Raw genomic sequence first — 288358 nt, forward strand, 5'->3', positions numbered from 1 at the left:
CCTCCCAGTTTAGTATCATCCACAAATTTGCTGAGAGTGCAATCCACACCATCCTCCAGATCATTTATGAAGATATTGAACAAAACCGGCCCCAGGACCGACCCCTGGGGCACTCCACTTGACACTGACTGCCAACTAGACAATAGACTAGATCAATTCCCCAGGCCCTGCATTTTGCAGTCCCAGGGAAACCCCTCAGGCCATGTGGCTCAGCTTCTTCAGCCTTGCCTTACTGGTCCATACCTTGGGCAATGGCTACTATGGTTTCAGCTATTACTAAGCCAAGGGGCATTTAATTGCTCGCTCATTTAGCCTGAATGAAAGGTGGCTAAGATGCCCATCAGCTTCAGCAAGGTCTGTGATTGCCCATAGATCAGACATGCTTGCCAGCAGACACCAAAACCCTCCCGCACCACGCTCTAATAATGATCACGTGGTTTGCAGACCCACTGCAGCCCTACCCCCTAATATGCAGCATATGACCCATTCTGACCCCGTTTCCTCTCCTCAGAATCAGGCCTCCTACCACATCCCAAGCCTTTTTCATAAGCCCTAGTATGGTTTTTTGAAGAGCCATTTACAAACAGCAGTTGGCCAGCCTCACTTTCTCCAGAGCTAGCTGCTGCTTCCCGCAAAGGAACATTGGGATCTATTCCAGGAAATTTGCACCACTTTCTTCTGTTGTAGGCTCGTATTTCCAGTATGAAGAATAGGGAGAAAGAACCAGCAGCAAGAAAAAACTACTCTAACTGAGGGCCAGGAAGGAGGAAGTGCTTCTTGGCAGTGGAGAGATATGCTAGGGTGGCATTCATGACAGAAAGGAGATTTACTCAGGCATTCCTCTCCATTCCTACATACCTTTCCTCCTACAAAGCACAGCACATCCTCGTAGTCTCACCAAACCTTCATAGCAGTGGATTGTGGTATAAAACTCCATTAAAGTTACAAGCTATCACTTTAAGAATTAGGGGTTTCCTGGTCCTGCTTGCAGACTAGAGGGCTTTATAGGGAAGTGTGTGATCTGGTCTGACCTAGTAGCAAGCACTCTGCAAAGAGCCAGCCTGGAGCAAGGTGGACTGAGCTGTGCCTCTCTGCCTAAGGGAACAGCTTGCTTTGTGTCTCTGTTTTTGGTTCTTGTGTTAAAATTCTTAATTTTAAGAAATAAAATAGTGTTATGTTGCAACTGTGCAGAAAGAGAAAAACACAGAATACTCTACCTTCTCTGTTTGTATACTGTGAACATAACATGAGAGAGACCAGGTAGGTAAGGTAATATGTTTTACTGGACCAGCTTCTGTTGGAGGAAGGTAGCAGGTTTCAGAGCTCTTCTTCAGGTCTGGGGAAGAACATCCTTGATTGGGACAGATCCTTGAGCATAATGGATAGCACATGTTGTCGGAGGTCCCTTGAAATGAAGTGGGCAACTTAAGGTTAGACTGTTATACAAAGGAATTTAAAGTGGGCAGTTAAGGGTAGCAGGCGATGTGGTGTGTTACAAATTCTTGTAATGAACCATAAAACCAGTATCCCTGTTAAGTCCATGGACATAATATGGTTAGCAGAGGGCTAGGAAGGGGGTGGAAGGATTATTTTGAAGACAGGAAGTGTAAAGGAGGGGAACATCTGAGAAGCATGATTGGGAACACTGCTAAATTGGTTTTCAAGCAATGTTTTCACTAAACACTTCTACTTGGTAGGGTGCTTTGGGCCTTTGGCTTCAGATTCAGCCAATGCACACTTTGTGGTAATGGAAGCAGTCTGAAATCTGTGACTGGCCCTAATTTTGCTTGACATTTTCCAGGGACTGCTGCTGGCATTAACAACACCACATGGCTTCCCTGCATTACTGACAGTCAATCTGGTATTGCCCAAAGTGTAGCAAAATACACCGGTCATGGGAAAACTCCAGCTCCAGGGTTTTAAGATTATATAAATGACTACTTCGTTCCATTTTGCACTTATACAGTTTAAAGGCAAGAATGTCAGACTTCTGACTTCCTTTAGAGAAATCCACCCGAGAAGTTGTGACAGGTGCCAGTTGGGAAACAATTTCCTCATCCTGAAAAAAGTTATGGGATTTAAAAAAAATTCCCATTCCATATTGGGATGAAACGGAGAGCTTCTGAAAATTTTCACAAGTGCGTGCAAGAGAATATTCTACCTCAGTGTAGGCAATAGCCTGCTGGCTCTCACCTGGGATATGGGAGACACAGGTGTGATGGGTTCTCCCTGGGGTGCCACCTGGAACTGGGGTACCACTGAGCCCCCTGACCCATCTGCCTGGGCTCCCTCTTGCACTGTACTGCTGTGATGAGCTACAAAGCCCTTCAGCCTGCACTTTCACCAGCATACATACAGGTAGGGCACACCCAGCTACAGTTACAGGCAGGCTCTCTGACCAGCCACTGCATGGGAAGGCTAATCCCAGCTCCTCAGGTGCACACCATCTCTGGAGTATAAACCCCAAATTGTACCATCTTGTGCTGCACAGGGAACTGTACTGTGTGAGCTCAGAAAATCGCTCCCTCCCTCAATGTGGAGAGGAATATGCAACAGCCTTTTGCCCCTGAATTATGATTTTCACACACTTCACTCCAGCTCACTAGTTTAGATAAAGCAAAAGCAAGTTTATTAACTACAAAAGATAAATTGTAATCGATTATAAGTGACAGCAAACAGATCAAAGGAGATTACCTAGCAAATAAACAAAAGATGCAAACTAAACAATTTACTAAATAGATTGGATATCGATAGCAGATTCTCACCCTAACAGATGATACAAGCAGGCTTCAGATTCTTAAGGGGCAAGCTGCACTTGCTTTACAGCTTGGAATCCCCAGGTGTTTCATTCACAGGCTAAAATCCCATTAGCCTGTATCCAGCTCTTCTCCCAGTTCAATCTTTGTTCCTCAGGTGTTTCCAGGAGTCTTTTTGTGTGGGGAGTGAAGAACACCAGTTGATGTCACTCCCTGCCTTATATAGCTTTTACATATGGCGGGAACCCTTTGTTACCAAAGCTTTCTGGTCTGTGGAAAAATACTGATTTTGGATAGATGGAGTCTAGAGACATGTGGTCTCATCACATGTCCTTGTAGAGACATAGCAGCTATCATTCATAGGCTGCTGTCTGTTGTGTTCTCAGGAAGGCTCCCAAGGTGGGAGATAAGCTTCTCCTAAGGCCTATTGTTTTTTCCTAATGGCCCATTGCCCCAAATAGGCTCTTCCCCACCCACTGTCTAGACCAGTGGTCTCCAACCTTTTTAAGCACAAGATCACTTTTTGAATTTAAGTGCAACCTAGGATCTACCTCAAAGAAAATATAGAAATAACAGGAATCACACAAACCCAAACACCCTGACCTGCCCACTACTCGGCCCCTTCCCTGAGGCCATGCCCCCTGCCACACCCCTTCTCTGAGGCTCTGCCCTGCTCACTCCATCACTCCTCGATCACCTTCAGTCACTTTCACCAGTCTGGGACAGGGGGTTGGGGTGCGGGAAAGGGTGCGAGCTTTGGGCTGTGGCCAAGGGGTTCAGAGTGTGGGAGGGGCTCTGGGCTGAGCCTGGGGCAGGTGGTTGGGATGCAGAAGGGGGTTCAGGGTGCAAGCTCTGGGAGGGAGTTTGGGTGCAGGAAGGGGCTCAGAGCTCGGGCAGCGGGTTTGGGTGCAGGATCTTGGAGGGGTCTGGAGCAGGGGGTTGGGGTGCAGTAGTGGGTGTGGGGTGCAGGCTGTGGGAGGGGGTTGAGGTGTGAGAGGGGATGCGGTGTGCGGGAGGGGGCTCAGAGCTGGGGCCGGGCATTGGGGAGCAGGAAGAGATGCAGGGTGCGGACTCTGGGAGGGAATTTGAGTGCAGTGGAGCTCAGGGCTGGGGCAGGGGGTTGGGGTGCAGGAGGGGGTTCAGGGCTGGAGCAGAGGTTGGGGTGTGGGAGGGGTTTGGGGTGCAGGCTCCGGCGGCACAGCGGGGCTCAGGCAGGCTGTGGGAGTGTAACTGCTCTGGCAGCAGCTCCTGGGAGGAGGGGCAGCTGGCTCCGTTCGCTGCCCCAGTTCACCAGCACCACCCCCGCAGCTCCCATTGGCTGCGGTTCTCCATTCCTGGCTAATGGGAGCTGTGGGGGCAGTCTTTGCAGGTGAGGGCAGTGCATGGAGACCCCCTGTTCCCCCTGATTAGGGGTTGCAGGAATGTGCCGGCTGCTTCTGGGAGTCTGTCTTAGCCCTGCTGTGCCACCAGACTGTTAGTGGCCAATCTCCCAGTTTGGCTGCAGGAGGGTTGGCAACCCTAGATTGAGACTGAGATCGACTGTCAGAGGCTCCAGGATCAACCAGTTGATCGTAATCTACCGATCGGTGACCACTGATCTAGACTGAAAGTATTTTGTCTAGTGTACCTTACCCAGGTGTAACTACACTTGAAATACAGAGACATAGTCAATATTCCTAACTTCAGATACAAAAATGATACATGCATAGAAATATGATAATCATATTCAGCAAATCATAACTTTTCCAATGACATCTCACATGACCCATCTTGCATAAAATGCATCATTATTATGCCATAATCATATCATAATAATATCACTGTGAAGAATATGGAGTGCAGTGTCATAACAGGTTCAAGTCCCTGCTCTCAGGCAGAGCAGAGATTTGAACCTGGATCTCCCGTATCCTAAGTCTGTACCCTGACCTGACTGCTTGGCTATGTTGAGGCAGGCATCGCTTATGCACACACGGCAAAATTTGGTGTTTTTGTCAACTGAGCATTTTCCAATGAAAAGCTTTTGTCAAAATAATTCAAACCCATCGCTAATAGTGACCCGCCATGCTTCATAGTGTATAGGAGTTGTTTGCTATTTTAAAGTAGTTATATCTGATACAGTGTTGTCCAAAATGTTCCCAGCAAAAACCGCTAAAGCACGGTTTGCTAAAGACTGATTGATAGATTTGATAGCATCATTGTCATCATCCCTGGGGAGGTTGCTCCTTCTGAGACCCTCTTCCCGCCCGAGTGCACCCCTTTCAAGTGACAGGCATGTGCCTGCACTGCTCTTTGGGGTAAGACCCCATAATCCAAACTACTCCCTGAGTGGGTCTCTGGGTTACACCCCCTGTGATCCCTAGCAGGCCCCATGGGCTTGGCTTCTGGAAGCGTTTCCCTTCGGGAACCTGTGGACTGTACAGAATGCAGTGACACAGAAGTAGCTTCTTCAAAGCAAAACAAGATTTATTTGCCAAAAGCTGCACAGCATCCCGTGAAATTGACCTAATATAAAAGAGACTTATAGACATACTGTCTTACCTGCACTTGGCATTTCCCTTTCTCTGGCCCCTAGATAGATGTGACTTAGCTTTGTCTGCCCTGCCCCTGTCTTGGGGACCAAGTTGTTGAAATCCTTCTGCAGACCCTGACTCTCAAGGCTTCTCTATATGGCAAGTTACTGCACAGCAAGCCAGGGTGTGAATTTACAGTGCACCAGCTTGCCATGCAATAACTGCTGTGTGGACACTGTCAGATGCCACTGCACAGCTACCTGGTGTGCTGTAGATTCACACCCTGGTTTGCCCCACAGTAACCTGCTGTGCAGACAAGCCCTCTATCAGCCTGCAGCAGCTGGCAGCCCTTTCTGCCTCTCCCTTTCTGCTTCTCCCTTTCTGGAGGGCAGATCTTTTAAAAGATCGTTGACTTTTGATGTCCAAATCATCTGCCTTAGCAAAACAATTATGTAACTAGGGTTGGGGTTGAGGAATCCTGCTTCATGGCTATAAACCTGGCTATTCTGAATACCTGGATTCTCCTAATCTAGGCCATTGTTTTACCTGTTCTGCTTGTTTTCTCTAACAGCCCCTTTGATCCACCATGTAGCCCATCACAGACAAACACACAAGGGCATGTGCAATATCACACACAATAATATAGATATTTCCCACTTCTCCACAATCATCTCTCAACTTTTCATTCAGCAGTTTCTTGCATTTGGATTGTATCCAGCTGTACTGCATTCTGGAGAGCTCTTTCGGCACAGTCACACTAAAATCATGGCTGCTGTGAGCCCTCCACAGTTAAATGCTAATCTTTTATGCTAAAGCCACAGGATATGTTCTGCATCACAACAAAAAAGAACAGCTGGTTTACAAAGATTAGGGGAGAAACGGGAGAGGCACTTCAAAAGGAAGAAGACCCAAATTGATGGAGTAAAACTTTCAAAAGTACCAAAGTGATTTACCAACCTAAATTCTGTTTTCACAAATCACTTGGGCATTAGGAGCCTAAGACTTGGTCCTCACATAGCTTTTGTACTGGTAAAATCATTTTGGTTAGGGGTGTGACTTTTTTTACTGATACAGTTATTTCAGTACAACCCTTGGTGTGGACACAGTTAAAGCAGCATAAAGATGTCTTATTGTGGTATGACTTATTCCTTTTTCTGTACAGGAATAAGTTGTCTTGGTATCATTGCATCCACACTGAAGGGATTGTACAGCTTTAACTACACCACTGTAGTGGTACAACTTTTGTGTGTACACAAGGCTTCAGTTACTTTCAGACTTAGGCACTTTTCAAAAGTCTACCCTCTGTCTAAAGTTTTTATAAGCAAATAAGAACGGCCATACTGGGTCAGATCAAAAGTCCATCTAGCCCAGTATCCTGTCTTCTGACAGTGGCCAATGCCAGGTGCCCCAGAGGGAATGTATAGAACAGGTAATCACCAAGTGATCCATCCCCTGTCACTCATTCCCAGCTTCTGGCATACAGAGGCTAGGGACACCATCCCTGCCCATCCTGGCTAATAACCATGGATAGACCTACCTTCATGAATCTATTTAGTTCTTTTTTTAACTCTGTTATAGTCTTGGTCTTCACAAAATCCTCTGGCAAAGAGGTCTGCAGACTGACTGTGTTGGATGAAAAAACACTTCCTTTTGTTTGTTTTAAACCTGCTGCCTATTAATTTCATTTGGTTACCCCTAGTTCTTGTGTTATGAGAAGGAGTAAATAACACTTCCTTATCTACTTTCTCCACACCAGTCATGATTTTACAGATCTCTATCGTATCCTCCTTGGTCGTCTCTTTTCCAAACTGAAAAGTCCAAGTCTTATTAATCTCTCCTCATACAGATGAAGCTGTTCCATACTCCTAATAATTTTTTGTTCCCCTTTTCTGAACATTTTCCAATTTCAATATATACCTCTACCCCGATATAACATGACCCGATATAACATGAATTTGGATATAATGCAGGAAAGCAGTGCTCCGAGGGGGTGGGGCTGCACGCTCCAGTGGATCAAAGCAAGTTCAATATAACGCGGTTTCACACATAATGCGGTAAGATTGCCCTCTACTCCGAGGACAGTGTTATATTGGGGTAAAGGTGTATCTTTTTTGAGATGGGGTGACCACATCACCATGCAGTATTCAAAATGTGGGTGTACCATGGATTTATATAGAGGCAATATGATATTTTCTGTCTCGTTATCTATCCCTTTCCTAATGATTCCCAACATTCTGTTTGCTTTTTTGACTGCCGCTACACACTGAGCAGATGTTTTCAGAGAACTATCCACAATGACTCCAAGATCTCTTTCTTGAGTGCTAACAGCTAATTTAGACCCCATCATTTTATATGGATAGTTGGGATTATGTTTTCCAATGTTCATTACTTTGCATTTATCAACATTCAATTTCATCTGCCATTTTGTTGCTCAGTCACCCAGTTTTGAGAGATCCTTTTGTAGTTCTTTGCAGTCTGCCTGGGACTTAACTATCTTGAGTAATTTTGTATCGTCTACAAATTTTGCCACCTCACTGTTTACCCCTTGTCAAGGTTCCTTCCCCACTCTGAATTCTAGGGTACAGATGTGGGGAGCTGCATGAAAAACCCCCTTAGCTTATTTTTACCAGCTTAGGTTAAAACTTCCCCAAGGTACAAACTATTTTACCTTTTGCCCCTGGACTTTATTGCTGCCACCACCAAACGTCTAACAAATATATAACAGGGAAAGAGCCCACTTGGAAACGTCTTTCCCCTCAAAATCCTCCCAAACCCTACACCCTCTTTCCTGGGGAAGGCCTGATAAAAATCCTCACCAATTTGCACCGGTGAACACAGACCCAAACTCTTGGATCTTAAGGACAATGAAAAAGCAATCAGGTTCTTAAAATAAGAATTTTAATTGAAGTAAAAGAATCACCTCTGTAAAATCAGGATGGTAAATCCCTTACAGGGTAATCAGATTCAAAACATAGAGAATCCCTCTAGGCAAAACCTTAAGTTACAAAAAGACACAAAAACAGGATTATACATTCCATTCAGCACAACTTATTTTATCAGCCATTTAAACAAAACAGAATCTAACGCATATCTAACTAGACTGCTTATTAGCCCTTTACAGGAGTTCTGACCTGCATTCCTGCTCTGGTCCCGGCAAAGGCAATACACAGACTGAGAGAAACTTTGTTTCTCCCCCCCTCCAGCTTTGAAAGTGTCTTGTCTCCTCATTGGTCATTTTGGTCAAGTGCCAGCGAGGTTATCCTAGCTTCTTAACCCTTTACAGCGAGGTTATCCTAGCTTCTTAACCCTCTGGCCAGGAGGGATTTAAAGGGGTTTACCCTTTCGTTTATATTTATGACACCCCTTTTTCCAGATCATTTATGAATATGTTTGTCATAAATATAAAGGGAAGGGTAAACCCCTTTAAAATCCCTCCTGGCCAGAGGAAAAATCCTCTCATCTGTAAAGAGTTAAGAAGCTAAAGGTAACCTCGCTGGCACCTGACCAAAATGACCAATGAGGAGACAAGATACTTTCAAAAGCTGGGAGGAGGGAGAAAAACAAAGGGTCTGTGTCTGTCTGTGTGATGCTTTTGCCGGGGACAGAACAAGAATGGAGTCTTAGAATTTAGTAAGTAATCTAGCTAGGTATGTGTTAGATTATGATTTCTTTAAATGGCTGAGAAAATAGCTGTGCTGAATAGAATGACTATTCCTGTCTGTGTGTCTTTTTTGAAACTTAAGGTTTTGCCTAGAGGGATTCTCTATGTTTTGAATCTAATTACCCTGTAATGTATCTACCATCCTGATTTTACAGAGGTGATTCCTTTTTACTTCTATTAAAAGTCTGCTTGTAAGAAAACTGAACACTTTTTCATTGTTCTAAGATCCAAGGGTTTGGGTCTGTGGTCACCTATGCAAATTGGTGAAGATTTTTACCAAACCTTCCCCAGGAAGTGGGGTGCAAGGGTTGGGAGGATTTTGGGGGGAAAGATGTGTCCAAACTACGTTTTTTCAGGAACCCAGATAAAGTTTGGTGGTGGCAGTGGAAGTCCAGGGGCAAAAGGTAAAATAGTTTGTACCTTGGGGAAGTTTTAACCTAAGCTGGTAAAAGTAAGCTTAGGAGCTTTTCATGCAGGTCCCCACATCTGTACCCTAGAGTTAAGAGTGGAGAAGGAACCTGGGCAATGTCCTAGTCCCAGTACAGACTCCTGGGGGACACCACTATTTACCTCTCTCCATTCTGAAAACTGACCATTTATTCCTAACCTTTGTTTCCTATCTTTTAACCAGTTACCAGTCCATGAGAGAACCTTCCCTCTTATCCCATGACAGTTTACTTGCCTTAAGAGCCTTTGGTGAGGGATCTTGTTAAAGACTTTCTGAAAATCTAAGAACACTATATCCACTGGATCCCCCTTGTCCGCATGCCTGTTGTCTGCGTCAAAGAACTCTTGTACATTGGTGAGGCATGATTTCCCTTTACAAATCCATGTTGACTTTTCCCCCCAAAATTATGTTCATCTATGATCTGACAATTTTGTTCTTTACTATAGTTTCAACCAGTTTGCCCAGTACTGAAGTCAGGTTTACCGGCCTGTAATTACCAGGATCACCTCTGGAACCCTTTTTAAAAATTGGCGTCACCTTAGGTATCCTCCAGTCATCTGGTACAGAAGCTGATTTAAGTGATAGGTTACAGACTATAGTTCAGAGTTCTGCAATTTCATGTTTGAGTTCCTTCAGAACTCTTGGATGAATATCATCTGCTTCTGGTGACTTATTACTGTTTAGTTTATCAATTTGTTCCAAACCCTCCTCTAATGATACCTCAATCTGGGACAGTGCCTTAGATTTGTCACCTAAAAAGAATGGCTCAGGTTTGGGAATCTCCCTCACATCCTCAGCTGTGAAGACTGATGCAAAAAATTCATTTAGTTTCTCCGCAATGGCTTTATCGTCCTTGAGTGCTCCTTTAGCATCTCGATCATCCAGTGGCCCCACTGGTTGTTTAGCAGGCTTCCTACTTCTGATGTACTCAAAAAAAATTGTTTTTACTTTTTGAGTCTTTGGCTACCTGTTCTTCAAATTCTTTTTTGACCTTCCTAATTATATTTTTACACTTCATTTGCCAGAGTTTATGCTCCTTTCTATTTTTCTCACTAGGATTTAACTTCCACTTTTTAAAGGATGCCTTTTTGCCTCTCGCTGCTTCTTTTACTTTGTTGTTTAGCCACAGTGGCTCTTTTTTGGTTCACTTACTGGTTTTTTTTTATTTGGGGTATACATTTAAGTTGAGCCTCTATTATGGTGTCTTTAAAAAGTTTCCAGGCAGCTTTCAGGGATTTCACTTTCGGTGCTGTACCTTTTAATTTCTGTTTCACTAACCTCCTCATTTTTGTGTATCCCCTTTCTGAAATCAAATGCTACAGTGTTAGGCTGCTGTGGTGTTTTCCCTGCCACAGAGATGTTAAATTTAATTGTGTTACGGTCGCTATTACCAAGGGGTCTAGCTCAGGGGTGGCAGGTTTGTAGAAATGTTGGTGGTGCCCAGAACCCTCCCGCTCCCAAACTCCGCCCCCCACCTGCCCAAGGCTCTGGGAGGGAGTTTGGGTGGGGGAGGAGGTCTGGGGTGCAGGCCCTAGGCTGGGGCAGAGGGTTGGGGTGCAGGGTCCAGGCTCTGGGAGTTTGTGGGTGGGAGGGGCTGCGGAGGGAGGGGGTGCAGGGGTGAGGCCTGTGGGGTGTGGCTGCAGATGAGGGGTTTAGGGTATGGGAGGGGCTCAGGGCAAGAGTAGGGGTGTAGGGGTGAGGGCTCTGTCTGGTGCTGGGAATGAAGGGTTTGGGGTGTGGGAGGGGCTCAGAGTGAGAGTAGGAGTTTGGGGGGTGCAGGCTCTGTCTGTGGCTGGGGAGTTTGGGGGGTTAGAGAGGCTCAGGGCTGGGGCAGAGAGTTGGAGTGCAGGGGGATGAGGGCTGGGGCTGGGGATGAGGGGTTTGTGGTGTTAGAGAGGCTCAGGGCTTGGGCAGAAGGTTAGGATGTGGGGGGATGAGGGCTCTGGCTTGGACTGGGGATAAGTTGTTTGGGGTGTTGGAGGGGCTCAGGGCTAGGGCAGAGGGTTGAGGGTGCAGTGGGGGATGAAAGCTCTGGCGGGGGGTGTGGGCTGTGGGGTGTGGCAGGGCTGGGGATGAGTTTGGGGTGCAGGCAAGCTGCTCCGGGACAGGGGCCAGACTCCCCCAGCCCTTTCCCTGCCGGCAGCAGTGAGCTCTGGGGGAGGAGCCCCCCTTTCCCGCCCCCCCCCAGAAACACACTCACCCCCACCATTGTCACTTCATGTGCTTCTAGGGCCCCACTCAGGTCCAGGAATCGCCCCTCACCTCCCCCGTGGTGGCTGCCGGGGGGTGCTGCGTGCACCTCCTCCCCTGCTGTTGCCCCTGACTGTAGCCTCACTGGGGGTGAGGGATGGGGCTGCCTCCTTGCCCAGCATGGGGCAGGAGCAGTGACTGTGGGCGGGGGAGCTCCCTGTGCTGGTGGAGGGTCCCACCGGAAAAGGGCAGGGTCTGAGGTGGAAGGGCGGGCTCAGAGCCAGTCTGCCCTGGCAGTCCAAATGGGGGGTGCTAGGACCCTGCGCCAGCAGTTGCTGCAGGGAGGCAGCATGGAGCTGCATGGAAGAGGCAGAGGCAGAGACGCTCTGCTCCGGGGCCCGGGGAGGCGCTCGGGGGCCCGGGGGACACTCAGGGGAAGTGTGGGGGTGGCAGGTGGGGCCGGAGAGGACACCCGGCACCAAATATTGGTGGAGCCGGGCCCCTGGGCTCTGAATATTGCTGGTGCTAAGGCACCACACGGAGATATAACTCGCCATGCCTGGTCCAGCTATATTCACCTCTTGGACCAGACCCTGTGCTCCACTTAGGACTAAACCAAGCATTGCCTCTCCTCTCTCTTGTGGGTTCCAGGACTAGCTGCTCCAAGAAGCAGTCATTTACGGTGTCAAGAAACTTCATCTCTGCACCCTGTGCCCAGTCAATGTGGGGATAGTTGAAATCCCCCATTATTATTGAGTTTTTAATTTTAATAGACTCTCTGATCTCCCTGAGCGTTTCGCAGTCACTATCGCAAGCCTGGTCAGGTGGTCGGTAATAGATCCCTACTGCTATATGCTTATTATTAGAGCATGGAATTACTAGCCATCGAGATTCTATGGTAGAGTTGGGTTCATTTAAGATTTTTACTTCATTTGATTCTATGCTTTCTTTCACATATAGCGCCGCTCCCGCACCAGCACGACCTGTTCTGTCCTTCTGACATATTTTGTACCCTGGTATTACTGTGTCCAGAGCTGTCCCTTGGGTACGGTGAATTGGGGCGACTGCTCAGGGCTCTGTGCTTTGGGGGGCCCTGTGGGCTGGTGTGAGTGGCTGGTGCCCGAGACCCCGGGGGTGCTGGAAGTCGGGACCCTGGGTGTGCAGGGCCGGCAGTCAGGACCCCAGGGCGGGGTCTGGCAGCTGGGAGCCCAGAGGTGCTGCAGCACCTCCCACACCCCTAGTTCCCACGCCTATGGCCCCGGGCCCCGCACTTCCCTAGGAACAGCCCATTCATTGTGTCCCATTCATTATCCTCATTCCACCAAGGGTCTGCTATGCCTATTATATCAATATCCTCATATAATATAGTGCACCAGTCACAGGAGGCAGATTTCCTACTGATGGAATTTTGCTCGTCCCAGTGACCTATGTGTGTCAGACATGAGCTGATGTGACACATTGCAGAAATCGATTCTCCAGCACCTGGAGACTTACACTAAGCATTGCGTAATCTCATAAGACCAAGGCTATGCAAAAACTATGACCTGGGGTGTGATTCCCAGCCCAGGTACACATACAGCTGCCGCTGTTTGTGCTGTCTCAGCTATACTATTTATGCTTGCACCAGCTCTCACCAAGATAGCGTGCTTATTTGTACATGAACTGGGAATCCACCCTCTAGTTTGGACTTCAGATGTAGCCATGGAGATGAGTCAGGACACAAATGTGATGTCAGAGGGAGGGAGTCCTTCCATATTAACGTGTGTGCACGCACAGACAAACACACACACCCTTAAGAACGCGGGGACAGTATAATATTGAAGTGAAATTTTCCGCAACCATAGAGCCATAGGTACAAAATATGAAGGAAGCCAGGCCCTCTCATGCCACATGGAAAAAATAGAAGGTCATCCACTAAATTTGTCGTGGTGTTTTTAATTTTTGAATATGATTTATTTGAAAATCTGCCCCTCCAAAGCTCTGGGAACTGGATAACAACAATAAATAATAAAAAACAATTAAGACCAATGTCTAAACTATAAGATTCTTTGAACACATCCTCTGACATAACCCACTCAGCCTCTTTTCATGTGACTCCATTCTCCACAGCTGACCTTTGACAAGTATGTAGTCCATACAAGATCTTCCTTTGACAAAAGGCAGCAGTAGCTATGATTGGTTGCATTTCTACAACTAATTGTCACATTAATTAGGAGGTCATCTAGTCCAACTCCCTGCTCAAAACAGGACCAACTCCCAACTAAATCATCCCAGCCAGGGCTTTGTCAAGCCTGACCTTAAAAACTTCTAGGGAAGGAGATTCCACCGTCTCCCTAGGTAACCCATTGCAGTGCTTCATCACCCTCCTAGTGAAAAAGCTTTTCTTAATATCCAACCTAAACCTCCCCCACTGCAACTTGAGACCATTACTCCTTGTTCTGTCATCTGCTACCACTAAGAACAGTCTAGAGCCATCCTCTTTGGAACCCCCTTTTAGGTAGCTGAAAACAGCTATCAAATCCTCCCTCATTTTTTCTCTTCTGCAGACTAAATAATCCCAGTTACCTCAACCTCTCCTCTTAAATCATGTGCTCCAGCCCCCTAATCATTTTCATTGCCCCAAAACTGGATACATTGCACTACTTTCCAGCTGTCATCTTCCTCTTATTTGAAAAAATTAACAATCACCTTAAACAAAAATATGTGTTTTCTAATTAAGAGATTATAATGAACTGGATCATGCATTTGGGTACCCCTGCCCTCTATTGGGTGGACTTAGATGTGCTGAACTATGTACACTAGGCCTTAGACAGCTAACAACTGCAAGTTAGCAGTACTGATAGGTGGACATCCCTTATGGTCAGTTGTGATCAGCCTACAAGGCTATGCTAAACTTAATTTTGTTTTCTAAAGACTTACATCAAGTATATGGTGGTGAGACTTTGTGAAGAGCTGCTTAATAAGGAAGCCATCTGCAGTGTGTAACAACTTTATTGATCCTACCATCATGCATTGGTGCCTACTTCTCCTCTTTCCCCTGGATGCTTGACCCTCCTCTGCCCCTGGCTCCACCCCCACTCCACCCCTTCCATGGGGCCCCATCCCTGCTCCACCTCTTCCAACCCCTTCCCAGCCGCCATTCCAACCCCTTCCCCAAAGTCCCCACCCCAACTCCATCCCCTCCCTGCCAATATTCCAACTCCTTCCCCAAATCCCCGTCCCGGCCCCGCCACTTCCCCGCCTCCTCCTCTGAGCGTGCCACGTTCCCGCTTCTCCCTCCGCAACTTCCGGAGTGTGCTAACACTGCCAAACAGCTGGGAGGTAGCGGCCTGGGGGGAAGCGCTGGGAGGTAGGTGGAGGAGCGGAGAAGTGGCATACTCTGGGGAGGAGGAAAAGGTGGGGTGGGGGGTGAGGAGAGTTTGGCTGCCAGTGGATGCAGAGCACCCACTAATTTTTCCCCGTGCGTGCTCCAGCTCCGGAGCACCCACAGAGTCGGCGCCTATGCCGTCATGTGACCAAGACTATATATTCTTGGTCAGTAGATGGTGCTCTATAAACTAGCTGCATGTATAAATATATACAGGTCTATCTTGTTTATATAGCACTCCTGTAACAAACATACCCCAACAGCCACATCATGAGAAACAATAAATGAAGCCACTTTTTATGGAAGCTTAAAATAAAGTATTCTTTAAGCAGCAAAGTAGCACCTACATGGAACATCAGTAACACACATATTTCGCTGGGCCTGCCAAGTCCTTGACAACCTTTCTCCAAGTGAAACTAATTACAGCTGGTTCAAATACACCCACAAATTCCAACGAGTATCCACTCACATTCCACAATCAGGCTCATAACCTGTTTGTATTTGTTTTACTCCACAAATAGTCCAGCCATCATGTTTGACTCACACAAATGCTCATAAACGGTGAAATTCACTCCTGTGCTGAGGGCTTAAGTAGCGTGTAAGTCTTGGTCTGACTTTCTGCACATGGGTGAGTTTCACCTAGAAAGAAATTTCTAAGCTCACGTGCTTGAGTATCTGACCTGGTAGTGAAACAGGACACGTCTGTGGGGCAGGGTTATCTGATACCATTCTCTTCAGTGGCTGCTGTCCAGCACAGTATAATCTTTCTTGGAATGGAAATATACTGGAAAGTGCATTAAATGTGTCTATCTATCAAACTATCTCTCTTGAGTTTTTATACTGCCTCCCAGCACCATGGTATCTGAGAACCTTCCATGTAAAATTAATAGCAACAGCAAAGTTCGTGGTGGACTTTTTGAAGACAGTTAACAAATACAAACTAGCACTTCATTTTCAGGGTGAAAACTCTGCTCAGTTTAGGGCATTTGTTTTGACTGGTAGTGGGTTAGGGGGATAGAAAAGGGTGTCAGTGTTGTGAGGATCATTCTTATGAAGGAAAGGTGTTTTCAATGAGGAAATAATATGCTTCCTTTTATTTTTTCCAAGGGGGAGGAACAGTTAAGCTTAAGCTTCTGCAAAATAGTAATAATATTCTAACTGAGTTCCTAGAGCCAAGTGTTCTGTATGTCAAATAAAACCTGATTTTATGACTGCTAATAACATTAATAGTTCTGAAAGCTAATATAAAAAGCATGAACATATGTTATGCTTCAGGGCATAACATAATAGCCTGTGGATGTCCGAAAAAAACCCATCATCAAAAACCCTATTCCCATGTATAAAACATTGCACAACTGGCCCCAAAAATTTCCAACATTTGGTATCACCTTTCCTTTTAATATAATTTGAAAATTATATTAACACACTCCTATTCCACTTTTCTTAGCATCTCAGAGCACTTAACATCAGAGCACTTTTCATCACCTCAGTGGAGGCACAGAGTAGTTAAGAAATGTGTCCAAGGTCACCCAGGAAATCAGTAGCAGAGTCAGACATGGAAGGCAGAAGTAATGGTGGCCAATCCCCTACACTAAACCCCTAGACCATCATCCCTTATGTTGTTCCAAAAGAGGGGACTGGAGGGAAGAAACTGTCCAGCAATCCCTCCCCCCAAAGAAAAATAAAATGTTTTCTGGAGGAGAAGTAAAGGGTATATAGCAGGATTTTTTATTATTATTTGCAGAGTAGATCTCTTGGAATAGAGGAATATACTGGATGGAAGAGGAACACTGCCATGTTGTTCCCAAGCCAGGAAGCCCTTATTTTCCAGCATTAGATCATTCTCCATCAAGAATAAAGCAAACATCAAGGAAAATGAGTCAGGAGGCCAACGCTAACCAGCAAGGGAAGCACATGTGAGTAGTCTGACAAGATGACCAATGCCAGACCCCATGGCAAACACAGTTCAAAAACAAAGAGCTAAATTTCTCAGGAAGAACCTAAGAGTGAGGGGTGAGTGGTGGTTAAAACAGCAAATGTGCCTCAAAATACTAACAAACAGGAGTAACGCTTCACCCCCTTAACTAAATGCAAGTGGGACTGAGAGGACAGGGTGTATAAACAGCACTGTGAGCACACCGCAGCCCAAATAAACCTTTTACCAATGCCTTTCAAACAAACAGTGAAGTCGTACTATCCAACCTCGAAAAAATCATCCACGCCATGCATGAGTCGAGTGATTCCTATCCACACCTCTCCATTTGAGTTGCTGCCTTTGCCACCCATGGGTCCAAAAAGTTATCAAACTGCTACAGGTTTTGACCATCGTTAGGCCAGGTTTTGCACAGGGAAATAGACAGAAGACACTTGCTATTGTAATGGCCACCAGGGTGACTGACACACTGGGGATTGAACCAGGGACTTCAGCGATAAAAGCCGAAATCGCTACAGAGCGAGCTAAAGAGGCAGCCTCAGGGGCTGCATGGACTGTGATAGACTCGCATCTGCTGTGGAGATGGCACAGCGTGGGATGCATGCCACACACACTGACGGGTTTGGTTACACTATTATTTGTCATGAAAATTGGCTGTTTGAGGGAAATTTTGACTACTAGATTATGGATCATACTTTCACATGGATTATATTTCAGGAAACATATAACCAATGTATTCCATGTTCTAGGAGTTAGCAAAGGCTACTTGAAGTCAAGATTGCTGGTTTCCATTCCTAGTTCTACTACTGACTCGCTGTATGATCTTAGGCGAGTCAGCCGATCTCTCTATGTTTCCATTTACTCATCTATAAAATGGATGTGATACCAATTTCAGAGAGTGCTGGGCAAGGGTTAATTTTGGCTCTGCTGGCTAGCCTGCCACTTCTTTACAGAAGCAGCCCAACAAAAGTGTTCTCTCAGGGCCCCATTGCAAGTCTACAGGTACCTTTAAATAAGCCACAATATCCAGCAACTGGAGCCCTGAAATGGACTGTTCTTAAGCCAAACCACTCTCTGGATGGCAGCTATGCATGGAAGGTTGTGCAAAATTATTTCATTAACACAGTGACAAAAAATGAGATAAGAAAGGGCAGAAGAGGGATAGGTGGCATTGGCTCAAATACAAGTGGAAGGGAGGAAAGAACACAAGAATCAACAGACTAAGGTCTCCTCACACATGCACTGTACAGCCCCAGTGAACTGAGGGGACAGTTTGGCTCTAAATGCGTAAGCGTCTCACAGAAAATATTTGCACCTTTCTAGCCATATTGATGCTTCAGGAAAATGTAGAAGTAGCTGATTATTGCTGGGCTAGTAAAGCGTATCATTGTGTGGTTTGTCTACTCTATCTTTCATGGTGAACGATGCCCATGGTCCTCTTTATTGTTATTACACCAATAGGTGATCCCTTGTAGTGTACAGTATGAACAGGACTGCAGAATAAGACAATTTGGAGTTTCCTAGCCCAAGCCTTTAATTTAGATAAGGCTTTTGATTACAAACAATGAAAAAGATCACATTAGACGACATTTCCAAAGCAGGTAATTCCATCCCATTTTTGAAAGTCCCACAACTTTAAAATACCTTCTCTAGGCAACCTCAAAAGTTCCCAAAGCAGTCTGCACTGGCTAAAGAGCATGCATGGCAAATTTAGGCAGAAAGGGGGGTTGCATGTTTCAGGAAGTTATGGCAGGGCAGGGAAGTTATGTTTTGGAACATAGAGTAACTTGCCACCTTAGCTGGGGGTTCTTTTAATAAAACGCACCATCAAATTGATGATTGTTTATCATTGTTTCGAGATCACTATGCTTGAGTGTCATTAAAGGGGCTTGATTAATTTATTTCATCTGCTGTATTTTTGCATCCCTTTCTTCTTCATCCCCAAGCAGCATCTATGTACTATGAGAACAGACTTAGGTGATAAATCATTGAGATTTTTTTTAAATCTAATGTATGGGTTCCCAGTGATTTTATTTTGCTGTTTGATCCTTTGTGTGTGTCCTCCTTTGCAGGAAAAGAAAACTTTCTGTGCCACTTGACAAATGTTTGAGAGAGAGAGACACAAATTTCCCGGAGTAGAATATAAAGGAAGGAAAGGAATGAAGGAAGGTGGCTGAAAACCATGGTGTGTGGGAGCGAGGATGTACTGTACAGACTTTGTTCCTGACTTCACAATTGTAAGCATCCCAGGAGGGGAACATTTTTCACTCTATCTGTTTTCTGAGAGGAGCACAGGTCTTCCTAAGCAATACTCAGTGAAATAAGGTTTGGAGTGAAAATCATCTGTCGCAGGCCCACTGACTATACACAGACTTTAGTTCTGCCAGAGGACGTATTAAATCAGGTATAAAACCTGTGGTTAAGGAACATTAATGAACAGGCCCATGTGAACTCTCAGGTAGTTCACTTTCTGTTTCGTTCATTCATACACGTCCCATTTCAATGGATGTGTGAAAGCTGAGGGATTTCACCTCACCCTGTTCGCCCATCCTTAGCTCTGGTCTACACTAGGATTTGAGGTTGAATTTAGCAGCGTTAAATTGATTTAACCCCGCACCCGTCCACACGACGAAGCCCTTTTTTCGACTTAAAGGCCTCTTAATATCTATTTCCTTACTCCACCCCCGACAATGGGATTAGTGCTGAAATCGGCCTTGTCAGGTCGAATTTGGGGTACTGTGGATACAATTAGATGGTATTGGCCTCCGGGAGCTATCCCAGAGTGCTCCATTGTGACCGTTCTGGACAGCACTCTCAACTCAGATGCACTGGCCAGGTAGACAGGAAAAGAACCGCGAACTTTTGAATTTCAATTTCCTGTTTGGCCAGCGTGGCGAGCTGCAGGTGACCATGCAGAGCTCATCAGCAGAGGTGACCATAATGGAGTCCCAGAATCACAAAAGAGCTCCAGCATGGACCAAACGGGATGTACGGGATCTGATCGCTATATGGGGAGAGGAATCCGTGCTATCAGAACTACGTTCCAGTTTTCGAAATGCCAAAACATTTGTCAAAATCTCCCAGGGCATGAAGGACAGAGGCCATAACAGGGACCCGAAGCAGTGCTGCATGAAACTTAAGGAGCTGAGGCAAGCCTACCAGAAAACCAGAGAGGCGAACGGCCGCTCCGGGTCAGAGCCCAAAACATGCCGCTTCTATGATGAGCTGCATGCTATTTTAGGGGTTCAGCCACCACTACCCCAGCCATGTTGTTTGACTTCTTCAATGGAGATGGAGGCAACACGGAAGCAGGTTTTGGGGACGAGGAAGATAGCTCACAGCAAGCAAGCAGAGAAACCGGTTTTCCCGACAGCCAGGAACTGTTTCTCACCCTGGACCTGGAGCCAGTACCCCCCGAACCCACTGAAGGCTGCCGCCCCGACCCGCCAGGCGGAGAAGGGACCTCTGGTGAGTGTACCTTTTAAAATACTATACATGGTTTAAAAGCAAACATGTTTAATTTGCCCTAGCATTTGTGGCTCTCCTGGATATACTCCCAAAGCCTTTGCAGAAGGTTTCTGGGGAGGGCAGCCTTATTCCATCCACCATGGTAGGACACTTTACCACTCCAGGCCAGTAGCACATACTCGGGAATCATTGTAGAACAAAGCATTGTGTGTCATAGAATAACAGGGTTGGAAGGGATCTCAGGAGGTCATCTAGTCCAACCCCCTGCTCAAAGCAGGACTAATCCCCAATTTTTGCCCCAGATCCCTAAATGGCCCCCTCAAGGACTGAACTCACAACCCTGGGTTTAGCAGGCTAATGCACAAACCACTGAGCTATTCCCCCCCCCCCCCATACATTGCAGTGTATGTTGGCTGGCATTCAAACAACATCCATTCTTTATCTCTCTGTGTTATCCTCAGGAGAGTGATATCATTCTTGGTCACCTGGTTGAAATAGGGGGCTTTTCTTAAGGGGACATTCAGAGGTGCCCGTTCCTGCTGGGCTGTTTGCCTGTGGCTGAACAGAAATGTTCCCCACTGTTAGCCATGGGGAGGGGGGAGGGGCTAGCCACGCACTGCGGGGAGGCAAAATGCGACCTTGGAATGAAAGCACATGTGCTATGTATGTAATGTTAACAGCAAGGTTTACCCTGAAAGAGTGTACCCATTGTTCTATAAAATGTGTCTTTTTAAATACCACTGTCCCTTTTTTTTTTTCTCCACCAGGTGCATGTGTTTCAAGGAACACAGGATCTTCTCCTTCCCAGAGGCTAGCGAAGATTAGAAGATGAAAAAAACGCACTCGCAATGAAATGTTCTCTGAGCTCACGCTGTCCTCCCACACTGACAGAGCACAGACGAACGCGTGGAGGCAGACAATGTCAGAGTGCAGGAAAGCACAAAATGACCTGGGGGAGAGGTGGCAGGCTGAAGAGAGGGCTGAAGCTGAAAGGTGGCAGCAGCGTGATGAGAGGAGGCAGGATTCAATGCTGAGGTTGCTGGAGGATCAAACTAATATGCTCCAGAGTATGGTTGAGCTGCAGGAAAGGCAGCAGGAGCACAGACCGCTGCTACAGCCCCTGTGTAACCAACCACCCTCCTCCCCAAGTTCCATACCCTCCACACCCAGATGCCCAACAACGAGGTGGGGGGCCTCCGGCCACCCAATCACCCCACCCCAGAGGATTGCCCAAGCAACAGAAAGCTGGCATTCAATAAGTTTTAAAGTTTTAAACTTTTAAAGTGCTGTGTGGCCCTGTCCTTCCCTCCTCCACCACCCCTCCCGGTGCTTCTCTCCTCCACCACTCCTCCTGGGCTACCTTGGTAGTTATCCCCCTATTTGTGTGATGAATTAATAAGGAATGCATGAATGTGAAGCAACAATGACTTTATTGCCTCTGCAAGTGGTGATCGAAGGGAGGAGGGGAGGGTGGTTAGCTTACAGGGAAGTAGAGTGAACCAAGGGGTGGTGGGTTTCATCATGGAGAAACAAACAGAACTTTCACACTGTAGCCTGGCCAGTCATGAAACTGGTTTTCAAAGCTCTCTGATGCACACCGTGCCCTTCTAACCGCCCTGGTGTCTGGCTGTGTGAAACCAGAAGCCAGGCGATTTGCCTCAACCTCCCACCCTGCCATAAATGTCTCCCCCTTACTCTCACAGATATTGTGGAGCACACAGCAAGCAGTAATAACAGTGGGAATATTGGTTTCGCTGAGGTCTAAGCGAGTCAGTAAACTGTGCCAGCGCGCCTTTAAACGTCCAAATGCACATTCTACCACCATTCTGCACTTGCTCAGCTATAGTTGAACAGCTCCTGACTACTGTCCAGGCTGCCTGTGTATGGCGTCATGAGCCATGGCATTAAGGGCTGGGTCCCCAAGGATAACTATAGGCATTTCAACATCCCCAACGGTTATTTTCTGATCTTGGAAGAAAGTCCCTTCCTGCAGCTTTTGAAACAGACCAGAGTTCCTGAAGATGCAAGCGTCATGTACCTTTTCCTGCCATCCCACGTTGATGTTGGTGAAATGTCCCTTGTGATCCACCAGTGTTTGCAGCACTATTGAAAATTACCCCTTGCGGTTTATGTACTCGCCGGCTTGGTGCTCTGATGCAAAGATAGGGATATGGGTTCCATCTATGGCCCCACCACAGTTAGGGAATCCCATTGCAGCAAAGCCATCCACTATGACCTGCACATTTCCCATGATCACTACCCTTGATATCAGCAGATCTTTGATTGCGTTGGCTACTTGCATCACAGCAGACCCCACAGTAGATTTGCCCACTCCAAATTGATTCCCGACTGACCGGTAACTGTCTGGCGTTGCAAGCTTCCACAGGGCTATTGCCACTCCTTCTCAACTGTGAGGGCTGCTCTCATCTTGATATTCATGCACTTCAGGGCAGGGGAAAGCAAGTCACAAAGTTCCATGAAAGTGCCCTTACGCATGCGAAAGTTTTGCAGCCACTGGGAATCGTCCCAGACCCGCAACACTATGCGGTCCTACCAGTCTGTGCTTGTTTCCCGGGCCCAGAATTGGCGTTCCACCGCATGAGCCTGCCCTATTAGCACCATGATGCCCACATTGCCAGGGCCTTTGCTTTGAGAGAAGTCTGTGTCCATGTCCTTATCACTCTCGTCACCGTGCTGACGTCGCCTACTCGCCCGGTATCACTTTGCCAGGTTCTGGTGCTGCATATACCGCTGGATAATGCATGTGGTGTTTAATGTGCTCCTAATTGCCAAAATGATGTGAGCGGGCTCCATGCTTGCCGTGGTATGGCATGTGCACAGAAAAAAGGCGCGGAACGATTGTCTGCCATTTCCCTGACGGAGGGAGGGGCGACTGATGACACGGCTCACAGGGTTGGCTTACAGGGAATTAAAATCAACAAAGGGGGTGGCTTTGCGAGAAACTGAATGGCCCCCTCAAGGATAGAACTCAAAACCTCAAGGATAGAACTCAAAACTGGGTTTAGTAGGCCATTGATTTCACAGAGGGAGGAGAAAATGAATACAAAATAAATCTGGTCTATTTCTTGTTTTGAGCCACTTCATCTATCTTTATACATCTTGTTGGCAGCAGACTGTGAAGTATGACCGCTAGCCATCGTCATCTTCTGGGTGCTCGGCAGAAGACAGTGTAGTAAGACTGCTGGCTATTATCTTCTGCAGATTAAAAGACAGTGCACTGCTGGTAGGACTCAATCGCCATGAGACGAAACAAGGGAAATGACCTGGCTGAGTCACTCTCATGTTTGCCCAGGTGCCCGGTTAAAACAGCACCCAGGACTACGTCGACGACAGCTACCAGTCATACTGCACTGTCTGCTGCCAAAAGGCAATAAACTGCTGCTGTGTAGCAATGCAGTACCACGTCTGCCAGCACCCAGGAGACATAGGGTGACGGTGAGCTGAGCGGGCTCCATGCTTACCGTGGTATGGCGTCTGCACAGGTAACTCAAGAAAAAAGGCACAAAACGATTGTCTGCCCTTGCTTTCACGGAGGGAGGGAGGGAACGGGGGCCTGACAATATGTACCCAGAACTACCCACAACAATGTTTTAGCCCCATCAGGCACTGGGATTTCTACCCAGAATTCAGATGGGCAGCGGAGACTGCGGGAACTGTGGGATAGTCACCCACAGTGCAACGCTCCAGAAGTCGATGGTTGCCTCGGTACTGTGGACACACTCCGCCGACTACATGCACTTAGAGCATTTGTGTGGGGACACACCACAATCGACTGTATAAAAAAGCTTTCTACAAAACCGACTTCTATAAATTCGACCTAATTTCGTAGTGTAGACAGTAATATAGTAACCCATGTGAAGTGAAGTGAGGGAAGTCTCAGTCCCGCCATTCCCATGGACAGGTGTCCACAACATAAAGCTACCTCCACTGGTGGCAGTAATAGGTTCTGTGGCTGGCAGGCTTAGCCCACAGTCCAAGGACTAAGGTCTTGTGCAAAGTGCCTAGCAGCTGCTATGAGGTGCCTAGCACCCTCGACTCTCACTAAAGTAAATGGGAATTGAAGGTGCTCAATACCCTCCCAAATAGTGCATGGAGACTGAACTACTCTCTGCAATATCTAGGGTATGTCTTCATTGCAGAGTTACCTCAGATGATTTGTACCTGGGCCTAAGCACCCAGGTCATCCTGCAAAGGGCTGCAAAGCCCTACCTAAGTGGCCACATCCTCACTGGTGAGGCACTCCCCTGTATGTGTCGCTGGGACTTCTGGGGGCACATCCCTCAGTTCTTTGTGCTGCAGTAAGCTGAGCCACTCTGTTATTCTTTCCCAGTGAATTGTGAGAAAACTTGTCTGTCCTTCTGGGCATATGGGGGAATTGTGGGACGGCACTGGAAGACTATCAACACTCAAGTGGCATAGGTGGCATCCTCACTGGAAAGTGGGTGGCATGGGCAGCAAGTGAAGCTTCCCCTGCAGGAGGTTAGCTCCCTGTCCTGCCTCTTCCACCCATGGCTCTGCCCTGGCTCCCGCTCAGTCCCCTCCCCACTCGGCCCCACCACTCACCGCATTCCTTCTCTACCTACCCCCCCCAACCCACACGGCCCCCACTGCCTGTTGCTCCCACATCCCTCCTCTCCTCCACCCTCCTTCCCCCTAGAGGTCCCCACTGCCTGCAGGGATGAGGCAAGTGGGGGGCGGTCTCATGGCGGGGTGGGGGTGGAGGAGAGGAGGGACGTGGTGAGAAGCAGAGACCTCCAGAGATGGGGGGTGGAGTGGAGGAGAGAAGGGACTCACCAAGCCTCGGGGAATGGGTGGAGCAGGGACAGGAAGAGTCAGAGCACAGGCAGGGCCCAAGTGTCCGGCAGTGGCTTGGCAGCTATGGTGGGTGGGTTACCATCCCTAATGAAAGCAGCCTCTGGCTTTAGCCAGTACCCCTGGACGAGCCAGCTAGCTTGGGCTGAAAGCGCCACCACCCATCTGTGAGATGCTTCTATGTGTGAACAGGGGCCAAATTAGAAGCAACAGCCAAGAAAGAGCCTGAGCTAATTCTGCAGTGAAGACAAACCCATAGAGGTAGTCCCTTCAGCTCAGAGTTGATGCACATTATTGCCATGGTTCAGAGGAAGCTTGCATTGCTGTTTCCCTTGCTGTGTGTGTGGTCCACAGTTGAAACAAAGGACTTCAGTTTCCACTGCCGCCATCCTGGCACTACATTAATATTTAGAAGAGCCATACAACAGCTGTCACATATTCTCCCAGAGCCGCACACGCTCTTCCTCTGGATCTTGGGAATGTGTTCTGGATGGGTTTGCCTGTCCTGTACTACTAGAGTTACGTGAGTGCTCATAGGGCCACTTCAATGTGACGTGGGCTGTCAAGACTAAACATTCAAGCACAGCTGTGTCAATGGCCTGGAAAGGAAAATGTTATTTTGATCCAGGTCTTTAATAACATGCTTTAGAGCACAGATGTGCAGTAGCTTTTGAGCTCCATTAGAGATGGGTCACAAATGAAAGATTCTATCTAAGAGACGTCCCAATCATGAGTGGTTTGGATAAAATGGAACCACAAGCTGATGCATCCCTGATTTTGGGATTGGTCAGGCAAAGCCAAAACCTGATAGATGAAGTTTATCAAAACCAAAACTACAGACGACTTCCCTGGCCCATCTCTTGAATCCGTGCCCCTGTTCTGCCTCCATTGTGAAGGCCAAGACTATAACATGATCCAAAAAAGAACTAGATAAATTCATGGAAGATATGTCCATCAATAGCTATTAGCCAGAATGGGCAGGGATGGTGTCCCTAGCCTCTGTTTGCCAGAAGCTGGAAATGGGTGACAGGGGATGGATCACTTGATGATTACCTGTTCTGCTGATTCCTTCTGGGGCACCTGGCACTGGCCATTGTCGGAAGACGGGATACTGGGCTAGATGGATCTTTGGTCTGACCCAGTATGGCCGTTCTTATGTATTAAACAAATCACTAAACTACTCTTTCATCTGAACATCAGACTACACCAGCTTGTGCCACTGATCATGAGCTTAAGCTGTGCATGCTGCTACATTCTGTGCGAGCTGCGTTTAATCCTCAGCCTAACAAGGCATAATAGAAGGGATGTTCTATTTTCCTCAGCAATAATCCAATTTCCTCATTGGCAATAATCTATTCTGCCTTCAGACTGGAACTTCATAGAATATCAGGGTTGGAAGGGACCTCAGGAGGTCATCTAGTCCAACCCCCTGCTCAAAGCAGGACCAATTCCCAATTTTTGGCCCAGATCCCTAAATGGCCCCCTCAGGGATTGAACTCACAACCGTGGGTTTAGCAGGCCAATGCTCAAACCACTGAGCTATCCCTCCCCCCCTTCATTTCCTAGGGGACCAGATTATTGCCTCGTGTTGCTTTGGATTAGGCAATGCAGATGTATGTAAAGGAAACAATTTGTTATTAGTGCTGCTGTCACTTAGTACAGTGCTGTCTGGTGGCTTGGTGTGGCTCTTTTCCACAGGGAGCTATACTGGGGCCCTGTGTTACAATAAAAAATGTTTTGGGATTCATCTCCCATATAGCCACAAAGAAAAGGAGCATGTTTGTGACTCCTGAAAACCTGTTTGTGCCCCACAGTTTGAGAATTCCTGGCTTACAGCAAGGATGCCACCTAAGCTGTTGAAGACAATTGGCAGAACATTACTCACTAAGATGACCATCTTCTGAACAGACAGGAGGATAGGAGCTCTTGGGTGGGGTAGAAAGGGGCACTTGCGGCTGCTTTGATTTACTGCCTTAGTGAGTTAATTTCTTTTCTGCATTATGGATTCATCAAGGGAAAGTCATGCCTGACTAATCTAATTACCTTCTATGATGAGATAACTGGTTCTGTGGATGAAGGGAAAGCAGTGGACGTGTTATTCCTCGACTTTAGCAAAGCTTTTGACACGGTCTCCCACAGTATTCTTGTCCGCAAATTAAAGAAGTATGGGCTGGATGGATGCACTACAAGGTGGGTAGAAAGTTGGCTAGATTGTCAGGCTCAACGGGTAGTGATCAATGGCTCCATGTCTAGTTGGCAGCCGGTATCTAGCGGAGTGCCCCAAGGGTCGGTCCTGGGGCCGGTTTTGTTCAATATCTTCATAAATGATCTGGAGGATGGTGTGGATTGCACCCTCAGCAAGTTTGCGGATGACACTAAGCTGGGAAGAGTGGTAGATACGCTGGAGGGTACTAATAGGATACAGAGGGACCTACACAAATTGGAGGATTGGGCCAAAAGAAATCTGATGAGTTTCAACAAGGACAAGTGCAGAGTCCTGCGCTTAGGATGGAAGAATCCAATGCACCGCTACAGGCTAGGGACCGAATGGCTAGGCAGCAGTTCTGCAGAGAAGGACCTAGGGGTGACAGTGGATGAGAAGCTGGATATGAGTCAACAGTGTGCCCTTGTTGCCAAGAAGGCCAATGGCATTTTGGGGTGTATAAGTAGGGGCATTGCCAGCAGATCGAAGGACGTGATCGTTCTCCTCTATTCGACATTGGTGAGGCCTCATCTGGAGTACTGTGTCCAGTTTTGGGCCCCACACTACAAGAAGGATGTGGAGAAATTGGAGAGAGTCCAGCGAAGGGCAACAAAAATGATTAGGGGACTGGAACACATAAGTTATGAGGAGAGGCTGAGGGAACTGAGATTGTTTAGTCTACGGAAGAGAAGAATGAGGGGGGATTTGATAGCTGCTTTTAACTACCTAAAAGGTGGATCCAAAGAGGATGGATCTAGACTATTCTTAGTGATAGCAGATGACAGGACAAGGAGTAATGGTCTCAAGTTGCAGTGGGGGAGGTTTAGGTTGGATATTAGGAAAATCTTTTTCACTAGGAGGGTGGTGAAACACTGGAATGTGTTACCTAGGGAGGTGGTGGAATCCCCTTCCTTAGAAGTTTTTAAGGTCAGGCTTGACAAAGCCCTGGCTGGGATGATTTAGTTGGGATTGGTCCTGCTCTGGGCAGGGGGTTGGACTAGATGGCCTCCAGAGGTCCCTTCCAACTCTGTTACTCTATGATTCTATGATTATTTGTATGCTGCTGAATGGTTATCATATGTGGATGGTGATTTTAATGAATTATTAGGTGGCCACGAGCTGTTCTATTATTTTCACATTGTAAATCATTTGATTATCTGTAATGATACATACGTGGTTAAACTTATATCCCTTTGGTCCAGATCAGCAATTGATAGATAGTGAACCATATCCTTATCTTTAATGGAGCTACACCAATTTATAACAGCCAAGAATCTGACCTGTTCGCTTTTTTTTTAAGAAGGGTGTATGCCAGTGGTTAGAATGGGGGACCGAGGGTCAGGATCCCGACATTCTATTTCCAGCTCTGCAGCTAATTTGTCATGTGGCCTTGGAGTAGCTACTTAGGTCTTAATTTTCTGAAGTGTCCACTAAATTTGGTGTCTTGGTTTCTGAGGGCACATACATGTTTCAGGCTGGGCACCCAAACACTGAGACACCCAGAATTAGTAGAAACTCAAAAATGTAGGCCCTGATTCTGCAGCTGGATCGTCTGGGTAGATCCCCATCCCTATGTAGTACCTGAGATCAGTGGGACTTTGCAGGGACACATTGGTCTGCCCACTTGGATCCAATGGGAGGATCATGAGCTATGGGATATAACACTTCTATAAAGCCAGACCTTCACCTCTAGCAACCTATTTTTTGACTGTATTTAAATCACATATCTTCCCCTTACTGTAAAACAACATGAGCACAAGGAGTAGGACACTGAGTATGGCTAATACAAATACTAGCTAAAATCGTGGACAATGCATTGAAATAAAAACATTTCACATGGGTTTGATCCTACTCCTGTTAAAGTCCATGCCTAAAACTCCACTGACTTCACTGGGAGCAGCATATGGCCATATCTGTGTTACTCCAGAATAGTTATGCTAAGTGTCTTCAGGAGAAGGAGGACTGACAATCTCAAGTGGGCTTCTTTGACACTGAGTATGAAATCCAGTGCTGGGTTTAGTAGGAAGATGGACCAGATGGTCTAATACAGCTTTTATTTATAGGCTTTTCCACAGTGCTCATAACCTTAGTACCAGAGTTCCTCAGGAAGATGGACATGTTTAGCCTTGATGCCCCTGTAAAGTAAGGCAACATTTTCCCAATCGGAAAAGAAGGGTGAAGTGATTTGCCCAAGGTCACATGGGCAGTCTGTGGCAGGGCTAGGAATAGAACCCAGCCTCCTGCAGCTCAGCATGTACCCCTGACCACAGTACCACCCAGGGCCCTATGTGCTTCCTCAGGAAGTTAGCTCCCTCCTGCTGCCTGTGTAGCTGCAGCTACACCTCTACAGTTAGAGCCAAAGCTGGCATATGTACATCTACCCAAATTGGAAAGTACACCTCCAGCTCGAGCATAGACATACCCTCAGTCTAGTGCTTTAACCACAAGGCCATCCTTCCCCTCTCTTGCTGATCCCTTTGACTCTGGGATACAACATGCTGAAGTGCCTTATAAAAAAACCCATGCTTTACGGCTGGTCTGCACTAGAAAAATTCTACAGGGATAAATCTGTCAGTTGGGGGGGTGACATATTACAAATGTATTTATATTGGTTCACCCTCTCATGTGGACATGGTTATATCAGTATAAAGGTGCCTTCTACCTGTATAGTTTTCTGCTTCTCATATTAGAATAAGCTATCCTGGTATAAGCAGTTTCATACCTGTTTAACTGTGTCCACACTAGGGTTTGGGGGTTTTTGCCACTGTAATTTTCTACTTTAGAGAATCCATCCGACTGGAGGCTCTTTGGGGCAGAGACTGTGTATTCTGACAGCACCTAGCATGGGGTCCCAGTCCATGATGGGAGCTCCTTACATGCTACCACAATACAAATTACATAGCAAGCAAGAAATGGGGAGCTGTCACCATAGAAGACATCTCAGCAAAGTGGAAGTTCCTCTAGAACTTTATCATAGCTCCACAAGCAGCTGTCTGCATTATTGTAATTCTTTTCCTAGACTTCATTCCTATAGTGGCTGGGCCAAATTCTGGCTTGATTTACACCCATGTAACTGCCATTGACTTAAAGAGGAAAGCACGGACAACATTTGGCCCTTAAAATATAGAACATCTTGCAGATTAATTGTAAATGGTAGTTTCCAGCAGACGCAAGTCTCTCTGCTGTAACTCAGAGAACTTGGCTGTTGTTATGTTAGCATTCAAAGAGCAAAATGTAACAGGCAGAAATTCCATTTAGCAACAGGTTCAGAATGCTCTGTCCTGGGGTGCAGTGCTGAGACCCTCTGGTGATTTGTGTATCTGAAGAGGGATATATTCTCTACAGCGATCAAGGAGGTGATTTGTTCTCGTCGATCCTGTAGTCGTCAGAAAAATCCTTCGGGAGACAGGGCAGCTGGAACAATTTTTATAGTGGGGGCGCTGAGAGCCGTTGAACCAAGCCAGGGGGTGCGGCAGCAGGACCTCCAGCAAACCTAGTTCCAGCATCTATGTCGGGAGGAGAAGAATAGCCTCCAGAGAGGGGAAACCTGCTGCTTTCTCTGCACCGGCGGTTTTGTTTGCCTTTCTGCATCAAGTTCGACTTTTCTTTCTGGCTGGAGTCATTCAAGTTCCTGGTTTCTGGATGGCCTACCTCAGCTTGCCTCATGGCAGAGATCCAGCAGCAGATTCAGGAGTCATTCTCTCTCTCTTCATTTTCCTAGCCCCTGGAAATAGTGCTCAAATTAAGGGGAAATTGGTGGCCTCCCAAAGTTTCAGCATGGCCCCAGAAGGGTGTTGCACTGGGTGGGAAGGGGGTCATGACCCAAGAAGCTATGGGAATGTGTTGACGCAGTTTAAGCTCACAGTAGCTCCTGTCAGCAGGCCTCCTACAGCACCCTGGCTGAGATGAACATTTCCATGCCTGGTTGAAACCTCAGGGGATGGCAGCAGTGAGAACAAAGCCTCCCATCTGCAGGGGTGGGCTGGGGTGGAAACGCCTTTAGATGCAGCCGCATGCCATGCAGTGTTATGGATTATTCTTTGATTGGCATGTACAAATGACTGTGGAGCATTCTAATTAACTTCCTTCTGCCAGATTGGCTGCCTCATGTTGGCTGGAAAGTTCTCGTCCTGCTATGAACTCTTGGGCCTTGTCTGAATTGAGAAAATGCATTGTGTTAAAATTCTAACAAAGACAACATTAAACACGACTTTTGCCTGCAGTATGGACAATGACAGTCATGTTTAGAAACACGTTAAACTAATCCACTGGTCAGCATCTGAGGTGTCCTCATCTGTGCCCATCCATGGAGCACATGAATCTGTTACATGCCTTGCAGCATGCCCTGACTCTTTAGCTTGTGCAAGAGAGACTCGTGTTTTTAGCTCTGGAGGTGAATGGATGAGAGTAGAAACCCCTTTAACATGAAGTGTTTTCTTATTTTACTTTTCTTGAAGGTGTCCCACAAACTTGATGGCAGCAGGTTGCAGCCTGAGATTTGTTTTAAGATGGGGTCACGCATTCAAAATTTGGATTCAGGTTCAGATTTGGAACCTTACCTGCCCCTGACTCATACACCCAGGGATGGACTTTGTTATTCTGTCCCTGTACTTAAGACAGGGATGACAGGAAGAAGGGGTGCAAAGCCACCTTTGTTGTCAGCCCAAAGGTGTTTCCCAATTCCCTTTGTTGTTTCCCAAATTTTGGGGCTGTGCTGAAGTGTGCCCAATCCCCAGTATAAGTCAGAGCGGTCTCAAGGCTGCTCTAAATTACACTCTGCCTCTTCCTCCCCAGGAAAGCAAAGAATAGTTGTAATGCAATCCACTCCAACCATGCTCCCAGCACCCAATTCACCCACTATGCCAAAGATTGGGAGCAGGTCTGTGTAGAACCCTTATATCACCTCTTCACTGGCTGGGAAGGCCCTTTGTCAAGCGGGTTTTCTCAGGTGTTATTATTCCCACTTTTAGGCCCCTTTCCACTGCCTGAGCAGTTTTGGTTTGGTCCAATATCTGATTTTAATATAAGGTGACAAGGCATGGCCTCCCATTTACATCATTTAATTCTATGTCATCTCTGGCTGTTGTTTATCAAATTCTTCTGTTTTTCAAATTTTTTCTTTTTAATCTAAAGTATTCAGGCAGCAGTGAAGAAAACCATCCTTAAGAGAATACATAGTTCATTCAGTTCAGACGAACGAGACATATTGGCACGAAATGCTATACAGCTGTTGCCAAAGTATTTAAAAGACAGATAGACAGACAGACCGACCACGGATGTATGACGGGGTACATCTGATCTGCCCATGTTACGACTACACGGTGTTAGGGGTCTGCATGTTCACTTCGTCATTGAATCTTGCTGGTTATTATAATTGGCTGTTGGCTTTGTCTTCCAACGATTCACTTATCTGGCTGAGTGTCAAGCTTGTGTTTATTCCTCCAGATTTGCTCCTTCCCAGAATCCAGGTCTCCTGATTTTCACTCTCCTGCTATGACCATTAGTTCACACTGCCTCATCATGGAATCAGAGAAACAAACTCCACCTCTGAATGCAGCACCAAAATGGGGGGGGGGATGCTACCTACAGAGCATGTTTCAATAGAAATCTGAGAGGGAGCTGTCATTCAGAATGCTTCTGTCTGAGTGGTTACTTCCGCAGAGCCAGATTCGAAGATCACCAAGGACAACGTGGTATGTTTACGCTGCAATAAAACATCAGTGGGTGGCCCAGGACAGCTGACTGAGGCTCATGGGCCTTGGGCTGCGGGGCTATAAAATTGCAGTGCAGACACTCGGGCTCGGGCGGGAGCCTGAGCTCTGAGATCCCACAAGAGGGGTTCCAACTCGAGCCCCACAAACTCGAGTCAGCTGACACAGGCCGTCTGCAGGTGTTTTATTGCAGTGTAGATGTACGCTGGGAATCTTCCCATTTAAATCAGTGGGTTGTGGATCAGGCTCATAATGTCAAAGTTGAAGAGATGTTTTGAAAGCCATCCAAAATATTAAGTTAGTGCTGAACAGTTGGACATAGTTGGACAGCACGGTACTCTGCCAGACTACTCTGCTGTCCAACTATGTGCTCATTTTGTTTTGGGAGCCTAGACCAAAGCACAATCAGTCAGACACAGGGCAGCACTGAAGCAGAAAAAGGGACCCTAGCAACAGCTTAACTGGGAGATTAAGTTTAATTGAACAACTTTTTTTTGCCTCTTAAAGATCACACTGATAGAAATTCTCATTTTAAAAAGCTAAAGGGCATGTGCCGCTTGGGTTGATGTAAGATTTGCTCACGCTACTGACTCCGAGAGTAAACCGTTGAAAAATGTAATAATGCGGGTCTAGAGGAAAAACATGCTTCTGAATATTTGGAAACACTTACGTATGACTCAGTGTGCGAACGTGCATGGAACCAAATCAACCAGGAATTCACATGGTGAGCGTAGTGTTTAAAGACATAGTCATGAAAAGTGTAAGTGCTTCACAATGGAGACTCTCTCTTTATTCCATGTGTGTAGAATGCCCAGCACAATGGGGTCCAGATTCATGGGGGAGAAGGGGGGAATTACTGTAATATAAATAAAAATAAATTAGAAAAACTACTAAGAGACCTAATCCATTGATTTCAAAGGATTTATCTGCATCAGGAGTTTTAGGACCAAAGCACATAGCAGAATGACTAACTCGGGGTTTCGTGAAGCATTGCTTTTCAGTGGGGTTTGCATATATCTATGTAATGAAGAAGGTAGTGATTTGAGTCAAATGAAGTAGACTGCCTGCAAAATCCTCAGGAGAAGGGAAATATTTCTCTTTCCCTGTAATATATTTCCCTCTACGCTATAGTAACAGAAAAGGGAAAACTATGGACGATATATTCATGACATGCTCACAAAGAGGAATTTCACCACACATTTAAAAAGTGGAATACAAAGAGGTGGTAACAGGAAATACAGCAGTGTGCACAGTGAGAAATAATGAATGTGGAATCCAATGTTTCCCAGCATACTTGCATATCTTTAAGCCTGTATAAGTGAAATTGTCACAAGGAGATATGTTTGGAAGGCAGGATGGATGTGACATTTTGGCCCAAGCTTTTTCCATAGGAGGAAATGCAACTTGCACAGTCTTGATGAACTCCCGTCAGAATGTTGCAGGCTCTTTCATTCCTTTTGTGTTTGTCAATTTGCAGCTCCACCGCTGGTGAACAGTCATCCAGATACTTGTCTCTAAAGGAGCTACACCAATTTACAACAGCCAAGAATCTGGCCCAGTAGGTTTTGTTTTAAGAAGAAGTTTGTCTAATTTAGTGGTTAGAGCAGGGGACTGAGAGACTGATATTCCAATGCCACCAGATTCCAAACCAGATTGGAAATACCCCAAGTGGAGGGTCTTTGCTTGTGGAGGTTGCTTTGGGGTCCATCTCTAGTTTAATGTTTGGTCTGTTGCTTTGCTTCAGTCTTTTTGCCTTGCAGGTGCAACTGAGACTGATAAAATAAATGAAATTTTTTTGCTTAATCTGCTAGGCAAGCTAAAATGTGCTCTACAAAGACAAGGCAAAACAAGACCTAGAACAGAGAGATATGACCCTTTCTTATCTTTACCATGGATTACTGTTGTTCAGTGGAGGGGAAATAACTCTTCACCTGCCATGCTCTAACTATGTGTGAGTTAAAACAATTAATTCCAAGCCACGCTGCTCAAAAAAATGCACCCCCCAAGGACAGGAATGGCATGGATCCCTGCCAACAGCTCACAGAGGGCCTGCTATAGTCCATATTCACTCCTCAGTTTGTGTGTTCTGCCCTTCACTTCAGTAGGACTAGACCCCAAGTAAAAACTGTAGAATTGGGCACTGGGGATCTAGAATCCTGGGTTCTGTGCAATTGGACTTGTCTTCACTACTAAAAAAGCTGTGTTTTTACCTCAAGAGAGCTTATTCCTTCACTCTCTCACTTACTTCCCTGGTCCTTCTCACATGAACAGAGAGCAACAATACCCGAAGTCCAAAGGTGCAAACAATCCAATGTTTATTGGGGTGAACGGAAATTCCAGCAAGCAATGATTCCAGTTTCCTTCCTTAGTGTCCCCCTTCCCAGCTCTGACACCACAGAACCTTGCCTGTGTCCCTGTTCCCATTCCTCCCCTTAGCAAAACATGATTCCAATTTCCTCCCCTTAGCAAAACATGATTCCAATTCCCCATTCCCCCCCTTTTTTTCCTGATTGACTGCAGACTATATAGTAAAACCAGAGTTCTGCTTAGCTATACCTTAACCAATCATTTTACTGAAATTTAACTAACCAATCCTAACATATTGTAACATGATTATTTAACCAATTATATCCCACCACCTTAATTAGTTTACACCCAGCAAAATTAATTATACAGCAGACAGAAACAATCACAGAACCAGACAGAGATTATATGACAAACAATAGGGAAATGGCGACTACAGTGATAGAACAACAAAGAAATGAGGATTTCACATCCCAGCTATTGATAAGTGAGTTCTTGCCAGACAGGATGCTATCAAACTACGTTTCCTTTTACATCTTCTAGGCATTTCCCTTTCTCTGGAGGTGATAGGCATTATCAGGACAGGATTATATTCCTAAAAGCCCAATAGCACCTTCTTTCAATGTGACTAGTTTGGAATGTAAGGATGTGATCATACACTTCCCAGCTTATGGCTGCCTCTGCTGCTTAGCCAGAGGCCTTAGCCTAAGAACAGGGCCTCAGACTGTCACAGTGAGAAAAGGCCTTATACAGTCAGACAGTGATTTTTTATTCTTTCTTTTATACCTCTATAACTAGCTAAATGATAAACATATACCTAAATTCTTAAAGTATAGGCCTTTGCAGACAGGCCTGAATCTCTATATCCTAACACCTCCGGATAAGTAACAAACCTGAGGTATCCCAAGGTAAAAACACACTGTAGACTAGGCACTTTTGTTTTATCGTCAGGTAAACACACCAAGGTTAGCCCCAGACAGTAGAATAGGGTTGATCTCGGTAATTTTACCTCACGTTAGAACTAAAGTGCCTGGTCTTCATTGTGTTTTTACGTTGGATTAGTTCATGTGCGTTAGTGCATGTCTACGTCGTGATTAAAAACCAGCTGACTCAGGCCAAGGAGCTTTGGCTAAAGGGATGTTTAACTGCAGTGTAGACGTTGGGGTTTAGCTGGGGCCAGGTTCCAGGACCTTGCGAGGTAGAAGGGTCCCAGAGCTCGGGCTACAGCCGAACCCCAACTAAACAGCCTCTTAGCCTTAGCCTCATGAGCCTGAGTAAGATAGCATGGCCCAGTGTCTAATTGCATTTTAGGCACACCCTCGATTACCCTGAGGGAAAACATAACCTTTTCAGCAGTGAAGACAAACCTATTGTCTCACTATATGGTTTGGGGCAATACAAAGTCATGGCTGAAAGGTGGTATAGAGAAGGGGAAAGAAAAGAAATGCAGAGGAGTGAGTGTATGTATGGTGTGGGAGGGCTGTTCAAGGACAAACTGGAGGGGGGAAGAAGTGAGAATAAAGAAAGAAAGGATGGGCCAGTGCTTAGGATATTAGCTTGGGAGACCAGGGTTCAATTCAAAGCCTTCATGTGTGACCTTGAGCACATCACTCAGCCCCTCTGTTCCTCAGTTCCCCATCTGTAAAATGGGGATAATAGCCGGGCCATACCTCACAGGCGTGTTGGGAGATAAATACATTAATGGCTGTGAGGTGCTTGGACACTATGGTGATGGCAGCCAGATAAGTACCCTTGAAGGAAGTAGCAGCGTGATGTCTGTGCTACAGCTGCTACCCAAAAACAGGGCCACCTTTCCTGTTGTGGGGACATCCTCTAATAATCAGGAGCTGGGCTGTGTAGCTCAGGGAGCTGCTGTGGACCCAGCCTTGTGAACGCCTCGCTACAAGTCAGCAATCTCTTTGGTGCGGGAGGTTATAATTTGTGGTTGTCACAAGCATCCCTTAGTTTTATTTATCATTTTTGTTGCATTAACACCTAGAGGCCTCGGTCTGGGATCAGGACCCCAGCACTAGGGGCTGTACACACCTAACAGAAACATGGTCCCTGCCCCAAAGAGCTTATAACTGAAGTGTTAGACAAGAGACAACAGGTGAATACAACAAACAGACAGGGGAGCACAAGGGAATCTTGGGCCCCCTCAGGAATCAAAGTGATGCAAAGAAACATGAAAACTGCATTAAGGATAAAGAATAAGAGGGTGGCAGGGGGAACTGTCCCTATTTTATCATCTGTGCACACTGTATTAGGGTTTTCCTACCAATGCTCGAGATAGGCTGACCAGATAGGAAGTGTCAAAAATCGGGACAGGAGGTGGGGGGTAATAGGTGTCTATGTGAGAAAAAGACCCAAACATCGGGACTGTCCCTATAAAATCAGAACATCTAGTCACCCTAGCTTGAGATGATCCAAACAGGAAGCAGGTCTCCTCTCAAGCTTCACATACAACTGCAGATATCTTTTAACTTGAGTGATCATCTCTTGTTCAAATGGGATGAGGCAGTGCAACTCCAAAAAGGTGCTTAAAGGGTTAAAGAGCAGTCCTCTGAGGGCTGTATTCTGTCTTGTAGAGTCAGAGGGGTGCTGAGAGGGAAGAGCTGGGTCAGGGTGACTAGAGCCATGCTGCCTGTGAGGTGCAAATGCAAGCACCTAGGGCATGACGCTGACCCTGCACTAGTATAAACCCCGCACTAGTGTAAACCAGCAGTTCTACTGAATTCACTGGAGTAAAACCAGTGTGAGAGGTGGACCAAGCCTATGGCTCAGCATGGGGAGGATGTTGAGCAGGAGGGCTTACTGCACTTTTAGAGCCTTTGTTAACACCTTGTAGGATAAGGACCTTACAAAGGTACAGCACACCAGCCTCTGGATCCAGCAAGAGTGCACTGGGGAGACATGCACCATGGGCTTGGAACTGAGGGGTCAAGGAAAAGGGGTGGTTGGAGGAGGGCAGAGCACAGGGACAGGACATTGGCCCTGCTTTCACGGCCATTCCCACCTCACATCCTTCTCACATACAGCACCACTGGCTGCGCTAAGCAGCTCTCCTTGTGCTCATAAAGTGCTAATATTCTGACTCCTTCCTCTTCCCCAGGGCATTAAAGCAGGGAAAGAGGTATCTCTTCTGGTGTCTTTTCCTTCCAGTGTGAAAGCACGGGGGAAGCTGCAACTGAGCCTCCTGATTAATGAATTCACCATCACAAACAAAAAGTCTGTGTATACACACTGGCAATTTAGGCAGCTTTTCTGCTTCTATTTACTCTGCTGCTCAGCAAGTAAAAAAGTGAAGTTAGCCCAGCATCTGCCAAAGCACACAGCAATTACCTTTCCCTCTGTGATTCAGCAGATACCCTCCATTCTGCACCCAGCCAGCCACCACGGGGTTTTCCAGGGGGACTTTTTTCTATAGAAAAAGAGAGCTGGATTTTAATAAGTACATTTTTCCCCCTGCTGTGAATCATCATTTTAAGTAATTTACTCTGACAGGAAAGTTGGCTTCTGTTGCATTTTCCACTGTACACACCAACAGCTTCTATAAACAGGAAAAGGTAAAGGGATGGAAGGGAAATCTGGATTTACAGAACAGCTGGGTAATGTATGTGAGTGAGAGAGAGATGGTGCTGGCTTTTGATATAACTATGCCTTGCTGTCATGAGACACTGGCAAAAGTCCAAATGTTGTCCAGGCTTCTGAGCTGTTTTTGGAGTGGGCTAATTCTTAGCTGGAAGAGAAAGAAGTGAACAGAGATCGGGTGCTGGCCACTGCCGGAGACAGGATATTGGGCTAGCTGGACCTCACATCTATCTCGTGCAGTGGTCCCCGAACTGTGGGGTGCACCCCTGTATGGGGGCATGGAGGAATGTTCAGGGGGGTGTGGTGGGCCCTGGGCCAGACCCCATGAGGGGCGAGGAGGGAGCGCTACCCAATCCTGATCTGCGCCCAGCTCCACTTCGCCCCCGCCCCCCACTCTACTCCAGCCCCAGCCACAGGTCCGGCCTCCGCTGTAGCACTGGCCCCACTCCTGACAGCAGCCCCCAGCCACAATCGCAGCCCCGCTTCTGGCCCTGCTCCCAACCATGGCTCCCAGGGGGGTGTGGACCAAGTAAGGGGGGACATGGGAAAAAATGTTTGGGGACCACTGATCTAGTGGGGGACAAATTATGTGTTTCTCAGATTCCCCGGAATAAGATTTTCAACTCTCCAAGTAACTTGTCCTCTCAACCTTTGCATATATTGTTGCAAATTTTAGAGGTCAAGGTCCAGTGTGGGGATGGGCCGTGTAAATTTGGAAAGACAAGAAGAAAAGATGAAGAATTATATGGTCTATACACTCCATACCCCGCACCTAGCCTCCTTGAAACACTACCAGGAACTTTGCCACAGCAAGGTTAGAAAACCACAGAAAAAGAGGACTGTCTAGGACAAGCTGCTCAGGCAGTAAGTAAAAAAAATAAGTGAAGGACAGTAGCAAAAATTCAATTTCCTCTGACTGTTACAAATTCCTTTTCTGATTTTTATCCAGTTTGCCTGAAAATCCCTTCTGTAGCATGTGAGGTTTCAGGAAGATCAGTTTTCTTTTGGGGAAATGGGAGGTTTAAAAAAAATGCAAGTCAGGCTTATAATAGGAAGCAAGTGTCAATCTTAACTATGGAGCAGCTATTGCTACTTGATAAAACTATTGCTCCTTTGCCAAGTGGTTCTGGATTTTGGGCCTGCCAGGTCAGTGTCTAGTTTGGAGCAGAAATCAGTGCTGTAGAGTAAGAGCGTTTTCTAGTGTGATTTGTTATTGTATGGACTGTACGTGAGTCCTGTTTCCTTGAACATGGGTGGTGTCAACCAGCACATGAGCAAAACTCTCTTGCACAAACCTCAGCTAAAATAACCCTGTCCCTGTAAAGCAGCTCTCTTATGCTTAGACAACACTGCAGAGTTTTTCCAGCACAGCTACACCAGCAAAACCCAGCATGTAGACTCAGCCAGAGAAGAAGACTGCTTCTGTTGGCTTAACTAATATCATCTGGGGAAGTGGTGTAGATATGCCAGCAGAACTCCTGTTCTGTCAGCTTACACTGCATCTCCAATGCATCTCCAGCAAAGCATTTCTTGTATAGACAAGCTCTTAGGCCTCTATTTTTCTTAGATTGTCACTCAGAAAACACACTGGTCCTTGTTCCTACCTCAGCTCATGTACTTTCCATCTGGGAAAGCCACTAGGACCACATAATCTACTGCTCACCTAGGACCACATAATCTGGCACTTAACCCTTCCTTTCTGCAGCTGCTCTGAAACACAAAAGGTTCTCTTGCTTTGCCCCCACCCAGTGCCCTTGACGACTGTCTGGGTAAGGGAGAGTTTCATGCTGGGAGGTTATGCATCAGTAACTCTTGTTGCCATAGCAATCCTCTACTCAAGCACCTTAGCCCAATTCTAGGAAGTGCTGAACATTCTCAGCTTGCACAGAAGTCAATGGGAGTGATGTTTGATCTCACACCGGTTTTACATAAGTGACTTCACTGAAGTTTGAGGAGTTATTCTCAATTTAATTATGTTGTGGTGTATTGTAAATTCTGTTACATTTCAGGGTTTTTTCCAGGTCCTGCTTGTAGGCAAGCGGTCTCTGTAGAGAACAGTGTAATTGGGACCTAGCTGCTGTCTGTCTGCAGATAGTCAAGAGTAAACCGAGTTGAGTTGCACCTCTGTTTTAGGGAGCAGCCTGCTTTGTCTTTCTCTGTTTTGGGGTTGTTGTGTGTTATCATTCTGAACGCTAAGAAATAAAGTAGATTTACATCGCAACCTTCCAGCAAGTTTATTTATGTTTTTATCTAACTTCTCTGTGTGTATGCCAGGAACACAACAGCTGTAAATACCATCAGAATCAAGCCCAGTAGGCATTGTCAGCTCAGTGTTATTAGATTAATAATAATGCAGCGCCATACTTTCAGGATCAGGCCCTAAATCATTAAACCAAACCCGTGGAAAGTCAGGACTGCCTGAAATACAGTTCATTTCAATTAGTGTATGACAATCCTATCCTTACCACTTTCCGTACCCTGTTTTATAGGGAAGGTTCTGTCAATACTAGCTGGTAACACTGTGACCTATCTTTGTGTAGGTGAGAAAGAATGTTACTCTGTGCCAACTCCTTATTCTCTCATTAAAATCTCTTCTGTCTTGCCAACGTGATCATTGCCCATAGTGCCTGCAGCTAATAAGAGATATTACACACTGAAAAGATGCAGCAGAATAAGACTCATGGCCAAAAACTCTTTTTATGCACTGAATAGGATAAGTGTTGTGCCAAGTAGTGAAAAATAAGGCTCAATCAATCCAGGTCCTAACTTTAGCTTGCTGCAACCTATAATAGAGCTATGATCTTTGAGAAATTAGCTGTTAAATGTCAACTGAGTTTAAAACAAAACAAAACACCTTCCTCCAACCTTATTATCACTGTGTTTTCCATTTAATTTGTTTTCATAAGAATGATTTGCTCCATTCATTCTGCATCAGCAACACTTGCAAGAAATATGGGAGGAAATAAATATGCGACAAAGGCATTAAATGTCACAGCACTGTAATTACAAACTGTTAACTTGGAAGCAACTTGAGGTCTTTTTGAATGCATAATGCCTGGATTTAAAAAAAAAATGTTTTGAGCTCAATCACAATTTGCCTTCCCATCTGAAAGAGCACATGCATCAGTCTTTGTGGCTTTTAAATACTTTTCAACTTGATTTCAGTGCTGAGTTAGCATTGCAAGTTACACATGCCCGATCTAGAGTTGTCCCACATATGGGCTTCTACTTTCCTTTCCTGGGTGTGGCTGCTGCCTCCATTTCCCTGCCCTGCTCCCACTGGGAGCCGCACCTGCTTATGCTGCTTTTTGACTTGTGCCTTTTGTATAATGTAATACAGAACTCTTATATAGGGCTTTTCATCCATAGATCTCTAAGCACGTTACAAAGGGGTTATATGCATATCATATGGATTTGGGATACAGCCTTTGACATGGGGGATGTTGGGCCTGGGAAGGAGTAGGTGCATATCCAGAAACTTGCACCTGCACCCTCTGCTTAGCACTTGTGCATATTACAATTACACAAAATAACAAAAGTTAATGGTGCCTTAGTACAATGCACAATAGTCTTACTGCTGTCATAGGTGGTGTCACAGGACATTGCCAGAGGAGGAGGCTTTGGGACTTTCTTATGCCCAGCATTTGTGGTTTCACCTACTATGATTAAAGATGACCCCAAGGCACAAAATTCAGACCTGAATCTGAACTTACCCAAAATGTAGGGGTGGTCAGCTCCAGATTTTATATCATCCCACTATACAGAGAGGAAGACAGCTATGATGTTCAGATCTGGCTAGAGTCTAAATAGTGATACCATGCTCATTCGCTTTGTCTCGGAGTTCAGAGCTGTTCAGTTCCAAGATTTGGATCTGGGCTCCTCTTTAGCTGCAATAACTTTCTAACCTTTCCAAACTGTAGGAAAATTTACAGACTAAGATAATAGATCCCAACTGGGCTACAATTCCAAAGTAGGAAGTTCCATCTGGGGGTGGAGAAACTGGTTTGAATTAAAGCAGCAGCTCCTGACTCTGAGCCCAAACCATTCAGATACCAGGATGATAGCCATGGCACAGGAAGGAATGGAATACAAACCATTTTGAAGTTCAAAAATAATTTCTTATAAATTTCCCTCAATTTTTTCCTTTCACTGAGCACCTTCAGGACTATTGAGCACAAACTGAAGTGCTGAAATATTATGAGAGCCAGTTCTGTAGTTTTAGCCTGATCACAAGCAAGAAATATACCAGAAGTCCCCTGGGAAGTCATGCGGCATCCCAAGAGCTCTGGGCAGCTTGCCTAACCATCTAGGGCCCATTTCTCAGCAGGTGTAAATCAGTGTAATTTCATTGACCTCTGTTCCCTCCTTTCATACGGCACTGACTGGTTTCACACAGGCTGGCTGTTCAACATATTGTCATCATTTTTTTTCATTAAAAATGGAGTTTTGTCAAAAAACATACAAAAAATTATTTTCACAAAACCCTGAAAAACCAAAAAATTGCTGAACACTGAAAGTTTGGTGGTTTCAGTTTTTCACTGAAAACCCAGCTTTTTGGTAGAATTTTTTTACAAAAACATTTTTGGTTTTGTCAATTTTGTCCACAGGAAACAATAGCCCTTTCCCAGCCAGCTGTGTTCGGAACACCCGCATTGTTACATCATTCCATTTGCTTTAGATGCATAATCATGCAAGGTCCCTGTCAATGAGTTATTGTAGCTGAGCAGGAGATCTGCATGAGCATCATTACTGCCCCCTGCAGGTTTACAGTAGATTTTAACATCCTAGTTTGGCTGGGACATCCTGCATCTGGGTAAACATAAGGTTACCGTCCCCTGGAGGCATCTGGGTCACAGTTGTGTCTACATCCTCCACATTATGCAGCACTCACTCTGACAATCTTTATTCCTCCTGATGATGACAGATGGCCAGCCAGTCCTTTCATGGGGATGCTTCCAATAATATCAGGGGCCCAACTGCTCTACGGCTTGCACAGATCTTTGGGAACAACAAGGCCCCTTTATCGTCTCCCTCTGTGCAATGACCAAGGACAATTGCAGTTCCTGAGTGAGAGGAACATAGGTACTTCTCCCTGTGTGCATTCCTACCAGCACATGTTGGCCCAAAGTGTGTGTATGGAGGGGACATGGCCCCGTCCCCATGGAGAGTTGGCCAAGAGCAGCAGATGGCGCAGTTGGCACTTTCCAAAAACACATGGAGCCCATGCACTCCCTATGTACATTCCGGAGCCTGGGGAAGAGGTATAATTCCACCTAGAACATTCCCTGGGACATATGGCTGCACACTGCCTCTCTCTGCCTTGCCTGACTGGCACAGTCTAACCTTCTATGAGAGATTTGCTAATCCATGACAACGCTCCTGTATCCTCTGTTGCCACCAAATGAAGATGGATGGATGTGCCTTTCTGAAGCTGGACTTTGGCACAGTCCTGGAGGCAACTGTCTTGTTGCTTAATTCTGCAGCCACTGAGAATGAAAAATGAATGCTGTCTGTTAGGTAGAGTAATAGCAGCCACTCAGGGGTGTGGATATTATACTCACAGGCGCTTGGAGATCAGAGATGGAAAAGCCTGGTAGGGTTAGTATCTCTGCCTTAGGAGCCATGCAGGATTGCTCCAAGCAGCACATTCAGAGAGGAAGGATTTTAGGCATTCCCGAGCTGTTGATTTCTGCCAGTTTTAAGTCAGTTTCTTCCTGAAACAGTCTTGGGGGCTATGTTGTCCAGTGAAAATATGTTATTAAGCAAGGCATATGCTGTCCAGGAACAAACCCAAATTAAAATACCATTATTACAGCGTACCCAAACACTTCTCTATCAAAATAACATTGAAAAGGACAGATCCTCAGTTGGTGTAAATTGGCATAGCTCCATTGACTTCAGTAAAGCTCCATCAATTCACACCAGTGGGGGATCAGGCCCAGCTGGTATATAATTGGTACAGTCTTTATGCTATTTTATATTTTTGCACTGTGGGCCCTATCCTGCTGCCATCAAAGTCAATGGCAAAACACCCATTAGATTCAGTCCTGGGCCCTGTTTGTGCCCTGCGTTAAGGGTCAGTTTCTGCTCGCAGACATGCTGGTGTAAATCCAGTAATAGCTTCACTCAAATAAGTGGAAATATGCCCGATTTACGGTGATTAAACTGAAAGCGGCATTTGACTCACTGCAAGGATCTATCTGTGGGCTTGATTCACCACTGTATTACTCAAGCTGTGCACCCGCATAACTTCAGTTAAATCAGTGAGCCCTCTCTCTCGCTATCTCACTTTTAATTATTTTTATTTTTACTCTCCAATAAAAGCAATGTTGGATCTACATGGAGGGGGTGGTTTGCGTGACTAGACAGAGGTGATGCATCTGGGGGGGGGTCACATACCCCCATACCTCCGATTTGCTGCTTGGCTTGTACTGAGCATGTTCACATGGACTGAGCATGCTCAGTAACACTGCTGAAGCCGGCTGCCCTCACTCTACCTCCAGCCGGCATGGGTCGTCTCTGCTGGACTGCCATTGCCTAACCCCAAAATATCCTGATAACTATACACGAGGATGAGCCAGATTGTGCCTAGCGGGTGACCAGATTGTGAAGAGGCCATCTTCCCCCCACCTTGCGCTCTCACCCAAGGCCAGCCACAATCCCCAGTCCTTGCACTTGCTGAATATGGAACCCAATAAGGTGCTGTGAAAGGGTAATGCTGCTCCCACTGCTGGGCTGCCTGATTCAACCTCTGCAGGAATCCTAGCTAAATACAGCAGAGTTTCCCCCGGGAGTCTATTGCTCTGCTCTTCCCCATGCAGAGTGTGGCTTCCAGCCACAACATAGCCCTAAATGCTTAGGGCTCCATTGTGCATTCTTTGCATGCCTTGACGTCCCACGCAGGATCAGCCCCTTCACGGTATTAAAGGTGTGGAAGAGGGAGCACTGCGCAGGCAGATCAGTGGGGGGCCGGAACTACTTCATACTGATTTGACTTGTCTCTAGCTCTGTGCTAAAGTGAAAAGTAAACCTAGTGCGATGATGAGCATGTAAAGAACTAGTAAGAAATAAAACAAGCGTGTTCTTTAGCAGCAAGTTGCTGATTATGAGATTCATGTATCAACGCCTGTGATTTGTGACCTGAATTTCTGCCTGTACAGCCAGTGGGATCACTTGAAAGCAGACAGCTTTAGATGGAAAGGAAATCAAGTTGTGGGGGTTTTTAAACTTGTAATTTTATGTGTAGGCAAATGGGATATAATTACAGCACACTTATGAAGTCCAGATTGGCTTCTAGGGAGAGGCTGGCTGCCACGGACTGCAGGTCAGGGGTGCTGCACAAATATGGCTTACATCTTTCCCTTGCACGCCCCAGATCCTGCTGCTAATCTGTACTCTCTGTGGCATGTCAGAGCAGCCCTTGGGTTGCTCTATTTTACAACAGATTAAAAACACAGCTAAGGATCCTGTGTGATCATGTACTAGCCTTTTCCACTAGCTGTGTTCCTTTCTTCCATATTGATGGCAAACCTCAGATTCCAAATTTCCATTTGAATGGGATAAGCCCCCAAAGATTTGAATTCTTACCTTATACAAAGTCTCCAAATTACTGGGTCCACAACTTTGCCAGTGAGAACAGGCTGCCTCATGAGATTTCTCCTCTGTCCTGTTTCTGATGATGCCAGGCATAGCATCCAAAAGCTGCCTCTCTACCCTAATTGACTTGGGTTCCCCTTCCTCCTAGTCCTTGGGAGCCTTTTAAGGCAGAGAGATGAAAACTGCTGTCTGCAAACTTTCAGGGTTTCCAGTACATCAGAGACGATTTGGCCGGAAATCAGTGAGAAACAGTGAGAAGCAACTTAACTGATGAATCCACTGATGAGTCAGCTCTGTAGCAAGTGAAGAAGCTGTAAAATGGCTATTAGTGTAAAACTATGTTTAATTAGGGTACAAAATCACATTGCATTGCCTTTGATTAACACTTCTTAAAATGTCATGTATGCCTGCCCAGATCTGAAAATTGCTTATCTTGTATGCATAAAGATTCAGCACCTATATGATGCAGTAAACAAGTGGGCTGTGAAAAAAAGTAGATCAAAAGAGAAGAAAGGATACTGGATTGGATTTTATCAATCAGCAAGTGGTACGTAATTCAGCCTAACAAGTCAAAATCTCTGGTCAGAATAAGGCACCGTGAAGCTGTTGCTTAAAAATGCACAATGGCAAGAATAGGTCTTGTTTCAACATGCTGGAAAAAAACCCCAAACCAGGACTGTTTCCAAAGTAAATAAAGAGAGAATTTTGCACTCCCTCTGCCCCATGGCTGCTATATACTGCTCTGGTGGAGCCAAAAAGCCAGACAAGACAATGTAATCAGCTATCTAGGGATTCCATTAATGTTATGGAATCCCCAGGCAGTATATAGCCAGGCCCACATCAACAACCTTCTAATCCCCAGTGCAGGGAGCATGACAAGGTATGGACAGGGAAAGGGGATGTCGCCAGAGTGCTGCTGTGCCTCAGTGATCCCCATTGCCACAACAGCCCTTTGGTGGTCATTGTGGCTGGCTGCAATGTAAAGCAGCTCTGAGGCTGCTCTAAGGTACACCTGCCCCAACCTAGCTAAAACAGAACTGGATAGACATAAAGCAGCATATGGCCACCAGACGCCTGCCTGCTATCTATACAACATAACAGAAGAAACCAGTGAACAATTTCAAAGCACCAAATAAGAGGGGGATTTATTTCAAGACACACATGAAAGCAGCCGATGGGATTGATCTCAAAGCTGAAGTCAGTTCAAATGAGCTCAGGAAAGTCACAGCAATGCATCATTGTTCTAAACACATGTTGTAAATGGTGGGACAATGCGAGTGTTTGGTTGGTTGGTGGGGGGTTTTTTAAGCTTTTGATTTGCAGCGATAAAACATCCTTTGATAAATCCCATCAGGCAGAGATTAAGAAATAGATGCAGCATAAAATAATAAAAACTTCCAGATACAAAATGAATACTTGCTTTTATGCATCTTAACTTATAAGTCAACATTTCTCATCTCGTAAGCACTATTAAATTTATAGGATCATAAAGAGGATTTGTTCTGGCTCACTCTCTCCTCTGAAGAACATAGTCATTAAAACTCAAAGATTTAGCTATATCTCTACTGTAACATTTTTGTCCCGGTGCTTCTGTAAATTGGAATGACGATCGGACTCTGACTTTAACAAGCATCAGAATTTCCCTTAAGATGTTGTCCTTCATAGAGATATCACAACAAGGGTTTTTTTTTCCCCTTTGTAGACGATGTTGTTGACTCTGATAATATTGTTACTGGTTTTCACAAGGGATTTTTTTTTCTTTTTTTGCTTTTTGGTAAACCAAACACATTTCCTTCTGTGGATTTTGGCACACTTCATCACACAACTTTGAAGTTTGCCATTGCTGGGCATTCACCTGTTTTTCTTTCCCTTTGGTGCTTGGTTTGATTCTTCAGTGTCACTGTATTTAGGCTGAAGCTGTGCCTACAATAGGGATTAGTCTGATCTCAGCAACCAATGGCCAGCAGCCAGTGTGTCTGCCCCAATGCAAGCCCCTAGTGCAGACGGTAAATGGCTATAAAGTGCAGTTTGCTGCAGTGAAGTTTAGTGTAGCTTGACTTTGGCGTAAACTCCACTAGGGAAAATAGTACCTTTGCCTGTCTTCTGCAGGGGTTCCACTAATTCATCGACCATCAATTGCTGTTACCAGGCCTAATTTCCAGCACATACTAGGGGTAAAATTTTCAAAGATGCTTGAGTGATTTAGGAGCCTAGGTCCCATTTTCAAAAGTGACAGGCATTTAGGAGCCTAAGTCCCATATACCCAAGATCATCCATGGTATTTTGATGCCTAACTCCCATTGATTTCAGTGGAATTAAGCACCAAAATACCTTTGAGGATCTGTACTCAAATACCTATGTCATTTTTGAAAATAGGACTTAGGTTCCTAACTCATTTAGGTGCTTTTGACCCAAGGCCTAAAAAGGGCTCACTGGGATTTACACTGCTATTCTAAACCATCTCTCTGTTCTCCACAACTGGGACACGTCCCCCCTAGCTCAAAGCTAGCTCAAGCAGAGCCAATGCATGTCTGGCGACGTGCATGGGGAAGCTCCATCCCACCTGATGTGGAGACACACCTTCAGAAGGAGCAATGGGTGCTTAGCAGTGCTTAAATTCAGGCTGCCTATTTACTGTTGAAAATTTTAACAACAAAAAATGCCTGTGTGACCTAGGAACATAGGCCCCATTGATTTTCAGTGGGATGTCTGCTCCTGAATCACTTGGGTGCTTGTGAAAATGTTACCCTACATGTCTAAATATAGATTCCCCCTATCTGCAAAGTGGAGCTTAGTAGGCTTTCTCCCACCCTTTGTCTGACTTTTCTGTTCAGATTAGAAACTGCTTTATAGGAACTGGTTCTCATGTACTTGTATAGCACCTAGCGCTATGGAGCCCCAAACTTGGAGGAGGCCTTTTGGCACTATCATACTACAAACAATCCCACTGGCTGAAATCCTGGCTCCATTTAAGTTAATGGGAGGTTTGCCGTTGACTTCAGGGGGGCCAGGATTTCACCGCATATTTTGCGCACAATAATTAAAAGCATGAATAGAGTAGGGGACTTGTATTGGAAATGCACATACCAGTGTACACAGTAAGCTCCTACTGGCAATACTCAGGAGAAAGTATGTAAGCCCCGCAGCACAGCTAATCATATTGTATGTGTCTCACACAGCAGAAGCGTGAAGATATGGAACAAGAAATGATATCCACTCTCAAATCATGTGGTTGTATCTCTCACAAAGAGAGCTTCCCACCCATCACAAGTATATGAGACTAAGGATGTTGTCTTGGTTCCAGATACACGTTTCAGAAAGATGTTTAAGTAGGTTTTGAGAGACATGAGGGAAGAGATGGTACAGAAATGGAGGGGACCTGGATAATCTCCATCCAGTAATATTAAGGAACTGACACATGAAATTGCAAACAAAAATAAAGGATTTTTAATGAATCCATAAACTCAGGGGTCATACCTTATGACTCAAGAATTGCTAATATAGTACACATTTTTAAGAAAGGGGGAAAAGTGGTCCTGGAAACTATGATCCTATTAATTTGATCTCAATTGTAAGCAAGGTCTTGGAACAAATTTTGAAAGACAAAGTAGTTATGGACACAGAGGTAAATGGTAATTGGGATAAAATATAACATGGATATACAAAGGTAGATCATGCCAGGCCAACCTGATCTCTTTCTTTGAGAAGATAGCTCATTTTTTAGATAAAGGAAATGCAATATATCTAATCTGTCTGGATTTCAACAAAGGCATTTGATACAGTTCCATACATGAGAAGACAGGGATTAATATGAGAATTGAAAGGTGGATAAGGAACTGATTAAAGAGGAGATTACAACAGGTCACACTGAAAGATGAACTGCCAGGCTGATGGAAGGTCACTAGTGCAGTTCCTCAGAGATCAATCTTCAGACCAATCTTCATTAACATTTTTATTAATAACCTTGGCAGAAAAAGTGGGAGTGTGCTAATAAAATTTGCTGATGACACAAAGTTGTGAGGTGTTGCAAGCACACAGGAGAAGAAGGACCTAGACAAATTGGAGGATTGGGCCAAAAGGAATCTGATGAGGTTCAATAAGGATAAGTGCAGGGTCCTGCACTTAGGACGGAAGAACCCAATGCACAGCTACAGACTAGGGACCGAATGGCTAGGCAGCAGTTCTGCAGAAAAGGACCTAGGGGTGACAGTGGACGAGAAGCTGGATATGAGTCAGCAGTGTGCCCTTGTTGCCAAGAAGGCCAATGGCATTTTGGGATGTATAAGTAGGGGCATAGCGAGCAGATCGAGGGACGTGATCGTTCCCCTCTATTCGACATTGGTGAGGCCTCATCTGGAGTACTGTGTCCAGTTTTGGGCCCCACACTTCAAGAAGGATGTGAATAAATTGGAGAGAGTCCAGCGAAGGGCAACAAAAATGATTAGGGGACTGGAACACATGAGTTATGAGGAGAGGCTGAGGGAGCTGGGATTGTTTAGCCTGCAGAAGAGAAGAATGAGGGGGGATTTGATAGCTGCTTTCAACTACCTGAAAGGGGGTTCCAAAGAGGATGGCTCTAGACTGTTCTCAATGGTAGCAGATGACAGAACGAGGAGTAATGGTCTCAAGTTGCAGTGGGGGAGGTTTAGATTGGATATTAGGAAAAACTTTTTCACTAAGAGGGTGGTGAAACACTGGAATGCATTACCTAGGGAGGTGGTAGAATCTCCTTCCTTAGAGGTTTTTAAGGTCAGGCTTGACAAAGCCCTGGCTGGGATGATTTAACTGGGAATTGGTCCTGCTTTGAGCAGGGGGTTGGACTAGATGACCTTCTGGGGTCCCTTCCAACCCTGATATTCTATGATTCTATGATTCTATGATTCTAAGAAGATCATGCAAGAAGATCTGGACAACCTTGAAAACTGGAGTAATAGAAATGGGATGAAATTTAATAGTGTAAAGTGCAAGGTCATGCACTTAGGGACTAACAACAATAATTTGGGGCTGGGGATTTATCAGTTGGAAGCAACAAAGGAGGAGAAAAACCTAGGTGTATTGGTTGATTACAGAATGACTATGAACTGCCAATGTGATGCAGCCATGAAAAAAGCTAATGAAATCTTAGGATGAATCAGATGAGGTATTTCCAGTAAAGACACTAAGTGTTAGCACCATTACACAAGGCACTGGTGAGACCTCCTCTGGAATATTGTGTACAATTCTGGTCTCCTGTGTTTAAGAAAGGTGAACTCAAACTGGAACAGGTGCAGAGAAGGATGATCAGAGGAATGGAAAACCTACCTTATGAGAGAAGACACAAAGAGCTTGGATTGTTTAGCCTAACAAAAAGAAGGCTAAAGGGAGATAGGATTGCTCTCTATAAATACTCAGAGGGATAAATACCAGGGAAGGAAAGGAGTTATTTATGTGGACACAGGAACAAATGGATATATCCTGGCCATCAATAAGTTTAGGCTTGAAATTAGACAAAGGTTTCTAACCATCAGAGGAGTAAAGTTCTGAATCAGCCTTCTAAGGGGAGCGGTGGGGACAAAAAACCTAACTGGCTTCAAGACTAAACCTGATAAGTTTATGGAGGGGATGATGGGACTGCCTACAATGGAATGTAGCCAATCTGCAACTGCTAGTAGCAAATATCTCCAATGGCTGGTGATGGGACACTAGCTGGGGAAGGCTCTGGGTTACTACAGAGAATTCTTTCCCAGGTGATTGGCTAATGGCACGATAGTAAATTACCTCATGGTATAGACCACAACAAAGGCAGGATTGTAACTAGGATGGATAACATGCATTAGACAGTCATGGGTACATTCTCAAACCATTGTCTGAAGCCTGTGGGTTCCCCACCTCCCATGAAAGCCAGTTGGAATGGTGCAGCTAAAATGCTTCAGAAATGTATGGGGGAGGGGTTGATTTGTCCTCAGTTCTCATCAGTCCTGTTCCATTCTTGGCTTTTTCTTGTTTCCTTTTTATTCCTTGTGCTTTTAGCTCAGGGACTGTGGTTAATCTGTTCCCATGTCTAGGCACTGGAAGGAGAGTTCAAACCCACTGGCAATGGAAGCTTGTTGGCTGAACCTGTTCCAGGGAATTCCAATTAAAATTTTCAAGATGAAGTGCAATTGCCAAGGTGTATGCGGCTGGGCCAGTCAAAGGTGTCAAAGGCAGGAGTCAAAATTAATTACCAAAATGAGTCAGAAGACAGATACCAAGGTCAAGAGAATTCTTTCCCAAGTGTCTGGCTGGTGGGTCTTGCCCACTTGCTTGGGGTCTAACTGATCACCATATTTGGGGTTAGGAAGGAATTTTCCCCTGGGTCAGATTGGCAGAGACCCTGGGGGTTTTTCACCTTCCTCTGCAGCATGGGGCACGTGTCATTTGCAGGTTTAAACTAGAGTAAATGGTGGATTCTCTGTAACTTGAAGTCTCTAAATCATGATTTGAGGACTTCAGTGACTCAGCCAGAGGTTAGGGGTCTATTACAGAAGTGGGTGGGTGAGGTTCTGCAACCTGCAATGTGCAGCAGGTCAAACTAGATGATTACGATGGTCCCTTCTGGCTTTAAAATCTATGAGTCTATGAGAAACGGAGACAGATGTGACAGTGGTTCTGATAGACTCATGTGACATCATTCCACCACAAGATAGCAACACCGAGGTGACAGCTGCAGGAGTTTAATATTTGTTGTCAGCTGAGTGTGATGTGTCCGATCTTGCCCTGGTGTGTTTTACATAGTCCAGTCATTGCCAGCTTTATACTGGTGAGTAGGAAGTGGACTGGAAATACATTAAAGTCTGCCGTGATGCCACTAGTAACTTTCTTCTTATCCAGGCTTATTGTCAGTCCATAGACAATGTGAATATGTCAATACCTTGGGCATGCTTGATCCATTCATTGACACCTTTTGTAAGTCCACAAAATGTGGTGTTAATACTTTACATTTTTTCCTAGGCTGTGTGGAGAGAGCGAGAGACCGAAGCCACAACATGGTCGCTCGAGCGCTGTATGATGTATTTGAAACACTGAGATGGAATAATGCCCTTGTCAGTTGCTACAGCTCGTCTATCATCCTCTACTTCTTGAATCCTTCACTGGTCTAACTGCCCAACTTCAGACTAATTGCAAGCAATGCAGAACGTTTGCTGAAAGACAGCTGCTGCAACATTTTGAAGGCAGAGAACAAAGCGCTAGATACCCTAGGAATTGGTATGTTTTAAATGAACCATAGCCATGGGTAAATGGTTGCTGTTTTAGAAATCTCTTTGTTGTGCTATTAGAGTCCTGCCATTTTAATAAGATACTAAGTAAAGTTACATTCAGAAGGCACAAAAATTGGAGAGAGTAAAATAAATTGAAAAGAAAAGAAAAAAAAAACCCAGAGACAGAGCTATTCTCAGGATAGGTAAAGTGTCAGCTCTGTGTCTTTGTACTTGGGCTGTGGGCACCTTGACAGAAATATCCACAGCCAGCATTGATATCATTTTTACAAGGAACAAGTTTGAGAATTAAGATGATAATTGGAAGAAGCACAATGATCAGTACACATTTTCAGAAAAGTTTTATCATTCCAGTCATTTCTGGGTCAAATAATGGCTGCTGCAGACACATTCCCTCCATGCAAATAGCAGGCATTTAGATCTGCCTGGCTAGGGGGTGCATTTCATACTGGCTAAGTGTGGCATGTCTCCCATCAGTGATTGGTGCACAGAGGCAATAACAGCTTGGTACTGCCCCTAGAATATGGAGACACTTTTTTAGCTTGAGTAGGAGAGGTCTGTCTTTTTGGTGCTGAAAGTCTCAGGTTCAAGCCATGCTGATGGCCCACGATAGATGTCATTACTAATACAGCCTGCTCAGGAGACACATGGCCAAGGTGCAGCTACACTTCACAGCATATTCTGCTCAACCACATGTGGGTTTTACTGCTGCTCGGAGTGCTCTGATTCCACCAGATGAGTCACTGACTACAGGCAGCCGTGGGAGAGCCAACAGCAGCATCGCCATTAAGCCACGGGGGTCACTTAGGGAAGCACCGAAGCACTGGATCTCTATATCAGCAATGAGATAGGCCCCCAGCAAATTTTTCTCTAGATCTGGGCCCAACTCAAGATTTGGAGACCTCGTTCCCTGCCTACTCCACAGTGCAGGAGGGAGGAAAGGTTGTCTCAGGAGGGAAGGTTCAACAGAGTTGCCTGCTGTACAAAGCTGCACAGATTTTCAGGTGGATTCTCTCTTTCTGCTGCTTTTCATGGGGGAGAGGAAGCGATGGGCCCAAGTCACACAATGCACTCCCTCCACACTCTGTTGCATACCAACCTGGAGGTTGGTGCATTCACAGGTGCTGACCCCATGGGTGCTCCGGGGTTGGAGCACTCACGGGAAAAAAATAGTGGGTGCTCAGCACCCACCGGCAGCCCCACGGATCAGCACCTGCTTCTCCCCCCCAGCGCCTCCCATCTGCCGGCGGCCCCGCCAATCAGCTCCTTCCCCTTCCTCCCCCTGCCTCCTGCATGCCGCGTATCAGCTGTTCAGCAGCATGCAGGAGGCATGGGGGAGGAGCCAGGGGCAGGAAGAGGTGGGGCATGGGCGGAGCAGGGGTGAGAAGAGGCAGGACAGAGGCTGGGGTGAAGGGGTGGAGCAAGAGTGAGGCCTGGGGCAGGGCAGGAATGGGGTGGGAAGTTGGGGGAACGGGTGGAGTGTGGGCCAGGCAGAGTGGGGGAGGGGCCGGGGCAGAGCGGGGCTCGAGCATCCCCCAGGAACAGAGAAAGTCGGCACCTATGGGTGCATTTATAATTCTAGGACTGATTTCTGCCCTTGGATCCTCCACAAAACTCAATCCGAGTCATACGCACCTAGGAGCAGAATTTTGGCTCCCACTCTAGCTATTTAAATTAATTTTTTATTGTTAAAGCTAACTTATATTGCACTTCTGAGTTGCCCCTGCTTGCCATCAGAGGCCTGGCTGAAAGTGGATCTGGCTGAAAGTGAAGGACGGATGGTCCAGTGGCTGGGATGCTGGCCAGAGTTTGGCGTGCAAGTCCTAACTCTGCCACAGACTTTCTATTTGGTTTTGGGCAAGTCACTTAGCCTCTCCGCGCCTCAGTTACGCATCAATAAAATGGGGGTACTAGGATTTTCTTACATCACAGGGATGCTGTGATGAGGCACTCAGGTACTATAGTGATGGAGGCCATATATGCACCTAAAATACATTGATAATGAGTGTAGTGACACCCTGAGTAGGACTGCATCTATTTCTGCAAGAGATCTGGGATTACCGCATGAGGACTGTTCTTTGGGACCCAAGTGCCAGCTCTACATGGCAGTATGGTTACAGGGGGTGACCACAAATAGCCTGTGACCTTTATAGAGAAATTAGTGACAATTTTTTTTTACTGCAGCAATTGACTTGTATCAGTTTATACTGGCTTCGTTTTTCCAGGCTACCTCTACAAGCAAAAGAGCTAGAGACTTATTTAGGAGCTGTATATGCAACTGAAAAATTTTAATTTGCAGAATGGATGAAATTCACCCCTGTGCAGAGATCCAGCACAACACAAATCGGGCTTGAGCCCTCACCTATACCTCTGGAGCTTAAGTGAAATTTACGAGATTCATAAGCCTTGCAGAGACCCTCTGCACAAGGGATGAATTCTACCCATCATGCAGATCCCGAATAATTTGCTGAAGGGCTGTACCAGTAATTGCAAATAGTGTTAATTCAAGGATATCATGTGCTCAGCAGAAAAAAAGATGTGAAAGTAATCAAACAAATGATCGGCTCAGGATGACGTCAGTCTCTAATCTGCTGCTTGTTCAGAATCTCTCAGCCATAAGATACCTGTCCATTGCCATGGGGATTTTGTTTTGCAGAACTCTTTATTTGGAAATAAACCTTTATATCCAAGGTTTCAGAGTAGCAGCTGTGTTAGTCTGTATCCGTAAAAAGAAAAGGAGGACTTGTGGCACCTTAGAGACTAACAAATTTATTTGTTTATTTATTTATAACAAATACATTTGTTAGTCTCTAAGGTGCTACAAGTACTCCTTTATATCCAAAGCTCTCTTATAGCCAAAAGGTTCATTTGTCTAGGCAGCATACATAAAGTTGTGTCTTCGCAAAACAGTGCTGAGTTCACCCAACTTTTTATCATATAACAAAGAAACCCTGATTTAAGTCTCGCCGTTACAGTGGAGTGAAGTCTGCTCTGAGCAGAGATTAGAGAACATCTACAGACCTTCCTATGCAATAAGAATGTATTACTGACTGTCCACTTTGGCAGACAGTTCTTAAAGGCACCATACCAATGTGTGAATAGTTACCTAGTAGATAGGGCACTGGACTGGGCTGAGTCACTTTGGAAAATGGGATTTAGGGACAATTTACAAAGGTATTTAGGCACTTAAAATGCACCTACTGGGTTTTTCAAGTCAGTGGGAGTTAGGTGTTTTACCTGTTTTAGGCACTTGTGAAAATCCCACTTGGTGCCTCTTTGCATTGTTAGGGACCTAAATATCTTTTGGAAATCTGGCCTATTAGGCTGCTGAGTCACTTAAATGCTTTTGCAAATTTCACCAGTAGGATCTTTCATCTTTGGTTGCCTCTGCAAATCCACTCCAGGGCAGCAGTTAGCAATGTTACTGCAAGCCATTTGGTGGCCTCTGTGAAATGAGCGGAGGTCTTCAAGTTCTCAGTGGAGACCTGTCTGTCCTATAAAATACAGAATGACAGCTACAGAGAGATTTCAGACTGAATGGACATACGGACTACAAGGGCTTCCTGGCAGTTCGGTTGGTGCTGAGGAAGCCATGCTCGACCTGTTAGGCAGATAGAGGACTGTGTAACATGTTGAATCTGCATTCTCCACCACCATCAAGCTGAACCTTCCATGGGCATCAAAATAACTAGCTGTTTAAAAAAATTCTACGTGGGAAACCTCAGGATAAGATCCTGCAACAGGAAAACTGTGTTGTATGCACTTATGTAACACTTTTCTCTGTACTGCACCTTTGAATGTCTAAGGAGTCTGTCTGAGCCACACTATCAGAGGCTCATTCACCTGCATATCTACCAATGTGATATATGCCATCATGTGCCAGCAATGCCCCTCTGCCATGTACATTGGCCAAACCGGACAGTCTCTACATAAAAGAATAAATGGACACAAATCAGACGTCAAGAATTATAACATTCAAAAACCAGTTGGAGAACACTTCAATCTCTTTGGTCACTCGATTACAGACCTAAAAGTGGCAATTCTTCAACAAAAAACCGTCAAAAACAGACTCCAGCGAGAGACTGCTGAATTGGAATTAATTTGCAAACTGGATACAATTAACTTAGGCTTGAATAAAGACTGGGAGTGGATGTGTCATTACACAAAGTAAAACTATTTCCCCTTGTGTATTTCCCCTCCTACTGTTCTTGTCAACTGCTGGAAATGGCCCACCTTGATTATCACTACAAAAGGTCTCCCCCCCCCCACCCCGCCTCCTGCTGGTAATAGCTCACCTTCCCTGATCACTCTTGTTAGTCTATATGGTAACACCTATTGTTTCATGTTCTCTGTGTATATAAAATCTCCCCACTATATTTTCCACTGTATGCATCCGACGAAGTGAGCTGTAGCTCACAAAACCTTTGCTCTAATAATAAGCACTGGATCTTGTTATGCAGTGTGCTTGGAGCTGTACATAACATAGAGTGAGTCTAGTCAGCACCAAAGGAACCCAGGAAGGAATTTGTTTTTTGCTCTTTGAGATGTTTGAGCTGCAGGAACCCCCAATTCTTTGACTTTTTGAATGTAGGTAAATCATTGTCTTTGTTTCCTGCAGTCTGGATGTCAGGAATATTTTCTTGGGCCCTAATCCTGCATTGTGATCTGCATGGGTGGACTACTGCCAACTCTCCATGGAACCCCATGCAGCCAATGACTTCAAGGGGGTTCCATGCATTCATGGCAGTCTACTCACAAGGATCACAATGCAGGAACAAGGCCTTGGAATTAAAATCTGGCTGAAGCTAGACTGAGTTTTGGCTAAGACTGAAACTCTGTTGTGCATTGTTTCTTTCTTCCTGGTCTTGCTGATGCTGTGTTAACTTATACAGTGCAGAAACTCCTATAATAAATGTTGGGTTCTTTTTGTTTGCCTTCTGGTTTCTGAGTCTTTAGGTGTACTCAGTTCATGTTTTCAGGACTTTATCAGAAACTAGGAGGGCAAGAAACTTACTTTTTCTTTTAAATGAAAGCTGAGATTCTCACATAATCCCTTGCCTCCAGGAGCTGGGGCTTTAAGAAAAACTCCAAATATTACAAGGCTCACAAGAGAGTTGGCAAGCCTCCTTTAATTTGAGTTCTGGGTGCTCAGCACTTCTGTAAAATCAGCCTGTCTAAAACTAGGCACCCAAAAATAGAGGCTATTTCTGAAAATTTGGCCGCAACTGAGTTGTCCAACACCACCCATCAAGCCAGTGTCAGAGCTGGAATTTGAGCTCTGGAGTCCCCAATTTACAGTCACATGCTCATCTGCTCTATGTGCTACCTTTTGAGATGAAGATGCTTCTGAAAGTCTGCATACTTAAAAAATAATCCTCATAAAGACTAATATGATTTATGTAAGTACTTTAAGAGGCAAATACCCAGAACAGTTAGTTTTAGTGCTCAGACTTTCTAAAGTTAATATTTCCATCTGGTCACATTATCATTTTAGATTTTTAAGTGGCTTTCCATCCCACCCATCTATGTTAAATTTGTAAAACAAATCAAAGATACTGGCACAAATAAATTAAGATCAAAGAATAGAGATGAACATAGAGTGAACATTTGATTGTTCCCACATGAAACACTCACTCTTTCTGCAAATTCCCTTAATCCTCCATGAAATATTTCAGTTGTCACGGGGATGTTTGTGTGATGTTACAAATAAATGATTATAATAATATTTTAGTCCAAATAATAAACTGTCAAAGAGGGGAGGAGGATGAAGACTGAGAGTTTTATATGTTTTGTTTAATATGGGGTTATCTTTGCTAAATAAAGATGAGTATCAAAATATTGGAAAATATTTCAGTTCTTGTATTATTCTATGTGTATAATACTTTTGCATTCATTCTTCAGGATTTCTTTTGTACAGTGCTTACTTTTGCTTTGCATCACATTTATAAGGCCAGTGAAAGTTTCATATGTGGACTGTGGACTTGTCTATACTACAAGTTATGCTGTTTTAACTAAAGGTGGATTTTAAAATCGATTCAGTTAAACCAGTGAAAACCTGTGGGTGGACCCCTGTGCTTTAAATCTGCCTTAGATGGATTTAGCTTAAGTTAATTCCTTACTGACTTTAGCTGAGCTGATATGTCAAGTTTAAGGCAATTTTAGAGGATCCACATGGGAAGTTTCACTGGTTTAACAGAATAGATTTAAAAACTGATTTAATAAAACCCGTGCAACTTGTAATAAAGACAAGAATTTTGTATCGATACAGGGCCTGATTCGCCACTGCCTTTTGCCTGGTGTAATCATGTAGGGTCTGTCTTCATTGCAGAGTTAATACAGAATCTTACCACATATTACCCTACCCCTTCTACTGTCCACACACAATAACATCAGATCACAGTTTAGAGGTGCTTCAAAGCCAGACTAGCTGACCCAGCTGGAGATATAGGTAAGAGCCTGGGTGCTGCTTTAACTCAGGCTGTAACCTGCCCACTTTGCAGTGTGAATGCAGGCTGCTTAACTTGAGTGCTGATAGTCCTCCAGAGCCTTCCCACAAGTTGCCCAGAGCCATATTTCTCTGCCTTTCTACCCACTCCCTGAATCTTCTCCAGAAGTCACCTGCCAGTTTATAGACTCCTGGTCAGCATTTAAACCCTACATTTCACACAGCCTGCTCCATTTCTACATAGCTGCTGAACAGCACTTGAACAGAGACGACATCCAGGAATTCCTCCTTCCAATGTGTTGCTAGCTGAAGCTGACACCATTGGCCAAACTGGACAGTCTCTACACAAAAGAATAAATGGACACAAATCTGACATCAGGAATCATAACATTCAAAAACCGGTAGGAGAACACTTCAACCTCTCTGGCCACTCAGTAAAAGATTTAAGGGTGGCAATTTTGCAACAGAAAAGCTTCAAAAACAAACTCCAAGGAGAAACTGCTGAGCTTGAATTAATATGCAAACTAGATACCATTAACTTGGGTTTAAATAGAGATGGGAATGGCTGGGTCATTACACATATTGAATATATTTCCCTGTGTTAAGTATCCTCACACCTTCTTGTCAACTGTCTAAATGGGCCATCTTGATTATCACTACAAAAGTTTTTTTCTCCTGCTGATAATAGCTCATCTTAATTAATTAGCCTCTTACAGTTTGTATGGCAACTTCCACCTTCTCTGTATGTGTATATATATCTTCTTCCTATATGTTCCATTCTATGCATCCGATGAAGTGGGCTGTAGCCCACGAAAGCTTATGCTCTAATAAATTTGTTAGTCTCTAAGGTGCCACAAGTACTCCTGTTCTTTTTGTGGATACAGGCTAACACAACTTCTACTCTGAAAAATGTTCTGGTGGACTCTGGTGTGAGGTCAGCAAGGGGCATGATTTGGGGAGACATAACCAAAATCATCACATGTGCAATAACATCTCCAAAGGGCTGGCAGAGAAGGGGATTTGCTGGCAGGGAATTCAGTGCAGGGAAAGAATCAAAAACCTGAAGACTGTGTACCACAAGGCAAAAGATGCCAACGGCCAGTCTGTAAACTCATCGTCAACCTGCTCCTACTACAAGGAGCCTGACCATATGCTCTGCCCTGCCCCAAGGACAGAGTCCATGGCTGTGCAGAATGGCTTTTGAGTGTTATTATCTGAGTGGGGGCAGAGGGACAGACACTGACTGCTTTAGGGCACAGACAGTGCAGCCTCAGCCTGGAGTCCGAGGGCCTGTTTGAGGAAGGAACCAGGGAACAGACCAGAGAGGAAATAGCAGCACAGCAGATGAGTATTATGTGGTGCCATCTTTGTTATTGTTATGAGGGATATTGCAGCATGAAGGGACTGTGTTGGATGGGTTATAGAATCACAGACTCATGGAAACGTAGGGCTGGAATGGACTTTAAGAGTCATCTAGTCCTTCCCCTAGTGCTGAGGCAGGACCAAGTATACCTAGGCCATTCCTGACAGATGTTTGTCTAATAACCTGTTCTGGTTATGACCCATCTCATTACTGTTATGGGGGATGGTACATGCTGTGGGGCAGGTTTAACTTCAGTTGAGGGGAGAAGAACCTCCATTTCACTGTCCCCATTCCTCTCCCCTCCCCAGCCATGTGTGATCCAAAATGGATTCCAAGGAGTGGGGGGGGGGGGGAAGAGAACAGTTAAACATGCCTCTGGTGTGCATGCATATAACACAGGCATTGTTATATTATTATAGGTCCAGAGGATGTGCAAAGGCACAGCCATTGTAAGTGTCTGCTTCCTAGGTCAACATCCAGGTTGTGGTCACCTAAATTGTAGTGCCCTCCTGTGTAACTGTGTATACTGGTACAAAATGAATGTCAAACACGACCTAATCAGAACAGCAGCATTTTATACCCACTGAGCACAGATGCGAATGGCTACCCAGGGTGTAAAACAGTGGAGAATAAGGCCTACACTCAAAAGTTTTACCAGTATAGCTGAGTCAGTTAGGAGTGTGAAAAACCCACACCCCTAACTGACATTGCTATACTGGCAAAAGCCCTAATGTTGATGCAGTTATATTCCAGAAAAGGGCTTTTGCTGGCCTAGCTGATTCTAGTCAGGGAACTGTTTAAGCTATACCTGCCAAAGAACTTTCTCGCAGATACAAGTTGTATCTCCACTAGAAGGGTTTGCTGTTATAGCTCTACCAATATATCTATACTGCAAACCCTTTGAAGTATAGAAAAGGCCTAAGGCCCACATCATATAAGCAATCAGAACTGGGGTGGTGTAAGAGGTTTTAAGAGGTTGTGGGATTTTAATGCAATGTAAGCGCCTCTCTTCCTTTTCATGGCCCAAAGCACAACCCAGGAATTTCATGTTCAGGCTAAAAGTGATCTTCTGTATGAGTCCTTACCAGGAAGTGCAGCATCTTGGAACAAAAGAAGAAATCAACAGAAACTGTCTTTTCCACAAGTCAGCCACACACCTTCATTATCCAAGCGCACTGGCTGCTGATGTGACTTTTCTCTGCCAACTGTCTTTTATGGATGATTTCTGGGATTTCTAATGTAGCTTCACCACCCTCAGATGGTGCAGAACTAGGAAACAATAAAATATATATCACTTGTGTCTCTCACACACACACTGAACTAATGCTCTAGCTCAGACATAACCTCTGCAAAACACAGTCATGTAGAGTCAAACAACCCTGACCTGTATTTGCTTAACTCTAGCTAGGTGTGTCTAGTCATTATAATGTCTAGAATAAGTTAATTAGGGTCATTTACACTTATGAATCTCCACAAAATGAAGGTACGTAATTGAGTGTTATGGGTTCATTATTGGAACCTGGTTTTCAGAAGCTCTGATACACAAGAGCAGCTCCAACCCTAAGACAGTATGAGCTTTCACAGGCTGTTGGGCAATGGCAGAGCAGATGAAGCTAGCGAATGATGACACTACAGAACTAGGGCATGTCTACACTTCAGGCTGGGGTGTGATTCCCAGCTCAAGGAGACATACTCACCCTAGCTCTGATTGAGTGAGCGCACTAAAAATAGAGGGCAGCCACTGCAGTGTGAGCTATGGGATGGGCTAGCTGCCCCAAATATTAGTCAACTGTCAGGAATGAGGGCCAGCAGCTGTACCCGCCCAGTCATCAGGCAGCCAAGGAGTGCAGCTGGGCCACAGCTGAAGCACTTGATTGGCTAAGGCAGTCAGGTGGCTTGCTCTTAGCCCAGCAGCTGCAGAAGGTCAGTGGCTGCTCAGTGCACACACCTATGGATTCTCTGCCTTCCTGTGTTTGGCTCCAAGCTGTGCTCCAGCCTCGCTCCTGCCCTCCCTGACTCCAAATAGTCTGTGTCTTACCCTTGGCTCTGATTTCCAGCTCCAACTCTGTAACAACCCTCAGCTCTGGCATTCAGCCTCTGTCTTTGGTCCTGACTCTGCTTCGGCTTTGGCCCCAACCATAGCTTTGGAGGGAGGAGAGGCAGTGCTCTTCAGCACACCTGCTTAGTACCTCGCTCCCTCTAGGGGTATGTCTACACTTTGAGCTGGGGGGGGGGGTGTCGTAACCCAGATTTGAGATGCCCAGAAGAGGGGCCGAGTGAGCTGGAGGGCCCCCCACTTTCTCCTCCCCCTGGCATGCTCAGCCCCTATCCCAGGCAGCTGAGCTCGGGCAGGGAGTGGGCTGCCGCTGCCTCTCAGCCAGGCTCTCTCAGGCAGAAGCAGCCCCATCCCACTCCCCGCCCGGCTGCCAGAGAGAGCAGGGGAAGGCGCAGGGAGAGAAGGACAGAGCCCCCCCACCCCCGATAACATGGAGCCAGAAGACTGTGGCGGCCCTGGGCTAGGCATAGGGCGGGGGGGGTCATCACTGGGCAGTGGAGACACATGGGGCGGTCACATGTCCTCCCCTTTAGATTGTGGCCCTCCAGAATGGGGAGAAAAGAGTCATCTATGCAACAAGCATATTGTAGCCCCACAGGCAGAAACAGACAATGTTATAACAACAAGATTCAGCCACTGGGGTGCCATGTCTGCCTGCCTGCACTCAGACCTATGCAAAAGAAAGGGGGGACGCGAGGGAGCGATGGCAAGGAAGGACAGAGGAAAGAGGGAGAGACTAGGGTGGGGGGACCCCACAAGCCCTTCCTGCAGGCTCAATGGCTGGTGGCAGTGGATGCACCGAGGGCAAATGGAGTTCTGAAGCGTTCTTACCTCCCCATCCCCCTTATTCCCAGCCGGCAGCACCAGCACTATATGATGCCTTCCAGCAAGGTGAATGGCTGTGAAACTCCCCTGCTTACAGAAGACCCGTGGCTACAGTTTTTCCTTGGCAGGAGGCAGATTGCCTGTAATTTTTTTAATTATGACTCTTCTCTTGCATCCTCATAAGCAGCATTATGGGGTGAGGGATGGGGGTAATGTTCTGTTTTTTAAAATAAAGGTAAGGTGCCTGGCTGCGTAAATGCATTGTCTGCATTACTGACTGAGACTGTGTGACATTTTTCTCCTCCTGGCGGGGGAGAAAAGCATCAGAGTCCCCAAGAATGCATTCATTGTTCTCGGCTTCATAACTCACCAGATGCTATTGTTTTATTAAAAATAAAACATCTGGGCTGCTTGCTGGCCCGGCTGGAGTGTCAGCTTCATGTGATTGGAAACAGCTGTTAGCTAGGAAACAGGGCTGGAGGAAGGTGGCTGAGAATGGAGACGCTGAGACAACATTAACTCCTGAGTCATGGCTAGAAGCAAAGATACAAAGATTAATGATTGCAGAATCCAGTCAATTTCCAGCAGCAATATAAATAGTAAGAAGTTATCCTGTTAATGCAATGTCCCTGGATTAAGGCGCTATAAATAGCATGTAAGGGTTATAGAGAGTGTACACATTAGTCAAATCCAACGTTAGGCCCTTGTCCTGCAAAGACTTACATGCGTGTTTATTTTCATGCTCTGTGAGGAGTGCAGTAGCTACACACAGGTCATAAAGTACAGCACGCCAGTAGTCCTGGTTTAAAATTCATGTTAAATCTTTGCAAGATCGATGCCTTGGAGGAGATGGGGAGGGGCAGATGTTTAAAATAAAAGAGCTACAGAAATGATTTCAGCCCTAAAATAAATACCTTGCCGTGAGAAGCTGAAGAAGCTCAAGAAGAGATTTGATTACTGTGTATAAATCCCTTCACGGGCTGGGAATGCCAGGTTCTCTTTAATCTAGCAGAGAAAGGCATAACAGGAATCAATGGCTGGAAGCTGAAGCCAAACAAATTCAAATTGGAGATAAGGCATGATTTTTTTAAAAGGGGGGGTGATTAATTACAAGGAATTGGCTATCAAAGGAGGTGATGGCTTCTCCATGTCTTGATGTCTTCAGTGGTTGTATGCACTGTTGTTGTAGCCATGTCGGTCCCAGGATATTAGACAGACAAGGTGGGTGAGGTAATATATCTTTTATTGGACCAACTTCTGTTCCTGAGAGAGACCAGCTTTCGAACTACACAGAGTTCTTGTCTCTCTCACCAACAGAAGCTGGTTCAGTAAAAGATATTATCTCACCCATCTTGATGTCTTCAAGTGCTTTTTTGGAAGACGTGCTTTAGTCAAACACAAAATACTGGGCTCAGTACAGTAGTAACTGGGTGATATCTATGATGTGTGTTATACTGGAGGTCAAAATTGATGATGTATCTAGACCTTCTGGCCTTAAAACGTATGAAAATATTTCAGTCTCCTTTTACTTGCTGTTGTTATAATGTATTGTGGTAACACCTAGAAACTCGAATCAGGGTCAGAGCCCCATTGCACTAGGCACTGTACAAACCGAGAAAGAAGTGATGGCCCTGCCTTACATTTATTTTGAAAGCTTGCATGCTAAAAAGTATATTTTCCTATATTAGGAGACCATTTTTGTGTGTCTGTACAAGTTTTATTGGGGAGAAAATACAAATATATGTTTATTAAAAAAATGTATTGACTATTTTGGCCAGATGTCAGCGGGTTTTTCCTATGAAGAGGTACATTTTGTAACATTTGTACAAAATAAACAGCATTAATAGTATCAATCACCAGGTTATCTATGTCTCAATAGAGTAAGAGCTTACCATACAGTTCTGACCAGGCTCGATCTGGGCCTCAGATTGTTTTAAAATAAAAAAAATTAAAAATAAGGGGCGAGGGAATATGCATTCAAAATGTCACATGCTAGAGAAACTGGGGCCAGATCCTTACATCGGCATAGTTCTACTGAAGTCAAAGGAGCTAGGTCAATTACCCCAGCTGAGGATCTGGCAATTGATATCTAAAGTTACTGATAGGTTGAGCTTGGTTGCTCAACCATGCGGCGGGGCTCCCTCTTTAGGGATGTGCAGGGGGAGAACTCAAAATTATTTCAGTTGTTCCTAGAATTAAAATGCCCTTGTGTGAGATCTCATCCTTTCATAATTCATTGTCATGAATCTGGAACGCTGGCTAAGGCAGCTCTTGTTTATTCCACATCTTGTTTGGCGCCCACTTTAGAGCCTGTCACAGTTCAAGCCAACTGCCTCTGTATTCCCCCCTCCGCAGTCCCTTGAGGGCACCTGCCCCTGGCCCCTCAGCCATCACCTGTACAGACCTGTGTCAGTCTCCTTCCTGACTGGGGTTTTTCCAGGCTGCCCTGTTCCTTGCCTACAGTCTGATATTCCCAGGAAGCCAGGCTGCCTCAACACGCTGATGTCTGCACTTCAGAGGCTCTGCCCAGTGCATTGCCTGCGCTTACACATTACCACACAGCTCTTTCTAAGCAAGCACACTTATTCTTAACGTGAAAGCATTACAGAGAACACATATTCAAAACAATAAAAGAACCCACATGCATGCTAAAAAGCTTATCACAGCTCACCCCAACTCTCACTTTGGACTCTGGTAGGTGTCAATCCTTCAAAACCAACAACTGAGTTTTCCCATGATTACAAGTTCATGACTGTCAGAACCAGAACCCCGACTGGGCAGTTCAGCTGTTTCTTTATACAGCTGGGGCTTTTGATCTTGACTCTGGGAACAGGTAATTAACAGACAGCGTCCCACTCCTCAGAGTGTAACTTCAAACGTTTAAAGAAAAGGAGTACTTGTGGCACCTTAGGGACTAACCAATTTATTTGAGCATAAGCTTTCGTGAGCTACAGCTCACTTCATCGGATGCATACTGTGGAAAATACAGAGGATGTTTTTATACACACAGACCATGAAAAAATGGGTGTTTATCACTACAAAATGTTTTCTCTCCCCTCACCCCACTCTTCTGCTGGTAACAGTTTATCTAAAGTGATCACTCTCCTTACAATATGTATGATAATCAAGGTGGGCCATTTCCAGCACAAATTCAGGTTTCAGTCATCTAGATTTTTTCATAACTAGAGGTGGGGAGTTTGCATCCACCTTCCCCTAGGTATTCCTCAGGAAATCTACTTAAAACTTATTGTGCCAAAAGTCCATTCTTGTCTGGCACATTTTTAATATTCCTTTGAACTCCCAGTCTCACCTCACAGCTCCCTGCTAGAGAGGTTGTATACAATCCTGGCCCACAATCCATAAACTTTGCACTTACTACAATGGACCCCAAAGAGACTTCAATTTAATTCAATAAGACCTCCCAAAGATACAGCAGGAAATTGCCATGTCTGTCACAGAGTCTTCTCCTAATCAAAACAAGAGGATGGGAATGGGACATGGTGGGAAGAATCTTTCCTTCAATTACAGAAACAAACAATAAAGGAAGACACTGGACTGTCACTCACATTCGGTTGTACAAACATGACTCTCCCATGCCAGCTAACTTTTTTTAAAGGAAGTTCTCAAAAAAAAAATCTTGCAGAGAAACTACATTTTTGGAATGATTAATCCGCAGAAAACTTTCCTGTATTATTGTGTAATATGTGATTGATGGTGTAAACCTTTTCATTATAATAATAATTCCTAGATTATATATAAATACAACAAGGAGTCCAGTGGCACCTTAAAGACTAACAGATTTATTTGGGCATAAGCTTTCGAGGGTAAAAAACCACTTCAGATGCATATCATATATCGAGCTTTTCATCATAAATATTCCCTTATTTACTGAAGATGCCTTCAGCAGCAATCTTTTAATTGTTAATAACATCACACTTCCACTGAAATGTACCAAGCATAAAGGACAGTACTGTGAAAGTTCATCTTGCTCTACATGCCTGATAAGTAAACCTCCAATACTGTCCCCCTGAGTCAAGGAAACAAAGACTGCAGGATCAAACCCATAGATTTCAATGCCGTGCTTAATGTCTTTATTCCTTAATCAGATAATTTACACAGTGGTCCAAATTTCGAAACAGCCCTCCAAATGTGAGGCAGCCAGTTCTGCATGTGAACCCATGACTGTATGGAAAACCTGCCTTCAAATATGAAATGCAAGTTGGTTATTTAAGCAAGCAGTTGCATGCAAATGCCCACCTGCAAATTCCAGCCTGGGTTTTCACACACAGTTGGTTGCACATGCAAAATTTGCTGGTGCAATTTTAGCAACAGATTTGTTCATTTGGCCCTGTGTATCTAGCACAAGGGAATCTGTACTCGTCTATATACAGCTGTCATCACCAGTATCTGAGTGCCTTCTAGTCATTCATTAAGTGATGTCATGTGTTGCTTGTTCTTTCTTTCATGCTCTCCCCAGGGCTGAGAATGGTATGTACAGAGCAGTGCTTTGTTTTGGTAGGGTGAGGTGAGGTGTTTTAATATGTACAGCCTTTTGTGAAATGCACTGTGTCCTTTGAGGTCTGGGGGGAGGAAACCATTTATCTCTAAAACTGCTCTACAGCACAGTTTGTGTACTTGTTTGACAGCAGGAAAAATGAAATGTTTCGCTGGGTCTGATCAGACGAGCACATAAACCTGATTTTGAAAGGGTTGGCCTATGTTACTGTATTTGTTCTGTTTGATCCACCGAAAATGCATGCTTGTCAAAATGTTGCTTTAATAGGCTTTGCTTATCATACTTTATGGGGGTTGGAGCCATGTGTCTCACAAGCATACTTGATGGATACTTGACCTAACCAACAGTATTTATTTTCTGCTGCTGTCTCTGATCTTGCCTTTGGTTTATTTCCATCTATGCTGGAGGACAACTGCAAATGAGATGAGATTCAATGACACCGGTAATGTCACACGCAGTTTTTAAGCTTCACCCTGTGAAAAGCTGAGAATTCCCCACTGAAACAGATGGGAGCAGGTGCTCACAGGCCATTGCAGCATCGAGATGCACTCAGTGCATCAGGCTAATTTTTCTGTTTTGACTTCTGTAGGTGATGGCAGCTGGGCTAAAAAGAGTTATCTGTGATTGGGAGACTACTCCTGTAACATGCATATAAAACGCTCGATAAGCTGCACTATGGCTACACCTCTTTACTATCTACTTACTTCTCTTTATCATCCGTTTATGTTGGGGATGTTTGTGCTGTGCTTTTATTATTATTATTATTCACCTATAGATTGCTGGTGAATGTTTTTACATGATTTTAACTTCCTGTATGTTGACAGTAGTCCCATGTCTTTATCTAGCTTAATATCCCCGTAGGGTTTTAGTCTTCTCTAACTTTTATTATTCCTCTTAGATTTTATTTTGCCCTTATAGTGAAAACTTACTTTATCTAAGAGTGTAAAAGCAAAGCAGTCTTTTATAGGAACTAATTTCCTGGCAGGAACTATGGAAAGCCTTTGGGAAGCTCATGGGGTAAATCATTTGGTTGCCACCCCTTACCACCATCAAACAAATGGCATGGTGGAGAAGTTTAATGGAACTTTGGGGGCCATGATACGTAAATTCGTAAATGAGCACTCCAATGATTGGGACCTAGTGTTTCAGCAGTTGCTCTTTGCCTACAGAGCTGTACCACATCCCAGTTTAGGGTTTTCACCATTTGAACCTAAACCTAAAAGATGCTCAAAAAGAGCAAAAAGCCTGGTATGATATACACACCAGAGAGTGTTCCTTCAAAGTAGGGGACCAGGTCATGGTCTTAAAGGTGCTCCAGGCCCATAAAATGGAAGCATCGTGGGAAGGGCCATTCATGGTCCAGGAGCGCCTGGGAGCTGTTAATTATCTCATAGCATTCCCCACCTCCAACCGAAAGCCTAAGGTGTACCATATTGATTCTCTAAAGTCCTTTTATTCCAGAGAATTAAAGGTTTGTCAGTTTACAGCCCAGGGAGGAGATGACACTGAGTGGCCTGAAGGTATCTACTACGAAGAGAAAAGTGCTGGTGGTGTGGAAGAGGTGAACCTCTCCATGACCTTTGGGCGTATGCAGCGACAGCAGATCCAGGAGCTATGCACTAGCTATGCGCCGACGTTCTCAGCCACCCCAGGACTGACTGAACGGGCATACCACTCCATTGACACAGGTAATGCTCACCCAATTAGAGCCCAACCTTACCGGGTGTCTCCTCAAGCTAAAACTGCTATAGAACAGGAGATCCAGGATATGCTACAGATGGGTGTAATCTGCCCCTCCTGCAGTGCATGGGCATCTCCAGTGGTTCTAGTTCCCAAACCAGATGGGGAGATACTTTTTTGCATGGACTACCGTAAGCTAAATGCTGTAACTCGCCCCGACAACTATCCAATGCCATGCATAGATAAACTATTGGAGAAACTGGGATGGGCCCAGTTCATCTCTACCTTGGACTTAACCAAGGGGTACTGGCAGGTACCGCTAGATGAATCTGCCAAGGAAAGGTCAGCCGTCATCACACATGTCGGGCTGTATGAATTTAATGTGTTCCCTTTCGGGCTACGGAATGCACCATCCACCTTCCAAAAACTTGTAGATGATCTCCTAGTGGAATTGGGAGAATATGCAATCGCCTACCTTGACGATGTGGCCATATTTTCAGATTCCTGGACAGAACACCTGGAACATCTACAAAAAGTCTTTGAGCGCATAAGGGAGGTAGGACTAACTGTTAAGGCTAAGAAGTGTCAAATAAGCCTAAACAGAGTGACTTACCTTGGACACCAGGTGGGTCAAGGAATTATCAACCCCGTATAGGACAAAGTGGATGATATCCAAAAGTGGCCTGTCTCAAAGTCAAAGAAACAGGTCCAATCCTTCTTAGGCTTGGAAGGAGTGGCAACCAAGTGATTTACCCCATAAGCTTCCCAAAGGTTTTCCATAGTTCCTGCCAGGAAATTAGTCCCTGCATCTGTGAGGGTGTCGGAGGGCCAACCTACCCTGGCAAAAACGTCTGCTAGTGCCTGGCACACACTTTTAGCCCTGGTGTTGCTTAGAGCTACTGCTTCCGGCCATCGGGTGGCAAAATCCATGAAAGTCAGTATGTACTGCTTTCCTCTGGGTGTCTTTTTCGGAAAAGGACTCAGAATATCCACAGCTACTTGCTGAAATGGAATGGGGCTTCAATGATGGGGCTTTGAGCTGGTCTTGGGGTTTTCCCACTCTTTGGCATACCTCACAAGATCGGACACAGGCAGAAACATCCTTGCCCATTCCCTCCCAGTGGAATGACTTCCCCAAACGGTCTATGGTCCTGTTCACCCCAGCATGGCCACTAGGATGATCGTGGGCTAAGCTCAAGAGCTTTTCCCAGTACTTAGTTGGAACTACCAACTGTCTCTGAGGATGCCAGTTTTCCTGGTGCCCACCAGAAAGAGTTTCCTTGTATAAAAGTCCTCTTTCTACAACAAACCGGGATCGATTAGAAGAGTTGAGAGGCAGTGGGTTGCTCCATGCCCCTGTCCAAGCTCTCTGGAGGCTTTCATCTGCTTCCTGCTCGGTCTGGAACTGTACCATTGATGCTGGAGACATCAGTTCCTCAATGGATTGTGAACCTGGGCTTGGTCCCTCTGGAAGCAATGCAGGTGATGGGGCTGTTTCCGTTGATGGTGAACTGCTCTCCACTGGTACACTATGGGGTATTTCAGGCTCTGGCTGAGCCTCTTGTGTAGGGTCATCTGCTGCTGCTGCCAGTGCAGGCTCGGTGGTGCCCTCTGGTGTTGGAGCTGTAGACAGGGTTGCAAGCGCTGGACTCAGTGCTGGCAATGGTTCTGGTGCTGGTCGCTTCACCAGTTTCGGTTAGGGGACTGGCTTTCGCTGGGTCTCTGGGACTGAATCCACTATGGCCGTTGCAGTTGTTGGCAGTGGATCCGGTTCCACCACCTCCATCTGGGTCTCTGGTAACACAGACGGGGCCCTGGTGGAAGGCTCAGGAACAGGGATAGGTGTGGAAGCTTGCTTAGTATGGCTGCGGAGGTGACCATTCCCACCCTCTTGGCCAGCTTTACCTGGTTGGCCAAGTCTTCCCCCAGCAGCATGGGAATGGGATAATCATCATAGACTGCAAAAGTCCCATTCCTGACCAGCCCTTGTACTGGACAGGCAACTTGGCTGTAGGCAAATCAAAAGAGTTAGACTTGAAGGGTTGAATTGTCACTTGGGCCTCTGGGTTGATTAAGTTGGAGTCCATTAAGGAGTGATGGATAGCTGACACCTGCGCTCCAGTGTCCCTCCACACTGTAAACTTCTTCCCACCCACACTCACTGTTTCTCTTCTCTCTAAGGGTATCTGGGAGGCATCTGGGCCTGAGGACCTTTGGTGTGACCCCAGTGCAATGAACTGTAATCTGTTGGGGTTCTTGGGGCAGTTGGCCTTCACATGCCCCAGCTCATTACATTTAAAACATCACCCAGTTGACTGGTCTCTGGGGCGAAGTGGGATGCTGGAGACTGGTGTGGTGGGACGATAAGGTGTCTAGGGTTTTCCTTGGGATGTAGGTGGGGCCTTGGGTTGCTCCCGGTCATAGGGTTTTGTTTCGGGTTGCCCCTTCTGATATTCACCCCAACTGTTACTAGTTTTTTTTCTTTTCTGCCATCTCCACCCATTTGGCTCCATTCTCCCCCGCCTTGATTACAGTTTTGGGCTTCCCATCTAGGATGTACCTTTCTATTTCCTCAGGAACACCCTCTAGGAACTGCTCCATTTGCATTAGGAAGGGCAACTCTTCTGGAGATTTAACACTTGCTCCTGATATCAGGCATCCCAATGTTTCACAATGTGGTAGGCGTGTCGGGTAAATGACATGTCTGGTTTCCACCTTAGGGCTCTGAACCGCCGACAGGAATGCTCAGGTGTTAACCCCATTCTGACTCTCACCTGGGTTTTAAAAAGTTCATAACTGTTCATGTGTTCCTTAGGCATTTCAGCCACCACCTCAGCTAAGGGTCCACTGAGCTGCAGCCTCAGCTCTACCGTGTACTGGTCTGTAGAGATGCTGTACCCAAGCAAGGCCCTTTTGAAGTTTTCTAAGAAGGCCTTGGTATCATCGCCTGCCCTGTAGGTGAGGAACTTTCTGGGATGCGAAGTGGTACCTGGAGAAGGATTGCTAGGGTTGGTTAGTATATTCTGCTGAGCCCCCTTCTCCATCTCCAGTGCATGCTTCCTCTCTTTTTCTTTCTCCTCCATAGCTCTCTTTTGGGCAGCTTCCTCTGCCTCCAGCCTGGCTTTTTCTGCCTCCATAGCTCTCTTGTGGGCAGCTTCCTCTGCCTCCATAGCTCTCTTGTGGGTAGCTTCCTCTGCCTCCACCCTGGCTTTTTCTGCCTCCACCTCCAAGCACCGTTAGGCCATCTGTCTATCATGCTCTTTTTGTTTCTCTTTAACTTTGAATCTGGCCAGCTCTAGTTTATTAGCTGCTTCACTGGTAATCATTTTCCTGCTTTCTTGCGCTTAACTCTAGCTATAACCGAGAGTTAGGAGAAAAAAAAAAACACTTGTGAATTTCCCTGCAGGAGGTTAACTACCCTGCCTTTAGGTAGAGAAAACTCCAGCTCAAAAAAAGAAAAATCCCTTTGTAAAAAAACTAACACCTCTGTCTCCAGGCAAATAGACAAAAAATCCTCTAGCTGCTCTCAGCTTAAAAAAAAAACCTCTTCAGGTCTGTGCTTTTGGTTCAAAATGATCTCTGGTTCAGAATGATCCCACCGCTCTGCCACCATGTCAGCGTTCCTTCCCCACTCTGAACTCTAGGGTACATATGTGGGATCCACATGAAAGACCCCCTAAGCTTATTCTTACCAGCTTAGGTAAAAAACTTCCCCAAGGTACAAACTTTGTTTTGGCCTTGAACAGTATGCTGCCACCACCAAGCATTTTAAATAAAGAACAGGGAAAGAGACCACTTGGAGACATCTTTCCCCAAAATATTCCCCCAAGCCCTACACCCGCTTTCCTGGGGAAGGCTTGATAATAATCCTCACCAATTTGTACAGGTGAACATAGACCCAAACCCTTGGATCTTAAGAACAATGAAAAATCAATCAGGTTCTTAAAAGAAGAATTTTAATTAAAGAAAAGGTAAAAGAATCACCTCAGTAAAATCAGGATGGAAAATACTTTACAGGGTATCGGATTCAAAACTCAGAGGATCCCCCTCTGGGCAAAACCTTAAAGTTTCAGAAAACAGGAATAAACCTCCCTCTTAACACAGGGAAAATTCACATAAAACAAAAGATAAACTAATCCGCCTTGCCTGGCTTACCTATACTGGTTGCAATATTGGAGACTTGGATTAGGATGGGTTGGAGAAGATGGATTTCTGTCTGGCCTCTCTCAGTCCCAAGAGAGAACAAAATGTAAACAAAGAGGACAAAAAAAAGCCTTCTCCCCCTGCCACAAGATTTGAAAGTATCTTGTTCCCTTATTGATCCTTTGGGTCAGTTACCAGCCAGGTTACCTGAGCTTCTTAACCCTTTACAGGTAACAGGATGTTGCCTCTGGCCAGGAGGGATTTTATAGCACTGTATACAGAAAGGTGGTTACCCTTCCCTTTATATATATGACATACCATATGCAATACTAATAAGCCCTCACGGGTTGAAATGGGCATCCATTTTGCAGTTTGGCCTAAACTCACGTCCTTCAAAGCTGCATATGGTGCAGTCCCGTATATAGGAACACTGAAGCAAATACTCGGGGTGCTGGTCAGATGAGAATACTCACAGGGCTCTTCCAGTTCCAAGCCCTTTGAACTCTAGGGGCAATTTGGAATGTTTGTATGTTTACTTAGATTTTTTTTTTTAACAAATCGGGGACCCAATTCTGTGAGGTGTGGAGGCTCAGGAGGACCTGATCCAAAGTCCACTGAAGTCACTCCAGTAATGTGGGTAGTGTACCCTTGGGCATAAGGGGGATCTTTAGAACTCAGTACTCCCTTGCGTTGGCACCTTTCTATTGCCTTCAATGGGCTTTGGATCACACCTTTGATTGGCATAAGCCATCCTCAATTCTGTGGCTTGATCTTAAGAAGTGCTGAGTCTCCTTGATTCTCTAGGAGACAATGAGAGATGACTTTGCAGTGTCTCCTGCTAAGGAATAACAGCAATGGGGCTCCAGGCTTGTCAGTGGTCTAGCTGCATGGAGTTCACTGAAGGATTGGGGTAATGATTGGACTTTTGTTCCAGAGTAAATAAGCATTCCCACAAACTCCACAATCCCAAAAGCTACAGTAACTATTCAGTGACATTTCATTGCCTATAAAAACTTTCCCTCCAAAAGCAGTGGGTCAGCAAAGAAATCGGAAGTACTTGGACCATTGTCAGCTGCAATGGTCTGTTTATTGGCTTTCTCTTGAACCTCCTTTTCTGCAGTGGGCAACTCAGCGCAGGTGTCATATTTAGCTAGTCCACATCCTCTAAAGTAAACCAGCCACCTCTGACACACACTTTACACAGGCAAGGACAGGAGGTTTGTACACTCCAAATGCTGAAGTTCTATTTTAACTCTTTCTTGGCCTAGGCTCAAAGGAAATGGACTTGTTTAAATGATGGAGGGTTACCGACGGGGGCAAGAGTAAATTGGGAGAGAGTGAAGGAAAACACATGCCTTCTTACTCCCTGCGTGGCGTGTTAGCCTTAGGTCTTGCTGACATATTTCTCCAAACTGCACAAGTTTTTTCATCCTTAGAGAACTTTTTAAGTAACCAGGATGACTTCCCTTTAACTGCAACTCTGAAGCAGCAATAAATTGCTGGGCAGGGTTGCATTGGGAACCCCACCTTATGGGACAAGGCAGGGACCAGACTGTGACCTTGAGAGTCACAGTCTGGCTCCTGCCCCCTGTGCTGCAGGGCTGAAGTAATCTGTTCCAGCCTTTTTGCAGGGTCCAGTGATGTGGGTAGCCTGCACCTGGGCATAAGGGGGACCCTTAGAACCCAGAAGTCCCCTGTGTTGGTATGCAGCAGGGTTCAGCTTGAGCCCTAAATGAAGAGTCTTTGGCTTCCAACACAGCCTGCTTCTAATATTAAACAATAAGACAAAAGAAGGGGGAGGGGTGTCATGGCCTGTAAAACATATGTTCAAAATTCTGTCTCATGGAGCTGCTTTAAATTATTCATTTTTAATGCCTCCAGCGTGGAGGGGCCTCTAAAATGTTGACTACGGAGAAACAATCTTCCCACTGTGGAGACTGCTATAAAATACCAGATATGCAAATATATAGATATATATCTCTTCAGCCAGACACCACCTCTGATTTTTAAATATAAAGCAAAGGACCAGATCCCCAGCTGGTGTAGCTCCATTGAAACTATGTCTGTTCACCCCAGCTGAAAATCTGGCCTGAAGTTTAGAACAGACCATACTTTCCCCATATAGGATAAAAAAATTGCGACTTGCATGGTTGGTACAAGCTACAGTATATGCACCGAGCTCTTGAAGAAATACTGTCTGTGGGACAAACCCTGGATTATCTCCCCAAAACCAAATAAATGGGATTTGAACTGGGAAAATCCACAGCCTAAGCGGGATAAAGTTCCTCTATCTAGGATTTTATTCTGCAGCCATTGGCATGGCATCTGAGCATCAGAGAATCATTCCCACACACATACACATTGGGGTGCAACAGCACCGTTGTTGGTAGCATTCAGTAGAGTCATATCAATGTAAAATTGATGTAATGCAGTGTAGAGAGAGAGCCCATTCACCTACCTCTCCATGAGAGGAGTTTGGTCAGACCTACTGGCCACTCTCCCCAACATAACCCTCTCCCTACGCCAATGTAAATTCAGTGGGTATGTCTACACTGCAATCAGAGATGTGACTGCAGCATGTGTTGACATTCCTGAGCTAGCTTTGTTCTACCTAGCTCTGACAATAATAGCAGTGAGGCAATGGCAGCATGGGCTAGCCACTGGCATACATATCCACAGTCCTGGGGTGAGGTTGTACAGTTTCTGCTGGTCCCCGGGCTGCTGTAGCTTCTTATTATTCGAGTTCGCTAGACCAAAACTAGCTTGGGTAAGTCTGCACATACTGTAGTCACACCTCTGACTGCAGTGTAGACATGGGTGGCAGGTATAATAGGCCAGGGGAGGCTAAGCCTCCCCTTGTGTAGCCATTGCTGCTCCGCCGCTGGACACCTGGGCCATGGTGGCCCCTCCTCTTTCCCTCCCTGCTCTGCCCCTTCCCTGAGGCCCCCGTCGCCTGCTGCTGCTACCTGGGGATCTTCCGTCATGCAGACATACTTTCATTGAGCAGAATTAGGCTCTTCCTAGTCTCTTTCTCCTGGCACATCAAGCACTTGGCCTTGATTCTTTTCTTGCTCACATTGGTGTGAATCAGAAGAAGGTCCATTGAAGTCAATGGAGCTATATTAGCCCAGATGGGAGGAGACTGTGTCTATGACAGTGTTTCAAAGAAACGGATGTCTATTCTTGCCCATTTGAGGCAGGTCACTACCATCCAGTGTGGTTTTCCTGCAAACTCTTCCCCTTCGCCTTAATGCACAGATTTCCTCCTAGTTTCTTAGTGGGAAATCTTTTTGTTGCTCGATTGTACATTGCTGTGGGTAGGGACCATGTTGTCTCCTACACACTAAATAAATAATAACAGAAATAATCACACAATTTCAATAATACTAAATAAGAAGAGTAATATTTCGGTTTCCCTTGTGTCAGATTCGTTACAAAGCGGGTTCTCCTCAGATCTCCAAAGGAACTTGCATCTCCTAATTTCTAGTTCTAGTGTGTGATCATCGAATCTCTGTTCTATAAAATAAATGAAACAAAACAAAAAATACAAACAAAGAAATGGAAAAACCCCTTCACTGAGAGAATGTTAAGATTGCAAAGTGAATGCTAAAGCTGTAGGTACAGGTTATGGTGATCATATCATCCCAGAGGTCCTGTCTCTGTATTGGCTCCCCACTGAATGCAGAGTCACGTCTCTATGCTGATATTCCAAAGCCCTCCATGGATTGCCTCCTGCTACCAGAGAGAAAATCTCTCCCCCTCCCTTCACCCTGACAACTCTGCTCCAACAGAAGAATGACACTGTCAGTCAATGAGGGGGACCTCCTCATGGAGCTGGGCCTAGACTATGAACTGTCTCCCACAAGAGATAACTATGATCATGACTGCACCACAGTCAGACCTAGAAATAAGATTAATTTCTTCTATTTAGCTTTCCCTCAATAACTTCTTTACAAACAGACTCACACTACACCCACTCACTCACTCACCCACAGTCGCTAAGAAGCAAACAAAGAAAACTTCATAAGAAACTAATCAAGCTAACATCCCTGGAGGGTAGGAAGGGAGGAAATGAGGGGAACATAAGAACTGATGGAATGGCTCAGATCTGAGGTCCCTCTGATCCAGTATTCTGTCTCTGGCAGTGGTCGGCACCAGCTGCTTCAGAGGCAAGTGCAAGAAACCTTGCAGGAGGCAGATGTGAGCTAATCTGTCTCTCATGACGGTATGCAATGTTGTTGTAGCTGTGTCCATCCCAGGACATTAGAGAGACATGGTGGGTGATGTGATCTCTTTTATTGGATCAACTTCTGTTGGTAGAGAGACAAGCTTTCCAGCTACAGAGAGCTCTTCTTCAGGTCTGGGAAACTTACTCAGTGCACGGCTACACTAGGGAGTTCACAGTCACAGCTGCATCAGTGAAAGTTCTCTAATACAGCCGCTCTAAGCTGATGGGAGAGTTCTCACATTGGCTTAACTACTCCAGCTCCCGTGAGTGGCGGAAACTATATCAGCAGGAGAAGCTGTGAACAGCAGTGTAACTTATATCGCTCCGGGGGGGTGCTTTATTCACACCCGTGAGTGACATGAGTGACGCCGACATAAACTGTCGTGTAGACATAGCCTCAGAGTGAACACTCTTCACAAAGCGATCACTCTATATCTGACCTACCAGGCCTCATTTTCAAAGGAAACCTGCACAACACTTTGAAAAGATGAGCCTGGGAGCCTAAATTCATAACTTTGCTAGATACTGGAAATCATGGACTGCATAGAGACTCTGGATTTATGACTTATTACAACAATCTATAACCCTCAACTTCTCTCCTCTCTTTCTTTTCTCCCTATGATTGGAGGTGTGTTAACAGGCCACTTCACCTTGAATGGCCCCTTGAAATACGTATTAACTACTTATGCGAAACAATCTGTTCCATCTTGTATTTAGCCGTGACACTCTGAGGCCACTACAGATCTATATTGGTATAACTACATCTCTCAGGAGTGTGAAAAAGCCACATTGCTGAGCGACGTAGTTATACTGACCTAATCCCCCGTGTAGATAGCACTATGTTGAGGGGAAGCTCTCCCATTGGCCTAGGAGCATCTTCATTTAAGTGCCAATGTAGCATTTCCAGTGTAGACCTGTCCGGAGTAAGTTTCCCAGACCTGAAGAAGAGCTCTGTGTAGCTTGAAAACTTCTCTTTCTCACCAACAGAAGTTGGTCCAATGAAAGATATTATCTCAGCTACCTTGTCTCTCTCATGAAGGTCTCATCCTAATCCCTAATAGTTAGCAGTTGGCTCAAGTCCCAAAGCCTGAGGTGAGAGAGATGTTTATTTCTGTTTAAACATACTTGGGAGATAGAATCATAGAATATCAGGGTTGGAAGGGACCTCAGGAGGTCATCTAGTCCAACCCCTTGCTCAAAGCAGGACCAATCCCCAACTAAATCATCCCAGCCAGGGCTTTGTCAAGCCTGACCTTAAAAACTTCTAGGGAAGGAGATTCCACCACCTCCCTAGGTAACGCATTCCAGTGTTTCACCACCCTCCTAGTGAAAAAGTGTTTCCTAATATCCAACCTAAATCTCCCCCACTGCAACTTGAGACCATTACTCCTTGTTCTGTCATCTGCTACCACTGAGAACAGTCTAGAGCCATCCTCTTTGGAACCCCCTTTCAGGTGGTTGAAAGCAGCTATCAAATCCCCCCTCATTCTTCTCTTCTGAAGACTAAACATCCCCAGTTCCCTCAGCCTCTCCTCATAAGTCATGTGTTCCAGTCCCCTAATAATTTTTGTTGCCCTCCGCTGGACTGTTTCCAATTTTTCCACATCCTTCTTGTAGTGTGGGGCCCAAAACTGGACACAGTACTCCAGATGAGGCCTCACCAATGTTGAATAGAGGGGAATGATCACGTCCCTCAATCTGCTGGCAATGCCCCTACTTATACATTCCAAAATGCCATTGGCCTCCTTGGCAACAAGGGCACACTGTTGACTCATATCCAACTTCTCGTCCACTGTAACCCCTAGGTCCTTTTCTGCAGAACTGCTGCCGAGCCATTCGGTCCCTAGTCTGTAGCGGTGCATTGGATTCTTCCGTCCTAAGTGCAGGACTCTGCACTTGTCCTTGTTGAACCTCATCAGATTTCTTTTGGCCCAATCCTCCAATTTGTCTAGGTCCCTCTGTATCCTATCCCTACCCCCCAGCGTATCTACCACTCCTCCCAGTTTAGTGTCATCTGCAAACTTGCTGAGGGTGCAATCCACACCATCCTCCAGATCATTTATGAAGATATTGAACAAAACCGGCCCCAGGACCGACCCCTGGGGCAGTCAACTTGATACCAGCTGCCAACTAGACATGGAGCCATTGATCACTACCCGTTGAGCCCCACAATCTAGCCAGCTTTCTATCCACCTTATAGTCCATTCATCCAGCCCATACTTCTTTAACTTGCTGGTTAGGTACAACAGTGATGGGGTGGGGGGGTTTAGAAGTACCTAGATAGATCATTATTTAAAAAAACAACTACACTTACACTGTTTAAAAAATCACAGCACAGGAACCAACTACAATTTTCTACTTCTTTTAACTCAGCCAGATCAATGTCATTTGTTTCCCCTGGGACACAAAAGAATCTCTGTAGGAAAAACCTACCAAATTTCACTGTTCTAGTCCATTTTGATGCTAGACCCCATCAAAGATAAATCACAAAAACTGTTCATAATTGGGAAAGTATCTCTTTATTTATATATATTATTTTAACTACCCTCATTCTCAAAACCAGCTGAGTCATTTTTGATCAAGCTTTCTTCAAAAAAGACAGTCACCCTTGGGAAGAGATGAGGCATGGAAGATTTCTGTTCAAGTGGTGACAAATATAAGGGACTAAAAAGTGGGTTAGAATGGAAGCACTTAGGAAACCTTAACTATACAGGTGCTAGTACTCCAGATAAAATATATAAGACTCTGCATATGTTTTTTTCACTGTAGCAGGGTGGCCTGTGAGTGTGAGCCTTCTCTGAAGGGTCTGTAGCAATACAACTGAGAGAGGCAGCATTGTCCAGTGGATAGGACACTGGACTGGAACTCAGGAGACCTGGACCCCCATTCCCTCAAACACTTAAGTATGTGCTTAACTTTACTATCACGATTATGTGATAAAGTGTATTGGATGTTTGCTTCCCCCTGCTGATTGTTCTGCTGTCTTAGCACCATGCCCTGAAGAAGGTGCCCTTTTTGGAGAAAAAGAACCATGAGTTCAGACCTCTAAAAGCTGCACAGAGCTGGAAGAACCAACAAGAATTGGTCCTTCTGTGGCTAGAAGGGCAAGGAGCAGGCAGAAGCCAATCACGGTCCAGCAGACAAGATAAAAAGTCCTGGCTGCTTCTCCTAGGGGCAAGTTCTGGATGGAGCTGGGATGGGGAGGATGGATCTCCTATTTTCGCCCCCTGAAACCCAGCCTGGCAGGGCCAGACTGCACCTTCTGTTTGGACTAGCAAAGGCCTGCTGTTTTGTTATGGAATTTAAAGCCCAGGTGGCCATCTTGAGTTAAATATCAATGTTTTGCTATAAAATTAAGGCAAGTTCACTTCACGAGACACCCCACTGGTGCAGACAAGCCCATGACAGAGTAATTCCATTGATTTCAGTGGGGCTACTCATGGTAATAAAGGTAAATATATGGGTGTTTTTAGGATCAGGGCTCTGAATTTTATTTTTAGCTCCATCACTGATCTGTTGTGTAACCTTAGGCAAGTCCCTTCACTTCTCTCCGTACCTCGCTTTCCTGTCCCTCCCACTGTCCATTTTATCTATTTCATCTGTAAGCTCATTGGTGCAGAATCTCATGGCAGGGGCCCTGTATCCCCATGTGCCCTTTCCCCTCATTCTTGGAATTCTGTGTCGTCCCCACCACCACCATTCCATGGTCCCCCAACCCTCCTCTTCTTATGCCAGGGGTTCTATGTGCCCCCCATGCTCTCTTCCCCTATGCAGGGTTCCCCATTCTCCCCCATATGCCAGGGACTTTGTGACCCTAATCCCCCCCACCCCGTCTGGTTTTCCATTTTCACCTAAATCAGTAGGGTTCTGCTCGCTGATGCCTAGGACAATCCATGATATTTTGATCAGATGTGGTGTTCGAAAGTTATCACTGTACAGAAAAACAGAGAAAGGCCATCCAGTTGACCATAGGGCCTTGCTAATTATAACTTGCTGGAAGGGTCTCTTGGGTACTCCCAGGAGTCTCTTGAGAAACTCACCATCAAATTGAAGGAAAAGTTGGGATGATTTCCCTGCATCTAATGGAGTTCATCCCATCTTTGGCTACTACTAAATCCATCCTCCCAGAGATGATTTACCCCTGGGGCTCGTGAATAAGGCTAAGTTTTTTTCATGGATGTTTTTAGTAAAAGTCAGGGACAGGTCACGGGCAATAAAGAAAAATTCACAGAAACCTGTGACCTGTCCCTGACTTTTACTAAAAACATCCATGATAAAATGGGAAGGGACTGGGCAGCTATGGGGTGGCTGGGGGCTCTGGGCCCCCACCACCCATGGCGGCTCAGAGCTCCAAGTTTCCCCTGTGCCCCGCAGTAGTAGGGAGCTGCAGGGTCCCCATGCCCCCCTCCCTGATGGGGGGGAGCTATGGGGATCCCCCTGCCGCCACTGCAGTGGGGAGCTGTGGGGGTCTCCCTGCCTCCCTCCCCCAGTGGCAGCCAGGGGCTGTGGGGGTTCCCCTGCCGCTGCGGCAGCCGGGGAGCTGTGGGGATGCCCCTACTGCCGTGGCAGCTGGGAGCTGCGGGGTACCTCCGCTGCCCATGGCAGCTTGGAGTTTGGGGTCCCGCTGCCTCAGGCAGCAGGGGTACCTCACAGCTCCCTGCTGCTGCAAGAGGTGGCGGGACCCTGCAGCTCCCAGCCGCCATGGGCTGAAGACACAGAGGTCTCCGGAAGTCACGGATTCTGTGACTTCTGTTACCTCCGTGACAAAATCATAGCCTTCCTCATGAAACTATTAAAATTACATCTTTTTTTAACTCTTGGAATGGACCATACTGTAACATCTGTCAAATATTTTCAAAAACATTTTCTATAAGAGCGCACCCCCTAAAGACCTAAGAAAGCTTTCATCCTCACTCCATATTACATAAGTTGAGCACTGAGTTATATTATCAGTACACTTAAGCTATGTCTACATGGTTTTGGAGTTCAGACTATGAGGAGCGGGGTGAACTGCTGCATACACTGGTGTACTGTGCAGTGTGCAACTGCACTATAATTCACATCCCCGTAGTCCAAACTGCGGAGCCATGTACACAAGCCCTGAGTATATGTGCAAGTTCAAAGTATAGTGATTTCATAGAATCATAGAATATCAGGGTTGGAAGGGACCTCAGGAGGTCGTCTAGTCCTGCTCAATCCCCAACTAAATCATCCCAGCCAGGGCTTTGTCAAGCCTGACCTTAAAAACTTCTAAGGAAGGAGATTCCACCACCTCCCTAGGTAACGCATTCTAGTGTTTCACCACCCTCCTAGTGAAAAAGTGTTTCCTAATATCCAACCTGAACCTCCCCCACTGCAACTTGAGACCATTACTCCTCGTTCTGTCATCTGCTACCACTGAGAATAGTCTAGATCCATCCTCTTTGGAACCCCCTTTCAGGTAGTTGAAAGCAGCTATCAAATCCCCCCTCATTCTTCTCTTCCACAGACAAAACCATCCCAGTTCCCTCAGCCTCTCCTCATAAGTCATGTGTTCCAGTCCCCTAATCATTTTTGTTACCCTCCGCTGGACGCTTTCCAATTTTTCAACATCTTTCTTGTAGTGTGGGGCCCAAAACTGGACACAGTACTCCAGATGAGGCCTCACCAATGTCCAATAGAGGAGAACGATCACGTCCCTCGATCTGCTGGCAATGCCCCTACTTATTCATCCCAAAATGCCATTGGCCTTCTTGGCAACAAGGGCACACTGTTGACTCATATCCAGCTTCTTGTCCACTGTAACCACTAGGTCCTTTTCTGCAGAACTGCTGCCGAGCCATTCGGTCCCTAGTCTGTAGCGGTGCATGGGATTCTTCCGTCCTAAGTGCAGGACTCTGCACTTGTCCTTGTTGAACCTCATCAGATTTCTTTTGGCCCAATCCTCTAATTTGTCTAGGGCCCTCTGTATCCTATCCCTACCCTCCAACATATCTACCTCTCCTCCCAGTTTAGAGTCATCTGCAAACTTGCAGAGGGTGCAATCCACACCATCCTCCAGATCATTTATGAAGATATTGAACAAAACTGGCCCCAGGACCGACCCTTGGGGCACTCCACTTGATACCGGCTGCCAACTAGACATGGAGACATTGATCACTACCCGTTGAGCCCGACAATCTAGCCAACTTTCTATCCACCTTATAGTCCATTCATCCAGCCCATACTTATTTAATTTGCTGGCAAGAATACTGTGGGAGACCGTGTCAAAAGCTTTGTTAAAGTCAAGTAACAACACGTCCACTGCTTTCCCTTCATCCACAGAGCCAGTTATCTCATCATAGAAGGCAGTTAGATTAGTCAGACATGACTTGTCCTTGGTGAATCCCTGCTGACTGTTCCTGATCACTTTCCTCTCCTCCAGGTACTTCAGAATGGATTCCTTGAGGACCTGCCCCATGATTTTTCCAGGGACTGAGGTGAGGCTGACTGGCCTGTAGTTCCCAGGATCCTCCTTCTTCCCTTTTTTAAAGATGGGCACTACATTAGCCTTTTTCCAGTTGTCCGGGACTTCCCCCGATCACCATGAGTTTTCAAAGATAATGGGCAATGGCTCTGCAATCACATCCGCCATTTCCTTTAGCACTCTCGGATGCAGCGCATCCAGCCCCATGGACTTGTGCTCGTCCAGCTTTTCTAAATAGTCCCAAACCACTTCTTTCTCCACAGAGGGCTGGTCACCTCCTCCCCATGCTGTGCTGCCCAGTGCAGTAGTCTGGGAGCTGACCTTGTTCGTGAAGACAGAGGCAAAAAAGCATTGAGTACATTAGCTTTTTCCACATCCTCTGTCACTAGGTTGCCTCCCTCATTCAGTAAGGGGCCCACACTTTCCTTGACTTTCTTCTTGTTGCTAACATACCTGAAGAAACCCTTCTTGTTACTTTTAACATCTCTTGCTAGCTGCAACTCCAGGTGTGATTTGGCCTTCCTGATTTCATTCCTGCATGCCCGAGCAATATTTTTATACTCTTCCCTGGTCATTTGTCCAATCTTCCACTTCTTGTAAGCTTCTTTTTTGTGTTTAAGATCAGCAAAGATTTCACAGTTAAGCCAAGCTGGTCGCCTGCCATATTTAATATTCTTTCTACACATCGGGATGGTTTGTCCCTGTAACCTCAATAAGGATTCTTTAAAATACACCCAGCTCTCTTGGACTCCTTTCCCCCTCATGTTATTCTCCCAGGGAATCCTGCCCATCAGTTCCCTGAGGGAGTCAAAGTCTGCTTTTCTGAAGTCCAGCATCTGTATTCTGCTGCTCTTCTTTCTTCCCTGTGTCAGGATCCTGAACTCGACCATCTCATGGTCACTGCCTCCCAGGTTCCCATCCACTTTTGCTTCCCCTACTAATTCTTCTTGGTTTGTGAGCAGCAGGTCAAGAAGAGCTCTGCCCCTAGTTGGTTCCTCCAGCACTTGCACCAGGAAATTGTCCCCTACACTTTCCAAAAACTTCCTGGATTGTCTGTGCACTGCTGTATTGCTCTCCCAGCAGATATCAGGGTGATTGAAGTCTCCCATGAGAACCAGGGCCTGTGATCTAGTAACTTCCGTGAGTTGCCGGTAGAAAGCCTCGTCCACCTCGTCCCCCTGGTCTGGTGGTCTATAGCAAACTCCCACCACGACGTCATCCTTGTTGCTCACACCAGAGACTCTCAGGTTTTTCTGCGGTTTCATACTTGAGCTCTGAGCAGTCATACTGCTCCCTTACATACAATGCAACTCCCCCACCTTTTCTGCCCTGTCTGTCCTTCCTGAACAGTTTATATCCATCCACGACAGTACTCCAGTCATGTGAGTTATCCCACCAAGTCTCTGTTATTCCAATCACATCATAATTCCTTGACTGTGCCAGGACTTCCAGTTCTCCCTGCTTGTTTCCCAGGCTTCTTGCATTTGTGTATAGGCAGTTGAGATAAGTCACTGATCGTCCCTCTTTCTCAGAATGAGGCAGGAGCCCTCCCCTCTCGCGCGCTCCTGCTCGTGTTTCCTCCCGGTATCCCACTTCCCCACTTACCTCAGGGCTTTGGTTTCCTTCCCCCGGTGAACCTAGTTTAAAGCCCTCCGCACTAGGTTAGCCAGCCTGCTTGCGAAGATGCTCTTCCCTCTCTTCGTTAGGTGGAGCCTGTCTCTGCCTAGCACTTCTCCTTCTTGGAACACCATCCCATGGTCAAAGAATCCAAAGCCTTCTCTCCGACACCACCTGCGTAGCCATTTGTTGACTTCCACGATTCAATGGTCTCTACCCAGGCCTTTTCCTTGCATGGGAAGGATGGACGAGAAGACCACTTGCACCTCAAACTCCTTTATCCTTCTTCCCAGAGCCACATAGTCCGCAGTGATCCACTCAAGGTCATTCTTGGCAGTATCATTGGTGCCCACGTGGAGAAGCAGGAAGGGGTAGCGATCCGAGGGCTTGATGAGTCTCGGCAGTCTCTCCGTCACATCGTGAATCCTAGCTCCTGGCAAGCAGCAGAATTCTCAGTTTTTCCAGTCGGGGCGGCAGATAGATGACTCAGTCCCCCTGAGGAGAGAGTCCCCGACCACCACCACCCGCCTCCTTCTCTTGGGAGCGGTGGTCGTGGAACCCCCAACCCTAGGACCGGTCTACCAAAGCTTTTGTGTTAAGTCTCTGAGTGTTGGGTCTTCTCTTGATTTGTGGGTATTAGATTGTGCTTAAATGGGAAAACAAATAGACAGATTCAGCATCTCTCTTCTCTGTAGGGCATATGCTCCCCATTCCATAGAGCATAGCGGACAGATTCTTAGTGGGAGCACCTTGTTAGAATATTAGCAACACATCAGTGTAGCTTGTGGAGCTGGTTTCCTCAGTAACCCTTTCTGAGGGTTCTACCTTGAGCACGGTCCAGTTTTGAATCTCATTGAATGTACAATAATCTGGATCTGGGATGATGTTGTGCAAGGAATGTATGTGGATTTGCCTACATGGGAAAAATTTGACCAGTTATACCAGTATCTTAAACCAATATAGTTATGCCAGTATAACTTCCCAGGTGGACACTCTTATTCTGAAATAAGAATAACTTTTTGTCCACTTTAATTTACGCTGCATCCAAAAAAGCCCCCCTTACACTGGAATAAGTGTGTCCACATGGGGAGTTATACAGGCATAATTATAGCCAATTAAATTCACAATTTAGCTTATGTTGATATAGCTGTCCCATGTAGACAAGCCCAGTGTCTATCAAGTTTTGTTTTCTGGTCTCTTAGCATGCAATTCACAAAGGGATTTAGGTCCCTAACACCCACAGAAATGAAATGTTGGAGATGCAGTGCTTAAATAGTCACTGAGGCAGAAAGAGAGAGAGAGAATGACTGTGTAGGTTGGTGGTTAGGGCACTCATGTGGAACGTGGGAGACCCAGCGTCTAGTCCCCTTGCTCTAACTACTCTGTAGTGATCCACAATGGAACAGCTTCTTGAGGGAGCCCCTCAGTGGGTAGCATGCTCTCTCCAGGGAGGTAGGAGATCCCCTGTTCAATCTTTTCTTCTCCTTCAAGCAGAGGGTGGGGGAATTGAACCAAGGTCTTTAGCATCCTAGGTGAGTGCCCTAACTAACTAGTGGGCTACAAATCATAAAACAGGCATCGCTATCACCTTTGGCCAGTCTGCATGGAACAATGTAGGTGCCAAATACGTTCGTGCAAGAAACTACTTCGGCAGTAAGTCACCTGGCTCCAGGAGATGTCTACACATTTGTGGATCACTTGCAGAGCTAGGCCTCTGATTGCAGCCGATATTTAGGCACCAATTTCCATGAGAGAGGCAGAGATTAGTACTCATCCTGGTCATTGGCCTCTCCCACTGGCTATCTTAGGCAGCTCCTCCCCCCCATTTAGTGTAGGGTGACCAGATGTCCTGATTTTCTAGGGACAGTCTGGATTTTGGGGTCTTTTTCTTATATAGGCTCCTATTACCCCCCACCCCCTGTCCCGATTTTTCACATTTGCTGTCTGGTCACCCTAATCTAGTATGCTGGCTTTTATGCATTGCATTCTAAGGCATTTGTCTCTCTACCCCAGGAGCTGTCAAACTGGGGGTCGGGGCTTATTACATGGGGGGTTGTTACATGCGGGCTGTCACCCTCCACCCCAAACCCCGCTTCGCCTCCAGGATTTATAATGGTGTTAAATATATTAAAAAGTGTTTTTAATGTATAAGGGGGTCGCACACAGAGGCTTGCTGTGTGAAAGGGGTCACGAGTACAAAAGTCTGAGAACCCCTGCTCTACCCCTTCATTGTATAGAGAGCCTGGGCACCTAACTCAGGCTTTGTGGTCCTCAGTGTGTTTCAGTGATTTTTTCTAAGCACGCAAAAGTTAGGTGTCCTTACGCTCAGCATTGCAATGCCAGTCTGGACTTAGGAAGACATGTCTCCCATTGCCATGTTATTATATAATACAATTGTCCTTTCATGGAGGTATTTCCCCTCCAGCGAACCACATGGACACCATTAGAGACCTTTTGCTAGACTAGATAGATCACTGGTTTGACCTGGGGTGGTATAATTTTTCCCTTTCTACTCAGGGGCAATTGATGAATCCCAGACTTCACACTCACATAGTAAAGTCAGCTGCATATGTTGTTAAATAATTTTAGCAGTAGCTTTATAAATTGAATGTTTCAAGGGGGTTCTTCAATGACATAGTATTCTTTTTAATTCTTGCAATATTTTATAGCCATCTTAAAACTGCCTGATGCTTTTATTGAGAGGCCACAGTATATATAATTTACAATGTCCTCTATTTCCATGTCAGCAAAGTAAAGTTTGAATTTTGAATTCCTTTTTTAAAAGGCCAGGATTTTGATTTCTCTTTTCCAGCATGACCTCCATGGACCATGTGCTGCAGTAGGTCTCTAACAGGTATAGATTCTTTGCAAGCAGTCTTGGGTGGGCGATAATCTAATGAGGTCATCTGTCTATAGCAGGCATTTTATCCCAGAATCATTTAGTGGGATCCTGAGTTTGATGTCTGCTCCAGCAGAGGAGGAAGGTCACTGATTTATATGTTGGAATGGGTACAGTATTAAACCTGCACTCCTCTTCAATTGGGAAAGAAGATTATCAGTTTGTATGCTGTTTATTTCTTATTATACAGTTAACAAATTGATACAGAGCCAATTATGTTGTACTAGTTGTTAGCAGTCCACTCTGAGTGGCTGTGACTATTAATTTCTGTACCTGCAGTGTGTGCATTTGACCTTGATGATTTCCTTAAGTAAAAACAGATGAATAGAGACCATAGATGACTTGGATTTTCCCATATTGGAGGCCTCATCCCCCCAAAAGAGTTTAATTTATTGTTTGTAAATTCATAATATTTGTTGATCTCTGATGAAAAAGCCAAATTTCAAATATTTTTTCTCTACTTGGCATAAAGAACAAGTGTCCCAAATTTCAAGACTAGCTCAGTAGGATGCTTGAATAGTTGAAATTCCAGAAGAAAGACTAATGGAATTCACCTGTGGAATTCATTGCTATATGAAACTACATTGAGCTGAGAGCTCAAAAAAGAATTATACATTTTATATGGGTAATGTGAACATCCCATGGTACCTCTGATAAAACTATAAAGGATAGAAACCCTTATTTTCAGGACATAGTCAACTACTAACTAATCAGGTTAAGAGGAAACTTTCCCTGTGGCCATAACCATCCATTACAGAGTTTCTTGCACCTACTTCTGGCCATTTTCAGAGACAGGAACAGATGCACCACTGGTCTGATGTGGTATGGTAATCCATATGTTCCTATGACTAGTGTGGGCTCAGTCAGCCTCCGCCACACCTGGGAGAGCTCTCAGAGGGAGGAGTTGAGGGTGGGACAGCTAAGCACAGTTGGTGGCAGTCCAGTGAGGAGAGCAAACATCTAATCCTCAGCTCCTGGAGAAGGGCTGGTTGAAAGCAAGAGCTCCTTGGACTACTGCTGCTTGACAACCCCTGCCTTCCAGGAAGGGATGGCTGGATGCTGATCGACTTTTAGTGGGACTATTGTTCTAGATTAGCCTTGAGCCCAGTTGGGGCCACAGCCTACCAAAGCCCTCTGAAGAAAGGGAGCCTGACCACACCGGCGGGGCCATTCATTTATGTTCATTTCGTTGTGTGTTTGCTGACAACCCCTGAAGGGGCAGAAGACCGGGTCTCAGCCTCTCATCACTGGACTGGACTGAGGTGGTGGAACGCCTGTATGCTGCAGACCAGAGGCTGGGTGAGTGAGCCCTGGGCAAGGAACCCGCTGACAGCAGTAATAGTGCAGGTCACTGTCACAAACACCGGCATTACAGTAGATGTTTCCTTACTATGTCTAGTTTGTAGCAGCTTTAGGTTCAGGCTTGGGTGCCAGAGATGAAGTAAGGCAGAATTTAGGCTCCTAAGTCACTTGGGGGCTTTGGGAATGTTTGTCCATGGGTGTCCAACTCCTGGCACCTAAGTCTCCTAGGTAACTTTGGAAATCCCAGTCCAAACACTTTTGTTAACATCTAAAAAGCTGGCACATATCTTTCCCTGCTCATAAAGAAAGGGAGGGCTGTGGCCAGCAGTTCTCCGTGCAGGGAAGGATTTGACTTGCTTGTGCGTGCGTGCTGGGGGAGGGAGAGCAGATTCTGGTCCTCTTCTTACTTATGCTTCTGTCTCCCTCTCTGCACTTCCTTTCCTTTGCCCGCTCAGGTTTCCAGGTGTAACTCACTGAAGTTAATCTCTTGTCTGTACTCCCTATTCCCGATCTGTGTCCCTCGCTTTCCCGGGTGCTTTGGGTTTACACAGCACCTTGAAGCACCGGTGTGTCCGGTATTCCCATGCTTACACTCTCTGCAGTTGCCTCTTTTCTCTTCCCCACCGGCACGGTCTCTTTTCCTCTCCCCTTCTTGCTGCCTGCGGCGCCTCCACACCCTTCTCTGCCCCCGCGTCTCCTTCTTTCTCTCCCGCTCCCTCTCCTTCTCTCTCGCTGGTTTTCTCTTTCATGCGCTCTCGCACTCTCTCATTCTCGGTCTCTTGCGCTCCCTCTTTCTGAGCCTCCCCCTCTCCGCTTCTTTCTCTCTCTTTATCGCGCCCCTTCCTCCCCACCCATCCCTTCCCTGTGCCGCCCCCTCGTTGTTTCTTCTCCCCCCCCATCACCCCTTTTCTCCCTGTGCTGCCTCTCCTCCCTCTGTCCCTCTCACACTCTGTCTCTCAGGCTGAGGAGGAGCCGCAGCCGCCGTGTTTAGCCCTGTCTCTGATCCACGTGGCTCTGGAGGCGCTATATTAGGTGCGCAGGAAGCCCTGCCTGGGAGAAGCTCAACTGGGGAGGAGGCAGGATCGGCCGGAGCAGCGGCTCGCCCAGGCTCTCCCGGGAAGGGCGCCTGGCTCCCACGCGGGAGCTGCCGGCTCCTGCCCAGTCCCACTGGCTGGGAAAGACAAAGGGAGACGCGGAAGGCAGAGGCGGCGGCGCTGGGACCCGCGGCGAGCGCCGAGGAGCCCCCCAGGACCTGTGAGCGGCCGGCCCGCTCGCCCTGCCCTTCCTCTGCTGGGGCGCTTCTCCGGTGAGCCGCTGGGAGCCTCAGCCCGCGACGGGGGGATCCCGGGGAAAGGATGGGCAGAGTTCCGAGCGGGGCAAAGGCGCAGTGGATGGGGGGGGCACCAGGGGGCGCAGTGGCTGGGGTGACCCCGGCGGGGCAGAAGGATCCCGGAGCGGGAGGAGCGTTGGCGCAGGGCCGGGCAGGGTACGCCAGACCCGCCCGTGGGGCCGGAGGTCAGCCCGGGGCGGCGGGCTCGCTCTGCGCTCCGTGGAGCGGCGGAGAGCCGGGGCAGGGCTGGCAGGAGCCCGCGGGATTCCCCGCTAGCCGCCCGACTCCGGTAATGGGATAGAGACGTTCCGCCCACAGGCTGCGAAGGCGCGGCCGCTCGGCTGTCCGCACGCCTCTGCCCCCGGGGGCTGCGGGGGGCAACGCCGCCGGCCCTGCGGGGATCTCGCTGTCGCCCCGTAACTTTGCCTCTAGCCCGGGGCCGCTCCCCGGGTCCCCCAGCTTGTGTGTGGGGCTGGGACTGAGCCAGCCCCCGGCCGGCCCCGGGCCCCAGCTCGATCCCGGGCCCCCCGCTCCATGGAGCGGGCTGTGCGTTTCTCCCAACGTAGCGCTCGCCGTGGGCCGCCCCCCTCTCTTCCTTCCCTCCTTCCTTATCCCTTCGCAGCAACCCCCGCTCCCCGTCGCCTGCAGGCTGGCTGGACGCGCGGCAGCCGCTCGGCTGGGGAGGGGAAGAGGCTGCTCCCCGGGGAGGCTCTGGTTGTGATCTCTGCCAGCTGCTCAGTGACAGGCAGAGGGGAAATGAAAAAAGTAATTCAATACCCTGTGGCTTTGCCCTCCGGGGACTCGAGAGACACAGGAGGACACTCGCTTCTTGAGCCACCCAGACACGGTGTAGCCAGGCCGGCTGGTCGCTCGGTTTAGTTTGGTCTTTTTCTGAACGCTTGCCCGGGAAGAACTTTTTGTGGGTTGCTCCTTGCCTGTAAATCCTCCGCCGGACTGGGCTTGAGCTGTGCATTATTCCCCCTGCTCCTTCCAAAAAAAGCTTTCTGAAAAGACGCCCACTTTCAGCCAGAGGGAGCCGAGCCAGGGCTTTGCCTCCCGGCCGCTCTGCAGTTGTTAATCCAGCAAAGAAGTTTTGGAAATGTTGGTAGATTGCGCCCGGGCCTCTCGCTGAGCAGATGGTCGCCCTGGTAGCTGCCGATACGGATAAATTAATCAAGGGACTTCTCATGTTTATTTGGATGATCAGCGGCTCTTTCCGGTCACAGCTCTCTGGGGTAAATTCTGCAGCGTCCGCCGCATGGCACAAGTTAACTTTGGGTTTCAGTGGGAAATTCCTCTCGGACTGAGAGGACACTGGTGTTGGGGAGGCTGTTTGAACGTCTGTTTGGCTTTGTTTCTCTGTTTTCCCGCACCCAGTGAAGAAGTATTTCAAGGTAATCTTACGCTTAAAGAGCCCCCTCACTCAGGAGAGATTCACACTGATGTGTTCGCTAATGTTAAATAGATTGGAAAGTTTAGTGCCGTGTAGTTTGCCAGACTCATTGCTCTGCAAAAGCTCCTTATTTGGGGGGCAGGGGCAGGGGGTTGTGTCTCTAAAAGTTATGCTGCTGGTAGAAGTGACTGCATTATTCAGGGTTTGTCAGCCTTTCTGCTGTAAAGGATTCTTTCTGGGTGAAAACTGGCATACAACTACGAGCAATATTTCTCTACCGAATTTTGGTAGGAGGGAAAAGGATCAGGCATTTTCCCCTTATAAAACTGACAGTCTTCCTGCTCTTAGGGGCCTGATCCTAGGCTCAAAACTCTCACTGACTTGATACCTTGTACAATCAATTACTGAAGACTAGAGTATTTGGGGATTCCTTTGGGGGGAAAAGTAGTATAAACTCAAGTTAACTATACTAACTCAAATGGTTTTTACTTACAAATGTAATTTGGCACACAATTAGTAACATGAAGTAAAAATAATTAACGTTAAAGGTTAACAAATCGCCCGTTATGCATGTTTGATTCCTAAGGCCAAGATTTTGTCACTGATATCTTTAGTAAAAGTCACAGACAGGTCACGGGCAATAAAGGAAAATTCAGGGATGCCCGTGACCTTGACTTTTACTAAAAATGCCTGACAAAAGGGGAAGCTGTGGAGTCCCCACACTGTGGCGGCTAGGCAGCTGAGGGGGCCCCAGCTCGGAGCTCCGGGGGGTCCCCCACCGTCCCTGGCAGCTCAGAGGTCCAAGGGGCCCCTGCTGTTCATGGCCGCCATGGGTGCCAAGGGATCCCTGCAGCTCCCAGCCGCCGTGGGCTGAAGTCACGGAGCTCTTTGGAAGTCATGGATTCCGTGACCTCAATGACAAAATCATAGCTTTATTTTTTACATGTGTTTGAGATTCTTTCTTACAATGAGCACATGTTCCAAATCCTTAACAAGACCATTTCTAGTCTTGGCATAAATTAAAACAAATGAAAGGATAAAAAATACATTCATATATATTTATTTGATAGAAATCTCATATGTGGGTCTAATACGCATTTTAAAGAAATGTGTGCAGATGTATCATATATATTGAAATTACACATGTTCATATAACAATACACTCTTAAAAATCTAAATTATGTATTTGCCTACAGGCTGTCATACTGTCTGGAGTGGCTCATGTCTCTGAGTACCAACCTCAGTGCAGACTGTCAAAAAGCAAGGCAGACACCCAAAGCTGGCTGTATGTTTTATAATTAGATTTCACCAACCTAGTAGCAAATGTGAATGCCTATAACAGTCTTACCATGGATCCACAGACAGTCCCTCTTGTGCATTCCAGTCTATCTACAGACCAGTCACTTACTGCAGGTCAGTTTGTACCTCATTTCATGCTACAGACAATGTTTGTAGCCAATCCTATAGTAAATTAAGGATTTATTAACTAGGGAGAAAAAAATGAGTTATTTACAGGTTAAAGCAGGCAACATATACACACAAATGAGTTAGTCTATGGTTCCAAAAAGTGACTGAATCTGTCAGCAATGAATGTCTTGCAGTGTTAACCATGTTGACCCCGGAGATCAAGGCTTTTGTTTCATATCTTCAGCCCTATGATAGTCCAAAGAGCAAAGATTGACAAATGTTCATGTGAGATCTTTATTTCCTTCTTCCAGAATTAAAGTCGGTTGGACAAGCTTTCTGGCACGTAACACCTTTATCTGCCAAAAGTGAGGAGGTTAGTTAAACAGAAATAAAAGGGTACAGCGCCAAAAGTGAAACCTCTGCAAGCTGCATGGAAACTTTTTAAAGACCCCATAATAGAGGCTCAACTTAAATGTATATCCCAAATTAAACAACATAGTAAGAGAGCCAAAAAAGAGCCACCGTGGCTCAACAACAAAGTAAAAGAAGCAGCGAGAGGCAAAAAGGCATCCTTTAAAAAGTGGAAGTTAAATCCTAGTGAGGAAAATAGAAAGGAGCATAAACACTGGCAAATGAAGTGTAAAAATACAATTAGGAAGGCCAAAAAAGAATTTGAAGAACAGGTAACCAAAGACTCAAAGTAATAGCTTTTTTTTTTTAAGTACATCAGAATCAGGAAGTCTGCTAAACAACCAGTGGAGCCCCTGGATCGAGATGCTAAAGGAGCACTCAAGGATAATAAGGCCATTGCGGAGAAACTAAATGAATTCTTTGCATCGGTCTTCAAGGCTGAGGATGTGAGGGAGATTCCCAAACTTAAGCCATTCTTTTTAGGTGACGGATCTGAGAAACTGTCCCAGATTGAGGTACCATTAGAGGAGGGATTGGAACAAACTGATAAATTAAACAGTAATAAGTCACTGGGACCAGATAGTATTCATCCAAGAGTTCTGAAGGAACTCAGATGTGAAATAGCAGAACTACTAACTGTAGTCTGTAACCTATCATTTAAATCCGCTTCTGTACCAGATGACTGGAGGATAGCTAATGTGATGCTAATTTTTAAAAAATGGCTAGATTCAGATGGAGGGGGTTGTTCTTTTAAAGGGTTGTTCTTTTAAAAAAGTGGGGTGGTTCATCAATGGCTATTAGCCAGGATGGGCAGGGATGGTGTCCCTAGCCTCCATTTGCCAGAAGCTGGGAATGGGCAATAGGGGATGGATCACCTGATGATTACCTGTTCTATTCATTCCCTCTGCAGCACCTGTCATTGGCCACTGATGGAAGACAGGATATGGGGCTAGATGGACCTTTGGCCTGACCCAGTAGCGCCGTTCTTATGTTCTTATGGACGGGAGAGGGCCATTAGCCCAGTCTTTGTGTCGAGATGTTTCTCAATGTTCCCCTTAGACCTTGTTTACACTACAAATTACTTCAGTATAACCTACATCACTTAGGGGTGTGATTAATCCAACCCCCTGAGCGACATAAGTTATATCAACCTAAGCACTGGTGTAGACAGCACTATGTTGGCAGGAGAGCTTCTCCTGCAGACATAGCTACCGCCTCTCTGGAGGGAGTAATTATTAAGCTGACGGGAGAGCTCTCTCCTCTCGGCTTAGAGCATCTTCACCAGACGCACTGTAAGTGCTCTAGTGTAGATGAGCATTAGTTCTGATAATCCTTCTTGATGGGCGGGGGAACCTCGCCTCCTAACTGGGCTCACAAATTCACAGGAGGCATTTTTACAGTTATAAAGCAAAATTTATGTATTACCTTATACTATGAGGTACAAACATTACAAGTAAGGTTAACACATGCAGCAACTTAGACTTCTAAAGATGTGTTTAGTCTCTATAATATACTTCTAACACCTATCTTGAACAATACTAACATACAGGTGAGCTGGTCTGGTTTCCAGCTATGAATGTGTCAGTGCTCAGCTGATGCCTACAGCCTTGACAAGGGGAGTCTGGCCTACAGTATCTCACAGGACACATTTTAAAAGGAAAAGCAACCTAATTATAGATTAGAGATAGATTGGAAGGGTGAGAAATCTCTTATTTTTTAGTCAATTTTTATAAGCTCTAAAAATATTCTTTAAAAAGAGAAAATCCCAGGTTATTCCCATCTATTTCTTTTTTTCCACTGAAGTTTAAAGTTGGCACTTTATCTATGATCCCATACTGGGCTCCTTCATATTAGTGTTTGTACAATGATGTAAGTTAAAGATGAAGAGTCACCTTTATCTATACATTTCCTGCCTCCTGGTGGTGTGCAACACATGCACTTGGGTTGACCCCTTCTTTGTATTTTGTTTGCATAGCTGTAACTGAGGGGCTGGCTTTGTATTAAGCATCTGCTTTGAAAAACCGACCTGAAATAGCTACTTACTGCGAAGACAAGCTTGTGCACTACCCTGTGTCAACCCTTGTCTACTGAGGTAAATAAACTGAACCCTATCCAGTTTATAGGGCTTGATCCAACACTCGGTAAAGTCAGTGAGTCATGAGCAATACGATGTTGTATTGTCCCTATGGAACCATGAGGACAGTAGAAAAGTCTTTGTGTGCTTTGCCAAACCTTCCCCCAAACACACACTATTGCGCTTGTGGCTGTCTGTCCACAGGAAATGGTTACACTAGCGTCCTCTCTACTCTGGCCTGGAAACTTAAGTGTTTAAACAAAAATGTAAACAGTTTGGCTGGGCATTGAGAATTTGGGAGAGGGGAGGAAGGGGAAGGACGTGTTAATGACAGTCTTAGATGTGGCATAGTCTACAGCTGAGCTTCACTGGTATGCAGGTGGTTATCCTCTTTTTACAGCAAGATAACAGACACACAGTAGCTATCCTGATGTAAAATCCTAAGTGGAGACAAGACACTGGTAGCTTTCACCAAGAAGTTGCTAGGTAAGGTCTGCACTATACTGCTTATCCCTCTCCCCCAGCTTGCCTAATTTATCCTGGGCACTACAGATGGATAACTGCTATGCCTTGGCTATCTTGCTACATTTTAAAAAACAAAACCCTGTTTGTTTCAGTGAAGACAAACTGTCTCTGTGGGGAAGTTATTGTGAAATAACATAGGGTGTGATTTTACAGCACGATAATTAATGGGAGGTAAACTTGGCATGGTCAACCATGGGTGGGGAAGTGGTACTGCCTCACCTACGTACCTCAAGGTCAACACAAGTGATAGTTCTCACTGTAAAGTCCTGAACAATCACAGGTTGTTTATCACAATGTTTAAAACAAAACACCTTTCTCAGTGAAGACAAGTCTCAATTTACACACCTGGCAAAATTCCGCATAAAGGGATACGAGTTAAAAATGAACAGCCCCCTCCATCTGAATCTATTTTTTACCTTGCTGCTCTGAGTATCCTCTAAGATCACTATGAGAGAGATTAGAGTGGGAAAATACAGTTCTATTTTGTTCATGCTCTTTGTGCTTTTGACAACACTTTGTGCTTAGTCAGTTTAACTGCTTCCCCTGTATAGTAAGTTGTCCCAGCAGTCTGTGCGTTTTCCCCACACCAACAGAACACTTAACGTTATCACCAAAAAATTGGCAGGGGGACTTGAGGAGTCCAGTGTTAGTGCCTGAAACTACTTAAAAGTATCTCTTTAAAAAAAAAATTGACTGTCTTAATAGTGTTTACTTATGGTTCTATCCATGTCTCCTTTCGCTTACTGTAGTATAAATCAGGAGGAAATCATGATAAGTTCATGGAGGATAGGTCCACCAATGGTTATTAGCCAGGATGGGCAGGGTTGGTGTCCCCAGCCTCTGTTTGTCAGAAGCTGGGAATGGGCGACAGGGGGTGGATCACTTGACGATTTCCTGTTCTGTTCATTCCCTCTGGGGCACCTGGCATTGACCACTGTTGGCAGACAGGATACTGGGCTAGATGGATTTTTGCTCTGACCCAGTAAGGTCATTCTTATTGAAGTTGGCAGACATTTCTGTAAAACTTGTGTAAGGGAGAAAAGAAAATAAGCCTTCTAGTTCTAGGGTAGCATAGACGGGACCGCAGTCTTGCAGTTAGTGAGGCACTCTGGGATAAAAGGTGCTATGTAAGCGTAAGATTAGCTGCATTTAATAAGAGTTCTTTCCTGGTGTTTCAGTAGGTCCTTTCGGACACACTGTGTTTCAAATAGTGAGTAGTTCCAAAGACTGTGCAGAAGTAGAAGTGTTCCTGTCAAGGTTCCTCCCCCACTCTGAACTCTAGGGTACAGATGTGGGGACCTGCATGAAAAACCTCCTAAGCTTATCTTTACCAGCTTAGGTCAAAACTTCCCCAAGGTACAAAATATTCCACCCTTCGTCCTTGGACTGGCCACTACCACCACCAAACTAATACTGGTTACTGGGGAAGAGCTGTTTGGACACGTCCTTCCCCCCCAAAATACTTCCCAAAACCTTGCACCCCACTTCCTGGACAAGGTTTGGTAAAAAGCCTCACCAATTTGCCTAGGTGACTACAGACCCAAATCCTTGGATCTGAGAACAATGAAAAAGCATTCAGTTTTCTTACAAGAAGACTTTTAATAAAAATAGAAGTAAATAGAAATAAAGAAATCCCCCCTGTAAAATCAGGATGGTAGATATCTTACAGGGTAATTAGATTCAAAAACATAGAGAACCCCTCTAGGCAAAACCTTAAGTTACAAAAAAGATACACAGACAGAAATAGTTATTCTATTCAGCACAATTCTTTTCTCAGCCATTTAAAGAAATCATAATCTAACACATACCTAGCTAGATTACTTACTAAAAGTTCTAAGACTCCATTCCTGGTCTATCCCCGGTAAAGACCAGCATATAGACAGACCCAGACCCTTTGTTTCTCTCCCTCCTCCCAGCTTTTGAAAGTATCTTGTCTCCTCATTGGTCATTTTGGTCAGGTGCCAGCGAGGTTACCTTTAGCTTCTTAACCCTTTACAGGTGAGAGGAGCTTTCCCCTGGCCAGGAAGGATTTCAAAGGGGTTTACCCTTCCCTTTATATTTATGACAGTTCCCTTTAAAAATAAGAAAATGCCAGCAAGTTCACCTCTCGGTTGCAAACATTTAACATGCCATTAACTTTGCCACTTGCTGGAGTCTTTGACAACAGTCTGTTTGGAGAGCTATGAATACTTTTTTTTTTTTCCCTTGTTCCCAGTTCTGTAAAATTGATTGTTTTTTTTAATCTTTACACCCTCACTGGTATTGAGGAAAACTTTCTTTTGGCCACATCTTACTTCCAAACAAAGAACAGGAATACTTGTGCCACCTTAGAGACTAACCAATTTATTTGAGCATAAGCTTTTGTGAGTTACAGCTCACTTCATCAGTTGTCGCTCACGAAAGCTTACGCTCAAATAAATTTGTTAGTCTCTAAGGTGCCACAGGTCCTCCTTTTCTTTTTGCAGATACAGACTAACACGGCTGCTACTCTGAAACCTATCTTACTTCCATTTGCTCCTCTCTGCATCTTTGTAGTAGGAAGAAGCGTTGATCCAAGGTTGCAGTCCTTGGTAGACTGTAGCACAGAAGGTAGATGGAGCTGGCAAAACCAACATGTAAGAAGCAGCGTGACAGCACAGACAGAGTAAAAGCAAGAGGGAAATCTTGGCACCCAGCCCTCTCTTCGGTGGAAGATATTCTGCTTTAATCCAAATTTTTTTAAAAAAAATCTGTTTATTCATTTCTTAAATATCTGACCACTCATGCTTTATTAGAGTATCCTTAAATAGAATGATTGTTATTTAAGAGGGTATGTTCTAAGTTAGCAAAAGACTGAGTCTTGCAATAAAGAGTAAGTAGCTTTAAATTAGCTCATTTTCAGTTTTACTTTAAAAACCTATTAACAACAGGACTAAGTTAAAAGGAAATACAGAGTGAAGAGTCTTAATGCCTGGTAGGATGCACTCAAATGCATTTTTTTTTTTTAAAGCCATCAACAAATGGGCTTGAGGTGCGTCTAGGGCTCTTACTTGAAACCCCCAAGAGGATGTGTGGTTTTGTGAAAGAATTACTATTGGACCCAATGCTTTCTTCTCTATTCCACAATTAGACAGCCAATGAGTCAAATTCAAACTGATTGAGTCAGTGGATTGGCAATTTTGCTCTATAATCCAAGGACCCGTAACATCCTGGAGAGGACAATTTATCGCAATAGAAAAGCAGCAATGATTTCTTCCAACCTGGGATACGTTGATCTATGTTGGAATTTGTGCACTTCCTCATTTTTCATTTCGTAATGTGATAAATAAGAGATTTATCTGCCCCTGTTTGAGGCATGTGTGTCTATATAACTTTCAAATTCTGAACCCACCATGCCTCCATGGTCCAAATGCTAGATCAAAAAGAGCTATGATGGAGTTGGAACGCCTCTGTTTACAATAATATAATTCTATTGTGATTAGACACCTTAGCTAAGACATCAGAATAGAATCAATGACCTATTCAGTTCCATCATTTTAATTTAGTCATTGCTCTCAGAAACCTGCCAACCTGCTTTGCATCTCCTGTCTAGCAAGTCAGTTGCTATTTTATTCTCTATAGGTTCTTATACTGTGCTCATCACTGCAATATCTGAGCACCATCTAGTAATGCAGTAAGCAACATCTGCCATGTTTGTTCTCTCATCCTCTCCCCAGTGGGAGAAGTGTGTGCAGTGAAGTGTCTTATAATTATTTTTTAAATCCCAAACAATATATACCTAAATATATAGCAGTGTGCATATGTTAGAAAAAGCAACATCAAAGACATGTGCATTGCTTGTAGAGCAGAAGGTGGTGAGTCCTCAATTCCTGTAGGTACTGCTGTTAAAAGTGTCCTTTTGGCATTTTGATGGGGCACATAAGCCTTTTAAAGATATTTTGCTGTCTAACAAAACTTGGGCTTGCGTTTTTTCCCATCTACATCCAAATGCAAACAAAAAATTTCTCTCATGTAATTACTCGCTGTGTACTTGAATTCCCTTGACTAAAGGAGAAATTGCACAACAAAGTCAAAGTCTGGAAAGTAATGGGGATATTTGTTACAAATCTGCTTGTCGTATGTGGGTTTTATTAGAGACAAAGAGAAGTCTTGCAGTTAAGGCATTGGACAGGGACTTGGGAGAACTGAATTTAATTTAATTCATAGATCTGCCAGCAACTTTGTGACTGAGAGAGCCCATTAATCTCTATGTATATCTAGGCTGCAATAAGACCCACAGCACGGCTGCCACAGGCTAGGGTCAGCTGCCTTGGGCTCATGGGGTTCGAGCTGTAGGGTTATAAAATTGCAGTGTAGAGGTCTGTGTTCCGACCTTCTCCGCCACCCCGCGTCCCCGAGCTCCTGTCCCCCAGCCTGAGCTTGAACATCTACACTACTATTTTTAGCCCTGAACGCCATGAGTCCAAGGCAGCTGACCCAATCTCTGAGACTGTGTTTTTTATCACATTACAGACACACCCACAGTGTCTTAGGTCTCCAGTTGTAAATCAGGTATAACAGTACTTTGGTCTGTCTTACCTATTTTCACTGTAAGCTCTTTGAAACACTGTGTTTCCTGTTAGTGTTTGTATGCCTCTTAGGCATCAGAGCCTAAGCTTTCTCATGGACACTTGTTATCTCTTCCATCCTCTGATACTCCCTCCCTTTTTTTATTTAATGCCCACAAGTACCTATTCACAACTATGGATGACGTGTCCATGTCTCCCGCCTGCCACTTGTAGTGTGTACAAATTAGCACTCTGGACAAGGTGGAAACTAGAAAGCCCCTGTCCCTTACGACAGATTGTGCTCTATGGCCAATTTAAGAACTGCCCACAACACCGAGGAAGGCCAAAGCTCTGATACAGTGACAAGGTCTAGCAAGGCCTCCAGAAATTCAGTATTCCCACTGACATCAGGGAAAATCCTGCCCACTATCACTGCAGAGAGCCAACAGAGAAGCCATGTGGAGGCCTGCAGGCAAATCAGGAAGTGGAGTGTGCTCCAAAGTCCAACCTCCATCTGGCGAGTGGATCTGTAGCCGCTGTGGGAAGGTTTGCACTCACGCATCGGGCTCTTCTCCCATACCATTGCTAAGCACCACTGATGAACCAACTCTGTATGAGGACTCCTTCCCTACTGAGTGCACTCCCACTGATTTAGGTGAGAGTGGAGTATGAGTAAAAACAGCAGGATCAGCCCAGATGGAGCAATACGGAGGCTACTTTAGGTCAAAGGCACAAAACGGATTTTGGAGGGCCCACTAATCTTAAAGGATTAATTGAACTTTGTCTGTTTTGAACTTTGCCATGGAGTAAAACTTATTGGAACAGAAGATTAAACAGAAAATATGGTCATGTAAAAGCACTGAATTAGGTCTGGCTTCAATTCCTGGCTCTTCCCCAATTTGTGTCCTTGAACAAGTCATTTCATCGGTCTTCATTCTCTTCTCTAAGAATAAAATGTGGAGCATAATATCTCCTTTGTCTGTAGCGAGTGTAGACGGGATGCTGGAACAAATTTTATAGTGGGGGTGCAGCCATTGAACCCAACTGTAAACCCTGTCTATGATGGAAACCACATCAATCCAGAGGGTGCTGCAGCACCCCTAGCACCCCTACTTCCAGCACCTCTGGAGTAGACTGTAAAATCTTTGGGACAGAAATTCTCTCATTGCTTCCTTTGTTATTCTGTAAAGTTACACTTTAAAAACATTGACAACTAGAACAAGCCCCTGGCATTGGGGGTGGGGGAGAAGGGAGGCTCTGTGCAGCACCAATAAAAAGAAAGTGTAGTTATTGGCTTTTCAACGCATTGTACAGTGTGTACAGAAACCGTGATGGGAACTGTTGAACAGAGCACCTGTTAATAATGGAAAAGGTCAGTGCACAACGTTCTTGTCATGAGGCTGTAACTTAAAGAAATGGACCTGCTGCTGCTACTCAATGGGAAGGCTTTCTCTCCCAATGGCAGTGATTCTCACATACTCCAAAGAAGCTGAGTGCCTTTGCCCATTATCCCCCACACCAGGCGTTCAGTCCTAAACTGTACCAAGCTGACCCAGCTGAGAAGAGGTGTGAGGAACAAGGTGGATGCAAATCAATGTTAACATCAAATAATTTTTTAATTTGGATTTTTTTTTTACTTTCTCATTTAAATTGTGTTTTCTTTTTGCAAATAAACCTGTTTAAAATGAAATCTAAATTTAGTACAAACTCTCTGTTAAGGCCAAAACTTCTTATAATGTCTTAACTTTTAAATAATAAATTTGCTGAATCCATGAGCTTCTATAAAAACTTTTGAGTTAAAGGCTGCTTTTCTAAATAGAGAGAGAATGGGGACAAACATCTAACTTTTGTGGTCAAGCTTTATAAATATGGCACAATAGGTCATCTGAAGTAATGTAGGCGATTGTATCCTTTTCAGGAGACTTCGGCAAGCAGGAACTTAAGCTTCAGTTACTTTCCCTTAAGCATATTAGAAAATTTTCCCAGGCTGACCAGAAATAATCAGTTTACTTAACTGATTATAGTTAATCCCTCTTAGTTTAATAAAATATTTAGTTGTAAATATGAAACATGTTTTTATAGGAGAAGTTTATGTATTTGAAACATTCAAGGCTGTTTTGTTTAATAAAAAATAAATTTTATAAGCTGTTTTGTGTGTTTCATTCAATTTCACTTACCATCCCAGTGAGCAAAAAGTTAACTACCTAGTAAATAAGCAGTATATTGACAGGATTCAGAGTAACAGCCGTGTTAGTCTGTATTCACAAAAAGAAAAGGAGGACTTGTGGCACCTTAGAGACTAACCAATTTATTTGAGCATGAGCTTTCGTGAGCTACAGCTCACTTCATCAGAGTGAGCTGTAGTTCACAAAAGCTTATGCTCAAAGCAGTATATCGTTTACCATTTTCTCACATACTAAAAATATACAATTAATAAGAATCTGAAAATATTAAGCTGTATAATTGCTTAAATGTGCATAGTCCTAGATAGCAAAAAGGTGTACCAAATGTAGTGTACAGGTTCTCTTTAGTTGTAGATCAACATGTTTGAACGGTGTTATCAACAAGTGAGAATGTATCTTTCTTTGGAAAATAACTGAAGTACAAGTGGAAAAATTGATTTAAATGAAGGCTTTCCACGTGGTGATTTAAATCAATCCACCAGGGTGAGGAAACAGTTGGTACTAGGACACCTTTCTTTTCCCTGATCCTCTCTCAGCAGGAGACTGAAACAGTCCCCAGTGTAACCTAGAGTAGCCCTACAGCTGCTCTAAAATATGCTGTCTGTATCCAGCAGCTGCAGTGGTTGAGGATCTTGCAGACAACTGTGCACTCCACCCCCAGCAAGACCCCTGCCCATCCTCCATTCACCTTGTGCAGAGAAGGGAGGTTGACGGTGATGTAGAACTGATTACACCAGCTTTCTGCAACCCTACAATTCCTTTTGTTAAGGAGAAATCCTTGCCTATTCCTTCAGAGCAGCTTTCTGCAGTCGGGGAGGAACTGGCACTGAGAATTGAGCCCCAGGTATTAAATTGGATGCACATTTTAAAAGGTCTCCAGCCTAACTAAATAATGTGGTCATTTCCCAGGGATTAGTGAGCTATTTTTTTATTAATTTAGCTCTGTAGTGCTTAACAGAAGAGCAAAGGTTGCTGCTTTTAAGGAGTATTTAAACTGGTAAATCATTCTTGGGACTTGTCTTTTTAATCAATACATTACACTGACATTTCTGAAATGTCTTTAGTGTTGCATACCAGGCTGCTGTCACAGCTCAGTGAAGAATACAATAAATGCATCAATTAAATCTGAAAAAAATCCTTCAGTTCATATAACCCTAATAGGGAACAACATTGCCTAAATTCCAGTTTCTGATATGAATCAGATTCCTTATTTGTGGACCCCGTTCCATGCAAGCTGCACGTACCTGTTCAATGGCAAATTGCTCACAGGTGCAATCTAAAGCTAGGTATCAAAAAAATGAGGCCACCATTGAAAATTTGGTCATAAGCAAGTTGCCTAAAGTCATACAAGTAGTTGGGAGCACAGCTGGGATTAGAACAGGATTTCTCAAGTGTGGTCACCATGGCTGCATGTGGCCACCGGGGGCTTTTCTTGCAGCCACAGCGTCGTGAGCAGTGACTAGAGTAGGGGAGGGCAAAGCAGGGGCCTCTCCCTCAGGACCACCAGCAGGGGTTAGGCCCTGCCCCCATCCGAAGCCATAAATGTTGGAGGAACAGACAGCCACTGAGTTCCCCACCTTCCTGGCCGTGGTGAGGCTTGGGCTTCAGCCTTGGGGTGGCAGGCGGCAGGCTCCGGCCCTGGATCCTGGCTGTGGGTGAGAACCCCTGGATTATAACATGCAGCAGAATGGTTCTTTGCCATGAATTCCCTCCAACAACCCACAGTACCTCCAATATGCGTCCTTTTAAATCCTCTTACATTGTCTTTCTTCATCGTCTGTTGGATTCCAGCATTCCATCCGTCTATGGGCTTCTCTTTACTGCAGAGTTAACTTGAGTTATAACCCTAACTTGAGTCCTGTCCACACAGGACCATCACCCTTAATTTGAGTGTGGTAATGCATTTATAACTTGGGCTGTCAGCCTTCTGGGGGGGTGTGCGTAGGTTACCGCTGAGGTCGCACAGCTCATTAGTTACTAACACAGTTACTGTGTGCTACTTGTGTTATTTTACAGCGTGGCTGCTCTCAGTCAAGATGATTTAACTCAAGTGCAGATAACTTGTGTTTCTTCTGCAGTGAAGATATAGTCTATTTCAAACGAGAGAAGGACCCTTTCCACTTTTTGGTCTATAATTCAAAGTAGTTTTCTTCATTCTTTCCTACCACAAATGAAATGTGGTTATAGTCAGAAAAAATGACCATCAAAGCAAAACCCCAAGGATTTCTCTTTGTGACATGAGTTCCAAATCAGACCTGCTAAATTTAGTAAGCAAAAGAACTTGCTTGTTTCCAGTCCTACAAATGCAAATGAAGTCCAAAAATCAGACTGCTTTTCTACCTCTTACATTGAAGACTCTTTACTGGTGTCAATCAAATTTGTCTCTACTAATGCTGAAGGTGTGTAAGGCCTATCATTTTCCAAAGAACAAGCTAGAGTTCGCGTTGCTGTTAATAGGAAGTAGTTAGCAGAAGAGGTTAGCAGAAATGTTGCTAGAACGGTATAATTTTAACAGCCCCTAACTGCATTGCAAAGGTTATGGCATTATGGGAGAACATACCTAACTATTTCTCGGCAGCGTGTATTATTCTAAAATGATCAAATAATTTACAAATGTAATGTGGAGATCGAGGGGAGAGGGAAGTGGCACTGGTCTTCTGCTGTCTAAAAGGTGGAGTAAATATTAACATAAACAGGCCCTTAGAAAAGCTTTCTCTTCTTAGTTGCGTATGCGGAAGGGGGAGTTCAAATACAAACCAACCCTCTTAATAAGACACCCTCTCAGAAGTGGAAGACATTAATCCTCTGTAATGAACTTGGGACGGCAAGGCTGGTGAGTGGTGTCTATTTAAGCTGCATGAAGGACCTGATTACAAAAGCATAGGTTCCTTTGTTAATTTAAATCCTCTTTCTGAGCTAAGCAAATAAACTGATCTAATTTGTGGTTCAGTCATGGGTTCATTTGGCACAGCACTGGTTGCTTGAGTTGTGCAGCCATGGGAATAGAGGGGGCAACATCCCTGCAGATAAAGCATCTTTATGCTTTGCCACAAGAAGCAAAATCTAAATGAGGAAACATTCACCTTGTAACTGATAATTTAGGACTCCAGGGGTGCATAAACAACGCAGGGCTAGGTTGGCACATGCAGAGTTTGCTATATTGGCTATCTTGGCCTAAGTAGAAGTGATCATTCTGAAACCTCCATATAGCAATGCCCAGCTCTACCTTGTGAAATATTGAATGTGCGTGATGGTGTATACAGGTCTGATTCCTAATAAAGCTTTGGAAAAAAAGCTGGTCTTCTCTCTTTTCTTTCTGTCTCTTATTTCTTTCCAGTTCTGCTCTCAGTTTCTCTTTTGCTACTGTCCAAAGTCTGTCTCCACTCTACTGTTTCTCTTCACCCCCAGCCCCTTCAGTCCACTTTTTTTCCCCCTCTTCCCTTTCCACTCTGCACTCTTATCTCCATTCTTATTTGCATTATTAGTCCTCCCCTTATTTTCTGTGTGGACTGTTCTGCCTTTCACCTGCCATTGCGGGACCCAAATCTGCAAGGTGCTGATATAACACTGACAGAATCGAACCTGGGACCTGTGGAGCTAAATGCATGAGCCTCTATTGCATGAGCTAAAAGCCACATGACTCTTAGCTAAGGCTGTAGCAGACTCCTCACTCTCTAGATCGCCGCAAGGGGGGGACAGAGCACCACACCAAGCAGCCCTGGGGTACTCTGAGTCCTTGCAATTCATTCTGAGGGCCATGAATGCTGAGAGTACTCAGTACTGGTGTCACTCAGGTCAGGCCCCATCTGTGGGAGGATAGACTTGTGGCAAAAGCACTCTAGTTAGGAGCATAGGCTTCTATTCTTGAATCATCAGACTTCCTGTCTGAGCTCACGTCACCTCTCTGCCTCAGTTTTGCTGTCTGTTAGTAACTAACCTTCAGGGCTGCCAAGGCTAAATTCATAGTCTATGTACAATGCTTGAAGAGACTGCGAGGAAGGTGTGATGGCCACCCTCTGGGTTGAGGCACCAGGGGTTGACTGAGAAACCTCCAGCCCTGGACGCAGGAGCTGCTACAGCTTGATCTAAAAGGCCAAGGCTCTGGGACTCGCTGTGGTAACAACTCATATAGTGTGTGGATGTGCAGAGGGGACCCTGTAACACACACACACACACTCACCAGTGAGTTACAAAGGCACTGCCAAAGTCAGCCTAACTTTATAGCACCATCTGCTTTCTCGTCCACTCAAGCAGTGATCCGGCCACTTGTGCTGAAAGAGATGGGACAGGAATCAGGTCTGAGTTAGATCAGCCACTCTTTTTTCATAGCTATTTGTGTACTGGTTGAGTGAGACAAGAGGCAAATGTTATGTTCCAGAATAATGCAGTGTGTCATCTAACGTGCTATGATAGTCAAAGCAGACTGTGGGTAATGAATACCAATATAAATAAAGGCATTTAAAACTGGGAATACTAAAGCTTGAAGCAGCATCCTAGAGAGCACAGGTGTCAAGCTAGCTGGATTCTTGAGCTGGCAGCAATGAACTCTTTATATCAGATGATAAGCCCCCTGCTCCTAAGCCACCTGGAACACACACATGTGCTGATACCTTAAATGGCTTCTCAGTGTTCTCTTGATAAATAGAGATGTGGAGGACACACTGGGAAACACAGAAGCTGACTAGCATGTATGACTGCGGTAAGCCCAGTAACCATATGGGCTACAAAAGAACTCATCCAGAGGTCATTAACCTTGTAGTTCTCAACACAACCTCATTTGGCTGTGAAACCAATGCCTTAAACCTTGGAATCATTAAGAAGCAGGTAACTAAGGACCAGTAAATCTGTCCCAGGGGACTAGCCATTGGTATGTGTACAGATGTGTAACCCAGGCCTGCTTGGTATGGTGCTCTGTCCCCCTCTAGTGGCATCTAGACCATCTAGAGCAGAGGTTCTCAAACTGGGGGTTATGACCCCTCAGGGCGTCACAAGGTGGTCACGTGAGGGTCATGAGCTGTCAGCTCCATGGGGCTGATAGTCATGAGCCCCCATTAAATTAAATTGCCCCCTTTTTAATTTATAATAGAGGGTCACACTCAGAGGCTTGCTGTGTGAAAGGGGTCACCAATACAAAAAGTTTGAAAACCACTGATCTAGAGATTGTTGAGTCTACTATAGCCTTGGCTAAGAGGCATATGGTGTTTATCTCATACATATAGCTTCCCAGGTTCGATCCCGCTTGCCAACAACTGGGGTCTGCTGGCATTACAGCTGCATAATATCAAGCTGTTTCATAGGATGTTTAGGAATTGAAAGGGTCTCAGTCACATATATGACATGGCACCTCCCTCTGTCAGCGGTGTGGAGTTTATTTGCAGAATACAGTATGGAGGGAAATACTGGTGAATTGGGATGAATGCAAGGCACAAAGTAGCAAAGAAAACAGTGATTCTCACTTGTGGGAGTACGGAAATAACTCCATTCAAGCTACATGGGTGTTAACTGGGTGCAAGTGGGCTCAGAGTCAGGCCCACTCTATAGCATATCTGCTGCCACTAGGAGTGGGTTGGGCTCAGAAGAGCTAGAAGTGTCTTTCTATCTGGACATAGCTGCTTCTAATGTTCTGCTGTCCTGAAGGGTCATGGAAGTGAGGGTGGGGGAGAGAGGGACTGTGAGGTGATCTAGCCTGTCTTCCCACTGCTGAAGATTTGTTCCTTACAATGCTGTCCTGATTCTACACTTCTTTGTACAGTCCCACATGTGCAAAGTGGGTGTGAGATGCTACTAAATCGGAATTATATTGTTACACGACTTTGCACAGGAGTAAATGACTATGCAAGGGCAGTACTCCAGCGGGACCTAGGTCTCCAGTGCTTTGCCCTGTCTCATCCAGATGGGGCTTCCCCCACTCATCTTAGGATACTGTTCTAAAGCAGAAGTGAAAAATGAACAATGCTTGAATGAATTTAGCCTACGGCATCTACACAGCACATTAGCAGTCGTGTAGGCCAAGGATCAAGAGAGCAGGTGGTTGGAGAAAGATGTTGAATAATCATCTTATCCTTCTCAGCAGTCAGTGAGGGATAGCAGTGCTGGATAAACAATGTGCTGGTGGCAAGGAAATAAAAGAGCTCTAAAGATATGCAGTACATCTGTGCAAGACCACTTACCCTGTTGACAGTATTAGGGATGAGTAAGTTACTAAGTATTCACAATTCAGTGGAGAGTTTTTTAATAGGGAGGGTCGCGGAATGATATTTTGGATTGAGGCTCAATAGAATGGAATGAAATTAAATTGTAACTTCTTTGGGCCAGGGACTGTGTCCTGTGTGTGATTTTAGTCCTGGCTCTGCCACTGGTCTGCTGTGTGACCCTGGGCAAATCGAATGACTGCTCTGTGCCTTTCCCCCCCAATCGATAAAGGGCTTTGCGATCTATAGCTGAAGAGAACTATAAAAGAGCTAAGTATTATGGGACTGAATCAGAAGTGCTCAGCTGGGTTATAGGATAGTCATGGTCTCCTAGGGAGGTTTCCCTTAGCGAAAGTGGTAGGTCCCTCTCCTTTTTGGTTTAGGAGTACCTGAATTCTATTCCCGTTCCCAGGGACTGAGTCACGTGGCTGAATGTCAGCCACAAAGCCCTAACGCCCTAGATTTACCACACAAAGGGACACTGTTGTAGAAGGGTGACATCTCTTTTGTGGGCACAGATTTCTCCAATAGTGAGATCGTGGTACAGCTGAAAATGACACTGCTTGAGCAGACTGCTAGACTGTGAGATGTTGCATTCTGCCATCTGTGTCTAAGTGTTAAGGGAAAAAGAACAGGTGAGATTTGTACTTTTGAAAAGCATCCCTTTCAGACTTCCATGTGTCTGCAAAGGGAGCTCTTTCATACATGTCAAAGCTTGACTCCTTTCTACCTTTGTTTCTAAACAGGTTTCATTTGGCAATAGGGTTTGATTATGGATAAAAATTCCTCTTTAGGGCACAGACACATTTCTCAGTATTACAACTCTGCCGCTTTACAGCTGTCAGAATCAATCTTTCTCATCTCCCCCCACCCCCAGCTAATCATGTGTCTCTAAGCCAACTGATTGCTGCTCCTGGACAGGTGTGATAGCAGCACATCCTGGCTGACTCCAACAGTATTGATTTACCGGGGCATCGGGCGTTCTGTTATCAAACCTCCATCTCCCTCTCTCTCTTTCTCTTTTTTTTTTTTTAATGATGCCCAGCAGCCTCACTTCCTGTAAAAGAGGGAGGGTAGGGTCATGAGCAGTAACCCTGAGCTGTGAACTTGTCATATCTAACAAACTCATTTGGCTTTGTGACCCAGGGCAGCAGTAGCACCCTTCCAACAGCAGTCCATACTTCCATGACGACAGCTCCAACAGTTGACTTTACCAAGACCGAAGTGGCTAGCTATTGGCAAGTAGAAATTGGGACTGCACGCTCCCAGAAGGCATTGGTCACGTGCTTCTCCACACTGAGGAGGGCTCTCATGCTGGTGTCCAGCACTGCAGCTCCAGGATGAGCTCTGTGCAGACTTTCAGGAAAGTCTCCTTCCACATCTTGAAGTGCTGCAACCATGGCTGGTCATCCTAAGTATGTAGCACTAACTTGTCCCACCCATCAGTGCTGGCTGGCTGGACCCACAAGTGGTGCTCCACTAAGTGAAGCCAGTCCAAGGAAAAGTCATGCAGTATTAATTGCCCAGTTTCATCCTTCCGCTTGAATGGTATCCATGTGGCAACATGTTGCTGGTGATCTTCCATCTCCTCCAAAGCCACTGGCCTTGGTGATCGCCAATACACATGGAGCCCATTTGTGTTAATGATCGTCAGAAGCATGGTGCTCTGCGGAACGTCCTCCAGGCTGCCTGACAGCAGCAGTTTGAATTCCTTTTTAAAAAAGTTAAATAGCTTGAAAATGGCACTGGCTAGCAAAAAAACAGACAAATTATGTGTGCCTGGGGAAGGAGTCATGGGAGTTTGACCCCAAGTGCCAGAATTCCAATAGGATCCTGTAAGTATCCCACAATCCAACATAAGATACCCATAATGCATTAAGCATCGTGCTGGGACATCACATTATGGGATACATGCTCAGAAATGCTGTGCATTTCCTTTTAAAAAAGCACTGTGCTTTGTGGCTCTGATGACTTACAAGGAAAGTTGCGTAAGCTGTTTTAGATAGCAGCTAGAATGGGAACACTATCTTGTTTTAGTTCTGCAGATATAACTCTGGCTGGGAGTGTGTGTGATGCAGACAAGAACTAAAACCCTAAATGCAATTGAACTAAATCTGGCCTCTATAGATGTAAGAGTATATTCTCCAGTCCATTGGATGCATGTAATTCCCATGTGCGTCAAAAGGAAAATGGACCCTTAGTTTACATCACAATTGTGGATTATAATTTGAGGAAGTTGGCAGTCTCTTCTGACAAGAGACAGGACCAGCAGGAGGAATTAATGATCCTGTTCCTGGTGAGTTGAGTTCATTGACACAAATTGAAATAATTTGCTGAGCAGTGCACAATGAAGCTTACAAAATCAGTGGGCATTATGCCCATGGTTAGTATAAAATCTACCCTGCAGAAAGGTATTTATACCATAATATGTGGTGTACATTTAACATTTTTCCTTATTCTCTTAAAAAGACAATGGTGGTCATATAATCTAAACCTCCTGCTGCTTTAGGGTTGGATAATCACTGGAGTAAATCCTCATTGCTGACATATCCATAGGAGAGAATGTGTGATGGGGTGGTATAAACTTTTGGGCAGCCCCTTAGCTGGAGCAGGTCAGCAAAGCCCCATATGTTCTTCCTTGTGTGGACCTGTGTCAGTAAATCTAAGAGTCATAGATTCATAGATACTAAGGTCAGAAGGGACCATTATGATCATCTAGTCTGACCTCCTGCACAACGCAGGCCACAGAATTTCACCCACCTACTCCAGCGAAAAACATCTCACCTATGTCTGAGCTATTGGAAGTCCTCAAATCATGGTTTAAAAACTTCAAGTAGCAGAGAATCCTCCAGCAAGTGACCCGTGCCCCATGCTACAGAGGAAGGCGGAAAACCTCCAGGGCTGCTTCAAATCTGCCCTGGAGGAAAATTCCTTCCCGACCCCAAATATGGTGATCAGCTAAACCCTAAGCATATGGGTAAGATTCACCAGCCAGATACTACAGAAAATTCTTTCCTGGGTAACTCAGATCCCACCCCATCTAACATCCCATCACAGACCATTAGGCCTATTTACCATGAATATTTAATTACCAAAACCATGTTATCCCATCATACCATCTCCTCCATAAACTTATTGAGTTTAATCTTAAAGCCAGATAGATCTTTTGCCCCCACTGCTTCTCTTGGAAGGCTATTCCAAAACTTCACTCCTCTGATGGTTAGAAACCTTCGTCTAATTTCAAGTCTAAACTTCCCAATGGCCAGTTTGTATCCATTTGTTCTTGTGTCCACATTGGTACTGAGCTTAAATAATTCCTCTCCCTCTCCGGTATTTATCACTCTGATATATTTATAGAGAACAATCATATCTCCCCTCAACCTTCTTTTAATTAGGCTAAACAAACCAAGCTCCTTGAGTCTCCTTTCATAAGACAAGTTTTCCATTCCTCGGATCATCCTAGTAGCCCTTCTCTGTACCTGTTACAGTTTGAATTCATCCTTCTTAAACATGGGAGACCAGAACTGCACACAGTATTCCAGGTGAGGTCTCACCAGTGCCTTGTATAACTGTACTAAAACCTCCTTATCCCTATTGGAAATACCTCTCCTGATGCATCCCAAGACCGCATTAGCTTTTTTCACAGCCATATCACATTGGCAGCTCATAGTCATCCTATGATCAACCAATACTCCAAGGTCCTTCTCCTCATCCATTACTTCTAATTGATGCGTCTCCAGCTTATAACTAAAATTCTTGTTATTAATCCCTAAATGCATGACCTTACACTTCTCACTATTAAATTTCATCCTATTACTATTATTCCAGTTTACAAGGTCATCCAGATCCTCCTGTAGGGTATCCCTGTCCTTCTCTAAATTGGCAATACCTCCCAGCTTTGTATAATCCGCAAACTTTATTAGCACACTCCCACTTTTTGTGCCGAGGTCAGTAATAAAAAGATTAAATAAGATTGGTCCCAAAACCGATCCTTGAGGAACTCCACTGGTAACCTCCCTCCAGCCTGACAGTTCACCTTTCAGTAGGACCCGTTGTAGTCTCCCCTTTAACCAATTCCTTATCCACCTTTCAATTTTCACATTGTTCCCCATCTTTTCCAATTTAACTAATAATTGCCCATGTGGCACAGTATCAAACGCCTTACTGAAATCTAGGTAAATTAGATCCACTGCGTTTCCTTTGTCTAAAAAATCTGTTACTTTCTCAAAGAAGGAGATCAGGTTGGTTTGGCATGATCTACCTTTTGTAAAACCATGTTGTATTTTGTCCCATTTACCGTTGACTTCAATGTGCTTAACTACTTTCTCCTTCAAAATTTTTTCCAAGAAGCAAAGTCTGAGTTCTGCTGAGCTGCTTTTCGGGATTTTTACATTTGATTGAACCAAGATGTTCTGAAAACTACACACTAACTCTTTTCCTGCATTGTATCTAAAAGTTGTGTGCACACCTCAGTAAAATGAAACTGTGTCCACACTGCAGAGTTTGACCAACAATGTTTTCTTCTATTCATCCGTACCTGCTGCTTGGTTTATTCAGGCTCTTATCACAGGAGATGGGGCAGAAGGAGAATTTTCCAGTGCACTGCATGCCAGAAATAATCTATTCTTTCAAACACTTAGCTATTAACAAAGTCGACTGATCCAAATAAAAGTTACATTGTCAGTCTAATATTTCCTCATCTTCCTGAAATTTATAAAGTGATTTTTCTGCGTGATATACTTGGAAACGCTGAGCAGTATTTTAGTGAAGATACACAATCAGTAGGTGATAGAAACAAGAATGATGAGTAACTTTTAAAGTACCATGGATGTATATTGCACTGAACAGATAATTCAACCCTGGGACTGCTGCAAATGACTTACAAGATGAATGGAAAGCTAATCCAGTGCAAAAGTAAGTAAAGACAAAGATCATCTGGGTCAAATGTTGCTTTGGTTACATTGATAGAATTATTCTGGATTTCATCAATTTTGGCTCCTTTGAAATTGAGAGCAGAATGTGACCCACTTTCACTAATGTAATTGCTTAGATGCTCTTAAATACTGATGATGCATTGATGAAGCTGGCTCTGTCTTGTTTGCCACATCTTGGTTTCAACAAATCAAATCACTTAGGCCACCTCCTGCTTCCTTTTACATCACTAGGAGTTTTGCCACTGATTTGAGTATGACCAGGATTTTGCCCAGTATCAGCTAGAAATATGGGGCCCAATTTTTAAAAGAGCTTGGCCCCAGTTAGGCACCTAATTCTGGATTCCTTAATGTTCAGCCCTGAGAAGCTGGTGGAACTGAGCTCTGTTGAAAACTCAGCCCTTTTAGTACTGACATTGCTCTGGGTCCTGTTGCATTACTACTGCCAATAGCAAAAATCTCCCATTGACTTCAATAGAACCAAGATTTGGCCCTCTGTGCGGCAGTCAATATCACTTCTCTGCAGGTTGTTTCCTAGCTCAGGGTTAAACTTTCCCCTGACTTAGCTCCTATGCAGCTCCCTCAGTGGTGTAAATCAGAGCAGAATTTCTGATAGGAAGTTGACTGTGTACATGGGAAAGTTGCATTGTGTGTCAAGTTTCCAGGTAGGCAATCTGATAGGACAGCTATCATTGCTGCTTGAAATAGCAATCAACTGTTTTAGCTACTGGAGTTAATTACTACAAAATGGAGGTTTATTTACAATACTGAGCTTTATTTACAGTATTGCATAGTAGTTAATCCTCCCCATGTTTCTAAATAAAAATCTGCAGCCATTCAGTGATAGACAATAATTGATTAGACCTCAGAGAAATGCATATTTATAAACTTTAATCTAAAGAGCTGTCCTATGTATAATGTATGAAGCGGTATATAAAAGTGTGAGGCTGGCTAGAGGAAGTGATATGAAACCATTTTCTTTTTATAGAAAGAAATCCTTTAAAGGGGCTTTGATCTAAAGTTGGAGATCTGTATGTGTCTGTTGGGGAGCAAGTGTTCTTTTATGAACGGAGTACAGTGTGCATATAAGTAGATGTATTCTATTTGATGTGTGGAGATCAAGGTGTTGGAGCCTTTTGCTGCTCATCTGGACATCGTTCAGTTTGTATTTTTTTCTTCCATTACTGTTTTCCCTTGTTCAGACAATCAGTTAGTTCTAGTTTTGTTTTTTGAGTTGGATGAGATTTTGGCCCTATATAAGAACACTTCTGATTTCTTTCCAATATTCATAATTGTGTGAACAGTTTTCAGTACAGGGTGTGGATCTCTTTTTCCTGCACAATAATAATAAACTGTCTTTCATCCAAGGATCTGGAAGCACCACAAACTAGTTAAGCCTCACAATACTTCCTGTGTCATTATAAAATGAGTACAATATTGACCAAAAGTGGAAAATGACACAGAGATTTAAGGCCCACACTTAAAAACTTGGCATTAGGCATCTGAATAAGCGGCCACGTGCTCAAAGGTTGTGAGAACCTGTATCACTGGGAAATGCAGCACCTTTGAAAATTAGTGCCTATTTCTTGAATACGCAGTTCAATAATTTTTAGCTTGACTTCCCCAAAGCCGCTAGGTCCAGGACAGAGCCAGGAACAGACTGCAGTAATCCTGGTCCAAAGTCCCATGCTCTAAGACCCGGAAAACTGTGTGTTCTCCAAACAGTGGTGTGTGATAGATAGACTGTGTGCTGGTTTATCAGTAAGTGCCGAGAGATGCTTGCATAACATGCAGAAATAAAACTTTAAGAGTCCTTATAGGCAAGAAACTGTGCCACCTGGAAATACCCTGGGCAGGAGGGAGAGAGACGTAGGTCTCCGCCCAGCCATGACCGCTGGGGAGTTGGAAGCCTGAGAGTGGGTGCACCTCAGAGTGGGAATATGGTACAGTGGCCCTGAGCTGTGACAGAATTCATCACCTGCAAGTGAAAGCTTAAAATCTGACTAGTAACAACTGGAGTATCCCTTGACTGTCAGCAAACGAAACATTGAAAAGAGTCTTCCTCATTTGTCTGCTGTGGAAGAGACGCTTTGGTAGAGCACTTAAAATATACAGCTGCAGGGAGACAAAATAATATGTTTACATAGTCTTTAGTGACCTGACAGGTGCCTCTGATATAATCCATTGTCCTTGAGTTTGGAAGGAATGAAGTTTTCTCAGCTGAGGGGATGTGGCTATGCAACAATCTTCCAGAGGAAACTAGGCAAATCCAGAGTCTGAGCGTCTTTAGGAAACGCTGCACAACCTTCCTCTTCACCAAAGCCTTCCCACTATCTTCAGATATTCACAGCCCTGACACCCCCATCTACCCAAATGCCCCCTCCCCATTTATAAATAAGTAAAAACAAAACAAACCAACACACACGCACACACACACACACAATAACCAAAGCACAGGTTTTGCAGAGAGCCAGATACTCCATGAAGTCCACTAGGGACTTTGTTATTGGTGCTCAGGTGGCAGGCAGCAGTCTACAACCCTAAAAGGGAAGATCTGGCTGCCCAGAGAAATTGAGCAGCAATTACATGATAGCATAGAGGCCTTAATCTGTGCAGTTGGAATCTTATCCAATCCTTCAGGTACGGGCGAATCATTGCTCCATCACTATTTAGACTCTTGTTTGTGGCAAATGTTAGATGAAGCAACAGATGACCTACCCCTGGGAGTCAATATTAGCTTCTGTTCAGGCCTGTTCTTTAGCTTCTGCTTGGATGCAGTCAGCAATCTCTGCTTTGTATGCATCACCAAAGGTGTCAGACTCTTACTAGGTAACTACCCTCTGGAGATGATTCTGTGTTCTTGGTCCACTCAGAGCGAGACTGGCAGATAATGATGCTCTTGTTTTGCAAGTGCCTCTGCAAATGTTGGCTTGAAAATTAGCAGCACAGAGATCAAAGAAATGTGTAACCCAGCAGCCCTGTCACCAAAATACTGAACACAGCCACAAAATATGTCACTCTGGGAGAGTCCTTACCAACAACACGCTCACTTGCCACAGACGAGCAGTGTAAGGCTATTATCCAAAAAGCTTGCATTGCTTTTGGTCATCTGAATTAACTTAAGAGGAAGTAATTTGCTTTATACAAAGATCAAACTGTGCAGTTCACTAGCATTTCCCATGCTAGTATATGCTAGTGAGACATAGACGTGATACCAATGTCGTATACTTAAATACATGGTGAACCTTATCTTTAAAAAACATCTAGCATTGACTGTCTCCCTATAAGACTCAATGGGCATATTATTCTGTGGGTCCTATTTTACTCTGCCACTGAGTATGAAAGTGTGGGAAGACTTGGAACAGTAGCTGGACACAATCGCAGTTACCCTGAACTTTGACTGGTCCTTCCCATCACCCCCAGGGGACAGGGATGGAGCACGGGCCATGCATCTCCACCCTCTGACATCAGATGTAGGCAGTCTGGAGGGTGGGGCCTGCTGCACCTCCTGAAAGGTTGTAGCAGCTGGCAGTCTCTCCTTGCCATAGCCCTTAAATAGAGAGCTTTCTACCAGTCCAACTTCCTGCCTCTTCACAGCAGCATGGTAACCTGGCTTAGTGTATACAGCGCTGGCTGGGTGTCAAGAGATCGAGCTTCTATTCTTAGCTCTACCTCAGACCTGTGGTGTGACTTCCGTCTCTCTGTTTATCTCAGTTTTGCCATTTGTAAAACGGGGATAATGATGCTTACCCTCCTTTGCAAAGTGATTTAAAATACAAGGATGAAAAGTGCTTTATGAGAATCAAGTAGCAGTATTTAAATACAGAAAGGGTAAGGGGTTTTTACTTTTTTTTGTTTTGTTAATTGCATGACTTGTTTAGAAAAGCTAATTCTATTCTTTGATTATAAAACCATAGTATTCTGAAAAATCTCTGGGCTCTTCCTTTGGGAACCTGCAGGAGCAGAGAAAAACCTAGGACACACTTTTTACAGACTACAAACTACACTGAACTCCTGACAGTCAGTTGATCAAATATACAGGGTCTCTTGTTCAACAGTTGCTAAGCAGTGTGCGTATTACATGTGAGAAGCCCAATGCTGCTAGGAGCAGTCATTCATCAAGACAGATTCAATATTTTTAAAATTCCTATTGTAAGAGCGCTTTCATAATGCGGTTAACACTGCCCCCATCCATTTCTTTTTAGGATCATCCTCATTTTTGACAAGATCACTCCAGGCCTTGTAAACCTAGTTTGTTGGATATTAACACTCCCAGAATAACTTTTCAAGGTTATGTCACCTGAGGATTCTTCTTTGTGGGAGGTCACTTGATTTCTCCTTTAAGGCAGCTTTCCACCTGCTTGGCACTCCCTCAGATAGTCACGGATCTTGCCCCATGAGTGAAAATCCTTCCTCTTTATTAATGCAATGAATTTCCTTCACCTTGGAGAATTAAAAAAAAAACAACCCTAAAATTAAAGGCTGGGATCCCAGTAACCACCGTTTCTCCCCCTCCCACCCCACCCCCCCCCCCCCGCCAGCAGCAGCGTAATTGTACTGCGTCTAAGTGCTTTCTGTGTTGACACACCATTCTTCATATTTCTCTTTAACATTTAATTGCTTCCCACAGTAGGGACAATGGTTTGCCCCCGACCTACTGTGTCTACAAAGACACAGGTCTGGTAGGAAAGAGATTTCTTCAATTTAATTAATCGTTTTTATAGCCAGCCGCTTCAAATGAACTGCACACACAACCTGAGCTGTGCTAGGGTGGGAGGGAGCAGTTAAAAACTACACTGTCAGTTTCCATAGAGTAGGTGAACACAGTTTCATTAAAAGCTCTTCAGCACCTTGGGCCAGATCTTCAGCTGCCAAGTCAATGGAGCTATTCCAGTTTATACGGCAGAGGAGCTGGTCCACTTATATAAGCTGTTGTAAAAGCAAGTGTAAGCAGAGTCAGGATGAGCTCCACCCTGACATCTGGTGGTGAGGTGTGGCAAGTTGTGGAAAAGAACTTCAGGGGCTGATCTCATTTGCATAGTCACACCCACCCCGCCTAGAATGAGGCCATAGCTGCCCAAATGGTCACTTTGGCAGCTGTGGGATCCCCAGTGTCTCTGTTATTGGGGCAGGAAGAATAAATTGTTATTACCCTGATTATGGGAATCAAGGACAGTGGAACTGTATGCTGGAGGGACTCGCCATCAATTAAGTAGCACTTGCTAGGCAAGGGTTCCAAAACTCTGAATGGAGAGAGGCTGGGGACAGGTATTAATACTTGGTGGTATAGGGCCCCTGGTGAGGGCCTTACATGCTAATTGCACTGCCTCCTCTCTCCACTGTGGAATATCAGAGCTAATTTTGATTCCTTTAGGAGTCTAGTTACAGGCTGCGGAGCTGAATTTGCTTTGGGCTAAGGGTGCACCAGCACTGAAGCTCCCCTACTACAAGCTGAAGTCACAAAAGAGCTGAACTGACTAAGAGCGGAAATCACTGAGCATTGTGTTAAGTCGTGGGGGAGCCTGAAGATATATGGTGCAGCAGTTTGCGGGATGGCGAGCAGAGCATTTTGCAGGACGGCTGGCAGAGCAGAGCATTGCAGTTTGTGGGACGGCGAGCAGAGCAGCTTGTGGAGCAGAGCGGTTTGTTGGATGCCTAGAGCAGCTCATGGGGCGGCTGGCAGAGCGGAGCCCCATGGAAAGGTGGGGCCATCAGCTTTGGACCATGTAAGGTGCCCCTTAAGCCTCCCCCCCCCGGCCAATCTCCAGCCAGGTTGGGAGGTAAAACTCTGCAGATAAAGTTTCGAACTCTGGGGCTGCCCTGACCAGGGACAGAGACTTTTGGGTCATTGGACTTTTGGGACTTTGGGTGATTTTGATTTGCTGGACTTAAGAACCAAAGGGAAAGGACATGGCCCAATTTGCTTGGGGTGGGTTTTTTGCTCATGGGTTGTGTTATGAATCCTGTTGGTGGTGTTTCCCCAACATAATGCCACATTGTTTCTCTCTGTTATTAAAAGGCTTTTTGCTACACTCAGACTCTGTGCTTGCGAGAGGGGAAGTATTGCCTCTTGGAGGCGCCCAGCGGGGGTGGTATATATTTGTCCCAGGTCACTGGGTGGTGGCTCGAGCCGGTTTGCATTGTGTTATTGGAATGGATCCCCTAGATACTGAACCCGGCCCTTGTTGCTGCCAACTCTGACGGGCAGAAGGGTTACACAAGCAAGAGTGTTCACTGAGCATTCCAGGGTGGGTGAGGCCTTGGTCTCCCAGCCAGAACTTACAAAGGGGTTAAGAGGGGAATGGAGCCCCACACTACTCATCTCTGCTGTTCAGTGGCAGAATAATAGAAGTTGCTCTGACCTCCAGCTCTTATGCTTCATTCAACAGCTTTTGACCTGCATTGAGCCGCTACTGAAGATGGGGAGCAGCAATACAGCTCTTCCCTTTTTCCCTGGTTTGGCTAAGCCTAGGACATGTGTCAGGCTCTCTGTTCCCTCCCTTGATGGCAGCCCTGGGAAAGGGGTTTGTGGAGAAAGTGAACACAGTGAGCTTTTTAGAATGGAGGCTACTGGCTTCATTGCTGGCCCTCAGGAAGACCTGTTAAATCAGCGAGCAGGCTCTGTAGTCTTCAGCTCTGTGGCAGGAACAGAGCCGTTTGTCCCAGCCATGTCATCACACAGGCCCCCAAGGCGTGAAATCCTACCGAGGACCTGAAGTGTGCGTGGCACACTGAAAGACTGAAATTGGGAGCTTTCCTTGAATGACAAGTTTCCTCTGGCTGACGAGGGATGCCAGTAGCCGTCAGACGGAGTCAGTGTCTCAACTGATATAAGAGGGCTTTGAAGATGTGAACATGAGCAGGTAGAAAAGAGGCAGGCTCTTTATGTCTGGAACTAACTTCCCCATGAAGGACAGGGCTTCAGGAAAGGAAAAACCATTTTAGGCAGGGTCAGGATTGGAGGAAAAACCACACTCATGTTGAGCAACTAGCCCTGCCTGCCTGTTGCTTAGGGTGAGAGTTTAATTCTCTGTTTCCCTTTTAAGGCCTGCCTCAGAGTGCACCTGTGGAGACTTTAATGAGCAGGATTTCTGCTGCACCTCTGCTGCTCTCAGTGTTTTGGCTTGACAGCACTATTGTCAGAATCAATACCATGAATAACGTACTGCTGGAATCCAATAATAATTTAAAAAATAACCCTTTGGAAGGAAGCACATTCTCCACTGTCCCCAAGTGAATTAGAACTTCATTTCTCTTCAACATACTTCATTTTTTAATTGGTAAAGTTAACAGAAAAGTGCTGATCCTAAGAGTGAGGGGAATTATGCAGAAGGTTGACATGGAAAGTGAAACAATTTTGCCTTTCTCCTGGAACAGAACCTGTTTTCTCTACAGCCTATAAATGTTCCCCACACTCCCCAGAAGCATCACAAATAGCATCCTTGCTGACAACCTCAGCAGACAGGACAAGGAATGAGGCCCTTATCCTGCAAGTTGCTGGGCATCCTCAGTTCTCACTGACTTCAGTGGGGCTTGTTTGAAGTGCTCAGCACCTTGCTGGGTCACTCCCTGACTAGGGGTGGAGACCACACTACACTCAGCTGTGGATGTGTGATCCCATTGGGTTGGGATTGAAGCACACAGGTGGGAGAAGTTTGCCCTGTGGTTGCTCATACATTTCCTGTTCTATGGATAAATGGAAGATTTCAGTCTCCATGGCCATCAATTAAAAAAACCAAAACAACCTCCCCATGAAACAAATCATCCTTTAAATGAATAAACCTAGAAAAAAAATGTACACCAAGAAGAGTTTTTACCCTCAAAAGGGAGGGGAGCCAGACACTCCATAAAATTCACCAGGGCCTCTGCTATTGCCACTGATTTTTACATGGAAGGTGCTCAGATGCTCCAGTGGTGGGTGGCAGGATAAAACCCCAGGATAGAAAAATCTTCCCCTCAAGTGATAGTGTTCTAACCAAGTCTCTTTGGAAAGTCATGGGGATCGTTGCTGAGTGCTGTTAAGGGCTAGGAGTGCTTTAGTTAGAAACAGGATGAACTTTGTCAGAAACATTCGGGGCATCAAAATGTGATCACCCATCGGAAAGGGCAGCTATTGTGTAAAATCAACAAACCTGGCCTGAGGAAGACAGGGAGATTGGATAAAGTGTGGAGTCACTCTCACAACAAATGTATATCATGCCTTCTACCATGAGTACCACTCTGGCTTGTAATCACTGTTGCTCACTAACTTTGTACTGCCCTGTCCTACTCTCCTCCTCACCACTGAAAAGCTCTGAGTCTGAATGCCTTTAACAGTTAAAGTAGTATTCAACAGATGTATAAGTATCCTTTATGGACAGATGCATTTAGGACTTGGAAATATCCTCATGCCCCATCTCAAAGACCTCTTATAACCTTTTGTTCTTATGCAGTCAAACTCTACTCACCTACCTCATTCCGAATTCCTACTGAGGACATGGAAATGTTGCATGGCATAGGAGAGCAGGACTTTGCCTACAGAGCATGCACAAGTCCTATTTTCTTTCTCACTTCAGGGAGAGGGGGAATCCAAACAAAGTCAATCCATTGAGCTGAAGTATTTAAATGGGAGTGTTATCCAGGCAATTTTTTTCCTCGCTACCTGTCACCTAACCTGCCCCACATTGGGTGCCAAGGGTTGGCCTACCTGATCTTGCATGTGGTGTAATGCACACTGTTGTGGGTAGTATATGTGGTCCAATTGCCTTACAGTAGATAGAATCAGACCTGCTTCAAGGTCCATCCATTTGTGGTTGTCCAGCGAGAAGCCTTGTGCTACTGGCAAACAGTGAACTGAAAACATAAAAACATTTAGAAACCAAATGTCAGGACATTGGCAAACTGATGCCTATTATTAGTATCTATTGTTTGTATTATTGTAATGCCTCTGGACCCCATTGTGCTAGATGCTGTACAAACACAGAACTAAAAGATGGTCCCTGATCTAAAGAGCTTACAGCCTAAGTCTAAGACAAGATCTAGCAGATGGATAAAGATGGGGGAGTGCAAGGATACAATGAGCCAGTACTGGTCAGCATAATCAACAGTGGTCTCAGCATACCAGCTGCCTAACCACTGTCCAGGTTTTGTAGGCATGTGACAAAGGAGAGATTTAAGGAGGAATTTGAAGGAGGGCAGTGAAGAGGCTTTGCAAATATTTATGGGGAGATCTTCTCAAGCAGGAGGGGCAGAATGGGAAGTGTCTAGTCAACCTGTAGAACTCACTGCTGCAGGGCAGTTTTGAGTATGTCAGGCAAGCAGGATTTATGATAAGGATAATCAAATCTCATGCTTCAGAGTGTATCCTGTGCTCTAGAAAGATGAGAGAAGTTTTTCTTTCTCACCCAAAGAGTATTACAAAATGGTTTAAAACCTTCCTGACACACCATCTGTTGGTCCATGCCTGGGAAGGAATCTGGTTTAGATCAACCAAGGGTCTGATCTGTCAGTGCAGTTTCTGTGAAGATTCCCTGTTCGTTCAAATGCTGTAGGCCTTTTGGGTTTGATTTATGAGTTGGCATCTCAATGCTACACATGTGCTTAGTTCTCTGTGCATGTGACTCTGCTATACATAGCAATTGATTGTTATATGTGGTCTCTTTTTGAGATCTGTCCAATGCCATTAGAAAGACATGTTCTCACTGTCTTTGAGAAAACAGTTTTATTGTATTGGGGGAGGGAATGTACATTTAAAAGTGAAACATCATTGAAATATGGTCTCCAGTGCTGACGACTCAAACATTTTAAAATAAAATATAAAGCCGATTTTAAAATGTAGCTCTGTTGCACTAAACCAGAATGACCTCTACATTTCAAAGAGAGCAGTGTATCACTTGTCAATGTTTCTCATTCTCATGACTTCAGATTGCAGTTCTTCATTGCAAGCATGGCTTTGTGAAGCACGGCAGACTGCGTAGCCGTGTCTACCTTTTGCATCCGATGAAGTGAGCTGTAGCTCATGAAAGCTTATCCTCAAATAAATGGGTTAGTCTCGAAGGTGCCACAAGTCCTCCTTTTCTTTTTGCGCATACAGACTAACATGGCTGCTACTGTGAAACCTGCCTTTTGTAAGTGATGGTTCAGCTCATGAGAGATGTGGTCTAAGTGTTTGTGACTTGCAAGTCCTCCATAAAACTGAATATCTTGAGTGCGACTGCAAGAGGTCTGGAGGTGGGAGCAGGTGTAGCTAAGGGTATGTCTACACTACGAAATTAGGTCGAATTTATAGAAGTCGTTTTTTTTGAAATCGGTTTTATATATTCGAGTGTGTGTGTCCCCACAGAAAATGCTCTAAGTGCATTAAGTGCATTAACTCGGCGGAGCGCTTCCACAGTACCGAGGCAAGCGTCGACTTCTGGAGCGTTGCACTGTGGGTAGCTATCCCACAGTTCCCGCAGTCTCCGCTGCCCATTGGAATTCTGGGTTGATATCCCAATGCCTGATGGGGCTAAAACATTGTCGCGGGTGGTTCTGGGTACATATCGTCAGGCCCCCGTTCCCACCCTCCCTCCCCCCGTGAAAGCAAGGGCAGACAATCATTTCGCGCCTTTTTTCCTGAGTTACCTGTGCAGACGCCATACCACGGCAAGCATGGAGCCCGCTCAGGTAACCGTCACCCTATGTCTCCTGGATGCTGGCAGACGCGGTACGGCATTGCTACACAGTAGCAGCAACCCATTGCCTTCTGGCAGCAGACGGTGCAATACGACTGGTAGTCGTCCTCGTCGTGTCCGAGGTGCTCCTGGCCACGTCGGCTGGGAGCGCCTGGGCAGACATGGGCGCAGGGACTAAATTTGGAGTGACTTGACCAGGTCATTCTCTTTAGTCCTGCAGTCCTATTGAACCGTCTTATGGTGAGCGGGCAGGCGATACGGACTGCTAGCAGTCGTACTGTACCATCTTCTGCCAGGCAGGCAAGAGATGAGGATTGCTAGCAGTCGTATTGTACCATCTTATGCCAGGCAGGCAAGAGATGAAGATGGCTAGCAGTCGTACTGTACCATCTTCTGCCAAGCAGCCATGAGATGTGGATGGCATGCAGTCCTTCTGCACCGTCTGCTGCCAGCCAAAGATGTAAAGGATAGATGGAGTGGGTCAGAACAAGAAATAGACCAGATTTGTTTTGTACTCATTTTCCTCCTCCCCTGTCTAGATCACACTGCAGTCAGTCACAGAGAAGGCGCAGCGAGGTTAATCTAGCCATGTATCAATCAGAGGCCAGGCTAACCTCCTTGTTCCAATAACAACGATAACTTTGGTGCACCATTTCTTATTGGAACCCTCCGTGCAGTCCTGCCTGAAATACTCCTTGATGTACAGGCACACCCTTTGTTGATTTTAGCTCCCTGAAGCCAACCCTGTAAGCCGTGTCGTCAGTCGCCCCTCCCTCCGTCAGAGCAACGGCAGACAATCGTTCCGCGCCTTTTTTCTGTGCGGACGCCATACCAAGGCAAGCATGGAGGCCGCTGAGCTCATTTTGGCAATTAGGAGCACATCAACCACCACACGCATTATCCAGCAGTATATGCAGCACCAGAACCTGGCAACGCGATACCGGGCGAGGAGGCGACGTCAGCGCGGTCCCGTGAGTGATCAGGACATGGACACAGATTTCTCTGAAAGCATGGGCCCTGCCAATGCATGCATCATGGTGCTAATGGGGCAGGTTCATGCTGTGGAACGCCGATTCTGGGCTCGGGAAACAAGCACAGACTGGTGGGACCGCATAGTGCTGCAGGTCTGGGACGATTCCCAGTGGCTGCGAAACTTTCGCATGCGTAAGGGCACTTTCATGGAACTTTGTGACTTGCTTTCCCCTGCCCTGAAGCGCATGAATACCAAGATGAGAGCAGCCCTCACAGTTGAGAAGCAAGTGGCGATAGCCCTGTGGAAGCTTGCAACGCCAGACAGCTACCGGTCAGTTGGGAATCAATTTGGAGTGGGCAAATCTACTGTGGGGGCTGCTGTGATGCAAGTAGCCCACGCAATCAAAGATCTGCTGATATCAAGGGTAGTGACCCTGGGAAATGTGCAGGTCATAGTGGATGGCTTTGCTGCAATGGGATTCCCTAACTGTGGTGGGGCTATAGACGGAACCCATATCCCTATCTTGGCACCGGAGCACCAAGCCGCCGAGTACATAAACCGCAAGGGGTACTTTTCAATAGTGCTGCAAGCTCTGGTGGATCACAAGGGACGTTTCACCAACATCAACGTGGGATGGCCGGGAAAGGTGCATGACGCTCGCATCTTCAGGAACTCTGGTCTGTTTCAAAAGCTGCAGGAAGGGACTTTATTCCCAGACCAGAAAATAACTGTTGGGGATGTTGAAATGCCTATATGTATCCTTGGGGACCCAGCCTACCCCTTAATGCCATGGCTCATGAAGCCGTACACAGGCAGCCTGGACAGTGGTCAGGAGCTGTTCAACTACAGGCTGAGCAAGTGCAGAATGGTGGTAGAATGTGCATTTGGACGTTTAAAGGCGTGCTGGCGCAGTTTACTGACTCGCTTAGACCTCAGCGAAACCAATATTCCCACTGTTATTACTGCTTGCTGTGTGCTCCACAATATCTGTGAGAGTAAGGGGGAGATGTTTATGGCGGGGTGGGAGGCTGAGGCAAATCGCCTAGCTGCTGGTTACGCGCAGCCAGACACCAGGGCAGTTAGAAGAGCACAGGAGGGCGCGGTACGCATCAGAGAAGCTTTGAAAACCAGTTTCATGACTGGCCAGGCTACGCTGTGAAAGTTCTGTTTGTTTCTCCTTGATGAAACCCCCCGCCCCTTGGTTCACTCTACTTCCCTGTAAGCTAACCACCCTCCCCTCCTCCCTTTAATCACCGCTTGCAGAGGCAATAAAGTCATTGCTGCTTCACAGTCATGCATTCGTTATTCATTCATCACACAAATAGGGAGATGACTACCAAGGTATCCCAGGAGGGGTGGTGGAGGAGGGAAGGAAAATGCCACACAGCACTTTAAGCACAGCACTTTAAAAGTTTACAACTTTAAAATTTATTGAATGACAGCCTTCTTTTTTTTTGGGCAATCCTCTGTGGTGGAGTGGCTGGTTGGCCGGAGGCCCCCCCACCGCGTTCTTGGGCGTCTGGGTGTGGAGGCTATGGAACTTGGGGAGGAGGGCGGTTGGTTACAGAGGGGCAGCAGTGGCAGTCTGTGCTCCAGCTGCCTTTGCTGCAGCTCAACCATACACTGGAGCATTCTGGTTTGGTCCTGCAGCAGCCTCAGCATTGAATCCTACCTCCTCTCATCACGCTGCCGCCACATTTGAGCTTCAGCCCTGTCTTCAGCCCGCCACTTACTCTCTTCAGCCCGCCACCTCTCCTCCCGGTCATTTTGTGCTTTCCTGCACTCTGACATTATTTGCCTCCACGCATTCGTCTGTGCTCTGTCAGTGTGGGAGGACAGCATGAGCTCGGAGAACATTTCATCGCGAGTGCGTTTTTTTTTCTTTCTAAGCTTCACTAGCCTCTGGGAAGGAGAAGATCCTGTGATCATTGAAACACATGCAGCTGGTGGAGAAAAAAAAAGGGACAGCGGTATTTAAAAAGACACATTTTATAAAACAGTGGCTACACTCTTTCAGGGTAAACCTTGCTGTTAACATTACATACATAGCACATGTGCTTTCGTTACAAGGTCGCATTTTGCCTCCTCCCACCACGTGACTACCCCCTCAACCTTCCCCCCTCCCTGTGGCTAACAGCGGCGAACATTTCTGTTCAGCCACAGGCAAACAGCCCAGCAGGAATGGGCTATACTGAGTGTCCCTGAAGAAAAGCACCCTATTTCAACCAGGTGACCATGAATTATATCTCACTCTCCTGAGGATAACACAGAGAGATAAAGAACGGATTTTGGTTGAATGCCAGCAAACATACACTGCAATGCTTTGTTCTACAGTGATTCCCGAGTATGTGTTACTGGCCTGGAGTGATAAAGTGTCCTACCATGAAGGACGAAATAAGGCTGCCCTCCCCAGAAACCTTTTGCAAAGGCTTTAGGACTACATCTAGGAGAACCGCAAATGCCAGGGCAAAGTAATCCTTTCACATGCTTGCTTTTAAACCATGTATAGCATTTTAAAAGGTACACTCACCAGAGGTCCCTTCTCCGCCTGCTGGGTCCAGGAGGCAGCCTTGGGTGGTTTCGGGGGGTACTGGCTCCAGGTCTAGGGTGAGAAACAGTTCCTGGCTGTCGGGAAAACCGGTTTCTCCGCTTGCTTGCTGTGAGCTATCTACAACCTCCTCCTCCTCATCATCTTCTTCGTCCCCAAAACCTGCTTCCGTATTGCCTCCATCTCCATTGAAGGAGTCAAACAACACGGCTGGGGTAGTGGTGGCTGAACCCCCTAAAATGGCATGCAGCTCATCATAGAAGCGGCATGTTTGGGGCTCTGACCCAGAGCGGCTGTTCGCCTCTCTGGTTTTCTGGTAGGCTTGCCTCAGCTCCTTCAGTTTCACGCGGCACTGCTTCGGGTCCCTGTTATGGCCTCTGTCCTTCATGCCCTGGGAGATTTTCACAAAGGTTTTGGCATTTCGAAAACTGGAACGGAGTTCTGATAGCACGGATTCCTCTCCCCAAACAGCGATCAGATCCCGTACCTCCTGTTCGGTCCATGCTGGAGCTCTTTTGCGATTCTGGGACTCCATCATGGTCACCTGTGCTGATGAGCTCTGCATGGTCACCTGCAGCTTGCCACGCTGGCCAAACAGGAAATGAGATTCAAAAGTTCGCGGTTCTTTTCCTGTCTACCTGGCCAGTGCATCTGAGTTGAGAGTGCTGTCCAGAGCGGTCAGAATGGAGCACTCTGGGATAGCTCCCGGAGGCCAATACCATCGAATTGTGTCCACAGTACCCCAAATTCGAGCTGGGAACGTCGATTTAAGCGCTAATCCACTTGTCAGGGGTGGAGTAAGGAAATCGATTTTAAGAGCCCTTTAAGTCGAAATAAAGGGCTTCACTGTGTGGACGGGTGCAGGTTTAAATCGATTTAACGTTGCTAAATTCGACCTAAAGTCCTAGTGTAGACCAGGGCTAGGAAACAGTGATTTAATTGGAAATTTGAATGGCCACAGAGATCAAATGGCCATTATATGCATTATGTAAAAGGGATTTTTTTAAAGAGAGGTCGTTCTTCTGGGGCCTAATTTAGTTTTAAAGATGAATATCAGATCCCAAAAATACAGAGGTGGTGAGAGAGAAATGGAAGGAACTGCCCCTTGTCCCATTTTAGCAGCCTGATCAGCTGTCTGCCATCTATTTCTCAGAATGCCAAACCAGAGAGAACTTCCCAGCACCTAAAATATGACCTATATAGTGCATATTTTGTTTCCTGTATTTCATCGTCAGATTCCTTGTGTTGTGCTCAGAATTGCTGCTGATAACCACGTAAAACACATTTTCCCCCTGAGGTCACATGCACAGGATGCGTCTGGCTCTTTTTTATTTGTAAGGATTATCGTGAGCTTTACTTTGCTCAATGCCAGCAAAGAGCCTTGAAAGAGTCCTTTGAATTAGACAAAAGTCTCTGAAAATTTAGAACAACTCCCGCCCCAACATTTGAGATGGAGGAGATGTATGTGATCTCTGCAAATAAACAGCTGCCTCATCCTTCTGTTTGTAGCTTTTATATTAGTGCCATCTGCATTGATTGGTCGGGGGGGGGGGGATTGCTTCAAAAATGTGGCAATGTACATGGGTTGATAGTTACCCCTCTGAATCCCTCCCTGTTCCTTTGTAGATGGGACCATTTCTCATGGTGGGTTGTTGCTTTGGGGCATACTGTCAGGGGCCACTGCATTACAGTCCCATGTGTTGGGAGATAGATTCTGTCCCCTCTCACCAAAATCTGCAGGGTTCCCCCCTCACACATACACTGAATTGTTTTACAGAAGGGTGGAGGTGAGTTTCATCCCATAATCATACAGAATGTTGTTAAGAACCTGGATTCTATAATGAAGGAAGGTCCTGTACTGACTTTGAAAGAGGGAGTGCGTGTTGCATCCTGAAGTGAAATCCTGGCCCTGTTGAAGTCAAATAGGAGATAACCCATTGATATCAATAGAGCCTGGATTTTACCCCTGGGTTTTTCTAAGTCCTGCATAGCCTGTGACTTGTACTTAAAATAAAATAAAAGCAAAGTTAAATCCTCATGGTTGTCTCCTAACTTCAGACACACTCGCTGTCTTGTGAAACTGGTTTATGCACATGTGCATAGCCGAATGCAGCCCTTGGTGATACAAGAGCCAGCATGTCTGAGGGCTGGGCTGAGTACTTCATTGGCTTCTGAACCCCAGCCCCCTTCTGACCCAGCACCTCTCCTGTCAGAGCTCCTGGGTTCTGTTCCCACCTCTGTCTCTCTGTGCCTTCAAGTTCCCCATTGATAAAAGTCTATGGCCCTAGTCTCTGTTGTACTGTGGCCCCTTTATGATGGCTCTTCACGAGAGGCATTAGCTAAGAACTGGTGTCGCCATATCTAGGAAAAAGAAAAGGAGTACTTGTGGCACCTTAGAGACTAACAAATTTATTTGAGCATAAGCTTTCGTGAGCTACAGAATGCATCTGATGAAGTGAGCTGTAGCTCACGAAAGCTTATGCTCAAATAAATTGGTTAGTCTCTAAGGTGCCACAAATCCTCCTTTTCTTTTTATGGATACAGACTAACACGGCTGCTACTCTGAAACCTGCCATATCTAGGCTCTTCCAAACAGGGACTACATGATGGAGGTGCTTTTTCTTTTTTTAGTGAAGTTTTTAGCTTGGTTGTAGAGAAAAGCTTGAAAATGGAACCCAGAAGGCACAGAAAAAGACCCCCACATACATTATTTTTTTTAATCTCATGGGTTTGTTGTTGTTTTGTTTTTTGCAGGGATGGCCGGGGGGCAGGCACTGTCTCCTGACTGTTGAATGCTTGAAACTGCTAACACTTACAAAACCCTGTTGGTAATAATCAGGAGATGGTGCATGGCAGAAGCATTGGTTTTGTGTGCAAGCCACTTATTTATTTGTTTATTCATTAGTACATTAGAGCCTGTACATCATGAAACTTAATGTCTGTAAAGTGTTTTGAGCTCCTCGGGTGAAAGGGGTATATTTATGCCAAGTCTGGCTTTTAATCATTATTATTGTTTACTATGTATCATTCCTTAAAGGCAGTTTGACTTCCACTCGAACAAGATCTCCCATTAAACTGTTCCTGTCAAAATATTTTTTAAACCCTTTTATTTACCCATCAACAAGCCACACAGTTGCTTAAGAAACCATTTTTTCTGCTTAGTGAGGAAATACCTCCAAAACTGTATCAACAGGGTCACCTGGATACCTGTAAACGAGGTCCAGGATCAGCAGTGGTCATTAACAAGATGCTATTTGGCTAGTGGTAGTCTAAAGACTGAACGAGCTAGCACATTGCTGGCTGCACTGCCCTCAGTATTATGGAAATCCTGTAGTGACTGTTAAACCTATCACTACCATAGGCAAATATAAGCAAAGAGAAGCATCTTAACAGGGTCTGGACTTAGCTTTTCCATTTACAAAATAATCACTCCAACTCTAGGAACTTCATTACTAGCAGAATTCTGATCTCCGTTGCCCTAATCCAGATTAGCGCTACTGATTTTAGTGGAGTTACTTCAGATTTATGCTGGTGTACCGGATCAGAATCTGGCTCCGTTTTTTTTGTCACTGACCTTTAGACCAATCAGTTCTTTTAATCGAGTGTCTCTCCTTCAGTGCAGATGGTTGTTGTAAAAGAAAGACTCTGTAGTTCTGTAACGCGCATTAATGCTAAAGTCTGCTCCTAATCTGCAGCTCATCTTTAAACCTACAACTGCTGGAGCTCCCTTTGTGCAAGATATATCCTATGCAAGGAGTTAACTGCATATGCAACTTTCAGCAAGATTATAAACCCTCCTGTAATGCTGGTGGCTCCTTAAGAGTTCTCCTCCTCCACTCCCACTCTGCTGCTGCTGCTGTTCTGAAAGCACATTATATAGATCTGTTTCTATCTGGTTGAAGCCACTGAGTTACTTAATCAGATTGACCTGATTTACTCTTATCAATTTCTTTAATGAGGTGCGGAGGTCGGCTTTTAGCCATTACTCTTATTAAAAAGTTTATTTTGGGAAAATCTTTGTGCCAGATGGAACCTGCATGAGCCACTCAGCTTGCTGGATGGCTGATCCTTATTAATTAGTAAAGAAGTCAAGAAAAAATAAAACTGCAGCCAGTCAGAAATGAGCTTCTCTATAAAGGTACATTACAGGAGGCTCAGAATAGAGATCAAGAGGTGTTAGGTGCCTAAATACCTTTTGACCATCTGGGTGCATTTGACCTGCAGGAATGGAGTGTGTTCAGCTGCTCCATGGTGTTCCATGGAATTGATCCTGCGGAAGAGGTGGAATGTCAAGGGTGGGGAGATGTATGTTCTAATCTAGATAAACACTGGAATGCGTTACCTAGGGAGGTGGTGGAATCTCCTTCCTTAGATATTTTTAAGGTCAGGCTTGACAAAGCACTGGCTGGGATGATTTAGTTGGGGATTGGTCCTGCTTTAAGCAGGGGGTTGGACTAGATGACCTCCTGAGGTCCCTTCCAACCCTGATATTCTGTGATTCTATGAACTGTTTTCTGGTGGTAGTCTATTATATTGGCAAAGTGTCTGTCAAGTCCCACTCGAGAGGTAGATCTTCTAGAAGACAACAACCAACTACTACCACTAGTTAGTGGAGTTACTCCTTCAGGATCAGTATAGGGGTTGAGGTCTGTACTGCAGTGCTGAATATCTCAACATTGCCATTGAGCCAAGTGGTAGGAGAGATCATTACAGAAAGCACATAGATTCTGATCTGTTACACTGATGTGAATTCACAGTAACTCCATTACAGCCAATGGATTTACTCCAGATTTACATTGGTGTAAATGAAATCAGAATCTGGATCCTGATGTCTATTTAGGACCCTGTCTTTATGCAGAAATAAGGGAAGACTATGTCTTTAAAATCTGTTCTATCAGCAAGCTATAGTTCTGACTCTCTCAGTTACACCTGTCTCCATCAGACAGACCTGTGTAGCACCTTCTCCCAAAGCAGAGGATTTCATTGCTGGACAGATGCAGGGGGGTGTTTTTGCCTTTCTCTTTCTCTGCTTCATATATCATTGCTAAAGGCAGGATACTAGCCAAGGTGAAGTGTGGGTTTGTTCATTTAGTGTGATGGAAATAAAGTCCATTCAATGGAATGTTGTCACAGAATAAATGTCTCCTGCTCTGAAAAATAAAACTTCTCTGGGTCTGTCACTACCACTTCAGCCATCCAGCAGATGTGATGACAGTGTGTTCATCTGGTAGAAGAGTGGGGAGGAACCCCTAAGATGACTCTTGCACAATAGATGCCTTGTATATAACAAGTCAGATTTTAAGGAGGGGGGGAGGGCGGGAAGAGGAATGCATGGCCCAGTGGTCAGTACTAACAGTTCTGTTGCATGGGGGAGTGGGGAAGAAGGGGGCTGGATATGGGGAGCATGCAATCCACTCCTCCTGCATACAGCATGGCCATCTGTGGGGGCATCCTGCATCCAGCCTCGGATGAGCGAGAGAGAGAAAATGGCCCAAGATCTACAACAGAGTGGGTCAAACTTCTCAAGCCCTCATTCCTCACGTGGGTGGGGGGGGGGCATTTGTGGGCTACAGGTTACTATTATCTGGGTTTCATGGCCCTGATTCAGCATGGTGCTTAAGCACATGCTTAACTCTAAGCATGTGAGTAGCCCAATTCAGCGGGACTACCTATCTCCTTAAAGTTAGACATGTGCTTAAGCATGTTGCTAAATTGGACCAATATGCATAAAGTAACTGGATGCTTTTCAGGGTGGGAAGCAAGTGGTCTGTGGTCAGGATTCTCACATGTGATCTTGGATGCCTCTGATGCTGAGGGCCCAACCTAAGACACCTTACAGAGGCTTGATTTTCAGAAAGTGCAAGTGGACTCACAAAACCAACCAACCCCTTTCAGTCTTCCAGTTGGGCACCCCAACATTGAAGTCCCTAAAGTCACTGTTCTCTTCTGAAAACAATAGCCTTAACATTTAAATACTGAAAACATAGAGCTGTTTAAAGGGCCATATGGGCACTAGTATATCTGATTTGCAGACAATAATATTTAGCTGTGTCAAAATATCTGCATGTAGACTTTCTAAACTAACTAACAGTTGATACAGTCCAGACAGAGGGTAATGGAACTGTTCTTTTTGAGGGTATATCGGCCAGACAAGCCAAATCCTGCATTCCTTTGTTTAATTCTGGAAAACCACTCATTTCGGTCAAGGGGAAATTGGAGTGACGGTAGATTTTACCTCTTTCCTTTCATTTTCCTTTGTATGTAATATAATACCTTTTATTTTTGCCTGATATTTTATTAAAGGCACATCTGTAACTAATAACAGTTTGATATATATATATAAAAAGAACTAGCTTTGATAGAAATTATATTTGAATGTTACTTAAATAATGAATGGGGATGCCATATTTATTAAAATTTGAACAAAACCTGTATACCTCTTTTGATGGATGTGGCCAACAGCCATTAAAATACAGTGAGAATTCTTGTTCAGAGATTCACAATGACTGAAAATAAAACTTTTGAGTGTTTGCTGCTAAGTATGCTGCATTTACAAAAAGGATTCATTCAGTAGCTAGGATAGATGACTGTTGCTGAGGAGTCAGAGAAAAATGACTACAATTCACTTTTTTCTGATCCTTTGTCTTATATTTAAGGGTTTCATTTATCACTTGAGGGGTGTGGGTGTTTATCATTTGTTATAATTAAAAGAAAATCAGCTCATAAAATCTAAGGAGGGTGGTTTAGAATTTGGGGCCAGACCCTCTGGTGAATTGGCCTAGCTCCATTGATTTACATCCACTTGAGGGTGTTTTTACACCAGTCTGATTTACACTCACTGAGGGACTGACCCCTTTTATTATTTTTTTTTTAATGTTTTTTGGAGCTCCTCTGTCTCTCTCCTTAGACCAACACTGAGGAAAAGGCATACTGTTACAAAACACGTTCACTAACATGACATAATAAAAGACTTAGCACCCAGGGTGCAAGGGGCAACTCTTTCCTAAGAACATGTCGGCTGACTGAAGTTAATCTTGGGGTCTCAGCTGGGATTAGCCATGACCAGCTAACATGACTCTGGGTTTACTCACAACCGACTCGCACATTTTTAAACATGACTGTTTTTGTTTACTCCAAGGGCAAAATCATGTATACCGTTATGTCCCCGATGCATTTCTCCAGCCAGGCAAGGCCTCAGTCGCTTCTCATGACCCTGTCAACCTTTAAGTAGCATGGCTCCATAATGGTTTAAACAATTTTTTTCCCAGCCAACAAAACCCAGAGTTTAGTGATGGAAATTACCTATTGGGTCATCTAGTCTATTCCCCAGCCCATCTTTACATATTTACTAGTTATAAAATTGCCAGGGAATGTTTACAGACTGTTTTCTCTCTAGCAGCCTCTGCCTGGAGCCTCCAGTATTTAGATAACTGGCGTATGAATGTTGTGGTTGTCTCTAACAAGTTTTTCCCAGCACCTTGAAGTGAGGAGAAAATAGTACTGTATAACCGTCTTATTAGCATGTAGTGGAGAAAATTACTTTGCTTAGACAGTAGTGAGTAGAAAACGTATTAACTGTATGTTCTTGTACCTTATACCTATCAAAGCTAATACTATATCTCTACTATTTGTAGAGGGAGGGTGGTACATTGGCTAAGACACTGGCATGAAATTCAGGAGATTTATGGATTCTACTCACTGCTTTGATCCATGACCTTAAACGTTTTAGATAGCACCTGCTATACTATACTTAACACAGTCTCTTACTATGTGTTTGTACAGAACCTAGCACAATGGGGCTCAGAGATAGGTCAAGGCTTCTAGGTGCTACTGTAATACAAACAATAATCTGATCTTTGTCAGATGTGCATTACAGCAATGGAATCTAAGGAGACAGATACCCAGCTGGGGTAAATCACTGTAGCTTCACTGAAGTCTAAGGGTCTGGCATGCAGTTTCTACTCAGTTTTTCATACATTTTGGAGAGAGGATACAGTCTGTCTCCTTGACAGCATTTTCCCCATTCCCCATGTATAATTCTGATTTGGCAATGGAAGCTTCAAGTCGCATGTCCTTTTGTGCATTAATCAGGATAAAGTGCCTAATTATTTCCCTGATTAAATTTTGTGATTAAGTGTTCTATAATTGTCTGCAGGGTTTAGGCTTTTGACTATTACTCATAATTGAGTTGGTGGATCATCTTGTCAGGATTCAGGTAGTGTGGAGTTGATTCAGTCTTTCTTATGTGGAAATGGTTCACATCAATACGTGTGTTTAAACTCCACAGAATGTTAGGTTCCTTTTTTTTTTTTGCTGAGGGAAGTCTAAAAATTTACCAGGAACAGGGTTGCACAGCTATCTAGGTGAAGAAGGTTGATAAGAAGATGACCTCCTGAGGTCCCTTCCAACCCTGATATTCTATGATCATAGTTAGGTTGATGTAAGCAGCCTTGCATGGACTTAACTATGTAGTGTAAACCAGACCTAACTGCTGCTGGGGAAGGATAGCTTGGTGGTTTGAGCATTGGCCTGCTAATCTCAGGGTTGTGAGTTCAATCCTTGAGGGGGCCATTTGGGATCTGGGGCAAAAATCGGGGATTGGTCCTGCTTTAAGCAGGGGGTTGGACTAGATGACCTCCTGAAGTCCCTTCCAACCCTGATGTTCTATGATTCTAAGGGCGTGTGTGTGTTTTTTGTGGGTGCACGCATGTGTGTCCGTCTGCATGTGTTGTATATTATTTCTTTGTTTTTGGAATTCCTAGAGAGGAGGAAGTAGCTTGAAGGTCTGGAAGTTGTTCAATTTAGAGGAATGTATATATTCCACAAATCCTAATCCAAACCACAGGAAAACACACAGAATAGGAGAGTGGAGATTCACTTCCCTGACTGGGAAGCTACAGAATGTTTAGAGCCAGGGAAGGAACAATTTTAGAGGGAATTGAGTTGAATTGCTTATCTTTTCCTGCCCTCTCCAAACAAATCACTGATACATTTTAAACCATTTTCCTTCACTATGTGAATGAATAGTGCTAAATTACAACCAAATGCTCATTCAAACAAAAACGGGGTGGTCTACAAGTCAAGTTTTGTTTGGGGAGGCTTGTGTTGATTGGACCTGATGACAAGAACATCCAGTGGTGAATGTGTAAGGATGAAATCTACTAAAATAAAGAGCATATGGCAATGCAACCTGACAGGCTAAATCCTAAAGGGCAGTTGACATGAAGCCAATAGGTGCTCTTGTTTTGAATAACTGCTGTGCGACATGAAATCAAACTGCCAGGCCAAATACTTAACACTAAGCACTGGCACGTTTGCTCTCTCTGGTGGGCATCGATAGGCAAACGGTGCAGTACCACTTTAGTATGTGCAGTGGCTTTCGCACAAACTGTTTACTTTCCAGAATTAAATAATCCAGGATAAAGATTGGTCAAGAAAGTTGCTTTGCCTTCTTGTATTTAAATGCTGCTTCCTAGACGGTTCAATAGGAAGCCATGGGAGAGGATGGGCTCTTTCAAAGCAGTTATGGACAGAAATTCACCTCTGATGTAAGAGTGTACAAAACAATTGAAGCAAATGGAGTTGTGCCCGCTTATACCAGCAGTGACCATTTCCGTCATCTCAAATGGATGATTGAGACTGATGACTACTAGGAATTGGGCATCCAAGTCCCATAGGTGGCTTTAATGCATGATCAAAGCAGAACAAGGCACTGTCATAAATATAAAGGGAAGGGTAAGCACCTTTAAAATCCCTCCTGGCCAGAGGAAAAACCCTTTCACCTGTAAAGGGTTAAGAAGCTAGGATAATCTCGCTGGCACCTGACCAAAATGACCAATGAGGAGACCAGATACTTTCAAAGCTGGAGGGGGGGAGAAACAAAGGCTCTCTCTGTCTGTGTGATGCTTTTGCTGGGAACAGAAAAGGAATGGAGTCTTAGAACTTAGTAAGTAATCTAGCTAGATATGCGTTAGATTCTGTTTTGTTTAAATGGCTGATAAAATAAGTTGTGCTGAATGGAATGTATATTCCTGTTTTTGTGTCTTTCTGTAACTTAAGTTTTTGCCTAGAGGGATTCTCTATGTTTTGAATCTGATTGCCCTGTAAGGTATTTACCATCCTGATTTTACAGAGGTGATTCTTTTACTTTTTTTCTTCAATTAAAATTCTTTTAAGAAACTGAATGCTTTTTCATTGTTCTTAAGATCCAAGGGTTTGGGTCTGTGTTCACGTATGCAAATTGGTGGCGATTTTTATCAAGCCTTCTCCAGGAAAGGGGGTGTAGGGTTTGGGGAGGATTTTTGGTGTAAAGACGTTTCCAAGCGGGCTCTTTCCCTGTTATATTTGTTAGACGCTTGGTGGTGGCAGCAATAAAGTCCAGGGACAAAAGGTAAAATAATTTGTACCTTGGGGAAGTTTTAACCTAATCTGGTAAAAATAAGCTTAGGGGGTTTTCATGCAGGTCCCCACATCTGTACCCTAGAGTTCAGAGTAGGGAAGGAACCTTGACAGACACTATGAGGCATTTTAAGTGACTGTTTACCCTAATGTCCCTGCACAAAAATACACTGTTGTAGTGTGGCAATGTGCTATTGTCATCTTCCCTTTTTCAAAGGTCTCTAGAATATACTGTGTCTTCCAAGCATTTGACAGCTGGAACCAATCTGGGGTAAAAGCCTCACATATATGATTTCACTGCCAGGAAACATCTGCGGAGAGGAAGATTGAGTTTTCTGGTTTGAGCGTGTGACCGTAGCTAGAATAGCTTTTGGGGTACATTTTTAATCAATAACATGAGCTAGGAAATTTCCTTTTGGCATGCCAAAAGAGGACACTCCTTTTCAAAACTGCTCCAGTGCTAGTGAGGATTTGTGATTGGTCATTTTAATAAGTAACAATGTAAGCAGGGTCTGAATGAACTCTCCCCTGACAGCTAGTTCAGGAGGGGGAGAGACTTCAGGAGCAAACTGTATTTATATGAACGTACCTACTCTTCTAGGTATCTAGCAGACAGGAGTTGTGTAGCTCCAAGTGATCAGCTTTGGCTGGTGTTGGGTTACAAATCACTTTACCAGGTAAACTGCTCCAAAGCCATGAGGGAGATCCTAGACGGGCCCTCGCCCTACTGCACAATCCCATCTGAGCATCTCTACAGCTACTTCAAGGATGTATTCGACCGCATAGCCCAGAATGACACGCAGCGCCCAGAGTGCCTCCGCTCCCTGCCCCGTGTCGACGAAGCAGGTGTCCTGGAAACTGACTTTACGCCCAAGGAAGTGATGGCCAGACTCTCAAAAACAAAAAACACAGCTCCTGGGAAAGACGGCATCCCCTACAGCCTCCTGAAAAAGCGAGATCCCGGCTGCCTGGTCCTCGCCACGCTCTTCAATCAGTGCAAGCGATTGTGCCGGACTCCCAGCTCCTGGAAGAAGGCCATGACAGTACTGGTGTATAAGAAGGGTGAGCGGGATGACCCCAGCAACTGGAGGCCCATCTCCCTCTGCTCCACAATGTACAAGCTCTATGCCAGCTGCCTGGCGTCGAGGATCACAGAGTGGTCGGTGAGCGGGGGAGCCATCAGCTCCACCCAGAAAGGCTTCATGTCCTGCGAGGGCTGCTATGAACACAACTTTGTCCTCCAAACCACCATCGAAATGGCCAGAAGGGCACGGAGGCAGTGCACGGTAGCATGGCTCGACCTGGCTAACGCCTTTGTGTCCATGCCCCACCACCACATCTTTGCCACGCTCCAGGAGTTTGGGATGCCAGAGAACTTCCTCCGTGTGATCCGAGAGGTGTACAAGGGATGCAGCATCACCATTTGCTCAGTCGAAGGGGAGACCACCAAGATCTCGATCAGGAGCTGAGTTAAGCTGCGCTGTCCCCTCAGCCCCATCATCTTTAACCTCACCATAGAGCCGTTGCTGCGAGCGATCTCCAATGGCGCCGATGGCTTCAACCTCCATGGTGAAAGGGTGAGCGTCCTGACTTATGCAGATGACCTGGTCCTGACCGCGGATGACCCAGAGAACCTCCAACATATGCTAGATGTAACCAGTCGCGCTGCCTATTGGATGGGGCTCCGCTTCAATGCAAAGAAGTGTGCATCTCTCCACATCGACTGCAGCAAAAGGGACTCGGTGCAGACGACAGGGTTCCAGATCCAGGGCGAGCCCGTCATCCCACTGGCAGAGGGGCAGGCGTACTGGCACCTCAGCAGGTTTCTGTGTCCGGCAGACACCCGAGGACACCATCCAGGAGATCTTGCAGGATGCCGCCAAGATCGACGCCTCCGTGCTAGCACTGTGGCAGAAGATAAACGCCCTGAACACCTTCCTGATCCCCCGCATCTCGTTCGTCCTAAGGGGATCCGCCGTGGCGAAGGTACCCCTCAACAAGGCAGACAAGATCGTCTGGCAGCTGGTGAAGAAGTGGCTGTTCCTTCCCCAGAGAGCCAGCAATGAGCTGGTCTATATCACCCACAGGCATGGCGGTGCCAATGTCCCCCGCATGGGTGACCTGTGTGACATCGCAGTGATCACCCACGCCTTCCACCTGCTGACGTGTCCTGACACCATGGTAAGGAACATCGCAGCTAACGCCCTCCATGACACAACAAAAGAAGCGGATCGGCAGAGCCCCCTCCAACCAAGACACCGCCAGCTTCCTGAGCGGTTCTCTGGATGGCGAATTCGGACGGGACGGGCACGACATCGCTTCACTGTGGTCCCGCGCCCGCAATGCCACGCGTCGCCTGGGGAAGCGCATCGGCTGCCGCTGGGAGTGGTGCGAGGAGCGCCAAGAGCTGGGAGTCCTGGTGCCTCAGATCAGGTCTGACGACAACACCATCGTCGCCCCGAGCACCAGGGACATGCTGGAGAGGACCCTGAAGGCGGCCATCCACTCGCTGTACATGGAAACCCTGAAGCATAAACCGGACCAGGGTAAAGCCTTTGAACTGACCAGCAAATGGGATGCCAGCAACCACTTCCTCGCGGGGGGCGGCTTCACCTGTTTCGCCAACTGGCGGTTCATCCACCACGCCCGGCTCAACTGCGTCCCACTCAACGGAGCCGTCTGCCATGGGAACGAAGACAAGCGTTGCAGAAAGTGCGGCTACTCCAACGAGACCCTGCCCCACGTCCTGTGCAGCTGCAAGCCCCACTCCAGAGCCTGGCAGCTGCGCCACAACGCCATCCAGAACCACCTAGCGAAAGCCATCACACCGCGCCTGGGGGAGGTTGCCGTGAACTGCGCCATCCCCGGCACTGACAGCCAGTTGCGACCTGATGTGGTAGTCACCGACGAGCCCCAGAAAAAGATCATCCTCGTTGACATCACGATCTCCTTCAAGAACAGGACCCCAGCTTTCCGTGAATCCTGAGCTCGTAAGCTGGAAAAATACGCCCCCCTGGCCGACACCCTGAGAGCGAAGGGCTACGAGGTGCAGATGGATGCCCTGATCGTCGGAGTCCTGGGCGCTTGGGACCCCTGCAACGAGCGTGTGCTGCGGACCTGTGGGATTGGTCGACGCTACGCATGGCTCATGCAGCACCTCATGGTCTCGGACACCATCCGATGGTCCAGGGACATCTACATCGAACACATCACCGGCCACCGACAGTACCAGGAGGTGTGAGCCGGTACGACATCATGCATCAACTATGGGAAAGGGACTGAGAGACTTTTTCCATTGGACCATATGAACTGGAACCATAAACTCACTGAACAATAAATCCCACCAAATGAGGGTAGATCCATCCTCATCATCGTACCCGCTCATTATACTCCACACCTGAACATAGTCATTATATGGACAACATGCCCCCATAGCTCAATGTCTGTACTTTGACCCGCTAAACTTTTACTCCCAATCGGGGAGACTGCAGATTATGTATTCCTTACGCCACCCGCTCCTAAACCGAATTTCGCACCCCTTGATAATTTGTACCTTATTCCCTGATAACCAGAAACTTCTATGCTTAAACTGTGTACCGTTTTCTTTTTACTTCATCATTATCTTAATAAAATTATTAAATTTGAATGCAGGGGTAGTGAAATGTTATTGTTATCTTCATTGTATGACTAAAGGGGAGAAGAACTGTGCTGAGCTTGTCCCGACTGAGGGGTCACCCTTAGCTGAAAGGAACTTGCTAAGCAAGGGGCTCAAATGCCAGACACCTCTGAAAGTAAGAGGGGTGGGGACAGCTATCCCAACCAGGAGGTGAGGACTTTCCCTAAGGGTTCCCAGTCTGGTTTAACCTGTTCTTTCCCACTGTTCAAAGAGAGAGCTAAATAGGCTTCATCAGGAGCCTTTTGTTGTGTTAAAGTGCTCAAATGAGACCTGAAATCACTTGTGGTGGGACAGTGTTTATGCCCAGGCTGCAAAGAGCTGAAAATTACTAAGAGACTGATGTGCAGAGGTCACAGCAGAGAGGCAGGCGGCAGCAGAAGGTGACAGTTGGCTGGCGAACAAGCAGCTGGCGAGACAGTGAGTGGAATAAGTGGCTGGCAGGGTGGCCAGGCAGTGAGGAACTGCAGCCAGCAGAGAGGAACCATGGCTGGTGGGGCGGTGGCAGGCCAAAGCAAGTGCTCGGATGGTGGAGCAAGCAAGGTGCCTTCTTCCCTGGGTGGAGGGTGAACAGACACAGATGCACTTCTGAACCCTGGGTCCTCAGTGACCAAGGACAGCTACTGTGAGTGGGGTATGGTAAGGGAGCATAGAGGGACACAGTAAAGGAATTTTTGGTTGTAGAACTCAAGAACGTGAGGCAGAAGACTCTGCCCCACGGACTCTGGGGTAGGTGTCCTGCTCACAGTTTTATGTTTATGAATCCTGCTTGTGGCATTTTCACTAATTAATGTCAGGTGACCTCTCTCCTTTCATTAAAAGTTTCTTTTCTGCACTCAGACTCTGTACTTGCGAGTGGGGAAGTATTGCCTCTCAGAGGGACCTAGGGGTGGTGTGTAATTTTCCCAGGTTACCGGGTGGGGGCTCAAGCTGGTTCTGTGTTGTATTGTTGCAAAGGAACCCCTAGATCAGTGGTCCTTAAACTGTGGATCGGGACCCCATTTTAATGGGGTCGCCAGACTTGCTGGGCCCAGGGCCGAAGCCTGAGGGCTTCAGCCCTGGGTGGCATGGCTCAGGCTACAAGTCCTCTGCCTGGGGCTGAAGCCCTTGGGCTTTGGCCCCCCTCCACAGCCTGGGACGGCAGGGCTCAGGCTTCCCCCCTTCCCACTACACCTACCCCCACCCCCCTGCCCAGGGCGGCAGGGCTTGGGCAGGCTCAGGCTTCAGTCTCCCCCCTCCTGGGGTAATGTAGTAATTTTTGTTGTCAGAAGGGGGGTCGTGATGCCATGAAGTTTGAGAACCCCTGCCCTAGATATTGAACACGGCCCTGGTTGCTTCTGGCTCCAACTGGCAGAAGGGTTATAATAGCATCTTGATATAAAGACACAATATACCTTTGAAAAAGGGAAGTTGACAATGCCACATCATAACAATGTAATGGGGTATTTTTGTACAGGGTGGTTAAGGTAAACAGAGTCACTTAAGATGTTTCAGTGCCTTGTTCTGCTGGGATCTTGCATTCCTGCGGCTTTGACTCTCTCTTGCTAGGACTAAGCAGAGCCAGGGAAGGTTAATGTGTTTGGCACTTTATTTGTATACTGTTGTGATGCTAAAAAGACTGAAACATCCCTAAGCACGAAGCAGGGGGATTTTTTGTGTGTGTTCAGTTCATGCTTTAAAACTCCACTCAGAGATAAGAGCCTAGCAGAACCTCCTGCACTCTAAAATCCTGTCGGTATTAGTGTATAATTACATACTGGCTTCTTGTTGGGTTTTTTTTTTTTTTCATGCCATATTTGATGTGAAGATGAAATGGAGAGAGGCAACATTAAATATTTATTTTTCCTTACACTTGATTGGCAGTGTCTCATAAAAGCATGGGCTAAATGTTTGAACGCTGATTCAGTGTTCAAAAGGCCAGTAACTGGGCTTTTAATGAGGCTTGAACTAAGAAATATAAATACTGGATGACAGGCACTGTGGGGCTGGCTATTTAAACCAGAATGGCAGCCTTCCTTTTCCTTCACAAGGGCAGCACAGTTTGGAAGAGATGCTAGAGAGGGAGCAGAGAGGTCACCTGCCATACTAAGGTTCCTCAGAGCCGCTTAGGCCTTGATAATGCAGTCCTGGCTAGGAGTGTCTGAGCAGTGAATGGGAGGCCAGTCACTGTCTACCATTGGTTCATGTGATCCACTCTGCCCACACCTAACATGAGGATTGGAGACTGTTCAGCTGTGGGTTGGGTGTTGCACAAATGCTGTGGATGGATTAGATGTATGACCTAACCATGCAGTCGGTCCTGATGCTGGGACTGGCATTCTTTGGTTTTTAATTGTTTGTGAACAATACAGGGAGAACATCTTTAATTCAGGGAGAAAATCCCCATACAATTGAGCAAAGTTAAAGCAAACGCTGATCTAGCTAAGGAAATCTAAATGGACTTTTCTTTCTGGAAATAGGGAATAACTGGTGACCTGAACTAACTGAGATGATAAATGACCTGACCAACCAGTGACGTGATCCAGAAATTCCTTTCTTATCTATTCAAATATACTGATATGCCTGTGCCTGCCAACTCCATGATTTGGAACTGGGGTAGTAGAAGGGGCTTGGTTCCAACAATAAAAGAAGCAGATACTTGCTTAATTCTAATAATGACTGAGTGGCATTCCTAATAGTTATTTATCTATTTCCTGACTGTAACAATCAGTTCTAGTGATCATTAATGAATTTCTGTCCTTATACAGAAAACTGCTCTTGAATAGAGAGAGGCTGATATTTTAGGGTACAGAGTGATCCATTTCTGATTAATATGGCAATCTGGTAATTGATACTAGATGCTGTTCATTTTACCCTTGGAAATATAGGTTCTGATCCAAAGCTCATTGAAGTCAATGGGAGTCGTTCCATTATCTTTGACTGGCTTTAGATTAGGTCCATCATGCCACATCCTGAGATCATTTGCAAGTCCCCTACCCTGTCCACACTAAAGACCCACTTCTGCCATGCATCTTAATGTAAATCAAGTTAATTTTTATATAAATTGCCTAGATTTCCCCTTCCTCTAATCTGTTTGTCCTTGGATTGTGAGCTGCTTGGAACAAGAGCCATCCGTCTTGAGTGTTTGGAAACTGTCTAACATAGATTGGGCACTACTGTAAATATACAGTAATAGTAATCCTCAAGTCCTTCGTGCATTGAAGAATGGGGAATTTGAGTAAGGACTGAGGGCCCATGGAACTAAATGGAAAGTCCCACTGACTTCAAGCAGACTTGATTTGGACCTGGTGTATAAAGACCTCAGGATTTAGTCCATAGTGAAAAAGAACGGGAAAATCTACATTCACTGTCCAATTGACAAATCCACCCATAGACTCCTAGTGCCAAATTCTGCCCTCAGTTATATTAGTGTAATTGCATTTACGTGAATGGATTTGCATGGCTGTATTTGTTCCAGAATGACCAATGGGGCTCCAGAAGAGGACAGGCATGAAGCACTGCACAGAATTTGGACTAACCGGCACACACAGACTTAGATCTAAAATAAGAGTATTGCACATGCGGAATAGACATCTCCACACGTTTGCAGTGTTGTTGTAGTTGTCTTGGTCCCAGGGTATGAGAGAAACAGGTTGGGTGAGGTACTATCTTTTCTTGCGCCAGCTTCTGGTCTATCTCTGTCATGATCAGATTCACTCTAAAATTTCCTCAAACTGTAGAAGTGTTGATTCAAATAATTCAAGACTTCACAGGCAGAGAGGGGCAGCAGATAATCCTAATGCACTAGCTACAAATGCTCTTGCTTTGAGCTAACACCAGCAAGCCTAGAAACACCCAAACCTGTGCTCCACACAGCCTCCGGGTGCTGCTGTTTGCATAATTAAATGGGCACCCGAATCTTACCTGAGAAGGAAAGCTAGGGCACATCTCTGTGGCTGCCCACTCGTTTTCCCGCACCAGGTGGTTCCCATCCTCCTTATTTTTCTTGATGTCTAATAAATTGATGCTGTGAACAGTTTTACATTGTCTCTCAGGTCTTTGTTGGTCTCGTGCCCGCCCTTCTGCCTTGTATTCCTCCCTCTTCCATGCCACATCCTGCCGGGGTGATGCCTTGGCAGCTGACAGCCTAATGCCATGTCAACAGATTTTTCTTGTTCAGAAGCACGTTTCAAGGCTGCCTAATAACCCAGTGCTCCTGCCACAGTGGTGAAGCATTGACATTTTGAGTGTCTTGCTCCTTACTCCTGCACAAGGCCTTAGGGGACCAGGAAAATCAAGACCTTCAGAGTAATAAACTGTGCACTATCCCTCTCCTTATCCCTCTCACGCTGACACACGTTTGCCAACTGTGTGCTGACTTTGCAATTTCTATTAAGTCACTGTAACTAGAAGCAAGAGGCATAGCATTGCTCTCTTTATAGGCCTGGGGCTGCTAACCCAGCTTCTCCTAGCCAGTTATATTGGAGGTAGCCCATAGTTTCTTCCATTTACTCCTGAGCCTGCCTGTCTCTTATTATTATTATTATTTATTACTATTAATGTTATTATTTTATTTGTATTATCGTAGCACTGCTTCTGCGTAGAAGGATGAGTTCTTACATTAAGCCAGAATGGGCGGCAAAACCAACCACCAGTTTATAAAAACGCTGGAATATTTGTGTGTGTACGTACGCCCTAAGTGGTTGTTTTATTGTACTTACACATTCACAGGCACTACACACAAACGGCAGTACCCTCCTTTTTTGCTTCCTATATGCATCATGCTGTTACAGCCTCTCCAGTTTAGTTTAGGGCTATAAATCCCCTGTGTTGTGATAGCAAGTATAACATTGATTTATAATTAAAGGCAGAGACCTTACACAGTGATACCAAGTATTGGGTCTTTTTAAAGAAATAAGAAATGTTGGTTTGCTTTTGTTTTTTATTACTGCCATGGCAACACAATGCAGTTGCAAACGCTCATGTTGTAAAGAGAGGTGGAGGAGAAGGCTTTACAGCTGAGTTAGCAACAGAGCTACGAAGAGAAGCACAAGGTCCTTTTGGCTACAGGATTCTCTGTAGATCAACCTTTTTGTAATACTGTTTGCAAAACTCTTTGTGGGAGTGTAAACGAAATACATGCAACAAAACGTCAAGTGCAGTTTATTTCGCCAGCCTAAACACGCAGCCTGCCGGTGAACACCATGCCTTCAAGTGCACAAAGCTCGCGCGGGACAGGGAAGCACTTGCATGGGAGCTTTCCAGGGAACCCCTCGCTGTTGTAGAAAGGGTGCCAAGGTGCCACTCAACTCTTTGAACCAATGCCCTAGCACAGCCTTAGAGGCCACTGCGCTGCTGGGTGTGCTGCCTCTCAGTTGAGTTTTGTGACCACCTGCACTAGTCATGTGAGCGTATTCCATACGCTGATGTTATCCCGGGTGTCCTGGCCACGTTGTGGAATTCCATGTCACCTTCCTAACTTCTGCCTCTGGCTGTAACTGAATATAGCATTCTACGCTTGCTGCGGTTCACTCCTGTACCACAGTGTTTCAGCAACCCCTCGTTTGTCAGAGGGATTAACCACAACATCCTCCCTCACGGGGAGTGTTAGGAGGCTAAATATAAGGTCTGCAAGAGCTTTGAGAGTCTTGGAGGACCCCCTTTGAGTGTGTTGGCCAAAATGACTTGCCCATGAGTCATGGCTCCAGCCAGGAACATATACCAGATCTCAGGACTTCTGGTCTTTTTTTCTTTAACCACAGGAGAGAGTCCAGCGGAGGGCAATGAAAATGATGAGGGGGCTGGGGCACATGACTTACAAGGAAAGGCTGAGGGAACTGGGGTTATTTAGTCTGCAGAAGAGAAGAGTGAGAGGGGATTTGATAGCAGCCTTCAACTACCTGAAGGGGGGGTTCCAAAGTGGATGGAGCTCAGCTGTCCTCAATGATGGCAGATGACAGAACAAGAAGCAATGGTCTCAAGTTGCAGTGGGGGAGGTTTAGGTTGGATATTAGAAAACACTATTTCACTAGGCGAGTGGTGAAGCACTGGAATGGGTTACCTAGGGAAGTGGTGGAATCTCCATCCTTAGCGGGTTTTAAGACCTGGCTTGACAAAGCCCCGGCTGGGATGATTTAGTTGGGGTTGGCCCTGCTTTGAGCAGGGGGTTGGACTAGATGACCTCCTGAGGTCTCCAGATGGGGTCCTGAGGTCTATGAAGAACATTCTTCCTCCCTCTCATGATCATTTAATTAATTAGCTGACATTTGTACAACCATTTGAAGATGTCTGGCCTACTTCAGCTGAGATGTAATACCAATTAAATCAGTGATCTCACACATCAGGGCTGGATTTCACCAGAGAAAACCCAAAAGAATAAAGTGTAAGTGTGGTTATTACCTACAATCAAGTCTTGCTCTTTGGCATCAGAACCATTACGGAATGAGTAACTGGGTCTGAAACTGCTGTCCCTTTGCTTTGACAGTAGTGTTCATGAGGGGAAAGTTTAAGGCCTGATCATGCAAAAGCACTAGGAGCTGAGGGTTTGTAGCACCTTGCAGAAATGGGACGTTAGTGAGGACTTTCAGAGGTGTTGAACACTCACAGCTCCAGTTGTTTAGCTGAAACCCAGAGCTGTCCAGGGTAGTTTTCCTTTGCTCCTTTGGTGTCCGTTAGTCTGCTCATGCACCCTTGTTCCGCCTCCTGGGTTTGACCAAGACGATAAAGGGCAGGGTGGACCTCAGTTCCTTCTCACTGCCGCATGGCCCGAGTTGGAGCTCCTGCTGGTCTCTCGTTCCTTGTGACACACTTTCCCTTTTTCATTGGCCAGAACTGGGGCTCCTCAGTGCTACCACAGTACAGTAATAATAATGCTACTCCAGGGGAAGCTGATTCATTCTCTTTCTGCTCCTGAATCCCAGTGTCACTGGGGATAGGGAGAGTGGCAGCCACAAAACAAGTGGGTGGGAGGCAGCGTCCTGCTAGGAAGGGGGAAAGCCTGCAATAATAGGCACTGTGTTTGGGGGAAAATAGAGACGTGCCAGTGTGTAGCCAAAGTGAATGGGCTCCTTTGTGTTCTCACAAAGCCGTATTGTGAGCGGCTTGCAGCAGGTATGCTGAGCTGCCCCGTGAAACCTCGCTCAGGTTCAGAGCATTGCTGAAGGGCCGTGGCTGGTTACAGGAGCCCGTCTCCCTGGACAGCAATGACAACGATACCAAGGGCGTGTCTGGGTTTTGTTGTTGCTTAATGCTGCTGTGAGAGTGCAATGGAGCTCAATGTAATAGTTTCAAAACTGCAGCCCGAGCTGCTGAGCACCTGGCAAGTTTCAACACTGAGAAAGGAGTGCTTCCTGGTTCTGCTTTGCAGGTGCTGAGCAGATGTGAGTCCTAGCAAGGGACTTGGGGAAGTTGCAAAAGGCCTTAGTTACTCAGTGTCATCTTAACCATTTAATCAGGATTTCCACTCCCTGAATCCTTTGACTGAGTCATTTTGCGGCTTTCTATTCTACATGGGGGCTGGGTGATGGAGCTACCGTAAGAGGAAATAAAGGTGTTTGTCCAGCCACTGTCTTCAGTTAGGGCTAGACCTGCAGCCTGGATTGGAGTCAATAGTAGAGGTTCGGGTAGATAGAAATGGGAAGGGAGATCTCATTGCATCCGTGGGGGACTAACGGGGAAGGATGTGGAGGAGTGCTGCTCTCTCCAGGCAGGGAGAGAAGGGGAGTGGTACCTCTCCCCCTTGTTTTAACCCCGGCTCTATAGGACCTTTTAATTCTCCAAGAGAGCTTGGCTCCATTAAGGATGGCAGACTCTGGCCTTTCCACATTAAGGGTCAGCTTGCAACTGGCCCTCACATGGGCTTGTCGGGGTCAGGGTGCACAAGAAGTTTTCCTTCTCCCTTTGCAGATCCCGCCCATGGGAACAGCCCAATAGCAAGCCCCATGAGCAATGCCCCCCAAAGCAAGCAAATTATCCAAAAGAGGGTGGTGAGGAGGTGGGGCTTCGTCACCAACCTGCAGAGGGGGCCAGCACTTTGGGGGTGGGGGTCGAGGGGAGAGAGAAGCATCATAGTGCAACCCCCCTTTATGTGCCCAATCTGTCCCAGTGTCCCCCCACCCCAGGGATGGGCTGGCTCCACACCATCCATATGCAGGGCTGTGCATAAACAGCACAATCTAGCCCAGTGTTTCTCAAACTGGGGTCCATGGACACCCTGGGCCCCGCTGATCAACTCCTCCCCCTCCCTCCCTCAACTCCTCCCTTCGCTTCCCAGCACCTCCGGCATGCCAGGGAATAGCTGTTCCCCAGTGTGCAGGAGGTGCTGGGAGGGAGGGGGACGAGCAGGGATGGGGTGGACTCATGTCTAGGGCTGCCGACCCTGCTGATCAACTCCTCCCCCTCCCTCCTTCAACTCCTCCCCCTCCTTCCCAGCACCTCCTGCATGCTGGAGAACAGCTGTTCCACTGTGTGCAGGAGGCACTGGGAGGGAGGAGGAAAGGGGATGGGGGCGCTCGGGTTACTAAAGTTTGCGAACCACTGATCTAGCCCTAAGGGCCCAGTTTCCCAGCTTGTCTTTCCTGCTTTCTTGCCTGCAGCATTTCTCTAAGCAACAGCTGATGGGAACCCTCCACCACACATTCCCACACTGCAAAGTACATGCCATCTGACACAACCCTCTTCATCTCAAAACCCACCTTCACCTTCCCCCTCTGAAAGTCCAGCTGCGTCCTTGGGTGAATACACCATTATTATTATTATTTATTATTTTATTTTAGGTTAATTGAAGACTTGTCTTAGAAAATAGTCATCCTGAATTGCCAACCAAAAGGTGATTGAAAAGCAGCATACAGTGTGGATCTCAGCCCTTGCTGTTGCAATGCCAGAATAACGTTAAGATCCTGTAAATGCTAGTGGTTTTGTGTCTCCTTGGGGAATCCTTTTTCTGTACTGATCACTCTGTCCAAGCGAAGTGACCTGTGCAGTAGCAAAATCCCCAGGGAAAAACTCAGACCAGTCTCTCAGCACCAAGACATGCCTGTAAAAGGACCCTAGCAGTGTAAGTCATAATGCTTAGGAAGTAAACGCTTCATGACACAGCTCAAAGGGCACAAAGCCTTGGTCTACAGGCACTGCCTGTGTGAAATGAGTTTATAGATCCTAAGATACTTTGACATGATCACTGCTTTATTTTCCTGTTTGCCTGGAGCTTCAGAAGAGCTAACGCCATAGCATGGGAGTACCATGGGTGCGATTAGCAGATGAGACTATTGGACCAAATCGAGCTTTTCCAGTCTATAGAAATTACATCCAGAGAACAATGTTAAAAGAACATTAAAGTTGCAAAGTCAAGAGTTCCATAATTAGGAGATTCCAGAATTAAGGCTGCCCGGGCAACTTTAATTCAGCCCTCTTGTGTGTATGCCTTATGAGAGTCTTTAATTACAGGATCACGTCCTATCCTTTTCCGCAAGAGCCATGGCTCCACCCACTTCCTTCCCCATCCCACCCACTTGCATGGGTGTCGGAATGAAGCAGCTCTGTAGCAGGGGCAGATTTAATGATCAGCAAATGATGACACCCCCCTCCCCCCTTCTCCTCCTCCTCCCATCTGCCAGTAGCAGAGCAGCAAAAAGATGGGCCGTGATGCAGGTTTTTATCATGGTTCAGTTAAAACTGACAAAGGCAAAAATCCCATAGATGATCTTAAAACCCCCCAAACCCAAAGACCTTGTAAATGAACTTGAACAAAATCAAAGGCCCTGTAGATGAGCAGATCAACAAGGAAGCAGGTCAAAACAATCTTCTTGCTGGAACAGGTTTGATGTTCCCATCTGATAAAAGTTACTTTCAAGATTCAGTTTTATCAGCTGAGCAATTGCATATGCTTGTACAATTTGGTCCTTGCTAGCCCACTGAAAGCGATATGCCAAATGGATCATTTCCTTTTTTTCCCCAACAAGCCATCATTTTTTATCTTCATTTTACAGAATGAAAAATGCACCGCATGTGGATTTGCATGTCAAGTGGCTTAGCATATCTGTCAGTTTATGCATACTGTCACATTTGTTGGTTGTTCAGGGGTATAGAAACTCAAAAGTCTACATGGTTAACAATAATTGAAAGAATATGCCAAAGTCAGTGTCTCTTCGTGGGACGAGCAAACAACATGTACAGTGCTAGATTTATAGTTTGTGAAACGTCATAGTCTCAAGGCATGTTTTGATAAACAAGCATCTGAAAATATTAGGAACCCCAAACCCCTCTTCCCCACTGCAGAGCCCGCACCCCCAGCCGGAGCCATCACCCATCCCACACCCCAACCCCCTGCCTCAACCCGCATCCCCCTCCCACATTCTGAATCCCTCTGCTCCAGCCTGGAGTCCCCTCCTGAACCCCAAACCCCTCATCCCCATCCCCACCCCAGAGCCCTCACCCCCTCCCACACCCCAACTTCCTGCCCGAGCCCAGAGCCCCCTCCTGCACCCTGAACCCCTCATTTCTGGCCCCACCCCAGAGCCCACACCCCCATTTAAAGCCCTCACCCCCTCCTGCATCCCAACCCCCTGTCCTAGCCCAGTGAAAGTGAGTGAAGGTGGGGGAAGGCGAGCCACCTGGGGGGGGAATGTAGTGAGCGGGGGGTGGGGCCTCGGGGAAGGGGCAGGGAAGGAGTCAGGGCCTCGGGGCAGGAGTAGGGCTAGGATGTTCGGTTTTGTGCGATTAAAAAGTTGGCAACCCCACTTGACACAGTCAAAACTTTAGCTAGTTTGTCTCTCCTGTGAAGTTCTGGAGAGCAACAGTTGTGGTATTTACTTGAGTATCATTAAGCTACTTGCCAGACATAATACAACTTTTGTCCAGCCTATTAGTGATACCAAGAACATCAAATTTTTGAGCAAGACAGCTACTGATGAATTTATAAGTCTTTTAGCATCAGAAACCAGGATGTGCATACTTAATAGTCGCCAAGTAGTTGAGTTTTTTACCGTCAATGAAGATGCAACCATGGATATTAGCCATTTTGATCAAATGGCCAGTTTGCTTCACTTTGTTAATAATGATCTTATCAAAGGAAAAGCAGATATAAAAGAGCGTTTTGTAAGCTTTGTGGCAGTAAATGAGGCAGATGCTGCATTCTTATGTGACCAGTTAACTAATATTGTATCCTGCAAATATGGGTTAGACCCCAAATACGTGTCTGGACAGGGATATGATGGGGCCAGTATTGTGGTCAGAGCACATGGAAGATTGCCAGCAAAAATAAGAGAGTATCTTCAGGCAAGGGAGACAACATGTATGCACCAAACACCCATTGCCCAGGATATCAAATTAACCTAGTTTTGGTGCATGCTGCTGAAAAAAAGTCCAGTCAAGACCTGAAGTTTTTCTTTGCAACTTTGCAGGACATATTTGTATATTTTGCAGACTCTAACCATCAATGGAAAGAACTAAAAATAATCTTTATTGTCAAACACTTGTTCAAGAGAGTACAGTTTTGCAAAGGGAAGAGGAACTTGATGATGCAGTTCAGACCACTGAAGAAGTTGACAGGATTGATGCAGCAGATGAAATTGAACAGGCTTCTGAAAAATGAAGGAGACCTTTACATCTAAAGGCACTCTGCAAGAGTAGATGGGCAGCTCAAATGAAAGCCACTGAGGCAATGACAGTAAATTTTCAGAGTATAATTGAATGCCTGGAAGATGAAACTGTGGCTGAACACTGGAGTAGTGAGGACAAACGTTGAGCAAAAAGCAACCTGTCTTTGGTGTGGGTGTCCTACCTCAATCTGTTATCATGGCACAGGAGCTTCGTGATCATGACTGCAACCTCTGGAATCCTTCAGTCAAAAACCATTGACCTGTTCAAAGTTCCCTGGACATTTGAGAGCACTGCGAATGAGCTCAGATCTGAAGAAAAGTGTGAGGAAATTTGTAAAAGAATCTCAGGACAGGTGGGAAGCACTGGGTTTTGAAACTACAAACTATCCAAGCCATAGGAAGAGGTATGCCACATGGAGGATGAATTTGAATAAGGTTCTGTGTTAGAAGCAAAGGATAACCATCAAAGGAGATATTTCAAGGTCTTAGACAATAGGGTCGAGAACTAAAATATCGATGTAAGGGATTTCAAGAGGTAGCTACTCTACTTGGTTTCCTCCATCCTGTCCATTTCAGAATATAACTTTAGAAGAGTCAAAGGAGGAAGTTCTTAAACCCCTGGGACAATACTCATATTTTTCTTTAGCTTTGGTTCACGACACTGGCTTTCAAGTTGCATTATTTTACAAAGAATAAAATTTCAGAGTGTCAAGTCCTCTTGACGCTGTTTTTCCAGAAATGGAAGCGTTGTGTTGACTTTTTCTCACCCTACCAACTGGCATGGCTAGTGCTGAGTGCACAATGAGCACTATGAACATGCATTTGCAGTACCATGGGCACAGCTGAGGGACCTTGCTCTTCCTGCAATTGAGACAATGGAGACAGCAAAGTTGGAACTGGATAGCATCACAGAACACTTTGCCAAGGAAAAGTATCTTTGTGGTGCAAGGTTCCAATCACTGGAAAAATGCAACTAACACAATGTGGGTGAGATTCCACTTTTGTTTAGGCCTGTGATTTTTGTTTTCTGTTTTTTGTTACCTTTTTATCTTTAAAAAAGCCTAAGGTGATGTGACCATTGCGCCCCAGGCTGCCCATTTGCTGACCATGCTCTGACCCTTAAATCTGCCCTGCTCTGTAAAACCTGCTTCCCTTCCTATGCTGCTATCTGTGATGCATGTAGCAGGCACAAGGGAATCGGGGCAAGCCTTATGCCTTTTACTTCATCGTTCTGCCATGCAAACCAGGACCTAACTAGGCCCATAGTTTGAGGCTCGTGTAACCTTATGCTCCAGTCGAATCTGGTGTCATTATAAACAGCTGTATTTTTAATGATTTTAAGCTGAAAGTTTTCTGGTCTGGTGCTAAAAGGCGATGCCAAAGTTGTTTCTGGGCTCTGTCTCCCTTGAACTTATCAGCATGCTGTTGAGTTACTCAAGCTAGGCACAGCTCTATTTCTCAAATAGGCATGACTGCAGCCAATAAATACATTTCAGCCCTGTGGATGCAAAAACAAATGCCCAGTATGGAAATGAGAAATGCCTGTAGTAGATTAAAACGCCGTCCTGTTAGAGGAGAGTTGGATCAAGAGGGGTGAATTGAGTTTGTTTTTAAATACAAGATAACTTTTTGCACTCATAGTATGTCTATTTCCTGTAACCCATAACCGCCCAATATACTGCCTATGTCTGCTCTGTTTCCCTATCTTGTACACATTTCTGCTGCCCATGTAAGAAAATTATTTGTACTGTTGACAATGGGCTGATGTGAGTCAGAGGAGCATAATTGAAATAAAGATTCAAGTCAATAGTGCTGCATCGATTCATACCACCTGAAGATATATTAACTAAAAGGCTCTCTTTTTAAATGAACACGTGGGAATGATCAAAAGAACTCAGGTGCAGTTATTTCTCTGGTGTTCATGTTCTCTTACAAAGTGGGGCAGTGTCCCCATGAGAACAAGCAGCCATTACTGGTCAAATTCCGAGCTGACGGCAGTGAGTTATCAGGATGAAGCGTCTAGATTACTCAAATAGAGCACTTCTCCGTCCTTGCTAATGCTTCTGAAAAACAGTGACACCCTTCAGCAGCTGCTAAATTTCCTTTGCAAAAAGTCATATGTCAGTTCCCCCATGGGGGCTCTTGTCTGCTGAACTCTGTTAGTAATGACTTATGTATGGACACAGTCATTATTTCTCAGCACTCTTTTTCTCTCTTAAAAAAAAAAAAGAAGATAAAACCCAACACCGATCTGTTAAAAACAAGCAGAGTAGAATGGGATTTTTACAAGAGCTGAATTCATGAAATAAAAGGTTCTCTGCAAGTCCCTGGGGAGATTTTAACGAAAGGTGAAGAAACTATGTGGGTTTTGCCCCTGTTTCACTGAAACCACACCACACAATCCATTGTCTACAGCCAAGCTCTACGATACAACCGGATTTGCTCCAACCCCTCAGACAGAGACAAACACCTACAAGATCTCTATCAAGCATTCTTACATCTACAGTACCCACCTGCTGAAGTGAAGAAACAGATTGACAGAGCCAGAAGAGTACCCAGAAGTCACCTACTACAGGACAGGCCTAACAAAGAAAATAACAGAACGCCACTAGCCGTCACCTTCAGTCCCCAACTAAAACCTCTCCAACGCATCATCAAGGATCTACAACCTATCCTGAAGGATGAGTCATCACTCTCACAGACCTTGGGAGACAGGCCAGTCCTTGCTTACAGACAGCCCCCCAGCCTGAAGAAGATACTCACCAGCAATCACACACCACACAACAGAACCACTAACCCAGGAACCTATCCTTGCAACAAAGCCCATTGCCAACTGTGCCTACATATCTATTCAGGGGACACCATCATAGGGCCTAATCACATCAGCCACACTATCAGAGGCTCATTCACCTGCACATCTACCAATGTGATATATGCCATCATGTGCCAGCAATGCCCCTCTGCCATGTACATTGGTCAAATTGGACAGTCTCTACGTAGAAGAATAAATGGACACAAATCCGATGTCAAGAATTATAACATTCAAAAACCAGTCAGAGAACACTTCAGTCTCTTTGGTCACTTATTTACAGACCTAAAAGTGGCAATTCTTCAACAAAAAAACTTCAAAAACAGACTCCAGCGAGAGACTGCTGAATTGGAATTAATTTGCAAACTGGATACAATTAACTTAGGCTTGAATAAAGACTGGGAGTGGATGTGTCATTCCACAAAGTAAAACTATTTCCCCATGTTTATTCCTCCCCCCGCTGTTCCTCAAACGTTCTTGTCAACTGCTGGAAATGGCCCACCTTGATTATTACTACAAAAGGTCTTTTCCCCCCGCTCTCCTGCTGGTAATAGCTCACCTTTACTTGATCACTCTTGTTACAGTCTGTATGGTAACACCCATTGTTTCATGTTCTCCGTGTATATAAATCTCCTCACTGTATCTTCCACTGAATGCATCCGATGAAGTGAGCTGTAGCTCACGAAAGCTTATGCTCAAATAAATTTCTTAGTCTCTAAGGTGCCACAAGTCCTCCTTTTCTTTTTGTAGATTAAAAGTATGGCTACTCCCGCTTGAAAAACAAATTTCTACTGTCAATTGTTGGTGCTTTATTATTTTCAAATGAGACATCGGCCCAAGTCTCTGCCCACATGGTCATTAGGGGTGGCATTTTCAAAAGCATCCAGCACTGGCCTGACTGTGCTATTGACATCAATGGCAGTTTTATCAGAAACTTCAGCTTTAGGCCATTGCCAAGAGCTTTTGAAAATTCCACCTCAAAAGTTGCCATGACATTTCTGACGAGAGTGGGAGTGTGAATCCCAGACGGTGAACTAATTCCAAAGTGGGTAACGTTTCCCTGTCTAAATCACCCCTTCATTTTCAATAAGACTCAATAGTTTCACGTCCTCTTCCAAGCTATTGTGTAGCGATGCTGGTGCACTGTTAAACAGCTCTCACATTGCACCCCAGATGTGGCTACGTTTCAGTCATGAGTGAAGTGATTCCCGTGCGCATAAAGTTCTGAGGTCTATTGGGAAGAAAGCCACTTGTGTGAGTGAAGGCAGAGTTCAGTGGCTATCTTTTAAAGTAATTACACTTCTTCTCTACCAAAGGGCTGCAGGAAAGGGCAAGGGTTTGGGAAAGTGCCACGCTGGTGAAATTCTATTCTGGAATGCACATTTGTATCATCCCAAACTTTCCAGTGGGAGATGTACACTTGAACCTGAGATTTTAGCTCAGATGTTACATCTACATCTTTGTGTTGAGATAATGCCTGCTGCTCCTGCTGAGATCATCCCTGATGCTACTAGAGTTACATCAGACATGAAATTCAATAAACTGAGGGTGTATCCTGCCCCATTGGGTCTCGGGATGGTACTTAGCCATTTTTGCTGGGGATGACTTTTCTCCCTGGCTCAGGAAGATACGTCTGCTGAGTGAAATGTCTTGCTATTGTAATACACCAGATTGCATCAAAGGGCAGATAGCCAAAAGTATATCCCACCTCTGCAAACACTCCCTGGCATCGCAACCCTGACTCAATAACCAATGACCTATGAACAGTGTTCTTCTAACTTCTGCTGTGCCTTTAAGATATGGGACCAACTGCAACCCTGGTGCTGAATGCAAATCCTATCACCATCACTCCAGCTGTGCTTTATGGAGCTTGGGTCACGGGCTCTGTGATCTCAGCCTAGCACTCCAAAGGCAAAGCTTTTCTTTTATACCTGGGTTGCCTGATTTGGATGCTGTTTTCTTTTGTGTTAATTTTCCTGCTTTCATAAACCTGTGGACTATAGCACAATACTCCATTTGTTTTTAAATAGGGAAAATCCATTTTGTGCTATATTAATTAAATCTTCTTCTACTAATCTTGCCTATATGAGAAAGGGATACTTTGAATTTCTCTTTGAACCAGAAACCCCTTCAACATGCAAAGAGCACTGGCTGCCTTGACATCTCTCTTGTATTTTTAATCATGTAAGAAAACTGAGAAAAGGTGCTGCAATTTTGGGGGCAGGGGGTCCCCTTTGGCTTTCAATGATCAGTATTGACGCTATTCAATATTAACGTTTTAATGCACTTTAGATTGCACAGTCCAGCCATCCTATAGGCACCTTTTGATATATGCAAATCCTTTTTGTGTGCAACACTTGACATATTTTCATATTCAGGATTATGTGAAGCCCTTTTCTGTGCCTCTAATGTATGCTAATCTTTGTTTCTTTTAAAACCCTTTTCTAAACTCCAGACATAAAGCCTGCAATTTGTGCGTCACTGGAATCCTTCATCTCTGCAATTCCCCTCCTGTGTACAGGCTGCTCTGTGGGTCCAGCTCCGCTGCCGTTGAGTCAAAGGCAAAACTTCCATTGACTTCAGTGGGGCAGAACTAGGTGCTATGTGCTGAACTTGACTTTTGATCATGCAGCCTTCATAACACTGGGAGTGGGAGGAAATGCATGCAGCACATGCCAGGCCAAACTGGTTACACTTGAAATTAAGGGTACATTGATCAATTATGCATACAAATGAACACATGATTAATAGGTGATTCAGTACATTTTTAGTCAAACTGTCAAAGTTTGTTACAGAGTTCAATAGATCAACAGGTGGCGTATAACATCCTTGACTGATATAGATTATAGATGGTTATGAGCACACTAGTTATGTCTGTAACATGCTATTTGTTGACACTTTACAAACTATTTATCATGCGACCACTAATTTTTCAAAAGGATGTGTAATGGATTGACCGCATACTGTTTTGCACACACCCCCTTGCACAAACGCCAGTGCCAATACAGACGCAAACGCCAATGTGTGAGCTCACACTTACTGGAGTTTGTGCATGGGTGATGTGACACGTGCATTTCTGAAACTGGCTCATAATTTACAAACTTCACATCTCCATAACATAAGAAGTGCAAAAGTGAAATCACACCTGGGTTAGTTAAAGAACAAAGATACCAAGTCTTCTCTAAGGAAGAAGATGTAGTGCATATAATGAATAAATGTTTAATGCTGCCTCAGGGTAGATGGTGTAATTATTATAAGAAAAGAATTGTCAGTTTACAAGGACACAACCAGGCAAAGAACTGTTTGTCCTCATTTCAAATTAGAGATATGCAGGGAATCCTAGATAGGATGGTCAGAGATGAGCACGTGGGCCAGACAGTCTGACTCCTTGTAGCTTGTACGATTAGCTTAGTCACTACAAAAAGACTGCCCCGGCCTTACCCATTAGTGGACAGTTGCCCATATCAGAGAAGCTACTACCTAGTTTGTCCCAGTTCAGGCTTATAAACTGTCAGTCTGCAACCCAACTTGCCTGCCTAGCAGCACGTGAGGAGGTTGGGGAGGAAAGGTATTTATCTTAAGAGCTTCTGATGACATATCTACTATAGTGTAGGGTAGGAAGAGATCTGCTAACATAAGCCTAGTGGGGAGAAAAGTATGATTTCTTAACCAAGCTGAGGACAGTCAGCTGGATGACCTGATCTATTTTTAGCAGGGGGTTGGACTAGATGACCTCCTGAGGTCCCTTCCAACCATGATATTCTATGATTCTGTGATTCTATGATCTGAAAGTAGCTTCCCAGCAATGCACATCTGTAAGGGACAGTGCTGATGATGATTTTTCTTCTGCTGTAGTTATCAGCACATTGCTGGTGAACATTGTCAAGCTGTGAAGCATCCAATACGTCAGGCTGTGAAGCAATCCAAGGCTGCTCATAATATGCTGGCACCAGCGTTGCCAAATTGGACCATGGGCTCTTTCTGTCAGAGGCTCTCTAGTTTATCTCTGAAACCCTTTAGTAAGTAAAGATGCCGAAGCGACATATACTGCAACTGGCTCAGCCGTGGGGCTCACCATGCTACAATACCCATCATGCGAGCATGTTTTTAAGACAGCGTAGCTTCCCAGCAAAGACAGTCCCCCACTAGCATTAGTTAATCTCTCCTGGCACTGGCCTTTTGTCAGGGCCTGGAGGAAGAAACAGTGGACACCTGTGGAGCAGTTTGCAAGTGGTGGTTGGAGTCTCACTGTCTGGAGTGGCTCACGACCATGAGTGCCAACCTCCAAGCACAGTGTCAAAAGCAGGGCAGACACCCCACACTGGTGGTGTGTTCTAGAATTAGATTTCACCAACCCAGTCCCAAATGTGAACTCCCAAGGTATTACAATAGTCTTATAATGGAGTCACAGTCCAGTCAGCTTGCCTGGGTGGCAAGGTAGAACTATGTAATGATCACTTATTCCAAAAATCACAAAATATTCAGGTTACACCCAGTCCCAAGAGACCAGTCACTCACCCAGGTTGATTTGCATCCTAGATTTCACGCCAAAGACAATACTGGCAGCCAATTCTATAGTAAACTAACTACATGTTTATTAGCTAAGAAAAAGGAATGAAAGTTATTGAGAGGTTAAAGCAGGTACAAATATTTGTATAGATGTGTCACAGACTATAATTTCAAAAGGTAGCAGAAATGTCATAATCTGCCAGTTTCCCAAAAGTCTTTTATGGCTACCCAGAGTAACTTTGTGGAATTGTGTCGTCTCGTTCAGTTATTCTGCCTTGTTCAAATCCACCTAGTCCAGAGATGAAGAATTTTTCCTTGGGTCCACATTTATAGCTTCTTCTCACAGAAACCAAACTGACAGCAACAGTTCTCACTTAGGTCCCTTCTTCATGGAGGGTGAGGGGAGGAATACTCTTAACAAAGTCTTTGATCTCACACACACAATGACCATTTGCTTTCCATGTGCAGGAATTAGCACTTTTCTGTTCTTCATTTGCATTACACAAGGCTTCTTTCTCATTTGATGGGTTACTTAATTCCAGGGGTATATACAATGCAACTGTTTGCTGTTACATTATAACAGGGTACCGGTACGTGAAAACAATGCATGCAACATCCCACCAGGTTTTCATGATGTTTAAACATTAACTGCATTCTTACACATTTTAACATCTACCTTGAACTATCCTGACACACAAGTGACCTGGCCTGTCTTCCAGCTGTGTGTTTGCCAGTTCTCAGCTGACACCTAGGCTTTGGCCAGAGCTGGCACTTGGCTTACCAGCATCACAGCTGGTTTCTGAAACTGACATGTTGGCACACGGATGATGTTTGCATGAAAATGTGCCAACACGGGCTGCAGACTTAGCTGTGTCTTGCTCTGTTATAGCCATAATGAGCTAGGAAAGGTCAGCTGGGGAGGTTTATTTTGGTTAATTACCAGATGTTAGTCATTTTTCCACATAGGCTGGCACAGGTTGAAGTGGTGTGGTTATAGTCAGTAACTGGTGTCAATCTAAAATGGCCCTTTACTTAGCTTATCAACTCTCTATAAATGACATGGATCCAGGGTATAACTCCCAGTGGTTTCAATAGTTCATGTGTTTTCTAGTCATAACTTATTTCATTGACGCTTAGCCTTGCATGGTGAATGGAGCTCAGTGAAGGGAGATGGATTCTGACCTGCCTCATGCATTATCAGGACAACTGTTAGCTACCTTCTCAAGGCAGAAGTTCAGCTACCACAGTGACTGAGGACAGGAGTACCTGGATGAGTGATGATGAGTTCAGAAGCAGAAAGGCCACAGATGGATTTAAGATTCTGGGTTGAATTTGACGCACTGTCAGCTAGGAAAATCCATCTTTTGACTTATACATAGTGATTTGGGATCAGGAAGGGAGACTAAATATGTAACCTCAAGAGTCACTTTTACTGAGTCAAAAAGAAAAGGAGTACTTGTGGCACCTTAGAGACTAACCAATTTATTTGAGCATAAACTTTCGTAAGCTACAGCTTCATCGGATGCACTGAATGCATCCGATGAAGTGACCTGTAGCTCACAAAAGCTTATGCTCAAAATAAATTGGTTAGTCTCTAAGGTGCCACAAGTACTCCTTTTCTTTTTGCGAATACAGACTAACACTGCTGCTACTCTGAAACCTTTTACTGAGTCCTTCTTCACTTAGAGCCTAATCCAAAGCCTGTTGACTTTGCTGGCTTTAGGTCCACCCCCTTAAGCACATGTGGTTGCCATCAATGTAGCTTGTGATATATCCCCAGAAGTGCATTGATGTTGATGTGTTAATTACTTATGCTAAACAATCTGCTCCACCTTGCATTTAGCTGAGACACTCTTAGTACCTTTCCCAGACCTGCAGAAGAGCTCTGTGTGGCTCGTAAGCTTGTCTCTCTCACCCATTTTGTGTCTCTAACTTCTTTCATGGGATTTCCAGCTCAGATGACAGCAGTAGGAATTTGGTCTAGAAATTAACCTGGCACTCTACCTAGGAGGGAAGGTATAACCCCGACCTGATCCTTTTCACATTTTGCTCACTAGCACTGCGAGTTCACAAAGGCTATGTCTACACTGTACCTGGGAGCATGCCCCCCAGTCCGCATAGGCAGACATGCACTAGCTTCGCTCAAGCAACCGCATTAAAAATAGCAGAGTGGACGTTATGGCAGGGGAGGCAGCATGGGATAGCCACATGAGTACAAGCCTGCTTGACTTTCAGGGTCCGAGGTTGGGTGGTTAGCTCGTGCCACAATGTCGACGCTGCTCCTTTCAGTTGCTAGCGAGAGCGAGTCCGTCCTAGGAGAAACCAGTCCATGAAGAAGTAGCTGCTGAGGTATGCAGGGGCAGGGCAAGCCTCTACTTCTCCTCAGCCTGTTTGGACAGAATGTGTCTGCACTGCCCAGCCTGCGGGAGGGGGGAACAGTTGCTGTTTGAGTGCAGACAGGCACCCAGACTCTTCTGGTCCAGCCTCTCCCTGGAAAACCGCAGAGAGGGTTTCCCTTACAACCCCGTTCTGTGATGTGCACTGAAGTTTGCCAAGATAAATATTTATTTTCAGGGACCAGAATCCAGGTTTCCCATGCGAGTTCCTATTAATCCTGTGCAGAGAGGTGGGCAAGAAGGCCATTCACTTAACCTGACTTGCGGCTCCGCTCTGAATCATCTACTCAAGTGTAGATTAAATCACCAGGCAGAGAGAACACCTATCTAGCTGCCTAGCCTGGGCCTGCCTTGAAGTCTGCAGGCTGATAAAGTGAGATACACATTGATTTATTCAGACAGTTAACCTCCTGAGATGCTTAACTCTTACTCTGCAGAAACCACTTCCAGTTCTTTCCCATGCATTATGATGAACGAAATGATGTCAGCTCCTTTTCCCGACACCTTTCTCCATCTTGGAATAATCCCTGGGAATTGCTGCCTTCTAACCAGGCCACCATCCTGCATTTCCTCATAGGGTTTGATGCTTTGAGAATATTTGGCTTCACAAGGCACCTTGCTTTTAACTGGTGTCCCCTGGGGTTACAGTGTTTTAATAAATCTAGGGGTTGCACACTGACAGTCTAGCCTGCTTTATATAATGTGACCCAGCTTCACAGTGACCATCAAAGAAATGTGTGTGTTGCAATGCAATAGAAAGTAGGGGCAGAAGGGATGCAAGTCGTTTTTCCTCAGATTAGAAGGAAGGTTGGACCCCGAGCCACTTGTTCCAGGTTGTGGGCATTCAGTGCGATTGCACCTTATCTTCTGTTTTGACCATGTACACAAACACCCCAAAACAGCACTGGAGAGGAAGGGGGGGGGATTATTTAGCTATTACAAGCAAAATCCTCTCCTAATTTAATTAAATTATCAAATGGTAAATGGGAAAGTTCTCTGGCAATATTGTGACACCTTGTTCTTACTGAACGTGTCGGAAATGAATCACCCCCGAGTTTATGTAGGTGTGCATAATATTAGCCATTCATAGAAATCTGCCACAAAGATTATATGTCTTGCAATACATCTGGGGCCCTGAAAGGTTTCTTGCTTTTCACTGTGGCTATGTCTCCACTGGAAAAAAGGTGTATCCTTAACTCAGGTTAACTAACCCACTTTAGCTAACAGGTTAAAACAGCCGTGAAGACACGGCAACTCTGTTTTTAACTTGGGTTAGCAGCTCACGTTAAAGCGTACAGATGAGCCTGGGGCTGAACGAGAGCTGCTAACCCAAGTTAAAAGCCCGATTGCCAGATCTTCAGTGCTATTTTAACCCAAGCTAGCTAATCTGAGCTAAGAACACACTTGTTTTTTTTCTCTAAGATGCCACCATCGTTAATCAAAACATGTCCATGCTGGCTGGAGCTGACCTGTTGTCATCCTCCTCCTAAAGCTCCTGCCATTGGAATTAACAGCTGAGGCAGATTCTCCTTCATCAGTCTAGGATCTGTGGCCTGGTCTATACTAGGGAATCAGGTCGGTATAACGACATCGCTCAGGGATGTGAAAAATCCACACCCTGAAGCGATGCAGTTATATCAGCCTAGCCCCTGGTGTAAACAGTATTAAGTCAATGGGAAAATTCTCCTGTCAACCCAGTGACCACCTCTCGGGGAGGTGGAGCACCTATGCCAATGGGCGAACCCATTGGTTGTGTCTTTACGGAAGTGCAACTCTGGCGCAGCTGCAGCGTTTGAAGTGTAGACAGGCCTTGTTTCTCCCAGAGGAGCAGTTCTCGGTCTGTTCAGCAGAGGAGAGTGGCACACACGCGTACAAGCCAGCTCGTTACGATCTCCGTCACCCCACAGTCTAAGGCTACGTCAATGTTTACGGTGGTGTATCGAGTGCAGACACTGCACACACAGATAGCCCAGGTATAAATAGCAGTGTAGACACTGGGGCGCTGCTTAGGCAACTAGAGTAAAGACACACCAGTACCTTAGAGGCATCTATGGCTCTCTACAAACCCAAGCAGTGCCTTCCCCCTGACACTGTCGTGTCCCAGTGCTGGAGCCTTTCCTCATCGCAGGGAATGGCTCCAGCAGTGGGGAAAGGTTCTGTCATGGGGAGAGGAAACAGGGAAAACTCTGGAAGCTCCCCACTGCTGAATCCTTTCCCTGCTGTCTACCCCCAGCCAGAGCCTTTCACTGCTACATGTTGCTCTCACACCCCAGTGTAGACGCAGCCTGCTATTCACTGTAGCATGTTACATGTACCCTACACAAGGCTTACAGCATAGACAAGGCCTTAGTGGACCACAACTTTTATTCAAGACTTGATAAAGTATTTTCTCTGTGTGTGGTTTTTACTCTTGCGGACCTCCACTCTCCATGGCTCTGGCCAGAGACAGAAGCACCAGAGGAAATCTATTCTCAGGGAAACCAGGGAGTTACAAAAGGCATAAAAATGAAACCAAACTTCACTGGATTTTTTTTAAAAATCCTTAAAACCTCACATTAGCTCTTTCTTCCCCGCCTGGTTAGTGAATTCCATATGGTGAACATAAACGTTGCTGGCTGTGAATCTGACCTAGTGACAGTGTTTGCATGAATAATGGTATCCATTGTATTGTCTGGCTTAAAAATCCTGGGAGTGAGATCTTACAGCCCTCAATCCCATCAGATTACATTTGGCCGTGAAATGTTCACCCCAGTTTGGGGAAATACTGGGCTATTTGGAGTGCAAGCCCTTTCATAGAATCATAGAATATCAGGGTTGGAAGGGACCTCAGGAGGTCATCTAGTCCAACCCCCTGCTCGAAGCAGGACCAATCACCAACTAAACCATCCCAGCCAGGGCTTTGTCAAGCCTGACCTTAAAAACTTCTAAGGAAGGAGATTCTACCACCTCCCTAGGTAGCGCATTCCAGTGTTTCACCACCCTCCTAGTGAAAAAGTTTTTCCTAATATCCAACCTAAACCTCCCCCACTGCAACTTGAGACCATTACTCCTTGTCCTGTCCTCTTCTACCACTGAGAATAGTCTAGAACCATCCTCTCTGGAACCACCTCTCAGGTAGTTGAAAGCAGCTATCAAATCCCCCCCTCATTCTTCTCTTCTGCAGACTAAACAATCCCAGTTCCCTCAGCCTCTCCTCATAAGTCATGTGTTCCAGACCCCTTTGAACAGGTACCAGCTGTCCACCAGTACCTAGGCCTCTTCAGGCTTCACTAACTCAAACCCACTTCTCCTCTTGATATCTTCCAAGGCCTGGATCATTCCCACCTGTGGCTGGAGCCTAGGGAGCAGAAAGTCCCGAGAGGATCCTTACATGGAGTTTTTCCCTAAGTCACTCTGGGCGGCAGGAGGGTTCAGCCCTCACCAAATGGCCCATGGTCCTGCCCCATGGTCCTGCCTTGCGGATCCTCTCAGAGGCCTTTACCCTGCCTATTGCAGCACCTGTAGCTTAGCCCAGCTCCTTGACAGCTTGGAAATGGACACTGCTGCCCCCAGGGTGGAGGTGGCTAAAGAAGAGTGTACAGCCCTAGACTCTGTATGTGTGTGTGTGTGTGTGTGTGTGTGTAGACATACACACACACAATCCTATCTCCTCCACAGCCATGGATCCCTGCCCCCATGGAGGGGGTCTTTGTGGGGGATGATGGGGCAAGAGGAACAATTCTGGAACGGCAGCTCAAACTCCCATATACCAGCTTTCATTGGGGAAGGAAGGATCCTCACCGCAGGCATCATCCACACCTCTTCTCTTGCCCAGGCCATTGGCCTCATGCCTTGTATTTTATTTATGTATGTATGTATTTTTATAGCCAGCTTATAACAAAACATCCCATCCTTCTGGTCCAAGGAAGTGGGGGTGGGGAATCAGATCTGCCTCCAGCATGCAAACTCTGTTGTCCACATCCTGTTTTAATATAAAATCCTGCTTCCTCTTCCTCTACTGGGAAATATAATGGAGCAAATAATTAAGCAATCAATTTGAGAACACCTAGAAGATAATAAGCTGATAAGTAACAGTCAGGTTTTGTCAAGAACAAATTGTGTTAAACTAACCTAATAGCTTTCTTTGATGGGGTAACAAGCCTTGTGGATAGGAGGGAAGTGGTAGATGTGGTATATCTTGACTTTAGGAAAGCTTTTGATACTATCTCGCATGATCCTCTCATAAACAAACTAGGGAAATGCAACCGAGATGGAGCTACTATAAGGTGGGTGCCTAATTGGTTGGAAAACCATTCCCAGAGTGTAGTCATCCGTGGTTCACAGTCAAGCTGGAAGCACATGTCGAGTGGGGTCCCACAGGGATCAGTTCTGGGTCCAGTTCTGTTCAATATCTTCATCAATGATTTAGATAATGGCATAGAGAGTACACTTATAAAGTTTGCAGATGATACCAAGCTGGGAGGGGTTGCAAGTGCTTTGGACGACAGGATTAAAATTCAAAATGACCTGGAGAAATGGTCTGAAGTAAATAGGATGAAATTCAATGAGAACAAATGCAAAGTACTCCATTTAGGAAGGAACAACAGTTGCACACATACAAAATGGGAAATGACTGCCTAGGAAGGAGTACTGGAGAAGGGATCAGGGGGTCATAATGGACCACAAACTAAATATGAGTCAACAGTGTAACACCTTTGCAAAAACAGCAGACATCGTTCTGGGATGTATTAGCAGGAGTGTTGTAAGCAAGACACGAGAAGTAATTCTTCCACTCTATACAGATTAGGCCTCAGCTGGAGTATTGTGTCCAGTTCTGGGCAACTCATTTCAGGAAAAATGTGGACTAATTGGAGAAAGTCCAGAGAAGAGCAACAAAAATGATTAAAGGTCTAGAAAACATGATCAATGAGGGAAGATTGAAAAAATTGGGTTTGTTTAGTCTGGAGAAGAGAAGACTGAGAGGGGACATGATAACAGTTTTCAAGTACATAGAAGGTTGTTACAAGAAGGAGGGAGGAGGCAGAAAAATTGTTCTTGTTAACCTCTGAGGATAGGACAAGAAGCAATGGGCTTAAATTGCATCAAGGGAGGTTCAGGTTGGACATTAAGAAAAACTTCCTAACTGTCAGGGTGGTTAAGCACTGGAAGAAATTGCCTAGGGATGTTGTGGAGTCTTCATCATTGGAGATTTTTAAGAGCAGGTTAGACAAACACCTGTCAGGGATGGTCTAGATAATACTTAGTCCTGCCATGAGTGCAGGGGACTGAACTAGATGATCTCTTGAGGTCCCTTCGAGTCCTGCGATTCTATGATTCAGCAGCACAATTCTGGCCCCTGGGGTAAAAGCACCATAGAGCTGCTGGTCACCGACAGGCACATACCAGGGTCAGACACATTCACACAGACTAATGGCCACTTCTGGCATGGAAGCGGCTGGGCCGTCCTCACCTCTCATCCTCTGGTGGAGGGGCACAGGCAGAGCACACCCACAGGGAAGGTTCCCTTCCCCATCCCCTGTAGGCTGCTGAGGGGATCTCTACCCTTGCCCCAAATGGAGCCAGCATGTAAGAGAGGGTTGGGGTGTGGCTGCAGGATCCGTGATTAGGCTCAGAAATACCAGATAGGGGGCGTGGAGCTTTCGCCATGGTCTGGACCAGAGGTCAGCAACCTATGGCACGCGTGCCAAAGGCGGCATGCGAGATGATTTTGAGTGGCACTCACACTGTCTGGGTCCCAGGCACCTGTCCCGGGCACTCTGCTGCCATTCTGGGATCCTACTGCTGGCCCCCTGCCACCCGGGGTCCCATCCGCCCGTCCCCGCTCAACCCACTGCTGGCCCTGGGTCCCAGCCACCTGTCCCGGGCACTCTGCTGCCATTCTGGGGTCCCAGCCCAGGGCTCTGCAGTTGCCCCCAGCTGGGGCCCACTGGCCCCAGCCTGGGGCAGTGAGGGGTGCAGACAGGGGCAAGAGGGGGCACAGCTCAGCACCCCCACCTTAAAAATTGTTCCAGTACCACTGTACTGGGATATTTTTAAGTCCTGATTTGCTGCTTACATCACTATCATGTCACGTGGAACAGCACATTGCGTATGACGTAGTCTGTCGCGGTATTTTTCCCCACTGTAAGTTGAGGGGTACATTTGACAAAATGTCAGCTCCTAAGAAAGCAAAGTTAGATGTCCATTCATTTCACTTCACAACAACATTTGGTGGCTAAGTCATGGCAAGGTTTTGGTGCTCTTTGTAGACTGTTTTGATGCAATCAAAGCCTTTTTGTCAGAAAAAGGACAAAACTACCCCGAACTGGACGATGACAAATGGCTGTGTGAGCTCATGTTTCTAACTTCCATCACCACTCGCCTAAATGAACTCAACCTCCATCTCCAGGGTGCAGGGCAAATGGTTCTGGATCTTTATGAAACCTAGAAGGCATTTGTTGTAAAGCTAGCAGTTTTTTCTCAGGATATTTGAACTTCCACTTTCTGCTGCTTCCAACACATAAAAGAGCTATCGACACGTTGCACTGTCAGTGTCGATGAGACTGGAATGTACATGCAAGAACTGGAATCAGAATTGTCTGACAGATCTCAAGATTTCCAGTGATTTGGCCCAAGGCTTTCTTTTCTAATTAAACCTGAAAAATTCAACAAAAGCGACTTGGATTTGTCTGTATTTCAGTGGATGGGTGTTTGAAGATTTCAAACTGCAACTCATTCAGTTAAAAAGCTCAGAATTGTGGGCATCAAAGTTTGTAGATCTGCGGAGTGCACTTGAAGCTACCGAGAGAGATCGTGGGTCCTCTATTCTGACCTGCGGGACGTCCCTGCCCGTGAAATTGAACTGTTTGAAGAAAATTGCGTTTGCAGTGCTTTCAGCATTTGGCTCCACATACCTGTGTAAACAGGTATTTTCACACATGAAACCTATCCTCTGTCCCTCTCGGAGCCAGTTAACAACTGATCTCTCAGAAGCCTGTGTGCAGCTTAAACTATCCAAATATGTGCCAGACTTTGGAAAACTCAGCAAGGAAAAACAAGGGCAAGGATCACACTATACTAATAAGATCTGCATTTTAATTTAATTTTAAATGAAGCTTCTTAAACATTTTAAAAACCTTATTTACTTTACATACAACAATAGTTTAGCTACATATTAGAGAGAGAGACCTTCTAAAAATGTTAAAATGTATCTCCGGCACGCGAAACCTTAAAATAGAGTGAATAAATGAAGACTTGACACACCACTTCTGAAAGGTTGCCGACCCCTGGTCTGGACTATTGGCCACAGGTGGCCAATGATGCAGCCTCACAACCTGCCTGCAAGAGCCACAGAATTCTACCCTCCCACACTTGAGGTGGAGGAGAAGCCCCTTTAGCTGTTAGCAGCGTAGGACTTATGACATGCAGGTGAGTTAGCTTTGTGCCAGAGCCGGGGCTGAATCATGATGATTATTTATTATTGGCATTACTGTAGCACGTGGGAGCTGTAACTGTGAAGCGGGACCCTGGTATGCTAGGTGCTGTATATGTACCTGCAAAGGACAAGAGAGGGGCAGACACACGTAGCTTGCACAACTAGGGGTCAACAATGTCACTGAAGATGGCACCACGGCAAGAAAAACAGCACAGAGGGAAGGGTGAGGAGAGGCCTTGATGTGATGGGTCAGTATCTCCTGAAGCCGATTGTTCCATTTTTTTCTTCGCCGATGACAAAGGGCTTCCACAGGGTCCAAGTGGCATCTAGTTAAGAGAGATTCATGCTCCTGATTTCAACTGAATGCTGCAAAGGGACGTCAGACTCTCTCGTAATTGTACAATTCATCTAACATAACCAGAGACTCTCTCCTGTACTGCAGCCTCCAGGAGAGGGTTATTCCAGTGAAGTGTCTTTCTGAATAGGAGCCAGACACTGGTCAGGGAGTCCAGTAGAAAGGTGGACGGTGATGAGCCTGGGTGGGGATGGCAAGTCTACAGCTGGACATTGAACAGCTCCACTCCTCAGCTCTTGCAAAGGTCGTCTGTGTGGCTGGGTGCAGGAATTAGGATTCTTTAAGGGATGGCTCCTGCTCTGTAACCCCTGCCTAAATCCAGGGTAGCTTTAGCCTCTCCAGAAGCTGCTCTGGATCTTCACCGGTTTACAGAGCAGAATTTGGCCAGTTGTCTCTCAGGTGAGCCACAGAAGTAAGAACCCAGGCCCTTTGATCACTGAAGATCCGCTGGCACTTTTTTGCAAGTGCCTCCTTTTATTCCCTATGGAGTCACAATCAGACATGGTATCCTTCACTTCTTGCACTAACCTGGGGTGGGGGTGGTTGCTGTGCATTGTGTGTGTGTGTGTGAAAGAGAGAAAGAGAAGTAGTTCCTGTTTGTAAAGCACTTTGGGACTTTAATTCATTCCCATTACCTAAATAAACCAAAGCTGGAAATATCTGTGTGAGGAAAAATCTACCCACTGCTCCCATGTGCCCCTTTAGCTCAACACTTTGCAAGTTGACATCAATCTAGGGAAGTGGCTTTTTCAAGAATGAATGACTACATGTAACAAGCCCCACATAGGCTAGCACCAAGATTTGAACCCAGGACTTTCAACACTAACCTTGAACTAAAAGAATAACTCCATTAAATGGTAGCAGTAGTTGGCTGTTAACCTCAAGTAGACCAGCCACTAGAGGGGGAGAAAACCTATACAGTACTAGGGTGGGTTATATTTACAGCGTAGCAAGTAACTTATCATCATCCAACAGCACAGGGATACTGTATAGGTGGCAAATGTCTGGCTTTATCTGCAAACTTGTTGAGAATTGGTTTGAAATAACATACAAGACTCCCCACCACCATTGTCATTTCATAGGATAAGACATTGCATTAGTTACGGCTGACCCGGCAGAGCAGTTACTCTACATATCCTTCTTGTGGAGGATTTCTTTATATTATTTAGTTCATTTAATCTATATGGTTTATCCTGAACTCATAACTGTTTAGCTGGAAAGTGTCCAAGGACATTTGTGCATACTGAGGTCAGTGGGACATAAAAGACTGTCTTCCCTGGAAAAACTGATTTATGTTCCTGTTTTCTGTAACACATGGGGGAAAGGGAGAGAAACTGTAGCAGTGAATTGAACTATAGGGGTTTTATTAACTGAATAAAAATATATACCGAGGATTAGCTTCTACTCTCCTTTATGTCTCTGCAAGCTCACTGAAGTTACTGGTGTTACATGATGTAACTGAGAAGAATTTGGCCTTCTGTATCATTTAAATGTGACACAGGTTTATAGGTTTAATTGATCAAATTAGTCTGCTAGAGCACAAATCATGTTATATTTACATCCAAACCATGTAATCGGCACCGTTTTCATGCATAGACTTTCCTAATCCTCCAGTCTGCTTTGCTGGAATGGAGATTTTAAGACTGAGGATGTGGGGGCTAACCTAAGTTTCACCAAACAATTCCTGGTTCTAATAATTCATTATCTATCTCATCCCCCACTATCTTCATGCAGTTCCCTATCATAACACTGTACAGAAGGGTCCCTATGCATTTTTAGGCATAAGAATCATTTAACCCACCACTGAAGTACAATCACCTCTGGGATGGAAATTGGCAGCTGAGGGCACAGAAACAGCCCAACAGTTTTGCAGAAAAGCCACAAATCTCTTCCAGAAAAAATGTAGAAAGACCACAACTTAACATACAAACAAACCTATTGTAAATCCAGAATTTTTTTTTAAAAAAACCCAATTAGTTTAAGAAAACGTAAAACAAACGAACAAACAAACCCCAACACACCAGTAATATGTAGGGAAGTAATACATAGGGATCCAGAAAGGTTAGAAATAAGGTCAGAAAAAATAAAACAAGATTCAGTTTGGAAAACTTCAGGCTAATATATCTGTGTTTGGGGAGTGGGAGTAGTCTAAAATACAGATCTTCCATGAGCAAGAGAAACCTGCAGAGCAGGGATGCTGGTATAGTTCTGTAGATAATAGCAGATAGTGGACATGTAAACTCTGAGTTTGCAGTACAATCAGCAGTAAAAACAAAACAACCCTCCAATACTGCATTGGGTTGCACAGGCAGAAACATTGTATCCCGGGACAAGGCAACAGTTCTGTAAGGGTCTGTAAGCAAAAGGACATTTTGTTTGTTTTTTAATTCTAGACAACCAAATAGCATTGCTACTTGTGGAGGGCGTTGAGAAAAGAACAGCAAAAAATAATTGGGGGTTGGTAGGATTGATTTCTGTGACGAGATTAAAGGAGCGAAGCGTGTGCTGTTTGGCTGAGAGGTGATCAGAAGAGAACATGAGAGCCTGTTGGGGTTGTAAACCCCCAGAAAGGAGAGGAGTCATTTCGGGTGATATCTCTGGGAGTAATGGGATAAAATGAGCTATGGCAAATGGAGAGGAGAAGCTGCTAGTATGGGATCTAATAGTCTGAGGGGATAGTTTGCAAAGAGAAGTGGTGGAAGTCCAGTTGGAAACGGGACATTTGAAAGTGAACAGGACAGGGCACTAGTGAGTATAGTATAGGGAACAACCCTTGAGTATTTATATACTCACACAAAAGTGCAGGGCTCTTTTATGCTCATCTCCTCATCTTTCACTTCTTCTTTAGGTTTTTAAAAAGAAACCCTTGGTAATGCTGCTAGGAACCAGATTTAACCCTTCCATCAATTCCAAAGTTTCTTCAACCTTTCTGTAAAATGGTGGCTTCCAGAGTTCTATCCTCTATCCTTATACTAAAGAAAGGCTTGTTCTCTTGTCCATTTGCTCCAGACTGCTTAAATTCAAGTGCATCGGGTTACATGTGGAAGGCTAGAAGGCATTGGTATTAGAGGGAGTTTCAATAGTGTGGCCTATAACACAGTACCAGCTAATGCCACACTGGGACAATCGCTCAGCACAGTCCGTGGGACCTGTGCCACCATGTGAAACAAAATATTACTTCCTTGCAGCCACTGAAATTAACTGCCCCAAACAAAATCTCTTTAGGCTATAGACATCCAGCAGCAATGAAAGCAGCCTGCAGGCACAAAACCACAAAATCTCTCTCTCTCTCTGCCTGCCTGCAATGTCAATAACAGCAGAGAAGCTGGAAACTGGCCATGTTTTATCTGAAACATTCCTTCTTTTTCCCTTTCCTCACCTTGCCCTCCACTCCCAAGTTAAGTGGGTGAGAAGAACGAAGCGGATGGAGGTTGATGGAGTTCAGGGGGAGGAGGCTGCTCAGACTCCTTCCTCGTGGTGTTCTCTCTCCTCTATATGGTAGCTCAGCTGCAGGAAGGCAGGATTAGACACATATACTGAGCATCTTTGGCATTGCTATCTCCCTTGTGGCAGACGTGCCCTACGCTCTTCTGGAGGGCAGGCTGCAGCAGCACCTCCTGTGGAAACACTCGGGTTTTCAAGATTTATAAATCCATTGTAGGGGGGGATCGGTTTTGGTCCAAGATGTGGCAGAAGAAGCCTTCAATCGGGATGCAGGAGCAATTGTTTTAATTGACTCGAATGCCAGATTGGCAGCATTCAAGGCTGAATTCTTTTATCTATCCACATAGCATCTACCGAACAGGCAGTGACATGAGACGCTTCCCCACCAGTCGCAGCCAGCATGCCTGTACCTTCATCTGAAAGGTTCGTCTCTGTGTATGAGAAGGGTGCTCAGTCTCCATCTCCCTTCAACCCTTGACCGTTTGCTTCAGACTGTCAATACTGCCAGTTAGTTCCCAGAAAGATGGTGTGTGCGTTGGGGGGGGGCATTCTTTTGGTTTCATGGACAATTGTCCCCTTTGAAGGTGAGACCATCCAAATTCATAGTGAAGAATGGGCAGATGATGAGAATTTTGACCACCGTAGGGGTTTAAATGGTGACCTTGAGGCAAAAGACTGAGCATTGTCCAAACGTCTGTGAGAATCTTTCCGTTCACTTCACCGGGCTTCAGGTCCAACAGCATCACATTGTCAGTCTCATGAACCAACTTTCTTAATTGGCGTACTCTTAAAAAAACATGAGCAAACACAGGAATTTGTAAATAAAATGACTTAAAATTGGGTGTCAGGTGTGTATTTATACGCTGGAAAAGGTCCACACGAGCTCATCTGGTTTCTCACCTGCCTCACATGTGCTATAAAAGGAGATCTGAACATGTCTCTGGAAACAGTGGAGACAAGTGTGTCAACTAAGTCTAAATTTGTGTTTAACTCACCACTGAGGTTAAAATTATCCTGGCAAAATCTATGTTTATTCTGAACGCGAGAGTAGATCTCTTGCATAAACATTACTCATTTTACAAGTTTTTTTTCTGTGAAAGGTTCTTTTCTTTTCTTTAAAACAGACAAAAAATACCCCAGGAAATTAAATTTTGAAAAGGGGTTTTTGGTCCAGTATTTTTAAGAGTCTGACTTCAGCAGACTAAGGTGAGAACAATTGAATGATCCAGCTCTGGCTTCCCTAAATTGAGGATCTAATTTCAGGATTTGGGTGGCAGAGGTGGTTTTGGGTGGGTTGTTGATTTTGGGCCACAATCTTCAACTTCTTTTAAAGGTGGATTAATTATTATTATTATTATTATTTTCTTATTGTATTTATTTGGGCCACATGCAAATATCTCAAGATGGAAAACTTGAAATGGGGACACTGGGAATTCTGCTTTGTCTGTCGTAGTCCGGGCCAGCTCTAGCCAGTGTTAGACTGCAGCCTGAATTACTGAAACTCCTGGGGGCCCCTGATGGGAACAAGGCTTAAAGGCACAATGGTCCTGATCTAAAGCTAATTGAAATCCAGTTAGTCTTCCCATTGACTTCAGTGGACTTTGAATCAGAGCCTCAGCTCCCACGATAGGCACCTTAGACCAATACAAGTTACATTAGATAAGGAATGCGCGGTGGATGCAACCCCCCTTTGTGCCATGGAGCCTAACTCCACAGTTCCCTGTCCACTCTGCATGCTGAGGGCCTGATCCAAAGATTACTGAAGTCTTTGACTTTGATGGACTTTAGATCAGGTCCTGACAGAGGAAACGAGCCTGCAAAAATAGTAAATTTAACCATACAAGTAAAGTCTGCATAGTAGTAATGCATATATAAAAGGCGGGCAGAGTTAAGGTTGGGTGCCTACAAGAGTTAAGGTTGCATGTGCAACACTGAGTTAATGATTTCCTGGCTTTTGAGCACTTTACTTTGCAGCCATGACATTTTCTTAAAGGAGGTTCTCTTTGCATAGTGAATGTAATTTCTCAAAGCTTCAGCCGAGACAAACACTGTTCTTCAGTATAAGCTTTGTCCCTAATTGTCTCCCTCTTCCTCTGCTGGGGAGTGGCTGCGTCTGAATTTTGCCTGCATACAAGTCAAAACGGCAAAAAAATATTTACACTTCCTTTCCTTAGTATGAAGAATGTTGCAAAAGCAATATTAGTGCAGGCTGATGCACTGGGAGAGGGAAACTGACTCTCCCGTGCATGGTCAGCTGTCACATACAGGCAAAGTCAGTGATGCATGAATACACTGCTAAAGCCACACTAGTACCACTTTCAATCCTCTGCCTTGTTGGGGGGGGTTTGGCACCCCCTCCCCTTCTGACCTTCAGCAAAGAAACCCTTTGGGCCTTATTTTTTGTGCTTAGATTCAGGCCAGAGCCTGATTTTGATTTTGATTTTTGGGGGAGAAGTTTGGAATAAATCAAATGAGCTGTGTCTGAGAGAAGGAAAGCTGAGAAAGGGAAGGCTGCTTCATTTTTGAACAAAAGTTTTCAGAGTTTTCTGGGTTTCTCCACTTTGCTTTTCAAAACCAGAGATGGGATCCAGACTGGAGTGCCAACTCCGCATCCCTCAAATGTAAGGAGACAAGTTGAATCCATTGGCTCCTGTGGCTTTGCATCTGGATCAGATCTGGAATGGGAATGGGGGAGGGGGCCTCATCTTAGAACAAAATGGGAGAATTCTTGCAAGAACTGACATTGCGATTAATTATTTTGTATTGCAATCACAATCAGGGTCCCATTGTGCTAGGCACTGCACAAACATACACCAGGAACCACACCCTGCCCTGAAGAGTTTTTAGGGCTTGTCTGCAATGGGGAATTTGCCCAGAATCACTATTCCACACTAGCTGCCGATGTGCACACTCTTATTCCACATTAAGAGCACCTTTGTTTAGATTAGCCTAAACTGCTTTGGAAGTGATTAATCTAAACCACACAAAGGCAGTCTCAGTGCAGAGTAAGAGTGTTACTGGCACGTTAATACAAAATAGTAATTAAGCTTTAAATTCACACCTAGTTTATTTTGCAATAGCTTCCCCATTATACAACTCTTAGTCTAACTAGACAAAAGAAGTATTGCCCCCATTTTACAGATGAAACACAGAGAGATTAAGGGTATATCTACACTGAAATGTAAACCCAGGATTTGAACTCAGGTCTAACTCCCCTTCTGTCTACACACAAATTATGCTAAACCAGGTCAAGCTGGGACCCAGGGGTCAAGCTCTATTGCTTTGCAGTGTAGACATAGCCCCACTAGACTCATGCTCTGGGAGTCTGCCGAAAGTATCCCACAATTCCAAAGGGCAACTTCCTTCGTCTTCTGGTCAGTCAAGTTTGGTGGACAGTCATGTTTTCCCACACTGTACCATGTACAAAGGGCTAGAGCGGCCATGTTGTGAGAAGGTGGTTGGGCTCGGGCCCTCATAATGCCATGTAGACACTGGCACCCCAGGTTGGGACCCAGGATTCAACAATTCCTAACCTGTGGTTACAAATGAGTGTGGACACTCAAACGATCTAGGTCAACAAACCCCAGGTCTGCAACTTGAATTCTATTAACCCCTGGCTTACATTGCAATGTAATCATACTCTTAGTGACTTGCCCAAAGTCATACAGAAAGATAGGTATTGAACTATGATCTTATTAACCAGAAGACCATCCTACCTCTCTAGGCCAGCTGTGAGATTTCTGAATCATAGAATCATAGAATATCAGGGTTGGAAGGGACCCCTGAAGGTCATCTAGTCCAACCCCCTGCTCGAAGCAGGACCAATTCCCAGTTAAATCATCCCAGCCAGGGCTTTGTCAAGCCTAACCTTAAAAACCTCTAAGGAAGGAGATTCTACCACCTCCCTAGGTAACGCATTCCAGTGTTTCACCACCCTCTTAGTGAAAAAGTTTTTCCTAATATCCAATCTAAACCTCCCCCACTGCAACTTGAGACCATTACTCCTCGTTCTGTCATCTGCTACCATTGAGAACAGTCTAGAGCCATCCTCTTTGGAACCCCCTTTCAGGTAGTTGAAAGCAGCTATCAAATCCCCCCTCATTCTTCTCTTCTGCAGGCTAAACAATCCCAGCTCCCTCAGCCTCTCCTCATAAGTCATGTGTTCTAGACCCCTAATCATTTTTGTTGCCCTTCGCTGGACTCTCTCCAATTTATCCACATCCTTCTTGTAGAGTGGGGCCCAAAACTGGACACAGTACTCCAGATGAGGCCTCACCAATGTCGAATAGAGGGGAACGATCACGTCCCTCGATCTGCTCGCTATGCCCCTACTTATACTTATCATCTCACCCTTCTCCTGGATTAACCAGGAACCCAGTCTCCGAAGGGCTTGTTTATATGCAGATACTCAGGGTATGGCTTCACTACAGAGCCTATGCCGTCATGGTTATGTTGGCATAGCTGTGTGAACATAGACCCCTGGAGTAGACCAAGCCAACACAAACAGAAGGCATTTTTCTGTCAGTGTGGGAACACCAGCTCCCTGAGTTGTGTTAGCTCTGTTGACAGAAATCTTTTTTTGTTGACATAGCTTCATGTATCCTGGGGAGTTTGTCGACATATCTATGTCAGTCACAGGTGTGGTTTTTTTCACATCCCTAACCACATCGCTATGCCAATATACCCTTTAAGTATGGCTCAAGCCTCAGGAATATGAACCCAGATTAACTAAAAGTGTAAATTTTAAGTGGATTATTTAGTTATGAATAAGAGTGTACACATGGGTTTAATGTGGTTTAACTAATTCACTTTAAATTCACAACTTTAGTTAATTCAGATTATTTTTTCTGAGCATCCTATGTAGACAAGCCCAATAGCAACTCTAGATCCAAACATGCTAGCTCAACTCATCTCTTAACAGTGTTGCCAACTCCCATGATTGTATTACGAACCTCACGATATTTGGTGTTTTCCACGAAGCCCTACTGGAGTAATGCGATTACATGAGCCTCTCAGCTTTCATTTATTAAAATGTACGTTTTAGCTCTGTTATCCTGAAAACGTGAACACCAAAAACCAGAAGGCAAATGAAGAAAGCCCAGCATGTATGATTTTTTGCAAAATCCCATGACTGCTTGGGGTTTATTTGTGATTTCTAAATGTTTGGGGTTAGCAGTTTCACACACCTCTCTTGTGCCAATTTTCTGTAAGTTCTACTCCTATGAGAATTAGGACACCGGGCAGGTCTGCAACTCAGTGATTTCACTGTACATTTCTTTCTGTTGTAACCTCATTGGGCTGATGCCAGCAGAGTCCTGGACCTCTGTATTGGTGAGTGTTCTAAAATGGCACAAATTCCTCGAAGCAGACTCTAATCTCTGCATGCTGTTCTGCATGCAGTTAGCGCCTGCGGGCTGGGTCTGGTTCTCAGTCCCTGGAGCAGAGCCTCACGCCCTAGACAGGAGCAAAAACGAAGGAGTTCACCTATCCACACAGCCTGCTCATTGGTGAGGTAAGGAGCTAGTTCACATATGGAGCCCAGTCCTTTTTGGTAGGCAATAGGACTGCAGAGTAAGTGAAAGTGCAGAGTCTCCTAGTGTATGTCTAGGGTACATGCTCTGGGAGTGTGAACGTTTGATGTAATACTGTAGGTTTCCTCCTCAAGCCCTCCAATCCCCTTGAGCTGCTAAGACATAGAGTGGGAGACCGAGAGCAAAAGCCACAACAATATTCATTAGCAAACACATTTGTTGTGGAATATGATCCTGTAAAATACCTGTAGCTTCTGAACTGTCCTGTTACAGTGAAGGAGAACACTTGTCCTTACACTTCTGCCCTTGCAACAAGCAAACTCATGTACCCCTGTACTTGCCGGTGAACTTTGGGAACACTTTTCAGTCTCTGAAACCCTATAATGTATTTGGTCAGCCCCAACCATAGGTGGCACCCAAAGCACCTTGCAAAGAGTAATTAATTTAGCTGCACAACTCCCTTTTGAAGTCTGTTGGCATTATTATCCCTGTTACACAAATGAGAGAAATGAAGCATGAGATTTTCAAAAGTGGCTGCCAATTTTAGGTGCCTGGGTTTGGGCCAGATGTTCAGAGGTGCTGAGTACTCACAATCTCGTTGGAACTTACTCGGAAAAGCAGGCCTATGTTGTCTCAAATTGAGGTGCCCAAAATCAGGGGTTGCTATTCAAAGCATTTTTACCCTGGGTACTTCTCTGAGACCAGACGGGAAGCCTGTAGGAGAGCCAGGAATAGAACGCGGGGGCCCTGACTACCAGCCCTAGCTGCATCACCATCCTTCCCTACCATCAGCACCCCTCTCATTTCCTTGTGATCTGAAATATCATTGAGTCCCCCAGTAAGTGTAATACAGTAACCTCTCACTTAACGTTGTATTTATGTTCCTGAAAAATGCGACTTTAAGCTAAACGATGTTAAGTGAATCCAATTTCCCCATAAGAATTAACGTAAATAGCGGGAGGGTTAGGTTCCAGGGCAATTTTTTTCACAAGACAAAGGACTATATATATGTACACACACACACACACACAGTATAAGTTTTAAACAAACAATTTGATACTGGTACGCTGGGGGGATGATTGTGAAGCTTGGATGAGGTGGTGGAGTCAGAGGGTGGGATATTTCCCAGGGAATGCCTTACTGCTAAATGATGAACTAGCAATTGGTGAGCCCTCAAAGGTTAACTCGTTGTTAATGCGGCCTCACACGCTACAAGGCAGCACGAATGGAGGGAAGGGAGACAGCATGGCAGACAGAGACAGAGACACACACCGTGTGTGTGTGAGAGAGAAGCATATTGTTCCTTTAAGTATGCTGACCCCACTCTTAAGTACATTGTCTTTTTAAGCTAATCAGCAAGCTGAGATGGCAGCTGCTGCCAGGAAGCTCCCACTGTCCTGAGCCCTGTCGTGTGTCACCACCCCCGCCCCCGCTCTATGGAAGATGGGGTAAGCGGGGTGCAGGGGGGAGGGGGACACCCTGACATTAGTCCTCCCTCTTCCCCCCTGCCCCCCACACAGCAAGCAGGAGGCTCCCGGGAGCAACTCCAAGGCAGAGGGCAGGAGCAGCACACACAGTGCGGGAAGGGACAGCTGAACCGCCGGCAATTGATAGCCTGCTGGGTGGCTACTGCACAGGGAACTTAGGGGAGTGGGGGGCTGATGGGGGGCTGCTGGCCCACCCTGGTTCCAAGCCCCCACCAGCTAGCTGCAATGGGCTGCTCTTCCTGGGAAAGCTGTGGACAAAGCAGGCGGCTGCCAAACGACACTATAAGGGAGCATTGCACAACTTTAAACGAGCATGTTCCCGAATTGGTCAGCAACGTAACACGAAGCAACATTAACCAGGACAACTTTAAATGAGGAAAAAGAAAAGGAGTACTTGTGGTACTAATAAATTAGATAAATTGGTTAGTCTCTAAGGTGCCAGAAGTACTGCTTTTCTTTTTGCGAATACAGACTAACACGGCTGTTACTCTGAAACCTGTCATTAAGTGAGGAGCAGTGTAATAATAGAGCTGTTTGTGAAATGAAAAACTAGCTCAACGAAAACAATGAACTTTTGAAGTATTGCTTTCCTTTTGAAGGGTTCAGAAGGGGGGGTGTCACTTTTTGTTTTTTCTTAAAAAAAAAAAAACGTTCCTACCAATTTTTATTGGAAACTCTTCATTACGTTAAAAATTACAGTGAGGTTGGTTTTGATTTTTTCCCCCCCAAAAAATGTACAGGATGCATTATTTAAACAATGTCACTTTTCTCCCCCTCAAACAATTCAAAATTCCCACCACACGCTGACTACCGCAGATGTGCCAGTCTAAGCTTTAAATGTAAACCAGGCCTTCGTCTTTGTAGCCCAGCTCCTCAAACGCCGGCACCTAACGCCCGTTGATTTCTGCCTGAGGCAAAGAGCAAAGCAAGCAAAAGTGTGGGGTCTTTCCCTGGTGGACACCCAATATCCCATGAAAATATTTTAGGTCGGGGCTGGCCCTATCCTCTTCTCTGACACTGATAGTAGAGGTAGGAAAAAATACCCCTCCAAAGCTCCTTAACCCTTTCAAAACCCTTTCTAGAACAGAGCGCGCTTCTGGCCTGATTTCCCTTCCCCTTTCTGATTGCTTAGGACCTGTTGTTTCTTGGGGCTTTGTAAATCATATGGTCCACTAACTTGTGGGTGCGGTTGTATGTGTGTGTCCCTCTCGCTCCCTCTCCCTTTTGCCCTCTGCTTTCTTGATCAGTTATTCTTAGTTATAAATACTCTGTGTAACTGGCGGGTATCAAGATCAGTCTAAGGTGATGAGCTGATTTCGTGTGGTGTCTGCAAAGGGTAATTTAAAAGGGCCTTAGCTCCATAATCATTAAATCAACAGACAGTGATTCGATTTCTATAGGCCCCTGAGTCCTCCCTCTGGAGAGACTGCTGTGAAACTTCTCAGAGTGCAAGTCCTACAACAGAAGGTGCAGCCAACTTTATTACTGTGGTTCTTGAGATGATCTGAAGCCAGGGAAGCCGGGGGTGGGGAAAGCAAAACAGAAACTGAGTTGATGGGAACTCGAACATCTCTGACTGTGTGTTTTTTTTTTTTTTTCCTTTTGTGTGTCTGCAGATGGCAAGTGACTCTCTGTGATTGAAATGAGCATCAAGGTGCCTGTATCACCTGGGACCAAAGCCACAGGATGATCTTAATGGCCGCATTAATGAAATAATTTTAAGGAAAAAGCAGCCTTCTTTTATCTAGCTCCTGTAGTTCAAGTTTTACTCCCATACAGGAAACCGAATCTCAGACATTGATATTAATTACCTCTCAATCTTCCTGAATGGGGAAAGGAAATCATCATTATCAGTTTTGATTAAATGCTCAGTGGGAGAAATTAGCAGCTTCCAGGCAAGTTGAAGAGAGAGATCTGGGATCATTTTTAAAAGGGAAAGAAAAGGACAATCCAATTTTGCTGCTTTAAATCACTCCAGGGTAAAACGAAGCCTCTCCCCTTGCCAGTGAAGATAACTGAATTTCTTTGTTTGGCCTAAACATCTGATCATAGAAAAAGCCTGTGAACCTGTGACAACCTTTCTCTTTGCCTTACCACGGTCACTGAGTCACAGGCTGACAGCCAGGCTAAGGAACCCCAAAGGAAAGATGGTCGCCGTCAAGAAGAAAAATCTGAAAATGTTTACACTTGCCTTATTGTTTGTCATCACGATAACGTCGTTCTTGCTGAATTACACTAACAGTTTGGTGATGGTCACCTGGGATCCCAAGCAGATTGTCACGCAGTTAAAAAAACTAATGAAATACTCCCAGAGACCATGCAGCTGTAGTTCATGTGTTCCCGAGCTGGGACTTTCCTTCTGGTTCGACGAGAGGTTTAATCAGACTGTTCAACCTTTCCTGACCACTCGGAACACCTTCATTCCAGAGGAGAGCTACAAGTGGTGGCTGGTAAGTAGGGGTGCGTATGTGTGTGTAAAATTTGTAGTGTAATTATTGTTTGTATTTCTGTAATAATTAGAGACCTCAACTGGGCCTACGCACTGTCTACTCGTGAGAGACAGTCCCTCCCGCAAAGAGTTTACAGTCTAAATAGACAAGACAGTCAAAGGGTGGGAGGAAGTTAGTAATATTGTTCTCATTTTCCAGATAAAGAATTGAAGCACATAGTGAGTTATCCAGGGTGATAACCGTCTGTGGAAGAGCTCAGCATTGAACCCAGAGCTCTCAAACACCAGTCCTGTGTTTTAACCACAAAATTATTCCTCTTCTTCTCCCACCAGAAACGGCTAATTCAAAAGAGAAACTTCTTATACAATGGAATTAACCTGTGGAACTCATTGTCATGAGCTACTGAGTTTGAGAAAATAGCAGTATTTTTTTTAAAAAAATTAGAAATTCTGTCTGAATAAGAACTAGCACTGCTTTCTTTGATCGTATAATTACAGGATCTAAACTATCCACTTCATGACAGGTGCCATTTAGGAAGAAGCATCCCCTATGATTATTCCTCTGTGGCACGATAGCCTGATCCAGATCCCATTGAAATCAGTGAATGGATTCCAATTTATGTCAGTGGAAATTGGATTGGGTCCTATTTGACCATAATGCAGTTTTTTGTACTTTCATTTGGAACACTTAGGCCCCGATTCAGCAAAGAAATTAAGCATGTGCTTTAAGTCTGTGAGTAATCTCATACCTATTCAGCACACACTAGCGTTATTTAAGCATGTGCTTTAGAGCTTTGCTGACTCAGGGCCCGAGTATGTGATGCTGTTTGGGCGAATGTGGTCTATGTTGTTAAACTGCAAAAGTATGTTTATCGGTTCCAGTGTGCTGGCAAAATTCCAGCGTGGGTGCTAATTACATTCTGTCTGCATACAGAATATCCATTTTCCCCGCAATTTCACTTGAACATAGAAATCGTCTACCCTTCCTGTCCTAAATCTTATGTTGTCCATCCTGTGTGCAGTGGGGAGGCCCCTCCCACCAATACTTTATTTCAGACAGGGAGGATTCAGATTTGGGAGGGAGGTTTCAAACAGTTTGAGAGTGAGCTAATTAGCTACTGCAGTTAGCCAGCTTGATAGCCAATAGGAAATTCCCGTTGACTGTGAGAATTAATTGGCTATGGAGTAGAAATCCCTATTCTGAAATGAAGCCAGTCCCTTCCACTGTGCCTCATTCGTAGCCTCCAGCCCTGAAATATCTTTCAGCCAGCTCCTCAGATGTGTTTAGGTGTGTAACTCTTATTGAAATCAATGGGAGTTACGCTGCTTTCTGCCTTCCTGAGGCTTTATGTGTCACTATACCAGGGCGCTTGCTCTGGGTTCAGCCCACCCTACTTACTAAGGAATAGAATCATAGAAGATTAGGGTTGGAAGAGACCTCAGGAGATCATCTAGTCCAACCCCCTGCTCAAAGCAGGACCAATCCCAACTAAATTAACCCAGCCAGGGCTTTGTCAAGCCGGGCCTTAAAAACTCTAAGGACAGAGATTCCACCACCTCCTTAGGTAACCCATTCCAGTGCTTCCCCACCCTCCTAGTTAAATAGTTTTTTCTGAATATCCAACCTAGACCTCCCCCACTGCAACTTGAGACCATTGCTCCTTGTTCTGTCATCTGCCACCACTGAGAACAGCCTACCTCCATCCCCTTTGGAACCCCCCCTCCAGGTAGTTGAAGGCTGCTATAAAATCTCCCCTCACTCTTCTCTTCTACAGACTAAATAACCCCAATTCCCTCAGCCTCTCCTTGTAAGTCATGTGCCCCAGCCCCCTAATCATTTTTGTTGCCCTCTGCTGGACTCTCTCCAATTTGTCCACATCCTTTCTGTGGTGGGGGGTCCAAAACTGGACACAATACACCAGATGTGGCCTCACCAGTGCTGAGTAGAGGGGAATAATCACTTCCCTCAATCTGCTGGCAATGCTCCTACTAATGCAGCCCAATATGTCGTTAGTCTTCTTGGCAACAAGGGCACACTGTTGACTCATATCCAGCTTGTCATCCACTGTAATCTCCAGGTCCTTTTCTGCAGAACTGCCGTTAGCCAGTTGGTAGCCAGCTTTCTATCCACCTTATAGTCCATTCATCCAATCCATACTTTAACTTGATGGCAAGAATACCGTGGGAGACCATATCAAAAGCTTTTCTAAAGTCAAGATATATCCCATCCACTGCTTTCCCCATATCCACAGAGCCAGTTATCACAGAAGGCAATCAGGTTGGTCAGGTATGACTTTCCCTTGGTGAATCCATGTTGAATGTTCCTGATCACCTTCCTCTCCTCCAGGGGCTTCAAAGGGAGGCGGACCTGAGCAGGGATCAGCTCACTCTCCTAGAAGGAGTAACAGGAAGCTGCCCAGGAGGGATTCCCAGGGATACTGGAGTGGAGTAGAGAGGCTGCTGGGGAGCAAGTAATCTCCAGTAGAGAAACCTGCAGCATAGGAAATGAGGCTACAGGCAGGAAAGGCCTGGGAGGCTACAGGCAGGAAAGGCCTGACTTTTTCCTGTAATTGTGATTGAAACAATAGCTGCTGAGGGGACTGTGGCTTGCTAGCAGTGGCTTAAACTTGCTTTCAGGGGAACAGTGACAGCAGAGGGGCTGACTTATTTTGACCGCAGTGGAGCTATTGTTTATCTGTGGAACTATACCATATTCCTCTTAAACACAGATGAGGGCTTGATACTGGGCAAGACACAAAGACAGCCTTGGCCCCCAAAGAGCTTACAGTCTAAAGGCCTGATCCTGCCACCCTTACTCCCATGCATAATCATGTATTAGGCCTGTAAGGATTATTCATGGAAATAAATGTTGTAGGATCAGACTGTCCAGTAGCATGAAAATGACGACTGTTCTCAGAACATGTGAGCCAATATCTGAATGCCTCAGTTTCACCTGAGGCCTAGAGACAGGTGCAAAAGGGAGACGTCTTTTCCTGTTCTTGTCTCTGCGCATCACTTTCATACCCTTGCCCAGGTGATGCTCTCAACTACATCACTGTAAAAGGTGAATCTCTCCAATACACCCATGAAAAATCAACAGCAGGATTTGGCCCAGTATCTAGAAATGTTCTTTACTCTTAGGTATAGACCCGGTCCTGCCCTTACTGAAGTCAATAGCAAAAGACCTGTTGTCAGGATTGGACCCTAAAAGAGTAAGAATTGCATGTTGTAAATGATTGCTTGAGTTACACAGGATATAGGAAAAGGAGGACTTGTGGCATCTTAGAGACGAACAAATTTATTTGAGCATAAGCTTTCGTAAGCTACAGCTCACTTCATCAGATGCTGTAGCTCACAAAAGCTTATGCTCAAATAAATTTGTTAGTCTCTAAGGTGCCACAAGTACTCCTTTTCTTTTTGCGAATACAGACAAACACGGCTGCTACTCTGAAACCGGATATAGGCTTATCACCCTTTTCCCCATGCAGACGGCATGTCAAGAATTACCCCATTGGGTCTTTGTTTTAAAAAGTGTGGTGAACTTGAATATCCCATACCCCATTTTCCTTGCTTAGACCTCAGCAAGATGACCAAAATAATCCTTTTATATAAGGTGTGGCCCAGATTCTGCTCTCAGATCCAGCCCTGGACTCATTGTAACTCAGAGCAAAATTTGGCCCAACCCTCTGACATTGATCTTCTGAGCTATCGTTTGTGTTTTAGTTGTTTTTCTTTTTTGAGCTGAAGTGTTAGCCTCCTTGTGGTTAAAACGTGGCACAATATATTATATACATCCGATGAAGTGAGCTGTAGCTCACGAAAGCTTATGCTCAAACAAATTGGTTAGTCTCTAAGGTGCCACAAGTCCTCCTTTTCTTTTTACAATATATTGTGTGAGGCAATGTTCTCTGTTTATCTCATTTTTGTTTTCCTCCTTCCTTAGCTGACTCACTTAGAATGTTATTTTCTCTGTGACACATACTGTGGCTACTTTTGCAGTATTTGGTCAGTTGAAATACAAGAAAGCAATAATGTAAGGTCAATGGGTTTAGACTGAAATATAATAATCTGGCACCCTAAAACCTACCTAGAAACTCAGTCACTGAGCTTATATTAACCTAGTGTTAGAGTTAGTATTTATTTAAAGTTTTCTTAGTGGGTGTTTGTTTGCTTGCTTGTCTTGTTTTTCTTTGTGTTTAAATGTCACTTAAGAGGTCAGACTCTGATCTCACTTATTCTGTTGTAAGTGCAGAGTAACTCCTCTGAAGTCAGTAAATTAAAACTGCTATAAGTAAAAATCACACTCCAACTCCCCCAGCTATCTTAACTAAAACACATCACTCATCCAACTACTATGAGAGCATGATTTTATCAGGAGTCTTGGGGTAGTTGGTGTTTTTCTTAATGCCACAGTTCCCAGGGTCATGTGATTGACCGAAACACTCCTCTTACATCTAAAATAAAAACTAAGTTTCTAACCCGCATGGTTGTAGAGAAAAGTTTGCAAATGTGAAAACTTACAGGCTTGAAAAACAGAAAGCAAAATAAAAAGACCTTTTCCCCAGTGTACTGGCTTTTTTTAATCTCGATATTTTTAAGGCCATCTAATGGTTGTTTGGGGACCTGACTCATGGTTTCTGAATGCTTTGACTGGAAATACTGCATAAATATAGGTTTCAGAGTAGCAGCCGTGTTAGTCTGTATTCGCAAAAAGAAAAGGAGGACTTGTGGCACCTTAGAGACTAACCAATTTATTAGAGCATAAGCTTATGCTCTAATAAATTGGTTAGTCTCTAAGGTGCCACAAGTCCTCCTTTTCTTTTTGCATAAATATGTATCTTTAGAAACCTTCTGGCAATCTGCCTCCTTTAAGCAGGGCCAAGATGGGTGAGGTAATATTTTTATGGGATCAGCTTCTGCTGGTGAAAGAGACAAGCTATCAACTCCATGGAGGGGCAAACAGGTACAGTGTCCTCCTTTCAGTCTTGAGAACAAAACCCACCGGACATAATCCAAACCTCATTGAGACCAATAGAGAAAGACTTGTTATTTGTATTAAGATAGTGCCTTGCAGGCCAGTAGCCTCCTTGTACTAGGCATTACAAACACAGAGTGAGAGAGAGTCCCTGCCCTAAAGAGTTTACAGTCTGAAAAGACAAGACAGACTAAACCTGGGAGTGGAAGCAGAGAAACGGAGAGGTGAAGTGTCTTGCCCAAGGGTACACAGCAGTTCAGTGGCAGAGGCAGGAATGGTTGCCTTTCTAGTGCTCTATCCTTTAGAATATGCTGCATCCCAGGGAATTCAATGGATTCTGGATTAGACTCACTGTCAATATTTAAGAAATACAAATGAAGGAGGAAAATATTAACTTCTGCATTTCATGATTTGATTTTAAGTGTGGAGTTTGTTGCATCAACATAGGGTTTTGCATTAATTTCTTTTTTAAAATTACTTAACTGTTTGTAAAAACAAAGAGGGAGAAAAGAGTAAATTGAAAATGCAGGTGCAGTATTTAAAGCTTTGTGAGAATGTTTTGCACAGCTGTTAATTACATCACTATGTTAATTCTATAGAATTAACATAAACACTTATATAGCATTTTTCATGTATAAAACATTATACAAACATTAATCCTGGCAGCAGCCATATGAGGCAAATTCAGGATTATCTGTATTTTGCCAGTTGAGATGGAGAGAGTTTAAAGGGAAACCATAAATTTTAATAATGACTTTTCTGCATGAAAATGTGTAATTATTATTATCTGAAAGAGATTAAGAGAAACAACTAGTCAGGGCATTTTTGAGGGCCTTTTGTTTTGACAGTTCCATATATAGTCAGTTTCATGAAGCCCATATATTGTTGGTTTCCCTTTTCACATGTGTGGGTTACACAGCAACCGGAGAGAGGAAAAACATTAAAAACACTTTAAGAAAATGTAACTGTAAAACTGCAAAAATTGATTCAGAGCCAACTGCAGAATCAGAAACTACTTTTAGCTTGGCTAGATTTCAGGTTTACTGTCCCTTAGCATTTTGCCTAGGGCTACAGGGGATCAGTCAGGTTTAGAACACAACATTAATTGAATCCCACTTCTTCTTCAAAGCTGTTGATCCATACCTCTCACAATACGCTCTTTTGGAGATACAGGAAAAGCCCAGCTGTGGGACTATGGCATGAGAACTCAAAAATCTCAGTCCTAAAATTGTGCATGGATGAAAATGAATTTTAATGGCTTATAATTTAGCTCATTAAAATAGATTTTTAAACAAACCAAGCAAATATTCTTCAGTAAGAAATGGCTGCACATAAAATTTTAACATTCACCCACTTTTGAGTTCAACTCTGCACCTTTTCTCTTAGCTCAAACAGCTGAATGTTGTTTGTGCTGACATTCCAAAACAATCAGCTTTGAGCTGAGATTAAGGAACAAAATTTAGTCCAAAAAGAGAATCGCTGAGAAAATTATAAGCAAGTGCAAACTGGACATTTACGGTGCACGCTGGGGCAAGGACTGCCTTCTCTTTTATATGTGAATAGCGCACAGCTGAATGCAGTCCTGGTCCTCTTTAGGAACTCTGGGTGATTTTGTAATGTAAATAGTAATGACCTCTATTATAGTTTTTATTATAATATAAAGCTAAGGGGAAATTGAAAATTAAAGTCCTGGTTTTCCTGATACCACTCTTTAATTAAATCAGTTTCAATGGTGTTCCTTCAGATTTACATTGGTGTAACAGAAATCAGAGTTTGACCCCAGAACTATATAAACAGATAACCCTATCCATAGCAATGTGCAGTTTGGCTTTTGACTCTTCAAGCCCATAAAAAGGTAATTCTGCTTTGATCTACTGATGTATAGTTATGGCTGAGAAGGCAATTTTATTGAAAGCCTTAGTACTTTCTAAAAATTACCTCTTGGCCTGAATTTTCTCAGGTATGTAATCAGCTCAAGGATGACTTTTTCTGGAAAGATTTGTGTATTTAAAAAATTGGTTTTGTGAGGCCTAAGAATGTATTTGATTGTACACACATAAGACATTACTCTATGTGTTCAGGTAACTCAAAACAAGCTGCATCTGAGACGGTCAGACGGGTTGTGGCTATATGGCCTGATCCAAATCAAAGCCCACAGAACCAATGGATACTCTCAGTGATTAGACTGGGCTCTGGATCAGTCCCTCTGTCCTTAAAGGCTGTTGCTATGCTTGAAAAAACTTGCTTTGGAAATATATTTTGGATTGGTTGGCTGTTCATAAACGACTTACAGAGTTTAGATCTATATGAGCACATATTTGCCTCATCACATGTGACATTTTATAATAATAATAAAATACTTAGCACTTAAAGAATTGTGCTTCCCGTTGGGAGCCTGAGGCATACAGACATGATAGTGATTTGCCCAAGATGCATGGCAAATTAGTGACACCACAAAGAATGGAATCCAGGGATGAAATCCTGATTCTACTGAAGTCAGTGGGAGCTTTAAAGTCCATTGACTTAAGTGAACCCAGGGTTTCAGTCCAAGTTCTTGACTATCAGCCTGTGCTCCAATTGCTTGACTGCACACCCTGGACTGAGCAGACACTGTACTAATGTTGACTGATTTGGCTCCTTTCATCCTTACTCTTGGATTATTTTTGCCATGCTTATCCAGATGTACAGCCATTAGTGGTTTGCATGGGCTTTTACACAGTGCCACTCCTGAGAAAGGAAGAAAAGCAAGAGAGTGAGTTGTGCGGTTTACATTTTTTACACTGAAATACTGCAGGGAATATTAGTGTAGCCAGAGAGAAAATATGCCCAGGTGAAAACACAGAACGTGCCAGACTGGCTCAGACCAGTGGTCCAACTTAACCAGTATTGTATCTCTAACAGTGGTCAGTACCAGCTGCTGCAGAGGAAGGTATAAGAACACCAAATAATGGAATAACCTGCCCGCAGAGAAAGTTGCTTCCTGACCCCTCTTTATTTAGAGCTTGTCTGAGTGCCTGATGCATGAACATTTAGCTCCTTTCCAAAACACTTATTTTAATCTTTGCTGTAAGTGTGGAAATTCTAATTGTCCATATAAAAGTCTAATCTCTTTTGAGTACTCCTGCTAAGCTCTTAGCCTCAATGATATCTTGTGGCTGTAAGTTCCTCAGACCAGTTCTGTGTTGTGCAAAAAGGTATTTCCTCTTATCAGTTATGAATTTGCCACCTTCATTACTTTGTGTAGCTTTATCAGATCCCCTCTTTCTCTGCTCCTCTAAAGTAAACAGTCTCAGTGGAGATGCAAAAACCCTGTCTAGATTTTCATTTCAGAATGCTGTATGGACAGGGGAGTAAAATTTTGTCACGCATATTAAAGCAGCAAAGGTACATCTGCGTATAGGATAGTAGCACTCTAACAGCTCTGAGGGAAGTGGACGGTAACGTGTCAGAATCTGAACTGTGAACTTAGGCCATATCCCCAGGGCTGTGTGCAGGGCAGATGGGCAGGGAGAGGACTCCTGTTTTCAGCAGGTGCTGCCCAGATGCAGAGGGAAGGTAGCTCTGCAGCTCCAGGAGTCTGGGTTGCTCTGGGGTCTGCTCTCACTGATGGTGGCTTCCCCCTCCCCCAGCTACCAGCTGGCTCCTCCACAGCCCAGCATAGCTGGAGATAGTGCCCTGGAAAAGTGCTGTTCTGCCCTCGACAGAGCATGAGAGGGCTGTCAAGGGGCTATCGCAGAGGTAGGATTAGGCTCTGGGAAACCAGAGGCATGTGTGTCCTACTGAATTCAGTGCTGGAGGCATGAACTGAAGGGGATGTTCCATTGTCACATGTCACACTGTTGGCAGATGGAGAGGAAAGGGGTGGGGAGGCAAGTGAAAAGAGGGGGAAATCAGGTTAAAACTTGTGTGGGATGGGAGGTATCATCACTTGATTCCCCCTCTCCCCCACCCAAACTGAGAACTGTTGCAGAACGTCTTGCAGGGAATGCCATCGGTGCTATCAATGAGCACAGCCGAGCATCAGGAAGAAGTGAGCAACACCCCGCTTTGATAAAAGCCTTCTGTGTTCATGACCCGAGTGACCCTGTTCTTCCCAACAGAAATTGCAAGGAGAGGGCAATCCTAAAAATATCAATGACACTATCAAGGAATTGTTTGAGATCATTCCTGGAGATGGGGAGCAGCTGCTGGAGAGAGACGTCTCCCGGTGCAGAAGGTGTGCCGTCGTGGGGAACTCCGGGAACCTTAGGCAATCTCAATACGGCCAAGATATCGATGCCCACGACTTCGTGCTCAGGTGAGTACAGAAGAGACTCAGGGATCCTGAACCTCCTGATTGACTCAGTTATTTAACATTTGCCAGCATTTGTAGGGCCAAATTCTGCATTGCTGTGCATCCTGTGAGTCCACAGGGCTGCAGGGTGATTCATGTCAGAGCAGAATCCAGTGCTTGGGTCCTGAGTTAAATCCCAGTGAAGTAATTGGTAATACTTATAGAATAATAGAGTATCAGGGTTGGAAGGGATCTCAGAAGGTCATCTAGTCCAACCCTCTGCTCAAAGCAGGACCAATCCCCAACTAAATCATCCCAGCCAGGGCTTTGTCAAACCTGACCTTAAAAACCTCTAAGGAAGGAGATTCCACCACCTCCCTAGGTAATGCATTCCAGTGTTTCACCACCCTCCTAGTGAAAAAGTTTTTTCCTAATATCCAACCTAAACCTCCCCCACTGCAACTTGAGACCATTACTCCTCGTTCTGTCAACTGCTACCACTGAGAACAGTCTAGATCCATCCTCTTTGGAACCCCCTTTCAGGTAGTTGAAAGCAGCTATCAAATCCCCCCTCATTCTTCTCTTGAGCTGACTTTCATGTGAGTGGGACTGGACCCTTAGCAACTAGCACATTACTTCCCCCTCAAGATCAGAACTAGGAATTAGTGTCCCTCTCTGAACCAAACAGAGGAGCAAATCCTGCATTGATGCTGAACACCCTCAATTCCCAATGAAATCAATGGAGTTGAAAGTACTCTGCTCCTTGCAGGATCAGGCCCCCCAGCTGGTCAAATGCATCCTTAGCATCACTCCACTAGCATAACTGGGCTAGTTTGACCAGGGTGGAATTTGGCTCCACGAGTTAACTGTCCTAACATGGCATTATGCCTGCTTTAAATGATGCCAGGCGCCTCATAATTGTGTGTCCGATTCTTCATCTAAAAACTGGAGATTTTAAATAAATGTGATATTTGCTTTTACTGCAGATAGTTGGGCTCCCAACATGACTTTTACAAATTTAAACTGATATAAAAGGCCAAATTCTGCTAGCTTTTACTCTGGTGTACTCTGTACCCAGAAAAGGGGGGGAGGGATAGCTCAGTGGTTTGAGCATTGGCCTGCTAAACCCAGGGTTGTGAGTTCAATCCTTGAGGGGGCCATTTAGGGATCTGGGGCAAAAATTGGGGATTGGTCCTGCTTTGAGCAGGGGGTTGGACTAGATGACCTCCTGAGGTCCCTTCCAACCCTGATATTCTATGATTTGCATTAAAAAATTCTCTATGAAATCACTTCACTCACTTCACATGCAGTGGAATGAAGTAGCTGTTCTACAGTTGACAGTAAAACCCCAGGTAGGACAGGAAGCAACTAGACAACACCAGTTGTGTTACAGTGGGCAGCATCACTAGTCCTCCAAAGTAGCAAATGATGACCATTGTGTCCAGCTGAAATTGCAGGGGTCATTTTAATGAGGCAGAATGGAACTTCCCCAATTGGAATTTAGCCTGGATATCTGGGTTGAATAACCTTATCTTTGCAGAACATGCAATGGGAGATTCAAATGCCACAGCGGTCAGAAGCTTTGTTTAAATCTCAACCAGCACAGTGAGTTCTCGCACTCTTCGGGGGCGCTGGTTCAGTACCAGCTAAGATAAAAGAAAAGATCTAGAGACTTTTTAAATTATTTGTAGATAATTTTGACCATGGTGTCAGAATTCATACAATGTAATTAACTAGCTTGGCCTTGAGACCACTGGGAAAGTGCTACTTTCAGGATGAAGAACTCCAAGCACGAGCAGAGCCCAGCTCACCTTGAGAGTTCCCTTCCAATCAGAATGATTGATTCGGCCCTGTTCTATCCTTAGATATTCAAACAGCTCTTACTGCACACAATGGGGGCTCTACGAATGGCTGGCTGAGGCTGACAGTGGCAGTTCCTTTAGATTTTTCTTTGGTTTCAATCCCAGTGGGTTTGTGCTGTGACCCCGGAGTCTGGCTATGTTCTGGGTTCAAATGAAGCCCCAGACTGCCATTGAAACTGCTAGACCCTCCAACAGATCTGATTCACTCAAGGCTCAAACCGCCCTTTCTCTGAGCCCAGGTTGGTTATGAAGTTTGTGAAACAGCCTAAAGCCAGCTGAGCTTTATCTTGCTCGGGGCTTATTTTTGGTAACAGTAAAGGATCAGTGTGAAAGATGGAATGTCATGGTCAACATCCTCCGTATCAGAGCTGTCATTTGTGTGTGTGAAGAGCTCAGTGGCATGCTCCATTGGTTAGCACATGTGACTGGGAGCTAGGGAACTTGGGTTTTAGTCCAAGCTCTGACATTTATTCACAGTGCAACTTTTGACATGTCCCTTAACCAATTTGAGCCTCAGTTTCCTCATCTGTAAAATTGAGATGAGAGTTGCCCTCCTCTTGGGAGTGTCATGGGAGCCACTCAATCAATAGCTGATCCTTGTGCATCGGTTACAACAGCGTCCCTGAGAGCAGGTTTCACTGCTGTAACAGACCGTGAAACCTGCTCTCATGGACTGCAATCACACCTTCCGATTGCAGAGCAGATGTACCCTTAATGGAGATGAGGACCCTGCCTAGTAATTGTATTCTCCACACACCCCAGCAAGTAAGTTTGGGAAACAATTTTCCTCTCGATTTTTTTTCTCTCTCTCCTTTCTCGGTTGCAGAATGAATCGTGCTCCAACTGCCGGGTTTGAATCGGACGTTGGAAGCAAAACCACTCACCACTTTGTTTACCCCGAGAGCTTCCGAGACCTGGCAGAAAATGTCAGCATGATTGTGATCCCCTTCAAAACACTGGACCTGCGCTGGATTGTCAGCGCGCTCACCACGGGCACAATAAACTTGTAAGTAAAGCTGAGGTCTACAGGTGCTCAAGTTGAATGGGGGACATAGCAGCTGTGTCATCATTGTGATGCTTCCTTGGGGTGCCCAGGAGTGTGAGTCGCCTTGTTACCCCCAGCCTCCAATGTGAGGGAGTCCTGGTGGTAGCTGGATATCATCTCCCTGACAATTCCAAGCCTTTTGTCACTCAAGAACTCTTCTCAGGGCTCTGCCAGCCCTTACTTTGCCTGGAAGGTTCTCACTTGGTGCACCCCAGTCCTGGAACACCTCAGAAGCATCCCTCTGTGGTATCCGGCCCCTGACACTGGACACTCACAGGAATTGCCAGGTTCACTGTTCCCGAGGGAACAGTATACTCACCAGCTTGTTTGAATCAATGGAGGATTCACACTTCCTGCTCCAGCCCTAAGAAGTATTTATAATAAAAACAAAAATACATTTATCAACAAAGATTCAAGTGAATGATGAGTAAGAATCTTGGAAGCAGAACTGGTTACATATATAAAACAAAACTTAAAACGCAGTTCTAGGTCTGCCCTTCCCAACGGTTATCTTTCCTTTTTCTAGAGTAGATTCTCTCCCAAGGATTCAGTCTTTGGCAGAGCTGCTGGTTGTCAGTCATAACCTGGATGCAGGTTTTCATGTATACCCCTACCCTTCAAAGGGTTTTCTCAATAAATGGATAACACAGAGGTCCTTTGTCTTTTCTCGTATACTGCAAAGTTGTGTTTGCACCCCAGAGACAAGACAGCCACCTGTGGGTTTAGCCTCCAATGTCTTCCTGTGTTGACATCATATCCTTGTGTTGATTTGGAATGCCAGTGTAGATCCCATTGTGTCTAGCTGATGGTGCTTAACTTTCAGATGAACTGAGACAGGTGAATAAACATCCTACGTCTAACAGAGAACTTGTCTGCCAACTCTGCCTCTGAACATATCTTCAGCACATGTACATAACTCCTTAAATATCACCCCTAAATACATTACCCAGTGTGATGTAAGCTTCAATTAGCCACCTTACACAGCCCTTTGTGGATAAATACTATGAAAGCAGTGTGTTAGATGTAGTGAGTTTGTCAGACCTGATAGTTTCTGTTACAGAACATTGAAACCTTTGCCGTTTGGCACTGAGGGGTTCTCAGGGTCACAATAGTGTGTTATCACAAAGTGTAACCACAGCACAAGAGAGACAAGACCAGAAGCGCAGCACTGAGTTAAATTCCACTTCTACCTGTGTATCAGAAGATTCCAGTTCTGCAAGCACATGCAGGAGCAGAATTTGGCTCTTCTGCATTTGTTTTCTTGTAACAGTTTGACTTTTGGGCACATTGTTTGGTGTGGGAGTTCAGAAAAGACTCCTCTTTGTCCCGCGCACAGCAAAACTGGAGAAATGGTAAAAAATGTTTTCTGCTGCTCTAAATCACCAGTGTCCTAGTCAGTTTCCACTTTGATTGTTGGCTTCTTGACCTGGTTCCTGGGACAATGACTCATTGTGGCTGCTCACCTCTCTTCTCTCAGGTGGAGTTTGGGAAGGAAATGAGTGGAACCTGTATTTTTTAGCCTTCAGGTACACGAGGCTTCTATTGGTCATAGCTGAAGATAGAACTGGCTGGTTGGAGGGACCTCCAGTGGGTCCTTCATTATCCATTCTTCCTGCTTGGAGCTGACAAGTGGCATCTGGCTCCTAATCCCATCTGCGAGGCTCATGTACGGTGTGATCCATCCTGCTAAGCACTTCTGCAATCATTATTATCCCCATTTTACAGATGAGGAAACTGAGGCATAGAGAGGCTTGGGGACTTCGTCAAGGTCACACAGCACATCAACACCAGAGGCAGAAAAAGAACCAAAGCTACCTGGTACCTAATGAGGCCATTTGGTCAAGTCATTTAATTGGTCTACCTCAGTTTTCCCTGTCTGTAACCAAGGACAGTGATCTCTTAAGTAGCCTACTTCCTCCACAGGAGTCTGGGGAAGATTAATTGGTTTAATGCTTGTAGAGTTTGGAATAGATTTGCATGCATGTATCAGAGATCAGGTTATATCCCAAGTATCCGTATGTTTGAAAAGTTCAGCAATGATAATGAGGGAATGTCAGAGTAATTATAAAAGGGAGAGCTTCTTCACAATCTTTCTCTCTTCCCCCAATTCCCAACTCCTCAGTTCTGTCCTCTCCTCTCCTCTCCTTCCATCAACAGATGGCTCAGGCAGTGGTGCTGTAAGGAGGGCTTTGGGATGTATGGCCACTGGGAGGCATTTATGGACAGAGGACAGTTCTCTCGGGATGGACTTTACCTGAGTAGGGAGGGAAATAGATTTCTAGGATGGAGGCTGGCACAACTGATTAAGAGAGCTTTAAACTAGGAATCTGGGGGAGATGGTTGGGAGATGTCCAGGTAATCTCCACGCTGGATTTTAACATCGAGAGGGAAGAAAACAAAGTAAGAAAGGATACAGCCGTGGGTAGGAGAATGGCCATAAGGAGGAAGGGTAGTGTAGATACCAGTCTAATAGGTGATACTGGTGGTAGAATGACCGTGCCTAATCGGGTAAAGAATGTGAGCGAAGCCAAACAGCAAAAATTAAGGTGTTCGTACACCAATGCGAGGAGCCTAGGTAACAAAATGGAGGAACTAGAGCTACTGGTGCAGGAAGTAAAACCAGAAATTATAGGGATAACAGAAACGTGGTGGAATATTAGTCGTGACAGGAGTATGGGTATTGAAGGGTGTGTGCTCTTTAGGAAAGACAGAAATAAAGGTAAAGGTGGTGGAGTAGCACTGTATATCAATGATGAGGTAGACTGTAAAGGAATAAGAAGCGATGGAATGGATCAGACAGAGTCCGTCTGGGCAAAAATCACACTGGGGAAGAAAGCTACTCGAGCCTCCCCTGGGATAGTGCTTGGGGTGTGCTATAGACCGCCGGGATCTAATTTGGTTATGGATAGAAACCTCTTTAATGTTTTTAATGAAGTAAATACTAATGGGAATTGTGTGATCATGAGAGATTTTAACTTCCCAGATATAGACTGGAGGACAAGTGCTAGTAGTAATAATAGGGCTCAGATTTTCCTGAATGCAATAGCTGATGGATTCCTTCACCAAGTAGTTGCTGAACCAACGAGAGGGGATGCCATTTTAGATTTGGTTTTGGTGAGTAGTGAGGATTTCATAGAAGAAATGGTTGTAGGGGACAATCTTGGTTCAAGCGATCATGAGCTAATTCAGTTCAAACTAAATGGAAGGATAAACAAAAATAGATCTGTGACTATGGGTTTTGATTTCAAAAGGGCTAACCTTAAAAAATTAAGGAAATTAGTTAGGGAAGTGGATTGGACTGAAGAACTTGTTGATCTAAAGGTGGAGGAGGCCTGGAATTACTTCCAGTCAAGGTTACAGAAACTATCAGAAGCCTGCATCCCAAGAAAGGGGAAAAAACTCATAGGCAGGAGTTGTAGACCTAGCTGCATGAGCAAGCATCTCAGAGAGGTGGTTAAGAAAAAGCAGAAAGCCTACAAGGAGTGGAAGATGGGAGGGATCAGCAAGGAAAGCTACCTTATTGAAGTCAGAACATGTAGGGATAAAGTGAGAAAGCCAAAAGCCATGTAGAGTTGGACTTTGCAAAGGGAATTAAAACCAATAGTAAAAGGTTCTATAGCCATATAAATAAGAAGAAAACAAAGAAAGAAGAAGTGGGCCTGCTAAACACTGAGGATGGAGTAGAGATTAAGGATAATTTAGGCATGGCCCAATATCTAAAAAAATACTTTGCCTCAGTCTTTAATTAGGCTAATGAGGAGCTTAGGGATAATGGTAGGATGACCAATAGGAATGAGGATATTGAGGTAGATATTACTACATCTGAGGTAGAAGCCAAACTCGAACAGCTTAATGGGACTAAATCGGGGGGCCCAGATAATCTTCGTCCAAGACTATTCAAGGAACTGGCACATGAAATTGGAAGCCCATTAGCAAGAATTTTCAATGAATCTTTCAACTCAGGGGTTGTACCGTATGACTGGAGAATTGCTAACATAGTTCCTATTTTTAAGAAAGGGGAAAAAAGTGATCCGGGTAACCACAGGCCTGTAAGTTTGACATCTGTAGTATGTAAGGTCTTGGAAAAAATTTTGAAGAAGAAAGTAGTTAAGGAAATTGAGGTCAATGGTAACTGGGACAAAATACAACATGGTTTTACAGAAGATAGATCGTGCCGAACCAACCTGATCTCTTTCTTTGAGAAAATAACAGATTTTTTTAGACAAAGGAAATGCAGTGGATCTAATTTACCTCAATTTCAGTAAGGCATTTGATATGGTTGCACATGGGGAATTATTAGCTAAATTGGAAAAGATGGGGATCAATATGAAAATTGAAAGGTGGATAAGGAACTGGTTAAAGGGGAGACTACAAAGGGTCATACTTAAAGGTGAACTGTCAAGCTGGAAGGAGGTTACTAGTGGAGTTCCTCAGGGATCGGTTTGGGGACCAATCTTATTTAATCTTTTTATTACTGACCTCGGCACAAAAAGTGGGAATGTTCTAATAAAGTTTGCAGATGATACAAAGCTGGGAAGTACTGCCAATACAGAGAGAGACCGGGATATCATACAGGAAGATCTGGATGACCTTGTAAACTGGAGTAATAGTAATAGGATGAAATTTAATAGTGAAAAGTGCAAGGTCATGGATTTAGGGATTAATAACAAGAATTTTTATTATAAACTGGGGACGCATCACTTGGAAGTAACAGAGGAGGAGAAGGACCTTGGAGTAACTATGAGCCGCCAATGTGATATGGCTGTGAAAAAAGCTAATGCGGTCTTGGGATGCATCAGGCGAGGTATTTCCAGTGGAGATAAGGAGGTGTTAGTACCATTATACAAGGCACTGGTGAGACCTCATCTGGAATACTGGGTGCAGTTCTGGTCTCTCATGTTTAAGAAGGATGAATTCAAACTGGAACAGATACAGAGAAGGGCTACTAGGATGATCTGAGGAATGGAAAACCTGTGTTTTGAAAGGAGACTCAAAGAGCTTGGCTTGTTTAGCCTAACCAAAAGAAGACTGAGGGGAGATATGATTGGTCTCTATAAATATATCAGAAGGATACATACCAGGAAGGGAGAGGAATTATTCAAGATCAGTACCAGTGTGGACACAAGAATAAATGGATACAAACTGGCCATCGGGAAGTTTAGACTTGAAATTAGACGACGGTTTCTAACCATCAAAGGAGTGAAGTTCTGGAACAGCCTTCCAAGGGGAGCCTTCCAAGGGGAGGCAAAAGACATATCTGGCTTCAAGACTAAGCTTGATACGTTTATGGAGGGGATGGTATGATGGGATAGCCTAATTTTGGCAATTAATTGATCTTTGACTATTAGTGGTAAATATGCCCAATGGCCTGTGGTGGGACACTAGGTAGGGTTGGATCTGAGTTACTATGGAGAATTCTTTCCTGGGAGTCTGGCTGGTGAGTCTTGCCCACATGCTCAGGGTTTAGCTGCTTTGGGGTCGGGAAGGAATTTTCCTCCAGGGCAGATTGGCAGAGGTCCGGTGGGGGGGTTCGCCTTCCTCTGCAGCGTGGGGCAGGGGTCACTTGCTGGAGGATTCTCTGCACCTTGAAGTCTTTAAAACCACGATTTGAGGACTTCCATAGCTCAGACATAGGTCAGGGGTGTGTTACAGGAGTGGGTGGGTGAGGTTCTATGGCCTGCGTTGTGCCATATCAGACTAGACGGTCATAATGATCCTTTCTGACCTTGAAGTCTATGATTCTATGATTCCTTCCCTTCTCCCACCACATAAAGCAAACCCAGTGTTAGATTTCTTGTGTGATTTCATTTCCTGATGGGATATTGTCTCCTTTTCTGAAACAGTCTGACATCATCCCATGTCAGAGTCTACGTATATAGCAAACTGTTTGCTCAAGATCTTGCTCGATTAGATCTATGACTGACTGCTGAAGGACCAAGAAGTTAGTCCCAGGGTGTGGAAAAGAGGAGCGGTCTTGCCTCTGCACAGAATTAATCTGTCTCCAGCTGTCTGACTCAGGCAGATCCCAGAGGTTAGATAAACAGAGCAGAGGAGAAGGGCTCAGAACCACCTTGTTTTCCTCCGTCCTGGTGAAAGCAGAGCTCCCAAGGGACCTGCTCCTCATAGCTCAGAAAGAAATCTGTGGCCCAAAGAGACTGGTGACCAGATGTGGGTAGGCAAAGATGCCTTGTCATGGTGCTGTCAGAGCAGACTTGCACCTGTGGGCTAAGCTCGTGGTGTAGCTTAAGCAAGAGAGGATGGACTGCCTTGGTCCCTGACTCCCCTGATGCTGTCTGCCAGGTGGCTCAGCTGTGTGTGGGTCACTTGGGAGCAGGCCCTGTAAGTGCATATGCTGAGTAGGACCTGAGCATTCCGGAGGAGACTCAGAGGAACAAAGCTCCGGTTGAGTCCACTGCAGGAAGGCTCCCGGGGAGTAGGTTAAAGACCCACGTCCCCCATCGCTTGGCTGGTCTGCTGGTCTGCTGAGAGGCATCAAGCAGACGCTTCAGAGTGGCTGTGTACATGGGCCTTCAGAAAAGAGCACAGGAACACTGAGAGAGGGGCAGTTCTCTCTTTCACGTGCTGGGAATCTCCTGCGAAGGGAATTGGAGATGAAACAGAAGGTACGTTCTGGGATCAGTCTTGTGGAGAGAGGAAAAATATTGTATCTGCTGGGCTCAACAGAGGAGACTAACTATGAGGAGAGAGTCAGGATTAGATGAGTTGACCCAGGAAGTATGAACCGTGTACCTAGCCTATGGCCATGAGCTGGTGAGGACACTTCCTGCTGGGACCAGGCCCTGCTAAAAGATCTGTTTTCTTCTTTGTTTGATAAACAAATGGGGAGGAAGAGATGCCAGGTGGGCAAAGCTGGACCATAACTTTGTGTACACCCGCACTGCTCCAGCAGCTACCTCTCACCTTCCCCATCCACTTGTTGACCGCTGCAGATGAGCTTGGCGAAGGGGCAAGGGCAGCCTCCGAACATCTGCTGAACTAACCCTGGGTGGAGGGGGAAATTCTTCACTGGAACAACAGTTAGTTGTTGAAAGCTGACGCATGAAAGAAGCTTGTGGTTGTACTGTATAGTGAAAAAAGAAAAGGAGGACTTGTGGCACCTTAGAGACTAACCAATATATTTGAGCATGAGCTTTCATGAACTGCAGCTCACTTCATCGGATGCATACTGTGGAAAGTGTAGAAGATCTTTTATACACACAAAAGCATGAAAAAATACCTCCCCCCACCCCACTCTCCTGCTGGCAATAGCTTATCTAAAGTGATCACTCTCCTTACAATGTGTATGATAATCAAGTTGGGCCATTTCCAGCACAAATCCAGGTTTTCTCACCCGCCCCCCACACAAACCCACTCTCCTGCTGGTAATAGCTTATCTAAAGTGACCACTCTCCTTACAATGTGTATGATAATCAAGGTGGGCCATTTCCAGCACAAATCCAGGGTTTAACAAGAACGTCGGGGGGGAGGGGGGGTTAGGAAAAAACAAGGGGAAATAGGTTACCTTGCATAATGACTTAGCCACTCCCAGTCTCTATTCAAGCCTAAGTTAATTGTATCCAATTTGCAAATGAATTCCAATTCAACAGTTTCTCACTGGAGAATTGGAATTCATTTGCAAATTGGATACAATTAACTTAGGCTTGAATAGAGACTGGGAGTGGCTAAGTCATTATGCAAGGTAACCTATTTCCCCTTGTTTTTTCCTAACCCCCCCCCCCCCGACGTTCTTGTTAAACCCTGGATTTGTGCTGGAAATGGCCCACCTTGATTATCATACACATTGTAAGGAGAGTGGTCACTTTAGATAAGCTTATCATAGAATCCTAGAAGATTAGGGTTGGAAAAGACCTCAGGAGGTCGTCTAGCCCAAACCCCTGCTCAAAGCTGGACCAACACCAACTCAATCATCCCAGCCAGGGCTTTGTCAAGCTGGGCCTTAAAAACCTCTAAGGATGGAGATTCCACCAGCTTCCTAGGTAACCCATTCCAGTGCTTCACCATGCTCCTAGTGAAATAGTGTTTCCTAATATCCAACCTAGACCTCCCCCACTGCAACTTGAGACCATTGCTCCTTGTTCTGTCATCTGCCACCACTGAGAATAGCCGAGCTCCATCCTCTTTGGAACCCCGCTTCAGGTAGTTGAAGGCTGCTATCAAATCCCCCCTTACTCTTCTCTTCTGCAGACTAAACAAGCCCAGTTCCCTCAGCCTCGCCTCGTAAGCTGTGATTCATCACACAATGACTTGTAGTAAAAATGAGTCATTTCACAAACAGACGTTAAGGTGACAATTAAACTGTACTTCAGTGACTGTTCTTTGTCAACGTTGAACTATGAATTCAAATAAAACTGGATTTTCTTTTGTTCACCAACTAGTATTTCCTGGCCCGTCCCTGGGCATGGGTTTTTCTATCTAAGGAATTGTGTACTTTACATTTTTCTTAAGTAGGAAGTGATATCCTGGTTACAAATCATGACTTAGGGTGTTTGCCCCATAGCACCCATCATTGATGATGTCCCCGTGCACACAGAGAGCAAGTCTAGGTCAAACTGTTACACTTCTGGGGAAAGTGTTTTGAAATGTTTTAGCCCTTTGCTCAACTGCAGTGCCTAAAGCAGAGAGGAAAAGTGGAGATTTTCATGAATAATTTCACCTACTGATGATCAGAGCAGTTTGAAATGTTGCTAAGGAAAACTTTTTCTAAAAAATTCCAAAATCTGGCCTTTCGCAAAAAATGAAAGTCAGATTTTTATTTTTTACAGAAACACTTTCAGTTTTCCCAGAGGATGTGGAAAAAGCTAATGTACTCAATGCTTTTTTTGCCTCTGTCTTCACGAACAAGGTCAGCTCCCAGACTACTGCACTGGGCAGCACAGCATAGGGAGGAGGTGACCAGCCCTCTGTGGAGAAAGAAGTGGTTCGGGACTATTTAGAAAAGCTGGACGTGCACAAGTCCATGGGGCCGGATGCGATGCATCCGAGAGTGCTAAAGGAGTTGGCGGATGTGATTGCAGAGCCATTGGCCATTATCTTTGAAAACTCATGGCAATCCAGGGAAGTCCCGGACGACTGGAAAAAGGCTAATGTAGTGCCCATCTTTAAAAAAGGGAAGAAGGAGAATCCTGGGAACTACAGGCCAGTCAGCCTCACCTCAGTCCCTGCAAAAATCATTGAGCAGGTCCTCAAGGAATCAATTCTGAAGTACCTGGAGGAGAGGAAAGTGATCAAGAACAGTCAGCATGGATTCACCAAGGGCAAGTCATGCCTGACTAATCTAATTGCCTTCTATGACAAGATAACGGGCTCTGTGGATGAAGGGAAAGCAGTGGACATGTTATTCCTTTACTTTAGCAAAGCTTTTGACACGGTCTCCCACAGTATTCTTGCCAGCAAATTAAAGAAGTATGGGCTGGATGAATGGACTATAAGGTGGATAGAAAGCTGGCTAGATTGTCAGGCTCAACGGGTAGTGATCAATGGCTCCAAGTCTAGTTGGCAGTTGGTATCAAGTGGAGTGCCCCAAGGATCAGTCCTGGGGCCGGTTTTGTTCAATATCTTCATAAATGATCTGGAGGATGGTGTGGATTGCACCCTCAGCAAGTTTGCAGATGACACTAAACTGGGAGGAGAGGTAGATACGCTGGAGGGTAGGGATAGGATACAGAGGGACCTAGACAAATTGGAGGATTGGGCCAAAAGAAATCTGATTAGGTTCAACAAGGACAAGTGCAGAGTCCTGCACTTAGGACGGAAGAATCCAATGCACCGCTACAGACTAGGGACCGAATGGCTCGGCAGCAGTTCTGCAGAAAAGGACCTAGTGGTTACAGTGGACGAGAAGCTGGATATGAGTCAACAATGTTCCCTTGTTGCCAAGAAGGCCAATGGCATTTTGGGGTGTATAAGTAGGGGCATTGCCAGCAGATCGAGGGATGTGATCATTCCCCTCTATTCGACACTGGTGAGGCCCCATCAGGAGTACTGTGTCCAGTTTTGGGCCCCACACTACAAGAAAGATGTGGAAAAATTGGAAAGAGTCCAGCGGAGGGCAAGAAAAATGATTAGGGGACTGGAACACATGAGTTATGAGGAGAGGCTGAGGGAATTGGGGATGTTTAGTCTACGGAAGAGAAGAATGAGGGGGGATTTGATAGCTGCTTTCAACTACCTGAGAGGTGGTTCCAGAGAGGATGGTTCTAGACTATTCTCAGTGGTAGCAGATGACAGAACAAGGAGTAATGGTCTCAAGTTGCAGTGGGGGAGATTTAGGTTGGATATTAGGAAAAACTTTTTCACTAGGAGGGTGGTGAAACACTGGAATGCGTTACCTAGGGAGGTGATGGAATCTCCTTCCTTAGAAGTTTTTAAGGTCAGGCTTGACAAAGCCCTGGCTGGGATGATTTAGTTGGGGATCGGTCCTGCTTTGAGCAGGGGGTTGGACTAGATGACCTCCTGAGGTCCTTTCCAACCCTGATATTCTATGATTCTATGAATGTTTCCTATTTTATGATAATTTTTCCCCCTAATCCCACTCTTGCTTGGGAGACAATGTCACATGCTGGGGATTTTCAGAATCCAAATTTTTCAAAACTGGAAAATTTGTTTCAACAAAGGTGGGGGTGGACAACATAGCTTTTGAAAATTCTGATTGGTTTAAGCAGATTAATTAATTAAAAAGTGCAGAAAATTTTTGGAAAACAAAAAATTGGTACATTTTGAAAAGAAGCAAGAACCTTGACTTTTTTCTCAGGTTCATTTCTTCCCCTCCCCCGCTCCCCCCCCCCAACTAACTCAATGGATGATAACAATCTGCAAGAAATTCTGCTCTGAAGTCCTGAACCCTCAAACAGTCAACAGGAATCTTTCAAGTAATTTAGATCAGGTTTTAGTTGCACCTATTTCAAATCAGTGGAGTCAAATAATTAGTGTTACTCCCGATTTACACCAGAGTGACTGAATTCACAGTCTGGCCCTCTGTCTGCAGCTTTGTCCTGATTATTATAAAACACAATGGAATCCTCTAATCTGCCTTGTTAAATAGGCTTTGAAGGAGGAGTAAATCATTTATTGTTTATCCATTCATAAACTGTATCCCAGCGCTTTGCAGAACATCGTCAGCCAAACAAGCACTTATGGAATAATAAACCAAACAAAAGCAGCAACTGGAGGTGCCTTTGGTTGTGTTTTAAAACAGACGGGGCTCTGCTTTGCAGACAGACCGCAAGACCCGCTCTTGCTAACCTGCCTGTACATAGGGGCTGGCTGCAGCATAGTGGGTATCAATCTCCCTGAGCTGCCCATCAGACTGAGGCTTCTGTGCAGCCACTGTGCCACTCGATGAAAATATGGTAAAGAGAATCAGTGGTAAGCTGCCCAGGTGGCTTTGTTTCAGCAGGCCCCAGCTCAGGGTCCACTGTCGGATTGTCAGGGCAGCACTTTTTGTGTCTCAGCAGGTCTAACTGGACCCCTGCTGCCTCCTGATTCCATTCCTCATTCCTCCCTCAAATCAGTTTATGCCTACTAGCTTGTGTGGTTCAGCCTGAAGGCTTTGCTACAGGCCAGGCACACTGGGGCTGGAAAAGCCCCATATTCAATTTGAATGCTCTCTCCTTCAAACCCAGCTTGTGCCCTCCTTTGGCGATTCATACCTTAGTCATGATTTGTCTCTCTCCCTTCTGTATTTTAGGTGCTCTTGCTTTCCTTTCTACCAGGGTGCATATATTGTGCAAGATCTGGAGTATATGATAGGCCCTCGAAATGCAGGAACATGTGACTAACACTAGTTCATGCCCATTGATCTTCCCCGTCTCCCGAAGTCCATTCTCTTCATTCGTCTGCCGACTCTTGTACCTCCTAGCTAGGGAGCACTCTTGCCTTCGCCATCCCAAATATGACCTGAAACTGCCAAGACTTCCCCTGTTGACTCTGGTAACTGTCTACACTACGGGGATGATAGCAGCATAGAATCATAGAATATCAGGGTTGGAAGGGGCCTCAGGAGGTCATCTAGTCCAACCCCCTGCTCAAAGCAGGACCAATCCCCAACTAAATCAACCCAGCCAGGGCTTTGTCAAGCCTGACCTTAAAAACCTCAAAGGAAGGAGATTCCATCACCTCCCTAGGTAACGAGGTAGCACCATAACTATATCAGCATAACCCCGTAGGGTGAGTGCAGCCTACACCAATGGAAGGGGTGTTTCCATCATGGTAGGAGCAGCACCTCACCAAGCGATGGGTAGCCGGGTGGATGGAAGCACTGGATTTTTCACGCCCCTGAACGCCGAAGCTACGTTGATCTAAGTTTTGAGTATAAGAAGAAACAGCAACAAAGGATAATAGAGAAGGGCTAGATAAACAGATTAATATAGGCATGAGTTAAAACTAGGAATGAGTTAAAAATATACCTAATAATAAAAAAGAGTAAAAAATAAACTCTAAACATTTAGATCCAACCAATAGGAATCTTGCAGTGGTTTCCTTTCCCTCCTTGGTGGTTTATTCAGATGGTGAGCTCTTTAGAGTGAGGCTCTGTCTTGTTATGTTTTAAGGCAAGGATCTAGCATAATTTAGGGTGCATTCTGAACAACAAATGAAACCAAAGCGCCAGTGTGCTCTTTCTTCAAGAAAACTCACAGACACTTTACATGTATATGTGTTTTGGGATCCCTGCACACATGTGACCAGTAGTATTATACCAGAATGGCTTGTGCCTGTGATGCAGAGGAAATCAGGCTTTTCTTTCTGAACACAGGACTCTGGCCTTCACCAACCCCAGGGACTTGCAAGCACAACTGTAAGATCTAGCCACCAAGATCTTTACATTAGCAGCTGCTGGCAACTTCTGATTCTTCCCAGCTGTTTGAGAGGGGAGGGACAATGTTCTGAGAGCATGTGGGATGGGGCCATATACCGTGAGTGGTGGTGTGGACGGTAACTGCCTTTCTATTACTAACAACCAAATAATATCTCTACGCATCTGCTGAAAGAAACGAATCCTTACCCAGAACAATTAAGAGGGAGGGGGTCTCCCCCTAGTGGTGAAATGTATGCAAGCCATGCATTAGGCTGAAAACAAAACTCCACAGTTAAGGTGCAATTCTTTTCTGTGTGGTCATCTTTCAATGAGATGTTGAAATGGTAGTGTATTTTCCATGAATTTGCTATATTTGTTATTTTCAGTCACAATTATTCTTATTTTAACCTCTTCCTGATAAATTTTTTTAAGAATATACTCCTTTTTTTTTTTTTTTTACTTTAAAATGCACCTTTCATTTGACTTTTACTAATCTGGCTATATTTTTCTTGAACAGCACATATGTTCCGGTTCCACGTAAAATCAAAGTGAAAAGAGACAAGGTGAGTTGTGTCTGTTTGTTTACTCTGTTAATCATCCTGCGGAAATTGCTGCGACAAGATATTCTTGGGACAAAAAGCTTGGGAGGATCCAAAGAAGTGTGCAAGTAATTACGCAAGCAATAAAAATACCCACAGTTACATTTTTAGCTAGGGTAAAAATGTACAGCCTTGTGACTCAGCATTAACTAACTCAGGTTAGGAGGAAACGTGTGCCGTTTCTGCCCATTATTAAGGTTTTATAGCTTCCTCTGGTACTAATCAGAAACATCTGGCCTATTGGTCTGATCCAATCCAACGATTTCTGTGTTTCTGTTGACATAGACTAACATCTTAGAATAGCACCTATTTAAACATTGAACAAAATATACAATGTTTAGTTTTCAGTCAACAATTGTGCATGATTTTTTTTCTTTTTTTAATTAAATTGCTTGAACACAAGGGATGATTCTCATTTTCTAGGACAGGAGTTCTCAATCTTGTTTCCGTCACTCCCCTCAACTTATTTTTTTAACTCGAAGCCCCTGTCTTATACCATGAGACTTTCCAATGTGCTCTAGATGGAACTGGGGTCATTTAGTATATTGAGTCCAATAAAGGGGATTCTGCTTTAAATAAATCAGCCGTTTGAGTTGGCAGTCTAACGGTGCATAGGCCAGGAAACCTTTCAAAAGCACATACCTTATTATTCACAAAGTTTTCAGGCAGTATTCTCAATTTCAGCACTGAAGAGTGCTAGTGAGGTTGTGACTCTGTGATCCAGTTTGCAATGCCACTCAGTGAAATTTGGCCCAGCTGCCCCACCCCCCACCGCCACCATGACAGAGGGGCAGAGAGGCAAAATTTCAGTGAGTGGCATTGCAACCCCGTGAGTGTGTAGGAAGGGTTGCCACCCTCTACCCCACCCCAGAAAGTTTGGTATGCCTCCCCAGGAGAGCACCCGCTCCTCACCCCCACCCCATTGAGAACTGCTCTTCTAAGGAACTCCTTTTTTGTACACACAAGAGGAAGACAGGTAAACTTTAAACAAATCAGAGGATGAAGTCAATGAAAAACTCCTAATGATTTCAGTGGCCATTGGATCAGGCCTACAGAGCATAGTCAGCCGGGGAATTCACTTACCATAAAGAGGTCAAACAGATGTTTCATGCTTCGGGGAATACCTTGATACTACATGATTTCACAGGTGAACAATGAGTCATTTCACCTACCTTTGATTTCGGACTACTGCTGGAGGAGGATTGATTTAGTCTGGTATTGTGAGTTCCAAATCCACTGTAGAAAAGCTTGGGTAGCGTGCAATGGATATGGGGAGTAATTAAAGGCAGAGAGAATCAAACCTTTATTTTCAGATAGCCATTGCAAGCCTTTGGAGTCCTTTAAGCAGGAGACTTTCAGAAGCACCAAAGCAGTTTACGAGCACAAGTGCCATTGAAGAGAATAGAACTTGTGCTCCTAAACCCCCTAGGCACTTCTGAAAGTCTCTCCCTAAAACTACAAGTATGGTCTTGGAGTCTTAAAATTCCAGCTGCCCTAAGGGAATGGATGGGGTTTTGAAACAAACATTCCTTTCCTGCAAAGTAGATGGAGATTGAATCTTCCAGTGTCGTGAACTGTCTCCTCCTTAGGCACTGTTCCCCAATATAGACAGAAGAGGATAGAAGTTCTTGAATTTGATCCCATGTATCTGTTTGATTTTTTTATCATATATTTAAATTAGAAAAATACAGTGAATCTATTTTAGGTATGCAAATAATTCATGGTCCCATCACTGCTAAAATGTAGGGCCCACCTTTAGAAACATGCCGGGAAGCATAAGCTAGTGGTTAAAGCACTATGAGTCAGGAGACCTGGGAGCTGCCACAGACTTCAGTGTGATCTAAGGCAAATCCCTCTGCCTCAGTTCTCCCAATGTAAAAGAGGGGGAAATGATGCTACCGTAGGTCCCTGTCTGTCATTAATGAATCTTCACATCTGTAAAGCTCTTTTGAGATGCTCTAAGAGAAGGCATTAAGCTACCATTATTATAGAATACAGGCCCTGGGCATAGCTGGAAAAATCAGAAGTCATCCCAAGTGGCTTTTAATTGATGTGCCAAGCTATCCAGCACCTTGGCATTGCTTAGCCATAATAGCCCAGTTCAGAGTTGCATCCTCCAAGACCATGGCGTGGAGCTGGGAAGGAAGTGACATGATTTCTTCAGCTCTTCTCTTTCCCTCTCCTATTTACACCATCCAAGGAAGGAGAAGACAGTGAGGGTTTCAGGTAAGGAATGACAAAGGGTGCTGAGGCAAATTAAGGCTGTGTGGTGGGTCCTGGCAGAGAGAACAGCAGCAGCTCAGAGCATTAGTGTAGAAATAGGCGTCCTCCCCCACCATGGAAAATGTAAAACACCCAGTGGGAAGATATTACACAGAGATATCAGCAATTAACCCCTGACTCTCTGTAAAAAGGCAAACCTGAAGCTAACCAGATTCCTTGTTGTCCCTCCCATCACAAACTCAGCATGGAAGGGCCAAGCGGGGCTGGAATGGAAAACCCTAGCCTTAGCCAGCATTGCAGATGATGAAGGTGTGAGGAGTGGATGTTGCCTTTCCACTCTGTTCTGAATAGGGAGCAGCCCCACAAGGAAGGGGCACTGACTGTCCAGGGGCTGTTCTGGGCCTGAGTCTGCCAGTGCAGCCCGGGAATGGGGGATGATGGTCTGGAGGAGTTGCCAAGCACACCTCTGCCGAGACTCTGCCCTGAGGGAAGGATTTGGGGCAATGCATAGAACAGGAGCTATTACACTTGCTGCTCTTTGGAACTTTCTAGCCAGAAACCTCTATGTGCTCTGTACATATTAATCTGCCCCATAATTCCCCTGTGAGGCAGGTGAGTGTGATTGGAGCTATACAAAAACAGAGGTTAAGGAACTTGCTTAGAACCACACAGTGAGACTGAAGCTGAGCCAGGAATAGAAGTCCAGGCCCAGCTCCTCAGCTAGCGTAGGTGGGGAGAATAATTCACCCTAACTGTGCTGTTAGGGAACAGCCAGTGTTTCTTACGAACTATGAATGCAACTCTCCGATTCTCCACAGATCCTGGTCTATCACCCAGTTTTTATCAAATATGTTTATGACCACTGGCTGCAGCATCATGGAAGATACCCCTCGACAGGCATTCTGTCAGTGATATTTGCACTCCACCTATGTGATGAGGTAAAGACCAAACTGTTCCATTCCTTGCTTCAGTGTACACTGATACTATGTTGGGGTCAAGGGCTGTAATTATAGCAGATGCTAACATGAGATCCCTAGATCATTTGTTCATCTTTATCAGCCTCTTTCCATCTTCACTTCCTCTGACTTCAAGTTTCCTTCAGCGTTTATGATTTCAGCTGTTAGACAAGATGTGTCTTTGACCCAGAGTCGGAAATAACATGGAGACAGTCGCAAATATAAGTGAATTCTCAGACAAAACAAAAAAACATGATTAAGCATTAGGGTTTGAAGTGCATTTCAGAGGAGTCCAATTAAACACAAGAAGTCCTCAGCCTGCTTGATCTCATGTAATCCATATGCCCCTTCTGTGTATGGCCGATGGCCAGTTTCCCAGTGCCTTTTGCTTTCTGGGCCTGGGAGTTTATACATTAGGGACAATTCCCTCCACTACAGGAATTACTGTGTGAAATTCTCTAGCCTGTATTATGCAGTTGGAAACACGCTGGGGGCTATGAGGGACACATTGTATAGGCTGGGGAAGGTTGTGCCTCCCCAAACTGCCCGGTGTGGCCCCACCCACACTTCTCTCCAAAGCCCTGCTTGCCCTTGGCCGCAGCCCAAGCCGATTGCTCCTCTTCAGGGAAGCAGAGTGCTAGGGCTAGGGCAGCCGGGACTTGGGGTGGCTACCACAATATCAATAATAAATAAAAACAATGTGGGAAAGGTTGAGAATCACCAGAGTTCCCTCAAAATGTCAATTAAGAACACACCAAGCTGAAGGCAAAGTCTTTCAGGATATAACATTTTTCATTCTCTCTCTTGTTAGGTGGATGTGTATGGTTTTGGAGCAGACAGCAATGGCAACTGGCATCATTACTGGGAAAACAATGGTTCCGGGGGGGCTTTTCGGCGAACCATGGTCCATGATGGGGATTTCGAGTCCAATATCACTTTGACTCTTGCCTCTGTTGACAAAATACGTTTTTTCAAGGGAAGATGACCCTTACCACAGGCAGGGATTTGTGGCTGCAATTTCCAGCAGGGGGCAGTTACTGAAGTGTTTGAAGAGGTTTATCGAAGATTATCTTGGGAGCTGACCATATTTGACGATCAGACTCTGCAGCTGAGGAAGTGTGTCTCATTGAATGAAAGTAGCATGCGGTAGTGGTTCCATACTGCACTTGAATTCCTTATGTCAGAATAGAGACGTTGGGGACCTAAGGATCAATTATGGGGAATAAATGAGGTGCGGAATCACAGGGGATGTATGGACTTATTAAATCTTGAAATACTGGGAGAGATGTGCCTATTGCTGTTAGGGTAAACTAGGGGAATTTTCTAGGAATTACTGTATGTGTGTGTGCTTTGCTTGCATAAGGCAGGAACGCCCTGCCTTATGAGGAGAGGTGAAAACAGCTTCCTGAATGTCCCATCAACATGGCTGGCTGCGAACACTGTAGTAAGGATTACCTCAGAAGAACATGTTCACTTATTCTGCTGTTGATCTTTTCTTTAAACCATCTCTTCTCTTCACTGTGTCATTTCTGGTTCTTCATTGTATTATGGACAAAGGTGATGTACCTGACTTGCAGGGAGTAATGGCTACTTTTGGCAACATATCAATCCACATCTAGAAATTCTGGATCAAATCCTTCATCTCCAGTTAACTGCATATTTTAATGTAGCATCCTACACAGCCATAATGAGACAAAGAAAAACAAAATAAGATTGTGATTGAAAATGCCAGCAAAAATGCCCTTTTTAGCCACTGGTTTGTTTGGGTTTCTTTAAATATAATTTTATTTTATTTTTTGATAGGTACTCTGAATGCTAATTTTTGTTGAATACATTCAAGGTAGAGCAGTGGACATTTTTTTTCTTTCAGTGGTTTACATGTGCCTTTTATATTTCTGCAACAGATGTAATTTTTTTTAAAGACGAAAATCCCTAAATTAAACTTTTTATAGGAAAAAAAAACAATTAACCAAAGCTTAGTCTCTACATGGTATCATTTTGTATTCTAAACTAATAATGACATCTCCTGTATTCTACTTGACAAGGGGAAAAAACCAAGGGTAGTTTTTAACAGTAACTTTCACCTTTAAAAAAAAATCCAAAAGTTGATAGGAATTTTTTTACTCTATTTTTTACAACTTAGAAGGCGATATCTATTTAAATGTATTTAAGTGAAAGTATCAGGTATAAGGATGTGAGCTATAGGAGTGAACAGAACTGTATGGGCATCTACCAGGGCATATCCTCTATGTACAGATTCTGTGGTATGATCCAGACCTCGGAAAGATTTGTGTCTTTAGACAAATGCATATGTTAACAGCATTACTTCTATGCAGCAAGGGGTGCATAAGAAATGTTGTACTGGGGACTTTGCACAGATTCTTCCTAAAATCTGTTTGACCTTCATTTCTGTTGTTCGTTGATATTTTAAACATGAGTTAAACTATGAAATTGGGAGGGGAGGGCGATTTGAGGATGGTAGCCCTTGCTTCATAATATCATGAAGATGGGATTCAAGGAATCTATGAACCATATCCAATGCCAGTCTCCCCACTGAACTTCAGTGGGCTCTGGAGCAGATCCTGAAAGAGCTGCTGGTTTGATATTTTTCTTGTTTGGTTTTTTTCCTTGTTTCTTTCTTTGTTTTTATTTTGTTTTGTGGCAACTGAAATCTGTGGTCATTAAACACTCACACACACCACTCTGAAGTCAATGGAGTTTTGCCACTGACTTCAATAAGGCCAGTTTTTCAGGCCCCTATTTTTGCTCTGTCTGGTTTTTATGAGTGTGTTATCATGGCAACACTAACCCTAAGCCTTACAATGTCATGGCAAGATCAGTCCAATTCTCTCTATTTATGACCTCCATCATCCAACCACTTGCCAATGGGAGTAACTTTACAAACACAAGCTGGCCCACTAGAGTCATAGAACATGAAGGACAAGCTTCACACACTTCATTTTCACACTAGCGGCCAACCTTTTCCATAACAGGACACTCCCCCACACACCCATGACTCTCCATCCATTTACCCATAACACCCTCCCTTTAGCAATAGGCAAGGTCAGAGTTCTCGAAATCCAACAACTGTTAGTAACCCTGACATTAAGAGCTGCTGTCCTAGAAAGATGGCCAAGAAAGCCACTCACATGCATGTTTCCAGGATAAGCGCATGATTCTGCAGTTGTAACAAAACTTGTTTTCTCTTCTAAAATCACTTTGTAGAAGAATGAACAATATCCACCTGAATCATATTTTTGATATTACCACTTTTTAATAATGATTATTATAATTCAGTGTTTCCCAGTCAGGTGACAAACTACCCTCTTTCCCTCAAAATGGTTGCTTTAAAAAAAAATACTCTGAGAATTTGATTTAACAGCAGTGTAATGTTTTCAGCCTGTGCTTGGGTGGCTGGGTTTTGCAGAAACTTGTACAACTTGAACACTGTTTTTGCATTTCTTTTATAAACGAGAGAGTTTGCTGATAAATTCCCTGTATATTTAAGTCATTTCTGGGGGAGACTTTCAAAGGCGCTCCTGGCAGTTCAGCACCGAACTGCCATTGGGTTGTAATAGAAGTTGGCAGTTTGGAGTCAAACTCCAATTGAAAATCAGTGGGATCTGATTATCTAACTTCCAGTTTGCTCTGTTCATCCAGCTGGTTTCTAGGAGGCAGCAACAGAAGCCACTGGAGAATTCCATTCCCACCGCCAGTATTTTCAACTGACTTCCTGCTAGGAACTGAGAACGGTCTTTAAAAAAAAAAAAAAAGGTATAACATTAAATCTTGAACTGCATTTGCTACCAATGCAAAATTTCCAAAGCACTTCTTGATTGTGTGGTTTGTTTTTAACCAAACTGAATTTCTTGAACACTTTTTCTTTTTTTTTTTGGTCTCCAGATGCTTCTTCCTATTTCTCTTTCCTTGGAGCATAGTGATTATTATCGTCATTTCTGTCTGATTGAAGGGAGCCTGGGTCACTCATACTTTGACATTTTATTTATTGTTGAAGTTTTCAATTCAGTAAGAATCAAAATAAATTTTTTATTATAATCAATCAGATTGTCAAAGATATATCTATCTGTGCACCCTTGACTGCTATGTATCAGAGTGGTGTTGTCATGAATTCCTCAAGGTAGTCTCCTGTAATGGTCACTGTAACTGGGTCTTACTCTGCCAGAGTTTCTTTCCTTCTCCCACTCAACCAAACCATCATAACTCAAGCCTGCTCTCCCCTTCAGTTTAACTCATATTTAGAATCATGAGAGCAGCTGTATTGGGTCAGACCAAAGGTCCATCTAGCTCAGTACCCTGTCTTCTGACAGTGGCCAATGCCCGGCGCCCCAGAGGGAATGAACAGAACAGGTAATCATCAAGTGATCCATTCCCAGCTTCTTGCAAACAGATGCTAAGGACACCATCCCTGCCCATCCTGGCTGCTAGCCATTGATGGACCTATTCTCCATGAATTTATCTAGTTCTTTTCTTAATCCTGTTAAAGTCTTGGCCTCTGCTTTCTCCAGACAATCCATTCCACCAGCAATCCATTCCACCCCTTATGGCCTCCTTAATTCTCTCTTGCTTCAGGTAGCTCCAGGCTTTTGCCTTTGGCTAGCAGGGAGAGCTTCTTCCCTGCCGTCTCTGGATCCCATGCAGAAGCATCTCTACAGGCAGTTAGGTGTACTCCCATTACCCTTATATCAGATCCCAGAACACTCTGAGCAGGGAAGCTCTGCCAAGCCCACTCTGAGTCTCTTTAGCAAACCCTCCCCTAGTCTCTGACGGAGCAGACACACCCTGTCCTTGAGCTACCATCATATGGACCATGTCTCATAGTATGTCAGCCAAAAAACTCCCAACTCCCTAGGTAATAAGGTTATATCCTCTAGGAGAGGTGGCCAGGCCAAACCTGAGTGATGCTACAGCCCTAAGCTCTACTCACTCAGATTTGGAAGGGATGGGCATATGGGCTCATGGGTCAGGCTGCTGGTGTGTAGTGGGGATGCCGAAGAGGTGAGTCAGGCAGGGGGTTGGGCAAACCTCCCTGAAATCAGTTTGAAAATGTTGGCCAGAATGGCTACCATCACATGACCCCTAATTGCCTGACCCAGCCCCATCACCTGGGATGTAGACAAATAGACAGGCCTGAGCCCAACTCTTCTTAAAGGGCCAGCCCAATTGTGACTGTTGCCTATTGTGATAGGCGCTGTCAGGACTGGCCTTTTGAACCCATTAAGGCTTTTTGTCTGCATTAAGCTTTACACAGGTTTGCCCACAAAGGGTTCCTTATTGGGTGTGATGTTCCCCTCTGATGTTATCCAGACTGGTGATCTGCTAGGTCACTCCAATCCTTGACTCTGGTAGCCAGCCTTACCCTGCTCTGCTGTGAGAACCCCCACTCCTGGGCTGTTCATGCACAGCCTCTGGCATGTAAGCTGCCCCCAGCTACTTGCAAGCAAATGACACTAGCCAATATCTCCGGTCCCAGACACAACCCTAGGAACTTCCATCTTGCAATGTCCAGTTATGCCCGCTGGACACTGCAAGCTTATATGAGTTCATCAGTTTAACAAAGAAATTGATATGTACCAGGCTTGTTCTCCCAAGGGGAACCTCTGACACACTTCAAACCAAAAGCACTGCTTCAGGTAGACTAAGCAGACACATTTATTAACTGTAAAGATAGATTTTCAGTGATTATAAGTCAAAGCATAACAAGGCAGATTTGGTCAAATGAAATAAAAGCAAAATGCATTCTAAGCTGATCTTAACCCTTTGAGTGCCCTTAAAGACTTAGATACGTCTCGCCACAGGCTGGCTGGTTGCTCTTCAGCCAGGCTCTCCCCTTTGATCAGCGCTTCAGTCGCTTGGTGGTGGTGGTGTCTGTAGATGTAGGAGGAAGAGCATGGCAAACGTCCCTCCCTTTTATCATGTCCTTTCTTCCCTCTTGGCTTTGCCCCCTCCACCTTGAGAGTCAGGTGAGCATTACCTCATCACAGTCCCAAATTGACCAAAGGAACGGGAGGGTGATTCACTCAAGAGTCCAACAGATCCTTTTGTTGCTGCCTAGGCCAGCATCCTTTGTTCCTGTGTGGCTGGGCTGGGTTTGTCCCATACATGCCCTGATGAGATGTGAACTGCCCCTCTGCTCTTGGAGAGTTTTGCCTGGGCCTGCTTTAAGCCATGAGGATACATTTTCAGCCTCATCACTATATACATGAAAATTATAACCTATAACAACAATTACTATATCATTACTATAACAACCATGCTCAGTGCATCATGAGCCTTCCGAAGACATCCACCATGACAAACTTTGCATTGAGGCCACACAGTCATTTTATAAAGATGAACATGGGGGTGTAGGGCGGTCCCCCGAAGGAAGAGAGTGTCACACTGGGGTATTAAACCTACAGCCAATTGCCCCTGAACTGCTGGGAACTTTTAAGTGAGATGTCTAAACTTGGCAGAGCTGAGCTGCGAAGAAGGGGCATTACAAGATCTGGTGTCTGGGGAGGTGAAGGAATTGCATAGGTTCACTTTTTAGTTTGGGCTGGTTGTTTTCTGCTGTGGGAAGGTAGGAGCAGCTGCTACTGCTTTACTGTTGATTTGATTGTGACTTTAATTTCTGGCTCTCTCCTAAAGTCCAGGGCAGCTGGCTGTTTTGTTTGGGGTGACATTCTTATTCTACACCGGGATAAATGCCATTTTCAAATGGGTGGTAATGGGGCTTCAAAAGTGTAAGTGTGCGCGTGCACGTGCACACACACACACACACACACACAGCGAGTGGATGATTTGCCTGTGCATGCGCTCTCACGGAGTAGAAATTTTGCCTGGGTGAATGGGACTGGGTAGATGCTGGTTCCTCCTCTGAAGAGAATCACAGAAATGTGGGGCTGGAAGGGACATTTAGTCCAGCCCCCTGCGCTGAGGCAGGACCAAATAAACCTAGACCATCCCAGACAGGTGTTTGTCTAACCTGTTCTTAAAAACCACCAATGATGGGGTTTCCACAACCTCCCTAGGAAGCCTATTCCAGTGTTTAACTAGCCATATAGTTAGAAAGTTTTTCCTAATATTTAACTTAAAGCTCCCTCGCTGCAGATTAAGCCCATTACTTCTTGTCCTAGCTTCAGTGGACATGGAGAACACTTGATCACTTTCCTCTTTGTATCAGCCTTTAACATATTTGAAGACTATCTGGTTTGTCCCCTTCTGTCTTTTTTCTCAAGCGGAAACATCCCCAGCTTTTTAACCGTTCCTCATAGAACAGGTTTTCTAAAGTTTTTGTCATTTTTGTGGCTCTCCTCTGGCCTATCTCAAATTTGTCCATATCTTTCTTAAGGTGTGATGTTCAGAACTGGACACAGTAGCGCAGCTGAGGCCTCACCAATGCCAGGTAGAGCAGGACAATTACCTCCCATTCTTACATACCACACTTCAGTTAATACACCCCAGAATGAGATTAGCCTTTTTTTCAGCTGCGTCACATTGTTGACTCATATGCAAGTTGTGATCTCCTGTAACCCCCAGATCCTTTCCAACAGTGCTATCACCTAGCCAGTTAGTCCCCATTTTGTAGTTGTGCATTTGACTTTTCCGTCCTAAGTGAAGTATTTTGCATTTTGTCTTTACTGAATTGCATCATGTTAATATCAGACCAATTCTCTAATTTGTCAAGGGCATTTTGAATCCTAGTCCTGTCCTCCCAAGGGCTTGTAACCCCTCCCAGCTTGGTGTCATCTGTGAATTTTATGAGCACACTCCTCACTCCACTATCCAAGTCATTAATGAAAATATTGAATAGTAACTGACCCCCTGTGAGACCCCACTAGATTTGGCCTTGCTGTTTAACAGCAAACCATTGATAACTACTTTTTACAGGCTTTCAACAAGTTGTGCACCCACCTTATAATAATTTCTTCAAGACCAGCAGTTCTCAAACTTTAGCATCCTGAGGACCCCCACTTCGATTTAAAAAATTTTCACAGACTCCCCAAGTCTACCAGTGTTCATGAAAAGTGCTATTATTAATAAAATTACCACTATCGCTGCTATTTATTTCATTATTCTTTATTATTAGACAGAGATACATAAATATGTCTGGGTAGGGAGCATTCTTTATTTAATCTAAACAGCGAGAAAACTTAATTAAAAAAACAAATTTTGAGCACCCGTCCGAACCCTCCCTGCTGTGTGCCCGGACCCCAGCACTGGCTGCCCATGGTACATGGATTCACACCCAGCGCCTCTCTTGGAGCTAGCATCTGCATTGCTGTGAGAGGAGCAGGATTGGCCCACCCTAACTGGCAGGGCTGCATGCAGAATTCCCATGTGCTTTCAGATGCACCAGCCGGTTGGCAGGTGCTGCTTCACTTTGGGTCCTCCCGTGCTTTCCTCTGCTGCTGAATTTCACGGCTCCAGGCGATCCATGAGTCATGCTGACTCTATGTTCAGCCCCCAGGACCCGCCCCCCGCTCCACAGCTGTTCCACAGCGTGCAGTTGATCAGCGGGGCCAGTGGCCCCAGCCATGACTCATGGACCGCCTGGAGCCAGACATGACTCGTGGTCCCGCTAGAGTGCCCTCGCGCCCCCCCCCAGGAGTCCGCGGACCCCACTTTGAGAATCGCTGTTCTAGACCACACTTCCCTCATTCGCTCATGAGACTGTCTTGGGGACTATGTCAAAAGCCTTGCTTAAAATCAAGGCATATCACAACTCCAGGTTCCCCCCATCCTCTAGACCAAGTGGAGTTACGGGGAGCAAAGAACACAGCAGCCCAGGTTCCACAGCCCCTTCTTTCATTGGACTGTAGGATGATTTCTCCAAAGAGGGAGGGACAAGACAGGAAGTGAGCTGGCCCTGAGTAGCTATTTCTTTCAGAAAAGGTGAGTGAGGGTGAAAGAGGAGGAGCAGTTGTGAGGGTCTGGTAGGTGCCAGGATAGCAGGGGCAGCTGCAGCAACCTGCAAAGAGGTACGGTCCCGTACAAACCGCTCTGGTGGTGGGGGAGAGTAAGGTGCCCACCCTGCACTAAGTTATTGGGAGGGTGAGCAGGTTAACTCACTGACCGGTCTAAGCAGGGGAATGGTTCCCACTAGTGTGGGCATGTTCCTGGCTTCTATACTACCCCAGTGGAATCGGATAGCGAAAGACTCTGAGTCCTTGCCCCAACTCCCTGATGGCCGCCTGATCTCGGGGATGCCTCTTCCAGTCTCCAATGTGGCAGAGTCCTCATAGCCCCAATAAAGCTGGGTCTAGGGTTCCTGGGCGGCTTAACCCCCAGTCTCATCATGGGTCCCTCAGGCAGAGGCTAGGGTGTCCCCACACCAGGGTATTCTCACCTCACCGGCCACGTCCCTGACCCACTGATTGCTATGCTGAGTTTAAACCACATACAAATTATTAAACAGCAACTATAAACCAGGAACCTTGCGCCATGGGCATGGAGACACTGTCACCAATCGTCTCTGGGACTCAAGAAAATTTGCGGCCTGTTCCTTACATGTCCCAGGCCTCCCCCACCCCAGGCCCTGGATGTGCTGCAGTGATACAGCAGGCAAGACACCTGCTCTGGCGGTGGCAGGGCCGGCTCTAGATTTTTTGCCTCCCCAAGCAAAAAAATTTGCCACCCCCAAGCTCTAGCGGGGCTGGGGCTCGCAGGTGGCTCTGGAAGCGGAGGGAGTGAGGTCACCTTCTCCCAGCGCCTGCAGGAGCTGCTTTCCCCCTCAGCATACCGGGGCTGGGGCTTCCCCTTCCCGCCACGGCTGGCAGGGGGGCGGCACCCTCGCCCCGTCAAAGTGGCGCAGCTCCGAGAGCTCGACTGCCCCGAATAAAAAGGATGGCCGGAGCGCCGCCCCTGGAAATGTGCTGTCCCCAAGCACGTGCTTGCTTTGCTGGTGCCCAGAGCCGGTCCTGGGCGGTGGCCACACCCCCTCAGGCTCTATGTGGCAGGAGCCTTCTCCCCAGTATCAGCCCTCCCATCAGGGTCGCTTCTCCCCTCCAAGGCTGACCTTCAAGGCTGTTCTGTCTGGCAACATCTCCCTGCACTGGGCCCTCTCTGCCCAGGGTCCCCCTCGCGGTCCCCAGCTGCTCCCTGTGCTTAGCTACAGTGTTACTGCAGTGTTCACTCTCCTGGCTCTGGTCCTGCAGTGCCCCATTGCAGCTCAGCCCTGGCTCCCCCTCGGTGTGGCTGGTCACTGCTGCTCCAGCTTCTGGTGTGGGGCTGCTGCTCCCTCTTTGGCTCCGCTCCACTCGGCCCCTGGTAGCCCCAGAGCACACGGAGGACAGGCCTGCTGGGCTCTTCTTGACTCCCTCAATTGCAATAAGGAGCCAACAGCCCCCTTATACTGGCATGAAGGGGCTGCCCTGCATTATGAAGGGTGGGGGAGAGTCAAGGAGGGAGAAGAATGAATGCATTGATTGGGAAGCTTCCATCCCTGTATGCTGCTGGGGCAGAGGGGAATAAAGTGGGTAGTGCTAATTGATTTGGGGTAAAGGCGGCATTAGTTGGGGGTGCAGAGGTCACTCAGTGGGAGGCTGGGGTTCTCTGGGCCAGAGCGGCGGGAGGGAGACTAGGCAGGAGGGGCCTTGGCCCTGGGACAAGGTTTAATCTGAGTCCTGAGGCTAATAAGCCCTGGTTGGGTGAGGACAGGATCCTGGTACGATAGAAACAGGGTAAGAAATGGAGGCAGGGAAAAGGAAACAGTCCCCTGGCGCTGGATCAAGCCCTAAGCCAGAGGCCGCATAGGTGGGGTGGGGGAACTCAGCAAGCAATGGCAGCAAAGGGGGGTAGATGTGGCAGCTGGGCTCCTGACAAATTACTTGGTCTGTTAGAGATTGTAAGCTCTTTGGGGCAGGGAGGGTCTCCCATTCTCAGTCTGTACACTGCCTAGCATGGGGGCATGTTCCACTCCTGGGCCCTGTTAGGCCGATTTATACAAACAAGTGAGAGGCCTGAGATGATTAATCTGAGCACAGCTTGACGGTCAGTTGGTTCTACTGGTATCTCTGGATTCTGTCGTTTGTAGGAGTGGAGAAGACGGAGGAAAAGGCCCACAATTCTACAGAATAAGTACTGGAGCGGGCTGACCAGCCCACAGGACACCAGTTGATTTGGACACTTACTCCAGATGCTCTCCACCAAGCAGAGTCCCCACCCGGAACAAAAGGGTGTCCCTGTGGGTGGAATCTGGTGCGGGGCTGAATTCCCTCCTCTTTATCTAAAACAATTCTTTCACTTTGGGCATAGGGTCGGGGGGTGGGGGGTGCCCTGAAATATTGTTCCCTGGAATTCCCATTTATATCTGTTAATGACAGGCTCAGCAGCGGGTAGTGCTGATCTGATCTGGGGCAAACCTTACCCTGCCTCAGATATGCCTGTTCTGTGACTGGATTTCAGCCTCAAATCAGCCTGGAGCTTCTCCATAGAATTACACTGAACCAAACGCACCGTTTCAGCCTGTAGCACCCTTTCATGGTAATGATATCTTTTCAAAATCTAAATTCAGTAAGGGCTGGATCAAAACTCATTGAGATCAATAGAAGGGTACTTGGTGACTTCAGAGGGTTTCAGATCAGTCCCTACTACTTCATGAAAAGTGAAGGGTTACATTCAAAGCACCCTTACCCAGTCCTGGTCTAGGGGCAGGTGCAATTTGGTTGTTTTTTGTTTTTTTGGAAGAGCTCATTGGGGTTTCCATAAGTGTATTTCCTTTCCTGAAATCTGCTTTCTTAATACTCTTCGCTAGCCTCGCTTTTCATTTCCTTATGGCTGTTCCACTCACTAGCCTTTTTTTTTTTTTTTTTTTTAAAAGGAGCCAGGGGGCACAGATCCTGTCAGATATAAATGTAATTCAAAAGCAAAAGCCTATCCATTGAAATTCATCCAAGCAGACTGCTTACCACTAGAAATCTGAGACGTCGGTATGACAACGCAGCTGCAATTCATTTAAGATCAGACAGTACAATTCAGCTCGCTTTGCTCTTGGACTTAGACAGTGGTCTGACTGTTATTGGAGGGCCACTCTTTAGCCTGCCCTTCAGAGGCCATGTCCCTGAGAGCAAATTGACCCTTGCTTATCCATCCAGCACATAGTCTAATCAATGCTGCATCCATGACAAACTGACCAGGATCGGCTGATATCTTAACCCACATTAAACATGCTGAAAATATGAATGGCTGGTTAGTGTGACACAGCCAGGAAAAGCACTGTGGGTGCAAGGGACAGGAGCCAGGAACACGAACAGCAGGATACTCAGGACAGGATCAGGTAAACCATCTTCTATCTTCTTCCTTCTCAGCTTGCCATGGCAACTCAGCAGGGAATAGATCTTAGCACTGGGCTGCCTCTATGGTGGACAGCAGCCACCACAGGGTGCTGTAACCTTTTATCGCCTTTAGTTGCCAGGCAGGATTCGCCAAGCCACCTGACCCTTTCCCGCCAAAATGTACAAAAAGGCGCCAATAGTTCCCACCAAAGTGCTGTTGCTAGGCAGATTATAGACAAAAGGGGGAAGAAGAAGGGGGACTACAATATGGAGGGTGAAGTACAACTCAAGGAAACCAAGATGGCGAACTGAAGTTTCCTTACAATTCAGTCCAGTGACAAGAGCACCCCATTCTGAATCACTACTCCTACATCCTGCAGCACCTTGGCATCCCTTAGGGGTCTCCTAGCCAAGTGCTGCATAGGTCCCACTTGTATTTGTCTCTGTGACACCCAATCAGTGTGAGTGCCATGCTATTGTAGTGGCAATCACAGCCCCATCCCGACAATGGTCCCTGGGTCAACACTCCCCAGGGCAAGGTTGCCCTATAACTTTTTTCCCCCCAGAATGGCTTTCTGATGCTGACCCTTGGATTCTGCTAGAGCCAAACAGTTATACCCTTAAAATAGCTGTTTTGCACTGGCAGCAGCTTCGCTGTCCCTTAGCAGTTAGGCACCTTTTACCTTTGTTATTGCTGTGGAAATGGCACCTCAGAACTAAACGCAGGACCACTGAGAAGGTCAAAAGACCACAGACAGGCACCCCGCTCCCTCCCCCTTAACACAACACTGTGTCTGGCTTGGGTCTTTCCATAGCACCTCAATGCCAGCTCAGCACTCCCACTGATTATTGTAATCACGGGAAAACAGCTGCTCTATTTCACAGGCCAGCACCATGTCCCATCCCAGCACATTCCAGCCCCGCAGTCATTCCTCAGTCAGTCCTCCCTGGAAAACAGGTGGGGCTTGCAATGTGTCCTGATGCTCTGTGTCAAGGTTCCTCCCACACTCTGAACTCTAGGGTACAGATGTGGGGACCTGCATGAAAACCTCCTAAGCTTACTTTTACCAGCTTAGGTTAAAACTTCCCCAAGGTACAAATTAATTTTAGCCTTTGTCCTTGGAATATCCACTGCCACCACCAAACTCTAACTGGGTTTACTGGGAAACGTAGTTTGGACACATCTTTCCCCCAAAAATCCTCCCAATCCTTGCACCCCACTTCCTGGGAAAGGTTTGGTAAAAATCCTCACCAATTTACATAGGTGACTACAGACCCAAACCCTTGGATCTGAGAACAATGAAAAAGCATTCAGTTTTCTTACAAGAAGACTTTTAATAGAAATAGAAGTAAATAGAAGTAAAGGAATCACCCCTGTAAAATCAGGATGGTAGATACCTTACAGGGTAATTAGATTCAAAACATAGAGAATCCCTCTAGGCAAAACCTTAAGTTACAAAAAAGACACACAGACAGAAATAGTCATTCTATTCAGCACAGTTCTTTTCTCAGCCATTTAAAGAAATCATAATCTAACACATACCTAGCTAGATTACTTACTAAAGTTCTAAGACTCCATTCCTGGTCTATCCCCGGCAAAAGCAGCAACAGACAGACCCTTTGTTTCTCTCCCTCCTCCCAGCTTTTGAAAGTATCTTGTCTCCTCACTGGTCATTTTGGTCAGGTGCCAGCAAGGTTACCTTTAGCTTCTTAACCCTTTATAGGTGAGAGGATTTTTCCTCTGGCCAGGAGGGATTTTAAAGGGGTTTACCCTTCCCTTTATATTTATGACACTCCGCTAGGGCTAGATTTGGCTTATAGCCTTGGCTAGGGGGCAGCGCACTGGGGCACTATCCCTGGAGCAGTGCAGAGAAGGAATCATGCCTTAAAGAAGCACAAATCTTGCCCTCCCCATTCCTTGCTTTTAGGAAGTAGAAATTCGCTGCTGGTTCCTATCAGCAGCCAAGGATTCCTCTCCCTGTGCCAGCTCAGCACATTGTAGGGGCAGAGGCAAGAGGCAGAACCAAGAACCCACCCACTACCTGCTCAGGGCAAGGCGGAGGAGTGGATGCACCATGCCCACTTACCCCTGCTGCCCAGACCCAAGATTCAAGAGGCCAAGCAGAGGGTAAGGGGGAGTCTTGCTCCCTCTTTAGGGTCTGTCCCCACTGGAGCTGGAAGCTGTAAATTCCAGCTCCAGGAGACATACCAGTGCAGCTGTGATTAAGCAAGTGCACTAGAAGTGTAGTCATGGAGATACAAGCAGCGGGAGGGGCTAGCTGCCCCAAGTATGTATCTCTGGTCTAGGACGGGATTGTAAGTGGGACAGGTAGCCCCTTGCATTGCCAGGGCTGCACCTCTATTTTTGGCACACTAACTCAATCAGAGCTAGTATGGGTATGTCTGCTCCAGCTGGAATGTGCACCTTCCAGCTCTGGTGCAGACAGACCCTTACACTTGGTGCACAAAAAGAAAAGGAGTACTTGTGGCACCTTAGAGACTAACAAATTTATTTGAGCATAAGTCTCTAAGGTGCCACAAGTACTCCTTTTCTTTTTGCGGATATAGATTAACATGGCTGCTACTCTGAAACTTGGTGCACTGTGCATCCAAGAGACAATTGAGCCCATAGGGCCAGATTGTGCTAACCTTACTCACACTGAATAGTGCCTTACTCCACTCATAAACTCCTAGGAATCCAGTTATTGGGTATGAGTAAGGGTGGCACAATGTGGGCCAAAGTAAGGGATTCTACAAGGACAACATAGGCAGTTTAACATCCACTTTGCAATGGGGTCCTGGTCCCTGACTGGGGCTCCCAGATGCCCTGGGAATACAAATATGTAATAAGAGCAGTATCTATAGAATCTATTCCTGAATGCCTCCTTGAAGTTAAACAGATCGATTCAATCACTGGGGCATGTTCAACTTTTGTCACTGTAGGTGCTGGAATTAATTTTGTAAGTACCAATTCCAACAGCTACAGAGATGATCAATGGCTGTCTCAGTTTCGCTTCTTCCTCAACCTTTGCCTCATCAAAGGCACTTGCTTGGTATGTCTTTCCCCAGAGACCAGCACTTTCCTGCTAAGAGGCAACAGACCAAATTCTCAGCTGACGGAGATTGCTGTAGCTACATTGAAGCCAAGGGAGCTATGTCAATTTTCCCCAGCTGAAGGCCTGGCCCACAGATGTGTAATTTCATGGCTAAGTGGCGAGCTCGGGTAATAATTGCATAAGTAACTGTAGCTGGAACAATGTTTTTATTTCCTGTAATAAGCAGAGAAATGGGAAAATGAGAATGCACACAGATTAATGGGTCTCTGGACAGTGAGAGAGCATTCACATATTTCAGCCAGGGCTGGGGAATCTACGCACCTCTTCATTGGCTTTATTAGAGGTGACACGTAACATCTGGTTAACGTCTCACTTCAGTCAGTATCTGAAGTCTCTTCACGATCAGAAACAGCTTTCCACTGGACATTTGGGGGAAGAACCCATCTTCAAGACTTATACCACTTCCCACAGGAGACTGCTCCACAATCCAACAGATCTTTGCTGTCACTAAGTTCTCCCTGGTAGTCATTTACATTTTCCCTTTTTAATTTCAACCCATTACTCATAATGAACCCCACCCTAAATTAGCCTAAATAATCTCTCCTTCTCTCATAGTCATTACTTAGCCAACCTACACAAAATTAACACTTATAAAGCCAAATCTGCCTTACTCATGCAAATCATCGATCAAAAGTAATGAGTGTATTTGTAACCCTTTTGCCAGGTGGGGCCAGAAACAACCAGGACCAGATTCAATATTTAGGGGTTCCTTTTCAACAATACAACACAGAATTGGCTCAAGCCCCCACCCAGTAACCTGGGAAAATTACACACCAGCCCTGAACCTGTTATTATGCAAGGCACTGAATTTAGCCATATGGAGTGGAAGTCTATCAACTTCATGTAAAAACTCGTACAGATACAGACAGACATCATCTTCTTTTCCAAATGCAAACACATGGACACCATACCAAAAGGAATGAAGGTAAAAAATCCATTACATCTACATACCACACAGACTATGCTGACAGCTTGTGCCACACGCTCTCAAAGAAACTGTGGAACCACCTGATCAACATCCTCTTCAGCAAACAGGGAAAGATTAAGAATGAGCTCTCAAAACTGGCTACTCTCATAAAAAAACAGCCTTCCACACAAACTTCCTCATGGCCGGACTTTACAAAAACTAGACAAGCCATTTACTCCACTAGCCGTCACCTTCAGCCCCCAACTAAAACCTCTCCAATGCATCATCAAGGATCTACAACCTATCCTGAAGGACGACCCATTGCTCTCACAAATCTTGAGAGACAGGCCAGTCCTTGCCTACAGACAGCCCCCCCAACCTGAAGCAAATACTCACCAGCAACCACACACCACACAACAGAACCACTAACCCAGGAACCTATCCTTGCAACAAAGCCCGTTGCCAACTGTGTGCACATATCTATTCAGGGGACACCATCATAGAGCCTAATCACATCAGCCACACTATCAGAGGCTCGTTCACCTGCACATCTACCAATGTGATATATGCCATCATGTGCCAGCAATGCCCCTCTGCCATGTACATTGGGCAAACTGGACAGTCTCTACGTAAAAGAATAAATGGACACAAATCAGATGTCAAGAATTATAACATTCATAAACCAGTCGGAGAACACTTCAATTTCTCTGGTCACTCGATTTCTGACCTAAAAGTGGCAATTCTTGTTTATTGTTTATTCCCCCCTCCCCCCACCCCTTCCTCAGACGTTCTTGTTAACTGCTGGAAATGGCCCACCTTGATTATCACTACAAAAGATTTTCTCCCCCCGGCCCCACTCTCCTGCTGGTAATAGCTCATCTTAAGTGATCACTCTCCTTACAGCGTGCATGATAAACACCCATTTTTTTCATGTTCTGTGTGTATATAAATCTCCTCACTGTATTTTCCACTGAATGCATTCGATGATGTGAGCTGTAGCTCACGCAAGCTTATGCTCAAATAAATTGGTTAGTCTCTAAGGTGCCACAAGTACTCCTTTTCTTTTTGCGGATACACACTAACACGGCTGCTACTCTGAAAGAACTGACAAGAACATCTGAGGAATGGGGCGGAGTCTGTTTTTGAGACTGGGACTGGATGGGTCATTACACAAAGTTAAACTATTTCCCCATGTTTATTTCCCCCCACACACACACCCCACTGTTCCTCAGAGGTTCTTGTCAACTGCTGGAAATGGCCTACCTTGATTATCACTACAAAAGGTCCCCTCCACCCCGCTCTTCTGCTGATAATAGCTCACCTTATCTGATCACTCTCGTTACAGTGTGTATGGTAACACCCATTGTTTCATGTTCTTTGTGTATATAAATCTCCCCACTGTATTTTCCACTGAATGCATCCGATGAAGTGAGCTGTAGCTCACGAAAGCTTATGCTCAAATAAATTGGTTAGTCTCTAAGGTGCCACAAGTTCTCCTTTTCTTTTTGTGGATACAGACTAACACAGCTGCTACTCTGAAACATGTAAATACAGTTTGCTCCTGAAGTCTCTCCCCTTCCCAACTAGCTGGCAGGGGAGAGTTCATTCAGATCCTGCCTACACATTTGCCGGAGAGGGGCAAATAGCGTTTAGCCGTTAATCTTGCCACTTAACTCATTTTTATTGCTCTTTTCTGAACTCCCTCCTTTTTGTCAATATCTTAATGGTAAAGAGGTGGCCAGGTCTGAATGCATTATTTCAGATGTGGTAGCATCATCACCAGTTTAAGAGACTCCAACCTCCCTGCTCCATGACAAGAAATTTTTGTGATACAAACATCAAAATTCCATTGGTCTTTCTTATCACCACATTCCATTGTAAACCCATGTCTAAATTGCTGCCCAGTAGCATTCCTAGGTAACTTGTCAATATTGCTGCTTCTCAGGTTTCTTTCTCCCTCCCATTGAATGTCTGTGGTTTACAATATTTTACCCCCAATTCTGTTAGCTTGAGCAGGAAACAGTTCTCCATCTGAAGAGTTTACAATCCAAAGAAGAAACCTAGTTCTTGTATAGCCGGTTTTCTCAGTAGACCTAAAAACACTCTTATAAAGGAGATTATCCCCATTTTACAGACAGGGGATGGGAAAGCACAGGGTACAGTAATTGGGTTTAAAGAGTTTGTGTGCCCTAGAGGCATTCACTGTGTTCTGTGTTTCAGAAGCTGGCTAGACCAGGAGTGTGAATATGAACAAGGCTTAGCATGCTGCATCTGCTTAATGATTATGGTTATGTGATCCCCACTGGACTGTGTGGTATCTTCAAAATATTTTTGTTGTGTAAAGAGCAAAAGACACAACAGCAGGATAGACCAATGATGGAAGAGAGGATGTTTTATCATCCCCATTTACACATGGGGACCTGAGGCAGAGAGACCATAAGTCCTGATTTTCAGAGATACTGAGTGCCCACAACTCCAGCTGGTGTGAATGGGGCTGGCAGGTGCCTAGCACTCTGAAAATCAAGTCCCAAGTGATTTGCCCAGGGTTACAGGGAAATTTTTGGAAGAACCTGGTATTGAATCCACCCGATCTTCTGTGTCCCAGTCCAGTGTCTTAAACACCAGATCATAAATGTAAATTGCAGGACAGAAGTTATTGTATTCTGTGACAGTGTGATGCTTAAGGGTCCTTATGTAAAAGTCAAGTAGCAGCACCGTTTTAAATAGTTCTGCAAATTCTACAATAAAGCTACAAACAGGTGTTTTCGTGTAACAAATTATTTGGCCACGAGAGGGTGCTACATTTCTATTCTTAATAGTTTGCCTCCTACCCTCTCAGGTACATGCCGCTGTCCCATGCCAGCACAGAATTATAGGACTGTAGAGCTAGAAGGAAGCTAGAGAGGCCATTTAGTCCAGCCTCCCTCTGTCTCTGAGGCAGGACCAAGTAAACGTAAACCATCCCTGATAGATGTTCTTAAAAATAGTGATGGGGATCCCACAACCTGCCTAGGTAACCTCGTCCAGTGCTGAATTATCCTTCAAGTCGGAGAGTTTTCCCTAATACCTAACCTAAATGTCCCTTGCTGCCAATTAAGCTGATTACGTCTTGTCCTACCCCCAGTGGACATGGAGCATGCAGCCAACCTGCATCACCATGCTGCAGGAGCCAGGTGACCACACAATGGACGGGGTAGGTATGCTGTGGGAGTGGGCCAGGAGAAGTCCTGTAGAATTTAAAAGAGAGAAAGGTTCTATAGGAATTACCCTAAAATGTACAGAATGCAATAGACCTTCCTACAGGTGCTTTGAATTAAGCGAGAATTCTCTCCTCATTCTAGAATTTCACATGCTGGTTTAAAAATCCCAAGATGGTTCCCATCCTCCATTTTATTCTATTGGCCTTTCCCTGGAGTGCTGACTCGACCACTGAAAGCCACGGGAGTCATTCCTCCTTCCAGCCGGATCTTATATGGACTCAGAGTGTGTATCTGGCCCCAGATTCATACTAAATGCCATGCTTCCAGTGCTAACGCTGTCAGAGCCCGGTGTGAATGAATGAGAGGAGGCATCAGAGACCCCTGCACTGGGCTGTAAGTTTGGTTCTAGTTGGTTGTTGGCTTATTATTAATTAATTGCATAATGCCAGCAGTGCATGGAGCGCTGTTCAAACTCTCAGCATTATTTCCTTCCCATTAGCAACCTCCTGGCCTTGTTCAGCAAGGACATTCCCAAATTCATTCCAATCGTGACTCAAGCCTTTTTTGTATCATACAGTTGCATTATCTCCTTGTGTGGAAGGCAGCATGGTCTTTTGTTTTAGCAGAGCTGTAAAATAGCCATAATATTGTCCTGCCTATGTTAAGACTTTAGAGATTCTTGGATAAATGGTGCCCTGTAAATGCAAACTGTTACATTATACTATAATTTAATTAACTCACCATTTGTCTGTCAAAGTCCTTGCACGTGATTATGTCTCATGAGTCAGAGTTTAGCATATCTTCTGTAGTGGGAAGGATTCTGTGTCTACCATAATGGGGTCCTGCTCCTCGATGGGGCGCCTAGCTGCTACCACCATATAAATAAGTAATAACATCACAGTTATGGACCTAAACTGTAACTCAGGCGACCCTTCTACCACCAAGTTCAGTGTGCTGTTAAGTAAGTCACCTAGAGCTAGGTTGTGATTTGGAATACACAGCTGTTCAGGGGAGTAAGAATTCCATGGGTCCCAGCAGGCAGGAATCTGCAGGCGTTGTGTCGTCACTAACTCCTTCTGCCCCTAGAGAAAGTGGGCAGAGCCTTGCCATGGGTGTGCACGTATTTTAATGGGTGGCTGTAACTCACAACCCCCTGGGGTAAGAGGGAAGCAGGAAAGTAACTGTCCCTCAGAGCACTCTCTGTTACAACAGGGATGGGCAGCGTTGTAAAACCCTTAAAGGGATGCTTCCACGAACCCTTGCTCAGGGCTGGGTCTAAGGGCACAAGCCAGGCCTTCCTTTCGCTCTCTCAATTCCCCTTTGGTAGACTGGGGGTGAAAAGTAGAGCTGGTCGACATTTTGAATGAAAAGTTTTTTTCCTGTCAAAATTTTGTGCAGAAAAATACCCACTGCTGTTGGAAACCAGGTTTTTGGCAAAAGAGGGATTGTGATGAAAAACATTGCAGGAAATTAGTGGGGGAAGCAAAAGTGGATGGGAATCTGGGAGGCAGTGACCATGAGTTGGTTGAGTTCAGGATCCTGACGCAGGGAAGAAAGGTAAGCAGCAGGATACGGACCCTGGACTTCAGGAAAGCAGACTTCGACTCCCTCAGGGAACGGATGGCCAGGATCCCCTGGGGGACTAACTTGAAGGGGAAAGGAGTCCAGGAGAGCTGGCTGTATTTCAAGGAATCCCTGTTGAGGTTACAGGGACAAACCATCCCGATGAGTCGAAAGAATAGTAAATATGGCAGGCGACCAGCTTGGCTTAATGGTGAAATCCTAGCGGATCTTAAACATAAAAAAGAAGCTTACAAGAAGTGGAAGGTTGGACATATGACCAGGGAAGAGTATAAAAATATTGCTCGGGCATGTAGGAATGTTATCAGGAGGGCCAAATCGCACCTGGAGCTGCAGCTAGCCAGAGATGTCAAGAGTAACAAGAAGGGTTTCTTCAGGTATGTTGGCAACAAGAAGAAAGCCAAGGAATGTGTGGGCCCCTTACTGAATGAGGGAGGCAACCTAGTGACAGAGGATGTGGAAAAAGCTAATGTACTCAATGCTTTTTTTGCCTCTGTTTTCACTAACAAGGTCAGCTCCCAGACTGCTGCGCTGGGCATCACAAAATGCGGAAGAGATGGCCAGCCCTCTGTGGAGATAGAGGCGGTTAGGGACTATTTAGAAAAGCTGGACGTGCACAAGTCCATGGGGCCGGACGAGTTGCATCCGAGAGTGCTGAAGGAATTGGCGGCTGTGATTGCAGAGCCACTGGCCATTATCTTTGAAAACTCGTGGCGAACGGGGGAAGTCCCGGATGACTGGAAAAAGGCTAATGTAGTGCCAATCTTTAAAAAAGGGAAGAAGGAAGATCCTGGGAACTACAGGCCAGTCAGCCTCACCCCAGTCCCTGGAAAAATCATGGAGCAGGTCCTCAAAGATCAATCCTGAAGCACTTGCATGAGAGGAAAGTGATCAGGAACAGCCAGCATGGATTCACCAAGGGAAGGTCATGCCTGACTAATCTAATCGCCTTTTATGATGAGATTACTGGTTCTGTGGATGAAGGGAAAGCAGTGGATGTATTGTTTGGATAAATTGGAGAGAGTCCAGCGAAGGGCAACAAAAATGATTAGGGGACTGGAACACATGAGTTATGAGGAGAGGCTGAGGGAGCTGGGATTGTTTAGCCTGCAGAAGAGAAGAATGAGGGGGGATTTGATAGCTGCTTTCAACTACCTGAAAGGGGGTTCCAAAGAGGATGGCTCTAGACTGTTCTCAATGGTAGCAGATGACAGAACGAGGAGTAATGGTCTCAAGTTGCAGTGGGGGAGGTTTAGATTGGATATTAGGAAAAACTTTTTCACTAAGAGGGTGGTGAAACACTGGAATGCGTTACCTAGGGAGGTGGTAGAATCTCCTTCCTTAGAGGTTTTTAAGGTCAGGCTTGACAAAGCCCTGGCTGGGAGGATTTAACTGGGAATTGGTCCTGCTTTGAGCAGGGGGTTGGACTAGATGACCTTCTGGGGTCCCTTCCAACCCTGATATTCTATGATTCTATGATTCTATGAAACATGTTCAAAATTGGGCCACATTTGAGCCTTTCAAAATGGAAACAACCTTGACCTTTCTCATGACGCTTTAAAAATTTCAACCAGCTCTAACACTGACCTCTCTCCTGGGGGTGCTGTGAGGTGAATCCACTCATGTTTGTGAGGTTCTCAGGTACAACAGAGATAGGGGTCAGATCCATAGCCCTGCCACACACCCCATTGAATCACACTATGCTCCGGTGACCCAAGTATTCTGTGGATGGATAATACTATCGTGACAATCTGGGAAATAGTTATAGGATGTTTTTATGACTATGCTGCAGGCAGACAAAGGTGTGTTTGGCTCCAGTGAGTTACTTGCTACGGAGATAGATCCAAAAGGAGTTGTTATTGGAACCAAGCAGAAAAGGTAAAACCGTGACCCAGATAACAGTACTGGAGGAACTAATGGAAAAGTGTTTACTACAGAATACCCCCTCCCTGTCTGCACGCAGGCTAGAATGGTTCACTCCTCCCCAGGCTAAAGCCTTGGATCAAAGAGAATCTTAAATCTAACAATGCTAGCCTCAAGAAGGGGGCTGCTGTCACATGGAAGCTGACACCCAGACTGATGGATTCAGAGCTCGAGGAAGTACGCTGCGACTCGGACTGGCTAACTGTCCCAACTCTGAGAGGCAAATAAACTGGACCTTCCTGAGCTAGCGGTAGAATGTAGAGCTGTCGATTAATCGCAGTCAACTCACACGATTAACTCAAAAACATTAATCACAATTAATGCCAACTGAAATTTATTAAATGTTTCTGGATGTTTTTCTACATTTTCAAATATATTGATTTCAGTTACAATACAGAATATCAGGTGTGCAGTGATCACTTTATATTACTATCTTTATTACAAGTATTTGCACTGTAAAAATGATAAACAAAAGAAACAGTATTTCAATTCACCTCTTACAAGTACAGGTTGAACCTCTTTAGTCCGGCACCCTCGGGACCTGACCGGTGCCGAACCAGAGAATATGCCAAACCACAGGAAGTCAATGCAGAGTGCTAACGGGTCTCCACAGATGCAGGAAAGTAGGAGTTCAGGGGGTGCTGAAGCACCCCCAGACTTTGCACCCAGCGTGGTCCCCCGCCCGTGGGCCCCGCTGCCATCCAGGGTCCCAGCCGCTGGCCCCTCACTCGGGGTCCCAGCCGCTGGCCCCAAGTCCTCCCCCTCCCTCCTGGAGCTTGAACGCTGCGAATCAGCTGTTCACGGCACTCCAGAAGCGCTGGGAGGGAGGAGAAGGAGTTGATAAGCTCAGGGCCGCCAGCGCACAAGAGGCATGAGGGGTGGGGGGTGGAGGGGGGAGCTTGGCGCTGGTGGTGGATTTTTCCCTGTGGGTGCTCTGGCCCTGGAGTTGGTGCCTATGCCGGACCCCGGATGTTGCCGGACTAGGAAGTGCCGGATTAGAGAGGTTCAATCTGTACCATAGTGCAATCTCTTTATTGTGAAAGTGAAATTTACAAATGTAGATTTTTTTTTGTTACCTAACTGCACTCAAAACCAAAACAATGTAAAACTTTAGAGCCCACTCAGTCCTACTTCTTGTTCAGCCAATCGCTAAGACAAACAAATTGCCAGCATTGCAAGGTATTTACATGCCAGGTATGCTAAACAATTATATGCCCCTTCATGCTTCAGCCACCGTTCCAGATGAGATGCTTCAATGCTGATGCCACTTGTTAAAAAAATAATACGCTAATTAAATTTGTGACTGAACTCCTTGGGGGAGAATTGTGTGTCTTCTGCTCTGTTTTACCTGCATTCTGCCATATATTGTGTGTTATAGCAGTCTCAGATAATGACCCAGCACATGTTGTTCAATTTAAGAACACTTTCACAATAGATCTGACAAAACGCAAAGAACATACCGATGTGAGATTTCTAAAGATAACTACAGCACTCGACTCAAAGTTTAAGAATCTGAAGTCCCTTCCAAAATTTGAGAGGGACAAAGTGTGGAGCATGTTTTCAGAAGTCTTAAAAGAGCAACATTCCGACGCGGAAACTACAGAATCCGAACCACAGAAAATCAACCTTCTGCTGGTGGCATCTGACTCAGATGATGAAAATGAACGTGCATCAGTCTGCACTGCTTTGGATCGTTATCGAGCAGAACCCATCATCAGCATGGATGCATGTCCTCTGGAAGGGTGGACGAAGTGTGAAGGGACATATGGATCTTTACTGCATCTGTCACGTAAATATCTTGCGATGCCAACTACAGCAGTGCCATGCGAACATCTGTTCTCATTTTCAGGTGACATTGTACATAAGAAGCAGGCAGCATTATCTCCCATAAATGAGCGATTGGCTGAACAAGAAATTGTACTTGTCGGCGCTAAAGTTTTACATTGTTTTATTTTTGAATGACGTTATGTTTTGTGCGTAATTCTCTATTTGTAAGTTGCACTTTCATGATAAAGAGATTGCACTACAGGACTTGTATTAAGTGAATTGAAAAAATAATACTATTTCTTTTGTTTCTTTTTTTACAGGGCAAATATTTGTAATAAAAAATAAATATAAAGTGAGCACTGTGCACTTTGTATTCTGTGTTGTAATTGAAATCAATAGATTGAAAATGTAGAAAACATCCAAAATATTTAAACAAATGGTATTCTATTTTTGCTTAACAGAGCGATTAATCATGATTAATTTTTTTAATCGCTTGACAGCCCAAGTAGAAATATTAAGTTTATGTAAGGCAGTCTGTGTCTAGCCTGTTCCTTGTGTTAACCCATTTCCCTAAATACTTTCTAGGGATAAATGATGATTTGCAGGGCTTCAATTCAGCCGGAGCTGTCCAGAGCAGAGCTCTGGTAAATATTTTCAAAGGCCTGGGGAGCCCCGGCACCTCTCACAGGGTGGAAGCCCCAAGTCTTGTTCCCTCCACCCCCACAGGGCTAAAGCCCCAAGACCACCTCCCTGCAGCTGAAGCCCGGAGCCCTGCCATTCCACAGGGCATAAGTCACTAGCCCCATCAGACTACAACAGAACAGAAGCCCTCAGCTCCAGTCCCCAGTCCAGCGATTGAAGCCCAGCACCCTAGGGCCTCCTCCTCCTCCCCCCGCTGGGCCCTAGATCTTTTTTAGCACTTTGGGAGAGGCGTGGGGGGCTCTGGAAAATAATCCATGAGAATTTAAGCCCCGATGCTTTTTTTGGAAGCTGTTATTTTGGCGTCACTGCCAATGTTTACTGTCACAGGCTACCTTAGGAAACTCTGAGTGCCAAAATGGAGTTGGCTCTGTGTCATTAACGCAGCCGGCAACCAGGGGCCTGCAGCCCCGAGATCCAGTCTGAGAGTGGTTGGATTGCATGGTTCTACCCAAAGTGAGGTGCAGGAAGCTAGGCCTCTCTTTCTATATATATATACACACACACACACAGAACATATCCTCTCTGGAACGGCTGCTGTACTCTTGGTTGTATGTTTCTTGCTTTGTTCATTAACATTTTAAATACATACTTTCTTCCTTTAGTTGTTGTAATTCCGCCTCAGAAACATTAATTCCAGCAACCTGAGCAGGAACAAATACCCTGGACTGCTGGACATGTGGCTGAGGTAATGTTTGTCTGGGCAGGAATTTAAATGGCCTTCACCATGGCAGACTGAGGGGTCCTTTGTGGTGCAGAAAGGCACTCACTAAGTTATAGCAGTAACTGCTTATTGGGTTACTTGGATGGATAGCTTGTGAGTCTTGTGTCTGTTTGCTCTCGATTATGGGACAGCACTCAGATGCTAAATGAGCACCAAGGAAACTGGAAAAAGAAATCAATGCTGTAAATTAACAACCTGACCTCAGTGAAAACAGAAGCTCTGCTAAATTGGAAATGTGGAATTTTTAAGAGGTGTGAACTATTATTTATATTACAAGAGCATCAGGAGTCCTGGACTGATGTCAGAGCTAAATGAGAGGCAGTGTGGCCTCTTAGATAGAGCACTTGATTGGCACTCAGGAGAGCTGGATTTTATTCCTTGCTCTGCCACTGGCCTGCTGGGTGGCCATGGGCAAGTCACTTCACTGCTCCGTGCCTCAGTTTCCCCATCTGTACAATGGGGGTAATGTTATTTTCACTACAGCTTTTTGAAAATTTTCTCACAACTTATTTTTTTTAATTTGAAACTAGGGTTTCATTCAAAATAATATTTTTCATGGAAAAGTTTCATTTTCCTTTGTAAAGGGCCCTGCAATCGACTGATGGAAAGAGCGAAGCATTATTTGTATTGTGCTAGGTGGTGTACTTGCCCCAAAGAGCTTACAAGCTGAATAGAACAGTCAGACAAATGGTGGGAGAAAAAGTAATAGCCACGTTCAACAGATGGGCTATTATCTGATACAGCAATAATCAAAACTACCACTGTTTGCTGTTGCCTTAGTGAGGTATTTTGGCCATTTCAGTAGTACACTCTAGTATTTTATTAGCTCAGTAATCTGCACTGCAAAGGTTCTAAAACTCCCCTAGCTCATCAGTGCCTAGAGCAGCATTTCTCCAATGCAGCCACTGTGGCTGCATGCGGCCACCAGGAGCTTTTCTAGCAGCCACAGCCTCCTGGGCAGTAATTGGGGACTGTGCAGGGGAAGCAGCAGACCCTCCTCCAGGGCCTCCAGAAGTGGTTGGGCCCTGCCCCCCATGGGAGACACAAAAGCTAGAAAAGCAGGCAGCAGGTGTGAGTTCCCCACCGTCTCAGGGACGGTGGGGTCAGGCTTCAGCCCTCGGGTGGCTGGTGGCAGGCTCCAGCCACAGGGCTTCGAGCTCCATTCCCCGGCCGCGAGGTGGTGAGTTCTGGTCCCAAGCTCACTCCCCACTAACACTCCTGGCGCCTGCTGCCTCCCCTCAGTGCTCCATCACCCTTGGCCCCCGCTGTCTCCGTACCCACATCCCCATCCAGGTCTTAATTTGTCCCCGGGCTTGCCAGGGCTGAGTAAGTCTGCTATGAAAAGTAATATTTGTATGTTTGTGTCATAAATATAAAGGGAAGGGTAAACACCTTTAAATCCCTCCTGGCCAGAGACAAAACCCTTTCACCTGTAAAGGGTTAAGAAGCTAGGATAACCTCGCTGGCACCTGACCAAAATGACCAATGAGGTGACAAGATACTTTCAAAGCTGGGGGGAGGGAGAAACAAAGCCTCTCTCTCTCTGTCTGGGTGATGGTTTTGCCAGGGACATAACAGGAATGGAGTCTTAGAACTTAGTAAGTAATCTAGCTAGATATGCGTTAGATTCTGATTTCTTTAAATGGCTGAGAAAATAAGCTGTGCTGAATGGAATGGATATTCCTGTTTTTGTGTCTTTTTGTAACTTAAGGTTTTGCCTAGAGGGATTCTCTATATTTTGAATCTAATTACCCTGTAAGGTATTTACCATCCTGATTTTACAGAGGTGATTCTTTTACTTTTTCTTCTATTAAAATTCTTCTTTTAAGAACCTGATTGCTTTTTCATTGTTCTTAAGGTCCAAGGGTTTGGGTCTGTGTTCACCTACGCAAATTGGTGAGGATTTTTATCAAACCTTCCCCAGGAAAGGGGGTGTAAAATTTGGGAGGATTTTGGGGGGAAAGATGTTTCTAAATGGGCTCTTTCTCAGTTATATATCTGTTAGATGCTTGGTGGTGGCAGCAATAAAGTCCAAGGGAAAAAGGTAAAATAGTTTGAACCTTGGGGAAGTTTTAACCTAAGCTGGTAAAAATAAGCTTAGGAGGTTTTCATGCAGGTCCCCACTTCTGTACCCTAGAGTTCAGAGTGGGGAAGGAAACTTGACAGTTTGTTAATATCACTTTTCACAGCAGACTGAGTAACCAGTAAGTTTTTTTTAAAAAAAAGCAACCAAAAAAGCAAAAGAAACAACAAGAGAAAAAGACAAGAACATCCAAAGCACCTTATTTGTGTTTCTATTCTGTTTAGGTCCAACAAAGAATAGAGATAACTGTACATTATTTTTATTATTGGGTCTGCCAAAAAAAATCCTAAATAAATAAATTACAATGATTTGGACATGTATATGTGCATATTTATTGGTTTATCCTATTAATTAATTATTTTAGGGAAAATGTCAAAATGGCCACCAGCAAGAGTTGGTGGCCGCATGCTGAGACCACCAAAAAATGTGTTTGTAAGAACCCCCGGTAGAGAGACATTTGTAATCATATGAACAGAATGGTTTTTGATGCATCAGCTTCTAGAACAAAGCTGAAGAAACCTACAGTAACATATCTGAGAGTCAATTCTTATCTGTGTAACTATGCTACACATCAAAGGCCCCACATACAATGCAAAACCCCTCTCAGTGTAGTTGTCCCCATACTGTCAATGCACAGCTGTTTGGTAGTGTAGGTGGGACCCTAACTATGTCCCTGAACAATGGTTACAACTTCCAAGAAACACAAATACTGGAAGCGAAGTCTCAATTCATATACGCCTGTTTCCAAAACAGCCCAGAATAATATACTACGGAAGTACGGCATTCTTATCACTAGAGGGCAATCGTTGGCTAAATATCAATATTTTGAGCACTACTTTTTTGTAACATACTCCTCGATGTGCTCTGTGATTTTTGTGAAGAATGTAGCATTACATGCTCCAATCCAGTCTGGGTGATGATCTCACGCTCCCAAAACACAGACACAAACCGCACTGGAGCAGATTCTTACTGGGCCCTCTTCATTTATTGTTTTCGGTAGAGATGATAGAAATCAGTTGCATGACGCCAACGAAGAAAGAATGTGGTGGGGATGAAGGGTGTGTTCTACTTGTTCTGGTGCTCCTTGGAACAACGTATGGAGATGAGCCAACATAAAACACTGATGTAGGGCCTGAACCTGTCAAGGGTCCAACAGTCTCAGTTCCTGTTGACTTTAGGGGATATATAAAACGGCACTGCCCTGAGATGGAATGCAGGTTCACAGAGGTCAAGGGGAAATTTAGGTGGAAGGGGGTGAGGGAGTAGTGGAGAGGCTAATGCATCCGATACCAGTAGCTATGAACTAGAGCTCCTTCCCCTACTGAAAGAAAAGGATGCTAGCTCCTGGCATGTGGGGAGATGGGTCCAGAGCTAGATAAGGTTCATTAGGTACCTGGGCCTTATGAAGAGCTGAGGGAACTCAGTAGGGGATAGAGTTCAGAGGAGACAGGAGCTTCCTGTGGAGAGAATCCCACAGAGAGCTGGTCAGCCTAAGAGAGGCAGAAGAGAGAAAGGAGAAGCTGGGAGGATCTAGGGAGAGGCCAGAAGCCTGGGAACCAAAGGGAAGCTGTATGAAGCACAGGCTGAGGGAAGGGGCACAAGGGGGATTAGAGGTAGGAAGCAGCCCAGGGAAACAGCAGCATGTCTGAAGAAGCAGACGTAGTTGCTTACTACAAGGTCCCTGGGCCAGAAGCCAGGATGGAGGATGGGCCTGGGATCCCCTACCAGTACTCAGGGGCACACAAGCCCAATGGAAGGAATACTGAGCCCAGGGTGGGGCTGAAGAATGACCCCAAAGGGTGGGCCATGGAAAGGCCCAAGGCAGGGGGAGACAAAAGGGTCTTTTGTGTTGGGACCATTTGTGAACTTTCAAGCTGGACCTTTTTGTTATCCCGGAAGGGGGCTGAGATTTTGTGATTTGGCTGCAGGGCTGAGCCCCAGAAGTGAGCCCTGGTGGTGAGTACACTACTGTACATCCCTCTGTACCTAATCTCTGGGTGATCTCACCCACAGCCCCAAATTAAGCTACCTTGTCTATACTGTCAACTCACAGATTTACCTCTCTACTCCAGAGCTGTCTCCTTGTGTCCAAACTAAAATCTCAGCTCTGTCTCTCTGACATCTTCTCCTGGATGTCTAGCTGTCCACTCCAGTGCAACATGTCTAAAACTGAGCTCCTGATCTTCCCCCCAGAAACCCTCCTCCACTCCCTTTCTCAATCACTGGGGACAACACTATTCCTGCCTGTCACTCAGACCCATAACCTGGATGTCATCTTCAATTCAGATATCTCTCTAGGCTCCTCACATCCAGGCTACATCTAAAACTTGCAGATTCTTTCTCCATAACATCCCTAAGATACGGCCTCTCTTACCTATCCATCCATCCAGCTAAAACTCTCATCATCTCACATCTCAATTACTGAAACGTCTTTCTTTCTGGCCTCAACAAATGCCATCTTGCTCAGCTCAGACCCATTGAGAATACTGCCGCAAAGATTATTTCCCCAGTCTATCATTGTAACCATGTCATCCCGTCTCTGCATTTCTCCACTAGCTTCCCTTTCCCAGTTGCACCAAACCTAGTCCACTTGTCTTCGCTTTCAAGGCCCTTTACAGTCTAGTCCCATCCTACCTATCATCCCTCGTTCGCTATTGAGATGTTGACTGTGACCATCGATCAGCCAATGCTACCAGCCTCCATCTTCCACTAGTAAAATTGTCAGACAACCGCCTTTGTGCGTTTTCCTGCAATGCTGTTTATTTTTGGGAGGAGCTCCCCATAAAAAGTTGCAAAGCTACCGGGTGATCCTCCTCCAAAACCATCCTCAAAACTCTCCTTTGACCTGATGCCTAAAAAAAACTAAACAACATTTAGGCTGCTGTTGTGCTGAGACCACAGCCAATCATGGGGTTTGTTTCTGCTTGTACAGTGCCTAGCACAATAGGGTCCTGGTCCATGACTAGGGGTTCTTGGTGCTACAGTGATCCAAATAATAAATAATATTAGTAAGAAATCTTAGGGTAAACCAGATCTGGATCAACAGATGGCCTCCCTGGCTCATCTTTAATGCCAGCCCTGATATCTCCATCCACTGACCTGCTCAGGTCACAGGTCTGTTGACTGGTACTTGCTGGCAGGGGGCATGTGATAAGCTGGAGAGTCATGGACTGAATTTAGTTCTTCATGCATCCATCTGGTTGTTTGCATGAGGTGGGACTACTGGGTGGGCACAGCAGCTCTCTGTGAGTAGAATGGCTTTGGCAAGCTGACTGTGATTGCAGAGTTGGGAATGGAAGGCACAGAGATTTTCTGAAACCCACCAGTAAAGAGTTCCTAGCATTCAGCTGTTTACAGAGTGACTGTATTTTACAGGAAGGGTGAACATGTTAATACACTGAGGGTTTGCACCAAGCTTGGTACAGAACAGCTTAGCATGCAGACCATGTTACACTGTTACTTTGGGCCAGATCCTCAGCTGGCGTAGCTGGCATAACTCCATTGAAGTTGCGTCAGTTTACTCCAGTCAAGGATCTGGCCCATAAATTCAGGCACAGAAGTAGGGGCTATTTTAACATCAGCTGATTTCTGCCCCCTCTTTAATTTAACTTCATGGATACAATAGCATTTGTAGAAATACCAGCGCCCTTGTTCTCCTCCCCATGAAGGGATCCACACACTCCTGTTACATCTTTTCCCTGTTTAGATTGCGAGCTCTTTGTGGCAGGGCCTGTATTTCGGTACATCTATCCTTACAGTGTCATGCATAGCACAGACATTGCACATCCAGCGAGCATGGGTATAAATAGCAGTGAGGTACATGGGAGCAGAGCAGAATGCCTTACATGGCTGAACCATAGGAGCCAACTTCTGCTTGCGCCGGTGGGTGCTCAACCCCCCTCTGCCCCTGGCCCCGCCCTGACTCCACCTCTGCCCCGCCCCCATTCCAACCCCTTCCCCAAAGTCCCCACCCCAACTCCACCCCCTCCCTGCCCCTATTCCAAGTCCTTTCCCAAATCCCCGCCCCAGCCCTGCCTCTTCCCCTGAGCACGCCATGTTCCCGGTCCTCCCTCCCGGAGCTTGCTATAGCTGTTTGGCGGTGGCCAGCGCTGGGCGGTAGGCAGAGGAGCGGAGACGCGAATCGCTCAGGGAGGCGGCGGAGCGGAGATGAGGTTGAGCGGCGGGGAGGGGAGCCTGGCTGTCGATGGCCGCAGAGCACCCACTAATTTTTCCCCCTGGGTGCTCCAGCCCCGGAGCACTCATGGAGTCGGCGCCTGTGGTCTGAACCCCCCAGGGTATATACCCTACACTGCTCTCTAAGTGCCCAAGCAGTGCCTCCCCGTCTACACTGATATTTTTAGCAGTCTAGCGTCCCACTGCCAGCGTTTTTGCCCGCTGCCAGAGCCTTTCCCCGAGGTGAGTAGCTACATGGGCAGTGCCAATACGCTGCAGGCCACCCTAAGGATAGAGGTAACCTCTTATTTGATGTCTGTACAGTGCCTAGCACAGGGGCACCCTGACCTCTGAATGCTTCTGGAGCAATGTTAATAATAATACAGTAATTACAGTAAAGCCCAGCAAAAGTGTAAAAACAACAAGGTGGCCCAGAGGCAGATCTGTCAAACCATAGCACTGTCCCTGGCCTGCGCTTGGAGAGGTGTCCAGCACCCCGCTCCAGGCAGGAGGCTGACGGCACAGCCCTGTGCTCCAGCCCTAGGACAGCAGTGGTCACCAGAACATTCAGAGACGACTCAAATATATTCACTGTTACTATTTCTACGGTAGTAGCACCACAGAGCTAGTCACGGGCCACGACCCCATTGGGCTAGGTGTTGAATAAACACAGAATAGAAAGAGGGTCCCTGCTCTCAGCTTACTTTACTCAGCGGTTCGCAAACTATGGGGCGGGCCTCCCAAGGCAGGCGCAGGAATGTGTCAATGGAGGCCCAAGCTGTACGCTTTTTAAGAGCTCCGACTGTCGGCCCCTGGCAGCTGGGGCTTGTGCAGAAGGGCTGTGCGCACCCGAGAGGTGTGTGCGGGGGGGGGAGGGGAAGGGGTAAAGGGGACAGCCAGAACCCCCACCCCCTTCCCGTCACCTGCAGCTGGCTGCCAGATCCCACCCCCCAGCCACTGGGGGCTGACTGCCGGATCCAGCCCCTTCCCCACCACCCAGGGCTGACAATCCAAGCTCAGGACCTTTTCCCCTCCCCCAATCCCTCCAGAGGGCAGCTCGGGATCTTCTCACCCCATCCCCCACCCCAATCCTTCACTGGGAGGCAGCCTGGCTCAGGTTCCCCTCCCCACCCCCAATCCCTCCAGGAGGTAGCTTGGGTTCTTCTCCCCTCATCTCAATACCTCATCAGGAGGTGGCAGCAGGGATCCAGCTGTCAGGCCTGGGGTTGCAGCACAGACATACGGGTGGCAATGGGGCACTAAATCTGCTGCGAAAAGTGATATTGACTAATATCATCACTTTTCACATTGCCACCCCGACCTCTGCGCTGCTGCTGGAATGGCACTGCCCACAGAGCTGGGCACCTCGCCAGCAGCCGCTGCTCGCCGCTTTGCCCTCGGAGCTGGGCAGCAGTATATGTACTTGCAGGGGGCACAAAGGAGTACAGACACAAAGAAGGGAGGTGCAATGAAATGAGTTTGAGGATCAACCTTGTACCCTTAGCTGTGTTACTAATAGGACGGGTTGGAAGAGGTAAAAAATGTTATGGAAAATTTTTTAAAAAACTGTAAATTTCCCACTAAAAAAAATTAGGTTTCTCATTTTTCCCTTGTTCTTTCCTTTTATTCCTCTCAAAAATTTGCCACTGGGTAAAAAAAAAAAAAGAGGGGGGATTTCAGAAACCAACTTTTGGGGGGGATTTTTTTTCTTGCAAAAATCATTGTTTAAAACAGGGGTGGGCAAACTTTTTGGCCCGAGGGCTACATCGGGGTGTAAAACTGTATGGAGGGCCGGGTAGGGAAGGCTATTCCCTCCAAACAGCCTGGCCCCTGCCCCCCTTTCTGACCCCTCCCACCTCCTGCACCCTGACTGCCCCCCTCAGAACCTGCCACCCATCCAACCCCCCCCCCGCTCCTTGTCCCCTGACTGCTCTCTCCTGGGACCCCCACCACTAACCGCCCCCCGGGACCCCACCTGCTATCTAACACCTCCTGATCCCCATCCCCTGCCCCCCCTGAACCTCTGCCCTATCCAACCAACCCCTGTTCCCTGTCCCCTGACTGTCCACCCCCCCAGAATCTCCGCCCCATCCAAGCTCCCCCTGCTCCCTATCCCCGACAGGCCCCCGGGATCCCCTGCCCCTTATCCAACCCCCCGGCACCGTGGCTGCAGGGGAGGAGGAAAAGCGTGGGAGGGGCCCGGGGCTAGTCTCCCAGGCCGGGAGCTCAGGGGCCGGGCAGGACCATCCCGCGAGCCGGACGTGGCTCGTGAGCCATAGTTTGCCCACCTCTGGTTTAAAACAAAGCTGGTTTCTATTGGAAAAGCTATACAAGTGAAGCGTTTGCATTAGCAGAACAGGTTTTAAGCATGACTTAAACAGGATCCAGGCAGACATAACTTGTCAGGCCTATTTAGATCATTTCATAACCACATCTGCAAAATGTATTCCAGACCAGACTGTCCTACAACCATGGTTATAGACTCTTAGGCCTGGTCTACCCTGATGAGGCAAGAGGGCTTTCAATAAGACCCTGATCCAGCAAACAGTTGCCCACTTGAGTAATTGTATTCGTATTCGTATGAGTAGTTTGGCTGAATTCAAACTAAAGTTGTTCACAGGATCAGGCCCAAAGCCCGCTGAATTCAATGGAAGTCTATTCATTCACTGGCTTTGGATCAGGTCCCTATGAGCCTGAGTCCAAATGTCTACACTGCAATAAAAGACACCTGGCTGTCCTGGGTCAGCTGAGTCCGCTTGGGCTGCAGTACTGTAAGATTGCACTGTAGACATTCGGGCTTGTGCCGCAGTCCAGGCTCTGAGACCCCACAATGGGGGAAGGGTCTCCGAGTCCGGGTTCCAGCCTGATCCGGAATGTCTAACACTGCAATTTTTAGCCCTACAGCCCGAGCCAGCTAACCTAGGCTCTGAGGCTCGGTGCCGCGGGTTTTTGTTGCAGTGTAGATGTACCCTCGAGGCCTCAGACCAGATCTGTACTCCTGAAATGCAGGAAAGTTCAGATGTGAATGTTTGGTGTTCATGTTTAAGATTATTTGCTTACTACAGTTTCCTCTCTGGAATACATCAGGCCTTGGCCAACTATTGACAGACTTGGCTTGGCAGACATGTTTTGCATTCTCCTCTTGCACTTTAACAGGAAAAATATGAAAGCAAAGGCCTTGTGTGTCTGCTTCACGGCTGGAGAACAGAAGTCTGGCAGAACTAATGAATATGAAAAATAATTCAGAAAAAGAAGAAGCTACAGTGACCACAGCGACCATCAAAAACAAATCAGAGTCCACAGCCACAGGCTAATAAGGCAGCTGATAAAGTTTAGTTTAAACGATTAGTTAAGGATAAGAGTTTGGATACAAATTATCAAAGAAATTAAATATCATCACAGGGATCTTACTTTTTCTCTTCCACAGAAGTGATTATTTCCTTCAAACAGGCTTCTGTTCTTTTAGAAACACATCTGTAACAACAGGACAGATCTCATGATAAGTATATACTGCTCCCACTTTCCACTTCTCCTCCCTGTTTTTCTCCCTAACGCCATCAATAAAAGTATCTGTATTAGTCACATGAAGATTTGAAGATACTCTAATGCAGGAACCAGCAACCTTTGGCACATGGCCCGTCAGGGAAATCCTCTGTCAAGCCGGGCTGCTTTGTTTACCTGCAGTGTCCGCAGGTTCAGCCAATCGCAGCTCTCACTGGCCACTGTCCGCCGTTTCAGGCCATTGGGGGCTGTGGGAAGCAGCGTGGGCCATGGGAGCTGCAATTGGCTGAACCTGCGGCCGTTGCAGGTAAACAAACCGTCCCAGCCCACCAGTGGATTTCCCTGACGGGCCGCGTTCCAAAGGTTGCCGATCCCTGGGCTAATGTAAGACTGAGCATAATGCAGGCAGAGAGAAATTCTTGATTCTTCATCTGGTCAACCACTCAGTATGAGTTTCAAACACCACTGATCTTGGCTAGATTGAGCCAGTGAACTGAAAGCTAAAATGCCCCATCCTCCATTCCCAGTCCCTTGAACCATCCTGTTGCCTCCAGGAGGGCTTTCAGTCATCACTTTGTTATTGATTTATGTCATCTACGGTACTTGTTGTTCCAGAGAATACAGCTGCAATTAGAGCAGTGTTAACAATATGACCTGAAACCTCTTGAGCAGGTACTTGTTAGAGGATGCAAAGCTGCCACATGGGAAGAGGCACTGAATAGTCAGAGGACCAAAATGGCAGTTCCCAGCTTCTTGTTGTTGCACCTGTAACCCTTCTGCCCGTCAGAGTTGGCAGCAACAAGGGCCGGGTTCAGTATCTAGGGGTTCCATTCCAATAACACAATGCAAAACCGGCTCGAGCCCCCACACAGTGACCTGGGACAAATATATACCACCCCTGCTGGGCACTTCCAAGAGGCAATACTTCCCCTCTCGCAAGCACAGAGTCAGAGTGTAGCAAAAGCCTTTTAATAACAGAGAGAAACAATGTGGCATTATGTTGGGGGAACACCACCAACAGGATTCATAGCACAACCCATGAGCAAAAACCCATCCCAAGCAAATTGGGCCATGTCCTTTCCCTTTGGTTCTTGAGTCCAGCAACCCAAAATTCACCTAAAGTCCCAAAAGTCCAACAACCCCAAAGTCTCTCTGTCCTTGGTCAGTGCAGCCCCAGAGTTCAAAAATTTATCTGCAGAGTTTTACCTCCCAACCTGGGTGGAGGTAGGAGGGTTAAGGGGCACCTTACGTGGTTTGAAGCCGATTGCCCCAACTCTCCATGGGGCTCCGCTCTGCTCTACCAGCCATCCCACAAATCACTCTGCTATGCCAGCCCTCCCCGATGAGCCACTCCAGCCATCCCGCAAACTGCTCTACTCCACCAGCTGTCCCATGCTTTTCCCCACTACTTAACACAACACTCAGTAATTTCAGCTCTTTTGTGATTTCACCTTGTAATAGGGGAGCCTCAGTGCTGGTACACCATTAGCCCCCAGTGAATTCAGCTCAGCAGCCTGTAACTAGACTCTCAATAGAATCAAAATTAGCTCTGACGTTCCACAGTGGAGACAAAGATGCAACTGGCATGTAGCACCCTCACCAGGGGCTCATTACCCCCAGGTATTAATACCTGTCCACAACCTCTCTCAATTAACTGAGATTTTGGAACCCATGTCCCTTGCCTAGCGAGTGTTACTTAATTGATGGCGAGTCCCTCCATCATAACAAAAGGCCAAGTACAGTTCCACTGTCCTTGATTCACATAATCAGGATACTAACAATTTATTCTTCCTGCCCCAATAACAGAGAAACTGGGAATCCCACAGCAGCCAAAGTGACCATTTGGGCAGCTATGGACTCATGCTAGGCAGGGTGGGTGTGCCTATGCAAATTAGATCAACCCCTGAAGTTCTTTTCCACAACTTGCCACAACTCACCACCAGATGTCAGGGTGGAGCTCATCCTGACTCTGCTTACGCACCTTTACCCTCCCCCTTGTGAAGGATTTGTGGACAGGCAGCCCTCCCTTTGTTCCCTCCCTCCACATGCCCCGGCACAGTTCCTGTTCTCTCCTTTTCTTCTCATCCACCCAAAATGGGGATGACTACAGGTCACATGGCATCTCTAATAAGCCCTCTATAGCAAAGCAAAAGGAGGGGAGAGTGAGAACTGTTCCTAGATGATAATTATATACCAGTGGGACAAGAGCGAGTGTAATTAGGATACAACCCGCACCAATACACAGTGGTGACACTTGTATTATAACAGTACTGATAGGCACTGATTAATTGGTGTGCACTACTGCTGTCACCGGGGTGGAATCACAAAGCTCAGCTGAGCGGCACAGACTCTACTGCTCACAGCTGAACAAGGTTTTCCTGTAGCTCAAAAGGCAGCAGAGGACCATTGGTTGAACAGGAGACTACCTGCTCTCGCCGCTGTTGCTCTGGAGGTCCAAGTGGCCACTTTGTGCAGCACAGCGACAACCACTAAGTCCCAGGAGGCTGCAGATTTGTAAGAATAATGATTAAGAATACACCATCCCTGGCTCTAGAGTAGCCTACTTCCCTCCAGTTCTCCTAGGAGGGCAACTGCACACCTAGGCAGACCTGCACGTATTAAGATTTGTAGACGCACAGTACCTATTTATGCCTGTGTGTAATTGATATTATGTTCCAATTCCCAAGCTCCGCCCTCCTATACAATTAATTAAGATACAAGTTTACTCTGATTTATTTTCCCCTGTCTGAGCTGTCCTGAGAGCAGGCAGGAAATTAAACAGGACATTACTCTTAATGGATTCCAATTGTATTTTTTCTTTCCCTGATGTCAGCCCTGCCACACAGGGGAAAAGAAAGGAACTGGTGTGCATCAGAGTCTCTTTTCTGGCATAGAGCGCACAGGCAAGCAACCGGGTACCCTGCCAAGTCTTAATTATTATTCAGGACACAAGTTGGGCTTCATTTGGGATTTTAAAAAAATATCTGCAGTGAAATCGTGGAGGATAAAATTAAAGCAGAATGTACTGCAGGCAAACCGGCTGGCAGAGCATGGGCACATCAGTGACTGAATGTTCCTCCTTCACTGTCGGCTGAGAGGAATGAATAAGGGACAAGACTGAGAGGTTTGGGGGGGGGAGTCTTTGTTTTGGGATTGTTTTGTTTTTAATCTAGTTAAGTTTCAGTTCAGATACTGGCATACACTGAATAAAAAGCCGTTGGATCCTTTCAAACTCTGCCACATACCAACCTCCACCCATACGCCACTCATAGTAAATTACCCAGAGGTTACACTATGACCCTGTGTGAGCTGCTGAGCTCCTCCGGCTTTGCTGTCTCTCACTGGGACTCAGGTGCCACATTTGGCAACACTTGGTTCCCACTGGCAGAGCTTGGATGCCCTGCTGGGTCCTTGGGTTTGGTTCCACCTTGGTGGGACTCAGATACTCTGCTGGGGTCTTCAGACTTAGCTCTCCCTGAGTGTGGCTTGGAGGCTCCACTGGACTCTGTGGGCTTGGTTTCTTGCTGGTGGATCCCACTCAGGTGGTACAGAACTTTATAATATGAGGGCTTTCATCCTCATTTTTATGTTTTGATCAACTATGAAATAATCATCCCTGTTGCAGCTTGCAGGGTCATCATTAGACTCCTGAGTTAACACTCCACTGCAGGGTCGGAGCCAGTTAACACTCCACGTGGGCAACCGCCCAGGGTGCCGTGGTCAGGGGGGTGCCGTGGTCAAGAGGATGCAGAAGGGCCGTGCCCACCCAGGAGGCAGGGGAGAGAATAAAGGGGGCTGCAGTGCGGGAGCCAGGCACTCAAAGGTGTCCCCTCTCTGCCCTCCCAGCAGCATGACACCTGCAGCGCCACCGTCGCTCCACCTACTAAGCGGCCACCCGCTGCTCAGGAACAGTACTGAAAGAGCATCAAAGAAAGTTCACCCAAGGTGCCATTTTCCCTAAGGCCGGCCCTGCCCCACTCATACGAATATCAGGCTTCAGAGCTACTGCATTAGGGTGACTGCAGAAACAGGCAGACATTGCTGCATTCCCATTTGTAAAGGTTTTCTTCACAACCATAATAACAAGAGGCAATTTTTTTTTAAATTATAGCTGAGAAAGTGGAACATAATAGGTCATTTGTTCGGGGGGGGGAGGGAAGGACCCTTTCATGAGACAGTCCTATTTAACCTTTAATGATAGAGATTATTACAAGGGTTTTTTCATCACTTATTTCATGCAGATGGTAATCAAAAATGCTCTGAGTTAAGTCATGTTATAGATTGAAATAATGAGTACCAGCAGGAGAGAGAAATTAAGAATTATAAGGAAGGGAGTTTTGGAGGAGATTCAGAAATAGATGGTGGGGTGCAGAGAAACTTGTGGCTGTTCCAGATGGAAGGAGCTTCATAGAAGGCTTTTGTGCTAGTGATGGTGAGTTTGAGACAGAGAAGAGGCCAATATCTGGTGAGCAGATAGAGAAGTCCCGGAAGATTAGAAAATGGCTAATGTAGTGCCCATCTTTAAAAAAGGGAAGAAGGATGATCCTGGGAACTACAGGCCGGTCAGCCTCACCTCAGTCCCCGGAAAAATCATGGAGCATGTCCTCAAGGAATCAATTCTGAAGCATTTAGACGAGAGGAAAGTGATCAGGAACAGTCAGCATGGATTCACCAAAGGAAAGTCATGCCTGACTAATCTAATTGCCTTCTATGATGAGATAACTGGTTCTGTGGATGAAGGAAAAGCAGTGGACGTGTTATTCCTCGACTTTAGCAAAGCTTTTGACACGGTCTCCCACAGTATTCTTGTCAGCAAGTTAAAGAAGTATGGGCTGGATGGATGCACTACAAGGTGGGTAGAAAGTTGGCTAGATTGTCGGGCTCTAGCTGGTATCTAGCGGAGTGCCCCAAGGGTCGGTCCTGGGGCCGGTTTTGTTCAATATCTTCATTAATGATCTGGAGGATGGTGTGGATTGCACCCTCAGCAAGTTTGCGGATAACACTAAACTGGGAGGAGTGGTAGATACGCTGGAGGGTACTAATAGGATACAGAGGGACCTAGACAAATTGGAGGATTGGGCCAAAAGAAGTTCAACAAGGAAGTTCAACAAGGATGAAGTTCAACAAGGACAAGTGCAGAGGCCTGCACTTAGGACGGAAGAATCCAATGCACCGCTACAGACTAGGGACCAAATGGCTAGGCAGCAGTTCTGCAGAGAAGGACCTAGGGGTGACAGTGGACGAGAAGCTGGATATGAGTCAACAGTGTGCCGTTGTTGCCAAGAAGGCCAATGGCATTTTGGGGTGTATAAGTAGGGGCATTGCCAGCAGATCGAGGGACGTGATCGTTCCCCTCTATTCAACATTGGTGAGGCCTCATCTGGAGTACTGTGTCCAGTTTTGGGCCCCACACTACAAGAAGGATGTGGAGAAATTGGAGAGAGTCCAGCAAAGGGCAACAAAAATGATTAGGGGACTGGAACACATGACTTATGAGGAGAGGCTGAGGGAACTGGGGATGTTTAGTCTACAGAAGAGAAGAATGAGGGGGGATTTGATAGCTGCTTTTAACTACCTGAAAGGTGGATCCAAAGAGGATGGATCTAGACTACTCTCAGTGATAGCAGATGACAGGACAAGGAGTAATGGTCTCAAGTTGCAGTGCGGGAGGTTTAGGTTGGATATTAGGAAAAACTTTTTCACTAGGAGGGTGGTGAAACACTGGAATGCGTTAGCTAGGGAGGTGGTGGAATCCCCTTCCTTAGAAGTTTTTAAGGTCAGGCTTGACAAAGCCCTGGCTGGGATGATTTAGTTGGGCTTGGTCCTGCTTTGGGCAGGGGGTTGGACTAGATGGCCTCCAGAGGTCCCTTCCAATTCTGTTATTCTATGATTCTATGATTCTAGAAGGGGAAAGAGGCAGAAACTGAGGAGGATCCTGATTCTCTGTTGCCTTGCAGCTCATGTAGTCTTTTTCTCCAGCACAAAGTGCTAGTCAATGAGAACTTCATACCTGGTGACTGCATCAGGTCCAAGCAGAGATTCAGCCCAATCGTCTGAAGTAAGGTGGAGGGTTTTAAAGGTAAAAGCAGGAACATTTGGAATTGGACCCAAGAAGAGGTGGGGAGCTAATGGAGTTTCTCCGGAGGCTTGGGGTGAGAGAGCTGTACTACTTGGTCCCCGTCAGAAAGGAGGCAGCAGCACTGGACACGCACTGGAGTCTGGGAGGGGAAGAGCATTGCAGCAGTCTAGGGTTGAGGAGGAGAAGGCACAGCTGAGGCTTTCAGCAGGGATGGTGCTGAGTCAGAGGTGTATATGGCCAGCCAGTGTTGTAGTGGTGGCTGTCTGAAGGTTTGGCATGCAGCGGCCTATGGAAGGAGAAGGACGGCCCATGATTCAGGAAGATGCAAAGGTTACAGAGTGGAGAGGAAGGGAGGAGATGGACTTGTGTTTCAGAAGGCTTCTCTGAGAAAAGCCAGAGATTGGCTCGGTCACCAGGAGCAAAGGGGCTGGATGGGGAGGAGCTATGTTAGATGTTGGAAGTGGAGGAATGTCAGCATGAAGGAGCCTGTGAGAAGACAGAGTAAGAACAGATGGAAGCGCAGAGGGCAAGACCTGCATCTTATAGGCAGAACCCTGTATATTTGACAGCAGGCTCCTAGATTCTGTGGCGTTCTCTTTGCCTTGTCTGCATCCCCTGTCTTTCTCTTTGCCCTCTCCTGATTCTTCCATCAATTTCAAATCGTATTTTTTCATGCCTCTCCCAGCCTCTCCACAGGCCTCTTCTTGTCCCCTGCTCCCCAGCACCATGCCTCATTGAGCCTTCACCTCCTCTCTACACAGTCTGTATGCCTCTCTCTCCCTACCCTAATTCCCCACCCGTAGCCCGGTCTTCTCTGCTGGGTGGCTGCTGCTGTGCTCTATAATGAACAAGAGTCTTTCTCTTTCTCCAGGCCTTCCTTTGCACTGGCTCTTGAGCCGTCTTGCACTCCTCTGCCCTTTGGTCCCACCTGCCTTCTCGTGGCCTGCAGGACAGCTGGTAGGAGAGACTCCAAGTTCCTCTATAGGAGGGACAGGTGAAGTGAAACAGAGCAGGTACAGGTTTTGAAAAGGGCAGGTGTCCCATACTGGCCCTCCTGGAACAATTTAAGTCCTAAAACAAATACCCTGCATCAACTCATTATCTCTGCTGGCAAGAAAATAACCCTCAGCTTGACTCCTAATTCCTGGCTTCTCCTTTTCTTGCTGTCGGTCTTGGTTTCACTGTAAATCTCATTTCGCTTTTGTCTGTTAGATTTCTTCTTATTAAAGTATAAAAAGAAAGGTTTGAAATAACTCTCTTTGCCTCCTACAATCCCAATCAGGTGGCAGACTCACTGCCTGGCAACCAAGTAATTTCTGTCACCTTCAGTTACTTTTATTGGAGATGCAGTTGTTGCTGTTGTATGATGACCTTGGGAGCACAGAGCTTTGTGGCTGTCAGCAGGGGGAAAGCTTGGCACTGTCTTCTCAAAACCACAGGTCCCTCCCACTTACTCTCAAAGAGAATCCCCTGTCTCTGCAGCAGTAGTCGAGTTCATAGTGTTGTTGTGCTAGCCACTCAACTGCGACAAGATTACACACATTGAAGCAAATCGAATATTCCCATCAGCAGAGGGCAGTGTTGCTCTCAGTCTTCCCTACCTGCTCACAAGCATACGGTAAATTGTCCTGAGATGAGACATTTGTTATTCAACTTTGGGACATTTTGGCACAGATCTATGTTTTTTACTCCTGCTAAACTATGTTAAATGTTGAGCTATGTTAAGGCCTGTTATGGTTACAAAAGCTTATGGGTTAGTTAATCATTACCTCAGATGTTTATCACCTGCACCTTTAACTATTTATTCCTTCTTTGCAGTACACACTGTTTTCATTATCTTTTAATAAGTAACTAATTTGAATGAGAATAAATACACCTGTTCTCGCAATACTTCAGGCACTTGCATTTCCCTTCACTGAACATTTTGACTATAAGTTGTTTTTAAACTTGTTTTCTGAAAGATCAAACACGCAAATTCTCCTGTTCAGTGATATGTATAAATGCAAACCTGGGTGTTTCCAGAAAATGAGATGAATCATTATTGTGGGGACAGAAAAGACCACTAGAAAAGGTCAGCCTGGCACTCCTTATTGCAATACTTTTCAACAGTACTTTAAATATAGTTCCCCCTAACATCAGAACTACTTGTCTGCTGCCATGTAGTCATTCTACACCTGTGCAAATTGGATACAACCGTCTACTAGTCTGTTTTCAGAGGTGCTGGGTATCTGTACTCCCCATGTACTTCAATAGAACTTGGAGGGAGGCGCCAAAATCTGAGTGGTAGCATCTTACATCCACTTTGAATTTGGTGCCAATGGTGACATAAGGATCCAGGTGCCCCCGTACACTCTGATTGCTTTGTGTAGCTCTGGTGATGCTGAGCAGCTGCAAACCCGGAATTATGGCAACTTTGCGTCACTGGACCAATGCACAGCAGCTGGAGCGCACCAGTTAATCTGGTCTAAAATGACAGGTAGGGAAGATTCAGGGTTTATGAGTGCTTTTAGTCCCTCCATATGCCTTTTATCCTTCTATCATTTTGGCACTCTTTCCAGCTTTTCTAGATCTTTCCACAACTTAGGTAGCAGAAATATACGTGATATTCCATGTGCAGTTGCACCAGGGCTTTATACAGCAACAGCATTACTTCCCTAGTTTTACAGCTGATCTCCCTTTATGTGAAGCATATTGGAGAAAAGCAACGGCTTTATTTATCGTGATGCTGTTCTGCAGGCTTCTCTAACCCTTTGGTCTACCTTGGTCTTATGCTTTCCAGATGTGTCCCCCTGTCTGCAGATGTACTGCTGAGTTGCTCTCCATAGATGTATGCCTATTAATTTCATCTCATTACAGTGTTTAGCTGATTAGGCACCATAGAAGAACCATAGCTAAATAAAATAATAACTTAGATGGACAGGCAGATGAAGGGCCCACTTCTACTAATCTCTGCAGGTCACCTTACCGTTTGGATTGGTCCTTTTGTACATTTTCTGCTATTCCAATGTTATCTGCAAATGTAATTGCAACTGAATTTACAAATCCCTATAGATCACTAATGAAAATATCTTTATTGTACCTAGCACAATGGGGCCCTGATCCCTGAGTGGAATCTAGATGCTACAGCAATACAAATGAATAATAATGGTAAATTATGCAGTTCCCCCACTTAATCTGCCTCCACTTGGAGATTTGACCATTAATGTTTACTCTCTATTCCTTTCTCATCAACCGACATCTAATCCCTTCTCTAGTGATTCTGTTTGGTTGGCATTTCTCCAATGTCTTTATCAGTTTATGTTGACTGCCTTCCATATGTATAGATATATCCTGGGCCAAACTGGCACCTGGTGTAAAAGAGTTAATACCATGTTTGTAGTTAGTGGAACTTTGCCCTTTTCCACCAGCAGAGAATTTGGCCCACTGTAGACACTACATTTCCTTTCGTGGCTAGGGTACTGCCATGGCAGTTGTTTGCATGCAGCAGTTGCAGAATCAGGCTTAAATCAGTGGTTATGTTGAAGGAGAACTTTCATTTTGATAGGTTTCAGAGTAGCAGCTGTGTTAGTCTCTATCCGCAAAAAGAACAGGAGTACTTGTGGCACCTTAGAGTAATAAATAAATAAATTTGTTAATCTCTTAGGTGCCACAAGTACTCCTGTTCTTTTTGCATTCATTTTGATAGTGTTTAGTTATTCCTACTGACCCTGTGTGTATCTGTTCTTAGATATCTTTCTCTGAAACATCTCCATATTGACTTCCATTACTCAATGCTTGGAAATTTTGTCTGGAATAAATGCCAGACTCAAGGGCTAATAATTTCCTAATTTCTTTTTCCCAATGCTTCTTAAACATAATCACTCTAATCACATTTAAGCAGCCAGGTGCCTCTCTGATACCTGCCATTTATTTAAGACTTTTAGAGAGTTTTTTATGCCCTCCACTTCATTTAAAAGACTCAGGGGTTTCCCACCTGCACCTACATTTAATTTTGTTGGGTAATTTTTCCACTCTCTGTTTGCCCTTTGCTCTTGGTCTAACTCGTCTGTAGTACTCTCTGTACAGCTTTTCATGAGTGATGTACCCGAGTATTTGGACTCTAAATACCCAAACTGTATTGTTAAATTTATTGACTTAAATTTGGGTTATTGCTGATTATACACTATGGGAAAGTCTACACTAAGACTAAGAAATTAGGACGATTTTATAGAAGTTGATTTTTAGAATTCAATTTTATATAGTCGATTGCGTCTGTCCACACTAAGCGCATTAAGTCAGCGGAGTGAGTCCTCACTACCGTGGCTAGCATCGACTTACAGAGCGGTGCATTGTGGGTAGCTATCCCACAGTTCCCGCAGTCTCCGCCGCCCATTGGAATTCTGGGTTAAACTCCCAATGCCTGATGGGGCAAAAACATTGTCACAGGTGGTTTTGGGTCCATGTCGTCAGTTGCCCCTCCCTCTGTGAAAGCAGGGGCAGACAATGGTTTTGCGCCTTTTTTCCTGAGTTACCTGTGCAGATGCCATACCTCAGCAAGCATGGAGCCCGCTCAGCTCACCGTCACCGTGGCTGTTGTGGGCAAGTCTACTGTGGGGGCTGCTGTGATCCAAGTAGCCAATGCAATCATTGACATTCTGTTAACAAGGGCAGTGACTCTGGGAAATGTGCGGGCCCTTTTAAATTTTTAGGTGCATCATATTCCTGTCCTTTGTTGCTGGTGAAGAAGTCTTGCAGCCTGTAGTGGGGTGGTCACCCGCTCCTGCCTGGAAGGGCTTAAAAGAGGGAGAGGGCTGGGGCAGGGGAAGAGCTGGGCTGATTAGGAGGCAGCCGCAGCTGTGGCCATGCCCCAAACAGACCCAACTGGCCCTATAAAAGCCAGTAAAGCCAGGAACAGAGGACTCTCTCTCTAGCCTGTGGAGAGGGAGGGACCTGGCTGCTGGGAGCAAACCAAGGTACCTGAGGTGGAGCAGGGCTGGGGGAAGGCCAGAGGAGCTGGGGAGCTCCGGCCTGGAAACCCCCCCAGGCTGCAGGCCTGGAAGGCCAAATAGGTACCGGGGTTGCAGAGGGCAGCCCAAGGGGTAGGCAGAGGCAGCAGGTCCAAACCCCCCTTGCCTATGATGAGTGGCGCTTATATTGCAGTTGGCCCCAGGGAATGGGGGCTAGATGATGACTGGCAGTGGCTATAGACTGAGGCGAGGTGGGGGTAGAGGGTTGAGGGTTCCCCAGGGAGGGGAGACCCAGATCTGTGCGGGGTACTGCAGGTGGCAGCACCCCGGTGTGAAAGGGATACACAGGGGTCCAGGAGGGAATCAGGACCCAGCGGCAGCGGGACACTGCTCTGCAGAGGGCGCTCTGGAGGCTGGAATGCTAATTCCCTGGACGACCAGCAGGAGGCGCTGCAGGGGTGAGTCACCGCCCTGCTACACAGCCGTACATTCCAGTCCAGTCAGCGCTGTAACACCCCATAGCACTTCTGTGGTTGACACATGTGACAGCTCCAGGGGTCTTGCTCTTTTGCCTTGGCCAAGTACCTTACCCTACCAGGACCTCCAAGCATTCGACACAGAAGCACCTGCAGCATCTGACATTGCTACACAGCAGCAGCTCCTGGGTGCCTTCGCAGCAGACGGTGCAGTAGGACTGCTAGCCGTCCTCGTCCATAGTGTACGGCTCCACCACTTCCGCTGGAACTCTGCTCTCCTGCAATTCTGCAGCAGACGGTGCAGTAGGACTGGTAGTCAGACTCGTCGGACATCTAGCTTGGCCAGGGGTTCTGGGAACGTCTTCCCTGCCCAGCTCCTAGCAACCTCCAGGGCATGGTGTATGGCTCCACCGCTTCCACTGCAACTTTGCTCTCCTGTGAGCTGAAGGCTTCAGCCTCAGGCTGCTCTCCCAGCACCGCGTGGTTGCACCTACCCCAGCCTCCCCCTTGCTCCCATGGCTCATGAAGCCTGGACAGTAGAAAGGAGCAGTTCAACGATAGGCTGAGCAAGTGCAGAATGGTGATAGAATGTGCCTTTGGACTTTTAAAAGCTCGCTTGCGCTGTTGGTCAGACCACAGCGCAACCAACATTCCCACTGTTATTGCTGCTTGCTGTGTGCTCCATAATATCTGTGAGAGTAAGGGGGAGACATTTATGGCGGGGTGGGAGGTTGAGGCAAATCAACTGGCGTCCGATTTTGAGCAGCCAGACGCCAGGGCGATTAGAAGAGCACAGCAAGGCACGCTGCGCATCAGAGGGGCTTTGAAAACCAGTTTCATGACTGGCCAGGCTTCGGTGTGACAGTTATGTGTGTTTCTCCTTGACGCAAACCCGCCCCCTTTGTTGATTTTAATTCTCTGTAAGCCAACCACCCTCCCCCTTCGAAATAAAGTAACTACTGTTTTGAAACCATGCATTCTTTCTTTATTAATTAAAAAAAATGAGATAACGGACAAGGTAGCCCAGGTGGGGTCGGGGAGGAGGGAAGGACAAGGCCACATTGCTTATTGTAGCCACACTAAAAATCAGACTGTTTGAATGACAGCCTTCTGTTGCTTGGGCCATCCTCTGGAGTGGAGTGGCTGGGTGCCTGGAGCCTCCCTCCACATTCTTGGGCATCTGGGTGAGGAGGCTATGGAACATGGGGAGGAGGGTAGGCGGTTATACAGTGGATGCAGCAGGGGTCTGTGCTCTTGTTGGCTTTTCTGCAGCCCCAACAGATGCTTCATCATGTCCGTTTGCTCCCGCATTAGCCTCAGCATTGCGTCTTTTCCTGTGTACTTGGCTAGTGCATCGGAGTTCAAAGTGCTGTCCAGAGCGGTCACAATGGAGCACTCTGGGATAGCTCCCAGAGGCCAGTACCGTTGATTTGCTTCCGCACTACCCCAGATTCAACCCAGCCAGGTCGATTTTAGCGCTACTCCCCTCGTCGGGGAGGAGTACAGAAGTCGATTTTAAGAGCCCTTTTGGCCGACGGAACAGGGTTGGTTGTGTGGATGCGGTCATTTTTAAATCGACCTAACACAGCTAAATTTGACCTAACCCCGTAGTATAGACCAGGACTAAATGTATCTTATGACTTTAAAAACAAACTTTGTATTTGTGGATAATCTAAGCACTATTCCCAGATGTACAGACACTCTTTTCTCAACCTGTGTATTATATAATTTTAACATTAGCTTTAATAAAATTTTTAAATCTGTTCCCTCATTTCCTCACTAGCCTGGCCAGTGTAAATAGAGCAAAAATAGCTCTTTTGCTGTGACCCGCCCTCCAACCTTGCGATATTTCACTGTGCCTTTCTGCATCCCTTGCTTTCCTTGATGCACATCTTTTATTAGCTCTTTTCCATCCCCTCGCTTCAGTTTACTGCGGATGCAGAGTCTGATTTAGAACCCAATGTCATCAATAGAAGCATCCCTGTTGACTTCAATATCCTTTGGATCAGGGCCTTACTACACATGGTCTCCATTCCTAGCTTTGCCTGTGACTCCCATGTGATACTGCACAAGCCAGAGGCTCTATTTACATATTTATAGGATGGGATATTGTTTACTTTGAGGGGTATTTGTGAGGATTAATCAATTAATGCATGTAAAGTGCTTTGAGATCTACAGATGATTGACACTCCGGAAGTACAAAGTAATATTAGTTTCTTATGAAATTCTTTCCCGTTGTTCATTTCTTTCCATAATTCTTTGTAAAGCACATGATTGCCTTCTTTGTTTATTCTGCCGTTCCTCTCTGAACCACTGTCAAAATAACTCAGCATATAAATTCCTTGTGTGTGTTCAGAACCCAGTTTACTAATTTGTGACAATAATATGTTTTTACTACTGTTAGCCCTGCAGAAGCAATGTAGCTGCTGCACAATCAACAACAGGTAACTAAGAAAAGGAGTACTTGTGGCACCTTAGAGTCTAACCAATTTATTTGAGCATGAGCTTTCGTGAGCTACAGCTCACTTCATCGGATGCATACTGTGGAAACTGCAGAAGACATTATATACACACAGAGACCATGGAACAATACCTCCTCCCACCCCACTGTCCTGCTGGTAATAGCTTATCTAAAGTGATCATCAAGCTGGGCCATTTCCAGCACAAATCCAGGTTTTCTCACCCTCCGCCCCCCCACACACAAACTCACTCTCCTGCTGGTAATAGCTCATCCAAAGTGACAACTCTCTACACAATGTGCATGATAATCAAGGTGGGCCATTTCCAGCACAAATCCAGGCTTTCTCACACACACCCCGGGAAACACACACACACACACACAAACTCACTCTCCTGCTGGCAATAGCTCATCCAAACTGACCACTCTCCAAGTTTAAATCCAAGTTTAACCAGAACGTCTGGGGGGGGGAGGAAGGAAAAAACAAGAGGAAACAGGCTACCTTGCATAATGACTTAGCCACTCCCAGGCTCTATTTAAGCCTAAATTAATAGTATCCAATTTGCAAATGAATTCCAATTCAGCAGTTTCTCGCTGGAGTCTGGATTTGAAGTTTTTTTGTTGTAAGATAGCGACCTTCATGTCTGTGATTGCGTGACCAGAGAGATTGAAGTGTTCTCCGACTGGTTTATGAATGTTATAATTCTTGTCATCTGATTTGTGTCCATTTATTCTTTTATGTAGAGACTGTCCAGTTTGACCAATGTACATGGCAGAGGGGCATTGCTGGCACATGATGGCACATATCACATTGGTGGATGTGCAGGTGAACGAGCCTCTGATAGTGTGGCTGATGTGATTAGGCCCTATGATGGTGTCCCCTGAATAGATATGTGAGCACAGTTGGCAACGGGCTTTGTTGCAAGGGTAGGTTCCTGGGTTAGTGGTTCTGTTGTGTGGTATGTGGTTGCTGGTGAGTATTTGCTTCAGGTTGGGGGGCTGTCTGCAGGCAAGGACTGGCCTGTCTCCCAAGATTTGTGAGAGTGTTGGGTCATCCTTTAGGATAGGTTGTAGATCCTTAATAATGCGTTGGAGGGGTTTTAGTTGGGGGCTGAAGGTGACGGCTAGTGGCGTAACTAAATTCCATTTTCAGGACCACCTGTGCAGTGCAGTCCCACTGTCTCTGAACTACACCCTCTACCCCTGCCCAGCCCCATTAAAGACCATAAGGTGGTGCAGGTGTAGCTGAGCATCCTCTAAGTAAAAGCCAGTTGGATAAATATCCGTGAGGGCAGTAATTATTTTTCAGGACCTTTATTACAGATTATGATTTATGATCCAGAATATGCACAGCTTGACTCCCCGAGCCCAGAATGTTTTTAGAGTTCTGTTGATTACTATTGATTATTTAACTCTTGCTACCACTTTGCCTTCCTAGCTAGCACTATAGGCTATTTTACATTGTATTTAAAGCCTGGTATCATAAAACTCACCCTGTCTTCCCTGTGCTCTTTATTAAGTTTCCTGTAAATTGCCATCTGTTTTACTTGACAGAACAATATTTTTTTTAATATTATCCATTTTCTGTTAACCCTGAAGGTTAATATGCAATCAGCCCTGCAATCTGCCTGGTCTGAAAGGCAAAGGTAAAGGGTAAACAAGAGGGAAGAATCTTTAAAATGACAGCAGTAGTTTTCCATTTGTCATCTACTGGAGGTAATTTGCTTGTTGAGTACAGATAAATAAGGGATTAATGAAGCACAGTGATCAGTAGTTTAAACAGACATGAAGCTCTAAAGAACAGAGAGAGGGCTTGATCATTTTAGATCCAGTAACAACATTCATTGTACTGAGAAGCTTTATGCATCACAGCTCAGTGTCCTTTAAAATAGCTCTGGTTTGGCATCCACTGTCACTAGTCCCCTTTAGAAAGCTTTGGCCACTGAAAATATCTTCCTCCCTGAACGGAATGTTTTCTTCAGCGTATTCCATAAGGCGTCAGCAAATCTTTAACCCAGTATCCTGCAGGAACAAAGAGCTTGGCAGCCTACTGCGTTATTCTCTGCTGAGACATTGTCTCTCTCTGACAAATTTGGTACCTTGCCCTCATAAACAGCACACCCTGCAGTCTTGAAAGCAAAGTACTGTATTGTCACTCCAAAATCTTGAACATTATACAGTCTGCTGCCTCTTTCTTTAACTATTTGCCATCAGATGTGAATTTATGGTCATCAGAGAGATCAGTGGAGTGTATACTTCATTATCCAAATTCCAATATTCAGAATGCATTTAACAACACAATGAATTTCATTTTGTAGCCCACAAACATTCAGCAAACTTGCATTTTCTAATTAAATATCCAGCTGGCACTTCATCAAACTGAAGCAATCCAGCTTTGATGGGCAGGGTCCTTCTTATTCATAGATACCCAAAACGAGGCTGCAAATGAGCTCCGTTGTCTCGCCATTTTCCCATCACTTCTCTAATAATAAATGATTGCACAATGCTTTGTACCAACACAAATCTATCCCAAATGAAAGGTGGTGATCATGGGACATGATCCATGCCTTGCATGCTGAAAATGATTTAAAGAACCTGAAAGTGCTAACTGTATTCTGAAATGGGGTTGGGGGGGGGAGACTCAGAGGGCAAGTTGGCAGGAGGTTGTAGAATTTCACAAGTCTTTCATTCTTTATTTAATGGAGATTTGCGTGAACTTTGCCATAGTTCCATGACAAACAGTAGGAAAATATTGACAACCACATAAAGGTATTTGAGGAGAAAAGCCAGCCAGCACTCCTCACTGTAGAATGTGAGCTTAACACTCCGGCCATGTAATGAGGTTCCAGTCAGTTACCTCCATCATGTGATAAGGGGAAGTCAAGGCTACCGGTAAACTTCCAAGCATAATGCACTGGTGAGTCTGTGGTACTGGTCCCCTTCTGTGCTCAAACTGCAGATGCTATTACTGTCCCCCGTTACCGAGGCTTGGCTCTTTATCTCAAGCTGTATCAGCTCATGCTTTTAGTTCTGGAGGTCCCCAGTTCAGTCCTTAGTGCATCAGCCAAGATGGTGACCATCATACAAACACTGAAAAGGATTTAGGGGTCACATTAGACAAGCAACTGACCATGACCCTCTAGTGTGATGCCGTGGCAGAAAGGGCTGATGTGATCCTTGGATGATCCTCCTTCTGTTTCTGTGCAACTGCCAACCAGATCTGAAATCATTTTCAGGTAAAACACCCTGAAGTGGGTATCTAAATGTTAGCTGGGGCAGCTACTGAATGAAACAATCAGTCCCTGGACATCTCAAGGTTGCATCTTTCTTGCTCAGACTATGTTGCAGTAGGGCTCGTGAGGGCCACTGTTGGCAAAAGGTAAGCAGATTGACCCCAGGGTTATGGGAACAGCTCAGTGGTTAGATGGTTAGAGCAGATGGCTGTGGGGTGAGAATTGCCCCATATATCTGTGAGGTGTTAACTGGCTTTGTCATTAATTTGCTGTCTGACCTTCAGCAATTTACTTAATCTCACTGTGTCTCAGTTTCCCATCTGTGAAATGGGGTTAGTGATATTTACCATCTTCTTTAAAGTGTTTTGAGATTCTTTGATGAACGCTGCTTTTGGCATGACCATGTGATATCTGCACCTGCTACATACAGCTTGGAGAAGTTAACCTCCAAAACAATGGAAAATTCTTTTGTCTCACCTAGCCTACCTGGGAACAGGCATCTTTCCATTTGTGTGACATTTTTATAAGAGGAGTGAAGGTAAACAATATACTAAAGAACTCTTCTGGAAACAATTCATGCTCATATTTAGTCAATGGAACTGGGCAAGAAAACTTTTTACCAAATTTACATCATGATTCTTGAAAACACTGTAACAAGGAAAAGAAACACGATTTATATAGAACTCAAGCAGGGGTAGCTCCTGTGATGTATTCAGAGTTACCTTGGGCTGAAACAGGAAAAACAAGAACTGTTTTGCTTTACTGTAGCATGACTCTGTTCATGGCTGTACTGAATTGGGAAATATGCACGTGACAGGTGAGTATCACAAAGAGAGGTGTCACGTACTTTGCTGAGACACGCTTCTGGAGAGATTCACTTAGTCTCTGAGAGGACAGACAGCATACAGCTGCTGAGTCAGAGCTGGGGCTTTCTAATGTGCAAGGTTTTCATCTTGTTTTTCCTAGTGTTAGGCAACTAAGCCTAGAAGCTACATGGCTACACTTTTCATAGTGATTAGTCTAGCTGTGTCTATATCCCATTGACGTTTAACTTTGTTTGTGCTTTTCTCTTTATTTCCTATCCTGTGATAATAAGCTTTGCTTTTATTTATGATAGCTGGATTTGAATATGGTAGTGGCTGTTAAATTGGAATTACCTATTGATGGGCAACTTAAAGATGTCCACAGGAGTAAGTACCCAAATCCCATTGAAATCCAGTTGGAGCTAGGTACCTAACTCTCTTATGCTGCTTTTGAAAATCAGAGGAAAAGGAGTCAGCTGGAGCGTGAGACAAAAGGCAGCAGGGAATGCAACTGTCCCTGCAAATGGTGCTGTGAGGAAGTAAACTGAGGCAGGTTGGTATCCACACACCAGTTAACAGCTAGTTAATAGCCACCTGAGCCACAGTGTTGGTTAGACAGTGTTTCAATATTTTTTGCCTCCCTTGGCTGTTGGTGAGGGATAGACAAGGGAGAAAAGATCCTTTTGTTAGTGAAACTGTGAAATGACCTGGAGAGAAATAGGATGGTTGTTCCAGATGGGTAGGAGCTGCTGAGGAGAAGGCTCTTGCACCAGCAGGGTGGAGCCTGTGTGGAGGGATGGAAAGGAAACCAGGGCAACTAAGGGAGAGTTGGGGCAGAATAGAGGGGGATCCATTCAGTAGTTTGGAGATAGTTTTCATAGAAAAAAGGGCAGTTTCAAACTAGATCTTGCGGTGCATAAGGCAGCTACTGGGGTTCTCTGAGAATGGGGTGATGCTGACTTCCCTGTGCATGTGAAAAACAAACTACTGGCTTGTCAGAACTTCCCTGCCATGCTCCATTTCCACAAGCAGCACACCTAAGGCTTTTCACACTCCAGTGCCAGGAGCAGGAGGGGCACTGACTGTTAAACTGTCAGCTGCCCCCATTTGTGTATTGAAAGAAAAACAAACTTCATTGCTTAAACTAATTTTATTACCAGTATAAGGTCCAGTGTTGTTGTTGGCACAGGCGAGCGAACCTGTGACTTGAGGTCAGGCACTTGCATTGTAAGATTCCAAGGGAAAGTGACTGAGTGTCATAGCAACTCATTAGAATTTTTACAAAATACAGAGGTGGAGAAAACTCTTCACAAGATCCCCTAGAGTCCTCCCCCTGCAGTTTCTTCTCTTTTGTGCTTCCTTATATGAGTAACTGCCCCCCACATGTGTTTTACTTCTGATCTGATTAGCACCTTTTTTCCTTTTTCCAGTCTTGGCAAATGGTAGGAGACATTCAGCAGGTTCCTAAACTCCCCAAAAGCTGAACAGCAACCAGACTTGTAAATAAAGTCTTCCACTCTGCATTCGGATTCTCTTTTCACTTAGGCCCTATCTATACTGAGGACATTTGGGGTTCACCTAGGGTTCAGATTCCAATCTGCCTTCTTGTGCTCCAGAATCTAATTACGGGTATGTCTTCACTGCACAATTAACCTGGGCTCTGACCTGGGTTTTAGCCTTAAGCTCTTTAGTGCCCATGCTGAAAAAAATCTGACCTGGGTTTGGAGGTGCTTTAAGTTTTCTGACCTGGTGGTGGTGGGGAGTTACAACCCACTTTAACTCAGGCTGAAACCTGCCCACTTTGCAGTAAGGACCCAGGCTAAATCACTTAAGTGCTGATAGTCCTCCAATGCCCTTCCCACAATTCCCCCTCACCTCCCCCCGCAAAGGACAAAGTCTCCTGCAATTGACCCAAAGAAGCGTTGCAGCACAAAAAACCCTGGGATATGCGTTCCCCCCCCCCCCACACACACACACACACACATGCAGGCAAGTGCAGAAACAGTGAGGACACAGCAACACCTGGCTGTATCTACACTAGGAGTGCTTTGCCACTGTAGGAACACCAGTATACTATGCCAGCAAAGCGCGGCTAGTGTGGACATAGCTCCACCAGGCTGATATACAGCTACGTTGGTCAGGGGTTACACCTCTTCACATCCCTGCCTGACATAGTTCTGGTCTGTAGGGTAGCCCTGGCCTGCGTGTCTAGCTGTCAGAGGTGTGAAGAAGAAACATTCACTTTACCTTTTCGCGGTAAACCAGAAGCCTGAGTCCAGAACAACAGCTGAGAGGTGAGAACTGCCCCATACATCTCAGTGAGCCATTAACTCAGATATCTGGTATATGGTCATTTCCCTGCCAGCGTTGATCGTGAAAGCACATCAAATAGGAGAGGGAAATTGCAGACCTGTGCAATCTGCTATGAGTGGTGCCTCATGCTGGCACCATGAGTGCGGGGCACTTGGGAGACACGGCCACTTACTTTTTTTCCCCCTCACTCAAGAAGGAGCCAACCCCAAAGAGTCCAGTAGAGCCCATAGGTCTATGCAGACCCCCCCCCGAAGATGAACCAAGCTGAGTAACCCCCAGAGAGCATACCCAGTCGTAATTCAAACAGCTGCATAATGAATGCACTGCGAGCAGCGCCTCTTGTTGTCAACAGCCGCATGAGGAATTTATTTTGTGGCTGGAGCTTGGAGTACCTTTCTTCCACCCCGCACCACTCAGCTTGACCCCGCCTATAGCCGTGCAACAAAGCCAAGGATAGATACGCTGCTGTGGTGTAAAACAGGGCTTGCAGCAGTGCAGCTTATCCCGGTTTGAAAGCTATCTTATTCCAGTGTCCTGAGTATAGACAGGGCCTAACACTTGGGGTGAGTCCACTGATCGCAGTGTGAGTGAGACACTTAGGTGCACTGTTCTGAACAAGCCTGATACTTTTTTAAATAAGCCAATAATTTCAGTTTAAATTCTCAGTCCGAAGGGGGTTGTTTACATCAGCTGCCGGGTGTAAAAGCCACTAACCTTCCAAAGAAGGCAAAACCTCTCTGCCAGCAGTCCTGATGCTGCTTCCAGTCATTCCGGCTTTCCAGGCTTTCCGCAGATGGCTGCAGCCTGGCAGCACCTTGGGACAATGTCCAAGGCTGTTCTAGGCCTCTGACTGCATGGGCCAAGCAAAGTGGTTTTGCCCACACCTCTGTCTGTGGACACCGGTCCTCCAGAAAGTGGTTTGAATCCACCAATTTATCTGACCGAGACGACTGAACAGCATTCACAAGGCAAGATCTTTCACACACTATCAAGCTGGGCTAGGTTTAACATACTCCATATTTCACTGACCGTCTTAGGAGCAATCCCATGCCAGACAAGGAGTCATTAGTATGTAATTCTATACACATGCAGGCTAGGGTAGTTTGGATATGGAGGAGCAGATGCTTTGGTGAATTACCATATGAATCCATGGCATGCACAATACCACACAAAAATGCTGCTTATGATGATTATGTCATTTTGTGGAAACAAAACCTGAAGCTAATGGGATAGAATTGCGCATATTGAAATCCCTGGATAATGCAAACTGTCACCAAGGCCTATTGGATAGCATGGGTAGAATGCTGTAAGCTGACCTCTTTGCAAATACTTGCTGGGAGAAAAAAAGATGCAAAATACAGTTCCGAGTCTCTTATTTTTCATTCAGAATCTCAGATAGTATCAAGCAGTGGAAAGGTCACAGTTAAACATTCCTCTCGAGTTCCAGTTTAAATGAATGCTAATACAAAATGTATATAAAGATGGGAGTTAAATTAGATACTATCTGGAAATGAAATTTGCCTCAGGAGAGCTTTCTCACTGGATTTGTTTGCCAGTACATTTAAATAGAAACTCTTTTCCATCCATCAAAAGAGTTTCACCAGACAAGCTAAGGCATGCAGCCAGCCTGAAAAGAAATCGCTCTCCTGACTCTGGCTTACAGGTTTGCTTTCCATTATCAGCCTTAGCAAGGCCCCAATGCTGCGCCCATGCATAGCCCTATTATCTGAGCCTAAATTTGCTCACGGCTCCAGGAGTTATAGTTACCACAATCTCCTCTATGGTTTATGGAGATGTCCTGTCTGCGGTGCAGCGTGGCAGCTGTACCGATCCAGCCTGGTGCAGGCACCGTATGCAGATGGGGAGAACTCTCCCTTCGGCATAAAAGAACCGTCTCCATGAGCAGCAGAAGCTATGTCTCCATCGCCAACGCCATCGCCAACATACTGCTATGCACACGAGCGCTTCTGTCGGTGTAACTGGTGTCACTCAGGGATAGTTTATTCCTAAGCTATGCCGACGTAGGCTGTAGTGTAGATATAGCCTTAGTCACTCTGCTCTATGGAAACTGACTAGGGCTCCGGAGGAATCACTCGGTGACCGTACCGGTTGAAATACTGGCTCTATTGCAAAGACAAAACGCCCATTGACATTAATAGGACTTCACCCATAGAAGTTAATAAAGAATGAGATCGTTACTATAGAACTTTTCTTTTAAACCAGCCAAGAGAATTGTATAGGATGGATTTACTTTCCTATTCATTTCTATAGAGTATTTTAAAAAACTATAAAGGATATCATGTTCTATTAAACCCCACAGGACTTATTCATAAAGGGCAAACCTGTGCAGCCTTCTTTATCAAATGTCTTCTTTAGGCCCCTGAGGCTCCCCACACAGGAGCCCTGTCTCGATAATTCAACTTGCCCCGTCTGATATGGGTACTAGAAGCAGGTGGTGCCTGTCCCGCTGGTTATTGTGCCAGCCAAACAGAGACCTGGATGAAATCTCAGAGCCCTAGCTGGATGGAACCAAATTACACAGAGTCACACCCTGCTTAAAAATGTAAAAGGTTCAGATTAGAGCTGATATTATAAAGAGCTACACAGTTCCTTCCCATCTCTTATCTAATACATTCTGTTCTTCCAAGGCTTTTGGAGAACACCGGATGATAAGAAGCTATAGCACAATGGTTCTCAATCAATGGTGTTAAATATCATCATACTTCAAGGGCACCTAAGGGTGGAGTGTATCATCATGAATATCTGATCCTATCTACAAACCATGGTGTGCAATAACGGCAGTCTATCTAGAGAAAGAGAGGATTGCTGTCTATCTGCCTACCTACCTAGTCATATGGCTCCTATCATCAGAGAATGTGGACTCCACCCTAGAACTAAAATCTCTCTCTCTCACTTTCTTTCCAGCTTTATAGTGTATTTTATTTGGTGGAGAGGGGAGGAGGGCTTACATTTGTGTGTACAGTTTACTATGGAAAAACTAAGGATATGACCAGTGAATGGGGTATATATTCAGTAGCACAGAAGTCAGACACAGTCTTTTCAGCAGCAGCACATACGAACATAAGGACAGCCATATTGAGTCAGCTCAATGGTCCAGCTAGCCCAACACCCTGTCTTCCAACAGAAGCCAATGCCAGGTGCTTCACAGGGAATGATCAGAACAGAGCAATTAGTGAGTGGTCCACTCCCTTTCCTCCAGTCTCAGCTTCTGTACGTCAGAGGTTCAGGGATACTCAGAGCATGGAGTTGCATCCCCAACCATCTTGGCTAATAGTCAAGATGGTCCTGTCCTCCATGAACTTATCTAGTTCTTCTTTTGAACCAGTTATATTTGTAGCTTTCACAAGGTCTCCTGGCAATGAGTTCCACACACTGACTGTATGTTGTATGAAGAAGGACATACTTTTGTTTGTTTGCCTGTTAATTGCATTGGGTGACCCAGGTTCTTGTGTTCAGTGAAGGAGTAAATAACACTTTCCTATTCATGTTCTCCACACCAGTCAGAACTTTATAGATCTCTGTCAGATCCCACCTTAGTCGTCTCTTTTCCAAGCTGAACAGTCCAAGTGTTTTAATCTCTCCTCACACAGGAGCTGTTCCATCCCCCTAATCATTTTTGTTGCTCTTTTCTGATCCTTTTCCAATTCTAATATATCTTTTTTGAGACCATTTTTTACTTAAGATTGTTAAGTCCAAAGCAGACTGCAAAGAGTTACAGAGGGATCTCATAAAACTTTGGGTGACTGGGCAACAAAGTGGCCGATGAAATTCAATGTTGATAAATGCAAAGTGATGCACACTGGAAAAAATAACCCTATCTATACATACAAAATGATGGGATGTAAGTTAGTTGTTACCAGCCAAGAAAGAGATCTTGGAGTCACTGTGGACAGTTCTCTGAAAACATCCGCTCAATGTGCAGCAGAAGTCAAAAAAGGTAACAGAATGTTAGGAACCATTAAGAAAGGGATAGATAATAAGACAGAAGCTACCAGAATGCTACTCTATAAATCCATGGTACACCCACATCTTGAATATTGCATGCAGTTCTGATTACCCCATCTCAACAGAGAGAGTTTCATGGAGACTAGGTCCATGAATGGCTATTAGCCAAGATGGTCAGGGATGCAACCCCATGCTCTGGGTGTCCCTAGTCTCTGTTTGCCAGAAGCTGGGATTGGATGACAGGGGATGGATCACTCAATAATTGCCCACTTTCGTTCATTCCCTCTGAAGCATCTGGCACTGGCCGCTGTTGGAAAGCATGATGTTGGGCTGGATGGACCACTGATCTGACCCACTATGGCCATTCTTATGTTCTGATGAGATGAGGTGACCAGAACAACACACAGTATTCAAGGTGTGGGAGTACCATGGATGGTCATCAGACTGCTGCTGAACACACCACGTCCACCCAGTTGGAACTGACTAACATGCTGTTAACTATACTCCATGAGACTCCTCCATTATGTGCAGGAGAAAAGCAGGTTCCCCTGGATGCACTGTGGATGCTGGGCAGTCCAGTAGGTGCATTCCAGGAGGGTATGTTGGCAGCTCAGCCGTCATGTTCCTCCTGTCACACCTAATGGAGTGAGCAGCTCAGCAGCTGTAGGTTAGTACATTGAGCAGTAGTGCAGAGGCATCCTGACAAGCAGCAGTAACAGGCAGGGGAAGCTGGTGTTTAGTGGGGCTAATCCCCAGCAGCAATGCCCTAGCCGTTGGCCACACCATGGATGTTGCTGAGCAGATTTTCAAATGCTTAGCACCTTCAACTGGAGCCAGATTGTCAAAGGCTCTGGCCCCAGCGGAGGGCGTTGATACCCAGCCCCCATGCTGCGGTGTGGTTGCTATACAACATGGTGCCATTGGCTGCCACTGGGAGCGCTTGGTGGGGCTGGAGCTGCTTTGTGCCGTCCATAGGCTGAAAGCAGCAGGTGTTGCTCAGGAATTCCAGGCCTCTGCACACCCTGGCGGCTTCTCCAGCCACAGCAACAGGAAAGGCAGGAGTTGGGGTGGGGTCTCAGGTTGCAGGCGAAGCTGACCAGGAGGAGGGGCTTCCTGAGCTTATGGGAAAGGGTTTTTCCAGAGGCAAATGGCTAGGGAGGGGGAGGAGGGACAGGACATTGTGCCTGGCCTTTGGGGGGTTGGGAGGGGCCTTCTGAGTAGTAAGGGTGGGCTGGAAGGGACTGAGGTGGGAGTTCTGAGCAGGGCGGGGGGTGAGCTGATATAGCATGGGGGAAATGGTGGGGGTGGGAGTATGAGCGAGGTGAATGGGTAGCAGGGGGCATAGCTGGAGGGAGAGAGGAGGAGCAGGAGGCTGGTGTGGGAGATGAGAAGAGATTGCAATGGGGAGAAAACAGCCCAGCCCTTATTCCCTCCCACCTTGTATGGTACCATATCCTGGTTTTGCATGGTGAGAGGTGATGGAAGAGGGAAGAGTCGGGCATCCTTTTCTATCCCCTTCCCCACCAACTTCCCTTATCCTCTCACTAGACCCTTCCCTGCCTCGGTTGCTCACTTGGAGCATGTAAGGTGGAGGGGAGTAGGTGGGCCAAGGAGACGGGGGAGTGGGGCTCTGATACCTGCCACCTCATCACATATTTTTCAGCACCAGCTGTTGCTCATTACGGGGCAATAAAACCAGCAGAAATAGGGCATGCCTGGGGTTTGGTTTGTTTTAATAATAAATGCAAAAGATGAACCTTGCAGCCATGTTTGCAGGATGATGGGACAGAGTGAAACTGCAGAGTGACACTGTTAACCATAAGCATTTCTAAGCAACACATCCTCCATCCCACCAAGGCACCCTCCAATCTAACATGGTTCATTTTGCTTTTTTGCAAACACTAAAATGTGCCTGAAAAATCAACAAGTTGAGGGGCAATTTTGACCCCAAAAGTGCAGAGGAACAGGGCGAATGGAAACAGTTACTCCTGCTGGTCTTTTTAGGGGTCGAAAACGCGGGATCCTTTTTCAGCTCTGTGCCTAGCCTTTCTGATAATAAAGAGCAAAACAAAACTTGAAAGGCAGCAGCTGCTGAGGCATTACCATCTTATCAACATATTTTTTTTAAGATTCAATCAAACAATCAGGCTAGCAAGTAAATCTTGTGACTTGCTTTCACCCACTCACTCATGCTTCCCAGACCCAACGGAGGATATAATAACATTCATTGTACTATGTTAAAAATACCACGGGGGAAGTAATACTTCCCTTTAGCTGAATCAGCCTGAGGCAGATTTTTCTAGAGAAAGGCGAATCCTGTAACAGGACATTTCACATTTTGAAAAATGCCACCGCAGACCTCAACAAAAGCTTGTGTGTGGCTCTGCTCATCTGCCTCAGGCTGTGAATATCCCAGTATAGGGCTTGGGCTACTATGCGGACTGCTCAAGCTTCTCCCTAGGGCTGCAAAATATTAGGGTTGCAGAATGTTCAGTAAATATTTGCTTTGGGCAGCTATTGGGGCAGTAGAATCTGGGGCAGTTTGCTTGGGGCAGTTTGCCTGGGGCAGTAGAATCTGTAGACAGCACTGCCCCCAGTACATAATGCAGTGAAGCAGTCTGGTCTAATGAGGCTGTGTTGTCTAGTGGTTACAGCATGGGATTTATTTTTGGTTTGGGTTTTGGGGGTTTTTTTTGTTTTTTTTGTTTTTTATCAAGACCTGGGTTGGGGATTGAGAGGAAACAAGTTTGAGGGTTATTGGATTTGTAGTGAGAAATTGCCTTCAACCTTAATTCTACAGAAGTTACTGCTGTTCCAGAATTAAAATACATGATCTCACAACTTGTGGCCATCACAGAAGAGATTACATTTCAACGGAGAGACAGGGTGGCACTTAGGAAGCTTGGGTTCTAGTCTCAGTTCTGTTACCAACCTTGGACAAATCACTTCACCTTTCTGTACCATTCTCCCTCCCGCCTTTTGACTTTCTTGTCTATTTTGACTGTAAGCATGGGCAGCGCGGAATGCCCACTCTTTGGGGAAGCTAGGCTCCCTGCCCTGCCCTTTCTGCCCCACGTCCCCCCGCCCACTGGAGTCCCATCTGAACTACCCTGAGCACAGGCCCGCTCATCCCAGCCACCCTGAGTCTCAGGCCAACCCCTGGGCTACTGGCCAGCCCAAGCATGAGCCCAGCCACTGACCAGTCCGAGCACTGGCCTGACCACCCCAGCTATCCCACCCTGGGTCACCAGTCAGCCCGAGCTGCCTGTTGGCCCAAACTTCCCCTGGCCACCGGCCAACCTTAGCCGCCAACCAGCCAAGCCCCAGACTCCTGGCTGCCGGCCCAACCTGAGCCTCCGCCAGCTTTGGGGGAGATGGGGAGCGAGAGCGGGGCCTCAGGGTGGAGCACGGGTGGGACCACAGCCTGGGTTTGAGGAGGCTTGGCCTCTCATGGCCTATTATACCTGCTGCCCATGACTGTAGGGTCTTTGGGGCAGAAACTGTCTGTACAGTTATCTCTGTTGGGAAATCAAGGTGCTACTGTAATATTAATGAATAATAATAATGGTTTGAATGAGCAGAGAGAGACGGCCTAGTGCACGGGGATGGGCGATTGTTCCGTGCACAAGGACAGCATGGAAAAAGGAACTAAGTTGTGAGTAGGAGACGAAAATAAACAGGGAGTGAAGCATGGCAACAAGATTCCTTTATGTGGCGGAAGAAGTGTTGTGTCTCCGATACCTCTGTGTAGTAATGGTTGGCTAATGCTGACTGCTGTACTCATGCCTGTTTTTCACCAGCATAAATATCTATATATCCTTTCAGTGAGAAATGCAAAATCTGAAGGAGCAGCATAGCTCTATGTTGGAGAAAGGGAAGCTTTTGGTAAAACTTAAGCATCTTATTCCCCAAAGTTCTAAGATCTCAAATAATTAGTGTAAAGTCACTTCTTGTTCTTTTCCTTCTAGCGGTTCCTCATAATACCAGCATATTCGCCATCCTTCATAGGGCTTATTCTGATGAGATTGTATTGAACTCTCTGCTTTCAACTAGTCCTAATGGTGTTTGTAGACCTCTGCTTTTATCATAAATATGTTGATGGTTCAGGAGGTGGCGCGCTTCCCTTTGACTTACCCACCAGTGCCCCAGCATGGGGCGAGGGGGCTACAGATGCACTGCTAGAAATGCCATCTTTGGGAGAAGATGTCAGGCCAAAGACCGCAGGATGCAATGTTTAAACTCCCATAAATCTCTGCTGAGCAGAAGGAAAAGTGTAAAGGATGGTTGTGTAAGCTCCAGAGGATGGCATTGGTCCAGCCTTATCATTTTCCAAGGGTTTCCAATTACCAAAGGAGGTAGGGTAATGCTTACAGTGCAGAGCACCTGCAGTCCCACCCTGGGGTTAGTAATCTCTTACAAGGGATAATAAGAATTTAATCAATAACTGACATCCAGTTTGCTTTTACCAGAGGCCGTGGATCGCTATTGATCTTTGGTCAAGCACATGACTGGTGTCTGAGAAGCATACGAAGTTAAGTAAGTCAGAGTGCTGTATTTCATGAGGTCTCTTGAACAGTGGAATTGACAATATTTTGGCTCTCAGTGAAGGGCTTGTATAGCGCAATGGAGAGCGCAGCTGGGAAGATCCAAAAGGGAGATTAAACTGGATTCCCCCTCCCCCACAGATCTTTTTCTTGCTGAAAGGGAATATATAGATTTATGCTGGTGAAAAATAGGCACGAGTACAGCAGTCAGCATTTAACCCCTCCTGCAACATTGAGGAAGTTCAGCTCAAGGTCAGAAGTTGTGGTTAGCCACACGGGGCCTTGTGACACGTTTCTGGGGCACCGGCTCCTAGTTAAAAAGGAATTAATCCTGGCTCAGCTTTCTGCTCCCTTTGCATAGGGGCTCTTACCATGACTGTAAAATGGCTGCTTGGGAAAGCGAGGGAGAAGAATGCTCTTGGGAATCTCATAGGATAGTGCTGTTTCTCAGACAGAGGAGTTGTGTTCCCTTTTCTACATATATGATCTTATTCTTCTGCTGAGTTAGTGCGTTAGCTGACAGGCCCAGAACAAAACCTCAAACCCCAACGTCCCTCAAACCTGGGTGATGTTTGCATCCACAGCTGGACATTGCAGCCTGAGCCATTTTCCCCATTTCTCCCCAGTCAAATGGACTTTCCAGGGGGATCTCTATATGGGTATTTGCAGAGGGAGCTAACGTCCCGTATGCCCTAACAGAGGGGGGACCTGGCAACATTTGTCATAAGACATCTTTTAAATTGTACTGCATTGCTACATGCCACCTACATGGGTGAGTGGCAATGGATGTGTGCAGGGTGTTCCTCCAGCATGTAATTTTATCGACATTGTCAAATAAGGTTTTGTTGTTGCTTTTCAACCGTCTCCATTAAGTTTTTATCTGGCACACTGTCTTCCATTGCGCCATCCTTTTCTCTGCTCCACAGAGGTGCTGGAGCAATGTGTATAGTGGGGGTGCTGAGAGCCATTGAACCAAACTGTAAACCCTGCATATGATGGAAGCCACCCCCCGCACCCCTAGTTCTAGCACCTATGCTACTCCAGGTAGATATTCAAACTAATCACACTTTACGTTCTTGGCAGTGTGGTCTAGTGGAGAGGGCACTGGAGTGGGGCTTGGAGACCTGGCTGTATTCTGGGTTCAGCCTCTCACCTGCTTGGTGAATTTGGCCATGCTGCTTCACCTTGTTATGCCTCTTGTTTCCCCTCCTACTGCACGTTGGTCTTGTCTTTTTAACTGTAAACTCTTGGGTGCTGTCTCTGACTCTGTGTTTGCACAGTGCCCAGCACAGTGGAGACCCAAGGTCAGTTGGGGCCTCAAGGTGCTACCTATAAGCATAATAATAACCAGAGAGGAAGGTTGACTCGATGACTTAGTAGATGCTAAGGATGCAAAAGGTGTATTGCAAAGCTGATCTTCTCCCACAACAACGAACATCATGCCCTTCCACAATACTGAAGTGTCTGCTTCTTCATCTTCCACTAAAAGGCTTGGCAAAGGACTATGTAAGGGACTTGTTGCATAAATTTCATTAATTCAACCTCTTTGTCAGTGCAGCATTCCTAAACACTAGAACCAAAACACCAGGAAGCCAATTCAAATAAATGTGGTGGCCTGTGGTGATACCTGGCTGCTAAACTTAAAACACCTCAGGGATCAGTAACTCCAGCAATGGAATCTACTGTTTTGAGAGAGGGAAAACATACAGGTTATGGCAGATACTGCAATCCCATGCAGTACCTTTGGTGATCACTGTATTAAATCTGTCACTGGCTTATGTATGGCTGTGTTCTACTCCAGGCGGGAGGGTTACTGCAGCTCCCCAGGAACTAAAAACAGATGGGGGGTGATTAAGGTAAGTCACTGAGACTAAACAACTCTAGAGAGGTACCATCCCCTGGAGAGGTTTGCTTGTACTGCTTCAGGCTGGGTTTTCCAGAGACTCAAACTAAGACAGGGCTTTTGGTATAAAAAGGCTTAGTTTAACCTGACTCTGGGCCTTCCTTCTGATTCAGCAAATGAACAGGACCTTCTATCCAAGGAGGGGCCTCAACCATTGTGGAAGGGTTGGAAAGACTTTGGCCTGCTAGGGCTCCATTAGACTGGTGGGTGACTCCTGGTGTGGGTTTAAATCTGTTTATTGTTTTTATTGTGTTTTCTCTGTAATGCTCTTACCCAAAGAATAAATGTGTTTGCTTAGAAAGAGTTGTGTGGTAACTGGCACTGTCCATAGCCCTCGGAGAGAAAGCAAAGCACTGGCTGTTGGGCAGACTGGCTTGTTGTGGATATCTCAGTGTATGGCAGGTGTCTGTGCAGCCTTAAAACCCCTGGAGAGAAGGGAATGGGGCAAGGGTCCCAAGACAGGTGATGGCTGGAGACTTGAGACCTGGCTGGCCACTCCTGGAGTGGACTACCTGGAGTGGACTGTGGAGGGGAGGGGGGAAGGAAGGGGAGGGGAGATACAGGTGCAGTTACTGTGAAACCATGACACCAATGATGAAAAATATTGGGCCAAATCTTGCTCACGGTACTGACATACCATTAGGTCACAGCTACTCAGGTGAGTAGGTGTTTTCTCAGCAGGGGTTGAGGTCATTACCACGTGTGTTTCCAAAGGCTGACACACTTTTTCTTTTCCCCCCTGCTTCAACCCAAACAATTGCACATTCACTTGCTATATTAAGATCCTATATAGCAAATCCTGGGGATTTTGAAGCATTAGCCAAGTGCATTAACACTCCATTACTGTGTTTGTATTTCTGGCACATTTATTCCCTGTGAACACGAAGGCTCCACCTTGAACCAGCCCAAGGATGGGCTTCCCCATGGAGGATGGTAAAGGAGGACAGCATACCAGTCATGCTTTTATAGGCTGTTGGACAGCACTGACAGTCTAACCCCAGATAAGTAATGGAATGTGCTTCAGGAACGTAAACAGATCCAGAAGGTTACAGGATCCAAAGCAATTAATTTTAAGGCAGAGTCCCTCACACAGAGTATTACACACGTGTGGATGCACACACACCATTGTGTCTCCAATCAGCTAACAGACAATGCCCCTACCAAAAAACCTGCAATTTCATGCATTGTTGGGGTGGTGGAGGGTTATTCATTGGCCAGTCAGGAGGCTCCTGTTCCTGATGTTGTATTAACAGTATTGACCTGGGTTTAATTACAGTGCATGAAAACTGTACATAAAATATATTTCTTTGAGGAGGTGAATTTGATTAAATAAATCTATCAGGAAGCGAGAACAACCCGACCTCAAGTGCAAAAAACAAAAACAAAAACTATTCAGGCATTTATTGAAGCCTCCGGTCATCTTAATCTTCCAGTGCAATCCTGTTAACTCCCTTTTCTGTATTTTTATACAACTCAGCTAGAACTCTTCTCCAGGTTCTCATCCTTTCCTGTCTCAACGGCTGCCTTTACCTTCCTTCTGGCCCCCTCTCCTGCAATCTTATCCCTTTCCCCTCAAACCCATCCAGAACACATCTGCAGAAATCACTGCCTAGCACAGTGTGGCCCTGATCTTTGATTAGGGTTCTTAGGCATGACTGCAATACAGATAATAATAATCTTCCCGGCTTATTGCTTTGACCACATTGCCCCCAGGTTTGCATCCATCCATTGGCTCCCGCTTTCCCGTTGCATCAAGCACAAACTGCTGTTCTTCACTTATCAGCCCTTTATTTCATCTTAAAAATATCAGGAGTATCAGCCCTTTATGTCTTAGCCCCTGGCCGAGCCACGAATCTACTGTCAAGCCCCACCTCTGCTCTGCCAGTGATGGCAGTCTTCACTGTGCACTGAATAATGAAACTTACTGATGAAGTTATATCCATTCTTCTACCAATGTACTGTACCACAGTTTGAGTGTGTGTCTTGTGGGCCTAAAATCCAAAAGTGGCCTTCGAACCAGCCCCCACAAAACTGTACATGCACTTGGTTGCATGTGAAAAAACACGAAACTTTGCACACATCTGGACTACTGTTTTCAGTTCTCGGCAACATATTACAGAAACACATTGGAAAAACTAGAGGGAGTTGAGAGACGAGCAATAAAAATAATCAAAAGGCCAGATGCATGTGAAGCAGAAAGATTACAAAAGCTAAATATTTACCTGGCTAAGGGCCTGATTAAACATGCATTGAAATTGATGGGAGTCTTTCCATTTATTTCAGTGGGAGCTGGACTGCACTCCAAGTGACAACCAAAGTGGACTCAACAATAATTTACAAAGTTTTGCAGCAGAGATGGGTCCAAGTCTCAAAGTCCAAACTCCTTCAAATGCCAGAATGTTTGTTTGGGTCCAGGGTTTCAGCTCTGTTTGAAACCTCAGGGAGAGATTATTTAGGGTTTATGAAATGTGGATCCATGGTTTCAGTTCAGGCCCCTTTCGCATTTTAAACTGGCAGTTTTTGATTCATGTTGTCACATTTTAATCTCACTCTTTTTTCCCCCAATGCCCTAGCAAACTGACTATGTTTAATATGCTTGAAGTGAAGCACATTACATAAATAAACAAAATGTACCGAGAAATAAAAGATTAAAACTACCACATGGAAATGTCTCACTTTCGACAAGAATTGTTTGGAGACTATTCCAAAAACACTGCTAACTGCAGTTGCTTAATTACCATTGTCTTTTTGGCTACTCATCTTATTCAAGCTATTAAGTTGGGAAGCCACTGATTTGTTTACAAGCTAAGATAAACTATTGAGTTTTGTGTGCAAGGTCTTGTTCTGATTTTGTCCAGACACATGGCAAAGTCAGCAATACTGACAGACTTAAAGAATGGTTCTCCTCCTTTTTAAACTTAATTTGGTTTATTTCAACCTAATAAAAAGTAATGGGTTTATTCCTAAACCAGAATGATCTTTAACCCAAACTTCCTCTCAAGTGCATGTGAGATGATTATAGATAGAGATTACAGGTGAAATTCTGTCCTATCCCTTCCAATGTGGAGAAATTAGGCTAGAATAAAATCATTTTTATTTTAGAATAGTGTCCACACAGGGATTTATACTGATATAACTATAGTGGAATAATTATTTTGGTATAACTAGGCCAGGAAATTTCCCCATATAGACAAGCCTTAAGAGGCACAGCACAGAACTCTTATCCCAGGGGAAGAGGGAGCTAAAAGGCTTTAAGCCACCTTTGCACCCTCCCAATTCTAGCTGCTTTTGGGTCTGGAGAGGCCCCTGGCACTTATTTAAATTAAACTGAATTAAGGCCACTTTAACTCTGAATGACAGCATCTGCACTGGGAATTAATTCAGTTTTAATTAATCCACTTTAAACTTACTCCTTTGGTTAATATGGATTAATTTTCCTGAGTGTCTCAGTGTGGACAAGACCTTAGTATACAAGGAAATAGCAGAACTGAGTGTACATTAAATCCTTCCAAATGTAACCAAACTGAAAAATAGAGAAAAAAGGTGTTTTTCTCTAGTCTTTTTTCAGTTGTAGTTATCTTAAGTGATTCTTTTAACAATCACAGGTACCTAGTTTGAAAATAGAAATGTGCTTTGGCCTCTTTATGATGTATGAAGAAGACTGGAAAAGTTTGGGAGCTTTTTTCTGTTTGCTTTTACATTAGAAATGCAGGTCTGGTCTAGTCTGGAAGAGTCAATGATGACTGGAGAACTCATAGAATGATGTCACAAGAGTCCAGAAAGTAAGCATTGGGAAGTTGAGAGTGAAAGGGATTTTCAGCCAGTGTACAAAGCTCTTAGATTTTGCTTGCTTTTTTTGAGGACTATTTTTTGCGGACTAATTTACAGGTTTGAGCAGGGAAGTTCTTAGAGATTCAAAAGCTCCTCTCTTAGGTTAAGGTGTTACAGAACAGAAAATACCTCCCTTGAGACCTTCACCTTGAGAGGAAGGATGGTCCATTTGCTAGGATACTAGCTTGCATTCCCTGCTCTGCTCGAGACCTCCTGTATAACCTTGGGCAAGACACTTAGGCCCAGACTTCAATGGGAGTTAGGTGCCTAAATACTTTCGACAATCTAGGCCTTAATCTTTCTATGCCTCAGTTTCCCCATTTATAAAATGGGGATTACTACACTTCCCTGCCTCCTAGAGCTGTTGTGTCAAACACAGAGGCACTCTGATGCAATGCTAATGGGAGCCGTATAGGTACCTAAGATAGATTCAGCAGGTCCTTCAAAGAAGACATGAACTGATACTCCTGATATTTTTAAGATGAAATAAATTCACCTTTCAGGACCCCATAAAGAAGCAAAAAAAGACAAATTAATATTTTTTGTAAACTCTTTGCAGGTCCCTTTTAAGGGCTACTTTTTAAAAGTATCTTCCTTTTCGGTGTGCACCCATTTTCCAACAAAACTCTTGCATTTGCAAACAGATTGGGTGGCCACAGACAAATTCCTGCATTCACACAGATTGCGGGACATTATATACACACATTTTGGCCATTAGAATGAATACTCTATGTTGAGTTTCACTTTGCACTGGCTTCCAGAGGGCAGACTGGGTCACATTATAAGCTTTTGTGTATCTAACTTCTGCATATCAAAGGACTGATTGCTGAAACCCCAGGAGCTTTGAAATGACATATTAATGTTATTTCCACACAACAAAAAACACAAACAAAGCAAACCAACTTTATTATGGGTTAAATTTGTTCCCCTTTATTAATATAGCCCATAACAAGAAGATACAATTAAGACACATAAAAGCTTAAAAAGTCATGGCATTGAGCCATTAAGGTTGATATATATAAATGTTCCATTACCCTTACAGCTGGTGCATTCAGTTAACAATATACATATGTAAAAAATAATATTCACTATACTTTTCAACAGCCTTCACTCTGACCCACAAATCTATTTGCAAGCGCTTTCATTAATATTTGTTTTAGCCCCTAACAAAGGGATTTAATCCCATTTTAACTGGAAAATTAATCACAGCCATAATTACAGAGCCACTAACAACACTTCCACAGCAGAGGACTGTAATTTTTCCTAGAAGTTACTTTGAATAGGGGTAGGGAGGGATCAAAGCCTCCCTGCCTAGGCAGCCAGCTGGCACTGACTGGTTTTAGCTGCCGCAAACCTCCTGGGGGAAATTCACTCCAATGTGGAGGACATTTGCAAGACCACTGACCTCTCAGCACAGGGCCTAAATGGGGCTTAGTGTTGTTCAGTGCCTTATGCAGGACCTTTGTATGGAGGTGGATTTCAACTTTGCAGGGTAAGTCTCTCCACATCCCAGCAAAACGATTCGGCAGGGCAAAGCCAAGTTGATCATCCTTGCCAACAACTGTCCTGCTTTGAGAAAATCAGAGATTGAGTACCATGCTATGTTGGCAAAGACTGGTATGCATCACTACAATGGCAACACTGCTGAATTGGGTACAGCATGTAGAAAATACTACCAAGTGTGCATGCTGGCTATCGTTGATCCTGGCGATTCTGACATCCTTAGAAGCATGCCAGAGCAGACCACTGAGAAGTAAAAGCTGGAGACCTGTCATCCTTTCTATGATAAAACTGGTTATAGACTTGTTAAAAAAAAAAAGAGAGCGTTTCTGGTTTGTGAGTGACTCTTCTCTGTAATGAAGGTATGATCTCAGGGTTACCTTTAATCCAGCTGATCCTCTTTGGTCTTTGCCAGAAATAGCACAGGCCTGATTCTATCGTCCTAACAAATGCAGAACTCCAGTTAAAAACCAATAGGAGTTACACTCTATGAGGGCGATAGGGGCAGGAAGCTTTCTGAAGCACTTTCAGGTGAAAGATGCAGAATAAATGCGAGCAGGATTTTTCATAAGCTTTCCAGTTATGCTTATCCTTGTAGTAGCTGAGCATCTGACAAACATGCAGCCTCACCATCTCCCTGGGAGCAAGGGAAGTATGATTTTTCTCAGTCTGGCTTCCTGAACTCACACAAGTAGTCAATGGCGGAGATGAAAATAAAATCGAGATCTCCTGATTCCCTTGTCTGGGCCTTAATCACAAAGCCATCACTTTGCTTTATTGATAAAACAGAGTCCTGAAAGCAATGTACTGCACAAGTCTCAACCCTCTAAAACCGAACTGACAGGTTTCAGAGTAACAGCCGAGTTAGTCTGTATTCGCAAAAAGAAAAGGAGTACTTGTGGCACCTTAGAGACTAACCAATTTATTTGTGCCAGCAATGCCCCTCTGCCATGTACATTGGTCAAACTGGACAGTCTCTACGTAAAAGAATAAATGGACACAAATCAGATGTCAAGAATTATAACATTCATAAACCAGTCGGAGAACACTTCAATCTCTCTGGTCACGCGATTACAGACATGAAAGTTGTGATATTACAA

At 45.4% G+C, this 288358-nt stretch overlaps 1 protein-coding gene across 3 annotated transcripts; it reads left to right on the forward strand.

The window, feature by feature from the left end:
- Positions 1 to 91305: 91305 nt before the first annotated feature.
- ST3GAL1 (ST3 beta-galactoside alpha-2,3-sialyltransferase 1) lies at positions 91306 to 219283 on the forward strand. Of its 3 annotated transcripts, XR_014710568.1 has the most exons (8): positions 92236 to 92631; positions 185678 to 186511; positions 195586 to 195782; positions 198447 to 198626; positions 211997 to 212042; positions 215120 to 215239; positions 216069 to 219031; positions 219161 to 219283. XR_014710568.1 is itself a non-coding variant. In XM_084621546.1 (7 exons), exons 2-7 carry the CDS (start codon positions 186209 to 186211, stop codon positions 216240 to 216242), a joined length of 1020 nt encoding a protein of 339 aa, XP_084477672.1. In that variant the 5' UTR covers positions 91306 to 91322; positions 185678 to 186208; the 3' UTR covers positions 216243 to 219283. The 3 variants fall into 3 exon arrangements, 2 of the variants coding, with proteins under 2 accessions (XP_084477672.1, XP_084477671.1); XM_084621546.1 differs by lacking the exon at positions 92236 to 92631 and adding an exon at positions 91306 to 91322 and having other exon boundaries at positions 216069 to 219283; XM_084621545.1 differs by having other exon boundaries at positions 216069 to 219283.
- The last annotated feature ends 69075 nt before the right edge of the window (positions 219284 to 288358 follow it).

Source organism: Lepidochelys olivacea (genome assembly GCF_965140295.1).
Source record: "Lepidochelys olivacea isolate rLepOli2 genome assembly, chromosome: 2".
In the NCBI taxonomy this organism is placed as follows: domain Eukaryota; kingdom Metazoa; phylum Chordata; order Testudines; family Cheloniidae; genus Lepidochelys; species Lepidochelys olivacea.

Excerpts from the sequence above, each read along its gene's own strand:
- ST3GAL1 (XM_084621546.1), top strand. The coding sequence starts at position 186,209 with ATGGTCGCCGTCAAGAAGAAAAATCTGAAAATGTTTACACTTGCCTTA. Across the intron at positions 186,512-195,585 it reads AGAGCTACAAGTGGTGGCTG|AAATTGCAAGGAGAGGGCAA; the intron begins GTAAGTAGGGGT and ends TCTTCCCAACAG. Across the intron at positions 215,240-216,068 it reads CACTCCACCTATGTGATGAG|GTGGATGTGTATGGTTTTGG; the intron begins GTAAAGACCAAA and ends CTCTCTTGTTAG.